The sequence below is a fragment of the Aquarana catesbeiana genome, linkage group LG01, assembly GCF_042186555.1.
Source record: "Aquarana catesbeiana isolate 2022-GZ linkage group LG01, ASM4218655v1, whole genome shotgun sequence".
Classification (NCBI taxonomy): domain Eukaryota; kingdom Metazoa; phylum Chordata; class Amphibia; order Anura; family Ranidae; genus Aquarana; species Aquarana catesbeiana.
The window spans coordinates 41,385,892-41,674,249 of NC_133324.1; the positions used below are offsets into that span (position 1 = coordinate 41,385,892).

The 288,358-nt window shown below is 43.7% G+C and overlaps 1 protein-coding gene across 1 annotated transcript; it reads right to left on the minus strand.

Moving 5' to 3' along the window:
• Positions 1-85,299: 85,299 nt before the first annotated feature.
• On the minus strand, positions 85,300-223,918 carry LOC141141074 (vomeronasal type-2 receptor 26-like). The gene is made up of 6 exons (XM_073628807.1): positions 223,701-223,918; positions 164,124-164,415; positions 135,598-136,380; positions 134,318-134,551; positions 124,002-124,125; positions 85,300-86,201 (listed from the first exon to the last, which is right to left on the minus strand). The coding sequence occupies exons 1-6, from the start codon at positions 223,916-223,918 to the stop codon at positions 85,300-85,302; spliced, it is 2,553 nt and encodes an 850-aa protein (XP_073484908.1).
• Between the last annotated feature and the right edge of the window lie 64,440 nt (positions 223,919-288,358).

A 288,358-nucleotide genomic window follows, 5' to 3' on the forward strand; every position in this document is an offset into this window, starting at 1 on the left:
GATGTTGGCACCATACCTAGTTGCCCGTAAGGCTAGACGCTGGTACAAGAAAGTGTCTGTTTATTTTTTTTAATTGGCTTTGCTGAATTCTCCAGGAAGAGATAATCAGAGCCCTTCTGTTTCCAAACGGTGCTCCACCTCACCATCCCCAACCAAATGCAGTAAGCCGGTTGCATGAGAGACATTTTCCTTATGTTCTCCCGAGTACCCCTTCCCAACGAACCCCCCAAAAAAAGATGTTGTGTCTGCAGCAAGCGCGGATATAGGCATGACACCTGCTATTATCCCTAATGTCCTGACAATCCTGGTCTTTGCATTGGTGAATGTTTTGAACGCTACCATACACTAGTTGAGTATTAGCGTAGGGTACAGCATTGCACAGACTAGGCAGGGTCTCCCAAGATGCCATCGCATTTTGAGAGACCCGTACCTGGAACCGGTTACAGTTACAAAGTTACAGTTAAAAAAAAAAGTTTAAAAAAAAAAAAAGTAAAAAAAAAAAACCACAAAAAAATATATCAAATAAAAAAAACAAAAATTGTTGTTCTCGTTTTATTGTTCTCTCTCTCTCTCTATTGTCTCTCTATTGTTCTGCTCTTTTCTACTGTATTCTATTCTGCAATGTTTTATTGTTATTAAGTTTTATCATGTTTGCTTTTCAGGTATGCAGTTTTTCATACATTACTGTTTACTGTATTTTGTTAACCATTTTTTTGTTTTCAGGTACGCCATTCAGCTGCAGCGCGGATTTATTTATGTTGACAGCAACAACGTTTGCTCCCACGATACATAAAGCCATGACTCCAGTGCTGTTGGAGATGATTTCACCACCACAGTTAAAAAAAAAACATATATGCCGAAGCATGGGGGCAGCAGGGGCGGAGGAGCGATTTGCTCCTACCTTTTGCAGGTGGATGCCCCCATGCTTCGGCATATAGATATTTTAGGCACAGGTTGCGTTAAAAAATGTTTTATTTTTTACTATTTTTTTTTGTATTTGCTTTGCAGGTATGGTATGTCTTACTGTTTTACTGTAATGTTACAGTAGTTTTGTTTTATTGTTAACCATCATTTGCTTAGCAGGTACGCTATTCAGTTGCAGCGCAGATTTATTTATCTTGACAACAACAACGTTTGCTCCCACAATACATAAAGCCGTGACTCCAGCACTGTAGGAGGTGATTTCACCACCACAGTTAAAAAAAGAGCATATATGCCGAAGCATGGGAGCAGCAGGGGCGGAGGAGCGATTTGCCCCTAACTTTTGGGGTGGATGCCCCCATGCTTCGGCATGTATAAATGGTGCATGTATGCTCATAATTAGAAGTGGGTGGATGAAGGGAGGTATTCTAATGGTGGGCATACCCACCGATCAATCTCTTTTTTTCATGCAGCCCAAAGGCTGCATGAAAAAAAAGATTACAATATATGCCCAACAAGGACCAGCAACATACTGGTATGTTGCTGGACTTTGAGTGGTTATACCAGAATGATGCCTGCGGGTTTAGGTATCATCTTGGTATCATTCTTTTCAGCCAGCTGTCGGCTTTCATGTAAAAGCAATCCTAGTGGCTAATTAGCCTCTAGACTGCTTTTACAAGCAGTGGGAGGGAATGTCCCCCCCTTCCACCATCTTCCATGTTTTTCTCTGGCTCTCCTGTCCCAACAGGGAACCTGAGAATGCAGCCGGTGATTCAGCCAGCTGACCATAGAGCTGATCAGAGACCAGAATGGCTCTAATCATCTCTATGGCCTAAAAAAACAGAAGCTATGAGCATATCATGACTTAGATTTTGCCGGATGTAAACAGCACCATTGGGAAATTGGGAAAGCATTTTATCACACTGATCTTGGTGTGGTCAGATTCTCTGAGGGCAGAGGAGAGATCTAGGGTCTAATGACCCCAATTTATTTACATTCCCTGACATAACAATAAAAATTATTAAAAAAAAAAAAAAATGAAAGGAACAGTTTAAAAATAAGATAAAAAAGCAAAAAAAAAATAAAGAAAATAAAAAATCACCCCTGTCCCCCCCTGCTCTCGTGCAAAGGCGAATGCATGTGGCGGGCTGGTGTCAAATGTAAACAGCAATTGCACCATGCATGTGAGGTATCACCACGAAGGTCAGATTGAGGGCAGTAATTTTAGCAGTAGACCTTCTCTGTAAATCTAAAGTGGTAACCTGTAAAGGCTTTTAAAGGCTTTTAAAAATGTATGTAGTTTGTCGCCACTGCACGTTTGTGCGCAATTTTAAAGCATGTCGTGTTTGGTATCCATGTGCACGGCCTAAGATCATCTTTTTTATTTCATCAAACATTTGGGCAATATAGTGTGTTTTAGTGCATTAAAATTTTTAAAAGTGTGTTTTTTCCCCAAAAAATGCGTTTGAAAAATTGCTGCGCAAATACTGTGTGAAAAAAAATGAAACACCCACCATTTTAATCTGTAGGGCCTTTGCTTTAAAAAAAATATAATGTTTGGGGGTTCAAAGTAATTTTCTTGCAAAAAAAATGTTTTTCATGCAAACAAAAAGTGTCAGAAAGAGCTTTGTCTTCAAGTGGTTAGAAGAATGGGTGATGTGTGGCATAAGCTTCTAATGCTGTGCATAAAATACCAAGACAGTTCAACCCCCCCCCAATGACCCTATTATGCAAAGTAGACACCCCAAGCTATTTGCTGAGAGGCATGTTGGGTCCATGGAATAATTTATATTGTGACACAAGTTGCGGGAAAAAGACACATTTTTTTTTTTTTGCACAAAGTTGTCACTAAATGATATATTGCTCAAACATGCCATGGTAATATGTGGAATTACACTCCAAAATATATTCTGTTGCTTCTCCTGAGTACGTGGATACCACATCTGTGAGACTTTTTGGGAGCCTAGCCACGTACGGGACCCCGAAAACCAAGCACCGCCATCAGGGTTTCTAAAGGTGTAAATTTTTGATTTCAATCCTCACTGCCTATCACAGTTTCGGAGGCCATGGAATTCCAGATGGCACAACCCCCCCCCAAATGACCCCATTTTGGAAAGCAGACACCCCAAGCTATTTGCTGAGAGGTATGGTGAGTATTTTGCAGACCTCACTTTTTGTCACAAAGTTTTGAAAATTGAAAAAAGAAAAAAAAATACATTTTTCTTTTCTTTCTTCATTTTCAAAAACAAATGAGAGCTGCAAAATTCTCACCATGCCTCTTAGCAAATAGCTTGGGGTGTCTACTTTCCAAAATGGGGTAATTTGGAGGAGTTTTGTGCCATCTTAGCATTTTATGGCCTTCAAAACTGTGATAGGTAGTGAGGAGTTAAATCAAAAATGTACGCCCTTAGAAATGCTGAAGGCGGTGCTTGGTATTCAGGGGCCCCGTACGCGGCTAAGCTTCCAAAAAGTCCCACACATGTGGTATCCCGTACTCAGGAGAAGCAGCAAAATGTATTTTGGGGTGCAATTCCACATATAACCATGGCATGTGTGACCAATATATCATTTAGTGACAACTTTTTGTAATTTTTTTTTTGTCATAATTCAATCACTTGGGACAAAAAAATTAAATATTTAATGGGCTCAACATGCCTCTTAGCAATTTCCTTGGGGTGTCTACTTTCCAAAATGGGGTCATTTGGGGGGGGTTACTGCTCTGCCATTTTAGCACCTCATGAAATGAGATAGGCAGTCTTAAACTAAAAGCTGTGTAAATTCCAGAAAATGTAGTTTGTAGACGCTATAACTTTTGCGCAAACCAATAAATATACGCTTATTGACATTTTTTTTACTAAAGACATGTGGCTGAATACATTTTGGCCCTAATGTATGACTAAAATTGAGTTTATTGGATTTTTTTTATAACAAAAACTAGAAAATATCATTTTTTTTTCAAAATTTTCAGTCTTTTTCTGCTTATAGCGCAAAAAATAAAAACTGCAGAGGTGATCAAATACCACCAAAAGAAAGCTCTATTTGTGGGGGAAAAAAAGATACAAATTTTGTTTGGTTACAGCATTGCATGACCGCGCAATTAGCAGTTAATACGACACAGTGCCAAATTGTAAAAAGTGCTCTGGTCAGGAAGGGGGTAAAACCTTCCTGGGCTGAAGTGGTTACAACGACATAATATAATTACCCATTCCAAAATAGCTGCTGGTCTGAATTACTGGTTACCAGAGTTTTTATAATGGCTGCCGTGGCTTTCAAGATGGCTACTCATAAAGAGGAATTACTTCTTGCGACCTCCAAGTTTCAAAGCATAAGGTGTCCAGGAATCTTCATGAATGTAGAGGTATGAGTTGACGAGTGGAGTGTGTGTGTCTGCATGTGTGATTGTCCTTTCATGGCATCTATCCAGCTCCTAAATACCATGTTCAACAATAGGATCATAAAAATTATAATAAGCTCAGCCCAAAAGGTATGACTTCTTTTCCATTGGTTGGAAAATAATCTGATGATTAACTTCTGTGAATTCAGGTAATATCACCTTCAACCACAAGGCAATGTGTGTCTGAGGGCAGTAAAATGTTAATGTTAAATAATATTTTCTAATTTCATAATGTGTATCTGTTTGTGTATATATATATATATATATATATATATATATATATATATATATATATATATATATATATATATATATATATATATATACTGTATATATATATATATATATATATATATATATATATATATATATATATATATATATGTAGCGCTGGTAGATTTACAATCTACCGCAGATTAGGTAAATTTAGTAAATTGGGTGTTGAAGGTTAAAAGTTTGCTTCTGTTCCAGCTTGGCTGACGCTGTGTGTGCTTCCGTGCTGACCAGTGGGTGTCTCTGTTACCACTAGTCAGTGCTGGAAAGGCAACGTGTCGAAGTGTATAGATGCTCCTCTGTCAAGCTCGGTGGAAGTGGTCCTCCGAGTTGCATTCTGGGAAGGGGGTATTTATGGGACAGATGCCATGTTCTAGGGTCATTTTACAGCCACCTGCTGGCCCTCCTGGCCGACGGGTATGCGTTAAGGAGCTACCTCTTGGTCCTCCGAATGGGAGGCTCATGATGCTGCGGCGCAGGGGTGGGTCCAGAGGCTTGTCTGGGGCCTACCACCGCGGCCGAGGAATGGTCCTGAGCTGTCTGTCCTGTGTGACGAAGCTGGACAGCCGAGGAGATCCCAGGGGAGGACCCGTCTTGGAGAGATCACGCAGCATGCTGGTCTATAGAGGGGCCTGGTGACTCGGTTGCAGGACGTATCCGAAAGAAGTAATTATACAGCATAGTGTCGCCGGTTTGGCTTAAAGGTTCAGGCACTGTGACTGACTGTTCACTGCAGAAGATCTGATACATCCTGTGGCAGAGGATCGTGCAGATTTACCCCCCCAAGTAAGTCTGTGGCAGAGACTTTAGATTCATGCTGCGTACTGGCTGCTAGACCGGTGAGAGAGGCCTATCCAGATGAGCAAAGAGTGGAAGGGGAGCGCATTCCATCCAATTATCTGAAATCTATCGGGACATTTATTGCTAAGATATTAGAAGAAGATATTTGAGTTTCTCCTGAAAGTTTCCTTTTCCACCTCTTTCCTGCTACTTCCTAAAGTTGACTGTTTAATAAAGCATTGAAAACGTACTCCAGTGTTGGTGCGTGTGTCGTCCAGCAGTAAGCTCAACGGAACCCCTAGACCCGGTGCCGGTGAAAAAGAGGGAAGCAAAGTGAAGGTAACAGACCTGCTTAAACCAGCAGCTCCACTGTGAGTTATTGCTACATATATATATATATATATATATATATATATATATATATATATATATATATATATATATATAATTCAGGGACTCTGGTAACTGGTACAATATACAATACACTCAGTGTAATTATGATTAATCAATATCACATAAAATCATTATTTATATGGATAAATGTATAATTCTTGTATATCCTGTAAATACTTATTTATCTAGGAAAAACAGATGCTATATGTACATTTTTGTACAGATATAGTCACACTTTATATGTCTTTCATAACACTGACTGGTATCTTAAAACAATTCTTACTTCTAATTTGTTCTACATCAAAATATTATATTTTTACCTTATGACAGAATTATCATTGGGTCAGTAGACACTAAAATCATAATTGTATCTCTGCCCTGGAATACAATATATATAATTTGAATTACTTATTACTTACTTTGACAGTTTTTTAGTGAAATGGTAGGGCTACTTTTGTACCCCCTTACCATTTCACACGGGGGGGCCCGGGATCTGGGGGTCCCCTTGTTAAAGGGGGCTTCCAGATTCCGATAAGCCCCCCGCCCGCAGACCTCCACAACCACCGGCCAAGGGTTGTGGGGATGAGGCCCTTGTCCTCATCAACATGGGGACAAGGTATTTTGGGGGCTACCCCAAAGCACCTTCCCAATGTTGAGGACATGTGGCCTGGTACGGTTCAGGAGGGGGGGGCGCTCTCTCGTCCCCCCCTCTTTTTCTGCAGCCTGCGTGCTCAGATAAGGGTCTGGTATGGATTTTTTGGGGGCCCTACGCCGTTTTTTTTTTTTGGTGCGGGGTTCCCCTTAAAATCCATACCAGACCTGAAGGGTCTGGTATGGAATTTAGGGGGACCCCCACGTCATTTTTTTTTTTACATTTTGGCCGGGGTTCTCCTTAATATCCATACCAGACCTGAAGGGCCTGGTATGGAATTTAGGGGGACCCCCACGTCATTTTTTTAAATAAAATTTTGGTTCAGGGTTGCCCTGTGGGGAATTCCCATGCCGTTTTTATCAATGAACTTCTATGTGTATTGTCAGACCGGCAATGCAATAGCCGCGAGTAGTTTTAAATGGCTTTTTTCCTTTGAAATGTCATTTTGCTGTCAGACTGTTCTAAACACGGGAAACATGCGCCCCTTTACAGGCATACTATAGGCACCCCCCAGCTACGAAATTTAAAGGGATATTACACTTTTATTGTTTGACTTTAAGCATTATTAAAATCACTGCTCCTGAAATAACGGCCATTTTTAAAACTTTTTTTGCATTGATCCATGTCCCCTGGGGCAGGACCCAGGTCCCCAAACACTTTTTATGACAATAACTTGCATATAAGCCTTTAAAATTAGCACTTTTGATTTCTCCCATAGACTTTTAAAGGGTGTTCCGCGGCATTCGAATTTGCCGCGAACACCCCAAATTGTTCGCTGTTCGGCGAACTTGCGAACAGCCAATGTTCGAGTCGAACATGAGTTGGACTCAAACTCGAAGCTCATCCCTACTCCTGACATCATTAGTGCCTTTAGGATTCGGTCGTTCTCTGGAATTACCGTCTTCAGTGACTTCTTTGGAATTGGGTTGTTTGGAGTGACCTGCTTATGTCAGAGGAATGAAGTGACCACTGAAAAATAGGAGAATAATTAATATGTAATAACCAAGATCACCCAGTAGGGATTTCAGGGTCCTCACTACTGTGACCTGGGGAAAAATATGGTGTTAGAACCTCTGTCTCCTATACCTTTATTCAGTGCATTCCTCTGATTTATTTTAACACGGGTGCTTCAAAGGCTCTGTGGCCCTTGGCTGGCCACAGGATTTGCCCCTAAAGATGTTTTATGTTGGTTCTGCGCAGCAAAGAAACCGTGTAAAATATACATAATTCGATCTATTTTGGTTTCCGCTTTGCTTACGGGCTAATCAGAATTGGTTTGTGGGACAATTTTGGTAATTTCTAGGAACTTCTGGCTAAGTCTGATCAGACATATCCCCATCAGAATTACTGTTTTGATTCTAGAGTGGTGGTCTGGGCTTTAGTTGCTCCCTATCTTCTCTGAGATTTTGGGGTGTACTAACATGTGGTGACTCCCTATTTACCTGTGTAGGTCCCCAGGGCCAATTATACCGGTTATAGTGAGGGTTTCCACCCACAGGGCTAAATCCGGCCCTTTGGGGATACTCCCTATAGTTTCTCCTAAACCTCATATCCAGTTCCCTTGGAAGATACTCCTGAGGTGGTCTTTGTGCTTCCCCTCTAAAGGGTGGACTCTGCTCCCCCCTTCTGATTGGTGGGGTATCTGGTCTCCCGCTGGGGAAACAATGTGGCATATTTTCTCTCACTATATCAGCATATGTCTTTTTCTTGGTTTCAAAATGTAATGATTGAGAAGATATATGAGTTTCAGCAACAAATTTAGTTATAAGTTCAGGCCTTCCTTTGTGTTTGGACAGAGTATAAATTGTTACTCTCTTTTACCAAGTACTCCAGTGAACACCCCCCTTTGTAGTCTTTCGCTAAATTCATTTTTATGTAGGTAGGTAGGGCCTCAGAGAATATGGATTTAAACTCAGGGTGATTGTAATCTGACTCCTTTTCTGCTAAGTAGTAAGCACTTTTGAGCACAGCCAGAAATTCGGTGGGGCTTTGATGACTAGTATATTTCAGATTGTGTATAGCCGCTTTAGCCGCGGTAACATTTTTGTACGGGCTGAATTCTAGATGACAGAGGTGTTTAATTTCTTGCCATGAAGTACCATACATACCTTTTAAAGATTTGCAGAATCTAGGGTGTTTGGTTTAAAATACCCTCGGCAAGATATTAATCCTAGACTGGTCATCATCCAGGCCCAAAACTGATAGGGTATTTTCATATTTCTCAGTGTGGTCAATAATATACATGGATCCCCTTTTCTTAAAGAACGGGACGACACTATTTAAAAATGTTATTATTTTTGAGGCGTCCTGTTTAGGGGTGCCTGTCTTTTTCTCTGAACCTAAAGAAAACTGATTAGACCTACCTTTATGTGGTGGTTCAATTCCCCCCCTTGTTCTCTACAGATGGCTTGGGTAATAAATGGGTTCCTTTTCTGATTCCTCTCCGTTGTCTGACTCCCAAACTTCATATTGAGAGTCAGATCTTGGATTATTGTCAGACTCTTCACTTTCAGGGTAAGGCATCTGAGCTTTACCCTGGGGAATAAACTTCAATTGTTCTTTTAAGTCTCCTAATTGCTTAATTAGAAATTCCTGTCCAGACCTAAGCTGATTTATTTCTCCTTCTAATTGTCCACCGCCTATTACTCGGCAACTTTCATCAGGGGACCCTTTTCCTTGCCTATAACTCTCCAGATCCTCTATTAATTGTTTACACTTTTTATTTAATCAGTGATTTGTATCCTGGTTTATTTTGCTGTTCTTTTGCAACCGTTTTAGTTCATGTTGCATTGTCATTCTAAACTTGCGATAACGATCTGCCTTATCAGTGACCTCCTTTATTTTTCTAGTGAGCTCACATTCCCTTTCTGTTAAAAGGTACCAGGACCCTAAAATATCCTTCCCGTGTTGGGTATTTTAAAGTTTAAACTCATTACAAAGATACAGCAGGACGTGCCATAGTTCCAAAAGTATGTAATCACTAGGGTTGTCCCGATACCACTTTTTTAGGACCGAGTACAAGTACCGATACTTTCTTTCAAGTACTCGCCGATACCGATTACCGATTTTTTTTTTTTTAAATGTCACATGACAGTGTTTTTTGGTTTTTTTTTTGTTTTTTTTTTAACAGTGCTTGCTTTTTTTTGGGGGGGGGGGGGACGGTGTATGTGTGTGTTTTTTTTTTTTTTAATTACAACTTTTATTTTTTACAATAATATTTTTTTTATTCTTTATTGTTTTTTTTTGTTTTTTTTTTAATTAGCCCTTTTGGGGGGCTTTGGTGAGATATCAGGGGTCTTAACAGACCTCTGATATCTCCCCCTTAAGACAGAGAAAGAGACAGAGGATAGAGATTCCCCAGTCCCTTTCTCTGCAGCCTCAGCTGCACTGAGAATGAATGGAGAGAAGACAGCAGCTTCTCTCCATTCATAAACTGACACATCGTAATCACAGGAGATTACAATGTTTCAGTTATTGTGAATGGACAGAGTCAGCTGACTCTATCCATTCCATACACAAAGGAAGGAGGAGGGGGACTGAGGAACGGAGGGGGAGAACGGAGGGAAACAGATAAGGAGAGAGGAAAGGAGGGGACAGATAAGGAGAGCAGAACGGAGGAGACAGATAAGGAGAGCAGAACGGAGGGGACAGATAAGGAGAGCAGAACGGAGGGGGACAGCGGAGAGGCACAGAGGAAAGGAGGGGGCACGGAGGAGGATGCAGTGACAGTCAGCGGTGAGCGATCACCGCTGTATGTCACTAAAGCTGGTGAAAGCCGCTGGGGGAGAAGCTTGCAACTCCCCCACGCGCCGATCACAGCTGTCTTCCAGGTATCGGGGGAAGCATCGGGAGCATTTGCCCGAGTACAAGTACTTGGGCAAATGCTCGATATCGGTGCCGATACCGATACTAGTATCGGTATCGGGACAACCCTAGTAATCACACCTTTTTATGTCCTTTGTCTTAGAGAAGCTGTTTGTGAGTTCATAGATTTGACCTTCCACGTTCCACATGTCTTGTACTAAATGACTGGCAAGGCTTTTAAGGTCTTTAATGTATGCTTCTAGATCAGCTTTAATAGACTATCTTTTTCTGACATGATCCACCATTTCAATTTTAGAAACAATTTTCAACATGTCCTGCACTTGTATCGATTTTGATTGAGTATTAATACCACCACTAGGGGGTGACTCTTGACAATCACTAGCAGCAGAAGATCCACTTTGACCAGACATTTAGTTTTGGCAATATATATATATATTTTTTTTTTCAAAAATTACTAAATAATAATTTTATGCAAAATATTATTTATGTCACCACAATACCTATGATTGATCCTGTTCAAAATAATAACATTTTATCTCAGCAGTGCCTCCAATTTTATGTTGTGAGTGTGGTATGTAAATGTAATGATAATAAGTATGGGGAATTTTAAATAAATAAATAAATAAAGTGTTTTGATGAATGGTACGTGATAAATAAAAGGGTAATGTCTAAATCTACGTATAATGAATCGCAGTGCCTCCAGCCACTTATGGCAGTTGATAAAAAAAAAATGTGAACTCTATTCAGACAATCAGTAATATACCACAATAATTTCCTGAGTTTGTTAATCTATGGGGAATTTTTACTAATGTGTAAATATCTCCCAATTAAATTAATACGTAAATTAATAGTAATAATATACAAGTATACTTATACAACTTCATACAGAACCGGCATTTCTGGTGATTATTATTTCATACACATTACTAAAGACATCAAAGCAACAATAAAACTATTTTCCTTAATATTTGACAAATAACCCTAGGGTAGCCCCAGTCGACTATGTTAAAACGGTTGTGGTTAAATTCAAAAACACAATATCTCTTGCCGCTCGGAAGACAATTTTCTGACTTTCTCCGGCTGGAAGCAAGTGAAAATATGTCTTGCGGAGCCAACAGATAGATATTATCATTATTTGAAAGAAGTCTTAATTTAACAGGGCTACCAAGTTGGATTGGGCAATAAATAATTTGCCTGGGACCACAATAGCCAAATTAGTTGCAATACAGGTTGATCTTAATTTCACCAACACGCGGCTTCAACATACGGCAAGACGAATAATGTGGGACAATTTTTAAATACTAAACTACCCTTCACACAGCACTTGATAAGATTAAAATATAAACAGTAAAATATGATTCCTATAATTTAATTTGTTCAACATTTATATGGTCAGTATCTCACCACTGTTTAAAGCAGGGGTCTTCAAACTACAGCCCTCCAGTTGTTCAGGAACTACAATTCCTATCATGCCCAGTCATGTCTGTGAATGTCAGAGTCTTACAATGCCTCATGGGATGTGTAGTTCTGCAACAGCTGGAGGGCCGCAGTTTGAGTATCCCTGGTTTAAAGGAAAGGATGTGTATTCGATTCATCCTAACAGCAACGTCCAACGAGATGGGGAGTCGTCACTTATTACCAAGCTTGTGTTCGTCCAGAGAGTGTATGTCAGAGTGTGGATCTGTGGTCCTCGGTCTCTTGAATCATGTTTGTGTCTCTTTTTTTTGTATGGTGAAAATTGTTGGATGGTTACCCCTCCCTCCCCTCATGTTTACCATCTCATGATTGGTTGGTTCCAAATATGGGAGGTAACTGCCCCAATTCTCACCCGGCCATCTGTGATCATGGTATGAAATGTATTTTCCCTCCTTAATGATTTGTAGTTAAATTAAAATTTGGTAATGAGATTTTGGTGAAACTATGAATACCTTAACTGTTACTGAGAGTGTTTAAGATATTAAATCCATGAAGTACTAGGGTTTGTGGTGGTAAAGTTTGAATACAGTCTTAAAGTGACTACTTTTTTTTTAAACATATTACCGTATTTATCGGCGTATAACACGCACCGGCGTATAACACGCACCTCAATTTAGGAGGGAATTTTAAGGAAAAAAAACTTTTAGGAGGGAACTTGAAGGGAAAAAAACTTACATTTAAATGCCCATCATTGCAGCCTTCTCAGTAAAGCCTTGCCCCAGTGCAGCCATGTCAGTGCAGCCATGTCAGTGCAGCCTTGCCAGTGCAGTCATGTCAGTGCAGCCATGTCAGTGCAGCCATGTCAGTGCAGCCTTGCTAGTGCAGCCATGTCAGTGCAGCCTTGCCAGTGCAGCCATGTCAGTGCAGCCTTCCCCAGTGTCCAGTGCAGCCTTGCCCCAGTCCAGCCTTGCCCCAGTCCAGCCTTGCCCCAGGGGAGTCTTGCTGAAGCCTCTGAGCTTCAAAATCGCCGACCGCGATTTGAAAATGGTGCCGCCGGCGCCGAAATACACAGAACCGGTTCTCAGCTCTTCTCGGCGGCTCTCGTTCACTTTCGGCTCCACTCGGACGGTGAGCGGAGCTATCCGAAACTAGCCGAGTATACTCGGCTAGGTTCGGGCGGCGCTCGAGTGAAACCGAAAGCGGCCGAGAAGAGCCGAGGACTGGCACTGTGTATTTCGGCGCCGGCGGCGCCATTTTCAAATCGCGGTCAGCGATTTTTTCGTTCTGACAGGTCAGGATCGCAGGGGATCGGCGTATAACACGCACCCGCGATTTTCCCCTGATTTTAAGGGGAAAAAAGTGCGTGTTATACGCCGATAAATACGGTACTTTTTGAATTCCCAGAATGTCAGCTGTAATGTGTTAATGATGTAATGTTGCTTATATTCATTACTGTTGTATTATGCTTATGATAATCATATAATACAAAGTTAGGAAACTAAGTTTTGAGTCAGAATATGTGCTTGGGTAAAAAGTTCTGTTCTGGAACCCTCAGGTTTCGCTTGGGTCCAGAGGATAAGAGGAACTAAAAGTGTTTATGTTTTATTGAATCCTGCTGCAATATTGGATTTGAGAAAGATGGTCAGTTGAATATATATAGAATCTATATAATGAAAACTGTTGCTAGGAAACATTTTATTCCAGCATGTTTAATGGACTGATGGACTTATGTTTGAATTAATGAAATTATATTTTTTTAACACCTCCACTGCTTAAGGAAGGCTTTATCTAGTAGTTCAGGTAATTCTGTGGTTATTCATGTTTGCTGGAGAGTATCCACCCCCCATTAATGCCTCTATCTGGATGCCCGCTACTTAATTATTACATCTTTTGCATGGAAATCTTTGTTGTTCTAAGCCAGCCAGGAGGTCCATTCTGGTATGACACATGGCTACTCTTCGTTGTCGTTGCTGAAGCAAGCTGAGGAAAGAAAGCCACTCCTGGAAAAGTTCCTGGGATGCCTAGAGGTGGACACATGATGCCAACCCAAGGCCTGAGAATTCCAGTGAACACCACAAGAAAGAGATCTGAGGTGCCAGCCCAAAGACCCAAACCTAGCCCAAATTCATCAGTTCCAGTCTGTCTGTGGATGTCAAGTTCTATCCTTACAAAGAGGCAAGTTTTATGAGGTGGAGAATCTTCTGATTGCATGGATGAGAACAGAATCAAATCCTTGGAGGTATTTTAGAAGTTTAAGAAATTAAATTAAGGAGTTAAATAATGTGGACTCTTTATATACTGGACATTTTATAGACATTTATAAGCCATACAAAGAGACTCTTTTGTGTTCTTTTATATTTTTGATGAGGACTATTTTTCATTAACCTACAGAATGTCATTCCCGCTCCCTCTTGTTTTTCATGGACTGTCACTCCCCCTCGCCTTTATTTTTCACGGACAATTGCTATACAGCTGAGATCTTGATATCTACTAATTCTGATGTGTTTATTGTTCACTATTTAATGCATGCTTGTTCGAATGGCACTTCTTTTATTTCTCTTTGTATACTTTGAAATCAAGGAGGGAGAAGGCTAGGGAGGATTGTGAGAATTATGAGTTATGCCGTGTACACACGAGCGGACTTTTCAGCAACAAAAGTCCGACGGCATTTCAACCGACTTTTGACGGACTTCCAACGGACTTTTTAATGAACGGACTTGCCCACACACGATCACACCAAAGTCCAACCGCCTAGTATGCGGTGACATACACCAGGTCTACGAGACTATAAAAAGGCAGTGTAATAGCTTGTGCGTCACCCGTTGGGCCCCTTCTGCTAATCCCGTGTTTATCTCGTGTTAGTAGAAGTTTAGTGAGAGACAATTTGCGCTTGTGAGACTCGTATTTTTCAGATCATTTAACTGTTGTTCGGTTTGTGCTTGTGAGGTTTGTATCTGCTTTTCAGTGCATGTGGTCAGTTCGCATTGATTTATTCAATGTGTTATTGTCCGCTCGTTGCTGATTTTCAGCTCGCTCTTCACAGGCCTTGCTGTTCGTCAGTGCGTCAGTGCTGTTAAGTTCGCTCTGACCAGCTGACCGTTTTGAAGCCATGTTGCATGTACGTACTCATCGTAGAGCTCGTACATGTAGTTCATTCTTCGGCCCAAGCCCAGTCCATGAACAGGGTGGGGAGGAGTTCATGGACGAAGAATTGGTTGCTCCAGCATGACCAAGTCTCTCACATGCCTTTGCTCCGTGAGATCCATGAGAATAACCCTGAGGATTTCAGGAATTTTCTCTGGATGACGGACCCCGTTTTTGACCGTTTGTTGGCTTTGCTGACCCCTTATATCAGCAGGAAGGATACCTGCATGAGGCAAGCCATCACTCCGGAGCAGAGGCTAGTTGCCACGTTGCAGTACTTGGCAACGGGGAGAAGCCTGCAGGACCTTAAGTTCTTGACAGGCATCTCCCCCCAGGCTCTGGGGATCATTATCCCAGAGACCTCTTCTGCCATCATCCAGGTCCTGCAAAAGGACTATATTAAGGTAAGAATTTTATCCTTTCACATCACATTTTATTGTATTTAATGTTTGCTAATGTATTGTATTTCTTTTATCATTCCCTAATTACCATGATTGTAATATGCTGTGAATGTCCCCTTTGTCCTCATGCATGCTGTAATTTTTTAATGCTCTTTTTTGTCCTGCATGCATATTTGCGTTCACTAACCTCCCCAGCATGCTATGCTGGGTCCATATCCACCTAGTATAGTCACTTAACAATGTATTTTGTTAGCTCCATTGTAGTGATTTACCCTAAAGTGTCTCCAAATGGTCTGTGTGTCCTTAAATTGCTTTAGAATCCCCCCCCCCCCAAAATGTCTCCAAATGGTCTGTGTGTCCTTAAATTGCTTTAGAATCCCCCCCCAAAAAATGTCTCCAAATGGTCTGTGTGTCCTTATATTGCTTTAGAATCCCCCCTAAAATGTCTCCAAATGGTCTGTGTGTCCTTAAATTGCTTTAGAATCCCCCCCCCCTAAAATGTCTCCAAATGGTCTGTGTGTCTTTAAATTGCTTTAGAATCCCCTCCCCCCTAAAATTTATCAATGGGCCATTAGAGGGGGTGAGAAATCTGATAAGTGGGCCTTATATTTTAGTCTTTAAATAATACTTACAATTAATGTTATACTGATGCTGGGCAATAATGTTTTTTGTGTAATGTGCTTGCAATGTTATGTGCAAAATTACTTATATTTTTTTTTGACTCCCCAGTTTCCTTCACTGCCACAGGAATGGCAGACTGTGGCATCCCATTTTGCCACCCGTTGGGACTTTCCCAACTGTGATGGGGCTATAGATGGGAAACACGTCCACATCATGCCACCACCCCATTCGGGGTCATACTATTTTAATTATAAGAGGATTCATAGTATTGTCTTAATGGCGGTGGTGACTGCACGATATGAATTTCTGTATGTGGATGTGGGGAAGAATGGCTGGATGTTGGATGGAGGAGTCTTCGCCCAGACGGAATTCTATCAGCGTCTCCAGAGTGGTGGCCTGGGATTGCCACCTGATGCGGATAACGTGGAAGGACTCCCCTCTGTCTTCATTGCAGATGAAACCTTCAGTCTGGGCAAGCACCTGAAAAGGATATTCCCCCAAAGGACCCTCACCCCAGAGAGGAGGGTTTTTAACTACCGGCTGGCCAGAGCGAGAAGAGTTGTGGAGAATGCCTTCAGGATCATGGCCAGCCGGTTCAGCCTGTTTCAGACAGCTATCCAGATGGCAGACTACAAACTAAATCACCTTGTCCTAGTGTGCTACATCCTGCACAATTACTTACACAAACATTCTAGCAATTATCTTGCATCACTTGGGCCTGTGTAAGAGAACTAATAGTTCCCGTTTGGTGCGCACTCGCGCGCATGTGTGATCACATGGACGGCTGCAGATGCCTGTGTGCATCAATGCGCGTGCGCGACGGATGGCGTGCACGCGCAGGAGCACGCCCATAATGCCAGTTGGCGCCAGCTGGCCTATTTAAAGAAGTGCTCTGCCCTCAGACCGGTGCTGACTGGTCTTCAGCTGTACCCTGATACCTGAACCCTGCTACTAGCTGCTTGTTACCTGTTGATGAACCTGGCTTGCCTTGACCTTGCTTCTGGATCCTGTTTCTGCTCTGACTACCGGTTTCCTAGCTTCCCATTGGACTCTGTTTATGCCTACTGCCTTGCACTGCACTGTTCGCCTGTTACCAGACCCGGCTATCCATGTGACCTCGCTTCTGTCTGCTGCCTTGTACCCCGCTGCCCACCTGTTACTGAACCTGGCTACCCTTGAGACTCTGCTCCTGCCTCTGGCGTTTCTCCTCATTATCCTGCAAGTGCCTGCAATCACAGTCCTGCAACCTGCTGCCACTTCCTGCTGCAAGCATTCCAGGGACTTTATATCACCTAATGTTCCAGCACCACAGTTCCTGCGGAGTGCCTTCTTAAGCCCAGCTGATCCTTGGCGCAGCACCGCTTATCCTGATCTGACGGTTTCTCTACTCATCCAAGATTGCGTCCTCCGCCACAAATCTCCGGGTCCGCAGCTGCAGGCACTCGTGTCCTCCTGGTCCTCGGCTCCCGCTGTTCCACTTCCAGCGGACCTGGACTGGAGATACAAGAGAGGCCGGCCTCGTCATTTCAGTCTCCAACCAGGTACGTGACAGCCTGAGGCCGGACTTATGGAGAATCCTCTGATGGGCCTGGATACTGGCTGTACTGACTTGGCCCCCCAAAGAGCCCGTCAAGTTCGTGATACATATGTTGATTTTTTACGGGTAGGGGGGCCATTGCAATGCCAGACAATCTATAATTTGTTTTAATAAAAAATAATGATCATATAAAATCTAGAAATGTATTTATTGCTTGCCTTTCTTTTTGGCTGTCACCTAGGTTATCCTAGTGCACTTGTAGTGCCAAGTGTATTTTCTTTTATTAAATAAGCCCCATTGTCACTGTAAACACCGAACAACTTACTAAACTGGTGATGCATTGAAAGAACAAGTCACACATCTTGTTGATTAACAGAATGTTTAATCTGTGCACATTCACATGTGCGTTTCTTAAAAAAAAAAATTATTTTAAATATATATCATTTTTTCCAACAATATAATTTTTTTGTTTTTAAAAATAATTTCTTTTTTTTTTTTACAAACAGGCCTCTTTTTTAATTTTTTTTAATTTTTACAACAAACGGGCCTCTCTCTTTTTTTTTTTTTAACAAACAGGCCTCTATTTTTTTTTTGTTTTTAAAATTTTTTAAACAAACAGGCATAAAATTATTCAAAGTCAAAGCCCAGAATGGGGTCAGCAAAAAAGGAAATGAAGAACATGATCAATGTTTTTTTGTGAAAAAGGGATTAGATTCTCCCTAAAACATTAATCATTCTTCAATTCCTGCTGCATATTGTCCAGCCGATTATGCATTAGGTCCAGGCTCGTGCGCATGGCATCAATATCCCCATTCCAGGCCACGATCTGTCCAATTAATCTTTGTGCACTGTCCGTGCTAAATGGTTCCCCTGCCACATCACCTAAAATTGATGAAAAAAGATGTATTTAGAAATATGCAGGCATACATAGTTTACCATAAGCTGGGGTGTCAGACACTCACCTGGTGGGGTGCCCATGTCACCCACTTCCTCCACCTCTCCTTCCTCCACATCCTCCGTGGGGCTTGGGCTGATTTCCCAATCTGGCAGGCATGGTCGGGGGTGCCTGGGATCAGGTTGTCTGAGTATTTTCTCCCCTATGAGAATGAAACAAAAGGTATACTTAACACACAGATATTTGAGTCCAGGAATAGGAATATGAAATTGTATTGAAGTGGTGTATAATTGTCTGTTTGGGCAGAGCTCCAAGTTGAAGACTAAGATTAAATTTCCTTTGAAACAAGCTGAAATATTTACCGTTTTTGGCCACGTTTCACAGATAGAGACACCCCAACAAGTATCCACTGGAGCACCTGTGTGGGTTACCCAAAAAAATTTATTCTGGTGTCCCACACTGGTGCTCCTGAGTCCAAATGTGTAAACAGCTGCTGAGTGTCCTCTCCTTACATTCCACTGAATAAAGTTTGCTATTCATTCTAGTTTCAAAGACTAGACAACAATGTCCTAAACTTCTCTTAATAAGACAAACTACCAAGACCAAAATGTTGTTTAAATCCTGTATCAACTAAATACATCATATATATCAATTGATGTTTCCTATGAATGATGTTTTCTACGAACGTTTAATGATTTAAAATTGTACAGTAAAGAAAAGCACATGGAGCAGCATGCTCAATCAGAATAGGAACACATGACAAGCACTTACTTTTTTTCAGCACTTCCTGGATTCATCTGTACTGATCAAGCTCCCTGAGTTTTAGGTCGGACCATCGTTTCCTCAGCTTATCTTTAGAGTGCCGTACCCCAAAATGATGATACAGGGTCCTTACCACTTTCGACATTATTTTTGACTTTCTTAAATTAGGCTGGGCATACGGTCCATGCTTCTTATCATAATCTTTTTTAAGCAAAATTGCTACCATCTCAATCATCTCTTCAAAGGCCATATTGGAGGCCTTAACCACTTGAGCCCCGGACCATTATGCTGCCTAAGGACCAGAGGTCTTTTTCCAATTTGGCACTGTGTCGTTTTAACTGCTAATTGCGCGGTCATGCAATGCTGTACCCAAACGAAATTTGCGTCCTTTTCTTCCCACAAACAGAGCTTTCTTTTGATGGTATTTGATCACCTCTGCGTTTTTTATTTTTTGCACTATAAACGGAAAAAGACCAAAAATTTTGAAAAAAAAATGATATTTTCTACTTTTTGTTATAAAAAAAATCCAATAAACTCAATTTTAGTCATACAATTAGGCCAAAATGTATTCGGCCACATGTCTTTGGTAAAAAAATGTCAATAAGCGTATATTTATTGGTTTGCGCAAAAGTTATAGCGTCTACAAACTAGGGTACATTTTCTGGAATTTACACAGCTTTTAGTTTATGACTGCCTATGTCATTTCTTGAGGTGCTAAAATGGCAGGGCAGTACAAACCCCCCCCAAATGACCCCATTTTGGAAAGTAGACACCCCAAGGAAATTGCTGAGAGGCATGTTGAACCCATTGAATATTTATTTTTTTTGTCCCAAGTGATTGAATAATGACAAAAAAAAAAAAAAATATATATTTACAAAAAGTTGTCACTAAATGATATATTGCTCACACAGGCCATGGGCCTATGTGGAATTGCATCCCAAAATACATTCAGCTGCTTCTCCTGAGTACAGGGATACCACATGTGTGGGACTTTTTGGGAGCCTAGCTGCGTATGGGGCCCCGAAAACCAATCACCGCCTTCAGGATTTCTAAGGGTGTAAATTTTTGATTTCACTCTTTACTGCCTATCACAGTTTCGGAGGCCATGGAATGCCCAGGTGGCACAACCCCCCCCCAAATGACCCCATTTTGGAAAGTAGACACCCCAAGCTATTTGCTGAGAGGCATATTGAGTCCATGGAATCTTTTATATTTTGACACAAGTTGCGGGAAAGTGACACATTTTTTTTTTTTTTTTTTTTGCACAAAGTTGTCACTAAATGATATATTGCTCACACAGGCCATGGGCATATGTGGAATTGCACCCCAAAATACATTTAGGTGCTTCTCCTGAGTATGGGGATACCACATGTGTGGGACTTTTTGGGAGCCTAGCCGCGTACGGGGCCCCGAAAACCAATCACCGCCTTCAGGATTTCTAAGGGCGTGAATTTTTGATTTCACTCTTCACTGCCTATCACAGTTTCGGAGGTCATGGAATGCCCAGGTGGCACAAAACCCCCCCAAATGACCCCATTTTGGAAAGTAGACACCCCAAGCTCTTTGCTGAGAGGCATGGTCAGTATTTTGCAGCTCTCATTTGTTTTTGAAAATGAAGAAAGACAAGAAAAAACATTTTTTTTTTCTTTTTTCAATTTTCAAAACTTTGTGACAAAAAGTGAGGTCTGCAAAATACTCACTATACCTCTTAGCAAATAGCTTTGGGTGTCTACTTTCCAAAATGGGGTCATTTGGGGGGGGGGGTTTGTGCCACCTGGGCATTCCATGGCCTCCGAAACTGTGATAGGCAGTGAAGAGTGAAATCAAAAATTCACGCCCTTAGAAAGCCTGAAGGCGGTGCTTGGTTTTCGGGGTCCCGTACGCAGCTAGGCTCCCAAAAAGTCTCACACATGTGGTATCCCCGTACTCAGGAGAAGCAGCAGAATGTATTTTGGGGTGTAATTTCACATATTCCCATGGCATGTTTGAGCAATATATCATTTAGTGACAACTTTGTGCAAAAAAAAAAAAAAAAATTTGTCTCTTTCCCGCAACTTGTGTCGCAATATAAAATATTCCATGGACTCGACATGCCTCTCAGCAAATAGCTTGGGGTGTCTACTTTCCAAAATGGGGTCATTTGGGGGGGGTTTGAACTGTCCTGGCATTTTATGCACAACATTTAGAAGCTTATGTCACACATCACCCACTCTTCTAACCACTTGAAGACAAAGCCCTTTCTGACACTTTTTGTTTACATGAAAAAGTTATTTTTTTTTGCAAGAAAATTACTTTGAACCCCAAAACATTATATATTTTTTTAAAGCAAACGCCCTACAGATTAAAATGGTGGGTGTTTCATTTTTTTTTTTCACACAGTATTTGCGCAGCGATTTTTCAAACGCATTTTTTGGGGAAAAAACACACTTTTTTAAATTTTAATGCACTAAAACACACTATATTGCCCAAATGTTTGATGAAATAAAAAAGATGATCTGCAGGGGCGTGGCCTGACCTGGCATGAGGAGAGACGCTTGAATCCAGAGCTCCTGCCGCCACGGGAACAAACCGACTAATACCGAAGGTATTTGCACCAAAAATCTTGCCACGCTATGGGGACGGCTTCCCGATCCTCCTCCGCCTCTCGTTCCCGCTCCCCCAGGGCTCCCCCAGGGCCCCAGAGACATAATATCCCGGAGATGTTCCGGAACACCAGGAGCAATATGGCGTCCTCACAGAACGGGCCTTCCCGCTCCCAGGCACAACCGACACCACTACTCATCCCGCCTCAGAATACCTCTCCTCCTGTTCCCCCTCACGGAGGAGGGATATCCCTTGAACCTGGGATACAAACACCGATTTACCTACAAGATCTTCGATCCATTGCAGACGAAATTAAGGAAACCCTGGCTGCAGCCATCTCAGAGCTGCGGCTCGATATGCGGGACCTGACCGACAGGGTGAACGTAGTGGAAAGAGTGACGGAACGCCATGACACAGCCCTTCGCTCCACCGCCTCCTCCATCGACTCACATACGCTGCACTTGCGTGACATGCAAAGGCACATCGAGGATCTTGACAACCGCGGCAGACGCCACAATCTCAGGATCCGCGGTATGCCCGAAGCAATAGAAGGCGATCAAATCACCCCTGCTGTCACTGCCGTTTTCAACAACCTCCTTCACAGGCCTCCCCAGACCCCCATTCCAATGGACAGGATCCACCGGGCACTGCGCCCTAAAGGCAGGGAAAATGATCCCCCACGCGATATTATTTGCTGCCTGGTGGACTATAAAATAAAATAGGAAATTCTCAAGCAAGCAAGGGGTCAGCAGCAAATCCTCCACGGCAGCGCTCCCATTCAAATCTATCAGGATTTGTCAGGCATCACACTACAGCACAGGCGAGACCTCAAGCCATTACTGGACGTCCTGAGGGAGAGGAACATTCCTTACAAATGGAAATTCCCATTTTGCCTGTCCGCATCCTCCCAGGGCTGCTCTGCCCTCTTAAAGGTGCCCGAGGATCTGCCACACTTCTGTGACCAACTTGGCATTCCAATGATGCAGGTGCCAAACTTGTACGCTCCTTTCTGCCCTCGGAGCTTCCATAACGCTACGGAACGGGAATCCCCCATGGAGACTCAGACTTCCAGCTTTCGCAGGAGACGCTCTCCTTCTGCTCACAACTACAGGGCAGACTACCACCGCAACAGGGCCCCAGTCTCACCTGAACCCCCTCAGTCCAGGAGAGCCCGCCGGGGCCGCTGAAAAGGACATATGGTGTACCCTTTTTCTCTCTCGGTTGGCCCCGTTGGCCCCCTCTGAATGACACGCCACAAGAGACCCCTCTATTTTGGGTCATTGAACTGACTGTTCTCTTTGGACTCAGTTACCCAGTATTTTTATTTTTGTTTTTCACTTTGTCCTGCACCAAGTTGATTTACCCTAGCGCTCTACAGCACAAAATTGAGTGGTCATTTCGGACCACACGAGTGTCAATCTGCGACGAGGTCTCTCAGTTAACCGCAGGCCGAATGACCACACCCTCTCACACCCAGCTCCTGAACTACCGAGCCACCACTGAGTGAATCCTTTAACGGAAGCTCTCCCCATTGGACCAAACTCCTCGCACTATCCTCGATGTCTGCCCAACAACAACTACCCAGCCCTCTACTACATTTACCAGGATTCCAGAGGACTCAAAACCACACCCCTTGAAGAGATGACGTCAAGCTGGGTGCCACTCTCTTCCTGATCCGACGCCGGACTCCGCACAACGCCGCGAGACTTCCCATCTGACGTAACGGACCATACCAACTGTGTGATCCGCTTCCTTCCATTACAACGCTGATGGACGAGCCCTGCAGTTTCGCCGGATCATACTCAGCAAAGGAAAAGCACACGAACACTGCTAATTACGACCGCACCGCACACTCCGCGACTGGTCATCTGACTGCAATCAAGAGAGGCAACACTTTTGAAAGGTCGACCCACTCGTACCCCAGAATGCCTTACTGCACAGATCGACGGACGAGGTACTTGCAGTGAGGTACACCCACGGCCTGCATAAGCTATGTCGTCCCCTCTGGGTACTTCTTCATCTTGGCCTCACCAGGCGAGCATTAACGTCTTAGGACGCTTCTTTAGATGTTCATAGTAGCCTTGCTGTCATAGTCTGGCAACTTGTTTAGCTTCAATGGCACTTGACACTGGCAGTTATAATTGTGTAGAATGATGTGACAACTCTGGTAACCTATAGGGCCTCTTTCTCTAGCTCACATTAGCGTGCTCACGTATGTTCTATTGTATTACCTGTTATTCATGCCGCAAGACCGGCTCTCCCTCCAAGCCTGGCTACGAGACGCACCAGCCACCCGCGAACTTACCGGGGGGGCTAAAGTATTACACCTTAATTTTAACGCACCCAGGCTGGGAGGGACAGCTGATCTCATTAGATTACACCCACCTGTCCAACCATTTACCCCCCCATATAATTATTGCATCTAGGTTTCAATCGCTATTTCTCCACCATATATGCTTAAGTCATACCTTCTACCATACTAACTACCATCCTGTGGCGGCAGGTAACGATATCCACTTTTACTTTTATTTTTATCTCATTTTTAGTTTTAGCTCCAGTTCGATTGCATTTGATTGCGCACTCTCCTCACTGTCCTGCGCTTGACCAACCCCAAAACAGGTGCAGATCAGGGCGCGGTACCTTGATAGGGTGCCCGCGTTCTGGCCGTACATTGTACTCGACCGATACCCATCCTCACTGAGGTTGTGGACATCCCTCTCCACACCTCTTCGGTTCCCCACCAGTGACTGACGTGTCACGACTCCTTCCCAGCCCGGCGGTGATTCCCTTCTCCCAATTTCCCTCTATCCTTACAACCCACCTACCCCACGATGCCCATGAACACCATCAATCCCCGCGACTCAAACGTGCAACCTTCAACTAACTCCATCAAACTCTGCTAGCTCAACATTAGGGGGCTCAACACTCCTGAAAAGAGGTCCAAACTCTTATACTGCCTACGTCAATCAAAGACCCAGATAGCACTGATACAGGAAACCCACTTCCGAACTGACGCAATCCCAAAACTTATGGACCACTACTTCCCCACAGTATTCCACTCTTCTAACGATGAAGCAAAATCAAAGGGCGTATCCATTCTGGTCTCGAAACATTGCCCTTTCTCAGTTACCGCAGTACAGAGAGACCCTCAGGGCAGATTTCTCTTTCTCAAGGGTTCCATCTATGGTAAACATCTCACGATAGCCAACATATATGCGCCAAACACCAAACAAGTATCCTTCTTCCGCTCCACTCTCCAACACCTCACTAGCTTCCAGTCTGGCACATTGATTGTTGGCGGCGACTTTAATGTCGCTCTCAACCCTTCCATGGACACATCAAGCGGTACCTCCTCCCTGACTTACAGGGCACTCAAAGCTATTAAACTACAACTACACAATTTACTGCTCCATGACACGTGGCGCACATTGAACCCCACAACGAAGGACTTTACCTTCTTTTCTGCTCCGTACGGCAAATACAGTAGATTAGACCACTTCTTTCTATCCCAGAACGATTTGACTAATTTAACCAAAGCCTCTATTGATCCGTCCATACTCTCTGACCACAACCCCATCTCAATGACTCTCATTATACCCGCAGCGCGCCCCAAGAACCCCATTTGGAGACTAGACGGTTCCCTATTGACAGACCCAGTCAACGCACAACGAGTGACTGACTGCCTCTCAAATTACTTTACTGAAAACTCCTCTGAGACCACTACACCATCAGTCATCTGGGCCGCACACAAATGCGTTGTACGGGGTGAATTGATAGCCATAGCCACACACAAAGGAACAAGCATAGAAATGCACGTATCACTGAATTAACCACACGCATTCGTACGCTAGAACAGGCCCACAAGGCATCACTGGAGACGTCAGCTCTGGCTGCTCTCACTGAAGCCAGAGGAGAACTCCTGGAGACGCTCAACAGCACTCTAAAACGCAAATTTGCACTAACGCAAAAGCTTTATTATGAATTCAGTAATAAAGCCGGCAAACTCCTTGCGAGAGCTCTCCAATCCAAGAGGGCGTCACAGACGATCCATAAAATACGACGTCCAGCAGGTGATGTAGCGGTCTCTAACAAAGAAATCTCGGACCAATTCGTTCGATATTTTTCTGACCTTTGTAACCTCCCAAAAACACAATTTCTTGCGAATCACACGGACCGCACGACCGCCATTTCTGACTTTTTAGCGCGATACAGCCCCACTCCCCTCTCCTTAAACGACTCCCAAAACTTAGACCAACCTCTTTCTACGGAGGAAATCCTTTTAACACTGAAACAAATGAAAACGGGCAAGAGCCCTGGCCCAGATGGACTATCGGTTAGTTACTACAAAACATTCCCGACTTTACTGATCCCCAACCTCACCAAAGCCCTCAACAATCTCACCCCTGACTCACCATCCCACAAGGATATTCTAGAAGCACATGTAACCCTTATCCCCAAACCTGGCAAAGATCCCATGTTGGTATCAAACTATCGCCCAATATCACTACTCAATGTAGATGTTAAATTATACGCCAAAACCTTAGCGAATCGCATCCTACCCCTTATCCCAAACCTCATATCGCTAGATCAGGCTGGTTTTGTCCCGGGCAGGGAGGCCCGGGACAACACCACAAAGGTGCTGAACATTCATCATTGGCTCTCCACTACCTCCACCCCGGGATTCTTCCTCTCCCTTGATGCAGAGAAGGCGTTTGACAGGGTGGCCTGGGATTACATGGAAGCCGCGATTCAGGCGAAAGGCCTTCCACCCCGCATGCTGAAGATGATTATGGCCCTATACTCTCTCCCCACGGCAAGAATCCGAGTTAATGGTACCCTGTCGGACGCCTTCTCTGTATCCAACGGAACCCGACAGGTTTGTCCCTTGTCACCTTTAGTTTTTATTCTGACCATGGAACCTCTACTCCGTAGACTCAGGGAGAATCCCTCCATTAAAGGCATAGATATTAAACGCAAGCAATACAAACTGGCCGCCTACGCCGATGATATTTTACTATTCCTGACCGAACCCATCACCACCATCCCCAACTTGCTGGCCGACTTCTCACACTTTCAGGCTATTTCCAATCTAAAAATTAATTTTGAAAAATCCAAAGCCCTCAATATCACCCTGCCCCACACTACGGTATCCCAATGCAAACTCAATTTTCCTTTTAGTTGGGAAAAACAAGCCATATCCTATCTGGGAATTAAGATCCCTGCAAATTTGAAGGACCTGTACGCGAGCAACTTCGCAACAGCACTCACATCAATACAAGGTGATCTGCAGAAATGGCATTTGGGATCCTTTTCCTGGATGGGTAGAATCGCAATTATCAAAATGAATGTCCTCCCCAGACTCCTCTACCTCCTTCAGGCCATCCCCATAAAATTACCGCCCTCTTTCTTCAAATCATATCAACACATGTGCAGACTCTTCATCTGGGCTTCTAAACCCCCACGTCTTTGCTGGGATAGGCTGACCTTACCTAAACCTTTGGGAGGCCTAGGGCTCCCAAATATTCAAAAATACTACTGGGCCTGTCACCTAACCAGGGCAGTAGACTGGCATATTCACCATCCCTCGAAGGATTGGATTGCTTTAGAAGACTCCTTTGCCAACTTACCACTTCGGAACGCACCATGGATAGGAACTGCATCTATCCCCAAAGAATACACAACACATCCCCTCAAAGGAACCACTCTCACCATATTCAAAATAACCAGCAAAACACTCACAATCAACCCTTCCACTGGTCCTATGACGCCCCTAGACATCAATCCGGAATTTCCACCCGGGCTCACACTCAAGGACCCCACTCTTAATGCACGTGCGTTCAACGCCAGAGCACAAAGTTTTTTTCGCAACGGTTCCCTCCTACCATACGACGAACTCCTACTCTCCTTCCCGGACTACGATATCCCTTTCTTCAAATATCTCCAACTGCGACACTTTTTCTCCTCCCACAAACAAACTACTTACTGGCATAAGGATCTCTCACCCTTTGAACTCATCTGCTCTAGTACGGAACCTCAGCACCATCTAATATCCTCCATCTACTCTCTCCTACACTCGAACTATGCAATTAAGGAAGACAGGCTAATTCGACAATGGGAGTCTGACCTTTCTATAGACCACTCTCCCATTGAATGGGACCAAATCTTCACTCTCCTGCATAAAGGTTCAATCAACGTCACGACCCAGGAAAACAGATATAAGCTGTTTTCCAAATGGTATAGGACCCCAGACAAAGTGCACCACTTCCACCCGACGGTACCCTCCACCTGTTGGAGATGCAATTCAGCGCGCGGCACCCTCCTCCACATTTGGTGGGACTGCCCCATCATCCAACCTTTTTGGCTGGAGATCCACCACTTATCTCGTATATCACTACCTACACGCCGGATTTTTCTCCCGCACAATACCTCCTTCACCACACCAAGACCTCACTAGGTTCCTATAAAAAATCGCTCACACTACATCTAATCAATGCTGCCAACCTCTGTATCCCACTCCTTTGGAGGACCACTACCCCCCCTACAATACAAGACTGGATCAATCGAGTTGACAAAATCGCAGACATGGAAAACCTTATTAATCAGGCCCAAGACAACCCGTCCAAATTCCACAACACTTGGGCGTGTTGGCTCCACTACAAACAATCCACACCCCAGGATACACATCCCCCCACCTCATCACCTCGTCCGTAAGATCTAACCACCCGCAACCTCATCTCACCGAATTGCCAATTATTTGACATCCCAGGTCGTCCACACCGGACGTGAAACCCACTAGCCCTGGGAGGGCTACTACACACTCCCCCTGCTATCACCACAGTTCAAACACTCTATGTACTACCGCACCCCCTGGGTACACAGTAAGAACATGCTTTGATCACGTCTCTGTAACACCCCCCCCTCCTCCCATCACCCTCCTCCCCCATCACACCCCCCTCTCCCTCCTCACCTCATCCCGCCGTTTGCACACCCCTTTCTTTAATCTGCAACGAAACTGACTTAGCGATCTCCACATATTGTCCCATGCCCGACCTAACTTCAAAGGTACCTGGTCGCCCCCCCATCCACAGCAAGTTCCCTCACAAGGGGTGGATGGTTCTCGGGTGATCAAGTGCAGAGTATAGTTTGCTTGGCATGGATAACTACCTACTGACACTAGTTGAAATTGTGCCTTTCAATGTATCCTCCTCTCGAGAGGTAGCGCACACATCCTTTGTTGAAGAGTACAGGATATCCTGCCTCATTAATATGTATGTTTTCATTTCTGAACATTGTTATGTATTATGTAATCTACATGTTGATTATACCCTGTATTCATGAAAATTTTCAATAAACTTCTTTGAAAAAAAAAAAAAAAAAAAAGATGATCTTAGGCCGAGTACATGGATACCAAACATGACATGCTTTACAATTGCGCACAAACGTGCAGTGGCAACAAAATAAATACATTTTTAAAAGCCTTTAAAAGCCTTTACAGGTTACCACTTTAGATTTACAGAGGAGGTCTACTGCAAAAACTACTGCCCTCGATCTGACCTTCATGGTGATACCTCACATGTATCGTGCAATTGCTGTTTACGTTTGACGACAGACCGCCGCTTGCGTTCGCCTTAGCGCAAGAGCAGGGGGCGACAGGGGTGCTTTTTTTTTTTTTTTTTTTTTTTCTTTATTATTTTTTTGCTTTTTTTATCTTATTTTTAAACTGTTCCTTTCATTTTTTTTTTTTTTTAATCATTTTTATTGTTATCTCGGGGAATGTAAATATCCCCTATGATAGCAATAGGTAGTGGCAGGTACTCTTTTTTGAAAAAATTGGGGTCTATTAGACCCTAGATCTCTCCTCTGCCCTCAAAGCATCTGACCACACCAAGATCGGTGTGATAAAATGCTTCCCCAATTTACCAATGGCGCTATTTACATCCGGCGAAATCTAAGTCAAAAATGCTCGTAGCTTCCGGTTTCTTAGGCCATAGAGATGTTTGGAGCCACTCTGGTCTCTGATTAGCTCTATGGTCAGCTGGCTGAATCACCGGCTGCATTCTCAGGTTCCCTGTTGAGACAGGAGAGCCAGAGAAAAACACGGAAGATGGTGGGGGGGCATTCCCTCCCACGGCTTGTAAAGGCAGTCTAGAAGCTAATTAGCCACTAGGATTGCTTTTACATGAAAGCCGACCGCTGGCTGAAAAGAATGATACCAAGATGATACCTAAACCTGCAGGCATCATTCTGGTATAACCACTCAAAGTCGTGAATGGCGTACCTGAAGACAAAAAAATGGTTAACAATAAAGCACAGTAAACGGTAAAGTATAAAAAATTGCATACCTGAAAAACGATCATGATAAAACATAATAACAATAAAACATTGCAGAATAGAATACAGTAAAAAAGAGCAGAACAATAGAGAGGGAATAGAGAGAGAGAGAACAATAAAACGACAACTATTTTTTTTTATTTTATATATATATTTTTTTTTTTTTTTTACACTTTTTTTGTAACTAACTTTTATAACTATAACCGGTTCCAGGTTCGGGTCTCTCAAAATGCGATGGCATCTTGGGAGACCCTGTGAAAGTGTGTCCTAGTCTGTGCAATGCTGTACCCTACGCTAATACTCAACTAGTGAATGGTAGCATTCAAAACATTCACCAATGCAAAGACCAGGATTGTCAGGACAGGAGGGACAATAATAGCGGGTGTCACGCCTATATCTGCACTTGCTGCAGACACAACATCTTTTTTGGGGGGGTTCGTTGGGTAGGGGTACTCGGGAGGACATAAAGAAAATGCCTCTCATGCAGCCGACTGCATTTGGTTGGGGATGTGAATGGGGGAAGTACAGGTGCTGCAGAAGCGGTGGGTTCCCAATTAGGATTGGCGAATACAGCAGGAAGGGCACTATGGGCATGACAGGCCTGTGTTTGTCTTTTTGGTGGCAGCGGGACACTACTTGTGCTTGCCACCTCACCAGCTTGAACTGCACTTATGGGACTCGCCACGTCACCAAGTGTTACTGCAGTGCTGGTTTGACTACGACCGAGGTGTACTAGGCCGCTGGTGCTTGCCAGTGCACCAAAACGCTACCAAAAAACTATTAGCAATCGCAGGGATCAGGCCTGACTCTGCGAACGCTGCAGTTATGCGTTTAGTGTTTTGTAAGTGACAGTGATCGATCGATACTGCACTTGGGTGGGCTGGGCTGGGCGGAGGGGCAAAACGCAGGTGCTAGCAGGTATCTGGGCTGATCCCGCTAACACTGCATTTTTGGGAACCCTAAACTGCTGGGGACGCTAGTATAGATCTGATCAGATCAGATATTGATCCGTTCAGATACTATACCACTAAGGGAGGTGTACGGTGTGTGCGTGGGTGTTAGTGGTACTGGCGCTAAGCTGACGCTGCCTGGGGCTGGTGCTTGCCAGTTCACCAAAATGCTACCAAAAAAACTGTTAGCGATCGCAGGGATCAGGCCTGACTCTGCGAACGCTGCAGTTATGCGTTTAGTGTTTTGTAAGTGACAGTGATCGATCGATACTGCACTTGGGTGGGCAGGGCTGGGCCGAGGGGCAAAACGCAGGTGCTAGCAGGTATCTGGGCTGATCCCACTAACACTGCGTTTTTGGGAACCCTAAACTGCTGGGGACGCTAGTATAGATCTGATCGGATCAGATATTGATCCGTTCAGATACTATACCACTAAGGAAGGTGTACGGTGCGTGCGTGCCTGCGTGGGTGTTAGCGGTACTGGCGCTAACCTGACGCTGCTTGGGGCTGGTGCTTGCCAGTTCACCAAAATGCTACCAAAAAACTGTTAGCGATCGCAGGGATCAGGCCTGACTCTGCGAACGCTGCAGTTATGCGTTTAGTGTTTTGTAAGTGACAGTGATCGATCGATACTGCACTTGGGTGGGCTGGGCGGAGGGGCAAAACGCAGGTGCTAGTAGGTATTTGGGCTGATCCCGCTAACACTGCGTTTTTGGGAACCCTAAACTGCTGGGGACGCTAGTATAGATCTGATCGGATCAGATATTGATGCGTTCAGATACTATACCACTAAGGGAGGCGTATGCTGCGTGCGTGGGTGTTAGCGGTACTGGCGCTAATCTGACGCTGCCTGGGGTGACGCATATCACCGCCGGGCGATCGGGGGCTAAACCTTTATTAGGTAATAAACGGCGGGTGCCCTGACACTATAAAAAATAAACAAACTAACCAGCGTCACCCGTAACACTTATATGGTGATCAGTGGTGAAAGGGTTAACTAGGGGGCAATCAAGGGGTTAAAACATTTATTAGGTAGTATATGGGGGTCCCTGTTGCTATAAAACGCTGACGGCGAACCTAAATATTTATGTCCCTAACTAGCGTCACCAGCGACACTAATACAGCGATCAGAAAAATGATCACTTAGCGACACTGGTGACAGGGGGTGATCAAGGGGTTAAAACTTTATTAGGGGGGGTTAGGGGGGTACCCTAGACCTACAGGGGGCTAATCCTAACTGTCCTAACACTGTAACTGTCACAAACTGACACCAATGCAGTAATCAGGAAAAAAAAAAACTGCTGGTTTCAGTTTGTGACAGGGGGGGGTGATTGGGGGGGATCGGGGGGCGATCGGGGGGGGATCGGGGTGTTTTGTGTGCCTGGCATGTTCTACTGTGTGTGTAGTGTTTTCACTCACATTTCAGTCTTCTCTCCTCGGCGCCGGAACGGAAAATACCGAGCCGAGGAGAGATGACATCATTTCCTTTGCTGCTGTTTAGCATACAGCAGCAAAGGAAATGATCTGATTGTCCGGCGGCGATCGCGAGGGGGGGGGCACGAACGGATGGCCTCCCCCTCACCTCCGATCGCCGGGGGACAAAACAGGACCGCCTCGGGCACCGGGGGGGGGTCCGATCGGACCCCCCACCCGCGGGAGGCAAATCACGTATATGTACGTGATTTTGCCTGCCCGTGCCGCTTGCCGACGTACATCGGCGTGAGGCGGTCCTTAAGTGGTTAAATCTCCTCTTCCTGGATGGGGACTTTCTGGGCTCCGGGCTCTGGGCTTTCCTCGTTCGTTGAAGAATTAGTACACACCTGCTGTGTCTCCCCCATTGTTGCTCCTACTGCGCACAGTAGAGAGAAGGGGGCGTAGAATATTTGTTAAAAAAGAATGTCAGGAGTGGGCGACGCAGGCGGAGTTTCAGGCATGCGCAGTGTGTATAAAGCTAACACGCATGTGCCGTACATTCGGTGCATGGAGGAAAGCAGAACTGAAGTTGCGAGCTTCATGGAAAAAAGGTAAATTTTATTAACTTTGTAGCGGCCTATACTGCCTAAAGATTGAGGCCTATGTTGGGATAAGATTATGAGAGTTTAGCCTTTAACATTAGTGTTTATTGTCTTTTAGAGAAAAAATGAATACTAAATTTAAGGACCCTGAATTTCTCACACAATTTATTGAGAAGTAGAGGGAGATGAGGAATCTGTGGGAGGTCAAACATCCTAAATATTACATGAAACCAGTAAGGAAATCAATGATGGAGAGACTTCTGGCATTTGTGCAGACTTTCATCCCAGAAGCAACCGTGGAGATCCAGAAGCAACCGTGGAGATTTTGGAAAAGAAAATCTTGAGTAATATGTACAGGAGGGAGCATAACAAGATCCAGATTTCCCTGAGATCAGGAGCATCAGCAGATGATGTTTATAGACCCAGGCTGTGGTACTTCGATAAACTACGTTTTCTTGATGACCAAACTGAAGCCAGGGAATCTCTTTCGACCCTTCCCTCCACCCTTCCCTCCACTCTTCCCTTCACCCCAGCAGAGGCTAATGAGGACCAACCTGGGACTTCCATCCTGGAAGAACCGGATGTGACCATCTGGAGTCAGGTATATTATTTTTAGACATATTTAGTGTCCTAATATTAATGATGTTAGCTAGATGTTCTATTACATATAAAAGAGTATCATTCTGACACCAGCATTTTGTCAAGCCAGTGATAACAATTTTTGGCCACTACTATCAATTGATATGTAGACATCATTTTTTGGATAAAATACACATTGACTTGGCAAATCATGAGCTGAAAATTGTGTGTGATTGCTGAACCAAAAACGAAAACTATGTCCCTTTTTTATGCACAGGATGAGCTCAGCCAGGAGGAAGTTGTGGAAAGTGGCAGGCAGGAGGAGGCCGGGCCCAGTGACAGCCAGGAGGTGGGCGGGAGTGGTGTCAGCCAGGAGGAGGCAGGGGTTAGTGTCAGCCAGGAGGTGACCGGGCCCAGTAGGAGCAGCAGACAATCACAGGTGCCTCCCCTCTGCCTTCATACAAAAAGGCCTAGGAAGAGGACGGTGACAGAGGAGGCATCACTGCGCCTCATGAGAGAAGCTACACATTTGCTCAAAATGGAGAAGGGCCAATGCCTCTTCAGTGAAAAACTGAAGGGCGAGTTAACTGTCAACACCCAAATAAATGAGCAAGCCCCTCCTCCTTCTCCTCCTCCTCCTCCTGCCACAAGTCAACCACCAGAGCCACAGCCTCCAAGGAAGGCTGCAGGGCATCATGGAGGGAAGGCTGCAGGGAAGGGTGCAGGGCAGCGTGGGAGGAAGGCTGCAACGAAGAGAAGAAAGTGATGGCCTGGATTCAGTCTGGTCTGACAGAAGACACAGGCTGGTGTAGTACCACAGCCTGGGGATATATATGTCATCTGCTGCTGGTCTTGATCTCTGGGATTCCTGGACTAGATTGTGCTTCCTATTATATGGAGTCCTCAAGATCCCAGTTTTCTTTTCCACAGACTTGATGTGTGCCCTGGGGCCAAAAGGCTTCACAAATTCCAAAAGTTTCTCCAGCATTGACTTCATCTTTATTTTGTTAACCAGAATAAATGGATATTTTATTTTCTGAAAATACTTGCCTATGTTTTTTTTGGAAAATACATTTTTAAAAGACAATGTCAAATTAACAACGGACAACAACCTCCTTGAGGTTCCAAAAAAATAAAAATTTCTAATGTTCTTGTGGTAAGTTTACACCAAAAAAAAAAGAAAAAAAAAAAAGGTTCTTTTGGTAAGTTTAATAACTTTACAAAAAAAATTATATATATATATATATATATATATATATATATATATATATATATATATATATATGGAGATCACTAGAAAATATTTTTGTAACAATCCTAAAAAATTATCTTGATGAAATAAAAAAAAAAAAAAAAAAAGATGATTTCAAAAAACTGTGTAAACATTATAGTATGGAGATTGGGCTTTTACAAAATACAATATCATTCATGAGAGCAAGAGAAATAATCAAGAAATCAGTTTGTGAGAACTCTGTGTGCATATGAGCAGCAAAACAACTTCGTTCTTCTAGCATTATAAAAAAGACAATTAATGCGCTGCATTCAACAATCACAGAATTTGCCCCTCCAGTTGAATGTAAGAAGAATTACCCTTGATTTGAATATACATGCAGCAGGGTGAGATCTGTATGTACGCCCTGAGATCACCCCTACACTTGGATGAACTGTCTAAACCCCAGAGACTTGTTTGAGTTCTATCCATTCATATTGATCACTTTCTCACGATGATGTTTTTTGTTTTTTTGAGCAATATTTGTGTTTATGCTTCTTTGGGACTGTTTTGATACAGTCATACATTTTGAGAGAGATAACACTCTTTTATTGATTTGATTTTTTTTTACAACAATATTCACAGGTGCTTTCATAAGACCTTTTGCATTTACCTTTTTGATCCAGAGTGCTGGTTAAAACTAGAGTTTACATATAGGTGATTTACACTGAAACTCATTTTTAGTCATTTTCACATATGTATGTGTTTTTCACTCAAACATAGCGCTGCACTTTTTATTTCTTAAAAAACTCACTATGCCTCTTACTAAATACCTTGGACTGTCATATTTACAAAAAGGGATCATTTGGGGATATCTGTACTGTCCTGACATTTTAGGGCCTCAAGAAATGAGATGAGGCTGTCAGTACATCAGGATTGATACATTTTCAATGATACGTAGCATAGCTTGTAGACTCTATAACTTTCACACAAACCTATTATCATACATTCTGGCCTAAATTTATGACGAAATTAGATTTTATTGGATTTCTTAATATACAGAAACTAGAAAATATTGTTTTTTTTCAAAATGTTTGCTCTGTTTTTGCTTATATCGCAAAAATAAAAAACCCAGTGGTGATTAAATACCACCAAAAGAAATCTCTATTTGTGTTAACAAAATGATAAAAATTTCATTTGGGTACAGTGTAGCATGACTGAGTAATTGTCACTGAAATTACGAGAGCTTTGAAAGCTGAAAATTGGTCTGGGAAGGAAGGGGGTGAAAGTGCCCAGTATTGAGGTAGTTAAGCTTAAATAGGTTTTATAAAGGAACATAGTACATAACATAAAAAGGGTATATTGATATACACATTCAATTGATGTACATCTCGGAAATTATTACATTACTTTTGTTGTCAATACGTCAGAGAAACAATCATTGTAAGCAGAATAATTCAATTGTTCATATTATTTTTCTTTGTTTTACTTTATCCTCATTAACAGTAACATTAAACTTTGGGCCATATAGACCGGTACTTGTCAAAGGTTGTGCATTGTAAAGAATTTATTGCTAAGAGACGCTCAAAAGTGTAATTTCTATGAACCGCATTGGTAATGTCTGACATATTGATGGCTGTTGTGGATTTCCAATTTCGTAAGATCAGTAAACGTGTCTCTAGTAGTATGTGTGTTATAACTGGCCTAAAGTCTGTATGGAATTTTTCTATGTTCAGATGGAGAATTGCCATCGCCAGGTCTGGGGGTGTGAGTACTCCTGTTATTGTAGATATCATTCGAAATACCTGATTCCAAATGCATTTAACTGTAGGACAATACCAAAGCATGTGTAATAGGTTTCCTATTTGTCCACAGGCTCTCCAGCAGTGTGGTGAAGCTCCAGGAAAGAATTTCGCTATTCTATATGTTTGCCATTTTGATAGCTAATTCCCAGTGTTTGACACAGTGAGAGGCTTTGTGTATTGCCCTAAATGTTTGTTGCCATTGTTCTACTGAAACTTCTATACCTATTTCTTCCTCCCATCTTTTCGTTGCTATAGTTTTTGTAAGTGTGAGTTTATCTCTGGTGATGTTATAAAAAAAGATATACCTCTTGTGTGTTGCTTTGTTGTGGAGTAAAATTGCCATATTTTGCTCTGAAGGGATATAGTCGTCGGTGTAGGTCGAGATTTGATGAAGTGTACAATCCTCAAGCATGTAAACCTCTTATCCATTGGAAGGTGATACTGCGTCATGAGTTGTTCCACAGATTTAGGTTGTGTACCATTATAAAGGTCTGATATATGTGTTATGCCCTTAGTTGTCAAGTCTCTGACTGAAACCATTGGAATCTTTGTCTCTAAGAATGTTAAGGGGATTTTGTAATGTGTGTCCTGAGTGTCCCTACATGTTTGTCCCATTATGAATCTCCACGCTTTTAATGATATCTGCGTTGTAGGATACATTGTTTTTGTGTCCCATGGTATCCACCTGTCTGTCATGAGTAGTAAGGGTAAATCTTTCGTCTGTACTGTTGCCTTTTCGATGTCCACCCATAATGGTGTATCGGTTGTTTGGAACCAGTGTTTGTTTTGGTCTAGGCATACTGCCCAGAAGTAGTCATGTATGTCCACTAGTCCTGCGCCGCCCGCTTTTTTATGGGATGTGAGGTTATTTCGCGAGCATCTGGCTTTTTTCCCATTCCATATATATCTCCCGCCAAGAGTTGCAATGTTTTTAAGGAAATGTTGAGGGATGTTCAATGGTAGGGTGTGGAATATATTTAGTATTTGCGCCAATATCATCATTTTGTAAGCTGCAATTCTACCCATCCATGATATCTCATTGATTGACATGTTTCTAATTTGGGCTTCCAGTTTAGCAACCAGTGGTATCATATTGGCTTTTATCATTGTGGATACTTTGTTCGTAAGTGCAATCTCTAGATATGTGATGCTCCCTTTGCTCCACATATATGGTAGTTGTGTTTGTAGTGTATTACGGGTGTTGGTTGAAACACCCATATCTAATATTAACAATATAGTGAAGTTAACTTTGTAATAGGATATTTCCCCAAAGGCAATAAGGATTTTGTGGGCTTGTTTTAGGGAAATGGTGGGATTGGTCAGGAGCAGGATTACATCGTCCGCGTCTAGGTTGATGGTGTGAGTGTTAGTTCCAAACTGGAAGCCCGTGATTAGGGGGTGTGTTCTTATAGCCTCAGCTAAAGGCTCTATCATCATATTGAAGATGGTAGGGGAAAGGGGGCACCCCTGTCTCGTTCTATTAGTGATATTGAAGGTTGTGGATAGGAACCCGGCAGAATACACTTGCGCTGAAGGACAAGAGTACAGTGCCATAATAGCTTGCAATATAGGGCCTTTAAATCCAAACTTGATTAGGGTCATTTCCATATATGTCCGGTGGACCCTGTCGAATGCTTTCTCTGCGTCAATTGACAACAGCGGAGAAGGCGTTCGGGTTTTTTCAGCATAATGTATCACGTTAACAATTCTCCTGGTTGCATCCGAGGTTTGTCTTCCCCTCACAAAGCCCATCTGGTCTCGCTTTATAAGAGTGGGTACAATGTTTTTAATCTTTTGGCTATTAATTTTGTGTATATTTTTGTATCGGAATTGAGTAGGGAAATGGGTCTAAAGTTAGCTGGTGTGGTGGGTTCTTTGCCTGGTTTAGGTAATGTTACTATATGAGCCCTCAGCATTTCTTGTGGAAGAGAGGCAGTCTCAGCAGCTTTGTTGAATATTGTTGTCATGTGTGGTGAGAGGATATTGTGGAACATTTTAAAATATTCATTAGAGAATCCGTCTGGGCTGGGAGATTTCCCAGTGGGGAGTGAGTGTATGGTCATTTCTATTTCTTGGTTTGTGATCGGAGCATTCAGAATCTCCAATTGTTGTTCAGAGAGTGAGGGGAGGTTTATGGTCTTCAGAAATTAGTTTATATTGTCTATGGTTGGTTGAGGTGTACTAGTATCATTATGTGGGTTGTATAATGAGCTATAGTATGAGGCAAATTGGTTTGCTATGTCTTGTGGGTTCGTAATTTTGTGGGGTAGTGTGGGATGTTGAAGGTATGCTATTCTAGTTCTTGTGCGAGCCGCTTTTTATCTATTCGCTAGGTATTTGCCGGCTCTATTAGCATTAACATAATAATTTTGTTGTAGGCGTCTAAGGTGTTTGTCATATTGTTGGGTTAGGATTGTTCTAAGTTTTTCTCTAAGAGAATTTAGTTTGTTGATAAGTGGTGTAGATGGGGATGTTTTGTTTTGAGTTTCAATAAGGTGTATGTCAGTGAGAACAGTGTTTAGCTGCTGAGCCTGTCTCTTCTTTTCTCGTGCTCCTAATTGGATTAGGATACCTCTTATGAAGGCCTTATGTGCATTCCATATGGTAAATGGATCACTCACTGATCCGCTATTATCTGAGAAGAAGTTTTGTAGATGCTGGGAAATTGTTTTGTGATAGTTAGATCACAACCTCACAACCTCACACTCCTCTATCACAAAATTGTTTTGTGATAGAGGAGACTCCCCTCTCCGCGATAGACATGGATATGGCAGCGTGGTCTGACCACGTGATATCATGAATTCTTGTTGATTTCACATTTTGCAAGAGCCATTTATCCATTAGAAACATGTCTATTCGTGAGTATGAAGAGTGTCTGTTGGAGAAGAAGGTATAATCTCTTTCAGTGGCATGTAAACACCTCCATGTGTCGAATAGCTCTTCCTGATGGAGAAGAGCCTGAAGGGATAGAGTTCCTTTTGATTGGCCTGATGAAGTGTCTAAAGTCGGATCTGAAGTTATGTTGAAATTGCCACATATCAGGAAGTTGCCGTATTTCATTGAGTTAGCTTTGTGTAGAACCTTCTTAAGGAATCAAATTTGGTTTGTATTTGGGGCATACAGCGTGAATACTGTGTACGGTTTAGAATTAAGATCTCCTGTGAAGATGATGTATCTGCCTCCTGCATCAATAAAGACATCTTTAGGTTGTATTGAGAGTGAGCTTTTGAAGGCTAGTAAGACACCTCCTTTTTTGCTGTTCGGTGTATTAGCCATATAGATGTGTGGGTAGTCTTTATGCGTATACTGTGGAGCGTTGTTTAGTTGGAAGTGGGTTTCTTGGATGCATAGAATGTCCACTTTTTGTTTATTAGCTTCCTTCCATAATGAGAACCTTTTTGCTGGATGGTTTAGGCCCCGGGTATTAATTGAAAGACATGTAATCGTCATTGTAAGGGGTGTATGGAATTGTGTGGAGTGAAATGGTGAGAGTACTCACTGCGTCCAGATGATTTGTGGATTGTTGCGGGTTTGTCAGTGAAGAAAGCTCTCATTGTTTCTTCATATTCCGTAGGTGAGTTGATTCTGCTATGAACGAAACTGTGTATATCAAAAATAAAAGGTAAAAAGAACAAAAAAGAAAAAGAGAAAGTCAACAAGGGTTGCATAAGAAATGGATCCCATAATCGATCCCTGTGCAGGTGTAACTGCTGCTGCTACTGTTGTTGTAGGGGTTTGGTGAGTAGAACTTGAACTCTTCCCTGGATATAAACTTTTTATATCTGTGGGTTGTATTATGAGCTTCCAATGGGGTTTTTCTTGTTTGAACGTTTGTGGGAAACAATTTTCCAATCGCTTTGTAGAAGGGTCGGCCCTGGAGGAGGTAAGTGTTGGGCGGGCTGGTCAGAGATAATGCCCCAATTCCTTAGCGCCTTGAGCCCCTCCTCTACAGTGGATACTGCAATGGTATGTCCATTATGTGTGATAGATAGAGTTGCAGGGTACTTCCATTTATGGAGGATATTGTGATTTCTCAGGGCTTTGGTGATTGTTATCAGATTTCTGCGGCGTTGTAAGGTGTGCCTGGACAGGTCAGGGAGCACTCTTATGGTGGTATACTGTTGGGGAATGTTTTCCGCTTTACGGGAAGCCTGCAGTATACGATCCTTTATGTGGTAATAGTGAACTCTCAGTAATACATCTCTAGGAGTGTCATCAGGGAGGAATGACGGTTTGGGGACCCTATAAATCCTGTCCACGAGGAGATCTGATGCAGTTGCTTCAGGAATTAATGTGGAAAATAGGGTCTGGGCATATTGCAGAAGCTGAGAAGGGGGGACAGTTTCTGTTATACCCCTCAGTTTGAGGTTATTCCTCCTGGATCTGTCCTCGAGGTCAGCCAGATTATCCTTTATCCATGGAATGTCCTCCCCTTGTGCTGTGTGCGCTTCTACCATGACATTGTAGGATGAGGTATATTCCTCCATCTTGTGCTCCACTTGGTTCACTCTGCGGCCTAGTGTTTGCACTTCCCTCTGACACTCATTGATTCCTCTAACCATATCTGCCTGTAATGAGGAGCGCAGTGACAGCAACATGTCCTTCATCAGTGCATCTGACACTGACCTGTCTTCTGTGGGAAAATCTTTGATAGGGTCCCGTCTCTGATTACTCTGACCTGTGGTATTGTGAGGCCCGCTTACTTCCATGGCCGGATCGGCTTGTTGCCTGACTGGAGAGTCCCTCCTTGGCTTCGATTTGGCCGGGCTCCTCATCGTGGAGGTTGATGGGCCTGAGGAGGCTTCGCTGGGTGGGTTATCCGAGCGAGAGGTAGCCGATGATAGCCCGGTATCGCCGCTATGCTGTCCGGGCCGCTGGTCTGGCCTGTTATCTCAGGCGCCGCCGCCATTTTGCTGTAGCCCACGCGAGGCATATTAGCTCGTCATTTTTTGTGGCTGCTGCGGGTTTTTACGGTGCCTTGGCATCCTTTCTGGGATCAGCGGTGATCTGCCGAGAATATGAATGTGTTTGAAGCCGCAGATGGTGCCGGTGGGCTCTGATTGCTGCGGATTCTCTCCAATGGGCGAGCGGAGCTCCTAGGTTAAGCTGCCATCTTGGAGTCAGGTCACCATGCCCCCCCCCCCCCCTGTTAATCTTAAATATTAATGCTACATTCTGTACTCAGGAAACAGTTTATATAGAAAAAAAGGGAAGTTGCTACTAGCTAAGGTTTAACTGCAAGATATTTACAGAATCATGATAAAGCAAGAGCAAATAGTTTGTGACACGTGCACATAACATTTTGGATAGGAAAATTACATTATGGGAGTGTATCTTTAAGGGCTCAATAAACACACCCCACACAGGGGGAGCTTGTCCTTATTTAGGAATAAAGCATAATTAAGTGACACACTCATGTCATGTCATATCCTGTATTATGAATCTTATAAAAGAAAGAACCCAAAAATAAAAAGCTTTAAGCAGTGTATGAATTCTAATCCCTGGGTGTAGCGGAATATAGAAATGCTGTCAAATAAGGTAATGTAATTAGAAAGTAATAAAGGCAATAGCTAGTAAATAGAGGTAGAGAAGGACAGAGGATCTTTCAAGCCATTCGCCTGCAGACCCCCACAACCCCCACCCATGATTGTGGGGAAGAGGCCCTTGTTATAAGTGAAGTTGAAAAAAATCGCGCTTAGGACAAGTATATAGGCCAAGTGTTTACAGGTTGCTGCCTCCCTTAAACAGAGACACTCCCTAGGAATGTCCTGCAGAAATATGAAATATTAGGGGATAAATAGGGAAAAACGGCGCTACCCGAAAGACCTGTTTGGCTCAGCCTATACAGGGAACGTTGTATAAACGTAATTTTATATATATCACAAGATTTCAACCCAATATGGGTGAAAGGGTGCTGTAATTAAATGGAAAAACAAAAAATGTTGCAGAGTCACACTCCATTAGCTAAAGTACATATGTGTGGGTCAGTATATAATCCCATACAGAGATAATCAGAAAAGACTCTGTATGTGCTAAAATATCATATGCTTTTCATAGGACAGTGTATTTTTACCCATCACAACACACATTCAGCACTTAGTACAAAATAAAGACATCTTGTTTATAGCGACAAAAATGCATGAAACATGCGTGGATCCACTTATGTTGGTTCCTATGGGTGAACCAAGTATATAGGCCAAGTGTTTACAGGTTGCTGTCTCCCTTAAACAGAGACACTCCCTAGGAATGTCCTGCAGATATAGGAAATATTAGGGGATAAATAGGGAAAAAACTGCGCTACCCGAGAGACCTGTTTGGCTCAGCCTATACGGGGAACGTTGTATAAATGTAATTTTATATATATCACAAGATTTCAAACCAATATGGGTGAAAGGGTGCTGTAATTAAATGGAAAACGGAAAATGTTGCAGAGTCACACTCAATTGGCTAAAGTACATATGTGTGGGTCAGTATATAATCGCATACAGAGATAATCAGAAAAGACTCTGTATGTGCTACAATATCATATGCTTTTCATAGGACAGTGTAGTTTTACCCATCACAACACACATTCAGCACTTAGTACAAAATAAAGACATCTAGTTTGTAGCGACAAAAATGCATGAAACATGCGTGGATCCACTTATGTTGGTTCCTATGGGGAAAAGGATTCTATATACAATATCGCAACAGTATCTCTATGTCTCAGTGCACATATAGTTCATATGTTGTAGCAATTGCACAAATGTGTAATAGTCTCATGTATTTCATGCGGCAATCAGACTTGATATTATCCCCAAAGTGACTTGGTGTGTACAGGGTAGGATGGTGACTTCTGTGATCCCCCTCAGATTGCTCACTCACCAGATCTCGGAACCCCTTACAGGGGTATCAGGCCTGTAATGCTGCACGGATGACTGCTACTGCTGCGATGCTTCAGATGGCTCCAATGATCATGTTGCAATTAGCCCAGATGTCGGAACCCCTACAGGGGTATCAAGCCTGTAATGCTGCATGGGAGACTGCTACTGCTGCGATGCTTCAGATGGCTCCGCCGCCGCCTAAGACGTTAGAGAACGAAGCGCGCACGACGGACCAGCGCCTACACATCACTTCCTGGCAGCACAGTGGGAGGAATACATCTCCAGCTGATCGCTACTTCCCCCATTTGTACCTGCTTGGGTTTCAGTGACTGAACAGTGACTGAACAACCAAACACCAACGAAACCCACTTTTGAATGATATCCCTCCCCAGTGGCCAAGGGGGGGTGAACGAACGGGACCTGTTGGATGTTTGCAACCTTTTTTTATATTTATTTTTATTTTTGTTTTATATTTTTTGTCTTTTATACTACTTTTTAAATAAATACTTTTTGGGACTATATTATACTATGGAAGCCTTTTTCTTTCCCTGATATGAGGGCTAATTGCAACATGATCATTGGAGCCATCTGAAGCATCGCAGCAGTAGCAGTCTCCCGTGCAGCATTACAGGCTTGATACCCCTGTAGGGGTTCCGACATCTGGTGAGTGAGCAATCTGAGGGGGATCACAGAAGTCACCATCCTACCCTGTACACACCAAGTCACTTTGGGGATAATATCAAGTCTGATTGCCGCATGAAATACATGAGACTATTACACATTTGTGCAATTGCTACAACATATGAACTATATGTGCACTGAGACATAGAGATACTGTTGCGATATTGTATATAGAATCCTTTTCCCCATAGGAACCAACATAAGTGGATCCACGCATGTTTCATGCATTTTTGTCGCTACAAACTAGATGTCTTTATTTTGTACTAAGTGCTGAATGTGTGTTGTGATGGGTAAAACTACACTGTCCTATGAAAAGCATATGATATTGTAGCACATACAGAGTCTTTTCTGATTATCTCTGTATGCGATTATATACTGACCCACACATATGTACTTTAGCCAATTGAGTGTGACTCTGCAACATTTTCCGTTTTCCATTTAATTACAGCACCCTTTCACCCATATTGGTTTGAAATCTTGTGATATATATAAAATTACATTTATACAACGTTCCCTGTATGGGCTGAGCCAAACAGGTCTCTCGGGTAGCGCCGTTTTTTCCCTAATTATCCCCTAATATTTCCTATATCTGCAGGACATTCCTAGGGAGTGTCTCTGTTTAAGGGAGGCAGCAACCTGTAAACACTTGGCCTATATACTTGGTTCACCCATAGGAACCAACATAAGTGGATCCACGCATGTTTCATGCATTTTTGTCGCTATAAACAAGATGTCTTTATTTTGTACTAAGTGCTGAATGTGTGTTGTGATGGGTAAAAATACACTGTCCTATGAAAAGCATATGATATTTTAGCACATACAGAGTCTTTTCTGATTATCTCTGTATGCGATTATATACTGACCCACACATATGTACTTTAGCTAATGGAGTGTGACTCTGCAACATTTTTTGTTTTTCCATTTAATTACAGCACCCTTTCACCCATATTGGGTTGAAATCTTGTGATATATATAAAATTACGTTTATACAACGTTCCCTGTATAGGCTGAGCCAAACAGGTCTTTCGGGTAGAGGCCCTTGTTGTCCCCACCAACATGGTGACAAGGGTCATTGGGGCAGAGGAGGCAGATACCGTTCAGGTAAACAATACAGGTAGTGCATTTTTAGGGAAAATATTGTTTTGGTAAACATTTGCACATATATTGTGGAACATCAGTAGCATCTTCCTTTTATTCTACTGGTTCTATGCTTTCAGAAAATATATGGTTTGGGGGGTCTTTTACAAATTCTAAAAGCTGTAAGGGAAAAATTAAAAGCTTCAGATTTTTTGAGAAATTTACATTTTTGCGTACATTAAATTTTCAAAACTTTTCAAAAAGGCATAATTTTATTTGTACAAATATTTGTTATTTATTAACCACTTCAGCTCCAGAAGGTTTTACCCTCTTCCTGACCAGATCATTTTTTGCGAGACTGCACTGCGTTGCTTTAACTGACAGTCGTGCAGTCATGCAACACTGTACCCAAATTAAATTGATGTCCTTTTTTTTCGTGGTATTTGATCACCTCTGCAGTTTTTATTTTTTGTGCTATAAACAAAAAAAGGATCGACAATTTTGAAAAAAAAAAAAAAACATTATTTTTTACTTTCTGCTATAAAACACAATCAATAAAAAAATTTAAAAAAATTTAATTTCTTCATTAACCACTTCAGCACCGGAAGAATTTGCCCCCTTAATGACCTGGCCATTTTTTGCAATACGGCACTGCATCACTTTAACTGATAATTGCGCGGTCATGTCGAAAAGCATATATTGATTGGTTTGCGCAAAAATGTCTACAAACTATGGGATAGGTTTATAGACTTTTTTTATTGTTTTTACAGGTAATGGCAGTGATCAGCAATTTTTAGCGGGACTGCGACATTGCGGCGGACAAATATGACAGTAAGCCCAGGTTCACACTGAGCTGCGGGAATGAAACCGTGTGAGTTCAGCTGATGTCAGTCCCGATTTCGCCGGCAATTTCACAGACATCTGTGTGGGTTTCTGCACAGATGTCAATGGAAATCGCACCCCGAAATCGCAAAAAGTAGTACAGAAACTACTTTTTGAAATCTGTGCCGCACCACAAATGCAGCGTCGCACCGATTAGGACAGTGCCATTGGCAGCAATTGCCGCCTACTTGACATGCGATTTGACATGTTAAATGTGAACCAGGGCTGAGTGACACCTTTTGGGGACCAGTGATTCGAATACAGTGATCAGTGCTAAATAAATGCACTGTCACTGTATAAATGACACTGGCATGGAAGGGGTTAACATCACGGTTAAGTGTGCTCTTAGGGAGTACTTTCTAACTGTGGGGGGAATGCTGTGTCTGGAGGAAAACAGAGATCCGTGTTTCTGCTTAGCAGAAACACAAGATCTCCATTTTACTCTCTGGCAGAATGGCAATCTGCCTTGTTTACATAGGCAGACCGCCATTCTGCCTCTCCTGTGAGTGATCAGCAGGCCCTGGTGGCCATCGTGGCCCCAGAGCCAAAGATAAGAATCACTTTTTGCGCTTGGGGCTGCCCTGCCACAGTACATGTACGTGGGGCAGTCCTTAAGCGGTTAAAGTGCACCAAACACCACTTTTCATTGAATAAAGTGCATCCAATTACACATTTCCCAGTATTTATTAAATTTAGCTAATAAGCCCCCCATCATGTCTGGGGGGCCAAAAAGGAGAGGAAGATGTCCCAGTGCCACTATGAGGGCACCATCAGCATCTGTGTCCACAGGCAAAGATGGATATGGTCCGCCCTCAGGCAGGGCACCATTTTCTCTTTTTTTGTGATGATGCACATGATATACAGCCACAGCATGCAGAGGAGGTGGTGGACTGGCTTACTAAACCATCCTCATCCCCCTCATCCTCTATGACCCAAGGTGAGACTAGTGTGAAATCTAACACAGCTGCCAGAGTGGCTTATTCTGCCTCCTTGTCCACAGCTACTCCTGCCATAGCACCAGCTTTCTGCGTAGAGGAGTCAGTTGAATTTGAACACAGTGTCAGCTACTTGCTTCTTGAAGATGCACAGAAATTATTTGATTCTGATGTTGCTTCTGAGGTTGAGGAAAGGAGTAACATGAGCCTACAGAGAGGGGAGAACACTGATAAACAACACATTGGCAGTCATGTTCCCCCAGCCACAGCTTATTGCCAAGTTGGCTGCAGTGATGATGAGGATGGAGGGGATGATGATTATGAGGTCACTGATATGACTTGGGTGCCAGATAAAGCAGAGGAGGAAAGGGAGGGTAAGGCACAACCCCAAAAAGGCAGCCATCCCGGAAGAGTAGAGAGCAGCCACCCTATTCCACCAGATTGTGGAGCTGTTACCTCTGGGCCCACAGCTCAGGTGTTTGGGCCTTTATTAGCACATGTGCAGCTGATCACACTGTTGCAGTTTGCAATCCCTGTGGCAAGTAGATCAAGCATGGCAAAAACACCAGCCATTTGAATAGCACATACTTGCAAAAGCATTTAACCTCTCACCTCTTGTTGGCAAGAGGACCTGAAAGCCACACAAAAATGACATGATTCTTCTCCTCCTCACTCCTCACCTTTCATGTCTACCCCCACTATATCTCATGACCTCTCATCAGCCTCCACTGACAAGGATGGTGGTCTAGAAAAGTGTGTCATGGGTCCTTGCATCATGTCTGACAGCAGCACACCACCAGCTGTAGAGTATAGCAGACAAATTGCTCTGCCTCAGCTGCTGAAAATAAAATGTCTAAATTCCAGCTTTACAACTGCTTTGTTTTCGTCTGGTGGATTCTGCTCCCTTCTGTGAATTTACAGAATGTGCTGTACCACAATGGCAGGTTCCCAGTCGCTATTTCTTTGCATGTAAGGCCATTCCAGCTCTGTACCATCATGTGAAAGGCAACATTTTGGCATCATTGTGCAAGGCATTCAGCAACAAGGTCCACCTTATTGCTGACATGTGGTCCAGCAAGCATGGTCACGGACAATATATTTTGTTCATAGCACACTTGGTAACTCTGCTTGCAACTAGGAAGCATGCAGGACAGGGCTCAATGCTGGAGCTTTTTTTACCGCAACATCTCCATACAGCTGGTGGTGATGATGCGAGATCTGTCAGCTCCACCCCCTCCTTCTCCATGCCCTCCTCTGCTGAATTGTCTGGCACATATCCTCAGCTTGCTGGTGCAGAGTTTCTTAAACAGGTACCCAGGTTTGCAAGATTTTCCAAGACAGGTCAGAAGAGTCTGCAGCCATTTCAGGCTGTCATACACAGCCAGTGTTTGCTTGGCTGAAATTCAGCGGGAAAACCACCTGACATGCCCACCAGGTGGAACTCAAATTTGGCAATGCTGCAATAGCTGGACATGCAGCAGAGGGCAGTCAAGGAGTACCTGTGTGAGTATGGCACAAGGACAGGCTCAGGGAAGCTTGGCTTTTTTTTTCTCCAGGTCAATGGCTGCTGATAAAGGATGCATGCACCGCACTGTCACCATTTGAGGAGGCGATAAGGATGGTGAGCTGTGACAATGCATGCATCAGTGACACAATCCCTGTTGTATTCCTGCTAGAGCATACTCTGTGTGGCAAAAAAATGTAACGGTTACCAGGTTAGAGTTACAGAGGAGGTCTCTTACTAGAATTATTGCTCTCACTCTGATGATCGCGGCAATACCTCACATGTGTGATTTGAACACCGTTTACATATGTGGGCGCGACTTACGCATGTATTTCTTTGCTGGACGAGCACGCGGGGACGGGGGTGCTTTACATTTCTTTCTTATTTTTTTATTTATTTATTTATTTTTTTACATTGTCCCTTAAAAAAAAAAAAAAAAAATCTGATCACTTTTATTGCTGTCACAAGGAATGTAAACATCTCTTGTGACAGTAATAGGTGGTGACAGGTACTCTTTATGGAGGGAGTGAGGGTCTAAAACTAAATAACCCCCAATCCCACCTTTGCACAAAGGCGATTCTGAATACTGTCATTTTTTTTAAATCTTTGCTATTGGCAGCCGAGTAAATTGGAAGTGACATTGCTTCCGTGTTTTAACATAGGAGACTAGATCGAAGCCATTTCCGGCTTCGTTCCAGTCTCAGCCTAGCTGGCGGAAGTGTCGGATCATGGATTGGGTCACCCAGTGGGACGGGAGGCCTGGGAAGAGTGGAGGAAGGTGGCAGGAGGCAGGGACGTCCCCTCCTGCTCCTTTTTGGATAACAGCCAATCGGCTTTTTAGCTGCATCGGTTGTTATCACTAAAAAGCTGACCAAAAGCTCTAAAAACGGCAGCTGCAGGCATCACCCCGTTATAACCCCTTTTAAGCCGAGGCTGCATATGTGCATACGGTCTGCGCAAAGGGGATAACATATGTAAATTGTTCCTAATAATATTTACATTATGATGGTATTCTTTTGAGTATAAGATACTCTGCTGTTTTAGAACGAATTAGTCTCACATTTTTACTTCTATAGCAATAACTCACGGTGGAGCTGCTGTTTTAAGCGGGTCTGTTACCTTCACTTTGCTTCCCTCTGTTTCACCGCCACCGGGTCTTGGTGTTCCGTTGAGTTTACTGCTGGACGACACATGCACCAACACTGGAGTACGTTTTCAATGCTTTATTGAACAGTCAAACTTTAGGAAGTAGCAGGAAAGAGACAGAAAAGGAAACCTTCAGGAGAAATTCAAATATCTTCTTACAAGATCTTAGCGACAAATGTCCCGGTAGAATTCAGATAATTATGTGGAATGCATTCCCATCATGGGACACACTCTTTGCTCTTCTGGATAGGCCTCTCTCACCGGTCTAGCAGCCAGTATGCAGCACAAATATAAAGTCTCTGCCACAGACTTACTTGGGGGGGTAAATCTGCACGATCCTCTGCCACAGGATGTATCAGATCTTCTGCAGTGAACAGTCAGTCACAGTGCCTGAACCTTTAAGCCGAACCGGTGACACTATGCTGTATAATTACTTCTTTTGGATACGTCCTACAACCGAGTCACCAGGCCCCTCCATAGACCAGCACGCTGCATGATCTCTCCAAGACGGGTCCTCCCCTGGGATCTCCTCGGCTGTCCAGCTTCGTCACACAGGACCGACAGCTCAGGACCATTCCTCGGCCGCGGTGGTAGGCCCTCTGGACCCACCCCTGCGCCGTAGCATCTTGGGCCTCCCAATCGGAGGACCACGAGGTAGCTCCTTAACGCATACCTGTCGGCCAGGAGGGCCAGCAGGTGGCTGCAAAAAAAAAAAAAAACACCTTAGAACATGGCGTCTGTCCCATAAATACCCCCTTCCCAGAATGCAACTTGGAGGCCCACCTCCACAGAGCTTGTCTCCGAGACAGAGGAGCATCTATACACTTCGACACGTTGCCCTTCCAACACTGACTAATGGTAAAAGCGACACCCACCGGTCAGCACGGAAGCACACACAACGTCAGCCAAGCTGGAACAGAGGCGAACTTTTAACCTTCCTAACACACAATTTACTAAATTTATCTAATCTGCGGTAGATTGTAAATCTACCAGCGCTACACTTCTATCGATCAAATCCTGTAAACCTGTGCTGAAAGGCTTAGTAGGATCTGATTTAAGGGGCCGATACCTGGAACGATCACTGAGCTGTCAGTAGAATATTGCTCCTTAGTTAATACCTTCTCCGCTCCACCTTTATCAGCTCCCCAAATAATCAGTTCTCTTGTTTTATTGTATGGTGTTCTAATGCCTGTGAATCCTTTATAGAGATGTTAGACAAACTGAGATTTAGCTTTTTCTTTTCATGCTCTGTTAAATCACTCTCTACTACTGACTGGAACACTTCCACTGCTGTGCTTCTAGCATGGATAGGGTAAAAAAGCTTATCATTGGATGTAAGATTACTACTATCCACCCCATATATACCGCCATTAGGTTCAATTTGTAGTTTCTCTGTGTTTAATGTCCCACATAAATCAGAAAAAATAAAGGAAATATCACCTGAATACATCTGTCGTGTCACTGTTCCTCCCCTCCTCCACTTCCATCCCATCTCCAAAATGCTTCCTAAGTAGGAGTTTTCTAACAAACCTGTTAACATCAATTAATGTTAGAGTTACAGATGAGGTCTTGTGCTTGAATTATTGCTCTAATTCTAACATTTGCGACTATACTTCATATGTGTGGTTCGAATATCGTTTACACATGCATGTGCGACTAACGTATGCGTTTGCTTCTGCGCCCGAGGGATGGCGACCCTTTAGTTTTTATTATTTATTTTACTTTTCATTTTTACACTGTCCCATACATTTTTTTCATCACTTTTATTCCTATTACAAGGAATGTAAATATCCCTTGTAATAGAGATAAGGATGACAGGTCCTCTTTATGGAGAGATCTGGGGTCAAAAATACCCCAAATCCCTTCTTTACCTTTAAAAAAGCAAAAGATCAAAAAAATGTATATTGAATTTTTTTTTTCTTCCAGCCTGGACCGGAAGCAACGTCATGACATCGCTCCAGTTCTCCAAGGTCATAGAGTCTATCAAAGAGTGTTACATGTTTGATCGTCTGTAGGAGCAACCAGCCACATCTGTCGGATCGTTTCTCGGACAAACAGGCAGAAATGGTAAGTCATATTGTGGTCGGCAAGTGGAAAGCCGGACGCCTGTTAAAAAAGACGGTACCAGGGTTATGGCTGATATCAGCCATAATCCTGGAAAATCACTTGCAGACTGCAATGTATATATACGTATTGTGGTCGGCAAGTGGTTACGCATGTAGCCTGGAGCCAGCTATCTTACCTGCAATAATAGAAGACACTTTGCAGCAGTGAAACTGTTTCCCTCTAGTGGCCGCAAAGACTTTGTCATTGTCATGTACCTGGGTGTCTTCAAACCGGGATGTTCCTGGTCCCACAGCTGCAGTCTTACCTGTTTTGCAACAGAGGAGCTCTGGAGTTATTGCAATGTTCTCCCAGCTTGATGCATTGTCTTGGACTCACTATCCCCACCTGCTGCCAGCTGTGGACAATCTACTATCAAGCAGCCCATAAATATCAGCACTTCCTGTTACTCAGAGCCCATTTGTTTGGACTTGCTCCCTTGGTGTATTGATAGCGCTGTGATTTTGACTACAGTGTATTGAACTTCTGCCTGAATTCTTGACCATTCTCCAGACTGCTGACCTGATACTTCACCACAAGTTCGTGTATGATCTCCGCCTGACTGACCATTCTTTCGATTTTGTACCGCTTTGCCTGATCTGTTGCTGACTTGACCTGCCTGACTACATTTTCGTCTGAATCCTCAGCATACAAGCTCCACTTTCGACACTACCTACCACAGGTATCTTACATTACAAACGGGCCACATTGGCAGTGGACCCTGCTAAAATTGTTAAGGTGATTTTGTATCAGGGACAATTGATTGGAGCTCATGAATAGCATCTTTCTTCTCTGGATGCAAAGTTAGATGAACTTTGTGCTATGCTTAAATCCTGGTTGCCTGGTCCCTCTGCACCTGTCCAGACTCCATCTCCTACTCCTGCTCCAATCCAACCCGCCTCTTTTGTGCCACCCAAACTTCCCCTGACTGAAAAGTTTGGTGGTGATACTGAGGACTGCAGAGGTTTTTTAAATGTTTGCCATTTGCATTTCACCCCTGGGACTTTTAGCACTTCATCTGCCAAAGTAACTTTTGTAATTTCCTTCTTAAAGGGGAAGGCCCTGGCCTGGGTCTCTCCTTACCTGGAACACAATGATTTTGTGCTGCAAGACGCTGACAAATTTCTGGCTTCTCTCCAGACTGTATTTGGCAAGTCAGATAGAACTTATGCAGCTGAGTACTCACTTTTGGACATACAGCAAGGTACCAGGTCTGTGACACAGTATGCTATTTAGTTCCGTACCCTGGCTGCTGAGACTAATTGTAACTGAATGGCATTATGTGCAGCTTTCCGAAAAGGTCTTACAGATCACATCAAGGACAAATTAGTCTATAAGGATTCCCCAGAAGACCTTGAAAAATTAATAGAGCTGTGTGTTCATCTGGATGTCCGGTATCATGAAAGGTGCCAAGAGAGACTTAGAAATTGCAAGCTTCCTAGACCAGTTTACCATTTGGCCCCTAACTTCCAAGCACCACCTCAGCGAGAACCTGAAATTTCAGTTGAATCCCAGGCACCTGTGGAACCCATGGAAGTCAGCCGTCTCCACTAGGGATGAGACGAACACCCCCCGGTTCGGTTCGCACCAGAACCCGCGAACGGACCGAAAGTTCGCACGAACGTTAGAACCCCATTGACGTCTATGGGACTCGAACGTTCGAAATCAAAAGTGCTCATTTTAAAGGCTAATTTGCATGGTATTGTCCTAAAAAGGGTTTGGGGACCCGGGTCCTACCCCAGGGGACATGTATCAATGCAAAAAAAACTTTTAAAAACGGCCGTTTTTTCGGGAGCAGTGATTTTAATGATGCTTAAAGTAAAAAAAAAAAAAGTGAAATATTCCTTTAAATATCGTACCTGGGGGGTGTCTATAGTATGCCTGTAAAGTGACGCGTGTTTCCCATGTTTAGAACAGTCCCTGCACCAAATGTCATTTTTAAAGGAAAAAATCTCATTTAAAACTGCTTGCGGGTTTAATGTCATGTCGGGTCATGGCAATATGGATGAAAATCAGTGAGACAAACGGCATGGGTACCCCCCAGTCCATTACCAGGCCCTTTGGGTCTTGTATGGATATTAAGGGGAACCCCGCACCCAAATTAAAATAAGGAAAGGTGTGGGGCCACCAGGCCCTATATACTCTGAACAGCAGTATACAGGCGGTGCAAACAAGACAGGGACTGTAGGTTTGTTGTTAAGTAGAATCTGTTTGTAATTTTGAACATTTTTAACGTGTTTAGCTCCAGCCAAAAAATCTTTTCTAAGCTTTTTGGAAAACATAGGGAAGGGTTATCACCCCTGTGACATTTGTTTTGCTGTCTTTCCTCCTCTTCAGAAGATTTCACCTCACTTTTTTGTCCCAATGAAAAATGTTTTTTGAAAATTTGGGTTTTTTTGTGGAACAAGGATTGGAAAGCATCAGTGGAAAGGAGAAATTGTTTTCCCATATTAACTCTTACAGGAGAGAATTTCCCTTCCTAGGGGTAGATTTCATCTCACTTCCTGTTGTCTCCTTCCGTTTGCAAGTAGGAGTCGTTTGTAAGTTAGATGTTTGAAAGTAGGGTCCTGCCCTATATACTCAGCAGAAATTTGGGCCTTAGGTGTTGCTGTGGCCACAACACTGTAAGCCCTCACAGGGCCCTGCTGTGAAATATTAGATCAAGAATTGTAATTACATGCCCCTGTTGAACAGGAGCTGAAAAATTAGGCCTTAGGCACTGGTGCTGGTGCCACAACACTGCAACCCCTCACAGACACTCTAGTTGGAACGCAGGAACGAGCCCTGCTGCAAATTATTGCTTCAAAAATTGTAATTACACGCCCCTGTTAGACAGGGGCAGAAAAATTGGGCCCTAGGCACTGGTGCTGGTGCCACAACACTGCAACCCCTCACAGACACTCTAGTTGGAATGCAGGAACGAGCCCTGCTGCAAAGTATTACATCAAAAATTGTAATTACACGCCCCTGTTAAACAGGGGCTGAAAAATTGTGCCTTAGGCACTGGTGGTGGCGCCCAGAACCAAAAATGTTCTTACAAGCTATCAGCGTGATGATTGAGGAGGAAGAGGATAATTACTCAGGGATAGTCACTCAGCATCAGCATAGGCAGTCTTTGAAGGGATCTGAGATTTCAAAAAAAATTATTCGGTTACATCAGCATCAGGTGCTTGGTAGCTGGTGGTGATCCAAGACTCATTCATTTTTATGAAGGTCAGCCGATCGACCGAGTCGGTGGACAGACGCACCCTGTGATCGGTTACCACGCCTCCAGCAGCACTGAATGTGCGTTCCGAAAGAACGCTGGATGCAGGACAGGCCAGTAGCTCAATTGCATACTGTGCAAGCTCTGGCCAGTGATCCATCCTCAAGACCCAGTAACCCAGAGGATTTTCGGTGGGAAAGGTGTCCAAGTCTGATCTTGCCCCTAGGTATTCCTGCACCATGTAAAACAGACGCTGGCGATGGTTGCTGGAACCGATCATACCTTGGGGCTGCGGACCAAAAAATTGTCTGAACGCATCGGTCAGACGGCCACCTTCTCCACCGCTCCTTCTTTGACTGACCGAAGCCTCAGCAACACGTTGTCCAGAAACAGGAGTTTGTAACCTCCCAGTCTCTGGGAACGCGTTGCACAGACCTTTCTGCAAGGCCTCCCGAAGATGTTTCATCCTCTGCTCCCTCTGCGATGGCAAGATAAGGTCCGCAACCTTACCCTTGTAACGTGGATCAAGGAGGGTTGCCAGCCAGTATTGGTCCTTCTCCTTGATACCACGAATACGAGGATCCTTACGCAGGCTTTGCAGGATCAGGGAGGCCATGCAGCGTAGGTTTGCTGAGGCATTCGGTCCGGAGTCCTCTGGGTCACTAAGAACGACATGGTCCGCAGCCACCTCCTCCCAGCCACGTACAAGTCCATGTGTTTCTTGGGACTGATCCCTTAAAGACTGCTGCTGATGCTGAGTGCCAGGCTCCACCTCCATACTGACACAATCTTCCTCCTCCTCCTCTTCCTCCTCGTCCTCTTCCTGTGTGATCGGCGGGCACGCAGGAACACTGTCTGGATAAAGGGGGCCTTGAGAGCTAAGGAAGTCCTCCTCTTCCTGCCTCTGTTCTGCCTCAAGTGCCCTGTCCATTATTCCACGCAGCGTGTGCTCCAACAGGTGGACAAGGGGGACAGTGTCACTGATGCATGCACTGTCACTGCTCACCATCCTTGTGGCCTCCTCGAATGGTGACAGGACAGTGCATGCATCCCTGATCATGGCCCACTGGCGTGGGGAAAAAAAACCAAGCTCCCCTGACCCTGTCCTGGTGCCATAGTCGCACAGGTACTCATTGATGGCCCTCTGCTGCGTGTGCAGCCGCTGCAGCATGGCCAACGTTGAGTTCCACCTGGTGGGCATGTCACAGATTAGGCGGTTCTTGGGCAGGTTAAACTCCTTTTGGAGGTCCGTCAGCCGAGCACTGGCATTATATGACCGGCGGAAATGCACACAGACTTTCCTGGCCTGCCTCAGGACATCCTGTAAGCCCGGGTACCTGCCCAAGAACCGCTGCACCACCAAGTTAAGGACGTGAGCCAAACAGGGCACATGGGTCATTTGTCCCTGTCGGAGGGCAGAGAGGAGGTTGGTGCCATTGTCGCAAACCACCATTCCTGCCTTAAGTTGGCGTGGCGTCAACCACCTCTGAACCTGCCCCTGCAGAGCTGACAGAACCTCTGCCCCAGTGTGGCTCCTGTCCCCCAAGCACACCAGCTCAAGCACCGCATGGCATCTTTTGGCCTGCGTACTTGCGTAGCCCCTTGAACGCCTACGGAGCACCGCTGGTTCCGAGGAAGAGGCCATGGAGGAAGAAGAAGAGGAGGGGGTGGAGGAGAGAGGTGTGTCACAATCAGCATTTTGGAGGCGTGGTGGCGGAACAACCTCCAACACTACTGCACCTTGTCCTGCATCCTTCCCAGCTGCCAGCAGAGTCACCCAATGCGCCGTGAAACTTAGGTAACGTCCCTGTCCATGCCTGCTGGACCATGAGTCAGCGGTAATATGCACCTTACCGCTGACCGCCCTGTCCAGCTAGGCATGGACATTGCCTTCCACATGCCGGTAGAGAGCCGGAATCGCCTTCCGTGAGAAAAAGTGGCGTTTGGGTACCTGCCACTGAGGAACCGCACATTCCACAAACTCACGGAAGGGGGCAGAGTCTACCAACTGAAAAGGCAGCAGTTGAAGTGCTAGCAATTTTGCCAAGCTAGCATTCAACCGCTGGGCATGTGGATGGCTGGGAGCAAACTTCTTTCGGCGGTGCAGCAGCTGGGGCAGGGAAATTTGCCTGGTACAATCTGACGTCGGTGTACCAAAAGCAGATTGCCCACAAGTACTTGGCTGTGACACACCTAATTCTACACCTTCATTCCTCTCACTGCAGGTCTCAGAGAGGACTGAAGGTCTAGTGGGGTTGGAAATCTCAGCTGATGAGGAGCAAGGAGAGATCCTCTTTGTTCTTTGGTGTGGGTCTTTTAGATACGCTTGCCAACGAACTGCATGGCAGGTCAACATATGTCTGGTCAAGCATGTGGTACCCAAGCGGGAGATGTTTTGGCCACGCGAGATACGCTTGAGACATATGTTGCAAATAGCAGCGGTGCGATCTGATGCACTCGTCTCAAAAAAGGCCCACACCAAAGAACTTTTTGAATAACGTGCAGAGACTGCAGCGCCCTGCACATGTGGAGCTTTGGGGTGTGATGCAGTCAATGTGCTGCCCTTAGGCTGGCCCCTGGAGGGCATCCTGCCTCGTTGGTGATGTGCCGCCGCCTCCTCCTCCTCCTCCTCCTCCTCCTCCTCTCTCCTATCAGGCACCCACGTTGAGTCAGTGACCTCATCATCCCCTCCCTCCTCATCACTGGAGCAAACCTGGCAGTATGCTGCAGCAGGGGGAGCATGACTGCCAGATTGCTGTCCTTCTTGGGCACCCCCTCTGTCCGTGCTCATGTTACTGCCTTCATCGAGCTCAGTATCGTCATCAGAGCCTTCCAAACGCTGGGCATCCTCCTGGAGCATGTACCCAACACTGTGGTCAAACAGTTCGAGGGAATCCTCATGAGGACATGGTGGAGCTAGGGAAGGAGTCACTGATGACATTGAGCTGAGGGAAGAGGCCGCTGCTTTGCCAGACAAAGCACCCTGGGCATGGGTGAGAGAGGATGAGGAGGATGAGGACGGCTTGGTCATCCACTCGACCAAGTCTTCCGCATGTTGCGGCTCAACACGGCCAGCTGCCGAAAAAAAGGCCAAGCGTGTCCCATGGCCACGTGCTGATGAGGATGCACCGTCTCCACGACCAGCACTAGACACAGAGCCTGCTTGCCCTCTCTTATTGGCTTGTGACTGTCTGCCTCTCCTTCTTGGCCTTCCAGACATACTAATGGCCTGTAGCTGCACTAAGCTGGGATAGAACACCTGTAATTTTCTTCAAGTAGCTTTATATACTGTAACCAGACAAGCCTGCCTGTCAGTAGGAAGATAACAGGAACGGATCTAGCTGAACACTGTGAGCAGGACGCACTGTACTAAATGTAAATAGTCTAGCTGCCTGACCGTGGTACTAATAGGATCAAATAGAACACCTGTAATTTTCTTCAGGTAGCTTTATATACTGTAACCAGACAAGCCTGCCTGTCAGTAGGAAGATAACAGGAACGGATCTAGCTGTACACTGTGAGCAGGACGCACTGCACTAAATGTAAATAGTCTAGAAGATAACAGGAACGGATCTAGCTGTACACTGTGAGCAGGACGCACTGTACTAAATGTAAATAGTCTAGCTGCCTGACCGTGGTACTAATAGGATCAAATAGAACACCTGTAATTTTCTTCAGGTAGCTTTATATACTGTAACCAGACAAGCCTGCCTGTCAGTAGGAAGATAACAGGAACGGATCTAGCTGAACACTGTGAGCAGGACGCACTGTACTAAATGTAAATAGTCTAGCTGCCTGACCGTGGTACTAATAGGATCAAATAGAACACCTGTAATTTTCTTCAGGTAGCTTTATATACTGTAACCAGACAAGCCTTCCTGTCAGTAGGAATTTAACAGGAACGGATCTAGCTGAACGCTGTGAGCAGGATGCACTGCACTAAATGTAAATAGTCTAGAAGATAACAGGAACGGATCTAGCTGAACACTGTGAGCAGGACGCACTGCACTAAATGTAAATAGTCTAGAAGATAACAGGAACGGATCTAGCTGAACACTGTGAGCAGGACGCACTGCACTAAATGTAAATAGTCTAGAAGATAACAGGAACGGATCTAGCTGAACACTGTGAGCAGGACGCACTGCACTAAATGTAAATAGTCTAGAAGATAACAGGAACGGATCTAGCTGAACACTGTGAGCAGGACGCACTGCACTAAATGTAAATAGCAGGAACGGATCTAGCTGAACACTGTGAGCAGGACGCACTGCACTAAATGTAAATAGCAGGAACGGATCTAGCTGAACACTGTGAGCAGGACGCACTGCACTAAATGTAAATTGCAGGAACGGATCTAGCTGAACACTGTGAGCAGGACGCACTGCACTAAATGTAAATAGTCTAGAAGATAACAGGAACGGATCTAGCTGAACACTGTGAGCAGGACGCACTGCACTAAATGTAAATAGTCTAGAAGATAACAGGAACGGATCTAGCTGAACACTGTGAGCAGGACGCACTGCACTAAATGTAAATAGCAGGAACGGATCTAGCTGAACACTGTGAGCAGGACGCACTGCACTAAATGTAAATAGTCTAGAAGATAACAGGAACGGATCTAGCTGAACACTGTGAGCAGGACGCACTGCACTAAATGTAAATAGCAGGAACGGCTCTAGCTGAACACTGTGAGCAGGACGCACTGCACTAAATGTAAATAGCAGGAACGGATCTAGCTGAACACTGTGAGCAGGACGCACTGCACTAAATGTAAATAGCAGGAACGGATCTAGCTGAACACTGTGAGCAGGACGCACTGCACTAAATGTAAATAGCAGGAACGGATCTAGCTGAACACTGTGAGCAGGACGCACTGCACTAAATGTAAATAGCAGGAACGGATCTAGCTGAACACTGTGAGCAGGACGCACTGCACTAAATGTAAATAGCAGGAACGGATCTAGCTGAACACTGTGAGCAGGACGCACTGCACTAAATGTAAATTGCAGGAACGGATCTAGCTGAACACTGTGAGCAGGACGCACTGCACTAAATGTAAATAGTCTAGAAGATAACAGGAACGGATCTAGCTGAACACTGTGAGCAGGACGCACTGCACTAAATGTAAATAGCAGGAACGGATCTAGCTGAACACTGTGAGCAGGACGCACTGCATTAAATGTAAATAGTCTAGATAGAAGATAACAGGAACGGATCTAGCTAAACTGAATACAGTGTATATATATATATATATATATATATATATATGCAACACCTGGGATGCATATATATATACACAATACACTGTAAGTGCAGCTAACTGACTGACTGTTCTGCCTAATCTATCTAACTCAAATCAAATGACACTGTCTCTCTCTCTCTCTATCTCTCAGCACACCGGAACACACACTACACAGGGCCGCCGTGCAGGCGGCCTTATATAGTGTGGGGTGTGTACTAAATCCCCTGAGCCATAATTGGCCAAAGCCACCCTGGCTTTGGCCAATTACAGCTCTCTCTACTGACGGCGCTGTGATTGGCCAAGCATGCGGGTCATAGTGCATGCTTGGCCAATCATCAGCCAGCAATGCACTGCGATGCCGCAGTGAATTATGGGCCGTGACGCGCCACACGAATTTAGCGCGAACGGCCCATAACGTTCGCAATTCGGCGAACGATCGAACAGCCGATGTTCGAGTCGAACATGGGTTCGACTCGAACACGAAGCTCATCCCTAGTCTCCACCTAACAGAGTCACAGAAACAAAGGAGGCGTGCATTGGGCCTATGCTTGTACTGTGGACTTAAAGGACATTTTTTATCTGTCTGCTCTTCCCATCCAGTAAAAGGCAGGGTCTAACCAGTGTTGGAGGAGCTGGGTTAGACCTTACAGATATATCCACCAAGACCAAGATTACTGTTCCCGCAGTTTTCCATTTAGCCTCTAAACTTATCTCCTGTGAGGCTTTTGTGGATTCTGGAGCCACTGGCATATTCCTGGACTACACTTTTGCTAAGGAAAATAACATCCCATTTATTCCAAAGTCTAGACCCCTGAGCATCACCACTTTCAATGGACAACCGTTGGGAGATGGCCTTGTGAAGTTTGAGACTACAACAATCACCCTTCAGGTAGGCATGCTCCATAAAGAGGAAATCATCCTGTCTCTTATTGATTCTCCATTTCTGTCTGTTATCCTTAGTTACCCATGGTTACAAAAACACAACCCTTCTTTTGATTGGGAAAATGGAGAACTAACCTCTTGGGGGCCGTCCTGTTATCTAAACTGTTTGACTCAACCCAAAAGACTTTTTTGTTGTGTGTTGGCTACCATGGCCATCCCACCTACCTTACCTTGTGAATACCATGGGTTTGCAGATGTATTTTGCAAGCAAAAGGCAGACGCTTTACCTCCACATCGTTCTTTTGACTATGCGATTAATTTGATTCCTGGAGCACCTCTTCCCAAAGGAAGGACCTATCCCCTGTCATTGCCTGAACAAAAATCTATGGAGGAATACGTAAAAGACAACTTGGAAAGAGGTTTTATGTTTCAATATGTTTTTATTTTAAAATAGCTCAAGATATAGACCAAACATTTAGATGGCTCAACAAAGGCCCAGATAACAAATTTTACAGATAAATATGAGCATAATTCAGTTGTATTCAGCAACACAGAACATCTCGTGGAAAAGATAAACTGAAATCTTACAGTGGATCAGGCCAAAGTGTATTCAGACCTTGTTCTGTGCTTGGCCGGGACAAGTAGTGAACCGTCTGAAAAGTAGTACCTGCAGATAAGGAGGGATCGCCTGGCCCGGGCACCCCTAATGGGATCTTCCTGTGCCCCAGCAGGGTCCCCTCCCCCTGCCCACCTCATCTTTGACTACGCCCCACCCTAGAGATTAACAAGGATGACCCCTGTTTGTCACAGATAGTGTCACTTGTCCAGACAGGTTTTTATTTTTGCCGAATTGGCTCATAAACAGTCAACTAATGTTAAGACCTTTTGTCTAACTGTACCTAAAAAAATTATGGAAGAAGAAGGGAAACAAAGGAGAGAGAGGAATAGGACGTGAAAGGGGGTCGGGGAAGTGACGGAAACACATGCTTGACTTTAGCTGGAAGTTACAGGTGTGTTATGGGGAACCCCAGCCTCTAAGGGTATTCCACAATATGCTGCCCAAGGTGACCACACAGATTCAGATTTGTGGGGCGTGTCTGATAGGATGCTGGCTAGTTTTTCTTGGGTCATTATCCATGAAATCCTGCGCTGTAAGGAAAGAGGTTTTATCCCACCCTCTTCTTCTCCAGTAGGGGCAGGTTTTTTCTTTGTTGAAAAAAAAGACTGGGGTCTTTGACCATGCATAGACTATCGAGGGTTAAATCAAATCACTGTAAAAGACTCCTACCCTTTGCCTCTCATTCTAGAACTGTTTGACGTACTTAAGGGAGCCGTTATCTTCTCTAAGGTGGACCTCTGAGGGGCTTAAAATCTGATTTGAATTAGAGAGGGAGAGGAGTGGAAGACAGCATTCCACACCAGCAATGGACATTTTGAGTATCTGGTTATGCCTTTTGGACTTTGCAACGTCCCTGCTGTCTTCCAACATTTCAAGAATGACATTTTTCACAATTTCAGGAACAGTTTTTTGATTATCTACTTGAACGGCATTTTAATATTTTCCAAGACTCATCTAGAGCAAGTCTCACATGTAAAGCAGGTATTACAGAGAAAACCAACTTTATGCGAAGATTGAGAAATGCTGTATACATTTCCTTGGATACATCATCATAACTGCTGTCGATTTCCAAATGGACCCTCAAAAACTTTCTGCTGTCTTGCAATGGCCCCAACCCACCACTTTAAGAGGGCTCCAAAGATTTCTAGGGTTCGCAAATTACTACAGGCGCTTCATCAAAGGTTTTGCCTCCATTGCTGCCTCCCTTACTGCTGTGACTACGAAAGGTACAAATTGCAAGGTGTGGCCCTCAGAATCAGCTTTCCAGCAATTAAAAGACATGTTCAGCAAGGCTTCAGTTCTTTAATATCCAAATCCCGATCTCCAGTACATTGTTGAGGTTGATGCCTACGAAGTAGGAGCAGGTGTACTGTGTACAGTGTCCTTGCAGGAAACAAGGACACTGTACACAGATAGAGTTGTATAGACATTGTATACAGACATCATTGCTCTTAGTCACCTTGCTGACACCTGTAGTGCCATAGAACACAAAGCCATTCAGATACAGAGACACTGTATACAGACACTATTTTCCTTTCACCTTGCTGAGGAAGATCTTGCATTCTTTGCTTGATAATCCAGGCCAGTTGGGTTGTTTGGCTCTGCTATTCAGGAGTTTAAGTGCACCACTGAGTGGCTAGCTGAAAATACAAAGCCTCATCTTTCCTTAAAGGGACTGGAGTTACTAGTGCCATATGGGCCCACGCACACATACTCAGGGCTCTGTATATGCAGTGGGTGTGCAGGACAGTTTATCTGGGAAGCTAATCCATTAAATGTTGATTTGATTGCAGTGTTTGTAGTTGGGCCTGTGGTGTCTGGAGACAGAAGAGAGAGGTCTGACACCTCTCCTCCTGCCTGGACTCATAGAGCCACATTTAAGTAGAGGTAACCAATCTGATATAAAGTGTTATATTGTGATTTGCAATTTAAGTTTGCCTCTGCTCTTGGGGCTATTCTCAGGTTTGAAATCCCCTGAAGGCAGTCAAGCGATGATTCAGACTTCTTGGTAACTACAGAATAAGTGTCAAGCACCAGGAACTTATCACTCAGTACTACTTTCTGTTTCTTCAAACAGTCCTGCCAAATTTCACTCAATTCAATTAAATTTTCCAGTACAATTCTCTTGTTACCTGACTTATACTTCAAGTACTGCCAACTGCTTAAAGGTCTTTTGGGCTACTTTATCAGGCCAAACCTGGTGGTTTCAATGGAAAATGATGCACTGATTGCATTTGAACACACTGATAGTGCAAACTTCAAATCAAAGGGACATCTGTCTATAGTATGATCACTCGTTTCTCGGGACAACACAAACTAGTCCATCAAATTATGCAGAAATATTGGTATCTGTTAAAGGATGACAGTACCATATCCAAACATCTCAAAGCCTATCCAGAAATCACCATCAGGAGATCAAAATCATTAAAAGATAATCTGGTCCATAGTCACTATACTTCCAAAGTGCGAACCAAAAATAGATCAAAATGAACCTTTCCCTGCAATAAATGCAATTTTACATATACATTCTTAAAGCTGATTGGATCACTCTTCCTGATGGATATATTTTCAGACCTCAATTTCTGGCTGACTGTCAATCAGTGAGAGTGGTGTACACTATGCTGTGTGATTGTGCGGCTTTTTATGTGGGAAAAACCAAGAGACCGTTTTACCATTGGATCCGTGATCGTGTCTCTAATGTCAAAGAAAAGAATGGAGACACCCATTAGTAGACAATAGGCCTTTTTCACAAATTTGACTGCTCAAAAATGCATTTTTTTTGCTTTAGAATATATCCCACTAAATGAAAGAGGGGGGAGATAATGGCAAGATACTCTTACAGCGAGAATCTTGCTCTATTCACAACTTGTCTGCATTAAAGCATCCTGGATTGAACGATACTCTCAGTTATAAATCATTTCTGTGAATAGGAGAGCACCATTCTATCAATAATTCCCCACTTAAAGTGCTTGTAAAACCTTTACAACCACTTTTTGCTACAGGTAAGCCTATAATTAGGCTTACCTGTAGCTACCTTGGATATCTCCTAAACCTGCATGGTTTAGGATATATCTCCTGTATTTTCATGTGCCAACATGATCAGCACATGCGCACTGAAGCAAACTGAAGCAATGGCACGTACGTGCTGTTGCTTTAGTTAGCCTGTGCTGTTGCCGGCCAATCACAGTGCCGTAGCCCGCGATACCTGGAAGTAACTCCGGGAATGATGTCGGCTGCCGGAGCAGCGAACGAGGACTGCTGTGGGGGCTTCGATCTCAGGTAAGTAATTGCTATGCATACTAGCTCATTATGCCTTTGTCTTGCAGGTTTTTTTTTTCTTCTTTTTTTTTTAGGGTTTACAACCACTTCAATCAGGGCATATTAATACACCATTTAATATGTACTAAAATATTTTTGCCAGAAAGATTAGGTTCATATAGATAAATATTAACTAATGCATTTTGATGTCCGGATATGGTTTGTTGCAATTATATTATGCTATGGAAATTGAAATCTAGAAATATGCTTTCTAAGGATGTTGGGACAAATCCAGAGGAGATATATATAGAGATTTAATGAATTGTACACTGTGGAATCAATATTCCTTGTGTATATTATATGACCGTTGCCAAACCATAACTGGGATCAGTGACCACACGGATGCCCAGGACAGGTGTTTGACCAATCACCTGTAGCGGATTCGAGCCCAATATAGTGTAAGACTAACGCACAATATCGGACCGAGTCCTTCAATACCATCCGACCTAGGCTTTTCTACATGTATCTTAAATAGATATATATCACTGAGTGAACATATATGTGTTTTATTTATTTTTCAGGCCTTACTAGGCTGATAAATAAAAAATTAAGAAAATACTGTGCTTAGAATAAAGCAAAAAGCAGCAACAAAAACCATCTGATATCTAATGGTGCTAGTGTACAATTTATAAATAAAGTTGCGCTAAATTAAATAATCTCTTTAAAGAGACCAAGTGGAGGTGAAACATTCAAAATAAATCAATCAAATAATAGAAACATATGCAGTAAATAAATTGAGTAATGAAAATAAGTGTCCATATGCATCAAAAGTGCATTGTTGAATTCAAAAATAAAAATATGAAAATAAAATGAATGTCCATATACACCAATAGTGCAGGAAATAGTGTCCTTTAAAAATGTATACACAATTGATAAGTGTGTGGAGGAATGGGTAAATTTGGGCAATGAGGTCCACAGGTAGGAATTCCGGGTGACCACCCTCACCCTTTAATGCCACAACTGGCAAAAAAGGGGTCTCAACCTGGAAGTGAAACTCTATATATGAGAACCCTTACCAGAGCTGGTGGACCCCCTAAAGAGCAGGCTCATAAAATCAGACAGATTAAGCCCTCTGCAGGGACATGAGGATCCTCCAATGTCTCAGATCCTTTGATTGCCTCAGATAGTTAGTGGACAATTCGCCAAATTGCGATGATGCACTCATCAGATGGGTGTTCACAATCTGGAAAAAACACACTCGGGATTAAAGCCACGAGTGAGCAAACAAAGAGGGACTCCGATCGTGTAGTAGATTAAAAAATAAAGCTTTAATGCTAAATAAAACGAGCAGGAGCTCGCAAGAGGACATATACAGATAGGTTACATAAAAAGTCGGCTAGCTAAAAACAAACAAATAGAACACCCATGTGCCGGGGTCACATGTGGCGTGATTGCGTCAGCACAACGCACCACCCTACATGTTTCGCAATACCTTGGGCCCGGCTTTTTATGTAACGTATATGTCCTCTTGCGAGCTCCTGCTCATTTTATTTAGCATTAAAGCTTTATTTTTTAATCTACTACACAATCAGAGTCCCTTTCTGTTTGCTCACTCGTGGCTTTAAACCCGAGTGTGTTTTTTCCAGATTGTGAACATCCATCTGATGAGTGCATCATTGAAATTTGGCGAATTCTCCACTAACTATCTGAGGCAATCGAAGGATCGGAGACATTGGAGGATCCACATGTCCCTGCAGAGGGCTTAATCTGTCTGATTTTATGACCCTGCTCTTTAGGGGGTCCACCAGCTCTGGTAAGGGTTCTCATATATAGAGTTTCACTTCCAGGTTGAGACCCCTTTTTTGTCAGTTGTGACATAAAAGGGCGAGGAATTCCTACCTGTTGTGGACCTCATTGCCCAAACTTACCCATTCCTCCACACACTTATCAATTGTGTGTACATTTTTAAAAGACACTATTTCCTGCACTATTGGCGTATATGGACATTCATTTTATTTTCATATTTTTATTTTTGAATTCAACAATGCACTGTTGATGCATATGGATACTTATTTTCATTACTCAATTTATTTACTACATATGTTTGTATTATTTGATTGATTTATTGTGTATGTTTCACCTCCACTTGGTCTCTTTAAAGAGATTATTTAGCGCAACTTTATTTATAACTTGCTTACTAGGCTGATGCATGATTGGAGGGCGATTATAATAGGCTACCTCAGCGGAAGAAATTCTCACTGTGTAAGCTCCATCTGGGCTATCCAGCATCTACCATCCACGTTTTCCCTCCTTCATCCTTAGTGGCAAAATACCCTTCTCAATGGGAAAAGGGGAACAAATTGGTTCTATCAACTATTGTTGTAGAATCTCATATTAGCCAATGTATTTCATATTATTCATATTGATTTGCATGTATTTTATTGATTATTATTATTATTATATAGTAGTGGTTTTATCAATATTATTATTCAATAAGTAAAGCAACAATTATTAATCTTTAATAATGTATACTGTGTTTTCCAGATTTAGAAAGTCTTCATTTTTAAGTGTTGAACTTTAAATGACCTCTGCTTTATGACATGTACTTGTACACAGGTGTTCTCGAAAATGTATTAAGATAGTCTACTGGGTGAAAGTTCATTAGAATAGATTCAAGTAATATAGAATTGTCTCAGCCAGATAAGAAAACAGGTGGTTAAAATAATTAGGTGGAATACAGGAAAGTTATGTACAGAACATTAATTAAGTTTGACAGGGTCAAACAAAGGTCTGCTTGTGCCCTCATTAAAACTGTTAAAATACATGCATATAGTGAAACATATAAAACATCTGGTGGGGTTATTGAAAGTTAATTGTCTCAAAGTTGTAAATCTGCAAATCCTTGAAGCTAGTTAAATCTTATCAAGGTAAGGAGAGTTTGATAACACAGCTGGGTGCCAGACTGTCTCTATACAGGTGTTTTTAATTGGACAAAAACAGTTATAAATCACTTTAATGAATATATAAGAATTTTGGGAATAATTAAGTTTATCTGGTTGTAGAACAGGTGTCAGATTTATGGTTGGTTACTTTGACGTAGATCTTAGCGACCAATCATATGTAAGAGAGATGGTTGAGATAAGACTTGTAAAATGGTATATAAATGCAAGCTCTGCAATTGTTAGACAGACAAGTCAGATAGGAGCTCATAAGGCTGAACTCTGTGTATGCTGCCCTATTGCACGGGTCATAGAGGTCAGAACCAATGGGCAAGTATCTGTCCTAACTTGTCTCCTCGTACGAGTCAGAGAAGACTTCTTAACTTGTTCCAGAATGTGGTCTCAGGTGAATTTCCCTCACGAACTTGGTCGAGCTGGAACTCAGAACTCTGTGAGGGGACCAGACCACCGGCCAATTGGCTGGTCCCTATCAGGTGACAGGTTCCCAAGAATTGGCAGTAAAGACCCATTCTGGTTCAAGGTGAGAACAATTCACAATTGTTTCAATTTGGTTAGAGGATAAGAATACCTATATCTAATATGCATGCATTATAAGAAACTGTATAAATTAGACCTGTATATTGTAATACTTTGAACATAAACCTGTATGTTATCAGCTGTTAATAAACCTGCATTGCTGAAGTTCTGCCTGGTTCGATACTTTACTATTCTACTTCATTTGGTGGCCCGTACGGGGACAGCATAACCTCAACTCCGATCTTGCCTAACTCCATGCTGGTGAGGCACTGAGCTCAACACAATTTTGCGCAATTTATATCAGGTTAGCAGACACCTATTATTAGTTCTGCATTGTGTTGTGCCGTGTTTTGCTAGCGCTAGGAGGGGCAGGTGGTTGTTGTTGGGGTATCGCTGTCCACCAGGCAGATCTTTGTGATGGTAGGTTGGGTTTTCTCAACTGTGAATGCCTTAAAATGCATTGTACAGGATGAAATATCCTGGGTAAAAAAAAAAAAAAAGAAAAATTTTTTCCAAAGGGGTACCCCTGTAGAAGGCTAGCTACTCTATGTGTGAACCTACCTTTAACATGCATGTTGGTATCCTAGACTGAATAAATCGGTCTAGAAGAGGTATATTTTGATTGGTATCCTAGACCTACAAAAGGTCTGGACGAGGTTTTGGGGTAAATGTTTTGACCCCTGGAGAACCTACCTTTAACATGCATGTTGGTATCCTAGACTGAGTAAATCGGTCTAGAAGAGGTTATTTTGATTGGTATCCTAGACCTACAAGAGGTCTGGATGAGGTTTTGGGGTAAATGTTTTGACCCCTGGAGAACCTACCTTTAACATGCATGTTGGTATCCTAGACTGAGTAAATCAGTCTAGAAGAGGTTATTTTGATTGGTATCCTAGACCTACAAGAGGTCTGGATGAGGTTTTGGGGTAAATGTTTTGACCCCTGGAAAACCTACCTTTAACATGCATGTTGGTATCCTAGACTGAGTAAATCGGTCTAGAAGAGGTTTATTTTTGATTGGTATACTAGCCCTACAGGAGTTCTGGAAGAATTGGTATCCTAGACTGGTAAGTCCAGTTTGGAAGAGGTTCTTGAGTTGCCTAAATTTACATGCATGTTGGTATCCTGGATTGGCAATCAATCTGGAGGAGGCTTTGGGGTTATCAGACCCCTGGAAAGCCTAAGTTAAAAACAAAAACAGTACTGATATGTAGCTACTAGTAGAAAAAGGTACCTTTGTTTCGTATAATATTGAACATAAAAATTGTGGTGTAAAATAATACTCATGAGTTTAGAAAAGTCAGGAAAGGTAAGTCCTGACATGTAAATAAGGTGAAGGTTTTTTGAGCTCCATTTGTTAACAAAGTTAAAAGGTATGTATCGTCTTTGTGCTATAAGTGTATGTGTTTATATGTATCTGTTGTAATGATCTGTGTACTAACTGAGTTAAGATCAGGTTGAGACATTCCTGATCGCCGTGGCAAGCAGGGCTTGGCAGTTTTTCGTGTCTTGAGACAAGCGTTTTGGTAAGGAGATGTATGCGCATACGGTGCCTATTGGCTTTACTCTGAGCACTGCTGTCCATAAGTAATTACTAACTATCCTGTCAGTTTTAATAATTTTGTGAATGTTTGTATATTTATATATAGTCAGGAATTTGTGTTCATGTGTATGCATACTTTGCTAGGTGGAGTGACTGTGTATTGCTATATAGAAAACAGAAGATAATGACATTTTGTTAATGAATGTTCACAAATGTAAGTTAATTTCTTTGTAATCTTTGTAGACTGTTAGGGAATATTGTATGTGTGAGGGAGACTGATCATCTCCCAAATTAGGTTAGAATAAGTCTGTAGTGGTTGTAAAAACGTTGGTGTGAAAGGACCCTGTGTGTTAGTTCTATGAGTGAATTGTAAGAAGTATGTAACTGATACTGAATTCTGCATAGTGTATGATGAATAGGGAAATGGTATGTATCCTCCATACAAATGCAATTAGAACTTTCTGTGTCATATATTTGATTTCGTGACACTTGTTATTAGTATTTGATAGGAGGATTTATATTTATATGAGTTAAATGTGTGTGTGTGTGTGTGTGTGTGTTTTTTTTTTTGTATGAGGTGTAAAATGAATCCCTATGTGATTGATTGTATGTGTCTTTCGTTGAGAGGCTAGGGATTGATACATCTATGGTGACTGATTGACTTTAGCGTCAAAGTTCTAAATGTTATTGGCAGTGAGTGAGTGTGTGTGTGGAAGGCACGATTCATTAATCTTTTTTATATTCTTTTTGAATATGTACCTTAGCTAGATAGCGCCATGAATGAGCTGAGGGAGTTAGAAGTTATTTAAACTGTAGAAAAAAGAAAGTTGTTCGTTTTAAGTAATTTACTACACAAAGTTCACCCATATTTTTTTGTATCCAGCATACTGCTTCTGGAAGGAAAAATCTGTAGATAAATTCAATGCCGCTAATGTAATTAATGTCATGCTTAAAAGAATTTACAGTTGTAGGTTTTACATGTTAGACGAAATACTGTATTTTTTTTTTTCAGTATGTGTTTAGGAGCTTATGTGCAACAGCATTAAATCACTTTTTGTGACAGCTCATCTCAGTGCTCTGTACTGAGATAAAGGGGCACGTTTAGGTGCCTTTAGACAGAAACTGGATGAGCTGACCAGAAAATAAATAAAATCTCAGAATACGTTCTTATTCTTAAACATTTGTTGATTTTTTATTAGAATATAAACTGTAGATTATAATAGGTATTTTGTCTTTGATATTATGGACTGTAGTAGTGAAAGGTGCATTTTATTTTTAGTGTATCACTCTTGTAAGTAGGGTGCTTATTCTCCCTTGTAGCTTTTGTTGTTTATTTTGTCATGTCCCTATCTTATTGTACAGTATTATGTATAATGTCATCTTTATATATTTGCCTACTTAGTAGTAATCACAAAGCTAGTAATGGGATTTATGTATTTGGTACAAGGGAACTCCAAATTTATTTTTGTTTCTTATTTTCTAAAAAGAATAGTGAAGAGTGATGCATGGTAACAACAGTGCTACCATCTTATTATATGTGCTATATGTAGCACATACAGGGGGGTGAATTAGATAATTAGAGTCTTAATTTTTAATCTTAGCTTGTAAGCTCTGGTGAGCAAGGTCCCTTATTGGTATTGGCTATAACTTATTTTGTCCTACCTGATTACAATATTTAGTAATCATCAGGTTGATTATTAGTTTGCCTAAATAAATAATTTGTTTCTTTATTCCAGGAGCAGCCAGCACGTTTTCATATGTAAAGTTATACTTTGTAAAATTTCACTCCTTTTGATTTTTTTATTATTCAAGTTCCTAGTTATGCTACTACAGGTGGCAAAGTCAGTTTTTGGATTAGTGTCACTCTGCATTAATATGATCTAATTAACAATAAAATTTGTATATAAATAATTAGGAAGGGACATAGTAATGCACATTTTCTTAACCTCTTTAGATTTAATAGACTGTGCAAGTGACCATGTAATTTTATTTCGATTTCTTTTTAATTATGAACAATCACAATGTAATTTTATTTTGATTTCTTTTTAATTATGAACAATCACAATGTAGTTTCACAAAATGTAGTTCTTCAAAGTCTATTTTGTGTGCCTGTATATAGACTTTATTGCAATGAAAGAACAAAGCTGTAGATATGGATATACTTTAATAAATGTCTGCTCCTTTTTAAAGTTACATAGTTACATAGTAGGTGAGGTTGAAAAAAGACACAAGTCCATCAAGTCCAACCTATGTGTGTGATTATGTGTCAGTATTACATTACATATCCCTGTATATTGCGGTCATTCAGGTGATTATCTAATAGTTTCTTGAAGTTATCAATGCTCCCCGCTGAGACCACCGCCTGTGGAAGGGAATTCCACATCCTTGCCGCTCTTACAGTAAAGAACCCTCTACGTAGTTTAAGGTTAAACCTCTTTTCTTCTAATTGTAATGAGTGGCCACGAGTCTTATTAAACTCTCTTCTGCGAAAAAGTTTTATCCCTATTGTGGGGTCACCAGTACAGTATTTGTAAATTGAAATCATATCCCCTCTCAAGCGTCTCTTCTCCAGAGAGAATAAGTTCAGTGCTCGCAACCTTTCCTCATAACTAAGATCCTCCAGACCCTTTATTAGCTTTGTTGCCCTTCTTTGTACTCGCTCCATTTCCAGTACGTCCCTCCTGAGGACTGGTGCCCAGAACTGGACAGCATACTCCATGTGCAGCCGGACCAGAGTCTTGTAGAGCGGGAGAATTATCGTTTTATCTCTGCAGTTGATCCCCCTTTTAATGCATGCCAATATTCTGTTTGCTTTATTAGCAGCAGCTTGGCATTGCATGCCATTGCTGAGCCTATCATCTACTAGGACCCCCAGGTCCTTTTCCATCCTAGATTCCCCCAGAGGTTCTCCCCCCAGTGTATAGATTGCGTTCATATTTTTGCCACCCAAATGCATTATTTTACATTTTTCTACATTGAACCTCATTTGCCATGTAGTCGCCCACCCCATTAATTTGTTCAGGTCTTTTTGCAAGATTTCCACATCCTGAGGAGAAGTTATTGCCTTGCTTAGCTTAGTATCATCTGCAAATACAGAGATTGAACTGTTTATCCCATCCTCCAGGTCGTTTATGAACAAATTAAATAGGATTGGTCCCAGCACAGAACCCTGGGGAACCCCACTACCCACCCCTGACCATTCTGAGTACTCCCCATTTATCACCACCCTCTGAACATGCCCTTGTAGCCAGTTTTCAATCCATGTACTCACCCTATGGTCCATGCCAACGCACCTTATTTTGTACAGTAAACGTTTATGGGGAACTGTGTCAAATGCTTTTGCAAAATCCAGATACACCACGTCTACGGGCCTTCCTTTATCTAGATGGCAACTCACCTCCTCATAGAAGGTTAATAGATTGGTTTGGCAAGAACGATTCTTCATGAATCCATGCTGATTACTGCTAATGATATCATTCTTATTACTAAAATCTTGTATATAGTCCCTTATCATCCCTTCCAAGAGTTTACATACTATTGATGTTAGGCTAACTGGTCTGTAATTCCCAGGGATGTTTTTTGGGCCCTTTTTAAATATTGGTGCTACATTGGCTTTTCTCCAATCAGCTGGTACAATTCCAGTCAATAGACTGTCTGTAAAAATTAGGAACAACGGTCTGGCAATCACCTGACTGAGTTCCCTAAGTACCCTCGGATGCAAGCCATCTGGTCCCGGTGATTTATTAATGTTAAGTTTCTCAAGTCTAATTTTAATTCCGTCCTCTGTTAACCATGTAGGTGCTTCCTGTGTTGTGTCATGAGGATAAACACAGCAGTTTTGGTTACTGAAGCCCCCCGATTCACTCGTGAAGACAGAGGAGAAGAATAAATTCAATACCTTTGCCATCTCCCCATCCTTTGTAACCAGATGTCCTTCCTCATTCTTTATGGGGCCAATATGGTCTGTCCTCCCTTTTTTACTGTTTACATACTTAAAGAATTTCTTGGGATTTTTTTTGCTCTCCTCCGCTATGTGTCTTTCATGTTCTATCTTAGCCGTCCTAATTGCACCCTTACATTTCTTATTGCATTCTTTATAAATTCTGAATGCTGAGGATGATCCCTCAACCTTGTATTTTTTGAAGGCCTTCTCCTTTGCTTTTATATGCATTTTTACATTGGAGTTAAGCCATCCAGGATGTTTGTTCGCTCTTTTAAATTTATTACCCAATGGGATACATTGGCTAATGCCCTTATTTAATATGCTCTTAAAGCAAACCCATCTCTCCTCCGTATTCTTTGTTCCTAATATTTTATCCCAATTTATGCCTTTTAGCAAGGTTTGTAGTTTAGGGAAGTTGGCTCTTTTGAAATTCAGTGTCTTTGTGTTCCCTTCATGTTTCCTATTTGTGTGATTTATACTGAAACTAATTGACCTGTGATCGCTGTTACCTAAATTGCCCCGTATTTCCACATCTGTTATCAGGTCTGTATTGTTGGTAATCAGTAGATCTAGTAATGTTTTATTTCTAGTTGGTGCGTCTACCATCTGACCCATAAAATTGTCCTGCAAGACACTAAGGAACTGGCGAGCCTTAAATGAATGCGCGGTTCCCTCCGCCCAGTCTATGTCTGGATAATTAAAATCCCCCATTATGATAACACTTCCCATCCTTGCTGCTAATCCAATTTGTGATAGGAGATCCGTCTCCACTTCCTCCCTCAGGCTAGGGGGCCTATAGCATACTCCCAGTATTATTTTCCCCTTAGCTTCATCCCTTTGGAGCTCTACCCATAAAGATTCCACCTCCTCCCTAGCCCCCTCAGTGATGTCATCTCTCACATTCACTTGTACATTATTCTTGATATATAGGCATACCCCTCCCCCCTTTTTTACCCTCTCTATCCTTGCGGTATAGGGTATACCCTTGAATGTTTGCCAGCCAATCATGAGAGCTGTTGAACCAGGTCTCTGAAATTCCCACAAAATCCAAATCCTCCTTGTACAACAGTATCTCTAGTTCACCCATCTTGTCCGCCAGGCTCCTGGCATTGGTGAACATGCCACATAGTTTAGACCGGTCGCATATTGTCCTCGTATTGGGTGTTTCAAGATTGCAACTAGGACTTGCTACTATACTCACCTTGTGTTTTTGTGCTTTGGTTAACCTACCACTAATGCCCCCAATACTACCCTCTGGAATATCTTCCGTGCTGGCTATCACTGTCTCTGGGCCCTCCCCCCCATCGCCTAGTTTAAAAACCCCTCTAACTTTTTGGCCCATCTTCATTTCCAGCAGATCTGCACCCTCCTCATTTAAGTGCAGTCCGTCCCTTCTATAGTACAGGTTACCGACTGAGAAGTCGGCCCAGTCCTCCAGGAACCCAAACCCCTCCTTACTACACCAGCTCTTCAGCCACTTGTTTACTTCCCTAATCTCCCTCTGCCTTTCTGGTGTGGCTCGATGTACCGGTTCCTGAGAACACTACCTTGGAGGTCCTTTTCCTCAATTTAGCTCCTAAGTCCCTAAAATCGTTCTTTAGGACACTCCATCTGCCTCTGACTTTGTCATTGGTGCCAACGTGCACCATGACAGCCGGGTCTTCCCCAGCCCCTCCCAGTAATCTGTCCACAAGATCCGTGATGTGCCGAACCCGAGCGCCCGGTAGACAACATACTGTTCGGCGCTTCAGGTCTTGGTTACAGATTGCCCTCTCTGTCCTTCTAAGAACTGAGTCCCCTACCACCAGAATCTGTCTTTCCTTTCCCTTTGCTGCCCCCCCACTCTCACTGGAGGAGTTCTTCCCCCGGAAGCTAGGAGAGTCCCTCATCTCCAGCAGTGCTGGTCCCTGACTGGTTTCACCAATGTCACTCAATGGAGCATACTTATTGGGATGCTCCAGTCCAGGATCGGCCTCTCTGGCACTTCCCCCTCTACCCCTCCTGACTGTCACCCAGTAAATCACAGTTTTTCATATGGTCATGCAAATGTACGAGACAACAGTTAAGTGTTTGGTGTGGGAAATTTTTCCCAGGATTGGAGTGTATACAGCACTGATATCAGATAATTGTACCCAATTTTATGAAAAATCAGTTCCATTCTGCTCTATGCTTGGCATAGACGATAGAACCTTGTGTCCACACTCATATTCATTGGTGGATAGGTTGTATGGGCTGTTGTAGACAAAATTAAATACAATTTGCTGGGCCATATGAAACTTTGGATAGATTTGTCACTAAGTTTAGGAGTTCTAGAGGCAAATGATAGTTGCTTAGACTTCATGCTGTACAGTGGGAGATAAAATGTTCATGTGTTTAAAATAATTAACCAAATCGGTGTAGTTTTGTTTCTAAACACATCCTTGTTTTAGATGTGATCTCTTGTTCCAATCAAAGCCACTAAAGGAATGTATGTCAGTAACTCTTGATGACTGCAAGTACATTAAAGATCATAAAAGGAAGTGGAAGAATTCACAATTCAAGTGTCCATTTAAATCCACATTTGTGACAGTGACATTTTCCGTTTCTATAGTAGTCAAAGTCTGAGTGAGATTGGCAGGAGTGTTATTTACATAAGTGCAAGTGGAATACATACAAGAGACTGTTGCAGACAAAGACATTGGAAGTATTTCAGTAATGGACAATGCTAATTAATTATATGTGATACTTTGTATATAGAGACTTACTGTTGTCTTGTTTGTTATATATGTTATAAGTATTATTATTGTGAACACCTTAAAGTGGAACTTTGGTCAGAAAATTAATTCCTGCTGGGTTACTTGAGACTGACCCCTTTTGCAGGTGTAGCTATGAAACACAGTAAAAAAATAAGTGCCTGCACTGTTTAAAATCCACTGTTCCACCTTGCTCTACACAGGCTCAGGTGTGCTCTATTTTTGCACTGATTAAAATCTAGAGGCCAGTCTGCTGACAGGGTGAAATTCTACTGCTGCTCAAAGGTTCTGGGCTTCAGTAGAATGGTAGCATAATAATTAATGTGGAATGTATTTTTCTTGCTAATGAACCTTATTCTATCACATTTTTGTGAGTAGAGTTCCACTTTGAGTAAATGTTCAATCATTATAAACAAATAGTTTTATCATTTTGTTGAAAAAAAAAAAAAAAAGTGGGGAGGTGTAATGTAATGAGTATGACATTATCGCTAAAGACTGTATGCTATTGATGCTTTATAGGACATGTTATGATATTTGTCTTGATATTGTTTTATAATTCATGTTTTAAGACATAGGAGAGGTAGGCTACTGACTTAGACAGTATAGCAGTGACGGACAGAAGAGACCCATGCTGACTGTTATTGTGTAATATTCTGCAGTATAGTATGTGCAGGGATGAACAAAAAGTGAAATGGTTTTGGGTTTAGCAAACTTTGTGGGTAGATTACAAAATTAAAACTAATGAAATATCTGGACTGACTATATTGACAGTATGACATGACCAGGGTAATAGTGACTGAAAGGTGGAGTCAAGGTTAAGAAATTATAAGAATTTACAATTATTGTATGGGAAATAGTATAGGTTAGGAAATGTAAAAGAATAGTTTATATAAAATACTTTATACTGAAAACATGTACTTCAAGGGATTTATACTGATAATTATTATTAATATTCTAAGAGTATTGTATTATGATACAACTATATAGATACATGTATTTTATTTCAGCGGATGTTGTAGAAGTAAAAGGAACACTCTAAATTAAGTTATTAGATAAAATGAGAGTGTAGGAGCCATTGCTTTGTAGGTTGCCCTGAAGTGCTTGCCAGAGACCTATTGTATCCTGACACTAACTATTTTTGTATTTTTTACAACTATAATTTTGAAGTGTATTTTATATCCAGACAAATATCGGGTGATCGCAGAAGACATGATGCAACTTGTTACAAATGTTAATTGCTACAAAGGAAGGATTTCATGCAATACAGGAATATCTGAGACTTGTACCCTTGCAGAACAGGTATGCACTGAACTTGTGTCTTACAGCATCCAAAGCAGCTTGTGCTATGATACTGGACCAGCAACCGATGATGAAGAAGGAGATCTCTCCAAAAAACATCAAGCACTTGGCTAAGCTGGAAAGACCTATGCAGGAAAAGGCAGAGCCTTATGGGACTGAGTCTGCTGAATGCTCCTTGGGACCACATACTTGGCTTTCATTCACTAGCTAAACGGATTGTTCCTCTTCCTTGTTATCCTTGATGTGATGTTGCTGAGTAACTGTTGCCTGTTGCAAGAAGTTTGTGGCAAGAATGATCACGATGCCACTGAGACTGACAACTATGTTTTCCGTGCCACATATGGAGAAGGACTTTGCAGCTACAGAAGAAGATGCAGTGTTTTTGATTGGACTGATTTATTTATTTATTTATTTTTTGGACTGATTTATTTTTATTTTTTTTTGGACAATTTATGCGATAAGTGTTGGGTGCATGGGGTCTCTGAAGGGCATGGTGGGTGATCTGTATTGTAATTGCTGTGAGGCTTGTGTAAAGCCTCAACAGGGGGGAAATGTTGTAGACTCTCATATTAGCCAATGTATTTCATATTATTCATATTGATTTGCATGTATTTTATTGATTATTATTATTATTATATAGTAGTGGTTTTATCAATATTATTATTCAATAAGTAAAGCAACAATTATTAATCTTTAATAATGTATACTGTGTTTTCCAGATTTAGAAAGTTTTCATTTTTAAGTGTTGAACTTTAAATGACCTCTGCTTTATGACAAGTACTTGTACACAGGTGTTCTCGAAAATGTATTAAGATAGTCTACTGGGTGAAAGTTCATTAGAATAGATTCAAGTAATATAGAATTGTCTCAGACAGATAAGAAAACAGGTGGTTAAAATAATTAGGTGGAATACAGGAAAGTTATGTACAGAACAGTAATTAAGTTTGACAGGGTCAAACAAAGGTCTGCTTGTGCCCTCATTAAAACTGTTAAAATACATGCATATAGTGAAACATATAAAACATCTGGTGGGGTTATTGAAAGTTAATTGTCTCAAAGTTGTAAATCTGCAAATCCTTGAAGCTAGTTAAATCTTATCAAGGTAAGGAGAGTTTGATAACACAGCTGGGTGCCAGACTGTCTCTATACAGGTGTTTTTAATTGGACAAAAACAGTTATAAATCACTTTAATGAACATATAGGAATTTTGGGAATAATTAAGTTTATCTGGTTGTAGAACAGGTGTCAGATTTATGGTTGGTTACTTTGACGTAGATCTTAGCGACCAATCATATGTAAGAGAGATGGTTGAGATAAGACTTGTAAAATGGTATATAAATGCAAGCTCTGCAATTGTTAGACAGACAAGTCAGATAGGAGCTCATAAGGCTGAACTCTGTGTATGCTGCCCTATTGCACGGGTCATAGAGGTCAGAACCAATGGGCAAGTATCTGTCCTAACTTGTCTCCTCGTACGAGTCAGAGAAGACTTCTTAACTTGTTCCAGAATGTGGTCTCAGGTGAATTTCCCTCACGAACTTGGTCGAGCTGGAACTCAGAAATCTGTGAGGGGACCAGACCACCGGCCAATTGGCTGGTCCCTATCAGGTGACAGGTTCCCAAGAATTGGCAGTAAAGACCCATTCTGGTTCAAGGTGAGAACAATTCACAATTGTTTCAATTTGGTTAGAGGATAAGAATACCTATATCTAATATGCATGCATTGTAAGAAACTGTATAAATTAGACATGTATATTGTAATACTTTGAACATAAACCTGTATGTTATCAGCTGTTAATAAACCTGCATTGCTGAAGTTCTGCCTGGTTCGATACTTTACTATTCTACTTCACTATTAAGAACAAGTTAATTATCATAACACTTAGCATGATCCCTATATAACCAATCTATATCATATCTGTTTATACAATTATTTATATACATTTTAGGTGAAATCTCTATCTTTCCCCTATGGTCACAATACCCAATAATTGGTTGGGCATCTATTGGAATCTACTGGGATTCACATACCCATCTGATTTGAAATTTGTCCTATAGCATCCGGTATGTCCATCTCTATTTCAATATATATACAGTATCTCACAAAAGTGAAAACATCCCTCACATTTTTATAAATAAGTTATTATATCTTTTCATGTGACAACACTGAAGAAATTGCACTTTTCTACAATGTAAAGTAGTGAGTGTACAGCTTGTATAACAGTGTAAATTTGCTGTCCCTTCAAAATAACTCAACACACAGCCATTAATGTCTAAACCTCTGGCAACAAAAGTGAGTACAACCCTAAGGGAAAATGTCCAAATTGGGGCCAACTAGCCATCTTCCCTCCCCGGTGTCATGTGACCTGTTAGTTTTACAAGGTCTCAGGTGTGAATTGGGAGCAGGTCTGTTAAATTTGGTGTTATTGCTCTCACTCTCTTATACTGGTCACTGAAAGTTCAACCTGGCACCCCGTGGCAAAGAACTCTCTGAGGATCTGAAAAAAAGAACTGTTGCTCTACATAAAGAAGGCCTAGGCTATAAGAAAATTGCCAAGACCCTGAAACTGAGCTGCAGCATGGTGGCCAAGACCATACAGCGGTTTAACTGGACAGGTTCCACTCAGAACAGGCCTCGCCATGGTCGACCAAAGCAGTTGAGTGCACGTGCTCAGCATCATATTCAGAGGTTGTCTTTAGGAAATAGACATATGAGTGCTGCCAGCATTGCTGCAGAGGTTGAAGGGGTGGGGGGGTCAGCCTCTCAGTGCTCAGACCATACACTGCACACTGCATCAAATTGGTCTGCATATCTGTCATTCCAGAAGGAAGCCTCTTCTAAAAATAATGCACAAGAGAGCCCGCAAACAGTTTGCTGAAGACAAGCAGACAGGATTACTGGAACCATGTCCTGTGGTCTGATAAGACCAAGATAAACTTATTTGGTTCAGATGGTGTCAAGCGTGTGTGGCCACAACCAGGTGAGGAGTACAAAGACAGGTGTGTCTTGCCTACAGTCAAGCATGGTGGTGGGAGTGTCATGGTCTGGGGCTGAATGAGTGCTGCTGGCACTGGGGAGGTACAGTTCATTCAGGGAACCATGAATGCCAACATGTACTGTGACATACTAAAGCAGAGCATGATCCCCTCCCTTCAGAGACTGGGCCGCAGGGCAGTATTCCAACATGATGATGACCCCAAACACACCTCCAAGATGACCACTGCCTTGCTAAAGAAGCTGAGGATAAAGGTTATGGACTGGCCAAACATGTCTCCAGACCTAAACCCTATTGGCTAAGGCTTTGTTTGCATCTGTCTGTAGCCCTCCAAAGCCGCTTACTGCGATAGCCAGCTATAAATGAAGGCGGTGGCAAGTTTTTTTAGATCACCTTGGTGTGTTTATTGGTCCAGACATGCACCAGCACCTTTTTTAGATCACCCTATTGAGCATCTGTGGGGCATCCTCAAACAGAAGGTGGGGGAGCGCAAGGTCTCTAACATCCACCAGCTTTGTGATGTCGTCATGGAGGAGTGAACAGGACTCCAGTGGCAACCTGTGAAGCTCTGGTGAATTATATGCCCAAGTGGGTTAAGGCAGTGCTGGGAAATAATGATGGCCACACAAAATAGTGACACTTTGGGCCCAATTTGGACATTTTCACTCTTGTTGGCAGCGGTTTAGACATTAATGGCTGTGTGTTGAGTTATTTTGAGGGGACAGCAAGTTTACACTGTTATACAAGCTGTACACTCACTACTTTACATTGTAGGAAAGTGTAATTTCTTCAGTGTTGTCACATGAAAAGATAGAATAAAATATTTTAAAAAAATGAGGGGGGTGTACTCACTTTTGTGAGATACTGTTTTTTTTATTATCTGTTAATATATGTACAAAATTTTAAAAAATTGTGATAAAAATGTAATGTGTTGTATTCAGCATTTTGTAATTATTTCTATATGTCTTATTCATCTATAGTATCAATTTCATGCAGCACTATTGAGTCTCCTGAAGAAACCCATTGGGGCAAAACATGTAGAGCTGAAGTGACGGCATTGGTGTATGAATTGTGTATTGATATGACAAAGAATTCTAGCAATTTTAATTGTTACAAATAAAATATGTTTAATTTTATCTAAAGCAATTGTAGTTACCTTACTGTGGCATCTTTAAAAGTCCTGTGTTTTTTTCTCTTTTGTATATAATTTGGATGCAGTGTCTTTTCTGGCCTTTCATTGCCCCAAACCTTTGATAACTATCTGTCTACAGTAGATTATTTGTCAGCTGTTCAACAGTCACAGTCCAAGTAACAACTATTTACACAAGAGCAGTAACTGCCATTACAATTGGATGCCCATTGCAAACAGAATCATTAAGCTGTTGTCTTTGCTAAAACCTCCAAACAGCTAAATCTGGGAACATTATAAAAATGGGGGGGGGGGGATGCAAAGCATTTCCCCCATCTGATTTTGACACTGTACATACCGAATTTATTGAATAACAAGTGACAAACTTCAGTGATGTTGCTGAGAGTGACACATATGATTCTTATTGGCACATGGTAGCACAATGCTTTATTATCCACCAGGACAATCTGAAATGTCTGGTAAAATTTGCAAAAACTATTCATTTTCTTTCTGGGACAGCTGAGGTAGAATGTTTGTTCTCATCTGTTAAGTAAATGAAAATGAATCTTTGGAACAAACTTTTCACTCCAATGTTGCCAGTGAAGAGTAGCCTAGGAAGAATTACTCAGAAAATAAATGAAAATGTTGATATCACAGTGTATGACCACAAGGATGATAATTTATCAAAGCTTAAATGTAAACCACTGGGTGTTTCTTCTGCTGCTGGTGAGTTGTATAAAGACAAAGATGAGGTGGTGGTGGTGGTGTAGGAGAACCACTGACTGCAAGCATGTACATATTTGATACCTTCCCCTTGTGACTGTACAACAGACAATTAAAAAAAAAAGAAGAATTTGTTTGTACTGTGATAACATACTGTATGAAATAGTTTCAAATACAGAAAATTACAGTTTGAGTTGTAAAAATATTGGGGTTATGGCCAGTCAAGCCCTAAGTGTTAATCTCTGTATCTTCTGCCTACAAAGGGTAATTTTTCTTCATTTTGATTCAGTTTTTGGAAGCAGAGCTATCACCATGCTAGGGAGGTGCAACCTTTTCTGTTTTTCCTATTATCACAGTAGCAGAAATTTACCAATTTCCCCAAAAATTGCAGTTGTCAGTGTAAAGGGTGGTGAGGGGAAACCTTCACATGGTGACACCTGCTCCACTGAATACTTCTGCAAGGCACTTTCTTGTTATTTCCACAATACTCACATTACTATCTCTGTGGCAACTGATAATTGAAATGTCAGTTGTTTATTGATATCTCTGTGCCCCGGTTGGGAAGATTCACCCTCTATTTGGGCTGTTTACCATTATCAACAAAAGTAAGATCAAATCCACAACAGGAATAGAGGGGACCTTCAGAAATTGGGACACTAATTCTTGTGATCTTGGTGGCTACCTGGAATTTCCCCTCACTTTATGTGGTGGTTATGGAACTGAAATTGAAGGTGAATCTCTCAAATTGGAGATAGCTGACAAAACTGCTGGGTTATCTTACCCTGATCTTCATGTAAAAATATGTGTTTTGTCTTTTGTGATATCTCAAATACATTGCAAATTCAACTAGCTAAATATATGTAGCTTACATGCTGACATTTAGGCTAATGTTTTAAAATGCCAGTAAAAATGTGTCTGTGTCAGTAATTATTTTGTGTCGTGTGAGCACTTCCGGAAACCGAAGTACCCGGAGGAAACCCACGCAGGCACAGGGAGAACATGCAAACTACAGGCAGGTAGTGTCGTGGTTGGGATTCGAACCAGCGACCCTTCTTACTGCTAGGTGAAAGTGCTATCCACTACACCATATTATAACTAAAATAAGTTTAGAAGAGCCCTAAACAAGATCATTTCCACTTGACAAGTCTAGGGATATCCTTAGCTTTCCATTGATTTGCCTGTTAAAGGAAATGTATAATGTTTTATATTGATTTGTTAACTTTATTTATGCTTTTTTTTTAGAATATTTTTCCCCACACTTACAATTGCAGCCAGCAGGTGAAGCTCTTGGCTCCTTTTACATTGTTGGTTCATAAGCTGGCTATACAGAAATAGTTTTCTATACAGAAAATATTTGCAGAAAAATTCTTGTTGTTTCATTAGATACTGCCATCAGAAACTTGACAAATGTCACTCAAAAATACTCCAACATTTCATTTGCTTTTAACATTTTCCTATGAAAACGGAAACCACAATCATTATTAGAATTTTGTTTGTTTGGAGAAAATATGTCCATCTTTTTCCTTTGATTTTTTTTTTTTTATTGCTACAGTAAAAAATCTATTTGACCCCATTTACTATTACAACATGGACTGAACATTCAAAAATCTCATTTTTTTTTACGAAAAGACACTTTGGGTTTAGTATGGGCAAATTTTAGAGGCAGGTTTTGTAAGGAGAGGAGAACTTTGACAAAAAGTTGCTGGGGGGTTTGTTCAAAAATCTTAATCTGAATATTGAAGTGCCACACTAAATAGTTTAAGTTCAATATGAGGTTTATTTCAAATATTAAATGGGTAAAACAGCCAACACATTTTAGGAGTCCAACATCAGCCCCTTCACCAAGGCTTAGCAAAATATAGGGTTGACAGTCTGGTGACTCGGTCATAACTAATGATTTAAGTTGTGTTGCAGTGTGAACACAAACATATTAAGGCCCCATTCACACCTGAGCGTACTGTTTTCATGCTGAATGTAGCGTGATTTTACAGCAATATGGCCGAAATTTTTGCCACGGTTTTCACCGCATTTTTGCTGCGATTTTGTACAAAAAAAGAAAAGAAAGAAAAGAAAAACACCCAAATCTGCCTTAAAAAAAAGTTCCAGAAGTTGTTTGAGCTTCAGGCATTTTGGAGCTTCTGGCTTCAGGCGCTTTGGAGTGGAGATGTCAACCATTTCCATAGAGAATAATTGATTCTTTCCCTCCAGTGTTTTGTAGCTTCAGGCTTCAAGCTACAAAACACTCAGGTGTGAATGGGGCCTAATCCATCAGTACCTAATTAACCTTGAAAAAAATCATTTTGGACATGCTTGGCTTGCAGAAGCTGCCTACTTACTGATAAAATGCCCTACAGGGAATACACCAACATAGCAATGACATTAATTTGAAAACCATCACCCACTTCCAGCCCCAGGCTTCATCTCCATCTACCTTTAAAAACAAAAAATTGCACGAGATTTACACAACTTTGACCAAGGATTAATAACATTTGAAATTCATTAGACTTGGGTGAAAGCTATTTGAATCTTGTGTAAAAACATTTATAAACAAATTCCTAAGAGTAGTTATTCATGTCAATTTTTTCTATCAAGTAAACATGATTGTGTATTCAATTCAGGTTTAAATAAGATAATGAAACATTTTGGAAAAAATATACAGCTTAGAAGTCCAGCACTTGAGGCCAATATGGCAAATATCTCCACAGCCACCATGTATTTCCCTTTAGTGCTCAGATAGGCCGGGATCATGGAAATCCAGACACTGCAGAAAACCAGCATGCTGAAGGTGATGTATTTGGCCTCATTAAAACTGTCCGGTAATGTCCTCACCATGAAAGCCAGAACAAAACTCACAGCTGCCAGAAACCCCATATAACCCAACACAGAGTAGAACCCGATAACGGACCCTTCATTACACTGAATAATGATCTTGTTCTGATAAGAGTGAGTGTCCATTTCCTTAAAAGGGTGAAAAGAGGACAACCAAGTAATACATATTATTACTTGAATGGATGAACACACTGATACTATGGAATTGGCCAGTTTGCTTCCAAGCCATTTCCTCCAGTAGCTGCCAGGTTTGGTGGCTTTGAAAGCGATATAAATCATGATTGTTTTAGCAAGAAGAGAGGAGACAGCTATGGAGAAGATGACTCCAAATGTCATGACACGCAATATACAGGTTATATCCAGTGGCTGGCCAAGGAACAAGAACACACAGAGGAAGCTCAACAAAATGGAGACAAGAAGAACAAAACTCAGATTTCGGTTATTAGCTTTGACAATCGGGGTATTCAGATAGGAGATAAAAATCCCCTTTATTAAAACAGTCACAATGCAGAGTACAGCAGAAACTGTTATGAATACTTTAGAAATGCCATCAGTGTAGGAAAGGAATTCAAGGTGTTTTGGAATACACCGATCTTTCTTCTCATTGGGCCATTCTTCCTCTGGACAATTCATACAGTTCTCACTGTCTGCCAAGAGTAATACATATAACACAGATTAATTTTTATTCTGATTAATTAAACAGTCATTTTTGGAGGAGCAGTGGGGATGTAATTTGTACATATGCAGCACACCCCTGAAGGAGCTACTGAGTGAATAATCCCCCTGTGACTAATCTGGTGTATGGACTATTCATATTATCAATTTAACCACTCTGCCACACTCCTGACAATGAGTTAGAAGACACCAACTTGAGTTGAATCTGTAGTTATATTACCACCAACCACTCAGGTCAGCTTAACCGCTTGCTGACCGCCTCATGTAGGAGTATGGTGGCCCAGTGGCTCTCCTGCACTGGATAATGCTATTAGATAGTAGAGCCGTGCTAGCGCATGACAGCCGCACTGGCTATTCTGTCATTAGTCACAGCACAAGCTGATCAGTGGGTCCCGGCCAATGGATGACTGTTGGCACCTGCTGATTGGCGAATAAGATGACAGGACAGAGCTCTCTGACTGTGAGCAATACAGAGCTCTGTCTTGTCAGCGGGCATGTGCCAGTTTTTGTTTCTCTGCAAAGCAGGGAATAAAAAACGGCACATCCTTTAGTAAAAGCATCTCACAGTGAATGTACCAAGCTCTGTACGCAGGCACACATTTAACCCTATGATTGCCCTATATGTTAATCCCTTCCCAGCCAGTGTCATTAGTACAGTGTCGGTGGATATCTTTGACACTGATCACTGTAATAGTGTTACTGGTTCCCACAAAATGTCAGTAAGTGTCTCATAGCTCCCAATTTTTTGAGATGGGAATGAGGGACACTTATCAGGAAAATAATGCAGGCATAGGACACACCCCTGGCCACGCCGCCTTAAAAGAGAATTGTACAAAAAAACAAGATTAGTTAAACCCACTAGCGCTTTTTTTTTACCACTACTACTCCTTTATATTGGCTTTTGGAATTTACAAATGCAGCAATTTAGAAATCAGATGAAAGGTTTAGTGCTGGAAAACACTTTTCGATAGATAAAAAGAGCACTTTATATACATCTATATAGATCAGACCAAAATGAGGGACAAATGAGGAGGAATGAGGGACAGAGAGACATTGCTCCACATCAGGGACAGTCCCTCGAAATCAGGGACAGTTGGGAGCTATGGTGTCTGACTGCCCGCCATACTATCAAAGTCCTGCCATAAGTTGCTGATCACCACCATTACTAGTATTACAAGTTTAAAAAAAATTGCAGTATGTATACTATTGTTTTAGATGCTTTAATGTACGCGCAAACCAATCAATATATGCTTATTGGGATTTTTTAATCAAAAATATGTAGCAGAATACATATTGGTCTACATTTAAGAAGACATTTTATTTTTTTCATTTATATATATATATATTCCCAGATTCCCAGAGAATGAGTGAGAAAAGAATTTCGTTTCTGACAGCTTGGTTGGAGCCCTTTTGGTGGTGCACAATTGGTGGAGCTCAATGATCCTTACCTGTTTAAAGTCAGTAATTGTAGAAGAGGTAACTGGAGGGGTTTAACTCAAAGAAAAACTCAAATCAGTCAGGGAGCTACAATATGTTTGGGGCGGGAGCAGGGCCGTCTTTAACATTGATTGGACCCTGGGCAAAACTTTTCTTGGGGCCCCCCATGCAGTTTTACTCTCCACCTGTTCTGAGACATACAATAAATAGCAGCTAGACTCAAAATCAGTTTACTGAATAAGATCAGACAGCCATTGCGATTGGTTGCCAGAGGTTACAGTATATCATTACCGCTCACTGACTGCTTGCTAGAGATTACAGCACACATTATGGCTCACTGATTAGTTGCTAGAGGTTACAGCACATGATTTCTGCTTGTTGATTGGTTGCTAAAGATTACTGTGGATATGACCTCAGGGGGGCATGATATACAAATCAATGCCACTGGCCGCCGCTAATTACATATGAATGCCGGTAATTTACATGTAAACACAGGGTCTGCAGGTGAGTCATCTGTACACAACAATAGGGGAGAGCTGGGCAGCATTGGTAGCAGCACTTCACACTGAGATATTGGGACACAGCACAGGACTAAAACCTCAAGGGACGAGGTAATTTAAACCAGGATACTTGGCAAGTATGAGGCAGCTGCTTTGGGCCCCACAACAATGACAGGGCCCAGGGCAGCTGCCCCTTTTGCCCTGCCTTAAAAACGGCCCTGGGCGGGAGGAGAAACTAGCAAAGGAGTAGTATTGTAGGAAGAAGTGCAGCCTTGGGGTGTTAAGACAATAGCTTTGGTCGGGATAGGATGGATGACACCCAAAAGGTGATAGGTAAGGCAATAATGAACTGGAATGTCAGTGTCTGCTATAAAGTACAAGGATGGGGGTAAACAACCCTCTTACCAAACTCAGTTGTAGGTACAGACAGTGGAGGGGCCCCTCATACATTAATGTGATGACTCCGGAGAACCTTGGACCTTCTGGAACAGCTGGGGCAGACTGGCGATCTGGTTCTGTGTCTATGGGACACCGAGCATAGGCTGGCCATCCTGCTCTGTGTTCCTTGAATGCTGGGGATAGACTGGTGGTTCCCATGTCTCTGGTACAGCTGAGGTTGGACTAGCAACTCTGCTCTATGTTTCTGGAACAGCTGAGGATAGACTAGCGATTCCACTCTGTGTCTATGGAATAGGTTGTGCTGGCAAACAGCTGTTAACAGACTCAGCACTCTGTCCCAACATTCCTTCCCTGGTCTGGTGCCAAGTGCCCTGGATCTTCCCAGGCAGTTTTGTAAAAGTTTTCTCTTCCACTCCTCCACAGATACAGGGAGCTGTCATTTTTTCCCTCAACAGAGAGCAGTTCCACCTAATGGTGATGCAACTACACATCCCATAATCCACCTGTTCAGCATGGACATTCTGGGACTTTCTTTCCCATGACAGTTTTGTGTAGGTTAGTTAGTTTTTACTTGCAGAGTCTCACATTAACATTTACTGGTGTTTTTCTGTACTGAGTTTGGTTCTCCTTGTTGATTATGTAGGGTAAATCAGTTATTTTCATTACACCATAACAACCAATAATGCTCTAGGGCAGTAGGTATGGTGTTGTTATTTCCTATGATGTTGGCAGCCAGCCTTCCCGCAAAAATGGCTCCTCCAGACCTGCTCCACTTCCCGCCTTCTACCACCCTGCTGGAGGGCTTTGATGTGAAGAGGGGACTGTGTGATTAGGAGGAACTGTGTGCTGGGGGAAATGTGTGATGGGGAGCTCTGTGATTTGGGGGGCTTTGTGATGGGTGGACTCAGATGTGATGAGAAGACTCATTGATGGGGGGAATCTGGTATATAATGGGGGTTTTGACACATAGGGAAGACTCTGATGTATAGGGGTGCCTGTGACGTGATGGGGGAGATCTGATGTGAAGAGGGCCTTTTGATGTGAAATTAATTAATCAAGGTGAGTGACTGCAATATCACAGGCTCAGGTTCCCCATTGATAAGCAACATATGCATTTTTTACATATTAGATTGGGGTGCCTTGGGATTTTGCATACTTTTAAACAAGGGTGCCGTGTCTGCTAAATGTTGAGAATTACTGGGCCAAATGGTATTCTCCTGAGACTGCCCAATTGTCCACCAACAAGAGGAGTCTGCATAGAACTGATAAAGGTTAACTGCATATACCTCCCCTTTCTTTAATTTAATTTTTTTTAAAGATATTTTTATTGATCATAAAGACAAACTTACATACAGACATAAAGAAAACTGAATAAGGTGGTTATTACAACCAAAGAGAAATAAAGTTAACAGGTTGACCCTTGAGTAAGAGTCAGAGGGCTGCTATTCATTTGCCCAAATTGTTTGGAATGTTTTAGCTCTCTTGCGGGTCTCAAATGTAAGTTTATATAGTGGTAGAGAGTTGTTAATTACCGTATTTATCGGCGTATAACACGCACTTTTTCCCCCTTAAAATCAGGGGAAAATCATGGGTGCATGTTATACGCTGATCCCCCGCTGATTGTGAGCGTAGCGGAGCGATCGCCGCGCCGAGATATACAAAGCCGAATGTACTCGGCTCTTCTCAGCTCTGCTCACAGTCATGCTCAGTCCCGCCATTGGACCTGTGTTATGTCCATCATAGGGCGGGACTGGGCGTGACTGTGAGCGGAGCCGAGAAGAGCCGATTACACTCGGCTATGTGTATCTCGGCTCCGCCCAGTCCCTGCAATATATTTTTATCTGTTTTTATAATTGCTTTTATTAGTATATATGTATGTATGTGTGTTTTTATATGTACACTATACATATATATATATATATATCTTTCATATCCCTAGTCTTTTACTCTATCCTTTGAGATAAATTATTGTCTTACATCCAATTATAGCATTTGTTATATTAGCGATAGATATAATCGCATACTGAACTTCCCAGTCACCATTCATTATTATGTAGTTTCCTTTGGTATTTTATTTCTCTTATATTTTCATATTATTATTATTATTATTTTCAATTTTATTTTACTATTATTTTCTATATAAAATTTTTTTTTTTTTCATTAATTATTTTTCATCTACCCATCATTATTAATATTTTTCTCATCTATTCGCCATTATTATTATCATTCATACAATTTATCTTTATGAGTTTCATTATATTTGTAGAAGTAATTTATTATGTTTTCCACCAAGAACTCATCCCTCCTATCGTTATCCAGTTCTCTTTACATATACGCCCCATTTCCCTGATTGGTCAAAGTAATCGCTTGTCCCTCACATAGAGCTATTTAGCTTCCTTGTTTTCTGACCCTAGTACACTTGAGAAAGGAGCGCGCATGCCCGTTGTGAGCTTCGCGCATGCTCAGAAACGCGTAGTGGATCCCAGCTACTAGAACTGCCCGATTGACGTCACCGACCACGTGACCCTGTTGGAACGCGGAAGTGTCCCCCTGCCTACCGCACAACAGCCGACGTCTCCGAGCGGAGGTCCGCGGCCATCCGCCCGGCTTCTATCCTTTCAAACACACACCTGGATGGTTGATGACAACGGGAATAGTTCTTTTTGGAAGTCTACATTCACCAGTTTATATGTAAGTGTTTTGATGCAAATTTTATACTACAATAAATTCTGATACTCAAGAGGCGCTTTCTTTTTGATTTTTTTATGTCTGTTATGGAGAGCTGACTTCACTCAACAGGAAGCTGCCCTGGGTATTGGATGCATAGAGATCCATTTGACTCCCACATCTATTAACTACATTGATGAACTATAATTATAGACTTTATTTTGTTCCTTTAACATAGCAGTGGACTATTTTTACTGGACATTGTTTCCACTTGTCTGTTTACCCTAACTAAGTGATTTCTCATTGATCGATTATACACACATATGTGTGTTTATATATTTGTACATTATCCCTTTATACACATGGACTGAGCGCTGCTACATTATATATTTTAGCTCCGCTCCGCCCAGTCCCTGCGATCTTGGAGGCAATTTTAAATCCATCCAAGGCTGCACTGGATACTGGGGGCAAGGCTGCACTGGACACTGGGGGCAAGGCTGCACTGGACACTGGGAGCAAGGCTGCACTGGGGCAAGGCTCCACTGACAAGGCTGCAATGAACACTGGGGCAAGGCTGCACTGACAAGGCTGCAATGACACCTGTCAGTGACCGCCCCCCAGCCCCCTGTTTTACTTACCTGAACCCTTGAACTTGACCCGACGGGACGCGCTGTCTCTCTGCCCGGGGTTCCCGGCTCTTGATTGGATAGATTCTTAGCAGCACAGCCATTGGCTCCTGCTGCTTTCAATCAAATTCAATGACGTGAGCGCCAGGGGAGGGGCCAAGTCCTGCATTCTGCCTCTATGGATGCCGAATGCTGGACTCTAGAGCTCGCCCCCAAGGTAACCCCCTCAGGAAGAGCTTTTCCGAAGGGGTTATCAGAGGTGGGAAGGAGCTGCGAGAGCCACGGGGGACCCCAGAAGAGTAGGTTCAGGACCACTCTGTGCAAAACAAGCTGCACAGTGGAGGTAAATATGATATGTTTGTTATTTTTTTTTTAATTTACCTTTACAATCACTTTAAACTGAATAATGCGATCTCTAGAGGATATATTGTAACTGAGGATTTACCCCTTTCTTTAATTTAGGTAGATATCTTTGGGAAGTTCACTATAACTTTAGGTTACTAGTTTATCTTGTTATTAACAGATTCAATTTATCATTACTATAATACCCACAGATTTAATGTGGAGTGGAGTGGACTATCTCATGTATCTTCCATAGCCCCCATCCAAACAGTTGGAATTTTGCACATAGGAGTGGTGTTAATGATTTTATTATATTGCTGTGGCTTACAAGGTTATACATGTAAACTTTTCCATCATATTAAATGAATGTTTTTCATCTTCATGTTTTTTTTTCTATTAATGTATTGTATGATTGTACAAATACTGTGCTCTCACGAAGAAGTAGATTCTTGGTTCATAAAACATGTTGAGAATTTATTGTATTTCCTTCATTGATCCATGCAGTGATATTATATATTGAGGTAAAAAAGTATTGTACAGATTATAGCAATGGTCATTGTTTTTGAATAATAGGGTATACATGGAGGTATCATAGAATATAGAACATTAACATACATCAGTCTTTTTACAGGGTTTTATTATGATCTGATAATACAATTTTAGCAGTGACACTTGTTTGTACCTGTAAAGTCCCATATGTTTTCTCATTTTCTTATTTACTAAAACAGTATCATGTGCAGCTCCGCAAAAAAATCAGCTTCTAGGTTCTGTTTAACCACTTGCCGACCAGCCGCCGCATAACAGACGGCTGTCCTGCGCGCATCGCTCTACCTGTACGGCGGCTCATGCAGGTGCAGTTTCAGGCTTCCCGCTCTTGCTCCTGCAGCATGCTGCGGGAGTGTGCCCGCGGTTCGGGCAGACTAAGCCCGGTTTCACACATGTGCGGTGCGAATTGAAGCTCCGGTTTCACTGCTCAGAGAAAAATCAGTTGTTCAGCGGTTCGTCAGCGTTTTAGCTGCGGATCAGCTTCAAATTCGGAAGTGTCTAATTATAGATGCGAATTTAGAGCAGGCCAATCACTTGTTATCTATTTGTGAGGCTGCTTATAAAAAGCTTGATTTTTCTGGACACTTCCTGGTTGTCCAGGAGTCTGTATTGTGTGGGTTATTTTGTTAGCAAAATGTGTGCTGCTCTGCCCATGATGATGCCAACAGTTGTTGCTGTAACAGCAGCAATCTTGCTGGAAGTAGAGAAGAGGAGAAGGAGGAGGAGAAGAAGATACTGGGTTCATCCCATACTAGCAAATAGGGATGATAGAGGCCAGTTCATGATCCTGTATGAAGACCTCCACGCGCATGTCAATAACTAGGTGAGTAATTTATTTGCCAAACAATAATTTTAAAAACATATTTCCATAGTAGGGGAGGTTTGAAAAAGACACAAGTCCATCAAGTCTAACCTATGTGTGTGACTATATGTCAGTGTTATAATTTTAAAAAGCGTGGTGTTTCCGCCCCCCCCCCCCCAAATCCATACCAGAACATTATCAGAGCATGCAGCCTAAAAGGCCATGAAAAGGGGGGGAGTGAGCACCCCCTTCCTGGACCAAACCAGGCCATATGCCCTTAACATGTGTAGTGTGTTTTGTACCCCCCCCCAAAAAAACACCTTGCCCCCAAGTTGATGAGGACAAGGTGCTTTGTGTGGGGGATCCCACAACATTTTGTTGTCCAGTCTGGGACCAGACAATTGTTATTGTTAAATTCAGCTGCCAGTGGCTAAATACATGTCCAAATGATGACACAACTGCAAATGACGTTATATCTTATTTGTTATGCCACTTCTTCAACATACATTTTTATTTTGATTAAGGATGCAGGCCTTCTTACAGATAATAATGTTCTTAAACACTTACCTTATTATTTAGAAAAGTGTATGTCAAAATTTGTTTCATACACAAATCTAATAAAAGACTCATTTTTGAATTAGTTATGATGAATTACTTGGATTAATCTCCCCTCGCTTGGAGCGTCAGAACACGTGCTACAGACCAAGTATCCAGCCTGCTGAAAGATTACTGATCACATTAAGGTACTTTTCACCACTGATGTCCTTTGTCATGTGAATGTAGGAGAATGCAATATTTTAATTTTGAACTCTTCAAACATGTGTCATTCTAAATATATAACCCGACAAATGTTGGCATAATAGTTATTTATTCAAGTATACTCAAAAAAAAAAAAAAATTGGCACATGTAGCCAACATAAATTAACATTCAACAAAAACAAAAAATATACATGTCTCTCAAGTAGGCCTCTTGAACATATTTTTAAAAAAAGGTGTCCTCTTGGTCCTCAACCTTGGACAGACCTCATAAATCACAGATTGTGATATGTTTTTTTAAAAGGGGCCTCATTGGAGTAGTGACTGGCGGAAGCCTGGTCATCACGGGCAGTGCTAGGATCAGGCCTAGCCATGCCATGTTGACTTGTCACATACATACCAGGATTTTGGGGGAGGCCTGATTGAAGGAATTGGGGATGGGATGGGATAGGGAATGTTACTGTGTGTAACTTCATATATGGAGGTTGCCTTTTCAAAGCTAGAAGGATAGGATGGGGGATTATAGGGGTAAGGTTGGTGTTGTTCTGGGTAGTGGATGTATCTGGGGTAGTTAAGGGGAGGCCTTGGTGGTGGCACATATGGCACTTGAAATGAAGCTTCCTCACCTGGCTCTGAGAAGGAGTGCAGCACTTGTTCGATAGTGCTTCGCATTTTGAAGTAGCGCTCAGGTTTGACTTTCTTTATTAGAGGGACAAAACTGAGCGCCAGTATAGTATCCGGACATAAAAAAGCATCCACCTTTTCAGACATGTTTTTCAACATTTCAAGTAGGAGCTCATTTATGTCAGGTTGCGATAGAGGTGGTCGCCTCCGTGGCACTTTGGCTGGCAGAACAATGTCTGCAGGAGCAGAGGAGGGCCCAGGGATAGCCTCTGCCACTGCAGATTGTTCATCTGGGTTGGTTTCCCACAGATTCGAGGAGCTTTGGATTTGTGACAAATACTCTGTGCCTTCTTCCAAACTAATCTGGGCTTGGGCCTCCGGTTGTGCCTCCAGTTGGTCATCCATAACATCTTGTTCCTCCCAACTAGCTTCTGTCCTGTTTTGAAAAAAAAGACTGTAACTTAACTAGGCATAATCAAAGTTAAGAGGTTTGCAAGATACATAGATGATATAGATGAAAACTTACTCCCTCATCTCCACAATGGGTTGCAGAAAATCTAAGTCCTTGGTAAACATATAGGGTACCCTAGGCACTGCCCCCGAGCCACTCCTTGCTTCTTTGAGATGGTGTATATATTTGCGGTAAGCATCACGCATGCTGCGCCACCTTGTCTGTAAGTAATGCTATGAAAAACAAAAACATAAAATTGATTTTATTTATGTCTGCTTTTAGGTACCTAGCAACAGGAAATTCTTTTGGAAGTTTGCACTTTGAATTTAAGGTTCGGAAATCAACTATTAGTGGCATTGTTAATCAAACCTGCCTAGTCATATGGGAAGAACTGAAGGATTTGGTTATGAAGAAGCCAAACAAACATGAATGGTTGAAGGTAGCGGAGCTATTCTGGCAGCGTTGCAACTTCCCCAACTGTCTGGGAGCCATTGATGGGAAGCACATCCGCATCCTCAAGCCTCCAGCTAGTGGGAGCCAATATTTTAATTATAAGAAATATTTTTCGTTGATATTAATGGCAGTGGCAGACGCAAATTATAAATTTATTTATATTGATGTGGGTTCTTATGGCAGCAGCTCGGATTCTAGTGTATTTTCACATTCCTCATTTGGCCGCATGCTGCGTGAGAATACACTAGACTTGCCCAATCATTCCCCCCTTCCCGGAACAACATCCTTCCCTCCCACATGTATTTGTAGGAGATGAAGCATTTGCACTTGCAGAGCACCTGCTCAGGCCTTTTTCTAGTCGCTCTCTGATAACAGAAAAAAGAGTGTTCAATTATAGGCTCACTAGGGCACAACGAGTAGTTGAATGTGCATTTGGTATACTATGCAATAAGTGGAGATTCATGCATACATCAATAAATCTCAGTATTGACCATGCTATCAGTGCTGTTAAAGCAGCCTGTGCACTGCACAACTATGTGCGTGAACGTGACAGATATCTATTTGAGGATTCCCTGAGCCATAACATGGAGGCGGCACAGTGGAATGTTACTAGGGGCACCACTAGTGGTACACATATTCGTGGTGAATTCCAAAACTTCTTTATGTCACCAGCTGGGGAGGTGCCTTGGCAGATGAATTCTATCTAATCATAAAAAGTGTGTATTGGTTTGCATTATATTATCAGGGCCTTGACAAAGTGAAAAGTGTGCTGTAACAAATAATGTTTTTTTTTCTTAATTTTTGTTTATTTAAATAAAAATAACGTTGTTCATATTTACATTGTATATTCTTTTGCTAGCCTAAGCGAATCTTAGCTTAGTAATTAATTTGGGGACTCCTCCATCGCTGTCTGACGCCGTTATGTGCACAGTGTTGAGGGCATGTGGCCTGGTATGGATTTGTGGGCAAACACACGCTGTTGTTTTTTCTAATATTAGAATAAAAATGGACAACATAACTAAACAATAGGACAGCATCTACAGGTAGTGAAAGGGAATAAAAAACTTACATTTGGCAGCCTGAACTTGGGATGAGCACATGCTCCACTCTGGCAAGATGATTCTGGCAATTTCCAGCCATGCACGTTTTTTTACAACGTTGTCCTTATATTTAGGATGCCGGGTGTCATAAATCATCGGTTTCTCCCTCACAAGTCTGACCAGCTCCTCACAATCCACGGATTCCTTGGCCTTTGATGCAACTTTTCTACCCCTTTTTGCCATGCTTGCTCCGGTCAGCAGACCAAAACAGACAGGGGAGGAACTGGAAGAGGGGGAGGTGTAGGAGGAGGGGAGATCATTTATGTTCACACCGCAACACAGCTGCGAATCAGATGCGTGCCCATAGAAGATCATGGGCTTGTAATTCGCACTGCAATGACCAGAAATCACACACGTTTTTTGTGCAATGCGCAGTGCAAATGCAACGCACATATGTGAACCAGCCTCAGTCAAATGAACCTAGTTTAAAATGTCCTGTGGATTGGATGCATTGTAAGCCGCATCTAATTCACATAGGTGTTGTAAAAGTCAGCCGGAGACCCACGATCGCCTAGTACAGAGGCAGAAGGGGGATCTGCCTTTGTAATCAAGGCGGAACTCCGTTCTGACAGGGGACATGTCAGAGATCTTCTGTTTCCAGTGATTGTGGAAAGTGATCTCTGTCATGTCCGTGAGCCCAACCCCCCTACAGTTAGAACACACTGAGGGAACTCAGTTAAACCCTTGATTGCCCCCTAGTGTTAACCCCTTACTTGCCAGTGTCGTTTATACATTGATCAGTGCACTGATCAATGTAATAATGTCACTAGTCCCCAAAAAGTGTTATTCCGGGTCAAATTTGTCCACCGCAATGTTGCAGTCCCACCAGATCACCACCATTACTAGTAAAAAAAAAAACAATAAAATAAAGTCCCTAAATCTATCCCATAGTTTATAGACACAATAACTTTTGTGCAAACCAATCAATATACGCCTATTGCAATTTTTTTACCAAAAATATGTAGAAGAATATATATCAGTCTAAGCTAATGAATAAATGTTTTATATATATATATATATATATATATATATATATATATATATATATATATATATATATATATATATATATATATTTATTTATTTTTGGATATGTATTATAGCAAAAAATGTTGTTTTTTTTAAAATTGTCGCTCTTTGTTTATAGGCAAAAAATAAAAACTGCAGAGGTGTTCAAATACCACCAAACGAAAGCTCTATTTGAGGGAAAAAAAAGGACATTAACTTTGCAGCAGAACATGTGAACAGCCTAAAAATTTGGCAGAACACACGAACACCGTTAAAGTCTATGGGACACGAACATGAATAATCAAAAGTGCTCATTTTAAAGGCTTATATGCAATTTATTGTTATAAAAAGTATTTGGGGACCTGGGTCCTGCCCCAGGGGATGTGTATCAATGCAATTTTAAAAAAAAAATGCAGTTTTTTAGGGAGCAGTGATTTTTTTAATGCTTAAAGTGAAACAATAAAAATGAAATATTCCTTTAAATATCATGCCTGGGGGTGTCTATAGTATGCCTGTAAATAGGGATGAGCCGAATGTTTGAGTCGAATGTAAGTTCGACTCAAACATTGGGTGTTTACCTGTTCGCCAAATAGCGAACAATTTGGGGTGTTCACGGCAAATTCAAAAGCCACGGAACACCTTTTAAAAGTCTATGGGAGAAATCAAAAATGCTAATTTTAAAGGCTTATATGCATGGTATTGTCATAAAAAGTGTTTGGGGACCTGGGTCCTGCCCCAGGGGACATTTATCAATGCAAAAAAAAGTTTTAAAAACGGACATTTTTTCAGGAGCAGTGATTTTAATAATGCTTAAAGTGAAACAATAAAAGTGAAACATTCCTTTACATTTCGTGCCTGGGGAGTGTCTATAGTATGCCTGTAAAGTGTTGCATGTTTGCCGTGTTTAGAACAGTCCCTGCACAAAATGACATTTCTAAAAAGGAAAAAAAGTCATTTAAAAAAAAAAAAATGCATGAGGGTCCCCCCAAATTCCACACCAGACCCTTCAGGTCTGGTATGGAATTTGGGGGGACCCTATGCAATTTTTTTTTTTTAATCTTGGTCCAGGGTTCCCCTTAATATTCATACCAGACCCAAAGGGACTGGTAATGGACTGGGGGATTCCATGCCATTTTTTTCAATGACTTCTTTCATCTGTATTGCCAGGGCCGACAATTCATTATAGCTGCGAGTACTTTTAAATGACTTTTTTTCCTTTATAAATGTCATTTTGTGCAGGGACTGTTCTAAACATGGGAAACATGCGCCACTTTACAGGCATACTATAGACATCCCCCAGGTATGAAATATAAAGGAATATTTCACTTTTATTGTTTCACTTTAAGCATTATTAAAATCACTGCTCCCGAAAAAACGGCCGTTTTTGAAACTATTTTTTGCATTGATACATGTCCCCTGGTGCAGGACTCAGGTCCCCAAATACTTTTTATGAGCACTTTTGATTATTCATGTTCGTGACTTTAATGGTGTTTGCGTGTTCGAACAAATTTTTTGCCTGTTCTCATGTTCTGGTGCGAACCGAACCGGGGGGGGGGGGGTGTTCAGCTCATCCTTACCTGTAAAGTGCCACATTTTTCCCATGTTTAGAACAGTACCACAGCAAAATGACATTTCTAAAGGAAAAATTGAAATCTAAAACTGATTGCGGCTGTAATGAATTGTTGGGTATCGGCAACATAGATAAAACTCATTGAAAAAAAGAGCATGGGACCCCCCCCCCCAGTCCATTACCAGGCCCTTTGGGTCTAGTATGAATATTAAGGGGATCCCGAACCAAACTTTTTTTAAAAAATGCATGGGGGTCCCCCTAAAGTCCATATCAGGCCCTGTGGGTCTGATATAGAAATTAAGGGGAACCCTGCACCAAATTTAAAAAAAAAGGCATAGGGGTCCCCCCAAAATCCATATTAAATCCTTATTTGAGCATGCAACCCGGCAGGCCGCAGGAAAAGAGGGGGGACAAGAGAGCACCCCCCCTCCTTAACCGTACCAGGCCACATGCAGTCAACATGGAGAGGGTGCTTTGGGGTAGCCATTTCACAAAAAAAGTGTTAAAATGTTAAAAAAGACAAGACACAGCTTGGGACAAGTCCTTTATTAAAAAATAAAAAAATAAAAATGTCCCACGATGTCCATTCATCTTCTTCTATCACACTGCCCGGACCGAAAAAGAAGAAAAAATCTGCGACTGATCCGCCTCCATGGGAGGCTCCCGCTGTCTGATGCGTCTTGAGACAGATGTTATATAACTGAGGGAGGGCACCCCACCCGGTGATGTAACCGGGTGACCCCGCCCCCTCTGACACCACAGGGAAGCCATGGGGAAATTCCCTGGCATCAGAGGGGGGCGGGGTCACCCGGTTACATCACCGGGTGGGGTGCCCTCCCTCAGTTATATAACATCTGTCTCAAGACGCATCAAGACTAATTTCCCCATGGCTTCCCTGTGGTGTCAGAGGGGGCGGGGCCACCCAGTTACGTAAACGGGTGGCTCGGGCTCATCCCTATGTATAGATATATAGATATCTGTAATCAAACAAAAATATATTATTATTTTTAGTACGAGTAATAAAGAAAAGGTGGAAGACTATGATAAGATACAGAGTGGTTCTGCTGGGAAGAGAAAAGGAAGAGTTTATTGTCACTATGAGGAGCTCATGAGCTTCCTGAAGCCCATCATGGAGATGAGACCGTAAGTATGCCAACATTTATTATGTAAATTGTATTCTTTTTATAGAATTGTCTAATATTAAAAAAAATTTTAAGAGTGCACAACATTTTTTACCAATATTTACAAATTGCCTATTTTTCTAATTTCTGTACAGAAAGCAATATGGAGACTGAAAGTGAAGAGGACCGTGAGGATGCAGAGGAAAGCAACGAATTAGATGCAGAAGACAATTTGCAAAGAAATGAAACTGACACAGAAACACCAGAAGCAACATTGCCCACCAACAGAGAAAAATGACCGAAACTAACAAAACAACAACAACTGTCAGAGGACTTCCTAGATGTTGTTACTCAAACATCAGGCTCATCCCTACTGCTTACATACTATCCAGCAACTGTACGATATTTCCAGCTAGTGTCCCTCAAATAGTATGCTCTAATTTTTTTTACATGATAAAACCTGCCATGACTCTCCCTTTTACATTGCAACCTAACCAAGCTATTTACATATTGTCTAGTAACTGTACAAAATTTGTGGATGTTGTATTACTCAGATTACTCTCTAATGTTTATTTCAAGATAATAAAACACCTCATCTCTCTCTTTTACATTGCAACCTTAGATGCGGCTTGATAATGTCCAACCAATGAACAATATTTGTGGCTATTGTCTCTCATGAACAATATTTGTGGCTATTGTCTCTCAAATAATACATTACAACGTTTCTTTCAAGATAAAACCTGCCTCATCTCTCCCTTTTACATTGCAGCCTTACCAAGCTGTTGAGCCACTGTACAATATTTGTGGCTATCAGCTATCAGAGAATAAACACTAATGTTTATATCAAGATGCAGTAAAGCTTGCTTCTCTCACTTACATTTCAACTTTGCCAAACTTTTTACAAACTGACCAGCCACTGAACAATACATGTGGAAATTTTCTCTCAAATAATGCATTGTAATGTTTATTTCAAGATAAAACTTGCCTCACAGCTCTGTTTTAATTTGCCACTTTGCCATCTGCTAACATACTGTCCAGCCACTGAACAATATTTGTGGCTTTTGCCTTTCAAATATTGCACCCACATTTATATTTTAAGATAAACCTACTGCATCTCTTCCTCTTAAGTGTGGGCCTTTCCAAGCTGCTTACATACTGTCTAGCCACTGTACAACACTTGAGCAGTGGAGGTGGATGCACATGCAGTTGAAGTGGATGCACATGCATCTGTCAATGGCTCTGTATGGGGATGGCATTAATAAGCACTCTGAATGAGCTCCAATGCAGAATACAGTGTTGCTGGTCATACCCAAGAAAGCTGTAGTGTTTCACAACATCATATACAGCTTAAAGGCATCTCAAGCATTTAGTCCCCATGTCCCCAGTTACAGTGCCCAGCCACCTATTCCCTGTTTTGACAACATATTAGCCTATTAACTTACAAAATAGGCAGACTGTAGTATCAGGAATGACCCCCCTAGACTTCAGCGAGATCAAATAATACGTTCAAGTGTATGGAATTCACAGATTCACCCCTGTAAATCAAATGCCGCACAGTGCATTGGAAGCCCTGATTGGCTGAAACAGTGAAGGCTTTGCTCAGTCAGGGCTCTTAATGCTGTTATAGCCATGATTGGACACAGTCATGATCACTTTCTTAAATCATGACTCAATACTCATAGACCCATCCCACGCTACTTCCCAGAGCAGCCATTTGCAGTGTGATATTGTGCAGAGAGGTAGAACAGGGCTCTCTTCATTGCTACTAGTGAGTTAGTGTGCTATAGTGTGCTATTGTGATTCTATTATGAGTGTAAAGTATCAGTGTAGTGTGAATATAGTGATAGTGCAGTATGAGTGTAGTGAGACCATTCATTTTTACTGTAGTGTCACTTTAATGTGTCAGGACAGTTTTACTGCAGTACATTGTAGTGTGTCAGTGCTGTATTACTGCAGTATATTAAACTGTGCTTGTGAAATTTTACTGCAGAATATTGAAGTGTGTTAGTGCAGTTTTACTGCAGTATATTGAAGTGCGTTAGTGCACTTTTACTGCAATGTATTGCAGTGCGTCAGTGCGGTTTTACTGCAGTATATTGTAGTGTGTCAGTGGAGTGTGTTTGTGTAGTGAGTACTCAAGTTAAAGTGCACCAAATATCACTTTCAATTGAATAAAGTGCATTCAAGTACACATTTCCCTGTCTCTATTACATTTCGGTAATAAGTACCCACATCATGTCTGGGAGGCCAACAAGGAGAGGCAGATGTTCCTATGGCACTGTGAGGGGGCCAGCAGCATCTGTGTCCACAGGCAAAGGTGGACGTGGTCCATCCTCAGGCAGTTTAGTTTAGTGATGTTGCCCATGCTATCCAGCCACAGCATGCAAAGGAGGTGGTGGACTGGCTTACTAAATCATCCTCATCTTCCTCATCCTCTATCACCCAAGCAGAGACTAATGTGCAGTCCACTGAAACTGTCAAAGTGGCTTATTCGGCCTCCTTGTCCACAGCTATAGCCCCAGTATCATGCATGGAGGAGTCAGCTGAGTTATTTGAAACACTTGCTCTTTGATTATGCACAGAAATTACTTGATTCTGATGTTGGTTCTGAGGTTAAGGCAGGCAGGAACATGAGCCTACAGAGAGGGGAGAACACTGGTAAACAACAAATTGGCAGTCATGTTCCACCAGCCGCAGCGTATTGCCAAGTTGGCTCCAGTATTTATGAGGATTAAGGGGATGATGATGATGAAGTCACTGACATGACTTGGGTGCTGGATAGAGGAGAGGAGGAAAGTGAGGGTGAGGCACAACCCCAAAGAGGCAGGATGTCCTCAAGAGCAGCCATCATGGAAGAGTAGAGAGCAGCCACCCTATTTCATCACATTGTGGAGCTGTTATCTCCTGGCCCACTTGCCACAGCTCAGCAGTCTGGGCCGATCGCACTGTTGCAATTTGCAAACTTTGCCTCAAGCAGATCAAGTGTGACACAAACACCAGCCATTTGGGTACCACATGCTTGACAAGGCATTTAACCTCCCACCACTCAGCCGGTTGGCAAGAGCGCCTGAAAGTAGACATGCGCATTCAGTTTCGTTACAAATCGAAATTTGGACAAATTTTTCATTATTCGGAAATTCAGATGCATCCAAAACACCAAATTACAATAGTAACAAATTTAAACGAATCCGAAATAACAATTTGAATTAAAAAAATGGACCAAATTCGAATCTAATTTGAAATAATTTCGAATATAAATTTGCATCAAATTCAAAAACAATTCAAAAACAAATTTGAATGGAATTTGAAAAAAATAGAAATCGATTTTCTAAAAAAAAAAAAATACTAAAAATAGAATATAAAATAATAAAGCAATAGAATAAAAATAAAAGAATAGTAAAGACTAGAATAGAATTTAAAAGAATGTAATAAAATAGAATATGGCCGCCTTCCGAAATTCGAATTTCGCATAGTATAAATTTGAATTTGAGAATAGATTGAAAAGGAATGCAAAACAATGGAAACTAAAATAATAGAATAGAAAAGAATAGAAAAACACTAGAACAGAATAGAATAAAACATTATACAGTATCTCACAAAAGTGAGTACACCCCTCACATTTTTGTAAATATTTTATTATATCTTTTCATGTGACAACACTGAAGAAATGACACTTTGCTACAATGTAATGTAGTGAGCGTACAGCTTGTAGAACAGTGTAAATTTGCTGTACCCTCAAAATAACTCAACACACAGCCATTAATGTCTAAACCGATGGCAACAAAAGTGAGTACACCCCTAAGTGAAAATGTCCAAATTGGGCCCAATTAGCCATTCCCCCCCCCCCGGTGTAATGTGACCCATTACACTCAGAACAGGCCTCGCCATGGTCGACCAAAGAAGTTGAGCGCACGTGCTCAACGTCATATCTAGAGGTTGTCTTTAAGAAATAGATGTATGAGTGCTGTCAGCATTGCTGCAGAGGTTGAAGGGGTGGATGTTCAGCCTGTCAGTGCTCAGACCATACGCCGCACACTGCATCAAATTAGTCTGCATGGCTGTCATCCCAGAAGGAAGCCTCTTCTAAAGATGATGCACAAGAAAGCCTGCAAACAGTTTGCTGAAGACAAGCAGACTAAGGACATGGATTACTGGAACCATGTCCTGTGGTCTGATGAAACCAAGATAAACTTATTTGGTTCAGATGGTGTTCAGATGGTGTTAAGCATGCGTGTCAGAAACCAGGTGAGGAGTACAAAGACAAGTGTCTTGCCTACAGTCAAGCAGGGTGGTGGGAGTGTCAGGGTCTGGGGCTTAATGAGTGCTGCTGGCACTGGGGAGCTACAGTTCATTGAGGGAACCTTGACTGCCAACATGTACTGTGACATACTGAAGCAGAGCATGATCCCTTCTCTTCAGAGACTGGGCCGCAGGGCAGTATTCAAACATGATAATGACCCCAAATACAGGTGGACTGGCCAAGCATGTCTCCAAACCTAAACCCTATTGAGCATCTGTGGGTCATCCTCAAACGGAAGGTAGAGGAGTACAAAGTCTCTAACATCCACCAGCTCCGTGATGTCATCATGGAGGATTGGAACAGGACTCCAGTGGCAACCTGTGAAGCTCTGGTGAACTCCATGCCCAAGAGGGTTAAGGCAGTGCTGGAAAATAATTGTGGCCACACAAAATATTGCCATTTTGGGCCCAATTTGGACATTTTCACTTAGGGGTGTACTCACTTTTGTTGCCAGCAGTTTAGACATTAATGGCTGTGTGTTGAGTTACTTTGAGGGGACAGCAAATTTATACTGTTATACTATATAGTTAACTCATACAGTCCCCATACTGTATAGCTGTACACTCACTATTTTACATTGTAGCAAAGTGTCATTTCTTCGGTGTTGTCACATAAAAAGATATAATAAAATATGTACAAAAATGTGAAGGGTGTACTCACTTTTGTGAGATACTGTATATATTAAATTTTATTCTATTGTTATATATATATATATATATATATATATATATATATATATATATAACCATTTGCCGAAATTCAAATTTTGTATAGAATGAAATCAAATTCAAAGAAAATTGACCGCATTCAAAGAAATTCTACCGCATTTGAAAAAGTAAACTATATATACTATATAACCTATATACTATCTAACCATTTTCCGAAATTTAAATTTCGGATAGAATGAAGCCAAATTTGAATAGAAGGATTAGAATAGCATATTAAATGCTATTAAAAATAATAGAAATGAACAGGAAAAAATATCTAAAAATATATGTATATTCCTATAGAATGAATTTAAATAGAAAAGATTAGAATAGAATAGAAAAACAATAGATCAGAATAGAAAAAAATATATTATATATTATATTTTTTTCTGTTCTGTTCTATTGTTTTTCTATGCTATTATTTTCTATTCTATTCTAATCTTTTCTATTTGAATTCAAATTCATTCTATACGAAATTTGAAAGATGGTTTTATATATATATATATATATATATATATATATATAATATTTTTTTCTATTCTGTTCTATTGTTTTTCTATGCTATTCTTTTCTATTCAAATTTGATTTCAGACAGGGCAAGGTGCAGACAAAATGGCTATGCACAGTTTCATCAGTTTCTGATCATGTCTTCTCTGCTCTTTTACAAGTAAATGTCTTCTATCCATCTGTACATGTCTACTGAACTGACTTTGCTGTAAATTTTTTGATAAATGTCTTCTGCTGCCATATCTTTAAACTTCTATATTTAATGTTAGCTCTATAACAAACACACTGCAATAGCAATATTACTGGTAATTGATTCTCAACCCATTTGGCTTGAGCGATCAAGAGAAGTAATTAGCTTTACCACCCCAGCCTGTGTCTGTAGCTGGTCTGGTATTGGCCATCTCCTCCCCATATTCAGATGTCTCAAATCAACCCCAATAATGACCAACTGAGAAATGCATGCCAGCTTAGTCTCCCTATAAATTTAAAGCAGCCTATGGGGCGGCGCAGACAGGGGCAAGGCGCAGACATACTGGCTCTGTCCTGAGTGGCTCTTTCACGAGTGATGCGCAGTTTCACCAACGCAGTTTAACAAAAGCCGGATAACTAAAGCTGGATGAAGATACAACAAGAACTCTGCTCCGCTCTGCAAGACAAGCAAACCAGCTTTTGACATTTATTTTATATTTTATATAAAGTTAGTTTCCCACTCTCTATCCACTAATATGCCCCTTATTCTCTTCCTTCTCACATTGGTGTCCTCTATCCTCAAATTATCTTTACTCTACCCCTCCTCTCTTCCCTGCAGCATGCACATATCACCCTCACTCCTACCCTCTCCCTACTATGGCACCCATCATCTACTGCATTTGCTGAACCAACATTTCTCCCATTTCTCTGAGGATTGCAGCAATTTATCGGCCTCCAGGACCAGTATTGCGCTTTCTTGATGACTTTGCTGCCTGTCTACCCTACTTTCTCTCCTCTGAAATACCCACCATTATTCTTGGTGACTTCAACATTCCTGTCAATGTTAACAGCCCAACTACAGCTAAACTTCTCGACTTAACCTCATCTTTTGACCTAACCCAATGGACACATACTTCCACTCACTCCAATAGTAATACCCTTGACCTTGTATTCTCCCATCTCTGCAACCCTGGCAACCTCACCAACACCCCCTTTCCTCTCTCTGATGACAACCTCATTACTTTCACTGTATCCTTGCCTCCCACCACCCATCCCTCCAAGCATCAAACAATTACTTGTAGAAACATTTGCCACTTTAATCCTTCTCTTCTCTATTCTGCTACTGACCACCTATATGACATAATCTCTCCCCTGTCCTGTCCTGACCTGGCCACCTCTGTCTACAACAGTTCACTCTCATCATAACTAGATGCACTTGCTCCTCTAACCACACATAGAATCAGGCCCCGACCATCACAACTCTGGCAAACTGACAACACTAGAAATCTCAAGAAATATTGCTGTGCTCTTGAACGACTGTGGCATAAAACCAAATGCCTGCAAGATTCACCCTATATAAATCTGCCCTTCTAAAATACAATTCCTGCCTCCATGTTGCCAAACAAGCATACTTTGTCTCTCTTATTCATTCCTTGTCATCCAGTCCCCGTCGGCTCTTCTCAACCTTTAACTCTCTGCTTCGTCCCCCACCCCCTCTACCCACTAACTCACTCACTGCCCAAGATATTGCCAATCACTTCAAAGACAAGATTGATGCAATTCGTGAGGACACCTCCACTGTGTGTACGTCTTCCCCACCCAACATACCTTGCCTAGAAGCACATTCAATACTCTCCTCTTTTAAATTGGCTACTAATGAACAGGGATGAGCCGAACACCCCCCTGTTTAGTTCGCACCAGAACATGCGAACAGGCAAAACATTTGTGCGAACACCGTTAAAGTCTATGGGACTCGAACATGAATAATCAAAAGTGCTAATTTTAAAGGCTTATATGCAAGTTATTGTCATAAAAAGTGTTTGGGGACCTGGGTCCTGCCCCAGGGGACATGGATCAATGCAAAAAAAGTTTTAAAAACAGTCGTTTTTTTGGGAGCAGTGATTTTAATAATGCTTAAAGTGAAACAATAAAAGCGTAATATTCCTTTAAATTTTGTACCTGGGGTGTGTCAATAGTATGCCTGTAAAGGGGCACATGTTTCCCGTGTTTAGAACAGTCTGACAGCAAAATGACATTTCTAAAGGAAAAAAAGTCATTTAAAAGTTCTCGCGGCTATATGAATTGTTGGTCCAACAATACACATAAAAGTTCATTGATAAAAACGACATGGGATTTCCCCCACAGGGGAAACCCCGAACCAAAATTAAAAAAAAAAAGGCATGGGGGTCCTCCTCAAAATCCATACCAGACCCTTCAGGTCTGGTATGGATTTTAAGGGGAACCCTGCCCAAAATTAAAAAACAAAATGGTGTGGGGTCCCCCCAAAAATCCATACCAGACCCTTATCCGAGCACGCAACCTGGCAGGCCACAGGAAAAGAGGGGGGATGAGAGAGCGCCCCCCTGAACCATACCAGGCCACATGCCCTCAACATTGGGAGGGTGCTTTGGGGTCCCCCCCAAAGCACCTTGTCCCCATGTTGATGAGGACAAGGGCTTCATCCCCACAACCCTTGTCCGGTGGTTGTGGGGGTCTGCGGGCGGGGGGCTTATCAGAATCTAGAAGCCCACTTTAACAAGGAGACCCCCAGATCCTGCCCCCCCCTGTGTGAAATGGTAAGGGGGTACAAAAGTCCCCCTACCATTTCACAAAAAAAGTGTCTAAAATGCTAAAAATTACAAGAGATAGTTTTTGACAATTCCTTTATTTAAATGATTCTTCTTTCTATCTTCTCTCTTCTTTCTTCTTTCTTCTATCTTCTATCTTCCTTCGGTTTCTTCCTCCATCTTCTTCTTCTTCTTCTTCCTCCGATCCTCTGCTTCTTGCTCCAAGGTTCTCGTCCGACATCTTCCTCCGCGGCGTCTTCTTCCCTTCTTCGTTCTCGGGCCGCTCCACATCCATGATGGGAGGCTACCGCTGTGTGACGCTTCTCGTCTTCTGACAGTTCTTAAATAACTGAGGGACGGGGACTTGACGGGGACTTCCCTGTGGCTTTCCACGTGACGTCAGAGGGGGGTGGGGAGGGTGATCCCGCCCCCTCTGATGTCACGGAGCAGGCCTCGGGGAAGTCCCCCGTCAAGTCCCCTTGTGTCAAAAACTGTCTCATCAGTTTTAACATTTTTGACACTTTTTTTTGTAAAAATGGTAGGGGTACTTTCCTTACCATTTCACACGGGGGGGGGTGGTATCTGGGGGTCCCCTTGTTAAAGCCCCCCGCCCGCAGACCCCCACAACTACCAGGCAAGGGTTGTGGGGATGAGGCCCTTGTCCTCATCAACATGGGGACAAGGTGCTTTGGAGGGACCCCAAAGCACTCTCCCAATGTTGAGGGCATGTGGCCTGGTACGGTTCAGGAGGGGGGGTGCTCTCTTTCCCCTCTGTTTTCCTGTGGCCTGCCAGGTTGCGTGCTCGGATAAGGGTCTGGTATGGATTTTTGGGGGGACTGGTATGGATTTTTGATGGACTTTGATTGACAGCACTGATGGACACTGATAGGCAGCACTGATAAGTGACACTGATGAGGAGACACTGATGGGCACTGACTGACAGTACTGATGGGCACTGATAGGCAGCACTGATGGGCACTGATTGGCAGCACTGATGAGCATTGATTGGCAGCACTGGTGGGCACTGATAGGCAGCACTGATGGGCACTGATTGTTAGCACTGGTGGGCACTGATTGACAGCACTGATGGGCACTGATTGGCAGCACTGATGGGCACTGATTGACAGCCTTAATCAGTGCTGACGCCCCTTTAACACAAGCCGGTTATTGGCTCTCTTCTTCTCTCTTCACAATGTCAGCATGAGGAAAGAAAAGCCCATAACCAGCTTGTGTTTACATCCTGTGATCAGCTGTCATTGAACACAGCTCATCTCTCTCTCTCTCTCTCTCTCTCTCTCTCTCTCTCTCTATCTATCTATCTATCCATCTCTCTATATCTCTCTATATCTATCTCGCTCTCTATATCCATCTATCTCTCCCTCTCTATATATATATATCTCTAGCTCTATATATATATATATATATATATATATATATATATATATATATATATATATATATATATATATATATATATATATATATATATATATATATATATATATATAAAATATTATTTTCTGTTCTTTTTTATTTTTCTTTGCTATTCGTTTCTATTATTTTATATTCTAATCTTTTCTATTCAAATTCATTCTATACAAAATTCAAATATGAAAAATGATTATATACAGTTTACTTTTTCAAATTCGGCAGAATTTTTTTGAATGCGGTCCAATTATTTTGAAGGCGGTAGAATTTTTTCGAATGCGGTCTATTTTTTTTCGAATTTGATTGAATTTTTTTTAAAGGTTTTTGAATTCAGTAGAATTTTTTTCAAATTCGAATACAAAACATAACAAATCCCGAAAACGAATGTAACGAATGCAACAAATTTAACCACTTAACTATTTAGCTAAATAATGAATCGAAACAAAATTAAACACATTTTTTGATCCTGCAGATGTCTACCTGAAAGCCACACGAAAGGATGAAGGGACGAAATTCTGTTTCTCCTCACTCCTCACTTTTCAGGTCTACCCAAGCTATATCACATGACCTCTCTGCAGCCAGGCCCTTTGGGTCTTGTATGGATATTAAGGGGAACCCCGCTCCCAAATTAAAAAAAAGGAAAGACAGGGGGCCCCCAGGCCCTATATACTCTGGGGCCCCCCAGGCCCTATATATTTTTAAGCTTTTTGGAAAACATAGGGAGGCATTATCACCCCTGTAACATTTGTTTTGCTGTCTGTGCACCTATTCAGAAGATTTCACATCACTTTCTGTCCCAATGACAAATGTTTTTTGAAAATTGGGGTTTTTTAGTTAAACAAGGATTGGTGATAAAGCATCAATGGAGAGGAGACACATTTTTCCCATATTAACTCTTACAGAAGAGAATTTCCCTTCCTAGGGGTAGATTTCATCTCACTTCCTGTTGTCTCCTTCCGTTTGCAAGTTGGAGTTGTTTGTAAGTTGGATGTTTGAAAGTAGGGGCTTGCCATATATACACTGCAGACACACTGCCACAACACTGTAAGCCCTCACAGTTACTCTTGGTAGGCGCAGGAACAGGCCCTGCTGTGAAATATTAGATCAAGAATTGTAATTTACATGCCATTGTTGAACAGGGGTAGAAAAATTGGGCCTTTGGTGGTGGTGGTGCTGGTGCCACAACACTGTAATGCCCCGTACACACGGTCGGATTTTTAGACGGAAAATGTGTGATAGGACCTTGTTGTGGGAAATTCCGACCGTGTGTAGGCTCCGTCACACATTTTCCATCACACACACACGACACACAAAGTTTGAGAGCAGGCTATAAAATTTTCCGACAACAAAATCCGTTGTCGGAATTTCCGATCGTGTGTACACAAATCCGACGCACAAAGTGCCACGCATGCTCAGAATAAATAAAGAGATGAAAGCTATTGGCTACTGCCCCGTTTATAGTCCCGACGTACGTGTTTTACGTCACCGCGTTCAGAATGATCGGATTTTCTGACAACTTTGTGTGACCGTGTGTATGCAAGGCAAGTTTGAGCCAATATCCGTCGGAAAAAAATCCTAGGATTTTGTTGTCGGAATGTCCGATCAATGTCCGACCATGTGTACGGGGCATAAGTCCTCACTGTTACTCTTGGTGGGCGCTAGAATGGGCCCTACTGTGAAATATTAGATCAAGAATTGTAATTACATGCACCTGTTGAACAGGAGCAGAAAAATTGGGCCTTTGGTGGTGGTGGTGGTGTTGTCACAACATTGTAAGCCCTCACAGTTACTCTTGGTGGGTGCAGGAATGGGCCCTGCTGTGAAATATTAGATCAAGAATTGTAATTACATGTTGTGACAGACCTAGCCGGGACAGAGGCTGTTGGAGAGGACTGAATGCAAGCCTGTTGCCTTTGATTATGGGCCCTAGCATTTGGGGGAATGGTGCTCTCTGTGAGCTGTATGCCTGGGGACCCTGGGGTTGGTGTTACTTTGGATTCAGCTCCATGTCCCCCCAAAACACACAGACTCTGGGAACCCTTTATATGCCATATTAGAATGATAAGACTGAATTATACTGTTGGGACACATCCTGTGAGGAGATGCTGGTGTCATCAATTCCAACTACCTGTGTTTATGTTAATTGAATGAGCTGATCACATTGTCCTCTATACAATGTAGGAGACGGGACGACTCCTATTGGAGCTGCTGCTATTGTGATAAGGTGTCCTGTGATAATTAACTCAGTCTGGGCAAAAGGTCATGTCTCAATCACCTAGGCTGTATAAAGGATTAGTTAATTAGCTCATGTTAATTAGGTTAATTAGGTTACGTTTGTATTGTTAGAGTAATATTTTCTCCTGTATACTGTATAAGACTGTATTCTGGTTCTGAATAAAGTGAGTTCATGGTAGCAACAAGCAAGTGTCGCCTTGTTTTGTGCTCAGAGAGGTTGGAATATCTGATATCTGTATACAGACTGGGGGGAAGTGGTATACCTGTATGACGGAAGCACTCAAGCGGAGTGTGGGACGTTCCGTGACACATGTCCCCGTTGAACAGAGGCAGGAAAATTGGGCCATGGGCACTGGTGCTGGTACCACAACACTGCAACCCCTCACAGATACTTTAGTTGGAGTGCAGCAATGAACCCTCCTGCAAAAAATTGCATCACAAATTGTAATTACACGCCCCTGTTAAACAGGGGCTGAAAAATTGGGCCTTAGCCACTGGTGGTGGCGCCCAGAACCAAAAATGTTCTTACAAGCTATCAGCATGATCATTGAGGCAGAAGAGGATAATCACACAGCATAACAGGATAGTCACTCAGCATCAGCATAGGCAGTCTTGAAGGGATCTGAAATTTAAAAAAAAAATATTCAGTTACATCAGCATCAGGTTCATGGTAGCTGGTGGTGATCCAAGACTGATTCATTTTTATGAAGGTCAGTCGATCAACCGAGTCTGTGGACAGGCGCACCCTGTGATCAGTTACAAAGCCTCCAGCAGCACTGAATGTGCATTCCGAAAGAATGCTGGATACAGGACAGGCCAGTAGCTCAATTGCATACTGTGCAAGCTCTGACCAGTGATCCATCCTCAAGACTCAGTAACCCAGAGGATTTTCGGTGGGAAAGGTGTCCAAGTAAGATCTTGCCCCTAGGTATTCCTGCACCATGTAAAACAGACACTGGCGATGGTTGCTGGAACCGATCATACCTTGGGGCTGTGGACTAAAAAATTGTCTGAACGCATCGGTCAGACAGTCACCTTCTCCACCGCCCCTTCTTTGACTGACCGAAGCCTCAGCAACACATTGTCCAGGAACAGGGTCCTCTGGGTCACTAAGGACAACATTATCCGCAGCCACTGCCTCCCAGCCACGTACAAGTTCATGGGTTTCTTGGGACTGTAAATGATCCCTTGAAGACTGCCGCTTATGCTGAGTGCCAGGCTCCACCTCCATGCTGACACAATCCTCCTCCTCCTCCTCTTCCTGTGTGATCGGCGGGCACGCAGGAACACTGTCTGGATAAGGGGGGCCTTGAGAGGTAAGGAAGTCCTCCTCTTCCTCCCTCTGTTCTGCCTCAAGTGCCCTGTCCATTATTCCACGCAGCGTGTGCTCCAACAGGTGGATAAGAGGTATAGTGTCACTGATGCATGCACTGTCACTGCTCACCATGCTTGTGGCCTCCTCAAATGGTGACAGGACAGTGCATGCATCCCTGATCTTAGCCTATTGTCGTGGGGAAAAAAAACAAAGGTCCCCTGACCCTGTCCTCTGTGCCATAGTCGCATAGGTACTCATTGATGGCCCTCTGCTGTGTGTGCAGCCGCTGCAGCATGGCCAATGTTGAGTTCCACCTAGTGGGCATGTCACAGATTAGGCAGTTCTTGGGCAGGTTAAATTCCTTTTGGAGGTCAGCCATCCAAGCACTGGCATTATATGACCTGCGGAAATGCACACAGATTTTCCTGGCCTGCCTTTGGACATCCTGTAAGCCCAGGTACCTGCCCAAGAACCGCTGCACCACCAAGTTAAGGATGTGAGTTAAACAGGGCACATTGGTCAGTTGTACCTGTCGGAGGGCTGAGAGGAGATTGGTGCCATTGTCGTAAACCACCATACCTGACTTAAGCTAGCGTGGCGTCAACCACCTCTGAACCTGCCCCTGCAGAGCTGACAGAATCTCTGCCCCAGTGTGGCTCCTGTCCCCCAAGCACACCAGCTCAAGCACCGCATGGCATCTTTTTGCCTGCGTGCTTGTGTTGCCCATTGAACACCTACGGAGCACTGCTGGTTCCAAGGACAAATCAGCACAGGAAGAGGCCACGGAGGAAGAAGTAGAAGAGGAGGGGGTGGAGGAGAGAGGTGTGGCAGAATCACCACTAGTGGAATTTTGGAGGCACGGTGGCGGAACAACCTCCAACACTACTGCACCCTGTCCTGCATCCTTCCCAGCTGCCAGAAGAGTCACCCAGTGCGCGGTGAAAGACAGGTAACATCCCTGTCCATGCCTGCTGGACCATGAGTCAGCGCTAATATGCACCTTACCACTGGCCACCCTGTCCAGCAAAGACATTGCCTTCCACATGCCGGTAGAGAGCCGGAATCGCCTTCCGTGAGGAAAAGTGGCGTTTGGAAACCTGCCACTGAGGAACCGCACATTCCACAAACTCACGTAAGGGGGCAGAGTCTACCAACTGAAAAGGCAGCAGTTGAAGTGCTAACAATTTAGCCAAGCTAGCATTCAACCAGTGGGCATGTGGATGGCTGGGAGCAAATTTCTTTCGGCGGTGCAGCAGCTGGGGCAGGGGAATCTGCCTGGTACAATCTGACGTTGGTGTACCGATAGCAGATTGCCCCCAAGTACTTGGCTATGACACACCTAATTCTACACCTTCATTCCTCTCAGTGCAGGTCTCAGAGAGGACTGTAGGTATAGTGGGGTTGGAGATCCCAGATGAGGAGGAGCAAGGAGAGGTCTGCTTTGTTCTTTGGTGTGGGTCTTTTAGGTACGCTTGCCAACGAACTGCTTGGCAGGTTGACATATGTCTGATCAAGCATGTGGTGCCCAAGCAGGTGATGTTTTGGCCACGTGAGATATGCTTGAGACATATGTTGCAAATAGCAGCAGTGGGATCTGATGCACTCGTCTCAAAAAAGGTCCACACCAAAGAACTTTTGGAATAACGTGCAGAGACAGCAGCCCCCTGCACATGCAGAGCTCTGCGGTGTGATGCAGTCAGTGTGTTGCCCTTAAGCTGGCCCCTGGAGGGCATCCTGCCTCATTGGTGATGTGCCTCCTCCTCCTCTCTCCTATCAGGCACCCACATGGAGTCAGTGACCTCATCATCCCCTCCCTCCTCATCACTGGAGCAAACCTGGCAGTATGCTGCAGCTGTAAGAACATGACTGCCAGATTGCTGTCCTTCTTGGGCACCCCCTCTCTCTGGGCTCACGTTACTGCCTTCCTCTAGCTGGGTACCATCATCGGACCTTCAAAACGCTGGACATCCTCCTGGAGCATGTACCCAACACTGTGGTCAAACAGTTCGGGGGACTCCTCAGGAGGACATGGTGGGGTTAGGGAAGGAGTGACTGATGCCATTGAGCCAAGGGAAGAGGCCGCCTTGGCAGCTGCTTTGCCAGACAAGGTACCCTGAGACTGGGTGAGAGAGGATGAGGATGGCTTGGTCATCCTCTCTACCAAGTCTTCCGCATGTTGCGGCTCAACACGGCAAGCTGCCAAAAAAAGAAAAAGCGTGTCCCACGGCCACGTGCTGATGAGGATGCACCGTCTCCACGCCCAGCACTGTTGCTTCTAGACACAGAGCCTGCTTGCCCTCTTTTATTGGCTTGTGAGTGTCTGCCTCTCCTTGTTGGACTTCCAGATATACTAATGGCCTGCAGTGAGCTGCACAAAGCTGGGATGTATATATATATATATACACTGATACTGCAGCTAGCAGAATCAACTGCCTGCCTGTAGTATTATTAGTATGAGAACACCAGCAATTGTCTTCAGGTAGCTTTAGGTGCACACTGTGCAGAGGACACAGTACACTAACTGTAAATACTGTAGCTGCCTGCCTGTGTTATTAATAGGATCAGAAGAACACCACCAATTTTCTTCAGGTGGCTTTAGGTGCACACTGTGCAGAGGACGCACTACACTAACTTGTAAATACTGCAGCTGCCTGTGGTACTAAAAGGATCAGAAGAACAACAGCAATTGTCTTCAGGTAGCTTTAGGTGCACACTGTGCAGAGGACGCATTACACTAACTTGTAAATACTGCAGCTGCCTGTGGTACTAATAGGATCAGAAGAACAACAGCAATTGTCTTCAGGTAGCTTTAGGTGCACACTGTGCAGAGGATGGACTACTCTATCTGTAAATACTGTAGCTAAAAGGACTAATAGGATCAGAAGAACACCAGCAATTTTCTTCAGGTAGCTGTAAGTACTGTAAAAACACCTGCCTGCCTGTCAGTAGGAAGAGAATAACAGGAACGGATCTAGCTAAACTGAATACAGTATATATATATATATATATATATATATATATATATATATATATATATATACACACACATACACACACACACACACATATACATATACACACACATATACATACACACACACACACACACACACAACACCTAGGATGCATATATATATATATATATATATATATATATGTATATATACACACACACACACAATACACTGTAAGTGCAGCTAACTGACTTGCTAACTTAAATCAAATGACACTGTCTCTCACTCTCTCGATCTCTCAACACCGGAACACACTACACAGGGACAATGTGCAGGCGGCCTTATATAGTGCGGGGCGTGTACTAAACCCCCTGAGGCATAATTGGCTACAGCCACCCTGGCTCTGGCCAATTACGGGTCTCTCTCTACAGACGGCGCTGTGATTGGCCAAGCATGCGGGTCATAGTGCATGCTTGGCCAATCATCAGCCAGCAATGCACTGCGATGCCGCAGTGAATTATGGGCCGTGACACGCCACTTGAATTTGGCGCGAACGGCCCATCTTGTTCGTAATTCGACGAACAGTTGAAGCTCGAAGCTCATCCCTAAAAGGGAGCAGAGGATGACATATCTTGAGGGCACCTTAAAAAGGAGTTTATGTAACACCTTTCAAGACTCTGGTAGGTTAAAATCTCATGGAAAAGCTACTTCTGAGGCTTGTGTTGGTCAAGAGAGGAGAGGTGGAGAAGGGGGCTGCCTCAGTGATGGAAATTTTTTTAGTCCTCAGTGCCCAGGGCTGTTGGCGTCCACATCCAATTGGCAGTGTCTATATCATATGGTGGGAGATTATGTATGTTCAAAAACAGACATGGAAATCTTTCCAGTTGATGATTCACTGGGTTACTGGGTCGTGAGAATAGACCACTGGCCAGAACTTGCCCAGTATGCAATTGAGCTGCTGGGCTGCCTTGCATCCAGCGTGTTTTTCGGACGGTCATTCAAGGTTTTGTGACTGATAAAAAAGTGTGTCTGTCCACTAACTCCGTTGACTGGGTGACATTTATCAAAATGAATTATTCCTGGATTAGCAGCAGCTATTAGGCTCCTGATGCCAATGATTAAGTGTTTTCTGGATCTGAAATCTCTGAAAGACAGTCTACGCTGCCTATATTTATGGGTGTTGATTTTATCTGCAAGAAATTTTTTAGTATAGGTTTCATGGACACAATTAACACCCAAGGACCTAATTGTTCCTCACCTTTTTGACAGATGCATATGATTTAAATTTTTACAGCAAGGCCAATTTTTACTTTCATCAAAAGTACCGCTAACGGTTTACGGTGAGGGCACCACCAACACCCAAAGCCCAATTTTTCTGCATCTGTTACTTCTATCCAAAGTCTGCGAAACAGACACCAGAATTTATCCACAAAAATCTCTAATCTTGTTCCTGATGCACTAAATTGTGGCTTCATCACATCATACAGACTGGCTCCCCAAGCAGTTGTTTTTAAAATAAAGAAAATTTGCAGGGAAGATGTCAGTTTTTCACTTTATAAATGTCATTTTTGCTACAGCAGGTTCTATACATGGTACATAGTTACATAGTAGGTGAGGTTGAAAAAAGACACACGTCCATCAAGTCCAACCTATGTGTGTGATTATGTGTCAGTATTGCCTTACATCTCCCTGTATGTTGCGGTCATTCAGGTGATTATCTAATAGTTTCTTGAAGCTATCAATGCTCCCCACTGAGACCACCGCCTGTGGAAGGGAATTCCACATCCTTACCGCTCTTACAGTAAAGAACCCTCTACGTAGTTTAAGGTTAAACCTCTTTTCTTCTAATTGTAATGAGTGGCCCCGAGTCTTATTAAACTCTCTTCTGCGAAAAAGTTTTATCCCTATTGTGGGGTCACCAGTACAGTATTTGTAAATTGAAATCATATCCCCTCTCAAGCGTCTCTTCTCCAGAGAGAATAAGTTCAACGCTCGCAACCTTTCCTCATAACTAAGATCCTTCAGACCCTTTATTAGCTTTGTTGCCCTTCTTTGTACTCGCTCCATTTCCAGTACATCCTTCCTGAGGACTGGTGCCCAGAACTGGACAGCATACTCCAGGTGCGGCCGGACCAGAGTCTTGTAGAGCGGGAGAATTATCGTTTTATCTCTGGAGTTGATCCCCCTTTTAATACATGCCAATATTCTGTTTGCCTTATTAGCAGCAGCTTGGGATTGCATGCCATTGCTGAGCCTATCATCTACTAGGACCCCCAGGTCCTTTTCCATCCTAGATTCCCCCAGAGCTTCTCCCCCCAGTGTATAGATTGCATTCATATTTTTGCCACCCAAATGCATTATTTTACATTTTTCTACATTGAACCTCATTTGCCATGTAGTCGCCCACCCCATTAATTTGTTCAGGTCTTTTTGCAAGGTTTCCACATCCTGCGGAGAAGTTATTGCCCTGCTTAGCTTAGTATCGTCTGCAAATACAAAGATTGAACTGTTTATCCCATCCTCCAGATCATTTATAAACAAATTAAATAGGATTGGTCCCAGCACAGAACCCTGGGGAACCTCACTACCCACCCCTGACCATTCTGAGTACTCCCGATTTATCACCACCCTCTGAACACGCCCTTGTAGCCAGTTTTCAATCCAGGTACTCACCCTATGGTCCATGCCAACGGACCCTATTTTGTACAGTAAACGTTTATGGGGAACTGTGTCAAATGCTTTTGCAAAATCCAGATACACCACGTCTACGGGCCTTCCTTTATCTAGATGGCAACTCACCTCTTCATAGAAGGTTAATAGATTGGTTTGGCAAGAACGATTCTTCATGAATCCATGCTGATTACTGCTAATGATATCGTTCTTATTACTAAAATCTTGTATATAGTCCCTTATCATCCCCTCCAAGATTTTACATACTATTGATGTTAGGCTAACTGGTCTGTAATTCCCAAGGATGTTTTTTGGGCCCTTTTTAAATATTGGTGCTACATTGGCTTTTCTCCAATCAGCTGGTACCATTCCAGTCAATAGACTGTCTGTAAAAATTAGGAACAATGGTCTGGCAATCACCTGACTGAGTTCCCTAAGTACCCTCGGATGCAAGCCATCTGGTCCCGGTGATTTATTAATGTTAAGTTTCTCAAGTCTAATTTTAATTCCGTCCTCTGTTAAGCATGGAGGTACAGATGCCCCACTTTACGTGCGGACTTAGGGGAACCCCCAGGCACTATATTTAAAGGAATTTTTCATTTTTATTGTTTCACTTTAAGCATCAGTAAAATCACTGCTCATTTAAAAATCTTTTTTACTATCTTTTTTTCATTGATACATGTCCCCAGGGCAGTACCCAGACGCCAATACCCTTTGTATACCCAATAAATTGCATATAATCCCAAAATGGGCTCTTTTGATTTTTTTACAGTTCGGGTCCCATAGACTTCAATAGGGTTCGGCTCAGAACTTTTGCGATGTTCGAACTGAACCGGGGGGTGTTCAACCCATCTCTAGTTGCCTGTGGGATGGTCTGATTGCACTGCACAGAGAGACTGCGGAGGTGCTGTTCACCCCACTTGTTTTGGAATATGTACAGTATCTCACAAAATGTGAGTACACCCCTCACATGTTTGTAAATATTTTATGATATCTCTTTCATGTGACAACACTGAATAAATGACACTTTGCTACAATGTAAAGTAGTGAGTGTATAACAGTGTAAATCTGCTGTCCCCTCAAAATAACTCAAAATAACTCAACATACAGCCATTAATGTCTAAACTGCTGGTAACAAAGTGAGTACACCCCTAAGTGAAAAAGAACAAATTGGGCCCAATTATCCATTCCCCCCCCCCCTGTGGTCATGTGACTTATTAGTCTTACATGGTCTCAGGTGTGAATAGGGAGCAGGTGTGTTAAATTTGGTGTTATCACTCTCATTCTCTCATACTGGTCACTGGAAGTTTAACATGGCACCTCATGGCAAAGAACTCTCTAAAGAATCTGAAAAAAAGAATTGTTGCTCTACATAAAGATGGCCTAGGCTATAAGAAGATTGCCAAGACCCAGAAACTGAGCTGCAGCATGGTGGCCAAGACCATACAGCGGTTTAACAGGACAGGTTCCACTCAGAACAGACCTCGCCATGGTCGACCAAAGAAGTTGAGTGCACATGCTCAGCGTCATATCTAGAGGTTGTCTTTGGGAAATAGATGTATGAGTGCTGTCAGCATTGCTGCAGAGGTTGAAGGGGTGGATGTTCAGCCTGTCAGTGCTCAGACCATATGCCACAGACTGCATCAAATTAGTCTGCATGGCTGTCATCCCAGAAGGAAGCCTCTTCTAAAGATGATGCACAAGAAAGCACACAAATAGTTTGCTGAAGATAAGCAGATTAAGGACATGGATTACTGGAACCATGTCTTGTGGTCTGATGAGACCAAGATAAACTTATTTGGTTCAGATGGTATCAAGCGTGTGGTGGCAACCAGGTGAGGACTACAAAGATAGGTGTGTCCTGCCTACAGTCAAGCATGGTGGTGGGAGTGCCATGGTCTGGGGCTACATGAGTGCTGCCGGTACTGGGGAGCCACAGTTCATTGAGGGAACCAATGAATGAATGCCAACGTGTATTGTGACATACTGAAGCAGAGCATGATCCCCTCCCTTCGGAGACTAGGCCGCAGGGCAGTATTTCAAAATGATAATGACCTCAAACACACTTCCAAGACGACCACTGCCTTGCTAAAGAAGTTGACGGTAAAGGTGATGGACTGGCATGTCTCCAGACCTAAACTCTATTGAGCATCTGTGGGGCATCCTCAAATGGAAGGTGGAGGAGCGCAAGGTCTCTAACATCCACCAGCTCCGTGATGTCATCATGGAGGAGTGGAATAGGACTCCAGTGGCAACCTGTGAAGCTCTGGTGAACTCCATGCCCAAGAGGGTTAAGGCAGTGCTGGAAAATAATGGTGGCTACACAAAATATTGATACTTTGGGCCCAATTTGGACATTTTCACTCAGGGGTGTACTCATTTTTGTTGCCAGTGGTTTAGATATTAATGGCTGCGTGTTGAGTTTTTTTGAGGGGACAGCAAATCTACAATGTTATACAAGCTGTACATTCACTACTTTACATTGTAATAAAGTCTAATTTCTTCAGTGTTGTCACATGAAAAGATAAAATAAAATATTTACAAAAATGTAAAAAAACACTAACTTTTGTGAGATACTGTATGTGTATATATATATATATATATATATATATATATATATATATATATATATATATATATATATATATACACACACACACACACACACACACACACACACACACACACATATACACACACACACAGTGGGGATAGAAAGTACTCAGACCCCCTTAAATTTTTCACTTTGTTATATTGCAGCCATTTGCTAAAATCATTTTAGTTCATTTTTTCCTCATTAATGTACACACAGCACCCCATATTGACAGAAAAACACAGAATTGTTGACATTTTTGCAGATGTATTAAAAAAATAAAACTGAAATATCACATGGTCCTAAGTATTCAGACCCTTTGCTGTGACACTCATATATTTAACTCCGGTGCTGTCCATTTCTTCTGATCATCCTTGAGATGGTTCTACACCTTCGAGTCCAGCTGTGTTTGATTATACTGATTGGACTTGATTAGTAAAGCCACAAACCTGTCTATATAAGACCTTACAGCTTACAGTGCATGTCAGAGCAAATGAGAATCATGAGGTCAAAGGAACAGCCTGAAGAGCTCAGAGACAGAATTGTGGCAAGGCACAGATCTGGCCAAGGTTTCAAAAAAATTCTGCTGCACTTAAGGTTCCTAAGAGCACAGTGGCCTCTATAATCCTTAAATGGAAGACATTTGGGACAACCAGAACACTTCCTAGTGCTGGCCGTCTGGCCAAACTGAGCTATCCGGGGAGAAGAGCCTTGGTGAAAGAGGTAAATAATAACCCAAAGATCACTGTGGCTGAGCTCCAGAGATGCAGTCGGGAGATGAGAGAAAGTTGTAGAAAATCAACCATCACTGCAGCCCTCCACCAGTCAGGGCTTTATGGCAGAGTGGCCCAACTGAAGCCTCACCTCAGTGCAAGACACATGAAAGCCCACGTGGAGTTTGCTAAAAAACACCTGAAGGACTCCAAGATGGTGAGAAATAAGATTCTCTGATCTGATGAGACCAAGATAGAACTTTTTGGCCTTAATTCTAAGTGGTATGTGTGGAGAAAACCAGGCACTGCTCATCACCTGTCCAATACAGTCCCAACAGTGAAGCATGGCGGTGGCAGCATCATGCTGTGGGGGTGTTTTTCAGCTACAGGGACAGGACGACTGGTTGAAATCGAGGGAAAGATAAATGCGGCCAAGTACAGGGATATCCTGGATGAAAACCTTCTCCAGAGTGCTCAGGACCTCAGACTGAGCCAAAGGTTTACCTTCCAACAAGACAATGACCCTAAGTACACAGCTAAAATAATGAAGGAGTGGCTTCACAACAACTCCGTGACTGTTCTTGAATGGCTCATCCAGAGCCCTGACTTAAGCCCAATTGAGCATCTCTGGAGAGGCCTAAAAATGGCTGTCCATCAACGTTTACCATCCAACCTGACTGAACTGGCAGAGGATCCCTAAATCCAGGTGTGAAAAACTTGTTGCATTATTCCCAAATTTCCAAAAAGACTCATGGCTGTATTAGATCAAAAGGGTGCTTCTACTAAATACTGAGCAACGTGTCTGAATACTTAGGACCATGTGATATTTCAGTTTTTCTTGTTTAATAAATCTGCAAAAATGTCAACAATTCGGTGTTTTTCTGTCAATATGGGGTGCTGTGTGCACATTAATGAGGAAAAAAATGAACTTAAATGATTTTAGTAAATGGCTGCAATATAACAAAGAGTGAAAAATTTAAGGGGGTCTGAATACTTTCCGTCCCAATGTATAATTATATATATATATATATATATATATATATATATATATATATATATATATATATATATAACAGCTTTCGCACATCTGTGAATTTCACGTTAAAGTTAAAAACAATTAAAATAAAAACATAGTATATGCGTGTATATATACTGTATATACACAGTATGTATATAAAAATATAAGGTATACCAATCATATTGGATATCTGCCCTTCTGAACATGTGACACAGTCATAGCAGCAAGAGTGGATTGAAGATCCTGGCTTTTTTCTGTATCCGGGCAAACAAGAGTCCACACACCGAGACTCCAGCTTCTAAAAGGAAGTGAAAAAATGTATTTACTTGTGTGAAATAACATTGGAGATTAAATAAGAGTGTGTTGAAAACTGTTACTGTATCTCCTTATCTGTGTCTTCCATTGCATATTATTTCTATTTTTCAGTAGAGCTGCCAGCAAGTCTCTCAGTGTACAGTGTGGAGATCCTGCCAGGAACAACTTTTCTTAATTCAGGCTGACCACACTAAGCCACCGCCTCACACTGGAGGAGTACTCATGGCAGAATTACAATGCTGATGATAATATTGAGGAAGTTGATTAGTGTTGTCAGCCTGCTATAGAAAGTGCTGCTACTGGTGTGATCTCCAGGTAAGAAACTGCAAAGGATTCCCAAACAATAAAAACCGAATACAGTGATATAGTGATGACTAACATATTTAAAATATAATTATATATTTATATATTTATATATATATATATAGATATATATATAGATCTATATATATATATATATATATATATATATATATATATATATATATATATATATATATATATATATATATATATATATATATATATATATATATATCTATATCTATATATCTATATATATCTATATATATAGATATATAGATATATATCTATATATATATATATAGATATATATATATATTTATTTATTTATTTATTTATTTTTTTTTTTTTCAGGTTTACTTGCACTTTAAAGGGTATTTTTTTTTTTTTTGGTAGACTGGTGTCAGCCTTGCCCTACTTTTTATTTTGTGTATTGAACAGGTATAACAAAATGCTTGCAATTGTATATTTAATAGAGCAACCAGGAGGAAAAAAGAGAATTTCACTCTTACGGATTTACAAACATGTTAACTATTTTAACCTGGGGAGACAGAAGTCATTCCCCATGGAGAACCCCATAGTCTATGAGGAAGTGTAAGAAATATACCTAAAAATAATCTACTTTCTTTTTTTAACCATGTGCTGCCCGCACTATAGATGGCTACAGCGCAGGGTTACTTTGCTGGGAGGGCATCCATGGACATCCTCCTGGGATGGTCCTATGTGATCACTGAGTCCATGGGAATCAGATAATCATAGAACGGGGTAAGGGCCAATCACAGTGGCCCTTTTCCACGTGATCAGCTGTGTTCAATGACAGCTGATCACAGGATGTAAACACTGGTAAAGCTGGTTATGGGCTTTTCTTTCATCATGCTGACATTGTGAAGAGAGAAGAAGCGAGCTAATAACTGGCTTGTGTTATAGGGGCATCAGCACTGGTAATCAGGGCTGTCAATCAGTGCCCATCAGTGCTGCCAATTAGTGCCCAGTGCTGTCAGTGCCCATCAGTGCCACCTATTAGTGCCCATCAATGTCGCCTCATCAGTACCCATCAGTGGCACCTATCAGTGCCCATCAGTGCCACTTACCAGTCCCGTTATATCAGTGTCCATCAGTGCCACACATCAGTACCCATCAGTGCAGCCTCATCAGCACATATCAGTGAAGGAGAAAAATTACCTGTTTGCAAAATGTAATAAACATTTTTTTTCAAAATTTTCCATTTCAAAACAAAAAGTTTGTTTATTTAGCAGAAGATAAAAAAAAAACAGTGGCGATTAAATACCACCAAAAGAAAGCTCTATTTGTATGAAAAATATGATAACGTCTTCATATGGGTACAGTGTAGCATGACCACCCAATTGTCATTCAAAATGTGACAGCGCTGAAAGCTGAAAAATGGCCTGGAGGGGGTAAAAGTGTCTAGTAGGCAAGTGGTTTTTATACTTATATGTGAAAGGCAGATAAGGCTAATAAAATATATGAAGCAATAAATTCATGGGTAACATTATGAAATGTCATTGAATGACTATAATTTTTACTAGGGATGGGCAAACGGTTCAGCCCGAGCATAAGTTTGGGCTGAAATTTGGTTGTTCGGATGTTCTATGAACACCGAACAATATGCGGCATTCGGGGCAAATTCAAAAGCCTCCGGAACACCATTAAAGTCTATGGGACACGAACATGAAAAATCAAAAGTGCTCATTTTAAAGGCTTATATGCAAGTTATTGTCATAAAAAGTGTTTGGGGACCTGGGTCCTGCCCCAGGGGACATGTATCAATGCAAAAAAAGTTTTAAAAACGGCCATTTTTTCGAGAGCAGTGATTTTTTAATGCTTAAAGTGAAACAATAAAAATGAAATAGTCCTTTAGATATCATGCCTGGGAGGTGTCTATAGTATGCCTGTAAAGTGGCACAGTTTTCCCGTGTTTAGAACAGCACCACAGCAAAATGACATTTCTAAAGGAAAAAATGTCATTTAAAACTGATCACGGCTGTAATGAATTGTCGGGTCTCGGCAATATAGATAAAACTCATTGAAAAAAAGAGCATAGGTTCCCCCCCAGTCCATTACCAGGCCCTTTGGGTCTGGTATGAATATTAAGGGGAACCCCAAACCAAAATTAAAAACAAAAAAAAATGACATGGGCTCCCTCCAAAATCCATACCAGACCCTTATCCGAGTGCGCAACCTGGCAGGCCACAGGAAAAGAGGGGGGACAAGAGAGCGCCCCCCCTCCCGAAACGTACCAGGCCACATGCCCTCAACATGGGGAGGGTGCTTTGGGGTAGCCCCCCAAATCACCTTGTCCCCATGTTGATAGGGACAAGGGCCTCATCCCCACAACCCTTGCCCAGTGGTTGTGGAGGTATGCGGGTGGGGGGCTTATTGGAATCTGGAAGCCCCCTTTTTTTTTTTTTGAAAAATATTTATTAGGTTTTATACAATACAGTGGTATAAAACATAGTACATAATAGTTATAAAGCATGTACATGTAAATTCTCTATTCAATAAAAGAGTTTTAAACCTAGGTAGTGGGGGGGGGGGGTGAGAGGGAGGGGGATCAGCAATTCAGATTTACCATCTTGACAGTGGTATAATGTTGTAATGCCTATAAAGGCTGTACCTTACACTTTAGTACCTTCAGGAGTGGAAGCAACATTTGGATATGACTAACTAGTAATCTCATAAATTGGTCTAGTTATAGCAGTGAAACTGAACGATGAGACTGACTTTAGACAGAAGAGAGTTCTGGATGTCAAAGAGCATTGTGGAATTGCGGTTGTCCTATGGCAGTAGAAAAGCACAGGGGTCAGAAACATTGGATATTTTGAGGTTGCCAAGTGAATTGGTAAGATTCTTCTTTAAGTACCAGTCTGTGAAATGGAATGGTTGCATTATGTCTTGTATTGTTTTTTGAGTGAATGTGGCCTCCATATATTTTCGCCATCTCTTGAAGAAGCGTGAAGTAGAATGAAAGTTCAGTGTAATAGTGTCCAATCTCTCCAAGTAAATGAGTGATGTCATAGCTTTTTTCACCGCCGGCAGATTGGGTGGTGTCGATGTGATCCAGTGAGATATAATAGTCCTGCGGGCAACCAAAAGACATACAGTAGATGAGCCCATTGTGGAATATTTAGTAGGCCTATTACTGATGAAGAGGATGATGGTGGTGTAACAAACAGGCATAGAAGACAGTCTTTCGGTATCTGTGTTATATTGATTTTGCTGATATAGGCCATCACAGAAGTCCAGTAGGTAGTGATAGCTGTACATTGCCAGAGATGGTGGAGCAGTGTGGGGCGAGGTAGGGAGCACCAGGGGCATTGCGCTTGAGTTAGGTCCACCTTGTTGAAGCGGAACAGGAGGTAAGCCCTGTGAATGATCTTAAATTGTGTGTTTCACGCCATGTTTCTGAGGCAGTACGTTTGTGAATATGTCTATATCCCTCAAGGATTTTTCTGCCAGATCGTTGTCATCCATTATGTTAGACCATTTTTGGAATGGTTCGAGATGGTATTTTTTTGATTGGTGTTGGATGAGGTAGGAGTAGATACTGGAGATGGAATAGTCATCTCTCTGAAGTACAGTGTCAATGAAGGACATTTGAAGGGGATCGGACTTAGGTCCACAACAAGACCTTAGATATTCAGTGAGTTGATGGTAGAAAAAAATATGTGTCGGTGGCAGTGAGAATTCTCGCATCAAGGTTTGGAAAGGTTTAAATTCACCGGGTTTGTCATGGTATATGGAGGTTATTCTCATGAGGCCCTTGACTTGCCATTGACTAAAAGCTTTGTGCAGAGTGGATGGGAGGAACATAGGGTTCCCTTGGATTGGTAGGTGGCGTGAGATACTAGAAGGTAGTCCAAGTAATTTCCTGACCTCTCTCCAGGCGATGACTGTATCCCTGAAAAGCACACTTGTCTTGAGGTGAGGTGGCAGAGTATTAGGATTAGAGTGAAGGATGGCTGAAAGGGCATATGGGGAGGCCATAGCATCAATACAGTACAGTATTGGAGTATTTAGACTTGCCAGCCAATCTAGGCCCTGTATAAGTAGGCATGAAAGGTTATAAAAAGGTATATTGGGTAGTCCTGCCCCGCCTTCACCCTTTTGGGAGACATAATTTTTGTAGCGCAATGCGTGGTTTTTTGGGAGACCATAGAAAAGCAGTTAACACTCTCTGGATTTTTTTGTACATCAGAGTGTCTCAGTAAAAAAGGTATGGTCTGCATTGGATAGAGCAGGTGTGTAAATGACACCATTTTAAAAAGGTGGCATCTCCCAAAGAGCGAGAGAGGGAGGGCCCCCCAAGCTTCCAACTCTTTCACAATTTTGGTTATTAAGGGGGAATAGTTGAGTAGATATAGAGAAGAGGGCTCAAGTCCTACACGAATACCCAGGTATGTGATATGTTGGGTTGCCAGGGCAAGCGATGATAGATGTCTCCATGTAATAGCTAGGCGTGGGTGGAGTGCTATAATTTTGCTTTTGTCAAAATTTATTAGAAAGCCAGAGCATAGTTGGAAGGCTGCAAAAAGTTCTTGGAGTCTGTCAAAGTCGGATAGGGGATTGGTAGAGAATATCAGCATGTCATCCGCGAACAGAGCGGAACGGAGAATTTGGTTACCCAAGGTGATGCCACTAACCCTGTTAGAGGAATTGAGTATTCTAGATAGGAGTTCAATTGCAATGTTGAACAGCAAAGGGGAAAGGGGGCATCCCTGCCTCATTCCCTTTGATAAGGGGATCGTGTCAGAGGTAAAGTCAGGGGTGACAAGGCACGCAGTTGGTGAAGCATACATTTGTATAAAAAAAAAAAAAAATCGCATAATTGGACCCGAAAAAGCGAATTGCTCCATTACGCTGAAAAGCCAGGACAAACTGATGTTAGCGAAGGCTTTATCAGCATCAAGTGACATAATAGCGACATCTAGATTAGGGTGTGTTTTAGCGTATTCTAAAGCCATCAAAACCTTGAGAATGTTCAGGGTGGCTGAGGGTCCTGGAACAAAGCTGGATTGGGCTGGGTGTAGTAAAGAGGGGAGTATCGGAGCTATGTGTGACACGATCATTTTAGATAAGATTTAATTAGTGAAAATTGGGCGGTACGAGCCCGGTAGTAGAGGATCCTTACCTTTCTTGGATATCAGTTTAATGTGTGCCTGCGTCCCTGTAGGGAGATAGGGGCCCCATCCCACATGACTGCGTAACATGTTTTAGGGTGTCAGGGATAAAGTCGCTTGTTAATTTGAAAAATTCAGCCGTATAACCGTCTGGGCCTGGGGCTTTGGCTGACGCCATGGATTTGATCATCAGCCAGATGTTGTCAGTAGTGATAAGAGCATTGAGCGCCTCTAATTGGGTAATTTAAAGTTTGGGCAGACGTATCTTGGCTAGCAGAGCTTCTGCTGTAGGTTGGTCAGTTAGGTCAGCTGTATATAGATTTGTGTAGTACTCTGCAAGTAGGTTGCTAATTTGAGCAGGTGAGATAACCAGGGAGCTGGCTGCATTTCTCAGGGTAGAGATATGGGTGGGATGTCTTGGTCCCGAACATAGTTTAGCCAGTAGTTTGCCTGCCTTGTAACCAAAGTTGTGGAAATGTAGAGTAGAGTACGATGTTTTGGTTGCTTCCTGTTGCTCTGCCCAAAGGTCAAAAGTACGTTTAGCCTGGAGCCACGCCTGTATGTTATCAGAGGTACGGTTTAGTATTAGTCGCTCGTGAGCCAAGCGTAAAGCTTTGCTGGCTTGCCTATATTGTTGACTGGCCTGTTTTTTAAATTCAGTGGTATAGGAAATGATTTTCCCCTGCAGTAAAGCTTTGCCAGCTTCCCAAAAGAGGTCTGGTTCAGTGATGTGGGCTCCGTTTGTGGAATTGTATTCTTCCCCTGCTTCATACAATACGTGGCGGAAGTCTTCATTGTCCGCCAGGTATGAAGGAAACGTGGGGGAGGCAAATAAGGGCTTATGAGTCATGTGTATATAGCGATGGGGCTGTGGTCTGAAATTCTGGCGTCATTTATTTCTGGATCACGTAGTGTGGACAGTAAAGCAGGGGAGGCAAAAAAGTAATCGATGCGAGAAAAGGAGTTATGCGGGGGTGAAAAAAAAGTATATTCTTGCCAGTATAAATGCCATATGTCAACAAAATGCATGGAAGCGATGGATTGTGCTAGAAGGGTAGAGTCAGGTGTAGGGGGAGAGATGTACGCGGTCTGTGTGTTGGGTCACTCGTACAATCTACCAGTGTGGACATAACAGAGTTGAAGTCTCCACCCACTAAGTGTAGTGTCTCAGGGGCAGTTAGTACCCACTGCACCATGTCTCGGAAAAAGGAAGTGTCTGGAGAGTTAGGAGCATAAATGTTGGTGATAGAAACTTGTTTGTTGTCTAATGTCATGTATAAGGTCAGTTTGCGGCCTGTCAAATCAATTTTGACATCTCAAATAGTATGTCGCAGGTTTTTGTGTAGTAATATGGCTACTCCAGCCTTACGGCCAATTGCTGGTGAGCCATAGACAGAGCCCACCCACAGTTTTCGGAGGCGAGTTAGATCATCTGTCTCCTGAAGCAAAGCCACATCCTTCCGGAGATGCTTCAAATGTCTAAGGATTGACATGCGCTTACTTGGAGAGCGAAGCCCTTTAACGTTCCATGAAACAATCTTTAGGTGATTCCCATCGGTTGAAGAGGCCATGTCTGGAAATGAGAAATGTATTGGGTTGGAGGCTTGCAATGGAGTCTCCCTGCATGCACTGTATCATCCGTCTGAGAGGCACCAAAGTATTGTAGGTCTCCTGAGGGTATAGGTACAAAACAGGTAAACATGAGTTTTACATCATCTAAATTAAAGAAAGAACAGTAACATAGCAGATTTTTGGTTAAATAAACACTTAACATATATTGTAGACTCCACTTTTTTCCACATGAGGTTCAACTACCTATCATATCTCCTGCCGCTAGCTCCTCTCCTAGGGACAAGATGTGGGCTATGGGGAGTGAGGGGATGGAGGAAAGGAGGGGAATGGGTAATGGACAGCAGGGAAGGATAGTCAGAGGAGTGAAGATTAGGGAAGGAGCATATCAGAGCTGGACGATAGGGTAGGTTCAGATGAGTGAGGGCTCATCTTGTGGGTCTATTCCTCAAAGAGGTGATGGATTTGACTAGCAACAGGAGCCTCTAGAGTGACCCCAAAAGTGGATAACATAGGACCTTAATGGTAACAGAAACAGCAAACTAAGAATCACATAAAAGTTGAGAAACAGGCTGACACAGTGACTGCATCAGAAAGTTCAGTCAGGAAAAAGTAAAAAAAAAAACAAAAAAAAGAGAAAAAAAAAAAAAGGGGGGGGGTAATACTACCCGTCTTCCATGCACAGCTGGTGATGGTGAGTGTCTGAGGCCCTTCAGCGATTCCCAGAGTGGTCCTCCTGGTGGGTGAAGAGACTGTGTTTATATCGAGGCTTGGTCGGGCTGCGTTGATGTTTAGATGGTGCGATTGGAGAGGCCGCTGTTGTTGATGATGAGCCCTCTGCAGAGTTACTGTGTTCAATCTCGGTGCCCAGGGCATTTATGTTGTTTTCTGCTTCATCTGGTGTGGTGAAAGTGAGGCGTTTGCCTTCAGGCGTTTGGATGCGGAGGATAGCTGGGTAAGCTAGAGAGAACTGGATTTGGTTGCTGTGCAGAGTTGAGCAGATCGGCGAGAACACTTTACGTTGTTTCATCACCTCCATAGAGTAGTCCGCAAAGAGCACCAGTTTTGTGCCATCCATAGGGAGTGCGTACGGCGGAATTTCTGCATGATGGCATTCTTATCAGCATAGTTAAGGTACTTAACTAAGTGATGGAGGTTTGGCTTGGCTTTCTGAGTATGACCAATACGTTGTGCCCGTTCAATAGTGCAGGCCCAGTTGCTGAGGGATGATTTTTGCGCAGATATTCATGAGTTGGGGAGTGGATACTGATTCTGGCAGCCCACTTATGCGCATATTGTTCCTTCTCAAATGATTTTCCAAATCGTCGAGTTTGTTCCAAATATCCCTGTTTGTGGCAGTTATGCATGCAATCATAGCAGAGGTGGCTGTGGATTCATCTTCTAAGGAGGAGATCCTTTCCTCCACATGTGTGAGTTTCTGTGTCTGCACCTGCAGCTCTATATGGAGCTGTTCCAGTCCTCTGTGTACTGCTGCATTACCACTGCTTGTGCTATGCCAGCAGGGGAGGCAGGATCTGTAGCTGTCGGTTTTGGGGCTGAGGGAGGCTGTGGCTGAGTCTGCACATTTCTGGCAAGCATGGTGCGGCCGCCATCTTGGCTGTGTCTGCCACCGTCTCTCCCACGGGGGGGGGGGGTATCGCGGAGGATACCGCTTGGGCATACGATCGCTCTACAAAGCAATCCATGTGTGCCACCAAGATAGCAGGGGTGGAGGGGGGTCTCCCCGAAGCAGTGGCCAGGTTAGAAGATGATTTTGTGAGGAGGGCTGCGGGAGCTGGGGATATCTACCTCCTCCTCATGTGGCACCGGAACCGGATGTTGGAAGCCCCCTTTAACAAAGGGAACCCCAGATCACGCTCCTCCATGTGAATTGGTAATGGGGTAAATGGTAGGGACCATTTCACAAAAAAAGTGTCAAAAATAGTAAAAAAGACAAGAGACAGCTTGGGACAAGTCCTTTATTAAAAAATAAAATTATAAAAATGTCCCGCAATGTAAATCCACGCCGCCCGATGGACCGAAAAAGAAAAAAAAAGCCGCAACCGTTCCGCCTCCATGGGAGGCTCCCGCCAACTGATGCTTTTCTGGGTGACAGTTCTTATATAGCTGAGGGCAGGGCCACCCGATGATGTAAACGGGTGACCCCACCCCCCTCTGACACCACAGGAAAGTGACGGGGAAGCCCCTGTGGCATCAGAGGGGGGCAGGATCACCCGTTTACCAGGCAAGGGTTGTGGGGATGAGGCCCTTGTCCCCAGCAACATGGAGACAAGGTGCTTTGGGAGGCTACCCCAAAGCACCCTCCCCATGTTGAGGGCATGTGGCCTGGTAAGGTTCAGGAGGGGGGCACTCTCTCATCCCCCCTCTTTTCCTGTGGCCTGCCAGGTTGCGTGCTTGAATAAAGGTCTGGTATGGATTTTGGGGGGACCCCTACGCCATTTTTTTTTTAAATTTGGCACAGGGTTCCCCTTAATTTCCATTTCAGACCTGAAGGGCCTGGTATGGATTTTAGGGGGATCCCACACAATTTTTTTTAAAATTTTGGTTCAGGGTTCCCCTTAATATTCATACCAGACCCGAAGGGCCTGGTAATGGACTGGGGGGGGACCCATGTCCTTTTTTTCAATGAGTTTTATCTGCCGAGACCCGACAATTCATTATAGCCATGATCAGTTTTAAATGACTATTTTTCCTTTAGAAATGTCATTAAGCTGTGGTACTGTTTTAAACACGGAAAAACTGTGCCACTTTACAGGCATACTATAAACACCCCCCAGGCCTGATATTTAAAGGAATATTTAATTTTTAAAAAAAAAAGAAAATCACTGCTCCCAAAAAATGGCCTTTAAAAAAAAAAAAAAATTGCATTGATATATGTCCCCTGGGGCAGGACCCGGGTCCCCAAACACTTTTTATGACAATAAGTTGCATATAAGCCTTTAAAATGAGCACTTTTGATTTTTCATGTTCGTGTCCCATAGACTTTAACGGTGTTCGTGTGTTCTTCCAAATTTTTTGCCTGTTCAGTATGTTCTGGTGCGAACCGAACCGGGGGGTGTTTGGCTCATCCCTAATTGTTACACATCTGTCGTGAATGGATGGCCAATGTCATGAAAAGTGTGAGCCACATGTTCTACTCCTCACCGTATTATTGTCTTCAACCCATGTTATTTTGGTGGGGTCAATATGAAGTTGATCTTCTTCTTTAGCCCATGGTGTGTATGAACCAACATCAGTAGACTTTATTCTAATGTGGTTGTAAGACTTCACCCAATTTACTATTTGGTAGTGGAATGGAAATTCACCATTTTCATCAAAGAAGGTCATTCTGTCTGCCGTCTTATATGGATTTTTTATTAGTTTCACATATTTATGCAGCTGGAGGACAGAAAAAGCTCAAATAAGTTAAAGCTGTTAAAGGTAAAACAATTTATATGTTGCTTTACCTTGTTTCTCCATCTCCCTTTATCAATGCAATATAATTTATTTATATATATATATAAATATAGAAACAGAAAAAGTTTATAACAAAAAAAAAAAAAATTATATATATATATATATATAATTTTTTTTTTTTGTTATAAACTTTTTCTGTTTCTATTACGTACTAGACATACTGGACATGTGCAATTTATTTAGTTCTGAATTTGTTTTTCAACAAATTTAGACAACTTCATTATTTATGAAATATCCGAATTTCCAAATTTTTCAGAATATTCGAAAATACTAAAATTCGGAAATTTGAAAATTCAAAAATTCAAAAAGTCAAAAATTCGGAAATTCGAAAATTGTTTACAGCGCAAAAAATTTTGGAGATTCAGAAATGTGAAAATTCAAATTTCTGAATGTTCAAATTTTTGAATTTCAAAATTTCCGAATTTACGAAATTCAAAAATTTGGAAATTTGGAAGTCAAAAATCCGGAAATTCGAAAATTCGTAATTCTAAATATTAGAATGAAAGTCCAAAAATTCAAAAGAACAAAAATCCAAAAAAAAAGAACAAAACACAGAAAATGTAAAAACCTGAAATAATAACTTAACTGTTACTATCAATTAAATTTCAAATTTACGAATTTATCCGAAGTTATAAATTATCCATTATAATGAATGCCATATCTAAAAGAATGGAACATAATAAATTAATAATAATAAATAATAATAATAATAATAATAATAATAATAATAAAAAACGTATTATTAATTAATATTTAGTTTTGTTCCATTGGTTTAGATGCAGCATTCTTTATTTTGAATCATTCGTAACTTCAGATAAATTTGTATTTGTTACATTCACTAACAGCCAAATTTGAAAGGAAATTCCAATACCTATAATTTAATAGTTAGTTATTATTAGTTAGTTATCATTTCGATTTTATGGATTTTCGTTAAATAATTTACAGACTATTGCACTATACTGTTTTACCTGCTTAAATCTGTTAATATTAAAACTGTGATTAAACTTGATGAAAAAATGTATAGCTTCAGCCATAGCTTCTACTGCAATATACACTCGTAGAGATTCTTCGCAAAGCATACTTCCTTTAATTTGTGAAAAAAGGGCTCTTAGGAAACTCTGACTAAAAATAGTGACGTTTTGGAAATAAATATTTTTCCCATTTTGAGTTGATGTTATATTGTAAAATGTAATGATCAGATCATCTATCAGCTGTTCAATTTGTGAATGTCTTGACAATAGATTGTCATCAAACGGACTTTCATCAATAAGAATTTGCGGATCATTCAACTGTAAAGACAAACTTGTTATAAAACTTGTGCAAAAGGTTATCTTCTTGATTTCACCTGAAGTCCAGCCTGGGGGAAGGATAATCATATTGTTTACATTGAACTGATAGTATTTATAAAGGTATCCCTGAGCATTGCTTGTGAAGGAACCACAAAGTATTAAAACTTTACAATGCACTTTACTAAGTGTGTCTCTCCACTGATCCATTGCAGCGGAATTCACAGTCATTCTTTTTTCAAAAGCCACACAAATCTCCTGGAAAGCCAAATTTCTCTTCAGAATTTGCACTTCATTCTTTCCGGTATCATTGTCTGAAAAAAGTATTCCAACCCAATTCCAGCCAAAGTGTTTCACTAGTTTGGCAATTGCTAAATAATAGACATAATCATTCTGAACGGTCCTGAAAACATGCGGGTAAAGGAGTCTGTCACTTAATGAGTAATCGGTGGCTCCATAGCTGATCTGAAAGGAGGAGGGTTAACCGTTAACAGGGCATCAGAATGGGGTGTGGCGCTGGTGGAGCTTTGATGGTCGCAATGGTGACCCTGCCTATGCTCTAGGGGACCGTGAGGCCTTCTTTTTGCCTTAGGTTTTACACTTTAGCATTCAGTGGAACAGATCCTGGTATTTTCCCTCTGCAGCCTCTGAAAGACTGCTTCTCCTCCTTTCCTTCCCGTCGGCATTCTGCGGCTGCTGGATGAAAATACGGGGGATCTGTTCCAGTATATGCTGCCCCTCCCACTCCTCCTATACAGGTTCTACTTCCTCCTGCTGCTCCTTTGTTTCCCACAAATAGAGATTTCTTGTAGTGGTATTTGATCGCCTCTGCGGTTTTTATTTTTTGCGCTGTAAACAAAAAAAAGAGCGACAATTTTGAAAAAACGCAATATTTTTTACTTTTTGCTATAATAAATATCCCTCAAAAATATATATATAAAAAAACATTTTTTCCTCAGGTGTAGGCCGATATGTATTCTTCTACATATTTTTGGGAGAAAAAAAAACTGCAATAAGCGTATATTGATTGGTTTGTGCAAAATTTTTAGCGTCTAGAAAATAGGGGATAGTTTTATGGCATTTTTATTTTTAATTTTTTTTATTAGTAATGGTGGTGATCTGCGATTTTTATCAGGACTGAGACATTATGGCGGACAGATCAAACACTTTTGACACTATTTTGACTATTTTGTCATTTATACAGCGATTGGTGCTATAAAAATGCATTGATGAGGCGCATGCGCGGCAGCTCCGAAGATGGCCACCGACTGTTAGAGCTCCGCTGCACCGCGGCCCCGTAATAGCCACCAGAGTGCCCTGAGCATACCCGAACCGCACAGCCGGGACACATTAGTGGGGGAGACCCCCAGGCATCGCCCGACCATAACGGCTCACGTCCGGAGGAGCTTAGAGGGACAGATGAAGGCGGCCGGCATCCCGGCCAGTTATGCCAAGATGGCGGCAGTCCCACGAGGCACGCTCAGCACAGAGAGCACAGAAGTCTCCATAGCTGACCAGGACAATCAGCCTCCTCTGTCCCCAGGTATGGACTTTCCGCCGCTGCCTCTGGCCACATCTCCTTCATCTACTGAGTCTCTTTTGGGCAGGATGTGTCCGGGTCTCCCATCCACTCCTATAATGGATCCCCATACAGGGCTTCTATTGTCTGTATCAGAGACAGCTGTGGCCATTCCTGCACCTACAGACTTCCCCTCAATGATGGAGGCCTTCTCCCAGCTACTCTCCAAAAGTTTAGCCCTAAATGCAACCCAAATCACAGCATCCATTCATGCAGATCTGCAACAAATAGGGCAAAGAATAGACACTATTGAAAAGAAAGCGGACCAGGCGGTGTCACGCATAAATCAAAACTGAGCGAGGATTCAGGATATGCAGGAACAACTGGAAACAGCGTTTGCGAAAATCGATGACCTCGAGAACAGGTCGAGATGCTATAACTTTCGCATCCGCGGGCTCCCCGAATCCGAAAAAGAGGTTCACAATTGTGTGAAAACTCTGCTGCGAAACCTCATTCCTGATATTACAGAGCACCGCCTGGAACTCGATAGAGCTCACAGGGCCCTGCGACCCCCTCGCTCGGATGGTCTCCCCAGAGACATTATCGTTAAGCTCCATTTCTACTCTGTGAAGGAGGAAGTAATGAGGAGATCCAGGGGCGCAGACAACCTTAACTTGCTGGGTCATAGGATTCAGATCTTCGCGGACTTATCGCCATACACAGTTCAAAAAAAGACACTCCCTCAAATATTGTACCGATGGTCCTTCCCTCTATGTCTGAATTTCTCCTACAGAAACAAAAACTATGGCTTCTCTTCCTTCGCAGAGGGAGAACACCTTCTTCTTCGTTTGGGCCTGATCCCCCTGGAACCATCGCCCTCCCAGAACAGCAGGAGCTCCACTTCGTCTACGAAACGACCCCCACCTGCAAGCCCGTTACAACCTACCTGGCTGAAGCAAAGCTCTAAGCGTTCAAAGGAAAATCTTCCCCCATGATGTCCTGCAATAGCCAAGGATCAGGGCTCTGATCCGGAATTCTCCTTGTGTCATTTTCGGAACTGCAGAGTCTCTCTTGGCTCTCCATTGGTCCCACTTTGGAGATCTCCCGCATTAAGGGTTTGACTGTTTTGGTATTAGTTAATGTTCATACCTTTATTCATGTTTACCCAGGTCAGAGATATACAGCTCCCACAACTGCGTCGGACTGGGTCAGAGACAAGGGGGTTATTTTGCCTAAATACCTCCGGTTTTTGTTGAAGGGTTTGTTTATGTTACATTTTTCATCTCTGGGAGCTTTAAGGCTCTCTATATGACCTCATCAGTGCTTATATTATGTGGACAATTTTTTTGATATCCTGATTAGTTTTAAGTAAGGGTTAGGCTTATTATCCCAGCTCACGGTTTACACTGGACCGCCCTGTAGGCCCAGGGCCCAGGCGATGCAGTGTATCCTCCCACTTTCTCTTCACGGCTGGCAGACCTTATAATTCTTTAGTCTATGATCACCCCGAGGATATGTGTTTATCGGTCCTCCCGGGCCCCAGGGTTTGGGGGAAGGGGGTCCCAGGAAGAGAGTGGGATTTAGTGAGCAGCGCCCAGCTATTGGCAGTCTGCTTCTGTTTTCTTTTATAATAGTGGGAATGCTCGGTTCTTTTATGCAATGTTAGACTATTTTACAGTCTCCAGTTGTGTTACTCTTTAGGTGGCAGGGCAGCGGTGTTACAAATGCACCTCAAGTAGAAACCTAGTGCGGGGCGTGGCCAAGATGGCGGACTGAGCGGACGTGTTTTCCTGAGCTCTCCTGGAGTGTGATCCGACTAATCTATCCGCACATTGTGACTGCGTGGATCGGCACGATCCTGGTGCACTTGAATGCCTTCTAAATCCTTTGGGAGTCAGAAGCGGGGTAAGAAGCTGAAATTTCCCCCGGAGGCCTTGGAGGAATCCGTCTCGGTTCATTGCGGCACTGCTTCCCCTGCATGCCTTCACAATATGGCGTCTCAAACTGACCACGAGGAGGACTCACCTCATGCAGCTCCGGGAATACCAGAAGTCATGGCAGCTATTAGCTCTTGTCAAACCGCCCTCACATCGAAGAGGTACAGTTAGATGTGGGCTTAATTCGACAAGATCTGGATAAAATCCGGTCCCGTGTAGCAGAAACAGAGAGGCGCGTGGGGGAGGTGGAGGATACTGTTACCGACCATGCAGCATCCATCAGAACTCTACAAACTAAAGTTCGGGCGTTGGAATACAGAGCGGAGGACACCGAGAATAGAAGCCGCCGGAACAATCTGCGGATCGTAGGCCTCCCGGAGGGGGTGGAGGGAAGGTCCCCCGCATTGTTCACTGAGGAACTCCTGCGCTCCCTGTTACCGGCGGCCCAGCTCTCCCCGTACTTTGCAGTGGAGCAGGCCCATCGTGTTCCGCCTAGACCGGGGCCGGAGGGAACCCCACCCCGCACACTCATACTGCGGCTCCTGAACTTCAGGGATCGTGACGAGATACTTAGGGCTGCCCGAGTGGCCGGAGTTCTCCCTTACCGCAATGGCAAGCTATTAATATTCCCGGATTACACGATGGAAACTCAGAGACAGCGCCGGTCATTTGACAGTGTGAAAGCAGCTCTGCGCGCGAAGGGAATCAAGTACAGTGTTATGTTTCTGGCCAAGCTGAGGGTGGTGGATGGAGAGACCGTGCGTTTCTTTACTGTTCCCAAATATGCTGCTGCATGGCTGGAAACGCTGCCGCCGAGATGAAGATATCCCTCATGGGGTAAGGCGCATCTGCTATTCTTCTTTTTCTAGCTGCCGCGGATGTGGGTAAGCCCCTTAGGGTGTTATACTTCAAGAATATATGACTGTGCATCTACCAACTGAGTGCTGATAAGATTGAAGATAACGATTATAAGGTGTATAAACGGTCATGTATTCCCTGAATATTGTGCCCGAGGCTTACTATACTTGCCTGTCTCTGAGGTAGACTGTTTACATTAGGATATCCTGCGGTAGATATTTGTCCTGCTACGGAGACTTCCGAGGTACTGTTTCGTTCCCGCAACTGACTTTTAAGTGTGTGCCCCTGCTTGGCAGGCGTAAGCAGCCACCTTGCTGTGTTCTGGCTCTACAAGAACATGTTCATTTCCCCTCTTTTTTTTATTTTTCTATTTTTCACTCCACGCTGCTAGCTCGACTTTGTTTTTGTTTTTTTACTACTAAGAGCTTCAGAGGTCGCAGCAGTCTAGACTCTGTTCTGGTTTGAGCACACGTCCCCAACCTGTGCGGTTTATAGTCTTCGGACTGTGGGGTTATGGGATCCAAGTGCAGCTCACTGTTTCGAGTTGCGCGGGGTGGGGGGAGGGGGGAGCAACCGGTGTTGCACAAGGTTATGTTCTTTTTTTTGTTTCTTGTTTTCCTTGTTTTATTGTTAAGGTCAAGGTGGTCTATGACAGGGGATATTCGCCCATAATGGCGTTGGTGTGGAAAGCATACTACTCGAGGGAGGAAGCATTCTGTTGGACTCTGCTGTACCTGGGGGAGTGGCCTGCTCCCCCTGGTCCAGGGACGCCGAGGAGATCAGAGCTCTTCCCTCGATCGGTCATTGTAAAATCTTCATATGGCTGAATGTTTAATAGTTTCATGGAACGTACGGGGGCTAAACTCAGCTATTAAACACTCCTTAGTACTTAACTACTTGAAGAAAATTCACCCACAGATCTGCATATTGCAGGAAACCCACCTGATGGGATCAAGGGTCATGTGTCTAAAGAGGGCATGGGTTGGTGCTCATTATCACGCTCCTTATTCTAATTATGCCAGGGGGGTCAGTGTCTTGATCCATCATTCCCTTCCCTTTCAGTTAGAAGAGGTTAAATTAGACCCTGGCGGTCGTTATGTTATTATTCACGCACTGATTTCTGAGACCCCCTATGTGATTGTTGGGATCTACCTGCCCCCCCTGCGGATATTGATGTACTTCATAGACTGATGCAACAGATCACGCTGTATAATGTAGAAAACGTGATATTGTTAGGAGACTTTAATTTGGTGCCGTCCAGGGAACTGGATAGGCTTCATGCCTCTGGCTCCCCACAGTATGGTTTGTCTCAGTGGGCTGCCTCCTTTCAAATGTCTGATGTATGGAGGCATTTTCATCCCTCGGACAGGGAATATACCTGCCTCTCTACGTCCTACTGGACTATGTCGTGCATAGATTTGGCTTTTGCCTCTTCAGCAATGATGCGGAGAGTGATATCTGCGGAGATCCTGTCTAGAGGTATCTCCGATCACGCTCCACTATCAGTTACCATTAGAACTTCGGGGGAGGTGGGAGAACGAGTATGGAGGTTATCCGGGGGGTGGATTGCAGATCCGGAGATTCAGGAGGCAATGCCTGAGGCACTTTGCAATTTTTGGATAGACAACACAGAATCGGTGAACCCTAGAATATTGTGGGACTCCTTTAAGGCATGCCTTAGGGGGGAGTACATTAAAAGGATCGCTCAGCAGAAAAGGCAATCCGTGCAGTCTCTGCCGCAACTGGAGGAGCAGGCAAAGCTGTGCGAAGCGGAGTTTGTGAGAGACCCGGTACAGAATAGATACATAGCCTGGCAGGACGTGCTGAGGGACTTATCCTTGCTCAGATTGGATCTTACTAAGAAATCGATGATTGATAGTGCCCAGAGGGTGTTCGAGTACGGGGACAAAAATGGCAGGCTATTGGCCTGGCTAGCCAGGGGACAGCATCTAGTGACTCACATAGGGCGTCTGAGGGGACCCGAGGATCGTCTTCTGACGTTACAAGCAGATATAAATGAGCAGTTCCTAAGATTTTATCAGACCCTATATGCCTCTAGAGTCTCCTATAGTGATTCAGAGCTATCTCAATACTTAGACCAGATACAACTTCCTACCCTTGCGGCGGAAAAAAGGTGAGGAATTGGAGGAAGATATTTCATTGGAGGAGGTGCAGGAGGCGTTGGGGTCTATGCAGTCTGGGAAGGCCCCGGGACCAGATGGGATTCCTATAGAATTCTACTCCACGTATCAGGAATTGCTGGCACCCAGGTTTCTGGTAATGCTGAAGCAATTTGCGGCTTCGGGCTGTTTACCTGATTCAATGTACGATGCGATAGTGGTGCTGGTGCCCAAGCCTGGCAAGGATCCAGAGGACTGCGCCTCCTACAGGCCGATTTCGCTAATTAATGCGGATGCAAAACTGTTGGCAAAAATACTAGCCACCAGACTCAGAAAGGTCATGGATGATCTTGTCCATGCAGACCAGACAGGGTTCATGGTGGGCAAGGGCACCTATATTAATATCCGTCGCTTATTCCTTAACCTGTCTGCCTCTCATAGTAACACAGGAACAAGAGTCATAGCCTCTCTGGACGCGGAGTGGGGCTATCTTTGGGAGGTATTGAAAAGATTTGGGTTTGGTCCCAAATTTCTCCACTGGCTGAGTATGTTGTATCGAGCCCCTAGGGCTAGGATACGAATAAATAGCGCCCTATCAGATTATTTTCTCCTTCAAGGGGGGACCCGTCAAGGGTGTCCCTTATCACCCAGCCTATTTGCTCTGGCGCTGGAGCCGCTGGCGGTCCTGATCAGGAATTCGGACCAGATAGTTGGTCTACGGGTCGGCCCTTTGGAGGAGAAAATATCCTTATATGCGGATGACACTTTACTGTACCTGCAGGATGCTGATTCTTCGTTGGATGCGGCCCTTGCAGCCTTCGATGATTTTGGGAAATTCTCAGGAATCCGAATTAATTGGGCCAAATCTGCCTTATTCCCCCTGGATGTGCAGGCCAGGGTGAATGGGACACGTACTCCCTTGCAATGGGTGGAGGAATTCACTTATTTAGGAATAAGGATATCAAGGGACTTGGGCTCCTTCCGACGTCTTAACCTCCAGCCAGTTGTTCAGCGCCTTAGAGATCATTGTTCACGATGGGCTAAACTCCCGCTTAATCTTTTGGGCCGCATTAATATTTTGAAGATGATTTATCTTCCTAAATTTACATATCTTTTCAGAAATTGCCCCGTATGGCTACCTCTGTCCTTTTTTAAGGAGATAGATAGCTGCATTGGCTCCTTTCTATGGAAGGGTGCTTCCCCTCAGCTGGCCAGACAGACTCTCCAGCTCTCTGTGAGTAGTGGAGGCCTGGCCTTGCCCAGTCTATCGGTGTATTACTGGGCAGCTGTGCTGGTTACAGTGCGATGGTGGTTTCAGCAGTCTAGAGCCAATGCGGCGGTGTGCTTGGAGGCGGCCATAGTGGGATCTCTCACGGAGCTGAGCAACTTGGTGTATAGGGGCCCATTAGCGTATCAGTCACTACAGTCCCCGACCGCGGTGACCCTACGGGTGTGGGCTGTGGCTAGGAGACGATTTATATGCCCTAATCAGAGGTCCCCTTTTTGTCCTCTATGGGGTAATCCCTCTCTCCCTCAACTCAGGTCTATCCCGGATCCACAACTTTGGGCCCGCTATGGCATTAAGATGTTAAAAGACGTGTTCCAGGGGGGGTCTTTTCTCTCATTTCAAGCTCTTGTGGGAAAATTTTCCCTTACAATTTGGATGCAGTTTAGGTATTACCAGCTGCGACATGCAATTAAAGCACAGTTCCCACTACCTCCCAATCTTAAAATGGATCCTATTGAGGAATTACTGGCACAGGAATCCCTCGATAAGATTATGTCTACACTGTACTTCACCCTTATTCAAAAGGAGTCACCAAAAATGGAGGCTCTGTGGAATAAATGGAATGCAGACTTACCTGGCTTGGATAGAGAGGCCTGGGAGGAATGTTTTGAGGATAGCTCTAGGTTAGTCATCTCATCTAGGGACAGGTTGATCCAAGCTAAGTTTTTACACAGAGTATACTACACGCCCCAGAGATTGCACGGAATATATCCGCTACACTCCCCTAATTGTCCAAGGTGCCATTCAGCGGACAGTACCTTTTTTCACATGTTCTGGACCTGCCCTCGACTGTCAAGGTATTGGGCAGAGGTGGGTGAGGCAATTAATATTCGTCTTCAATTGTCTATTGCTGTGACACCAGAGTTGGCCCTACTGGGCATTCAGGATGATGAGCAGAGGCCAAGATATACTAAGATACTGATCTCATTATTGTTTTTCTACGCTAAAAAAGAAATTTTGTTGAAATGGACTTCGCATTTGCCCCCCACGATACGATCGTGGGAGGACTCTGTGAATTCAATTTTACCGTTATATAAGTTAACATACATGAGCAGAGGGTGCCCTAAGAAGTACGAGCGGATTTGGAGGCCATGGACGGACCCCACATATAGCATAGATCCTGGCTGATGAGGCTGGCAATTGTAGTAGTCATTCTCAGGAAAGGTTTGGTGTGCTTCTCCCCTCCCCCCCCCTGTCTCCCCCCCCTTCCCTCCCCCTACTACCCTTTCCCCTTCCCACTGCCTCCCCTCCCCCCCCCCTTTTTTTTTTTTCATTTTCACTAGGAATTAAGGGAATTATTGAGTGACTACTGGGATACACAGGTTGCATACTATTTTGTGTCACTGCACTGATATGGTTATATCTCTGTATGATTCTGTGAATATGTATGTACTACTCAAACAATTGTTTCGCACCAAATTCATGTAATTTTTCCATCTTTTCAAATAAAGACCAACCTTGTTGTTAAAAAAATAAAAATAAAAAAAAGAAACCTAGCGCACTGCTAGTGCATTCGGTTTCTTGATCGGTAGTCCTACTGATTGGACTCCGAACCTCTCAGGATTAGGGTACGGTATGGCAAAACCATCCTACCCCGGGGTTTGGGGGGGGTCTGGGGACCCCCAGGTTATTTTAATACGGTTAACTTACATGCAGAAATGTTTATTATTTCAGTCTAATGTACTCATTGTTTTCTCTTTTCTCCCTTTCATCCTTCTTTTCTCCCTCCCTCTTTATCTCCACATGGGTTGGTTGCGACTTCCGTCTCTGGCCTTCACTCCCAGGCCACGCGTTCTCGGCATTCTCCAATCTCAGGAACCTCCGGGTATCTTCATCTCACTGGTCAGGTAAGGTCACTCACACAAATAGGATCTCACCTCACTTACAGTATGCCTGAACAACTAACAATTTCCCCCACCCTGAAAATTATATCGCATAACACACAGGGTCTGAACTCCCCCATTAAAAGGAGAAAATTGTTCCACCTCTATCAGTCTATGCATGCAGATATTCTCCTCCTGCAAGAGACTCACTTCCCCATTTCCTATAAGACCACTTTCCTTCACCGATGCTTTCCCCAATTTTTTTTATCCTCAGCACCCAATAAAACAAAAAGGGGTTGCAATCTGTTTTGCTAAACATATTAACCTATCTCAACCAGTGACGGTTGTAGACCCTCACCGCCGATATTTATTGGTCTCTGGGAATATAGATGGGGAACTCTATACATTTGTATCCTATTATACACCTAACAAGGGACAGAGGGCCTTTTTTGAAACACTACTCCACAAACTTGGGCTGCACCTAAAGGGCACAATTTTTGTGGGAGGGGATTCTAATATAGCCTTTGACTTTACCCTGGACAAATCCAGATCGGGTGCGTCAAAACCTAAACGTCCTTCCAAACAAAGTCTCCGAATAGTGAAGCTTATTCAGGGGGCGGGTTTGATAGACATCTGGAGGGAATTGAACCCTCGGGCTAGAGACTTCACACACTTCTCAGCACCCCATGGATCATATGCCAGGATAGACCACATCTTCACATGCGCCAATGTGGTCCCTCTACTTGTAAAATCCCAGATAGTAGATACTCCTTTATCTGACCACTCTATGGTCACTTTGACAGCTCGGAGACCTTCGGGTCACAGTGATCGGCCACGCTGGCGTCTACAGGAATCAATTCTTAGTGACCCCATACTAGCCTCTATCATAGAGGATGCAATTAAGGAATACTTCAGTCTAAACACTACGACGGATGTTTCCCCTTCTACGGTATGGGCGGCGCATAAGTCTGTGATATGGGGTAAACTAATTCAGTTGTCAGCTCAACTTAAAGCAGAACACAGAGCAGACACGATAAAGTTAACAGCAGAATTTCAATCCCTCTCAAAAGCACACAAACTCCATCCCACTCCTGTTTCACTGGCCAACCTAGACAAAGTTAGGGCACTGCTCAATTTGTCCTTAACTACAGCAGCCGAAAAGCATCTCAGGTGGACTGGGGCGTGGTTTTACGCTCAGAAAGGATGGGGTCGAAACTGGCGGTCAAACTTAACCCTAAACCTCGCCAACTAGCCTTCCCCAAAATTAAGTTGCAATCGGGAGACCTATCTCAGAACCCTACAAAAATTATGGAGGAGTTTCATTGGTTCTATTCGGATCTCTACCAACCGCGTGGCCCCTCATCTGGGGAATCAAAAAACAGTTTCCTTGATTCATTGAATTTACCCGCAGTGTCTACAGAACATAAGGATCTGTTAGATAGCCCGTTCTCACCATCAGAGGTACTAGACAAGATCAAATCTTTGAAATCTGGGTCCTCTCCAGGCCCAGACGGGTTCTCTACCGGATATTATAAAAAAAATTGGTGCTATATTGGCACCTCACCTCTCTAAGTTTTTTAACTTTCTCAAGAAAGGTTCCACCCTGGGAACAGATTTAAACACAGCATATATCTCAGTGTTTCCCAAACCGGGAAAAGATACGAGTGAAGTAGGGAACTATCGGCCTATCTCGTTAATTAACAATGATATCAAAATTATGACTAAGATTTTAGCGAATAGACTAGCGAGATTTATTATAAGTTATTCAAACGCTCCTCTCTCATATCCCCTCTAAAACCATTATCACACATTTTCCATAACCCTACATTCCCCCCGGGATTAAATATCCAGGCCTTCCGATGGTGGACAGATAAAGGTCTCTACCGGATAGGCCACTTCTTTTCCCAAACTGGCCCCCTTACATTATCACACTGTATACACAAGCTTGACATGCCCAAATTGGAACAATTTAGATACACACAAATCTCTCACTTCCTAAATGCCATTTGGATCACTAGACCAGAACCTCCCTCATTTACCCCCTATGAGTATTGGGTCTCCAACTTTTCTGAACTGAAGGGAGGCATCTCTCTAATATACAACACATTACAGACGAAACTGGACAAGCCGAGCTATGCGAAGGCCTGGGAGGAAGACACGGGTGGATCGTGGCCGCCAACAGACTGTTTCAGGTCCTGGACACGTTCCTTCAGAGGTATTTGCAACATCTCCCTTATCGAGGCTAATATAAAGGTTATGTCCACATGGTACTATGTTCCCTCTAAATTAGCCTTGATCTATCCTGGGACTTCTCCTTTGTGCTTTAGGGGTTGCAGGCTAGTGGGGTTTATGATACATATTTGGTGGACCTGTCCACGCATTAGAACTTTTTGGCGGAAAATCTTCCAAATTATAAGCAAATTAGTAAAGGCACCAGTTGGACCCAGCCCCTACATAGCCTTATTCAACCACACCATCCCCGATTTAACTAAACATCTACAGGACCTCTCTTTCTTTGTTCTGTTAGGAGCAAAAATCACTATAGCTAAGGCCTGGAAGAAAACCACGGTGGCTCTTCAGCCTTGTAAACGAAAGGTATCTTGGATAATGGCCCAGGAACAAATAGTAGCTAAGCTGAATGACAACATGGAAAAATGCTATGCAATATGGGAACCTTGGGCCACGTTCTGTAATATAGCTCTAATACTGGGGACGGGACCTGCTGCTGGACCTGCCCATGTTCTAAGCTGATCAACTCTGTACTCTTCTTTTTCTCTGTCCTCCCCTCTCCCACATTCTCTCTTTCCTCTCTCTGGTTATTCTTAGCCTCTCAGGCTCTTTTTGAAGTACTTAGATCTCTCAACCCCATTGGTTGGGGAAATCTTGGATAGGGCTGGATGGGATGTCAGGGGAATACCACCACCGCTAGTTAATTTTAATTTTCTCTTACATATGGACCTGGAGGAGGAGGGCACCACCGTTTTGCCCTCTCTCTTGGACCTTTCATTACTGGAGACAGCGAGGGATGCTGGGAGGACCCTTATCACACCTACAGGAAGATCCCATAGGGGTAGTGTGTGTGGGCCCCGGCAGGTCCTGGCGGGCTCTCCTCAAAAACAAAAATACACTTTTACATGGTATCCTTCTCGGGCGGTGTGGGATCCCCTCCGACTACCCTGTCCTGAATATTAGGTCCGGATGTATGATTCCTAGGATTATTTTCCGGTAACTTTCTAATATTTTCCTCAGTAATTAATTTGGTTCATTATTACCCTTATATAGCCTTTTATGTGTCCTTCTCTTTTACCTAAATTTCAGCCTTATCCTTTTTGATCTGATCGACTGTAAAGTTTTAGCTAGCAATCGCATGTAGCTGTATCAGGAATTTATTGTATTCTGAATTATGCAACTGTATGTTTTTATGTGAAATATTTCAATAAAAATCTTTAAACCTTAAAAATGCATTGATTACTGCGTAAATGACACTGACAGTGAAGGGGTTAACTACTAAGGGGCGGTGAAGGGGTTAAGTGTGTCCTAGGGAGTGATTATAACTGTGGGGGGAGTGGCTACACCTCACATGACAGCGATCACTGCTCTCGATGACAGAGAGCAGTGATCTCTGTCCTGTCACTAGGCAGAACAGGAAAATGCTTTCTTTACAAAAGCATCTCCCAGTTCTACCTCTCTGTGACACGATTGCGGGCACCCGACGGACATCGAGTCCACGGGATCCACAGTCACAGAGAACACGGAGTCCATGCACACGCAGCACCGCTTCTTAAAGGGGACGTACCTGTACACTCTTTTGCCCACCAGCGCCATTCTGCCGATGTAAATCAGCATGCGCTGGTCAGCAAGTGGTTAAAGGGCTGATAGAAAATTGTAGAAAATAAAAATAAATAACAAAGGTAAAAACAACTGATACTGGATATTGTTGCCAAACCTCTGCCTGCCTACCGACTCTGCCTCTGTCTGCCGTTACTGCCTGTCTTGTTTACCTGCTGACCCGGACTGTCTGACCCTGCTTGTGCCTGCTGTTTGCTTCTGTGCTGTTGCACCCTCAGCTCCAGCTCCAGTGATCTCTGCATCTTCAGTGCTCCAGCCTGCTGCTCTCTGTTACCACCTTACCTGCAGTCCAGCCATCCCTAGAGGGATCTCCACCCTGCTCCAGCATCAGAGACTCTACTTCAACAGGCACTCCTACCCCACTGAGCTTACGAGACCACTGTCCCCACTCCAGTGGCTCCTGAACCAGCGTTGTATGAGAGGTCTTCTCCTACAAGTCAGGCTCTACTACCAGGTACCTAACAGGCAGTAACGGGCTGGAGACTGGCTGGCTGGTTAGGTGAAAGAGCAGATGGTCAAAAGATCGTTGCTGGACACCAGGCGTTGCTGGTTTGAAAGAAGTTGATATCCACTCCGGGTCCGGTTTGTTGCATTTTGCAGACCGTAAGATGAAGGACATAGTGGCTTGGATACCGGCCGGGTACAGCCTGATAGTGATATGAGCGAGAGCCAGCTGTGTGTGGCAATAAGATATAAAGGCTAGGACATGAGTGACGTCATCTGCTATGGTTCCGTGGCAAGGAATCTACGGTAGGTATTCCAGGCCGTGCGATAAGCCTTTAGTGTGTTGCTAGACAGTGAGTGGTTGATGAGCCGGATTGCATTGGCAAGGTGTGGCTTTAATCCATCGTTAGTTGAGACCAAGGTGGGATAGGAGTGGATGATGGGCTGGCTCTGGGTTCCCGCTGGATGAGACAAAATTGAAGCCGGACAGTGCATTGGCTGCGGCATTGCACTTGCCAGGGATATGCTCACAGTAACTGTTAAATTTGGTGATGTAGTGATAATTGCAGCAGCCTGTGCAGGAAGGGCCTGATGGGGAGCAACTTGGGTCTACCCTTATTAATTTTGTCAGCTGTCGTCTGTGGTGAAGAGCTCTGTCTGACCTGTCCACATGTGGCCCCAGACTTGGGCTGCTGCCACGATGGGGTACAGCTCGAACAATGATGAAGTTCGAGGGAAACCAGGAATCAGGCAGTCAGGCAGATTTCCGGGGGCCAATGTCTGGCGAATCAGTGATGGCTAAAAATTGCAGCAAAGCCGGTGGAGGCTGCAGCATCTGTGACTACCTGGGGCAATTGAGATGATACTGAGGGAAAAACATTGATATGCCATTCCAGTTGAAGAGGAACTCGTCCCACATAGCCAAGTCTGCTATTGCTGCTGGGTCTAGTCTGAGGACTTGGTCGGGTCCTGCACTCGGGCGAGAAAGACGTGAGATGAACGACCGCCCCTGAGGAATAGTTCTCATAGCGAAATTGAGCATCCCAATCAAGGACTGCAGCTGTCTTTTAGTACACTCCTGTGACCGGGTAAACTCCTGAATGACCGATCTAACACGAGCTAATTTGCCAGAAGGCAGGCTAGGCTGCATAGCGTGCGTATCCATGATGATGCCTGAGACACTTATGAAATGGGCGGCACAGTGGTGCAGTGGGTAGCACTCTCGCCTAGCAGTAAGAAGGGTCGCTGGTTCGAATCCCGACCACAACACTACCTGCCTGGAGTTTGCATGTTCTCCCTGTGTCTGCGTGGGTTTCCTCCGGGTACTCCGGTTTCCTCCCACACTCCAAAGACATGCTGGTAGGTTAATTGGATCCTGTCTAAATCGGCCCTAGTATAGGTATGAATGTGAGTTAGGGACCTTAGATTGTAAGCTCCTTGAGGGTATAGGGACTGATGTGAATGTATAATATATATATGTAAAGCGCTGCGTAAATTGACGGCGCTATATAAGTACCTGAAATAAATAAATAAATAATAAATAAATAAATAAATGTGTTGGCCTTCCACTATGTGTTCATTGAGATTGTTGAAGACCTCTTTTAGCTTGTCTAGATCTACCAGGGGGTATCTCCAGGTGTTCGATGAGCAGAAAATCGTCCGGATAATAGATAACCCTGTTAAACTGGGCCTGGTTGACAGGTTCAAGTGAGGCACTGAGCGAAAATGTCAGCTTTGTGGGTGAAGTGGTGACAAAAAAGTTCCATGTCTGTAAGGGTCCAGTCAGAGCTGATCTGGAACTGGGCAAGTCTCGCTGCTGCTTTGGCTGAAAATGACCGATGGTAGTCGCAGAAGGCAAAACCTCCATATAGGTACAAGTCCAGCTCCTCCCTCCTGCTGAGGGTGGCTGAACAAAGTACGTATCTGAACATCCTGAAAGCCAAGGCAAAATCAGTGGCTGACAGTTTACGACTGAGGCTGGGGTCTCTCAACTTGAAAACCACTGAGACATCTCCCCAGGTGTACGATTTGTTGTCAGCTAAGTCATAGACTGAGATAAGCAGGGATGTCAATTGACGTCTTTGCCCTCCAATATATCCTCCCTGACACTGGTCGGGACAAGATGAGTGGGGAGTACGATAGGTGCAGGACCTGGTGTACCTGCAGAAGGAGAAGCTGTCATCGGGATCATGACCAGGTCAGGGAGGGCGAACTTTCAAAGGTGTGACTCTGGTCTGGACGTCCAAACTGTTGCGGCTAAGGGGGAGACCAAAGAGTGCAACTGGGCCCCGTTGATGGATTGTATCGATGCCTGTTGGGCCCAGCTGCAGCTGAAGGTGGGAAGCGGAGCCTGAAAAGCTCTGCCTTCCTGGCCATTGCGGGAAAGGGAATATCCCTGCGACTCAGCTCAGCTATGAGTTTGGGGATGTTCCGTCCCCTGAGGGACTGCAGGCAGCCGCGCTCTGAGCCCGCTTGGGGGGGTAACAGAGGGGCGGGTGTGAAGTCCTTGCTGCCAGCCTGCGACATAGCTCCGGCCAGAAGACAAAAGGGGGTGGGGTGCTCATATTTAAGAGGAGTCATAGCCATAGGATAGAGAGCGGAGTGGTAAAGAGAAAACTCAGAGAGGAGGATAAAGGGAGAAGTACAGAAAAAGGAATGATGGAGCTGACAGAGTTCTGTTGTGCAGAACTTATGTTGAGTGGAAATTTAGAAAACTCATAAGAGTGCATGGCGACCGAGGTGGGCCAGGAAGTGACTGGCCAGATAACCGATAGCTCGATGCCTGTCTGTGGTGAGCACAAACTTGAAGACCAGAACCCCAGGGCGTACTGGGGCGAGAAGTAGAAGTCTGGTACGGCCTACGTAGGAATGTTGCGGTCTGTAGGGGGTGACGTGTGCTCGGCTTGCTAACACTTGCACTGCCAGCAAGCAACCTTGTCTGCGAGGTGAAGGGTCGCCCTTCGAAAATAGAGTGTCATGTATAGACATATGTGACAGAACTAACACCTGGAGATCACGTCCAATGATGTATGTGAAGTAACGGTATAGTGAAAGGGTTCTGCAGAATGATGTGATAGAAAAGCCCATGAACTAGGCCCTGACTGACGCTCTAGTACTGAGGTCCTGGTTAGGACCGAAACTCGGAACATCTGCAGTAGTGGTGACATGAGTGCAACAAGATTCCTTTACTCTTTTTCTTTCTTTTATGTGTCCCCCTTGTATGCGACTGGCCCTGGTGAAGATGCAAACATAGCGTTTTTTTTTTTTCAACCCGGGAAATAACGTCCAACCTGGTGCAGGATAGAACCTGAACTTTACTGACCTGAGGGAGAAAAGACAGACGAAAACAATAAGTGGCTCGTATGAATGTAACTGGAGACAAGTGACCGATTAAGTGCCACTAAAAAATGAAGTGGGCTGTATGAGCACCACTGAGTGTGCTTGCAGCGATTGCAAGTATATGTTAAGATGCATGTTTGCAGCGATTGCAAATCGGTATATGCTGAGATGCGTGTGTTTGCAAGGAGTATATACTGAGATTCATGTTTTGCAGTGATTGCAAAAATGGATAAATGCTGAGATGCGTGTTTTGCAGCGATTGCAAGGAGTTATGATGAGATGCATAGTTTGCAGCGATTGCAAGAAAGGTCACCTACTGATAGGCGAAAAGAAAAAGGATAGCAGAAATTGTATATGTAGGAAGGAACTGCAAAGTGGCATACGTAACGAATCGTAGATTTGTGATAGGGACTGTTACGTATTGGTGTGTGGGATACTCGCGACGCGAACCGTTGTGCCACTTGTGCAACTAGGTTCGGAGTGGACTGTGATAAAAAAAAAAAAAAAAACTGTGAAAAAAATATAATAAATAAATAATGGATCATAGGGTATGGTAAGAACCACTACAAATTGGTGTGCAGGATAAGACCGATGTGAACCGTTGTGCCGCTGAGGCGACTAGGCTTGAATCGGACTGTGATTCGTATGACATGAAAGCAATACGAAACAGTCAGTGGAAAATTACATAAACAACGAACCATTTGTAGTGTACAACAGGGACTAATAATAATCAGTGAGCGGGATGCATCCGATGTGAACCCTTGTGCCGCCGATGCGACTAGGTTTGAATCGGATTGTAGCAGGTATGCAATACGAATTGGTTGTAAAGAGATGACATTGATACAAATCGGTTGTATGATGTATGAAGTGCATCCAATACAAATCGGTTGCAGCGTGTATACCACCCCTTACTTCTAAAACCGAACACATACCAACCACCCAGCCCCCCAGGCTAATCAAAGTGCAGACAAGGCCCCAGGTGGGTCTAATTACCACCTCAATCAGACACAGAACCCATGCAAACAATACATGCTGATCTCCAAATGGATGAGACGGCAACCCCATAGACAGTGAATCCTATGAGAAAATGAAGCCAGTTTCAAGAGATATCGGAGAACAACCAACAATGGCTCAGAGGCTTGGATCTACGAACAAACGAATCGTATGTTTGTAGATAGGATGACAAGCAAGGCAGAGGGAGCCTGTAAATCTAAGTTTGCAGGTATAGGAAACATATCCAATGGTAACATTGCATACGAACAAAAAGGTTTGAACCCTACCTGCAACAGCAAGCTAGAATCGCTGAAGAAGACGCCGCAACCCACTTGTAATTGAGCGAGAGACTTACGAACACAAGGTAAGCAGGGAAGAGACAGCCCAGTGACATGTACTATCGTGCACTGGAACTGACAAAGAGGAAGGGGAAGTGGTCAGCTTAAATACCCTAGGGGCTCCTCTCATAAATTCAGGCCAGCATACTGGCCTTCTAAAATATATATATATATATATATATATATATATATATATATATATATATATATACTAGGGATGAGCCGAACACCCCCCGGTTCGGTTCGCACCAGAACCCGCGAACGGACCGAAAGTTCGCACGAACGTTAGAACCCCATTGACGTCTATGGGACTCGAACGTTCGAAATCAAAAGTGCTCATTTTAAAGGCTAATTTGCATGGTATTGTCCTAAAAAGGGTTTGGGGACCCGGGTCCTACCCCAGGGGACATGTATCAATGCAAAAAAAACTTTTAAAAACGGCCGTTTTTTCGGGAGCAGTGATTTTAATGATGCTTAAAGTAAAAAAAAAAAAAGTGAAATATTCCTTTAAATATCGTACCTGGGGGGTGTCTATAGTATGCCTGTAAAGTGACGCGTGTTTCCCATGTTTAGAACAGTCCCTGCACCAAATGTCATTTTTAAAGGAAAAAATCTCATTTAAAACTGCTTGCGGGTTTAATGTCATGTCGGGGCATGGCAATATGGATGAAAATCAGTGAGACAAACGGCATGGGTACCCCCCAGTCCATTACCAGGCCCTTTGGGTCTTGTATGGATATTAAGGGGAACCCCGCACCCAAATTAAAATAAGGAAAGGTGTGGGGCCACCAGGCCCTATATACTCTGAACAGCAGTATACAGGCGGTGCAAACAAGACAGGGACTGTAGGTTTGTTGTTAAGTAGAATCTGTTTGTAATTTTGAACATTTTTAACGTGTTTAGCTCCAGCCAAAAAATCTTTTCTAAGCTTTTTGGAAAACATAGGGAAGGGTTATCACCCCTGTGACATTTGTTTTGCTGTCTTTCCTCCTCTTCAGAAGATTTCACCTCACTTTTTTGTCCCAATGAAAAATGTTTTTTGAAAATTTGGGTTTTTTTGTGGAACAAGGATTGGAAAGCATCAGTGGAAAGGAGAAATTGTTTTCCCATATTAACTCTTACAGGAGAGAATTTCCCTTCCTAGGGGTAGATTTCATCTCACTTCCTGTTGTCTCCTTCCGTTTGCAAGTAGGAGTCATTTGTAAGTTAGATGTTTGAAAGTAGGGTCCTGCCCTATATACTCAGCAGAAATTTGGGCCTTAGGTGTTGCTGTGGCCACAACACTGTAAGCCCTCACAGGGCCCTGCTGTGAAATATTAGATCAAGAATTGTAATTACATGCCCCTGTTGAACAGGAGCTGAAAAATTAGGCCTTAGGCACTGGTGCTGGTGCCACAACACTGCAACCCCTCACAGACACTCTAGTTGGAACGCAGGAACGAGCCCTGCTGCAAAGTATTGCATCAAAAATTGTAATTACACGCCCCTGTTAGACAGGGGCAGAAAAATTGGGCCTTAGGCACTGGTGCTGGTGCCACAACACTGCAACCCCTCACAGACACTCTAGTTGGAACGCAGGAACGAGCCCTGCTGCAAAGTATTGCATCAAAAATTGTAATTACACGCCCCTGTTACACAGGGGCAGAAAAATTGGGCCTTAGGCACTGGTGCTGGTGCCACAACACTGCAACCCCTCACAGACACTCTAGTTGGAATGCAGGAACGAGCCCTGCTGCAAAGTATTACATCAAAAATTGTAATTACACGCCCCTGTTAAACAGGGGCTGAAAAATTGTGCCTTAGGCACTGGTGGTGGCGCCCAGAACCAAAAATGTTCTTACAAGCTATCAGCGTGATGATTGAGGAGGAAGAGGATAATTACTCAGGGATAGTCACTCAGCATCAGCATAGGCAGTCTTTGAAGGGATCTGAGATTTCAAAAAAAATTATTCGGTTACATCAGCATCAGGTGCTTGGTAGCTGGTGGTGATCCAAGACTCATTCATTTTTATGAAGGTCAGCCGATCGACCGAGTCGGTGGACAGACGCACCCTGTGATCGGTTACCACGCCTCCAGCAGCACTGAATGTGCGTTCCGAAAGAACGCTGGATGCAGGACAGGCCAGTAGCTCAATTGCATACTGTGCAAGCTCTGGCCAGTGATCCATCCTCAAGACCCAGTAACCCAGAGGATTTTCGGTGGGAAAGGTGTCCAAGTCTGATCTTGCCCCTAGGTATTCCTGCACCATGTAAAACAGACGCTGGCGATGGTTGCTGGAACCAATCATACCTTGGGGCTGCGGACCAAAAAATTGTCTGAACGCATCGGTCAGACGGCCACCTTCTCCACCGCTCCTTCTTTGACTGACCGAAGCCTCAGCAACACGTTGTCCAGAAACAGGAGTTTGTAACCTCCCAGTCTCTGGGAACGCGTTGCACAGACCTTTCTGCAAGGCCTCCCGAAGATGTTTCATCCTCTGCTCCCTCTGCGATGGCAAGATAAGGTCCGCAACCTTACCCTTGTAACGTGGATCAAGGAGGGTTGCCAGCCAGTATTGGTCCTTCTCCTTGATACCACGAATACGAGGATCCTTACGCAGGCTTTGCAGGATCAGGGAGGCCATGCAGCGTAGGTTTGCTGAGGCATTCGGTCCGGAGTCCTCTGGGTCACTAAGAACGACATGGTCCGCAGCCACCTCCTCCCAGCCACGTACAAGTCCATGTGTTTCTTGGGACTGATCCCTTAAAGACTGCTGCTGATGCTGAGTGCCAGGCTCCACCTCCATACTGACACAATCTTCCTCCTCCTCCTCTTCCTCCTCGTCCTCTTCCTGTGTGATCGGCGGGCACGCAGGAACACTGTCTGGATAAAGGGGGCCTTGAGAGCTAAGGAAGTCCTCCTCTTCCTGCCTCTGTTCTGCCTCAAGTGCCCTGTCCATTATTCCGCGCAGCGTGTGCTCCAACAGGTGGACAAGGGGGACAGTGTCACTGATGCATGCACTGTCACTGCTCACCATCCTCGTGGCCTCCTCGAATGGTGACAGGACAGTGCATGCATCCCTGATCATGGCCCACTGGCGTGGGGAAAAAAAACCAAGCTCCCCTGACCCTGTCCTGGTGCCATAGTCACACAGGTACTCACTGATGGCCCTCTGCTGCGTGTGCAGCCGCTGCAGCATGGCCAACGTTGAGTTCCACCTGGTGGGCATGTCACAGATTAGGCGGTTCTTGGGCAGGTTAAACTCCTTTTGGAGGTCCGTCAGCCGAGCACTGGCATTATATGACCGGCGGAAATGCACACAGACTTTCCTGGCCTGCCTCAGGACATCCTGTAAGCCCGGGTACCTGCCCAAGAACCGCTGCACCACCAAGTTAAGGACGTGAGCCAAACAGGGCACATGGGTCATTTGTCCCTGTCGGAGGGCAGAGAGGAGGTTGGTGCCATTGTCGCAAACCACCATTCCTGCCTTAAGTTGGCGTGGCGTCAACCACCTCTGAACCTGCCCCTGCAGAGCTGACAGAACCTCTGCCCCAGTGTGGCTCCTGTCCCCCAAGCACACCAGCTCAAGCACCGCATGGCATCTTTTGGCCTGCGTACTTGCGTAGCCCCTTGAACGCCTACAGAGCACCGCTGGTTCCGAGGAAGAGGCCATGGAGGAAGAAGAAGAGGAGGGGGTGGAGGAGAGAGGTGTGTCACAATCAGCATTTTGGAGGCGTGGTGGTGGAACAACCTCCAACACTACTGCACCTTGTCCTGCATCCTTCCCAGCTGCCAGCAGAGTCACCCAATGCGCCGTGAAACTTAGGTAACGTCCCTGTCCATGCCTGCTGGACCATGAGTCAGCGGTAATATGCACCTTACCGCTGACCGCCCTGTCCAGCGAGGCATGGACATTGCCTTCCACATGCCGGTAGAGAGCCGGAATCGCCTTCCGTGAGAAAAAGTGGCGTTTGGGTACCTGCCACTGAGGAACCGCACATTCCACAAACTCACCGAAGGGGGCAGAGTCTACCAACTGAAAAGGCAGCAGTTGAAGTGCTAGCAATTTTGCCAAGCTAGCATTCAACCGCTGGGCATGTGGATAGCTGGGAGCAAACTTCTTTCGGCGGTGCAGCAGCTGGGGCAGGGAAATTTGCCTGGTACAATCTGACGTCGGTGTACCAAAAGCAGATTGCCCACAAGTACTTGGCTGTGACACACCTAATTCTACACCTTCATTCCTCTCACTGCAGGTCTCAGAGAGGACTGAAGGTCTAGTGGGGTTGGAAATCTCAGCTGATGAGGAGCAAGGAGAGATCCTCTTTGTTCTTTGGTGTGGGTCTTTTAGATACGCTTGCCAACGAACTGCATGGCAGGTCAACATATGTCTGGTCAAGCATGTGGTACCCAAGCGGGAGATGTTTTGGCCACGCGAGATACGCTTGAGACATATGTTGCAAATAGCAGCGGTGCGATCTGATGCACTCGTCTCAAAAAAGGCCCACACCAAAGAACTTTTTGAATAACGCGCAGAGACTGCAGCGCCCTGCACATGTGGAGCTTTGGGGTGTGATGCAGTCAATGTGCTGCCCTTAGGCTGGCCCCTGGAGGGCATCCTGCCTCGTTGGTGATGTGCCGCCGCCTCCTCCTCCTCCTCCTCCTCCTCCTCTCTCCTATCAGGCACCCACGTTGAGTCAGTGACCTCATCATCTCCTCCCTCCTCATCACTGGAGCAAACCTGGCAGTATGCTGCAGCAGGGGGAGCATGACTGCCAGATTGCTGTCCTTCTTGGGCACCCCCTCTGTCCGTGCTCATGTTACTGCCTTCATCGAGCTCAGTATCGTCATCAGAGCCTTCCAAACGCTGGGCATCCTCCTGGAGCATGTACCCAACACTGTGGTCAAACAGTTCGAGGGAATCCTCATGAGGACATGGTGGAGCTAGGGAAGGAGTCACTGATGACATTGAGCTGAGGGAAGAGGCCGCTGCTTTGCCAGACAAAGCACCCTGGGCATGGGTGAGAGAGGATGAGGAGGATGAGGAGGGCTTGGTCATCCACTCGACCAAGTCTTCCGCATGTTGCGGCTCAACACGGCCAGCTGCCGAAAAAAAGGCCAAGCGTGTCCCATGGCCACGTGCTGATGAGGATGCACCGTCTCCACGACCAGCACTAGACACAGAGCCTGCTTGCCCTCTCTTATTGGCTTGTGACTGTCTGCCTCTCCTTCTTGGCCTTCCAGACATACTAATGGCCTGTAGCTGCACTAAGCTGGGATAGAACACCTGTAATTTTCTTCAAGTAGCTTTATATACTGTAACCAGACAAGCCTGCCTGTCAGTAGGAAGATAACAGGAACGGATCTAGCTGAACACTGTGAGCAGGACGCACTGTACTAAATGTAAATAGTCTAGCTGCCTGACCGTGGTACTAATAGGATCAAATAGAACACCTGTAATTTTCTTCAGGTAGCTTTATATACTGTAACCAGACAAGCCTGCCTGTCAGTAGGAAGATAACAGGAACGGATCTAGCTGTACACTGTGAGCAGGACGCACTGTACTAAATGTAAATAGTCTAGCTGCCTGACCGTGGTACTAATAGGATCAAATAGAACACCTGTAATTTTCTTCAGGTAGCTTTATATACTGTAACCAGACAAGCCTGCCTGTCAGTAGGAAGATAACAGGAACGGATCTAGCTGAACACTGTGAGCAGGACGCACTGTACTAAATGTAAATAGTCTAGCTGCCTGACCGTGGTACTAATAGGATCAAATAGAACACCTGTAATTTTCTTCAGGTAGCTTTATATACTGTAACCAGACAAGCCTGCCTGTCAGTAGGAATTTAACAGGAACGGATCTAGCTGAACACTGTGAGCAGGACGCACTGCACTAAATGTAAATAGTCTAGAAGATAACAGGAACGGATCTAGCTGAACACTGTGAGCAGGACGCACTGCACTAAATGTAAATAGTCTAGAAGATAACAGGAACGGATCTAGCTGAACACTGTGAGCAGGACGCACTGCACTAAATGTAAATAGTCTAGAAGATAACAGGAACGGATCTAGCTGAACACTGTGAGCAGGACGCACTGCACTAAATGTAAATAGCAGGAACGGATCTAGCTGAACACTGTGAGCAGGACGCACTGCACTAAATGTAAATAGCAGGAACGGATCTAGCTGAACACTGTGAGCAGGACGCACTGCACTAAATGTAAATAGCAGGAACGGATCTAGCTGAACACTGTGAGCAGGACGCACTGCACTAAATGTAAATAACAGGAACGGATCTAGCTGAACACTGTGAGCAGGACGCACTGCACTAAATGTAAATAGCAGGAACGGATCTAGCTGAACACTGTGAGCAGGACGCACTGCACTAAATGTAAATAGCAGGAACGGATCTAGCTGAACACTGTGAGCAGGACGCACTGCACTAAATGTAAATTGCAGGAACGGATCTAGCTGAACACTGTGAGCAGGACGCACTGCACTAAATGTAAATAGTCTAGAAGATAACAGGAACGGATCTAGCTGAACACTGTGAGCAGGACGCACTGCACTAAATGTAAATAGCAGGAACGGATCTAGCTGAACACTGTGAGCAGGACGCACTGCACTAAATGTAAATTGCAGGAACGGATCTAGCTGAACACTGTGAGCAGGACGCACTGCACTAAATGTAAATAGTCTAGAAGATAACAGGAACGGATCTAGCTGAACACTGTGAGCAGGACGCACTGCACTAAATGTAAATAGCAGGAACGGATCTAGCTGAACACTGTGAGCAGGACGCACTGCACTAAATGTAAATTGCAGGAACGGATCTAGCTGAACACTGTGAGCAGGACGCACTGCACTAAATGTAAATAGTCTAGAAGATAACAGGAACGGATCTAGCTGAACACTGTGAGCAGGACGCACTGCACTAAATGTAAATAGCAGGAACGGATCTAGCTGAACACTGTGAGCAGGACGCACTGCATTAAATGTAAATAGTCTAGATAGAAGATAACAGGAACGGATCTAGCTAAACTGAATACAGTGTATATATATATATGCAACACCTGGGATGCATATATATACACAATACACTGTAAGTGCAGCTAACTGACTGACTGTTCTGCCTAATCTATCTAACTCAAATCAAATGACACTGTCTCTCTCTCTCTCTATCTCTCAGCACACCGGAACACACACTACACAGGGCCGCCGTGCAGGCGGCCTTATATAGTGTGGGGTGTGTACTAAATCCCCTGAGCCATAATTGGCCAAAGCCACCCTGGCTTTGGCCAATTACAGCTCTCTCTACTGACGGCGCTGTGATTGGCCAAGCATGCGGGTCATAGTGCATGCTTGGCCAATCATCAGCCAGCAATGCACTGCGATGCCGCAGTGAATTATGGGCCGTGACGCGCCACACGAATTTAGCGCGAACTGCCCATAACGTTCGCAATTCGGCGAACGATCGAACAGCCGATGTTCGAGTCGAACATGGGTTCGACTCGAACACGAAGCTCATCCCTAATTTATACTTAAAGATGTAATTTATATCTATAGTTACAAACTCTAGCACAGCTTTGTATTCATTTTGCTTAAAGCCTAGTTGAAGCCTACTTTATGATTCTGATGTTCCCTGCTAACAGCTGAATGTAAAAAAAACAATGCCAATAAAAAAATTAAAAATAAAAACAGAGCGAGAGTCCCTCCCATTTCATACCAGGCACTTCAGGTGTGGTATGGATTTGAAGGGGAATCCCACACCAAAATGAAAAAAAAAACAGCGTGGGGCCCCCCTTAAAATCTATACCAAACCCTTATCCAAGCATACAGCTTGGCAGACCAGGAAAGGGGAGGGGGTGCGCAAGCGTCCTCCCTCCTGAACCATACCAGGCCACATTCCCTCAACATGGGGGGGTGCTTTGGGGTAGAGGGCTCCCCTCCAAAGCACCTAGTCTCCATGTTGATGAGGACAAGAGCCTTTTCCCCACAGCCCTGGCCCAGTGGTTGTGGGGGTGCGGGGGGGAATTATCGAGATCTGGTAACCCCATTAACAAGAGGGCCCCTAGATCCAGCCCCCCTATGTGAATGAGTATGGGTTACACACAGAACACACAGTTTTTGACAAGTTCTTTATTAAAAAACAAACACAATGTCCCCCAGTGTAGATCCATCATCAATCACGATGAACACCAGTTGCTGACCCCCCCCAAAAAAAGGTCCTCACGCGATGAAGGCTCCTGTCATCTGATAGCTCTGCCACCTCCCACCTCTAATAAACTAAAAGGAAGGGGCACCCGGTGATGTCACTATATAGCCCCTCTTGTGACATCATTTTTTACTATATACCCATGGTGGGACAGGATCTGGGGGCCCCCTTGTTGAAGGGGGCTTCGAGATTATGATAAGCCCTCTGCCTGCAAACCCTTTGTACCCATCAACATGAGGACAAGGTATTTTAGTGATGTCACTGTATGGCCCAGCCACCTGGTGATATCATTGAATAGTGCATGCTGGGCAGATGACATCACATGGGGCGGAGTCACCTAGTGATATCATTGGGTGGCCCTGCCTTTTAATTTTTTTAATGGAGGAGCTGTCAGTTTTTGGAAGCCTTTGTCGGCTGCTGGCTTTTTTTTTTCAGGTCAGCAGCCACCATTCATCATAATTGACAATGGATCTACTCCTGGGGACAGTTTAATTTTTTTTTTAATAAAGGGCTTGCCAAAAACTGCCTCCTGTGTTTATTTACACAACACTTTTTTTTGGTGAATGGGTAGGGGTGCTATTCTCATTCACAAAGGGGGGACCAGGATCTGGGGCCCCTTTGTTAAAGAGGGCTTCCAGATTCTGATAAGCCCCCCACCCACAGATCTCCACAATCACTGGCCAGGGTTGTGGGGAAGAGGCCCTTGTCCCCACCAACATGGGGACAAGGTGCTTTGGTGACGTCAACGTATGGCCCCGCATCCTTGTGACATCATAGACTGGGACATGCTGGGCCAATGACATCACAAGGGGTGGGGTCACCCAGTGACATAATCGGGTGTTCCCACCTTTTAATGTAATTAGCGGCGGGAGGTGGTGAAGCTGTCATTTGGCTGGAGCCTTCATCGGGTGCAGACCTTTTTTTATTTCGGGTTAACTGGCATTCATCATAATTAACGTTGGATCTACTCAGGGGTACAATTTTTTTTTTTTTAATAACACACTTGTCAAAAGTTGCCTCCTGTCTTTATTTACACAATGCTTTTTTTTTGGTGAACGAGTAGGGGTGCTATGTACCCCATACTCATCCATATGGAGGGGCTGGATCTGGGGGCCCCTTGTTAAAGTGGGGTTCCAGATTCCGATAAGCCTCTCGTCCACAGACCCCAACAATCACTGACCAGAGTTGTGGGAAGGGGGCCTTGTCCCCATTGTTGCCATTTTTAAAATTGTTAAAACAGCCTGCTTTAGTGTTTTTGGTCCAGTGTTTTTCCAGCATTCTTTTTAACTCCTGGTGTGCATGAAGCCTAATGGAAAATGGGACAAAATCCTTAGTGATTGTGCTAGGTGTGTCTTCATTTGTTTGACTGACTTTTCATTTACAAAAACTTTAATTGTTACACTTTAACTTTCATAGACTGTCATGTTTTTGTAAAATGTATATTGTTTTCTCTGTTGACTATATTATAATATTATTACAAATAAACAAGTACTTTTCACTCACCTGTGTGTATCTGTACAGTCCAAGGATTTGAGCGATTGGGATTGTAGTGGATGAATAGTGATCTCCAATAACACCAGCCAGCTTGCCTTGTCCTTTACAGGAATAATTAGGAAATGTCCAATTTGATCCAGATAAGATCTGCAGAACACTCTGTGCACCCTTCCTGGGTTCCAACCATGAATCAAATAGATGGAAGCCTAGAGTGATATTGGGTAAGATATCTGGATCCTGGTTAATATTATCAATTGCGTGAAGGAAAGCTAGGAGGTTCAAGTAATACCAGAAAGACGGGCTACAAAAAGATTTTTTTCCAAAACAGTACATTAACAATTTCTATACAGATATGTCAAATGTTTTGAAAATATTTATACATGTCATCAGCATTAAATACAGAGGGAAAAGCTTTTGGGCAATGCTTTCTGGGGAATGAATAAAACAGTAGAAACAATGTTGAGTTAATGCTAAGTTTCACAAAGCAGGTCTGTAAATTAAAGTCTCACCACTGAATGTTTAAACCAATCATGTGGCCTTTAAAGATCCAGAACACCTACTTGTGGACTGTTTTGGTATATTCTGCATAAGTCTGGCAGGTAGTGATCAGCCAAACTGCCAATGTTCACTTCAACAGGTGTTCGGTGAACTTCATTGAAACCAGTTAAATTGAAAATGCTCACTTTCTGTTCTAATAGGCAAGAGGGTTAAAGAAAGGGAGGTAAATGCAAGGCGAGGCGCAATCCTGGGAGGTTGTCATATGACGTCCTCCCAGAACAACAGTGCTCCCATCTGACCATCATTTTACAATAGGCTGGGCGGGAAGGCGTTAAAGTGAACCAGACTGCTGGTTGGAAGCCAAACAGTGGGGACCTTGAGTGGAGAGTGAACAAGTCTTGCTTTTTGACTGCTGCTGATTGCTGGGTTGCATTCTTAGGTTATTTTTGGGGCTTTTCCTTGTAGCTTTTTAACACCTTTCTCTGACACTTTTTAAACAGCTCTTTTTTCTTTGCTTCCTTCAGCCTACTAATTAAGGGGAGTGGTTAATTGGTCACAGGTGCTTGAGCCCTATATAACCTTCTGTAGAACTCATTGTGAGCCTGCTCATCTTTGAGCTTGCTAGAACTCTGTCCAAGTGGAGCTGGTCTAAGTGATGAGTTAAGAACCAGAGTTAGTGGAACTGGTCTAAGTGGTGAGATAAAAAACAGAGTTAGTGGAATTGGTCTAAGTGGTGAGTTAAAAACCAGAGTTTAAAATAGGAGGTTATAACAGGGGTTATAGTACCTTTAATAAGGGGGCCCCCAGATCCTGGCCCCCCACCCTATGTGAATGAGTATGGGGTACATCGTATAGGGCTATCTAAGGATTGACTGTGGACAAAGAGTCGGTGGAATAGGCTGCTTTGGCAGCTGCATAGGAAGGCAAACTGCTTTGAGCCTGGGTGACAAAGGATGAGGAGGATGAGGACTGTTCTGGCTCAATAACATGGCCAGCAGCTGAGAAATAGGACAAGCATGCCCCACGGCCACCTGCAGAGGATGCACCATGTCCATGACCAGCACTGTTGGCTGTAGACACAGAGCATGCTTGCCCTCTTTTATTGGCCTGTGAGCGTCTTCCTCTCCTTAACAAACAATGACTCATCAGCTGTCAGCGGGCTTTCCCACTGACAGCTGAAATGTAAACATAACAATGCTGGCAATACAAAAACGTAAAAAAAAAAAAATAAAATGGCGTGGAGGTCCCCCCAATTCATATCAGGCCCTTCGGGTCTGGTATGGATTTTAAGGAGAATCCCACGCCAAAATGAAAAAAAAATGGCGTGGGGTCTCCCCCCAAATCCAGAACCTTATCTGAGCATGCAGCCGGGCAGCTCAGGAAAGGGGGGGGATGAGCGAGCAGCCCCCCCTGAACCATATCAGGCAACATGCCCTTAACATGGGGGGGTGCTTTGGGGTAGGGGGATCTTGTCAATCGTCGTGATTGACGATGGTTGTACATCGGGGGACATTTTTTTTTTACATTTTTAATAAACCGTCCACTGTTTTTTTTTAAATTTTTGACACTTTTTTGGTAAATGAGTAGAGGTTCAATGTATCCCATACTCATTCGCCTGGGGGGTGGGACTCCTTGTTAAAGGGGGCTTCCAGATTTCGGGTGGTTTTATGGGGAACTTTTTTTTTTTATTTATTTTTTTTTGTGAAGTACCCTTTTAAAATCCATGCGAGACTCAAATGGGTTACATAGTTACATAGTAGGTGAGGTTGAAAAAAGACACAAGTCCATCAAGTCCAACCTATGTGTTTGATTATATGTCAGTATTACATTGTATATCCCTGTATGTTGCGATTGTTCAGGTGCTTATCTAATAGTTTCTTGAAACTATCAATGCCCCCCTCTGAGACCACCACCTGTGGAAGGGAATTCCACATCCTTGCTGCTCTTACAGTAAAGAACCCTCTATGTAGTTTAAGGTTAAACCTCTTTTCCTCTAATTTTAATGAGTGGCCATGAGTCTTGTTAAACTCTCTTCTGCGGAAAAGTTTTATCCCTATTGTGGGGTCATCAGTATGGTATTTGTATATTGAAATCTTATCCCCTCTCAAGCGTCTCTGCTCCACAGAGAATAAGTTCAGTGCTCGCAACCTTTCCTCATAACTAGGGATGAGCCGAACACCCCCCGTTTGGTTCGCACCAGAACCTGCGAACGGACCGAAAGTTCACGCAAACTTTAGAACCCCATTAAAGTCTATGGGACTCGAACGTTTGAAATCAAAAGTTCTAATTTTAAAGGCTAATATGCAAATTATTCTCCTAAAAAGGGTTTGGGGACCCAAGTCCCGAGGGGACATGCATCAATGCAAAAAAAAGTTTTGAAAACGGACGTTTTTTCGGGAGCAGTAATTTTAATGATGCTTAAAGTGAAAAAAAAAAAGTGAACTATTCCTTTAAATATCGTACCTGGGGGGTGTCTATAGTATGCCTGTAAACTGGCGCGTGTTTCCCGTGCTTAGAACAGTCCCTTCACAAAATGACATTTGTAAAGGAATAAAAGTCATTTAAAGCTTGCAGCTTTAATGTAATGCCGGGTCAAAATCAGTGAAACAAATGGCATGGGTACCCCCCAGTCCATTACCAGGCCCTTTGGGTCTTGTATGGATATTAAGGGGAACCCTGCACCCAAATTAAAAAAAAGGAAAGGTGTGGGACCCCCAGGCCCTATATACTCTGAACAGCAGTATACAGGTGGTGCAAACAAGACAGGGACTGTAGGTTTGTTGTTAAGTAGAATCTGTTTGTAATTTTGAACTGGTACATTTTTAAAGTGTAGCTCCAGCCAAAAAATCTATTTTTAAGCTTTTAGGAAAACATAGGGAAGGGTTATCACCCCTGTAACATTTGTTTTGCTGTCTGTGCACCTCTTCAGAAGATTTCACCTCACTTTCTGTCCCAATGACAAATGTTTTTTGAAAATTTGGGGTTTTTAGTGAAACAAGGATTGGTGATAAAGCATCAGTGGAGAGGAGAAAAGTTTTTCCCATATTAACTCTTACAGGAGAGAATTTCCCTTCCTAGGGCTAGATTTCATCTCACTTCCTGTTGTCTCCTTCCATTTGCAAGTAGGAGTAAGTTGGATGTTTGAAAGTAGGGGCCTGCCCTATATACTCAGCAGAAATTGGGGCCTTAGGTGTTGGTGTTGCCACAACACTGTAAGCCCTCACAGTTACTCTTGGTGGGAGCAGGAACGGGCCCTGAATTGTAATTACATGCCATTGTTGAACAGTGGTAGAAAAATTGGGCCTTTGGTGGTGGTGGTGATGCTGGTGCAACAGCAATGTAAGTCCTCACAGTTACTCTTGGTGGGCACTGGAACGGGCCCTGCTGTGAAATATTATATCAAGAATTGTAATTACATACACCTGTTGAACAGGGGCAGAAAAAATCAGCCTTAGGCACTGGTGCCACAACACTGCAACCCCTCACAGATACTCTAGTTGGAGCGCAGGAATGAGCCCTCCTGTAAAATATTGCATTAAAAATTGTAATTACACGCCCCTGTTAAACAGGGGCTGAAAAATTGGGCCTTAGGCACTGGTGCTGGTGCCACAACACTGCAACCCCTCACAGATGCTCTAGTTGGAGCGCAAGAATGAGCCCTGCTGCAAAGTATTGCATCAAAAATTGTAATTACACGCCCCTGTTAAACAGGGGCAGAAAAAATGGGCCTTAGCCACTGGTGGCAGTACCCAGAACCAAAAATGTTCTTACAAGCTATCAGCATGAAAATTGAGGAGGAAGAGGATTGTCACTCAGCATAACAGGATAAGGGATCTCACATTAAAAAAAAAAAAATATTCGGATACATGATACATAAGGGATCTCACATTAAAAAAAAAAAAATATTCGGATACATGAGCATCAGGTGCTTGGTAGTTGGTGATCCAAGACGATTGACCGATTCGGTGGACAGGCGCACCCTGTGATTGGTTACAAAGCCTCCAGCAGCACTGAATGTGCGTTCCAAAAGAATGCTGGATGCAGGATAGGCCAGTAGTTCAATTGCATACTGTGCAAGCTCTGGCCAGTGATCCATCCTCAAGACCCAGTGCAAAAAAAAAAAAAAGAAAAGTGGGACTTTAAACTAGATGGATGACTTTACGGAGGCAAAGTTGAAAAAAAATGCAAATTTTATTAGTGAAGAGCATTATGGAGAATATGGCAATATTAAAACCACATACAGTCAGGTCCATAAATATTGGGACATCAACACAATTCTAATCTTTATGGCTCTATACACCACCACAAATAATTTGAGGGTATTTACATCCACATCAGGTGAACGGTGTAAGAATTACATCAGCTTGTATATGTGCCTCACACTTTTTAAGGGACCAAAAGTATGGGACAGATTAACAATCATCCATCAAACTTTCACTTTTAATACTTGGTTGCAAATCCTTTGCAGTCAAATACAGCCTAAAGTCTGGAACACATAGACATCACCAGACGCTGGGTTTCATCCCTGGGGATGCTCTGCCAGGCCTCTACTGCAACTGTCTTCAGTTCCTGCTTGTTCTTGGGGCATTTTCCCTTCAGTTTTGTCTTCAGCAAATGAAATGCATGCTCAGTTGGATTCAGGTCAAGTTATTGACTTGGCCATTGCATAACATTCCACTTCGTTCCCTTAAAAAACTCTTTGGTTGTTTTCGCAGTATGCTTCGGGTCATTGTCCATCTGCTCTGTGAAGCGCTGTCCAATGAGTTCTGAAGCATTTTGCTGAATATGAGCAGATAATATTGCCCGAAACACTTCAGAATTCATCCTGCTGCTTTTGTCAGCAGTCACATCATCAATAAATACAAGAGAACCAGTTCCATTGGCAGCCATACGTGCCCACGCCATGACACTACCACCACCATGCTTCACTGATGAGGTGGTATGCTTTGGATCATGAGCAGTTCCTTTCCTTCTCCATACTCTTCTCTTCCCATCACTCTGGTACAAGTTGATCTTGGTCTCATAGTCCCCAGTTGAAGTCACGAGCGGTGGCGTAACGCGTAGGGTGTGGCAGAGAGCAGACTTTACCGGAAGTCACGTAAGGAGGCGTCTCGGACGCCGCTCCTTCTGTTTTTATGCACTTTTAACTTGTTTTTATCCTAGGTGGAAAAATCCCTTCTATTTTTAATAGGTGCCTGTCAGAAGCAGAGGGGAATACAGCCATCACCATATTTGTATGCTACAACATAACCACTTCCTATGAACTTTTTTATTGCTATATTTATCCACTTGAACTATTCTGTATTTTGTTTTTTGCATTTTTGCACATTTATTGCACATTTTTTGCATTTTTGCACATTTATTGCAGTTTTCCCCTTTTTTATGGAATATTGGGATTTATGAATTTTTTCCGTATTTTTTTTTTTTTGATTGATGAATTTCTATTTTTGAGTATTTCTCAGAGTTGGATTTTAGGATTTTTGTCTTGCACACCCACACATAACATTTTATTTTATGTGATTTTTGAGTTTTTATGATAGATTTTATGCGCAAAATCTTTCTACTTTTATTTATCTGTCCATAGGATGTTTTTCCAGTGAAGGCTTTTTTAGATGTTGTTTGGCAAACTCTAATCTGGCCTTCCTGTTTTTGAGGCTCACCAATGGTTTACATGTTGTGGTGAACCCTCTGTATTCACTCTGGTGAAGTCTTCTCTTGATTGTTGACTTTGACACACATACACCTACCTCCTGGAGAGTGTTCTTGATCTGGCCAACTGTTGTGGAGGGTGTTTTCTTCACCAGGGAAAGAATTCTTCGGTCATCTACCACAGTTGTTTTCCGTGGTCTTCCCGGTCTTTTGGTGTTGCTGAGCTCACCGGTGCGTTCTTTCTTTTTAAGGATGTTCCAAACAGTTGATTTGGCCACACCTAATGTTTTTGCTATCTCTCTGATGGGTTTGTTTTGTTTTTTCAGCCTAATGATTGCTTGCTTCACTGATAGTGACAGCTCTTTGGATCTCATATTGAGAGTTGACAGCAACAGATTACAAATGCAAATAGCACACTTGAAATGAACTCTGGACTTTTTATCTGCTCCTTGTAAATGGGATAATGAGGGAATAACACACACCTGGCCATTGAACAGCTGAACAGCCAATTGTCCCATTACGTTTGGTCCCTTAAAAAGTGTGAGGCACCAAAAAGATTAGAATTGTGTTGATGTCCCAATATTTATGGACCTGACTGTATACAGTCAGTACAATAATTCATATTAGCTCCACCCACACATAACATACAGGTGTGACAAGGGTAAAAGATTGCATAAGTATGATATTTCTAAAGCATTTCAATAATACATTGCATGGGGTAAATTCATATATATACATGTGACATATAGAAAGCACCAGCAGCAGGAGTATGGATGTAGGAAATAAAACCATGATTGATAAATAAATGAATGTCAGAATTAATAATTTACTGCAGATTAGGATCAATGTGTCCATTACAGACACAGGTCAGCATCACTTGACGCCCAACGCGTTTCGCGTAGAGACACTGCACAGGGGCAGATGCTCAAATATGTCTGCAGAGTGTAAAAAAAGAAATGGTGACATTAGTCTAGTTCTAATTGGTAATATAGAGATAAGGCAAATTACCCCGTCCTAAATATTCACAAAGGGTCCAATACGGTAAAATGCTGCGGCCATGTGATCAGAGTCCCAAAACAGTCTCCCCCGGGAACTGAGGTAATTGCATCTGCGAACAGCAGGGCGCATGCAACAAAACCTCCCGATGACCCAAGACACAAAATGCTGGTGCATAAATGGAAAGCTGCGGTGGCCTGTGAGGGAAACCTGGAGTGATTTGTAAAAATGTAGAATAGAATAATGTGTGAATGATATGAAAGAAAAAAAAAATAATAATAATGTAAAAAGGGTGTGTGTTTACTCAATATGTGAGCATTACTGAAGTTACATAAAAAGGTGAAAAAGTAATAATGAATGGTGAAAGCAAATGTTGGAACAAAAGAAGTGACAACGGGGGCGCATGCGCGAACCTCGACATGTCAGACGCTTCACTGTAGAGCTCCGCACTCCCCGCCGCACACCCGGAACCACTACGAGCGACTGAGATGCCTATCCAGCCTCCTCCTTAAGGGATCGCTTCCCCGTGGGCCAGAACACCCTCCGGTATGGTTTTAACGGGGCACAGAGGTAAACCGAAGCCTAAACCCATCAAAGAGGCATTAGCCTGCACCTCCTCCAAGATGGAAGGCCCGAGCCCTAGCAGAACAGTCTGCATCCTCTCCAGCCCGCTCAGATGTGCCGGACAGTGAGGAAGACAGCGATGTACACCCTAATCCAGGTGATTCTCCTCTCATTTCACAACCTGGTATGTCACAAACGGCATTTATTAGACTGATGGAATCAATGCTTCATAAAGCCTTAAAAACAACATCTGACCAGATCACTAGCAGTCTGACCCGTGAAATTCGTGAGTTAGGTCAGCGCACAGCAGACTTAGAAACCAGGGTTGATGATATGGAATTAACTCTTCAAGAGCAGGCCCAAGAACAAACGGCTCTTCGCGAGGAGAATGCTATGTTACTCTCTATTTTAGAAGACGCAGAAAATCGATCTCGCAGATCCAATCTGCGCCTCCGTGGCATACCAGAGTCGATCGATGACATCCAATCTTTTACCACCGCTTTGTTCCAGGAACTATCACCCCCCATACCTATCGAACGCCTTGACGCCAGGCCGACGGCCCACCACGTGACATTATTGTTAAGCTGCATTTCTTCCGTACAAAGGAGCAACTGTTAACAGCAGCCCGCAACAAGAACTCCTTACAGTTCCAGGACCACACGTACCAGCTATTCTCTGATTTAGCACCCCTCACCATTGCAAAACGCTGTGCTATGAAACCCCAGCTACAAATCTTGCAACAGCACCAGCTCAAATACACGTGGCGGTTTCCGTTTGCCCTGCAATTCTCTCACCTGGGACAGCAACACACCTGTACCACACCTGAATCACTTCAAAGGCTTCTGGAATCACTCCACCTGACACCACCAACACATCAGTCAGAAGTATCTCTTCCTCGCACACCGGCTCGATCAGCCTCTCACCCATACGCCATGACCCCGAAACGAAGCAATCCTGATCCCACTTCAACCCGGAAGGGAACCCCGGCCCAATCGCCTGGAAGCTACCACCCAAGCCCGAAATCCCAAGCACTACGTTGATAACTTGCAAGCAACTTTTTGTCCATTTGCTTTCTTCTTTTGCACACAGGCCCTCGATGCTGTCCGCAGGAACTGTCCTTTGATACCACCAATGAACACCCGACAACAGCCGAGACCTGCGTGACGAATACAGCTTGACAGGTTTTCTTCGCGTTCTGAATATCAACCTCCAGGACTTCTAAACCCCTTTGAGTCCTCTCAGGTTCAGTCGTTTTAATATTGTTTCTTTTGGTTTATAGTACATTATGTTATAGTTCTGTAAACTCATACGTAAGATTGTGAGATGTATACCTTTACTCTACTTTAAGTAGGTACATACCAAACTTAGCTGACTAACTATATGGTCTTTCCTGATCACATCCCTTTTTCTGAACGATGTAATGTTAGCGCAGTCTAGGTTATAGATTCTGAGTTATACACTAAACTCGATGTAAATTATCATATCCAGTCCTATTATTCGTCCTTTCCCCCCGTCCCATATTCCTACTCACTCCCCTCCATCCCTATCCACACCCCTCTTCCCATCCTCCACCCTCCACCTCCTCCCCCTCCCCTCTCCCCCCCACCCCCCCTCCTCCTCCTTTTAATGTCCCCCTCTCACTATCCCTAGCTCCCCCTTACCCCACCTTTCCCTTCCTTTTTCTCCTCCCCATCCCCTCACCCCCCCCCATCCCCTTACCTTCTTCCCTTCCTCTCCAGTCCCCTTCTCCTACCCCCCCCACCACTGGATAAGAACATCCCGTCTCTTAAACATATTCCTACTCAGGTATTTACGGCCAACTGGAATTTCTATAATGAAGCAGAACATACAATCTAGTTCGATGTTATTATCTCCGCTTGCGGCGGGGAGCAGTCATTGCACCCCTCTTTTACAGCGAACCCGCTCTTAGGCTAGTTTACTGGTCGCGGAGTTGGTGCGCTACTCAGTCGGGCGGTACTGACCCGCAGTCCCCCCGTATGGACTGTGTCTCAGAGCATTGCCCTACGCTCACAACCCTTCCCCCTCCTTTTCCCTCTTATGTCTCTGTCTCACTTTACTTTACTACTCCTTCTCCCTTTTCTCTCGGTTGGTCGGCTCGCACGGGCTCCTTTTCACATGATATGGTTCCCCCTTACACCCATCAATGACCCCATTAAATATACTAACCTTAAATGTTAAAGGACTGAACTCACCCAATAAGTGAGTGAAAGCATTCCAAACGTTTACATCTCTTAGAGCTAGTGTAGTAGCCCTCCAGGAAACACATTTTTCCAAACGTCATACCCCGGGCTTCTTTAGCTCTAAATACCCACAGGTATTCACCGCTTCAGTGGACACTAAACATAGAGGAGTTCTGCTTGCTTTTCACCACACCACCCCATTCACGCTACAATCCGAAATAAAAGACCCGGAGGGTCGATATATAATTCTGGTGGGATTACTACAGGATATAACGGCAACTTTTGTTTCCTATTATGCCCCTAACACCAACCCTAACCCTTTCTTCTCACACCTTTTACAGGTAGTAAAAACACACAGTAAGGGAACCCTGTTCCTATGTGGTGACTCCAATTCGGTCCTACAACCACACTCAGACAAGTCACCCTATACTACTGAGCATTATACCCCCTCAGTGCAATTTCGCAAACAAATATTAAAGGCTTCTCTTCTGGACACCTGGAGGGAATGCAACCCCAACAGGAAAAACTTTACATTTTACTCCCACCCCCATAAATCCTTCTCTAGGATTGATCATATCTTCATTTCCATAGCATCTGAACCAATTCTACTTCAATCCCAAATTCAGCCAATCACATGGACGGATCACTGTGCCGTAATAACCGCAGTATCTTCCCTGATACCACAACCCACAAACAGAACATGGTGCATGAATGATGCACTCTTAACCAACCAATCATATTGTCTAGATATCCAAATTGCCCTCAAAGACTATTTATTACACAACACCACCCCAGATATCTCCCCCACGCTCCTTTGGGAGGCACACAAACCAGTGATCAGAGGCACATGTATCTCAGTTGCATCACACCTTAAGAAAGATAGAATCCGCAAACAGCAACAGCTCGAGGCAGACTATCACCAGAGTTTCCTGCAATTTCAATCTTCCCCTACTGAAGCTCACAAACAAAATCTTGACAAAATCAAATTAGAACTTGACATCCTACTAGCTGAGTCAGCTGATAAGGCTATACCCAGGTCAAATCACACACTCTATACCAAAGCCAATAAACAAGATACCTTTTTAGCCTTGCGTTTTCGCAGACCAGACCGTGCTCGTGTCCCCATCAGACTCAGATTGACCAAAGATATTGTTACTAGTAACCCGATTAAGATACTCTCAGAGTTTCGTAAGCAATTGTCGAAACTATATGAGGCAAAAGCTACTTTTCCCTTACGTCAAGCGGAAAAACTTTTTCATAATCTGCCAATCCCTACGCTAACCAATGATGGTCGTGAGTCTATGGAAGGCACGATCACGGTTGAGGAGGTCTTAGCTGCCATTAAGACACTTAAATCCCATAAACGCCCAGGCCCAGATGGCCTCCCCAGTCTCTACTATAAAAAATTTGCAGCTGAACTCGCCCCTCTCCTTGCTAACTCATTCAACGCTTTACTTAAACAACATTCCTTTGGTCGTGACACATTGACGGCACTTATATCTATGATCCCGAAACCAAACACAGACAATACAGTATGGTCTAATTTCAGACCAATCTCTCTGTTAAACGTTGATATCAAGATCCTGGCCAAAATCTTAGCTTTACGTCTTAACCCGATTATTGGTAGTCTAATACACAAAGACCAAGTCGGTTTTATACCCAAGCGGCAAGCTAGTGATAATGTCAGACGAGTAATCCTACTGCAACATTTAGCCCGATCACGTAAAATACCGATGCACCTCCTTTCTCTAGATATAAGAAAAGCTTTCGATACAGTCTCCTGGCCTTACCTTCTTTATATCCTCCAACGATGGGGTTTCGGCCCACACTTTCTTGGTTGGATCAATGCCCTATATAACCACCCGCAAGCATATGTACAATATTCAGGATTCCGCTCAGATCCTTTCCCCATCTCTCATGGAACCAGACAGGGCTGCCCCCTATCTCCCTTGTTATTCGCTCTTGTAATAGAACCCCTGGCAGCCTTGATCAGAGCAAACCCCGATATCCGAGGTCTCGAAATAGCTTCTACCACACATAAATTATGTCTTTTCGCAGACGATGCATTATTGTTTGTCACGTCACCACACATAACCCTACCAAACCTCATGCTTATCTTAGATAAGTTTGCTCTAATCTCTGGGTTAGAAGTTAATCAAACGAAATCAAAGGCCCTCAACGTGTCCCTACCACAAACCGATCTCGAACTGCTTCGTCAGAACTACTCTTTTAATTGGTCCACAACTTCCATACCTTATCTGGGAATTAAACTGACCAGTGATCCTCTGAACTTATTCCATTCCAATTACCTCCCAATGCTAACTCGATTCTCTTCTTTACTTAATTCCTGGCAGCCCCTGTGTGTTTCCTGGCTTGGACGCATAGCAGCTGTGAAGATGTCCCTACTACCAAAATTGCTGTATCTATATAGGGTACTCCCGATAGCAATCCCCCCTTACTATCATAGGACTATACAAAACCGAGTTTTTAAATACATTTGGGGCCCCACTAAACCTAGAGTGGCTAGACCAGTACTACTCCGCCATAAGCTTAACGGAGGCCTTGGTATACCCAACTTCTTACATTATTATCATGCAGCCCGATTGGCCCAGTCTATATTATATCATTCTAAAACTGAAATCCCGATTTGGGTCAGCCTTGAGGCCATAGATCTGCATCCAATTACAGTATCCAATGTGCTCTGGCTCCCCCCAACAGCACGCTGCGCTATAACCAACCCAATTACACAAAGCACACTCAAACTTTGGGATAGATTACGAATCTCCTTCAAGTTGAAGTCTCCGCACTCCCCACTCTTATCCTTCTTAGGCCACCCACTGTTCTACCCAGCATACACTGAACCAACTTCGTTCCAAACCTGGGCCCAGGCGGGTCTGACTCGTATATGTGATTTACTCAGTGGTAACTCTATAAAATCTTTCCCAGATATACAAACGCAAGCACAACTTTCACCTAGAGAGTGCTTTCGATATCTCCAAATTGTTCATTTTGTCAAAACAAATGTAAAATCAACTTCTGGGCTGGATACCCTTACTGAGTTCGAGAATATGTGCGCTACAGACCCGCACGCACCAGGTATCATCTCTCGCCTTTACACTCACCTTACTACACCACCCACAAGTCTCCCCACCTACGCACAACAATGGTCTAAAGACTTAAACATTGACCTAGAAGCAGAAGACTGGTCCTCCATATGGACCAACACGAAAAATTCATCTCAAAATGTTGTTGCCTCAGAAGCAAATTACAAAGTGCTCATGCGATGGTACTTGGTTCCATCCAGAATCGCCAAATTCCTACCTGACTATCCCCAGACCTGTTTCAGGGGTTGCAAAGAAAAAGGAACTCACGTTCACATCTGGTGGACATGTCCATTAGTGCAATGTTTCTGGGCAACGACATTCCAGATGGCTTCTACTCTCCACCAAGTTACCCTAGAACCTAACCCAGCTACAGCTCTACTTAACCTTATACCTCAAGACTACACCAGCGCTCAGCGCCGCCTCCTCCTTCATCTCTTTACAGCAGCCAAGCAAACGATAGCCAAAGCTTGGAAGACACCAACACTTAATATAATTGAAATGAAAAACAGGATTACCCAGGCAATGATACACAGTAAAATTGAAGCAACAATACTAGATAAAATCCCACAGCACTTCAGAATCTGGCAACCGTGGATAGAACACTTCTTGCCCCCAGACATCGACATGAATCTACTGGAACCCTAAATTACTTCTAATAACTAATTATGTTTTTTTTTTTCCCTTTTTTTTTTTTTGGGAACTACATCGGTGCCCGTGCGCTCCGGCCGCCCCGCCACCTCTTCCTAGCTTTCCTTTTCTTTTTCCATTCAGTTCTCCTTCTCTCTCATTCCCATCCATACTCCTGCTGCTGGTGCTGTCTATATGTCACATGTATATATATGAATTTACCCCATGTAATGTATTATTGAACTGCTTTAGAAATATCATACTTATGCAATCTTTTACCCTTGCCACACCTGTATGTTATGTGTGGGTGGAGCTAATATGAATTATTGTACTGACTGTATATGTGGTTTTAATATTGCCATATTCTCTATAATGCTCTTCACTAATAAAATTTGCTATTTTTTTTTCAACTTTGCCTCCACAAAGTCATCCATCTCATTTAAAGTCCCACTTTTCCTTCTTTTTTGCATACATTTTAGGGATGGAGGCACACCGCATATGTGCCTCATCTAATCCCAAATCCCCCCCTTCCGTTCTCAAGACCCAGTAACCCAGAGGATTTTCGGTGGGAAAGGTGTCCAAGTCTGATCGTGCCTCTAGGTATTCCTGCACCATGTGAATCAGACGCTGGCAATGGTTGCTGGAACCGATCAAACCTTGGGGCTGCAGACCAAAAAATTGTCTGAACGCATTGGTCAGACGGCCACCTTCTCCACCGCTCCTTCTGTGATTGACCGAAGCCTCAGCAACACGTTGTCCAGGAGGACTAAGAAATTGTAACCTCCCAGGCTCTGGAAATGCGTTCCACAAACCATTCTGCAAGGCCTCCCGAAGATGTTTCATCCTCTGCTCCCTCTGAGACAGCAAGATAAGGTCCGCAACCTTACCCTTGTAAAGTGGATCAAAAAGGGTTGCCAGCCAGTAATGATCCCTCCCCTTGATACCACAAATACGAGGATGCTTCCGCAGGCTTTGCAGGATCAGGGAGGCCATGCAGTGTAGGTTTGCTGAGGCATTCGGTCCAGAGTCCTCTGGGTCACTAAGGACGACATGATCCGCAGCCAACTCCTCCCAGCCACGTACAAGTCCATGGGTTTCTTGGGACTGTAAATGATCTCTTAAAAACTGCTGCTGATGCTGGGTGCCAGGCTCCACCTCCATGCTGACACAATCCTCCTCCTCCTTGTCCTCTTCTTGTGTGATCAGAACACTGTCTGGATAAAGGGCGCCTTGAGAGGTAAGGAAGTCCTCCTCTTCCTCCCTCTGTTCTGTCTCAAGTGCCCTGTCCATTATTCCACGCCGTTTGTGCTCCAATAGGTGGACAAGAGGGACAGTGTCACTAAAGCATGCACTGTCACTGCTCACCATCCTCGTGGCCTCCTCAAATGGTGACAGGACAATGCATGCATCCCAGAACATAGCCCACTGGCGTGGGGAAAAAAAACAAGCTCCCCTGACATTGTCCTGGTGCCATAGTCGCATAGGTACTCATTGATAGCCTTCTGCTGCGTGTGCAGCCGCTGCAGCATGGCCAACGTTGAGTTCCACCTGGTGGGCACACAGATGTCACAGATTAGGCAGTTCTTGGGCAGGTTAAACTCCATTTGGAGGTCAGCCAGCCGAGCACTGGCATTATATGACCTGTGGAAATGCACACAGACTTTCCTGACCTGCCTCAGGACATCCTGTAAGCCCGGGTACCTGCCCAAGAACTTCTGCACCACCAAGTTCAGGATGTGAGCCAAACAGGGCACAGGCCTACAGAGCAACGCTGGTTCCGAGGACAAATAAGCACAGGAAGAAGCCACGGAGGAAGAAGAAGAGAAGGGGGTGGAGGAGAGAGGTGTGGCAGAATCACCACTAGTAGGATTTTGGAGGCATGGTGGCGGAACAACCTCCAACACTACTGCACCCTGTCCTGCATCCTTCCCAGCTGCCAGAAGAGTCACCCAGTGCGCAATGAAAGATAGGTAAAGTCCCTGTCCATGCCTGCTGGACAATGAGTCAGCGGTAATATGCACCTTATCGCTGACTGCCCTGTCCAGGGAGGCCAAGACATTGCCTTCCACATGCCGGTAGAGAGCCGGAATTGCCTTCCATGAAAAAAAGTGGTGTTTGGGAACCTGCCACTGAAGAACCGCACATTCCACAAACTCACGGAAGAAGGGAGAGTCTACCAACTGAAAAGGCAGCAGTTGAAGTGCTAGCAATTTAGCCAAGCTAGCATTCAACCGCTGAGCATGTGGATGGCTGGGAGCGAACTTCTTTCGGCGGTGCAACAGCTGGGGCAGGGAAATTTGCCTGGTGCAATCTGACGTCGGTGTAGCAGATTGCCTGCAAGTACTTGGCTGTGACACACCTAATTCTACACCTTTATTCCTCTCAGTGCAGGTTTCAGAAAGGACTGAAGGTATAGTGGGGTTGGAGATCCCAGCTGATGAGAAGCAAGGAGAGGTCCTCTTTGTTCTTTGGTGTGGGTCTTTTAGGTACGCTTGCCAACGAACTGCATGGCAGGTCGACATATGTCTGGTCAAGCATGTGGTGCCCAAGTGGGTAATGTTTTGGTCATGCGAGGTATGCTTGAGACATATGTTGCAAATAGCAGCGGTGGGATCTGATGCATTTGTCTCAAAAATGGCCCACACCACCACATGTGGAGCTCTGCGGTGTGATGCATTTGGTGTGCTGCCCTTAAGCTGGCCCCTGGAGGGCATCCTGCCTCATTGGAGATGTGCCTCCTCCTCCTCTCTCCTATCAGGCACCCACGTGGAGTCAGTGACGTCCTCATCATCCCCTCCCTCCTCATCACTGGAGCAAAGCTGTTCACAAGTTCGCCGAACAGCGAACAATTTGGGGTGTTCACGGCAAATTCGAGTGCCGCGGAACACCCTTTAAAAGTCTATGGGAGAAATCAAAAGTGCTAATTTTAAAGGCTTATATGCAAGTTATTGTCATAAAAAGTGTTTGGGGACCTGGGTCCTGCCCCAGGGGACATGGATCAATGCAAAAAAAGTTTTAAAAACGGCCGTTTTTTCAGGAGCAGTGATTTTAATAATGCTTAAAGTCAAACAATAAAAGTGTAATATCCCTTTAAATTTCGTAGCTGGGGGGTGTCTATAGTATGCCTGTAAAGGGGCGCATGTTTCCCGTGTTTAGAACAGTCTGACAGCGAAATGACATTTCAAAGAAAAAAGTCATTTAAAACTACTCGCATGGGAATTCTCCACAAGGGAACCCCGAACCAAAATAAAAAAAAAATGACGTGGGGGTCTCCCTAAATTCCATACCAGGCCCTTCAGGTCTGGTATGGATATAAAGGGGAACCCCGGCCAAAATAAAAAAAAAAACGGCGTGGGGTCCCCCCAAAGATCCATACCAGACCCTTATCCGAGCACGCAACCTGGCAGGCCGCAGGAAAAGAGGGGGGACGAGAGAGCGCCCCCCCTCCTGAACCATACCAGGGCATTGGGAGAGTGCTTTGGGGTAGCCCCCCAAAACACCTTGTCCCCATGTTGATGAGGACAAGGGCCTGAATAAAGGAATTGTCAAAAACTGTCTCTTGTCATTTTTAACATTTTTGACAGTTTTTTATTGAAATGGTAGGGGTACTTTTGTACCCCCTTACCATTTCACACGGGGGGGGCAGGATCTGGGGGTCTCCTTGTTAAAGGGGGCTTCCAGATTCCGATAAGCCCCCCGCCCGCAGACCCCCACAACCACCGGCCAGGGTTGTGGGGATGAGGCCCTTGTCCTCATCAACATGGGGACAAGGTGTTTTGGGGGGCTACCCCAAAGCGCCCTCACAATGTTGAGGGCATGTGGCCTGGTACAGTTCAGGAGGGGGGCCGCTCTCTCATCCCCCCTCTTTTCCTGCAGCCTGCCAGGTTGCATGCTCGGATAAGGGTCTGGTATGGAATTTAGGGGGACCCCCACGTCATTTTTTTTTTATTTTGGCCGGCGTTCCCCTTAATATCCATACCAGACCTGAAGGGCCTGGTATGGAATTTAGGAGGACCGCCACGTCATTTTTTTTTTAATTTTGGTTCGGGGTTCCCCTGTAGGGAATTCCCATGCTGTTTTTATCAATGAACTTTTATGTGTATTGTCGGACCAGCAATGCGAGTAGTTTTAAATGACTTTTTTTCCTTTGAAATGTCATTTTGCTGTCAGACTGTTCTAAACACGGGAAACATGTGCCCCTTTACAGGCATACTATAGACACCCCCCAGCTATGAAATTTAAAGGGATATTACACTTTTATTGTTTGACTTTAAGCATTATTAAAATCACTGCTCCTGAAAAAATGGCCGTTTTTAAAACTTTTTTTTGCATTGATCCATGTCCCCTGGGGCAGGTCCAAGGTCCCCAAACACTTTTTATGACAATAACTTGCATATAAGCCTTTAAAATTAGCACTTTTGATTATTCATGTTTGTGTCCCATAGACTTTAACGGTGTTAAAAAGAACGTGTTCGAAAGAACTTTTTTCCTGTTCGCATGTTCTGGTGCGAACCGAACAGGGGGGTGTTCGGCTCATCCCTAGCTGGCAGTATGCTGCAGCTGGGGGAACATGACTACCAGATTGCTGTCCTTCTTGGGCACCCCCTTTCTCTAGGCTCACGTTACTGCCTTCCTCTAGCTGTACCATCATCGAAGCCTTCAAAATGCTGGACATCCTCCTGGAACATGTACCCAATACTGTGGTCAAACAGTTTGGGGGACTCTTCAGGAGGACAAGGAGGACATGGTTAGTACACTAACTGTAAATACTGCAGCTGCCTGCCTGTGGTACTAATAGGATCAGAAGCACACCAGCAATTTTCTTCAGGTATCTTTAGGTGCACACTGTGCAGAGGACACAGTACACTAACTGTAAATACTGCAGCTGCCTGTCTGTGGTACTAATAGGATCAGAGGAACATATATATATATATATATATATATATATATATATATATATATATATATATATACAACACCTGGGATGCATATATAAATATATATACACAATACACTGTATGTGCAGCTAACTGCCTCGCCTGCCTACTCTATCTAACTTAAATCAAATGACTCTGTCTCTCTGTCTATATCTCTCCGCTGCTGCAACACACTACACAAGGCTGCCATGCAGGCGGCCTTATATAGTGTGGAGTGTGTGCTAAACCCCCTGAGCCATAATTGGCCAAAGCCACCCTGGCTTTGGCCAATTCCGGCTCTCTGTACAGACGGTGGTGTGATTGGCCAAGCATGCGGGTCATAGTGCATGCTTGGCCAATCATCAGCCAGCAATGCACTGCGATGCAGCAGTAAATTATGGGCCGTGACGTGCCACTCGAATTTGGCGTGAACGGCCTATAATGTTTGCAAATTGACGAACGGTCAGACAGGCGATGTTCGAGTCAAACATGGGTTTGACTTGAACTCGAAGCTCATCCCTACTCTCTATTGTAGTCCATCTCCTTCCTGCAGTGTGATTCCTGGAGGACTGAGTGTTCTCACAGAAGATTGCAGTAAATTAGACAGAAGATCAGACTGTAGTAGGAGGAAGTTTCCAGCTGGTAAGATGGTGTCTGGTACTGGTAGAGGGTGTGTCTTTAGGATCCTCAAACTTATGTGACAGAGTGTCAGGCTTGGTTTTCTTTGATCCTGGTCTGTCATCAGCCAGCAATGCACTGCGAGTGAATTTTGGGCCACTTGAATTTGGCGCGAACGGTCCATAACATTCGCAATTCGACGAACAGTCGAACAGGCGATGTTCGAGTCGAACATGGGTTTGACTCGAACTCGAAGCTTATCCCTATTGCTACCACACTTCTGGTAGTGTACACAGTACAGTGCAGCGGTAGTGCAGTTGCTACTACACTTCTGGTGGTGTACACAGTACACAATACAGTGCAGCCATAGTGCAGTTGCTACTACTTTTCTGGTGGTGTACTCAGTACACAATACAGTGTAGTGTGGTGTTGCAAAACAAAACATACATCATGTCCGGAAGGCCACCAAGGAGAGGCAGATGCTCACAGGCCACTAAAAGAGGGCAAGCAGTCTCTGTGTCTACAGTCAACAGTGCTGGACATGGTGCATCCTCTGCAGGTGGCCATGGGGTACGCTTGTCCTTTTTTTCTGCTGCTGGGGCAGGGGCAAAAAAATTGGGCCTTTGGTGATGGTGGTGCCACAACACTGTAACCCCTCACAGATACTCTTGTTGGGCACAGGAATGGGCCCTGCTATGAAATATTAGATCAAAATTACAAGTACATACCCATGTTGAACAGGGACAGAAAAAATGGGACTTAGGCAGTGGTGGTGGTGCCCTAAACCAAAAATATTGTTGGAAGCTAACATCATTAAGATTAAGGAGGAATAGGATAGTCACTCAGCATAGTCAGTCTTCAAGGGATCCCACATCCATAGAAAAATCAATCAGTTACATCAGCATCAGGTGCTTGATAGTTGCTGATCCAAGTCTGATTCATTTTTATGAATGTGAGCCTATCAACGGAGTCTGTGGACAGGCGCACTCGATGATCCATTACAAACCCTCCAGCAGCACTGAATGTGCATTCAGAAAGAACACTGGATGCAGGATATGCTGGATTGCATATTGAGCTAGTGGTCCATCATCAAAAACCAAGTAACCCAGTGGACTCTCTGTTGGAAAGGTCTCCAAGTCTGCTCTTGCCCCTAGATATTCCTGCACTATGTAATGCAGACGCTGGTGATGGTTGCTTGAACCAATCAGACCTTGGCACTGAGGACTTAAAAATTGTCTTCAAGCATCGGTCGGCTGGCCACCTTCTCCACCGCTCTTCCTTCGACTGAACGAAGCCTCAGCAACACGTTGTCTAGCACCAGGTAATTGTAACCTCCCAGGGTCTGGAAATGCATTGCACAAACCTTTCTTCAAGGCCTCCTGAAGATGTTTCATCCTCTGCTCCCTCTGGATGACAGGATGAGTTCTGCAACCTTACCCTTGTAACGTGGATCAAGAAGGGTTGCCAGCCAGTATTGATACCTCTCCTTGATACCACAGATCCTAGGGCCCTTCCGCAGGCTTTGCAGAATCAGGGAGGCCATGCAGAATAAGTTTGCAGAGGCATTCGATTCTTAGTCCTCTGGGTCACTAAGGATCACATGATCTGTAACAACCTCCTCCCAGCCACGTAGAACTCCTTGGGTTTCTGGGGACTGAAAACCATCCCTTGAAGACTGCTGCTGAGTGTTATCCTCCACGTCCATGCTGACACAAACCTCCTCCTCCTCTTCTTCCTGTGTGTTTGGCGGCCCCAAAGGAATACAATATTGATTAAGGGGGCCTTGAGAGGTAAGGAGGTCCTCCTCTTCCTCCCTCTGTTCTGCCTCAAGTGCTCTGTCCATTATTGTACAAAGTGTGTTCTCCAACAGGAAGACAAGAGGGACAGTATCAGATGCATGCATTGTCACTGCTCACCATCCTCGTGGCCTCCTCAAATGGTGACAGGACAGTGCATGCATCCTTGATCAGTAGCCACTGACGTGGCGAAAAGAAGCCAAGCTCCCCTGTCCCTGTCCTGGTGCCATACTCACACAGGTACTCATTGATGGCCCTCTGCTGCATGTGCAGCCACTGTAGCATTGCCAACATTGAGTTCCACCTGGTGAGCATGTCACAAATGAGGCGGTTGGTGGGCAGGTTTCATTCCCTTTGAATGTCAGCCAGCCGAGCACTGGCATTGTATGACCAGCAGAAATGACCACAGACTTTCTGGCCTGCCTCAGGAAATCTTGTAAGCCTGGGTACCTGCTCATGAACCGCTGCACCACTAAATTCAGGACGTGTGCCAAACATGGGACATGGGTCAAGTGTCCCTGTTGGAGGGCAGAAAGAACGTTGGTGCCATTGTCGCATACAACAACCATTCCTGGCTGAAGCTGGTGTGGCGTCAACCACCTCTGAGCCTGCTCTTGCAGAGCTGACAGAATCTCTGCCCCAGTGTGGCTCCTGTCCCCTATGCAGACAAACTCAAGAACCGCATGGTGTCTTTTTGTCTGAGTGCTTGTTTAGCCCCTTGAATGCTTACGGAGCACCACTGGTTCAGAGGACAATTCTGCAGAAGAGACCATAGAGGAAGAAGTAGAGGAGGGGGTGGAGGAGAGAGCTATGGCAGAGTCACCCCTAGCATTTTGGAGGTGTGGTGGCGGAACAAGCTCCAACAATACTGAACCCTATCCTGCATCCTTCCCAGCTGCCAGCAGTTACCCAATGTGCCATGAAGGAAAGGTAACATCCTTGCCCATGCCTGCTAGACCATGAGTCAGCAGTAATATACACCTTACTGCTGACTGCCCTGTCCAACGAGACCAAAACATTGCCTTCCACATGCCGGTAGAGAGCCGGAATGGCCTTCCATGAAAAGAAACGCGTTTTGGAACCTGCAACTGAGCTACAGCACATTCCACAAATTCATGAAAGGGGCAGAGTCTACCAGCTCAAAAGGCAGCAGTTGCAGCGCTAGCAATTTGGCCAAGCTGGCATTCAGGCGCTGAGCATGTGGATAGCTGGGACCGAATTTCTTTTCCCGGTTTAGCAACTAGGGTTGGGAAATTTGTCTGCTAAAATCAGATAGTGGTGTACTGATAGCAGATTGGCTGTAAGTACTTGGGGCACCTATTGCTATACCTTCATTCCTCTCAGTGCAGGTTTTTGAAAGGACTGGAGGTATAGTAGGGTTGGAGATCCCAGATGAGGAGCAAGGAGAAGTCTGCCTTTTTCTTTGATGTGGGTCTTTCAAGTGCTGTTGCCAACGGACTTGATGCCTTATGAGTTTATGTGAAATTGCTATTAATAGCTGTAAAATATTGTAATTATGAATATATTTCATTTAGCTTGTATCTATATAGGGGGAACATATTATCTTCACAGAAATCTCTGGTAGACCAGACAAATCGGTGCCTAGGCTTGTGTATACAAACAATGGGATCCAAACCTCATTGTTTTACACATACTCACTTTAAAGTGTCCCATGCTGGGATATGCAATGAAGGGAGGCCAACCCGTAATCAAAACTTAACTTCCCAGGAAAATTCAAGTTAATCTCCTGCTCAGAATAGTCACAAGGATTTACATTAAAGGGGGCTGACTTATGCAAAGTATAGGGATTGCAGAAGTAGCCATTCCTTAACCAGGAATAGAGAAGCTCACCAATCAGAGCTACGCTATGCCAACCAATGAGGCATCAGCCTGTAATGATATACACTAAATGGGAGGGAAATACACACTTTTATGGGAGAGCAGCCATCAGAATGGAACCTTGGTGCAAAGGGTAATTATGGGAAAGGTCTGCATTTTACTTGTAATTAAATATGTTTGTAGATTAATGTTTTAAGGAATATACTCTGTATTCCTTCATGTAATTCTCTTATTTTAACCTAATATTTTCTTCCTTGGGTTGTAGACCACAGATACATGGTTGTGTATTAGATAGACGTTCAACTACTCACCAATAAATGTTGTTATTGTGTTAAAGCTTTCACTCATGGTCAAAGAACTTTCATTTAACCCAAAACATATCTGAGAGATATTAAATCTCAAATATAGTATACGGGAAATAGACTGCATGGGAGGTCGTTATATGTCTGGTCAAGCATGTGGTGCCCAAGTGGCTGCTGTTCTGGCCACGCTCAATCCGCTTCAGACATAGGTTGCAAACAGCAGCGGTGCAATCTGCTGCACATGTGTCAAAAAAGGCTGGGAGTCGGCAGCGCCCTGCACCTGCAGAGCTCTGCTGTGTTATGCAGCAGGGTGGCTGCCCTTAAGCTGCTTCCTAGAGGACATCCTGCCTCGCTGGAGTTGTGCCTCCTCCTCCTCTATTCTATCAGGCACCCAAGTAGAGTCAGTGACCTCATCATCCCCTCCCTCCTCGGCACTGAAGCAAACTTGACACTATGCTGCAGCTGGGGGAACATGACTGTCTGTTTCTTGTCTTTCTTGGGCACCCCCTCTCTCTAGGCTCACGTTACTCCCTTTCTCAACCTGGGAACCAACATCAGAGCCTTCAAATCCCTGCACATCCTCCAGCACCATGTACCCAACACTGTGGTCAAATAGTTTGGGGGACTCCTGCGTGCATGATGATGGGGCTACAGAAGGAATGACTGTGGACAAGGAGCCTGTGGAATAGACCGCTTTGGCAGCTGCATAGGAAGGCAAACTACTCTGAGCCTGGGTGACAGAGGATGAGCAGGATGAGGATGGCTTTGTTATCCACTACACCAACCCTTCTGCATGTTCTGGCTCAATAACACGGCCAGCAGCAGAGAAATAGGACAAGCATGCCCCATGGCCACCTGCAGAGGATGCACCATGTCCACGACCAGCACTGTTGACTGTAGACACAGAGCCTGCTTGCCCTCTTTTAGTGGCCTGTGAGTGTCTGCCTCTCCCTGGTGGCCTTCCGGACATGATGTATATTTTGTTTTGCAACACAGCACTACACTGTATTGTGTACTGTGTACACCACCAGAAAAGTAGTAGCAACTGCACTACGGCTGCACTGTACTGTGTACCGTGTACACCACCAGAAAAATAGTAGCAACTGCACTACGGCTGCACTGTATTGTAACTACAATTTTTGATCTAATATTTCACAGCAGGGCCCCTTCCTGCGCCCACCAAGAGTATCTGTGAGGGGTTACAGTATTCTGGTACCACCAACACCTAAGGCCCGAAAATTCATTACAGACGCAAGCAGTTTTAAATTACTTTTTTTTTTTTACTTTACTTTTTTTTTTTTTAATTTAATTTTGCTGCGGTATTGTTCTAAACGTGGGAAAACTGCGCCACTTTACAGGCATACTATAGACACCCCATAAGGCTGATATTTAAAGGAATATTTCATTTTTATTGTTTCACTTTAAGCATTATTAAAATCACTGCTCCTCAAAAAACGGGCATTTTTAAAACTTTTTTTGCATTGATACATAGGTTGAAAAAAGACACAAGTCCCATCCAATTCAACCTTAAAAACCCTGGTCCCCAAACACTTTTTATGGCAATAACTTGCATATAAGCTTTAAAATTAGCACTTTTGATTTTTCATGTTCGTGCCCCATAGACTTTAACGGCGTTCGAACAATCTTTTGCATGTTCGCATGTTCTGCTGCAAACCGAACCGGGGTTGTTCGGCTCATCCCTACTCTTCACCTTAGAGTAAACAATTTCTCACACATATTGGCACCACCCTTGACATATTTGTACATTGTAATCTTATCCCCGCTAGAATGCTTCTTCTTCAGAGAGAATAACTGTAATCTATGTAATAGATTGTCATAGCTGAGATCCTCCACCCATCTTATTATTTGTTTTGCCCTAAGCTGAAATCTTTCTAATTCAGCAATGTCTTTCCTGAGGATTGGTGATCAAAACTGAACTGCATATTATCTTCTTGGAGGGAGTTATTTGACAGATAGAAATAATGTTATCTGTGTGTTATACAGCTATACAGTATCTCACAAAAGTGAGTACACCCCTCACATTTTTGTAAATATTTTTTAGCTCTTTACATGTGACATCACTGAAGAAATAACACTTTGCTGGAATGTAAAGTAGTGAGTGTACAACAAATATAACAGTGTACATTTGCTGTGCCCTCAAAATAACTTAACACACAGCTATTATTGTCTAAACTGCTGACAACAAAAGTGAGTACACCCCTAAGTGAAAATGTCCAAATTGGGCCCAAAGTGTCAATATTTTGTGTGGCCACTATTGTTTTCCAGCACTGCCTTAACCCTCTTGGGCATGGAATTCATCAGACCTTCACAGGTTGCCCCTGGAGTCCTCTTCCACTCCTCCATGACGACATCACAGAGCTGGTGGATGTTAGAGACCTTGCGCTCCTCCACCTTCCATTTGAGGGTTACCCACAGATGCTCAATAGGATTTAGGTCTGGAGACATGCTTTACCAGTCCATCACCTTTACCCCCAGCTTCTTTAGCAAGGCAGTGGTCGTCTTGGAGGTGTGTTTGGGGTCATTATCATGTTGGAATACTGCCCTGCGGCCTAATCTCCAAAGGGAAGGGATCATGCTCTGCTTCAGTATGTCACAGTACATGTTGGCATTCATGGTTCCCTCAATGAACTGTAGCCCCCCAGTGCTGGCAGCACTCATGTAGCCCCAGACTATGACACTCCCACCAGCATACTTGACTGTAGGCAAGACACACTTGTCTTTGTACTCCTCACCTGATTGCCGCCACGCACGCTTGACACCATCTGAACCAAATAAGTTTATCTCATCAGACCACAGGACATGGTTCCAGTAATCCATGTCCTTGGTCTGCTTGTCTTCAGCAAACTGTTTATGGGCTTTGTTGTGCATCATCTTTAGAAGAGGCTTCCTTCTTGGACGACAGCCATGCACACCAATTTGATACAGTGTACAGCGTCTGGTCTGAGCACTAACAGGCTGACCCCCCCACCCCTTCAATCTCTGCAGCAATACTGGCAGCACTCATATGTCTATTTCCCAAAGACAACCTCTGGATATGACGCTTAGCACGTGCACTCAACTTCTTTGGTCTACCATAGCAAGGCAGTTTTTGACAATTGCTTTATTAAAAAAAATAAAAAAACAAACAATGTCCCGCATTGTAGATCCATTGTCAATCACAACGCCCACCGCCCAGGGTTGTGGGGATGAGTTGCATGGGTGGGTCATGCTGGGTCATGTGAAGTCATGCTGTGTTGGTGATATCACAAGAGGGTGGTGCCACCAGCTGACGTCACCAGATGGCCCTGCCCCTTACCTATTTAAGAACTGTCACACGGCAGAGCAGTTGTTTGCCGGTTAGCCTTCATCACGAATGGAGCAGTACCCCGTACTCATTCACATAGGGTGCTGGGATCTGGGGTAGCAGACCCCCACAACCACAGCCCAGAGTTGTCAGGAAGAGGCCCTTGTCTGCATTAGCATTTGAACAAGGTGCTTTGGGGTGGGGAGGCAGAGCCCCCCTGCCCTAATGCCCCCCCATGTTGAGGGCATGTGGCCTGGTATGGTTCAGGAGGGGGTTCGCTCATTCATCCTCCCCCTTTCCTGCCAGGCTGAGTGCTTGGATAAGGATCTGGTATGGATTTTGGGGGCAGGGGTTTATTTGCCATGGGGTTCCCCTTAAAATCCATACCAGATCCAAAGAGCCTGATATGCAAACGGTCGGGGGGCACCATTTTTTTTTCTTTTTTTGTATTTTTTTAAGTTGTATATTGTTGCATAGAGTCAATTTAAATGTCTTTTTTTCTTTACAAATGTCAGTTTTGCTGCAGCAGGTTCTATACACAGTACAGATGTGTCACTTTACAGGCAGACTAAGGGGACCTCCTTTAAAAAAAAAAAAAAAAAATATATATATATATATATACATATATATATATATATATATATATATATATATATATATATATATATATATATATATATATTCTTACACTTTCACATTGATACATTTCCCCCAGGGCCGTACCCAGGCCTTCATGCCCTTTTTATGGCCAATAACTTGCATATAATCCTTCAAAATGAGGATGTTTGATTTTTCATGTTCGGTAGACTTTAATAGAGTTTGCGAGTCCGAATTTTGGGAGTTCGGCCCATCACTACTAAGGAAGCAGCTGGCAACACTGCAAAGCATCATTAGCCTGAAAGCAAGTTTGGACCATACCCATCAGTTGGGTGGTGATAAGGAGGTGATGACTCCAGAGCAGAATAATCGGGTAACAGTTGGATGGGGTAGAGGGAAAAGTATAAGGGAAGCCAGTCCTGAGCTGACAAATCCCAATAAATACACCCCTGTGCGTGATATTGAGGACATCCGTCAAGGAGTGGCAGTGCTGGAGCAGATTGAATCCTCTAGCTGCTGGGGAACAACTCCTCCAGTGAGGATGGGGACAAGGATAAAGTATAGACAGATTCTAATGGTAGGAATTTATTATTAGAAAGACAGACAGGGCAATCTGTCACAAAGATCACCAAAATGTATGTTGTTTACCGGGACACTGGGTTCAGCACATTATGGATCAGATGGACAGATTGATGGGTGGGGCTGGGGAGGACGCAGAAGTCATGGTACATATTGGTACCAATTACAAAGTTAGAGGAGGGAGTGTCCTAAAAAAATTCAGGGATTTAGGAGCTATGCAGAAGAAATGGACCTCCATGGTGGTATTCTCAAAAATACTGCCTGTACCTTGAGCCACACCAGAGAGGCAGCAGGAAATTAGGGAACTTAACAATTGGCTAAGGAATTGGTGCAGGAAAGAGGGATTTGTGTTCCTGGAGAACTGGGCTGCCTTTTCAGTCGGTTTCTGGCTCTACAGTAGGGACAGACTGCACCTCAATGGGGAGGGTGCAGTTCTGCTGGGAGAGAAGATGGCCAAAAATGTAGGCTTTTAAGCTAGCTTATGGGGGAGGGATCAGAGGAAGAGATAGCCAGAAGTGAGCAAAGGAAAGAGGGTGCTACTGGGGGCATTAACACTAAGAAGGAAAAAATATGTGCTCCTAAAAAACTAAAAGACATGTACATAAATGCAAGAAGTCTAGACAATAAAATGGAAAAACTGGAGCTGCTGATACACAAGGAGGATTTCAACTTTGTGAAAATATTAAAAACTTGGTTTAACAGCTCACATGACTGGCATGCCAATGTCCAGGGGTTCTCCTTGTATCTGAGGGACAGGAAAGGTAGAGGAGGGGGAGGGGTGTGTCTGTATATCAAGAATGATTTAATAGTGAATGTGAGAGATGGCATAGCTAATGGGGCAAGGGAGGGGGTGGAATCCTTGTTGCTGGAGCTTCAAAGGGAAGTAGCAAATGGGAAACTAATAGTGGGCATATGCTACAGGCCCCCTAACTTAGAGTATGAGGAGAAGTCTGATCTATCACAATTAGAAATGGCAACAAGGCAGGGCAATGCTATCTTAATGGGGGATATCCATTACTTGGGCAGAAGGAACTGCTAACTCATTTAAAGCTTGCCATTTCATTTCAAATGTCTTACAGGACACCTCCATGGGTAAGATTTACGTGGAATTACAGGTAAACTTAGGAAACAACAATCATAGGGTAATTACATTCAATGCTCTTCATAGTAAAAGGAAGCACCAGGGCAGTGCAAGAACATTACATTCCAAAAGAGTCAACTTCTCTAAGCTACTCTCCATACCACAGAAAATAAATGAGATCAAATTCTTAAAACATCGAACACTGAGGTAAAATGGGAGTGGTTAAGAACATATTAAATAAGGGAATCAGCCAGTGCTTTCCAATGGCAAACAAATATAAAAATGCAAAGGGTAAACCTTGGTGTCTAAACTTTAATGAAAAAAGGTTTATAAAGAGAAAAAATGGCCTTTAAAATACAATATAAGGCCGATGGGTCATTGTCTGCACCGCATTCCAACACTGCAAGGATTGCAACAAAAACTGTAAAAGCGCAATCAGGGCAGCTAATATAGACTAAAGCACAAAGACAGAGCTCTTAGCAGGAAACACACCTAATAGATTGGGGGGGGGGGGGGGGTCTTTCACTGGCTATTCTGGAATAAATGGCCTCCAGCCATTAAATATGCAGATCCAAGATAGATGTACCTGGCAACTCCAGAATCCCATGAAACTCTTTATTTGTTACATGAAGTTCAATAATAAAAACAGCTGATGTGTTTCGACATACTGTACAGCCTTGTTCACAGCAGGCTATATGCCGAAATTATTCAAATATTTTTAATCTTGACCATCATGTAGCAAATAAAGAATTTAATGGAATTCTGGAGTTGCCGGATACATCTTTCTTGGAGCAGCTAATATAGACTACAAGAGGCACATAGAGGAGGACTGTGAAAAAAATCCAAAATTTGTTTTTACATATATTAATAGTAAGAAAGCAATGTAAGAGCACATAGGCTCCATAAAAGATGATCGGGGAAATTGGTTACAAATGACAAGGAAGAGGCAACTGTACTAAATGCATTCTCCTCAGTTTTAACAAAAGAAAAGGATGAGGTATAATAATTAAGGCTGGATCATTGGAATGCATCACAGAACGTACCCTTGTGGTTAATAGAAGCCAGCGTCCAAAAAAGACTTGAAAAACAGAATGCAAATAAATAACCAAGATCAGATGGTTTACACAGATGGGTCCTTAAAAAACATAGCCAGGTAATAGCCAGATCATTATTCTTAATTTTAATGGATAGCTTAAGGCCTGGAATGATACCAGCTGGTGTAAGGCCAATGTGGTACCAATATTAAAAAAGAGCAAAAATACAGTATATGCACTACCTGGAAAGTACAGGCCAGTCAGTCTAACATCGATAGTATGTAAACCATTGGAGGGGATGATAAGGGACTATATCCAAGAATTTTCACACGAAAATATTATCATTAGTAGTAATGTCAGGATACACCCATCAGCAGACAGCCTCGAAGATGTCTAAGGCTCAGAGGAAGACATATTCCTGTTGCACACAGAAACCGGGCTTTGACATTTAGACGTGCGCATGCGCGAACAAGAGCGCAAACAGTGGCCGTCACGCATTCCTGAGATACGATCGGCACCCGTACACTTCCGTACGTATCTATCGCGCGCACTAGCGCTCGTTCACGTTGGCGCCAAACGTCCTATTTAAGTCCAGCTGGTGCTTGGCCTGGTGCTGCCTTGTCTTCAGCTTCTGAGTGTCCAGTAACCTGTGAACCTGTATCCTGACTCCTGGCCCGGCCTGTTACCTTTCCTTGAACTCTGCCTGTACCGACCCCGGCTTGTCCTGTGACTAATCTTCTGCTTTCTCCCTGGCTACCGCACTGCTGATCTGGTTTGACCCGGCTTGTTCCTGACTACGATCCTGCCTGCACCTAGTACCCGATTTGATCTACCGTGTATGACCCTGCCTGCCTGACCCTGCTGCTTGTCGTTGTCGTCTGCACCTGCTGCCATCTGCTAGTCTCCTGCGGAAGCTTTCCTGTGTCTCTTCAGCACTACCGGACCCGCTACCCTGCTACCACCAAAGACTTTCTGGCACTCGTGCGACTCTGTACTTTGGTGCCTCCTGTTTGCTCTATCAGGGGCCCTAAGTCAGAGTGGTAAGAGAGGCCTTGCTCGTCCATTCAGGCTCTTCTACCAGGTACGTGATAGTACAAGGCAGCCATGACTGAGCCTGAACGAGCAACCTCCTCCGTAGAGCAGCTGTGTCATCACCTAACTGCATTTACTCAAACAGTCAAGAGCCTGCAAGCAAGTTACAGCCAGCTGGAAGAACGGATTCATGAACTCTCTCCAACACCTACTCTAGTAATGCAGTCACCGGAACCCCGGGTTCCGATTCCAGAGAAGTTTTCTGGCAACCGTGGCAAGTTCAGGACTTTTCAGAATGCCTGTATCCTGTATTTTTCATTACAGCCCCAGACCTTCTCTCAGGAGATCACCAAAGTAGGGTTTGTTATCTCCCTCCTGCAGGGTGAACCTCAGTCCTGGGCTCACCGTTTAATGGAACAAGGCAATCCCTGTCTGTCAAGCCTGACCACTTTCTTTGCATCCATGGCTCAAATCTACGAGGACCCTCTGCGAACGGCCACGGCCGAGTCTGCTCTGCATGCGCTCCAGCAAGGCCATCGAGCCGCTGAGGACTATGTAACGGACTTTAGATGCTGGAGCGCAGACGTCGAATGGAACAGTGCTGCTCTCTGTTACCAATTTCGACTAGGACTATCCGAACCCCTAAAAGATGAACTAGCTCGTGTTGGAGTACCTGAATCCTTAGAAGCACTCATCGACCTGACAATTCAGATTGACAGACGTCTGAGAGAACGCAGTGCAGAGAGATCAACTGAACGATTCCAGCCTCTAGGGCTGCTACCACAAGGGTCTGGTCCATCTAGTCCATCTCAACCCAGCAGGTTCCATCCCTCCCTCTCTCCAGAGGAACGTCTGTACCGTCGTCAGAACCACTTGTGTCTGTATTGTGGAAGGGATGGCCATTATGTGAGTTCCTGTCCTGCCAAGATTCGGAAATGTCTGACCTTTCTCCCTGCCAGCCAGTCCTTCCGGCCTACCAAGTCTTCTCACCTGGCCGTACAGATCTCACTACAACTTTCAGGAAGAGTGATCCAAGTACCTGCTATTGTAGATTCAGGGGCTTGCAGTTGCTTCATTGACTTGACTTTTGCTCTTCAACATAAGATTCCTCTGCAACCCAAAACTCATGGACTATCTATCCACCTGGCAGACGGGTCACATATTAAATCCGGTCCGGTTACCCAGGAGACTATTCCGTTATTAGCTACTATTTCTGGTGACCACAGAGAACTGTTACGCCTGGATGCCATAGCTTCACCACTGTTCCCTATCATTCTGGGTATGCCATGGCTCCAGGCACATAATCCCTGTATCCATTGGGATGTCGGAAAAGTTGAGTTTCCCTCTCTCTACTGCCAGCAACATTGCTTCTCCAGACCCTTCTGTTATCCATCCCCCTTGCTGTGCATGGACTCAGATGATGAAACCCGTTCTTCCATTCCAGCACCCTACCAAGACTTTGCCGATGTGTTCAGTAAGAAGGGAGCTGAGATTCTACCTCCACATAGACCATACGACTGCCCCATCGAGCTCCTCCCTGGGGCCGAGATACCTTTTGGGCGAATCTTTCCCTTGACTGAACCTGAACTTGCCGCCTTAAAAATCTATATTGATGACAGCCTGAGAAAGGGATTTATCCGTCCCTCTACATCCCCAGCCGGAGCGGGGATTTTCTTTGTTGAAAAAAAGGATCTTTCCCTTCGCCCGTGCGTGGATTACCGGGACTTAAATAAAATCACGATCAAAAACCGATACCCCTTGCCTCTAGTACCAGAGTTGTTTCAGAGACTCCGTTCTGCTGTCATCTTCACAAAGTTAGACTTGCGAGGGGCATATAACCTGGTACGTATTCGTGAAGGTGATGAATGGAAGACGGCCTTTCGTACCAGGTTTGGACATTTCGAATACTTGGTGATGCCCTTTGGGCTATGCAATGCCCCAGCAACGTTCCAGCACTTCATTAATGATGTTTTCCGGGACTATTTGGACTTATTTGTTATTGTATATCTTGACGATATCTTGATTTTCTCTCCTTCTTTAGAAGCCCATCGAGAACATGTCAGAAAAGTTTTGGCTCGACTCAGACAGCACAGCTTATTTGCAAAAATAGAAAAATGCGAATTTGAATGCCCAAGCATCCAGTTCCTGGGCCTTGTTCTTTCCACAGGTGGCATTAAGATGGACCCCCAGAAGGTCTCGGCAATCCTGGATTGGCCGGCTCCTACGGACAAGAAAGGGGTGCAACGGTTCGTAGGATTTGCGAACTTCTATAGAAGATTTATCAAGGGGTTTTCCGCAATAATTTCTCCCATAACTCAACTGACAAGACAGTCCCAACGGTTCCAGTGGTCTTCCGAGGCGCAAACCGCATTTGAAACTCTGAAAGGTCTTTTCACAGCTGCACCTATATTACGTCATCCAGATCCTGCTCTGCCATTCGTCCTAGAGGTAGACGCATCAGAGACGGCAGTAGGGGCAGTTCTGTCTCAACGCCAAGGGGCCAAGTCCCTACTACATCCTGTGGCATTTTTTTCCCGCAAGTTGTCCCCGGCAGAGAAAAACTATGACGTAGGAGACCGTGAGCTTCTGGCAATTAAAGCTGCTCTCGAAGAGTGGAGATACCTACTGGAAGGTGCAGCTCATCCGATCCTGATCTACACCGACCATCGAAACTTAGAGTATCTGCGAGTCGCAAAGCGCTTAAAACCCCGGCAGGCCAGGTGGGCACTCTTTTTTACAAGATTCACCTTTCATATTACCTACAGGCCAGGATCTAAGAACATTAAGTCGGATGCTCTATCCCGAATGTTTGGCACGACAGAAGAACCGGTTTCTCCGGATACCATTCTTCCTCCCGGAAATTTCCTTTTATTACAGGAAGATTTGTTGTCACAGATTAGACAAGCCACTATTGATGTCTCACCATCTCCTGAGATGACGTTACAAGCTAAAGATGGCCTGTTATGGCACAACAACAAGATCTTTGTGCCTGAAGGTCTACGAGTCCCCACCTTGGGTCTCTGCCATGACCATGCCCTTGCAGGACACTTTGGAGTCCACAAGACAACTGAGCTCTTACAGCGTACCTTTTGGTGGCCTTGTTTAAAAGAAGACTGCAAGAAGTACATTGAAACCTGCCCTACCTGCGCCAGAAATAAATATAGCCGAACAAAATCCTGGGGTTTGTTGAGACCCTTACCAGTTCCAGATAGACCCTGGCAGATGATCTCTATGGATTTTATCACTGAGCTCCCTCCTTCCGAAGGTTACTCTACCATCTTTGTAGTCATAGATCGGTTGTCGAAGATGGCACATTTCCTACCCATGAAGGGTACCCCGTCTGCCTCTGAGACAGCGCAGGTCTTTATTAAAGAAATCGTGAGACTTCATGGACTTCCTGCCAATATCGTGTCGGACCGCGGGGTACAATTCACATCTAGATTTTGGAGAGCCTTGTGTAAATCCTTGAAAATCGAACTATCCTTTTCCTCAGCTTACCATCCCCAGACCAATGGTCAAACGGAAAGGACCAACCAGACGTTAGAGCAATACTTACGTTGTTTCTCTTCCTTCTCACAGGATGACTGGTTGGCACTATTACCTCTGGCGGAGTTTGCGTATAATAATTCAGAGCATTCTGCCATCAAACAAGCCCCATTCTTCGCCAACTATGGGTTCCATCCCTCATTCTTGACTGCCTCCGCCCCAGAAAGCCCTGTTCCGGCAGTTCAGGACACAATAAACTTTTTCAGGACCAACAATCAGTTATTACAGAAGACGATGACCAAGGCCCAGGAAGACTATAAAAAATCCTTTGACAAGAAGAAGCGGGGAGAGTTGATTCTGGAACCTGGTGATCCGGTCTGGTTAGCTACGACTAATCTGAAATTAGCCTGCCCATCCAGAAAACTGGGCCCTAGGTTTGTGGGACCCTTCAGGGTGAAGAAAAGGATCAATAACGTGGCTTATGAGTTGGCACTCCCGGATTCCTTCAGAATCCACCCAGTCTTCCATATCTCTCTACTGAAACTTGCTAGTCCAGATCCTTTTCCCGAACGAAGTAGTAATCCTCCTGCACCTGTAATGATAGATGGGGAAGAGGAATACGAGGTCGAGGCGATCATGGATTGCAGGAAGAGACAGAATCAGGTCCAGTACTTGGTCAAATGGAAAGGGTACGGACCTGAGGAGAATTCCTGGGAACCAGAGGGCAATATCCATGCCAACAGACTTATCCAAGCATTCTGTCAAAACCATCCGGAGAGACTAGCTCAGTTGGGCATCCGGAGGCTGCCCATTGGAGGGGGGCAATGTCAGGATACACCCATCAGCAGACAGCCTCGAAGATGTCTAAGGCTCAGAGGAAGACATATTCCTGTTGCACACAGAAACCGGGCTTTGACATTTAGACGTGCGCATGCGCGAACAAGAGCGCAAACAGTGGCCGTCACGCATTCCTGAGATACGATCGGCACCCGTACACTTCCGTACGTATCTATCGCACGCACTAGCGCTCGTTCACGTTGGCGCCAAACGTCCTATTTAAGTCCAGCTGGTGCTTGGCCTGGTGCTGCCTTGTCTTCAGCTTCTGAGTGTCCAGTAACCTGTGAACCTGTATCCTGACTCCTGGCCCGGCCTGTTACCTTTCCTTGAACTCTGCCTGTACCGACCCCGGCTTGTCCTGTGACTAATCTTCTGCTTTCTCCCTGGCTACCGCACTGCTGATCTGGTTTGACCCGGCTTGTTCCTGACTACGATCCTGCCTGCACCTAGTACCCGATTTGATCTACCGTGTATGACCCTGCCTGCCTGACCCTGCTGCTTGTCGTTGTCATCTGCACCTGCTGCCATCTGCTAGTCTCCTGTGGAAGCTTTCCTGTGTCTCTTCAGCACGACCGGACCCGCTACCCTGCTACCACCAAAGACTTTCTGGCACTCGTGCGACTCTGTACTTTGGTGCCTCCTGTTTGCTCTATCAGGGGCCCTAAGTCAGAGTGGTAAGAGAGGCCTTGCTCGTCCATTCAGGCTCTTCTACCAGGTACGTGATAAGTAATCAGCATGGATTTATAAAAGATCTGCTTGCCAGACCAATCTGCTAGCATTCTACGAGGAAGTGATCTGTCATTTAGATAAAGGAAGGCCTGTGGATGTAGTGTATCTGGATTTTGCAAAAGCATTTGATACAGTTCCCCATAAATGCTAAATGTATGAACCTGGATAGAAAACTGGTTATAGGGGTGTGTCCAAAGGGTGATGATAAATAGTGTGTACTTAGAATAGTCTGGTGTGGTAAATGGGGTACCCCAAGGGGTAATTCACTTTATAATCTCATTTAATCACGTTTGCACATTGGGGGGAAGGAGTTGGAGTAAATTAATACTAAGGATGGGGGGGAGGGAAAAACCACAGATTGTGGAATTTTTTTTTTTTGTAACATGTAAACCTCGGTTAATGGGATAGGTGGCATAATTGTGATAATTGTGAAATGATGTAGTTTGTAGTTTTGTTTTTGGGTTGAATGTAGGGGTATAGTATGTTGTATAACTGGTGTAATATATAAATTAAATAAAATTTTGATTATTAAAAAAAATGGGGTACCCCAAGGCTTTGTTTTGGGACCAATTCTGTTTAAAGTATTGAAAAATTACATAGAACATGATATAAATAGCTAAGTCTCAGTGTTTGCTGATGATGTGAAGCTAAACAGGCCAATAACTTCACATCAGGATATAGAAAACTTACAAGTAGACCTAAAAAAATAATAGGGTGGACAGCTGCATGACAAATGAGGATTTATGTAGAGAAATATTAAAGTAATTCACTTGAGGGCCAAAAAATATGAATGCAAGCTACTCAGTAGGGGGAGAACCATTGGGGAATCCAGGATGGAAAAAGATCTGGGGGTCCTAGTAGATCACAGGCTCATAAATGGCATGCAATGCCAAGCTGCAGCAAGCAAGGTCAGCAGAATATTAGCATGCATTATAGAGCTTTTTTCTCCAGAGATAAAACTAAAATTCTACCACTTTACAAGACTCTGGTTTAGCCACATCTTGTGTATGCGGTCCAGTTATGGTCATCAGCCCTCAAGAAGGATGTGCTGCAGCTGGAGAGAGTCCAGAGGCTTTATTCAACCTCACAAACTATGAAAATATGACATAAACAAATTCTTCAGGGAATAACTGAAGGAGCATGCTTGGATCGTTCATACTACTGCCTTGCGTTAACACAAGCCAATGCACGTTAGCTGTGTTTGTGTAATGCAGTGCCAGAAATTTAGTGTGTTCTGAGGCATTGGGCACCCCATTCAAATGAAAGTATTTGTAAAGGCAGAAGGTTATTTATCTTATTGCATTCTGTGCATTAAGATAAAAAGCCTTCTGTGTGCAGCAGCCCCCCTCAGCCCCCCCCTCCAATACTTACCTGAGCTTCCTCTAGATCCAGCGAAGTTGCAGGAGTGTCTCCACTGCCTGGGACTCCTCTCCTCATTGACTGAGACAACAGCGTGGCGCTATTGGCTCCCTCTGCTGTCAATCAAAGTCAGCCAGCCAATGAGGAGAGAAAGGGGGCCAGACCATGACTCCATGTCTGAATTGACACAGGGAGCTGTGGCTCAGCTTGAGTGCCCCCATAGCGAGCTGCTTGCAGTGGGGGCACTCAACAGGAGGGAGGGGCCAGGAGCACCGAAGAGGGACCCGAGAAGAGGAGGATTGGGGCTGCTCTGTGCAAATGCACTAAACAGGGCAGGTAAGTATAACATGTTTGTTTTTTGTTTTTTTAAAACAAGACTTTATAATCACTTTAATGTTCTGCCTAAACACAAGGCACATAACGCACCACACCATAAAGTTGTGAATGGGCTAGATAATGTTTTTTTTCTAACCTGATGTATGCCGAATGTTGTGGGATTGAAAGTATAGAAACAGCTTACAGCTGCATCTGTGAGTTTGTTTCAAAATTTAACTCTGGGCGTTAGGTTTTAATGTAAATGTAAAGATGCCTGGTCACTTCTACAAGTGGTGGAAGTGAAGACTAGGGATGGACCGAACACCCCCTGGTTCGGTTCGCACCAGAACATCTCGAACAGGCAAAAAGTTCTAGCGAACATGCAGACCCTATTAAAGTCTATGGGACAGGAACATGAAAAATCAAAAGTCCTAATTTTGAAGGCTCGTATGCAAGATATTGCCATAAAAAGTGTATGGGGACCTGGGTACTGCCCTAGGGGACATGTATCAATGCAAAAAAAAAGTTTAAAAACATTTGTTTTTAATCTCTTGCCCCCTGCTCACCGTCAAATGATGGACGGTGCAGCTCTCGTTCTGGGTGATGTGCAGAGCGGTGATCGCACCCATGCTGTCTTGCTAGGACTTGGCGCGACCCCGATCTCTGTAAAGAGCCACTGATGGGGCTCTTTAACCATGTGATCGGCTGTGTCCAATCACAGCCGGTCACATGTAAACATGGAAGTGCTGATAATCTGCTCTCATCGCCTTACACTGACAGAGTGTGTGGCGAGGAGAGCCGATCAGCAGCATCTCCTTGCAGGGGACAGCAAGACAGGTAATTAGTGCACTGATTACCTATCATGTACAACTCCTTGGGTCTCTGGGGACTGAAAACCATCCCTTGAAGATTGCTGTATGTTATCCGCAGCTTTGCGGGAATGGTATCTGCATAAGGGGGGCCTTGAGAGGAAAGGAAGTCCTCCTCTTCCTCCCACCGTTCTATCTCAAGTGCCCTGTCCATGATTCCACAAAGCATGTGCTCCAGCAGAAATACTAGACGGACAGTGTCACTGATGCATGCATTTTCACGGCTCACCATCCTTGTGGCCTCAAATGGTGACAGGACAGTGCATGCATTCTTTATCAGTAGCCACTGGTGTGGCAAAAAGAAGTCAAGCTCCCCTGAGCCTGTTCTTGTGCCACGCTCACACAGGTATGTACATGTACATCGCTCTAAAGCAGTTTCTCTTACCCTGCTGCTCCAAAAAGCCTCTATACCACATGGAGGGTGTGAGCCCTGTACGCAAACAGATACTTAGAAGAAAAGAAGGCTGGACGGCCGCACATCTACAATTTCTTTATTCAAGTGCCAGATACAAAGGTGAACTACAAGTATCAGCTTACATGTTTCACACCAAGGTCGGGTGCTCACTCGTAGCTCAAAAAACTGGTGTCTACAGACAGGTATATATACAGTGCCTTGCAAAAGTATTCACACTCCTTGGCATTTTTCGTGTTTTGTTGCCTCACAACCTGGAACTAACATGGATTGTTTGAGGATTTGCATCATTTAATTTACAGAACATGCCCACAAATTTGAAGATTTTTTTTTTTTTTTTTAATTGTGAAACAAACAACAAATAAGACAAAGTAACAGAAAAAGTAAATGTGCATAACTATTCACCCCCCTAAAGGCACTACTTTGTAGAGCCACCTTTTGTGGCTATTACAGCTCCAAGTCGCTTTGGATAAGTCTCTATGAGCTTGCCACATCTTACCACTGGGATTTTCGCCCATTCCTCCTTGCAAAACTGCTCCAGCTCCTTCAAGTTGGATAGTTTGTACTTGTGAACAGCAATCTTTAAGTCTGATCACAGATTTTCTATTGGATTTTAAGGTCTGGGCTTTGACTAGGCCATTCCAACACATTTACATGTTTCCCCTTAAACCACTCAAGTGTTGCTTTAACAGTGTGTTTAAGGTCATTGTCCTGCTGGAAGGTGAACCCCCAATCTAGTCTCAAATCACAGACAGAGTGGTACAGGTTCTGGTCAAGAATATCCCTGTATTTAGCACCCTCCATCTTTCCCTCAACTCTGACCAGTTTCCCAGTCCCGACTGCTGAAAACATCCCCACAGCATGATGCTGCCATCACTATGTTAATGTGTTGGGTTTGGGCCAGACATAGCGTTTTCTTTGATGGCCAAAAAGTTCAATTTAAGTCCCATCAGACCAGAGCACCTCCCTCCATACATTTTGGCATTCTCCCGCATGCCTTATCGCAAACTCAAAACTTGCCACTTTGATTTTGCTGAAAGTAATGGCTTTCTTCTGGTACTCCAGTCTCTGCTATGGAACTCTGCAGCTCCTCAAGGGTTACCTTAGGTCTCTGTGCTGCCTCTCTGATTAATGCCCTCCTTGCCCGCTCCATGAGTTTTGGTGTGCGGCCATCTTTTGGCTGGTTTGCCATTGAGCCATTGTCTTTTTATTTGGTTATGATGGATTTGATGGTTGTCACGTACCTGGTGGCGGAGCCCAGAGTGCAGGGAGTGGCCTCTCGTGTGCCTCTGGCTCAAGAACTCCTGATAGAGGAAACAGGGACTCGAGAGCGCAGTGGACCACAAGTGCCTGGCAGGTGGCAGGTGTCTCTGTAGTTCAACTGGAGCACTGGAACAGCTGTGAGAGGATGCACTGTAGCAAGCAGGAACTCTGGAACAGCAGGCAGCAGGGAGGTGTTCTGTAGTTCAGCTGGAGCACTGGAACAGCAGGCTGTAAGAGGGTGCACTGGAACTCTGGCAGGAACACTGGAACCACTGGCTGTGAGAGGTAGCACTGTAGCAAGCAGGAGCTCTGGAACAGCAGGCAGCAGGGAGGTGTTCTGTAGTTCAGTTGGAGCACAAGCAGAATCAGACAGGCCGGGTCAACACTGGCGGGCAAGCAGGTACCAAACAGAGGCAGAAGAATAGTCAAGATACAGTCCGGGTTGGCAACAGGCAGGTAGCGGATAACCAAAGGAGGAGGCAGGAGAATAGTCAGACGAGCCGGGGTCAGGAACTGGCAGCAAACAGGAGTAGTCAGGAGCAGGCCGGGTAACAGGAAGCAGGTAGGCAGGTATTCAGGTAGCTTAGGGTCACAGGGAACGCTGTAGACCGGACAGCAAGAAAGCATGCTGACAGATTCCTTTAAATAGGCCTAATGGCGCCAAACGTTGTCACACTGCACATCTGCGCGCATCCGCGCACACTCGTGCACGCCCGTGCACGCCCGTGTACCGACCATACGTGCCCGTTCGTACCATCCTGCACCCCCGTTCGTACTAGCGCGCACCCGCCTGCGTCCGTTCGCGCCAACGCGCCTCTTCACGCGTCCTCTGGCTCCAACAACAGTGGTTCTGTTAACCGATCTTCCGCCGACGGCTGTGCTAACAGGATGCCTTTCATGACATTCCCCCCCCAAGGGGCAGCCTGCGGATGCCCAACTGAGCCATCTTACTTGGATGAGACCTTTTAAAGGCAAGAATCAGCCTCCTCGCATGAATGTTGGACTCCGGCTCCCAGGAGTTCTCCTCAGGCCCGTACCCCTTCCATTTTACCAAAAACTGGACTTGGTTACGTCTCTTCCTGCAATCCAGAATGGACTCAACCTCATATTCGGTTTCTCCGTCAATGATTACAGGTTCAGGGGGATCGATCCTCCGGTTGACAAATGGATCAGGAACTGTGGGTTTGAGTAGGGCCACATGAAAGACCGGGTGGATCCGGAATGACTCCGGTAACTTCAGTTCATAGGCCACATTAATAATCTTCCTTAGAACTGGGAAGGGACCCACAAATTTAGGGCCCAATTTTTTGGAAGGGCATGCCAATTTTAAATTCAAGGTAGACAGCCAGACCTGATCCCCAGGCTTGAGATCAAGCTCCCCCCTTCTCTTCTTGTCAAACACCTCTTTATTGTAATTCTGAGTCCTTGCCATAGTCTCCTGCAGAAGTTTATTATTTGACTCAAAGAAGTTTAGATTCTCCTGGACAGCTGGTACTGGGCACTCCAGGATGTTACTGGACAGGAACAGAAGATGGAAACAATAATTCGCAAAAAACGGTGATTGCTTCGTGGCAGAATGGACAGAATTATTATAAGCAAATTCGGCAAGAGGTAGAAGCGGAGCCCAATCGTCCTGGGAGAAAGAAGAAAAACAGCGTAGATACTGCTCCAGCGTCTGATTTGTTCTTTCCGTCTCGCCATTTGTTTGGGGGTGATAGGCAGAGGAGAAAGAACGGTCAATTTTCAAAGATCCACAAAGTGCTCTCCAAAACTTGGAAGTAAATTGCACCCCCCCGATCTGAAGTAATATTCGCAGGAATGCCATGAAGCCTCACCACTTCCCTGATAAATGTCCTTGCAGTCTCAGCAGCAGTAGGTGTGCCCTTCATTGGTAAGAAATTAGCCATTTTTGATAGTCTATTCATCACTACAAAGATTGTAGTGTAGCCTTCAGAAGGTGATAGCTCGACAATAAAATCCATGGAGATCATCCTCCATGGCTTCTCCGGGACGGGTAGTGGCTTCAACAAACCCCAAGCCTTACACTTGCTTCCCTTGTTTTGAATGCAAGTGGCACATGCTTCCACATAGTCCCTGCAATCTTTCCTTAACTGCGGCCACCAGAATGTGTGTTGAAGGAGTTCAGATGTTTTGTGCACACCAAAATGGCCGGCCAACATGTGGTCATGACAGGAACTAAGAACTGCCGCTCGCAACTCCTGGAATACGAAGATCCTATTCTTGAACCAAAGAAGATCGTCTCTGGACTGTAGGGTTGAATCAGGTGGAGCAGAGGCGTCCCTAGAAGCTTGCTTGATCTGCGAGAGTAGATCCCCTTGGAGCAGCAGAAAGTTTCCTGAGGACAAGATGGTGTCTGGAGATGGAGATGCTTCAGGTCCGTTGTACATTCGTGACAGTGCGTCAGGCTTTGTGTTCTTTGATCCGGGGCGATAGGTTATGTGGAATGAAAATCTGGTAAAGAAAAGTGCCCACCTGGCCTGTCGTGGTCTTAATCTCTTGGCAGTCTTTAAATATTCCAGATTCTTGTGATCTGTATAAACAAGAATTGGATGAGCTGCTCCCTCCAGGAGATATTGCCACTCTTCAAGTGCGGCTTTGATCGCCAACAATTCTCGATCGCTCACATCATAGTTTCTCTCTGCTTCGGATAATTTGCGAGAAAAGAAAGTGACTGGGTGCAAAAAAGCCCTAGGCCCCTGTCTCTGGGAAAGCACTGCACCAACCGCTATTTCCGAGGCGTCCACCTCCAAAATGTATGGTAATGTGGGATCAGGGTGCTTTAAGACTGAGGCTGAAACAAACAGATCCTTTAGCGTTGTGAAGGCCGTCTGAGCTTCAGTAGACCAATGGAACTTAAGGCCCTGCTTAGTTAACTTTGTAATGGGAGAAATGATGGTTGAGAATCCTTTGATGAATTTTCCGTAGAAATGTGCAAATCCTGCAAAACGTTGGATTCTCTTCTTGTCGGTGGGAGCGGGCCAGTCCAGAATAGCAGAGACCTTCTGAGGGTCCATCTTAATACCCTCTACAGAGATGATTAGACCAAGGAACTGGATACTCTCTTGTTCAAAGACACATTCCTCAGGTTTGGCGTAGAGGCCATGTAGCCGTAGTCGGGTCAAGACATTTCTGACATGTTCACGATGCTCAGCTAAAGAAGAAGAAAAAATCAGGATATCATCTAAGTAGATAATAACAAACAGGTCAAGATAGTCTCTGAAGATGTTATTCACATAGTGTTGAAATGTAGCAGGGGCATTGCACAGTCCAAAGGGCATGACTAAATATTCAAAGTGCCCAAATCGGGTACGGAAAGCCGTCTTCCATTCGTCTCCTCTACGAATGCGGACAAGGTTGTAGGCACCACGAAGATCCAGCTTGGAGAACACTACTGCAGACCCTAGTCTTTGAAAAAGTTCTGGCACCAAGGGCAAAGGGTATCGGTTCTTAATTGTGATTTTATTAAGTGCCCGATAATCCACACAAGGGCGTAGAGAATGGTCTTTCTTCTCCACAAAGAAGATTCCTGCTCCTGCCGGGGACGTGGAGGGTCGGATGAACCCTTTCTCCAGATTGTCATCAATATAAGTTTTTAATGCCCCTAGTTCTAGTTCTGACAAAGGGAAAATCCTCCCAAAAGGAATCTCTGCTCCTGGAAGAAGCTCAATTGGGCAATCATATGGCCGGTGGGGAGGAAGGATCTCAGCCCCCTTTTGACTGAAAACGTCCAAGAAGCTGTGGTAGGCTTCAGGTACAATTCGGCAGGTTTAGATGTCAGTTTCCATGCAAAGTAGGGAAGAAGGGGCATCGGTGACTTCTGGTAGACAGTGTTGCTGGTAGTAAGAGGATACAAACTCAATCTTCCCTGAGGTCCAATCAATTTGCGGATTATGAGCCTTTAGCCACGGCATGCCTAGTATAATGGGAAATAGAGGAGACTCAATGACATCTAGACAGAGTAGCTCTTGATGAGTGCTGGCAATGGTGCTATGCAGGGGTACAGTCTCCTGAGTTACTGGCCCAGATCTGAGGGTAGAGCCATCGGCCAAATATACAGAAAGTCCTTTCACTCTGGGCCGGAGGGGAATGTGATGTCTGGAAGCAAAGGACAAGTCTATGAAACCGCTGCAGGCCCCGGAATCAATGATAGCGCTGGTTGGTAAATTCCCTCCTGGGAGCTGTAAGAGAATCGGAACAGCCAGATGAGAAACGTCATTCAGTACAGCAGGGGTAAGAGCAGGGGAAATAGAAAAGCACTTACGAAGCTTTGCCAGGCATGTCCGTACAAAATGTCCAGATTCCCCGCAGTACATGCACAGGTTACCAGCACGACGACGTTGACGCTCTTCAGGAGTAAGTGAGGGGCGTAAGAGGCCCAACTGCATCGGTTCTGGAGTATCTGAGGCAACGGTGGTTGAAGCTGGAGAAGCAGATTGGGAAGAACTAGGCACACGGGGCAACATCCAGACAGGACGAGAAGGACCAGAGGATTGCTCCATATGCCATTCCCTCAGGCGTCTGTCTATCTGGATAGAGAGGTCTATGAGACCCTCTAGAGTCTCTGGAATGCCCACTCGGGCCAGTTCATCTTTTAAAGATTCTGAAAGGCCCATACGGAACTGGTACCGTAAGGCAGCATTATTCCAGTTCTTGTCGGAACTCCAACGTCTGAATTCCGACATGTAGTCCTCCATAGGCCTACGGCCTTGTTGTAGAACATGCAAGGCTGCCTCTGCAGTGGCAGTTAATTGAGGATCCGCATATAGCAATGACATGGCCTGAAAGAAGTCGTTTAAGGTGTCAAGTGAAACATCCTTCTTCTCTAGAAGACGATGGGCCCAGGACTGGGGCTTGCCTGACAACAGCGAGATCACGAACCCCACTTTAGTAGCCTCCAGAGAGAAAGTCCTTGGCTGAAGGGCAAAAAAGAGTTCACATGAATTGCGAAAAGTCCTGAATTTACTCCGGTTGCCCGAAAATCTTTCAGGCGTGGGGACCCTGGGTCCAGGCGGCATCATTACCACTGAGGGCGCAGCAGGAGTCACGGAAGCAGGAGGTGAGGAAGCTGCTAAAGCTTGAATTCGGCCTTCCAGTTGGGTATAGGCCTCTTGTAGGCTTTTTACTGCTTGGGTTAGTCCAGCAAGATGGCGGCAAAGCTCATCCATGGGAGAGGCTCCCTGCGTGGGCTCGGACATGGCTGTCCGGTACTGTCACGTACCTGGTGGCGGAGCCCAGAGTGCAGGGAGAGGCCTCTCGTGTGCCTCTGGCTCAAGAACCCCTGATAGAGGAAACAGGGACTCGAGAGCACAGTGGGCCACAAGTGCCTGGCAGGTGGCAGGTGTCTCTGTAGTTCAACTGAAGCACTGGAACAGCAGACGGTAGGAGGACGCACTGGATCACTGTCTGGAACACTGGAACCACTGGCCATGAGGAGAAGCACTGTAGCAGGCAGGAACTCCGGAACAGCAGGCAGCAGGGAGGTGTTCTGTAGTTCAGCTGGAGCACTGGAGCAGCAGGCTGTAAGAGGGTGCACTGGAACTCTGGCAGGAACACTGGAACCACTGGCTGTGAGAGGAAGCACTGTAGCAAGCAGGAACTCTGGAACAGCAGGCAGCAGGGAGGTGTTCTGTAGTTCAGCTGGGGCACTGGAACAGCAGGCTGTAAGAGGGTGCACTGGAACTCTGGAAGGAACACTGGAACCACTGGCTGTAAGAGGTAGCACTGTAGCAACCAGGAGCTCTGGAACAGCAGGCAGCAGGGAGGTGTTCTGTAGTTCAGTTGGAGCACAAGCAGAATCAGACAGGCTGGGTCAACACTGGCGGGCAAGCAGGTACCAAACAGAGGCAGAAGAATAGTCAATGTCACGGAACGTCCCACACTCCGCTTGAGTGCTTCCGTCATATACCACTTCCTCCAAGTCTGTATACAGATATCCCAACCTCTCTGCGCACAAAACAAGGCGACACTTGCTTGTTGCTAACATGAACTGACTTTTTATTTGAGATCTCACACAAATATATACACAGCAGAATTATCAAAACCTAACCTAATTAACATGAGCTAATTAACTAATCATTTACCCAGACCAGATGACTCAGAGACATGACCTGTAGGACACAGACTTCTGGGCACCGAGCTTCACACAGTAGTATAAACACAATAGCAGGAGCTAATTACAATTAACAATACAAACAACAATCTCCCCCCTCCTCAGCCTAGACTATTCGTCTCCTAGCCAGTTCTGGTGGCTAATGTGATCAGCTCATTCAATTAACACACATTATAGCTGACATCAGACAGGTGAGTGGAGTTGATGACATTAGCATCTTTTCACAGTAGGAGTCCCAACAGTCACTATTGCTACTATGGCAAATACAGGGTCCCCAGAGTCTGTGTGTCCTGGGGGACAAGGACCCGAAGCCAAAGTAACAACACCTCAAGGGTACCCCAAATGCCAGGGCCCATAATCTGTAGGCAAGAAGCTCACATTCAGTCCCCTCCAACAGCCTCTGTCCCGGCTAGGTCTGTCACATTTCTCCCCTTTCAGCAGGAGACTAACACAGGAGGAGACCCCAGATGGGTTGACTCCGAAGTTAGTCCATAGTTCCAGTCCTCTACTGCCTGTACCCACACAGTACCCCAAACAAATTGTTCCAAACAGAGTATTACTCACCCAGCCAATCTCTGCCTCTCTCAGAGAACATATCCGCCGCTGGGGAGAGGCCCGGACTGGCCCTTCTCCCTGGAGTCCTTTCTGCCGCTGGAGAGAAGACAGGGGGACTGGGCTCACTCTATCCTGCTGTTGGGGATCTGGGCCGACTGCCCAGCATCCCTGGGGTATACAGGTGGGGACTGAAGCCCCATCCACTGACACCAGATCAAGCTGCAGTTGTGAGGTGATGACTGCATTCTCTCCTTGGATCCTGATCTGCAGCTCGTGATAGACTGCCACCTCCTCACCTTGGGCCTCCACAATTGCTGCAGGTGTGGGGCAGAGGTCTTGGACCCTCTGTCCGGTTGCCAGCACTTCTGCTGGGGGTTTGCCAGGTGGTTCCTCGTCTACAGAAACGTCTATTAAATCCCCAGTCTCTTGAATTGGTAAAAGTGTGGGACAGAGGTCTTGGACCCTCTGTTCAGTTACCAGATCTTCAGCTGGAGAAGTTTGTTTTAACTCCATAGATGCTGCTGGCAGAAAATCACATGTCCCTGTCAGTGTTGTGGGAGAAAGGCCGACTACCTCTTCTCTCAAGAAGGCCGAAGCCACTGTTGGTGCTGAGCAGAGCACAGTGAACTTTGGCCCTGATAGCAGTTCTTCTGCTGGAGGCTCATCAGGTTGTTCTTCCTCAGCAGAAAAGTCTATCAAATCCCATGTCTCTGCGACTGATGTCTGGGGATATAGGTTCACCATCTCCTGTCCATGGAACCCAGAAGATGTTATCATTGCTGGGCAGAGGTTAGCAGAGCTCTGCCCTGTTGTCACCATTTCAGGTTTGGGGATGGCAATCTCCGGATTTTCCACTGCCGATTCTCTGGCATGCTGCTGAACGTGTTCTAGCAGTTTCCTGTATGCCCTTTCCAGATGCTGTTCCTTTCTTAGCAAATGGTCCAGATCAGGTTTGAGCTCTGAGACCCCTGCAAGACCGAGCATAGCCTCTCTATATTCTCGTAGGTCCTCAAGGTCAGGTTCCCCTTCATCGCCAAGCATAAAATGATCTGTAAGGCTCTCCCACAGCAATCCAGGGCCGCCAAAGTCATATCCCTCCGGAGAGCATTCTGTTGTCTCCCCTAAATATCCCTCCTCTGCATGCCATTGCAGAGCCCGATAATGATTGTCCAGCTCTATCTCCTGCTGGACCAGCCTGTCCAACTCAGTCACCCATTGCTCCTGGGGCCACTCTCCCAGGAATGCCATCCACAATGCCCGTTGGTCACTGGCCCGTTGCTCTTGGGTTGGAAAGCACTTGCCCTGTTTTATACCAGCGAGCTGGAGGGCTCCAATCCAGAGCTCCACCCGAATTTGCTGCCTAAGCTCCAGGTATTCATCCTCAGACACAGTCCTGGTGTATGTTGAAAGGATGATCCACAGCAGCCCCGGAAACTCTGATGCCAGGTCCATATCTCCGCTGGGGTGACTGAAGTCTGCTATCCTGATCTTGGATCCAGGTGGAGGTTTAGATTTCCCAGACTGCAGGAAGCTTTCCCGCTGCTTGCCACCAATGTCACGGAACGTCCCACACTCCGCTTGAGTGCTTCCGTCATATACCACTTCCTTCCAGCCTGCATACAGATATCCCAACCTCTCTGCGCACAAAACAAGGCGACACTTGCTTGTTGCTAACATGAACTGACTTTTTATTTGAGATCTCACACAAATATATACACAGCAGAATGATCAAAACCTAACCTAATTAACATGAGCTAATTAACTAATCATTTACCCAGACCAGATGACTCAGAGACATGACCTGTAGGACACAGACTTCTGGGCACCGAACTTCACACAGTAGTATAAACACAATAGCAGGAGCTAATTACAATTAACAATACAAACAACAATCTCCCCCCCTCCTCAGCCTAGACTATTCATCTCCTAGCCAGTTCTGGTGGCTAATGTGATCAGCTCATTCAATTAACACACATTATAGCTGACATCAGACAGGTGAGTGGAGTTGATGACATTAGCATCTTCTCACAGTAGGAGTCCCAACAGTCACTATTGCTACTATGGCAAATACAGGGTCCCCAGAGTCTGTGTGTCCTGGGGGACAAGGACCCAAAGCCAAAGTAACAACACCTCAAGGGTACCCCAAATGCCAGGGCCCATAATCTGTAGGCAAGAGGCTCACATTCAGTCCCCTCCAACAGCCTCTGTCCCGGCTAGGTCTGTCACAGTCAAGATACAGTCCGGGTTGGCAACAGGCAGGTAGCGGATAACCGAAGGAGGAGGCAGGAGAATAGTCAGACGAGCCGGGGTCAGGGACTGGCAGCAAACAGGAGTAGTCAGGAGCAGGCCGGGTAACAGGAAGCAGGTAGGCAGGTATTCAGGTAGCTTAGGGTCACAGGGAACGCTGTAGACCGGACAGCAAGAAAGCATGCTGACAGGTTCCTTTAAATAGGCCTAATGGCGCCAAACGTTGTCACACGCCCGTGTACCAACCGTACGTGCCCGTTCGTACCATCGTGCACCCGCGTACACCCGTTCGTACTAGCGCGCACCCGCCTGCGTCCATTTGCACCAATGCGCCTCCGCACGCGTCCTCTGGCTCCAACAACAGTGGTTCTGTTAACCGATCTTCCGCCGACGGCTGTGCTAACAGGACGCCTTTCATGACAATGGTGCTCCTAGAGATCATCAAAGATTTGGATATTTTTTTTATAATCTAACCCTGACTTGTACTTCTCAACAACATTGTCCCTTACTTGTTTGGAGAGTTCCTTGGTCTTCATGGCAGTTTTTGGTTAGTGGTGCCTCTAGCTTAGGTGTTGCAGCCTCTGGGGCCTTTCAAAAATGCGTTTATATGTAATGACAGATCATGTGACACTTAGATTGCACACAGGTGGACATAATTTCACTAATTATGTGACTTCTGAAGGTAATTGGTTGCACCAGAGCTTTTCATGGGCTTCATAACTAAGGGGGTGAATACATATACACATGCCAATTATCAGTTTTTAATTCCTGAAAAATAGTTTTATGTACCGTATTTATCGGGGTATAACATGTGCCGGTGTATAACACGCACCCCAATTTAAGTGGGAAGTTTCAAGGAAAAAAAAACTTTTTTATTTAAATAAACCACTTTGAAGCAAAATAATGGTCAGTGAGCATCAATGCAGCCTGATTAGTGCCCATCTGCAGCCTCAATGCAGCCTCACCATCTCTCATCTCTTGCAGGAAATCACGGAGCCATAATCCGTTTACTCGGCTCTCAGTCAGCAGTCACATACACAGTCCCGCCTCTGCCTTCGCCATTGGACCAGCTCCTGTGATAGACAGAACACTGGTCCAATGCCGGTGGCGGAGGCGGGACTGTGTGTGTGACATGCGTGTCGAGTGAGAGCTGAGTTAGAGTCGAGTGGAGAGGAGATGACAACTCAGTGAATTCTGGCAGCACTCAACCCCCTCCTCGGTACGCTGTTGGCATACAATACCCACCCTCGATTTTCCCCCTATTTTCAGGGGACAAAAATGCATTTTATAGGCCGATAAACACGGTATATGTTTTTCTAACTTTACTTCACCAACTTAGACTATTATATTCTGATCCATCATATAATGTTAGCAATAAATGAAAATAAAAATAAAAATGCAATTTATGATGGGGGTGGATTGGTAAGGGTTAATAATGAGATAATAATCAGATGATATGAAGTAGAACAAGGTGGAGTGGAGTAGAATGAAATAAAAGCAAAATTGAATCTAATCTAATACTATTTCAAATGACTTTTTGACCCTGTTATCTATTTGCCTGTGTCTACATACAGGGAGTGGTTGATCAGCATACCATCCTGTATGAGCGGCACTATGTTGAGACTATAAAGGCTAGATCCAGTCACCAGCTTTTTTTTTGAAAAAGGACTGTTCTTTGATTCAGACACCTATTCAGGTGAGAGGACAATATATCCTTTTTCCTGATACTTTGTGTCTCTGTATATATGGTATTGTCACCATACAGCAGTCACCCAAGTTTTGTAAGACCCACGTTATAATCCAAAAAACATTTTAGAAGTTGTAAAAACCACAGTATAAAAAGATTATATCTTAGAGAAAGTTGTGAGGTTTTAGCAATAAAACGTGAAGTTTAAATGATAAAATTCCTTTAAATGATAAAATTCCTTTGATAATTAAACCCTATTTTATCAATTTCATTAATATTAAATGACTGTGCTAAATACACCTACACTTTTAGATTGATTTTCTGTTTGTCCGTCTAGCACATATTTGTTTTGGTTCCACTATTATTGTTTTTACAACATTATTATGGATGTTCACAACAGGGCACAGCAAATACACACATTTGAGGTTTATTTACTCATTTATATGGTAATGGTGAGAAATTTCAGTTTGACATGTTTTTCTGACACTTGTTTAACTAATCAATTGATTGCTAATTAGGGTGTCAATTGATAACCTTCACCTCATGTAATTATCTATGTACTTGTTTGTATATATACCTGTCTGTAGACACCAGTTTTTGAGCTATGAGTAAGCACCCAACCTTGGTGTGAAACATGTAAGCTGATACCTGTAGTTCACCTTTGTATCCGGCACTTGAATAAAGAAATTGCATAGGAGTGCGGCTGTCCAGCCTTCTTTTCTTCTATACTCGCACAGGTACTCATTTATGGACCTCTGCTGCATGTGCAGCTGCTGCAGCATTGCCAATGCTGAGTTCCACCTGGTGGGCATGTTACAAATCAGACAGTTGGTGGGTAGGTTGAATTACCGTTAAATTTCAGCTAGTCTGGCATTGTATGACCGCTGGAAATGGCCACAGACTTTTCTGGCCTGCCTCAGAAGATCTTGTAAGCCTGGTTACCTGTTCAAGAAACACTGCACCACCAAATTCAGGACGTGTGCCAAGCATGGAACATGTGTCAAGTGTCCATGTCGGAGGGCGGAGAGAAGGTTAGTGCTATTGTCGCATACAACCATTCCTGGCTCAAGCTGGCATGGCGTCAACCACCTCTGAGCCTGCCCTTGCAAAGCTGACAGAATCTCTGCCCCAGTGGGGCTCCTGTCCCCTAGACAGACCAACTGAAGCACCACATGGCATCTTTTAGCCTGACTGCTTGCGTAGTCCCTTGAATGCTTAGGGAGCACTACTGGTTCAGAGGACAATTCCGCAGAAGAGGCCATAGAGGAAGAAAAAAAGGAGGGGGTGGAGCAGACAGATGTGGCAGAATCACCACTAGCTTTTTGGAGGTGTGGTGGTAGAACAAGCTCCAGCACTGAACCCTGTAATGCATCATTCCCAGCTTCCAGCAGAGTTACCCAGTGCACCATGAAGGAAATGAAACGTCCCTGACCATGCCTGCTGAACCATAATTCAGCAGTAATGTGAACCTTGCTGCTGAGCGCCCTGTCCAACGAGGCCAAAACATTGCCTACCACATGACGGTACAGAGCTGTAATGGCCTTATGTGAAAAGAAATGTATTTTTGGAACCTGCCATTGTGGTATAGCACATTCTGCAAATTCATGAAAGGGGGAAGAGTCTACATATGAGAAGGCAGCAGTTGTAGTGCTAGCAATTTGGCCAAGGTAGCATTTAGGTGCTGAGCATGTGGATGACTGGGACAGTATTTTTTTATGGTTTAGCAACTGGGGTAGCAAAATTTGCCTGGTGAAATCAACAGGTGGTGTACTGCTATCAGATTGGGTACAAGTACTTGTAGCACCCATTGCTATACCATCTTTCTTCTCAGTGTAGGTTTTTGAAAAAAACTTGAGGAATAGTAGGAGTAAAGATCCCAGATGAGGAGCAAAGAGAAGTCTGCATTTTTTTTATGATGTGTGTCTTTCAGGTGCTGTTGCCAATGGACTGCATGGCAGGTCATCATATGTCTTATCAAGCATGTGGTGCCCAAGCGGTTGGTGTTCTGGCCACCACGCTTGATCCGCTTTAGACATAGATTGCAAACAGAAACGCTGAGGTCTGCTGCACATGTGTTGAGAAAAGCCCAAACCAATGAACTTTTGGAAGTCAGCGGGGAGTCAGCAGCGCCCTACACCTGTGGAGCTCTGTGGTGTGATGCAATAGGGTGGCTGCCCTTAAGCCAGCCCCTGGAGGACATCTTGCCTCGTTGGAGTTGTGCCTCCTCCTCCTCACTTTCATCCTCTGTTCTCTCAGACACCCACGTATAGTCAGTGACCTCATCCTCCCCTCCCTCCTCATCATTGGAGAAAACTTGGCCGTATGCTGCAACTGGGTGAACATGACTGCTAGTTTCTTGTCCTTCTGTGGCACCCCCTCTCTCTATGCTCACGTTACTCCCTTCCTTAACCTGGGAACCTATATCGAAGCATTCAAATTTCTGCACATTCTCCAGCAGCATGTAACCGACACTATGATCCAATAATTCAGGTGACTCCTCCATGCATGATGGTGGGCCTATGGAAGGAGTAGCTGTGAAAAAGGAGCCAGTGGAATAGGCTGCTTTGGTAGCTGTGGTGAAAGACAAACTACTATGAGCCTTGGTGACAGAGCATGGAGGAGAATAAGAATGGCTTAGTTATCCACTCCACCAACTCTTCTGCATGTTGTGGCTCAATAACACGGCTAGCAGCAGAAAAAAAGGACAATCGTGCCCTGCCTGCGTAAGAATCACCATGTCCACGACCACCACTTTTTTCTGCAGACACAGAGGCTGCTTTCCCACTTTTAGTGGCCTGTGAGCGTCTGCCTCTCCTTGTTGGCCTTTCGGACATGATGGGGAATTTTTGGGGGGGGATTTATTTTTTGCTTGGTGCACTATAAACCATTTTATCATTCTTTTTTTTGGGGGGGGGGATTTTAATAACTCTTTATTATAGAGAGTAGGAAGGGAAAATGGTGCTTGGGTGCAATACTTTTTTGCTTGGTGCACTATAAATCGTTTTATTATATACTTTTTTTAATAAAGAAAATAAGGATGCAGCAATTGTGGAGAATTTTTCTTTCACTGCTGCTGCTGCAAAAAAACTAAAATAAAATGAATGTAAAAAAAAATCAAGAAAGGGAAAAAAACAAAGAGTGGTGATGCAGAAGGAAGACCACTGAGATTTTTTTTTGCTCCTGCTGAAAAAAAAATTCAAAAATCCCCCCCAAAAAAACAAAAAAACAATTAGGGAACCACTGCTGACACAGAAAGAGAAACACCTGCGACGCAGAAGGGGGGACAGCAATTATGCCCTAAATATCCCCTAAAATTCAAAAGTATACCACTGCTGTGTTGACGCAGAAGGAATAACACATGTGATACAGAAGGGGGAGTATTAATACTGCAAAAAAAAAAACCTGATACTGCAAAAAAAAAAAATGATTAATGAAAAAAAAAAAGGGATCAGTGGTGACACACCGACACTTCAGTAGCACCACAACACTGTTATTCACACTACACTGCACTGTATTATATACTCTGCACTGCAATATATAGTCTGCATTGTACTATATACTCTGCACTGTAGTATATACTCTGCACTGCTTTATATACACTACACTGACTGCACTGTATTATATATTCTACACTGCCTACACGCTCAATCCACCGACTAACCTGCCTAATCTCTCTCCACTACAACACACTACATACGGCCGCCGTGTACGCAGCCTTATATAGTGTGGGTTGTGGTCTTAACCCCTGAGCCATGATGTCTTTAATAGCACATCGCGCTGTGATTGGCTAAAGCATACAGTTCAGGTGCATGCTTTGGCCAATCAGCAGCTGTCAATGCACTGTGATCTCGTACTGCATTGTGGAGAGCTCCACAGCGGGCGGACGTCCCACAAGTTCCCCATATGATTGTTTGTTCTATGAACAGACAGCTGATGTTCAAGTCAAACTTACGTTCGACTCGAACATCAAGCCCATCACTAGTGAAGACCCAGCATGTGACTCCCCACTGTGCTTCCTAGGCTCTCCTACTCCTACCAGGAGCACAAGACCACAACAACTATTAGGGTGACTAGCGGTGTGAACAGAGGAAAGATAACATACCTGATCTCTCCTCCATACAGAGAACCTGGAAGCACTTTTGGGTTTGTGACTGTCAAATAACAGCCGCTAAAGGCAAGTGTAGGAGCTGATCAGAGAGTTTATGTGCTTTATCAGCTCTGGGAAAATAACAGACCCTTGATGTCTCTATAAAGAGAACCTATCACTGCAGAATACTATCACATTGGGGGCTTAACAGCCCTTAAAGAAGGAAAATTCAAAGTGAAGTTAAAATTAATAAAACTGGAAAAAATAAATAAGTAAAGCAAAAAGTAAAAAATGACCGTTGATGCCCTTATGCACATATGTAAAAATATGTATAGCTAGCATTCGAAGACATCACCATCAACACATTTTGGAGGAGAGAAATAGTTTTACTTCCAATATTTATGGGTAACTTAAGGATTTTGTTTTGTGGGTGCAGGCATTTTTTAAAGATTTACATGTTTGGTATCTATTTAATAGACACAATCTCACCTTTTATATTTAAAAATATATACTGTAAATTATATATATATATTTTTTTTGAAAAGCCCTTTCCGTGTGAAACACACCCAAAAACTCCGCCCGGTGCCAAAAAAAGTGCACACACATAAAGAAGTGACACAAAACGTGTTTTACACTAGTCCTCCATAGGAAGGACCTTACCCTGATCCCCTGGGGCGTTAGGCTCCAGACAGGTACTGAGGTACTTCACTGGGTCCATCTGGCTGAAACCAGACGGACCCCCTTTCTCTGGAAGGTCTGCCGAAACAGACCCACCCAACTACTCGGTGGGGCTCCCCCGAAGGGAGACCCCATGAAAGAAGGCGATCCAAGTCAAAAGGCCATGTCCACCCACACCCTACTTATCACATTGTGACAAACGTGAACACCAAACAAAATAATACAAAAAGGTGACAGACACGGGTTCAAATAAATTTTAAGTGGGGGAGAAGGAAGTGTGAGAAGTGAAAAGTGACCATTATGCAATACAATAGCCGGCCCTTCGGCCAGGAATAAAAAATTCCTCTGGTCCTAGCCAAAAGGCTCGGCCCTAGAGGCAGGTGGGAAAAACATGTGTATGGTGAAGTGACCATGGTGCCATAAATCAGAGTGACCCTCACTCTGACTAACAGCCCAGGCCAGAGCAGCCCCCACCCCAGACAGGAAGGCCTGAAGTTCTGGAAGCTAGGGGAGAGCTTGGCCCTCAACAGGTTCAACCCTTGCTCCCATCACTCCTACCTAATTACATTTGGGAAATACTAACCGATCCCCCCCGGTGCTTTAGGGGAGCAAGCATTCTCTCCCGAAAAACTGACCAGAGCTAGAACTACCCCAATCTAGGCCAGAAGGCCAGGGACCCAACCCTCTGGCCAGACCCAATGCAGCACCCATCCCCACCAGAAGTACCCTTCCAGATGGCTCAGACTCAACCATAGGCTAGCCCCCAGTATCTGTTGGGCAGCACGGCAGTCACTACCGAAACCGCCTTTCCAGGTGCAATGACACCATTGGATTTGCCAGCCCTCCACAATCACAATAGGAGCAGCACAGCGCCTCCTCTGGCAACTGAAAAGAACAGATACTACACTTGATCTTAACCAAAAGGCCTATTACTATCTTTGTTTGCACTAAAAGAAAATGTAAGTGTATTTTGTAGTGAAAATATTGGTTCGATACACAATTGCACAGATATGGTGCAACATAAAGATTTACAATTATATATTTTTTTTATTCTACAGGTTCTCTGCTTTCAGAAATATACTGTATAATGTTTGGGGAGCTTTAAGTAATTTCAGGCCTAAAATGTGCATTTTACCAGGAATGCGATAACTGAAACTGCTCTGGCAGAGAAAGCATTCAAATCAAAATCCAAGCAGATAATGAAATACACAAGAAGAAAGGCATACATGAGAGTTGTTTTAACTGCCAAAGGATTTGTATGTCTGTCCATCCAGTTCTGATATTTACACAGCTCTGTCTAACAGTACAGGAGACCTGTTTTTTCTCTGCTGCAGTTCAGACACAATTGCAGGTCTTATCCCTCCCCCAGACTGTGTCTGATACCAAGTAAAATGTCAGCACTTACACATGTAATGGTGTACTATTCAGTACAGAAAGGAGAGAGGTGTCATCCCAATAGGCACTGTATATTTCTAGAGGTGGGCCCCCATCCCAATTTCTTGCCAAACACAAGCACCCCCTATCGGAGTGCAATTCCTCTAACGGGACTTTTTAACGGGGTCACCTCTGATAAAGTAGAAAATAGTAGAAAATTTAGGTTTCTGTATAAAAGTATTGTAGTTTATTGGTTTAACATTTATAAATCATTACACATGACCTAACCGTATGTACAACAAAAATGGATGCATATAATGGGAAGAAACAATTGTATAGGAAGAGTGACCAATTGCAATGATACAGGTAAATAAAGACCCAATGATCATAGAAACTCAACGTTTCGAGGTATGCAAAAGGGTTGACCTCTTCTTCAGGGGTAACGATAATTGGTCAGAGTGGGTGTTTCATCCCCTGAAAATCATGTAAAAACTTTCCCAAGGACATTTCCAGCATCCAGTGCGACTCAAACAAATTGCCGTCCATCACGGCCACACAGGAATCACAGAACCAAGGTTCAAGAAGACAGAGAAAGGACCAAGTAGACCACAGGAGTGAAAGCCAGGGTGGGCTGAGGTTGCTTCACAAAGGATATCCCCCATAAAGAGGAACAGACACAGTCCTCCTCTTTTCCCCCTATGAGGGCTTGAAGAACAGCCTGCTTGATGGAGTATGGAAGGTGGGGGGTAATAGCCCACTAAGAAAATGGAGGTGAGTGGAATCAGGTCACAGATCCCAAAATTGAGCCCCAAGGAGATATTTAAATAAACCTCATGTTAAAGTGGGCCAAGGTCCAAGAGGGTATGCAGGTTCCCTGGTTAGGTATAAGCCCGCATAGGTCTGCTTGTCTTAGCTTCCTCCAAGCACGTCTGTGTGGTATAGGAAACAGCACTGGATGCTGGAAATGTCCTTGGGAAAGTTTTTACATGATTTTCAAGGGATGAAACACCCCCTCTGACCAATTATCGTTACCCCTGAAGAAGAGGTCAACCCTTTTGCATACCTCGAAATGTTGGGTTTCTATGATCATTGGGTCTTTATTTACCTGTATCATTGCAATTGGTCACTCTTCCTATACAATTGTTTCTTCCCATTATATGCATCCATTTTATTGTACATACGGTTAGGTCATGTGTAATGATTTTTAAATGTTAAACCAATAAACTACAATACTTTTATACAGAAACCTAAATTTTCTACTATTTTCTACTTTATCAGAGGTGACCCCGTTAAAAAGTCCCGTTAGAGGAATTGCACTACTATTCTGTACAGAGCTGCATTCATTTGTGTCTTTTATATCTGTCTGGGGTTCAGATTTAAGACCTTTAAAACATACATAAGTCATAAACCACATGAAAACAATCTGAGTGGCCAATCCACAGCAGGACTTTAGTATATGAACCCTTCATTGTGCCCTGTGCTGGAGTTTGTAAAAAAAAAAAAAAGGGAAATAACAGCACAGATTGTATGTGTGATGCTATAAAGAATGGTAACAGAACAATTGGGATTAAAGCTTAAGTGCGCATCTCACTTTCCCCAAAAACTTCCCCGAGCTTTTATGTCCCATCTAGAACATTTATTTTATTTTTTGCACACATTTTAAAATCTGCATTTTTGGTTATAAAATGACCTAAATCCCCAGAACATACATTTTCTGAAGGCAGAGGCCTAGTAGAGCAAAAGTCAGAGTATTCTGACAGTGAAGAGTCCCGCTTCCAGTCTCAAAAGGGAGGATCCTTCCATCTACCTGGATGAATAAAAAAAAAAAAAAAATCACCCAAGGACAACTGTAAAGTAATCACTGTTACAACTAGGGATGCACCGATATCATTTTTTTTTTTTTTTACGGGTACGAGTACCGATACTTTTTTTTTTTTCAGTACTTGCCGATACCAATTGCCGATACCTACCGCAACAGTTTTTTTTGTTTGTTTTTTTTTACTTCAGCTGTCAGCAATGGTACAAAAAGTTTTAAGTGTTTATCGTTAAAAAATATAGACGTGAACAAAAAACAAAAAAAAAAAAAGCAGGAAAATAATAAATAAATGGAGGAGAATAGGGAGTTAATTAAGGCTGATTAGAGTACATTTAGGGTTAATAAGGGGTTAAACAGAGGAACATTTGTTCATCCCTTTGATCTGCAGAAAGAAACAGAAAGATACAAAAATAAACAAAGTTTCTTTTTATTTTAGTGTTTCTTAAGGCTGAGCCATGTTGTTAATAAACATCACCGGCTGCTTTTTTTTTTTACACCTCCAATTACCGGACTTCTTTAAAACTTCAGCTGTCAACAGGGGACACCCACTGACAGCTTAAAGAACCAAGCCTGAAAATATTGGTTTCAGGCATCATTTGCATGAGTACCGATACTTGTGCAAATACTCGGTATCGGCACCGATAATGATATTAGTATCGGTGCAACCCTAGTTACAACAAATAAAAAATGACAGATCCACACAAACAGAGCGGATGGAGGAATCCCCACACTTTTCAGCTTTAAAGAAAAGACTCTTCCAGCAACTTCTCCAACACCCTGACACTGTTATAGTTTGTCACTGTCACCCACCCCCTATCACTGTAGTCCACCCCCTGATGCTTTCAGCTTGGCTTGCATGTAAATGAAGAGACATTTTATATCCATTATATACATTCTTATAATATTTCCATCACATGTATTTCTTACATTCATTTTGTAAATCCGATTTGTTGTTCTTTGTCGCCCTGATCACTTTTTTCTCTCCATAGCAAGTAAGTTACATACCTGTATGTCTTTTCTTCAGGTAAATTGAGATTCTCTTCTTTTGACCTCACAGTGAACACTCCTCCAATGATCAAATCTCCATCCTGAAAATATTGGAATTCATCAAATACATCAGTAAAATGAAGGGTAGAGGGCGGACTTTGCATTCCTGATCTCCAGAGTGTCATACATTGCAGGATCACACAGAACTGGAAGATGTAGGTATATGATATGACCATAGCTCCGATCACTGGGTTCTTCTTTAATTAAAGCCTATAATTCTCCATTGTGACACAGACCTCTGCAGCATGGGTATCACAATGACAATACAATGAGATGGCTTCTCTCCCCTCCTTTTATATAGTTCAGTACCATACATCTCTCATTGTTCTCAATATACTGACATCATCTTCTATCCACTTTTAGTTGTTTGGCCAGGTAGTTTTTTTTGTGAGTGGTTAAGTTTAGTCCTCTATTATTCATATTATTTTAACAACTCTAAACCAAGACACATCATTTCTTTAAAATAAACTCTTATTCAGCAAGGATCAATGCTAAATATTATCATACAATTGAAATACACAGGTAGTAACAAATATTTGTTTTTTTATAATGATTTCTGCTCACATTACCAATGCACATAACTGTTCTATATTGTTCTGACACTGTAAAGTAAGCAAGGCCTGTAAAATAAGACTGTCTTTACTTACCTTTTTTTGGCCCTTACCTGCAAACATGTTTAAGTGTGTGAATACCTGCTTCTCCATGTCTTTTATATTTACGCTCATGAAACAGTAATTACTTTACATTTTTATTTTCCTACAATAATTGTTTTAGTTGGTCTTCCTCTGGAATGGTGGCAGTAAATCTACCAGAGTTTTCCCCTTGCATCAAGAAGGGGTGAAATATCTACCTTGAAATGTCCCACTATATTTCCTGCTGTTGCCAGCAATCCAACACTTCTCCTCCTAACCTTCATCACCCAGCATTTATCCTCCTAACTTTCAGCACCCAAACACTCTTCCTCTTCAAAGTACACCTTTATCTCCTGCTGCCTTAGGGCATTCCACATGCCATGGACATGGAATGGCCTTTTGTGCAAAATAATGGCACTGGCTTGAACTTTGGGTCAAAATAATGATGGTTGGGTACCTGTTATTGTGTAGTGGTACTGGTGTACTGGTATGGTATATGCATAGTTAGAGCTTTGTAAAAAATGCCATACCTTGAAGTCTTCTTTAAGGAAAAAGAAGATGAGTGCATTAGTACGTAAAGCAGGTGCAAAGTGGCCTCCTGGCTATAGATTGCATTGTGTCATGGCCACTGTACAGGAGGGCTGAATGGAGAACTTTGTCCCTCTGGAGCTTCCGTCAGTGTCATCAGGGGAGCACCTGTCAGATTGGGCACTAGAAGCCTGGTGACTTCCGTGGCCATCTTTAGTGAAACAAAATGACACACATTTTGTGAAGTGGGCATTGCAGGGATAGAGCTCCTTCTGGTTAGGGACTGAGTGGTAGAGATTAATGTTGGGCGAACAGTTTGGGAAACACCCAAACTTTCACAGTGCATTCTGTGCCCTGATTGGACAAAGCTTTGCCCATTCAGGGTGCAGTAAAAGCTGGTTGTTAATGAGCGGGGACAGGAAGTCATCAGCTGTCAACGGGCTTCCCCACTGACAGCTGAATAATAAAAAAAAATAATTTGCAAGGAAAAAAAATTGCTCAAATCTACCCTCAGGATAGGAGAAGAAGGTTGAAGCCCAATTAGCCCAAAGGGAGAAGATGTTCTCCAAAGATGACTTTGATGTGGGCTGCGCCAGGACTACCCAACATTGAATTTGACTACCTGAAGACAAGCCTTTTCATGAAAGGGCCAGGCGGATCCCTTTGTGTGATCTGGAGGACCTTAGAGAACAGCTGACTGACCTGAAGAAGTCTTGGGTCATTAAGGTGTCCAGGAGCCCTTATGTATCCCTGATTGTGACAATGAGAAAGATAATGTGATAATGAGAAAGAAGAATGGGTCACTCCGAATGTGTATTGACTAGGGATGATCCAGATGTTCGCGTCGAACATAAGTTTGACTCGAACATCGGGTGTTCGCCTGTTCACCGAATAGCAAACAATTTGGGGTGTTTGCCTGTTCACCGAATAGCGAACAATTTGGGGTGTTTGCGAAAGCCGTTTTCCAAAGCCGCGGAATACCCTTTAAACATGTATAGGAGAAATCAAAAGTGCTAATTTTAAAGGCTTATATGCATGGTATTGTCATAAAAAGTGTTTGGGGATCCGGGTCCTGCCCCAGGGAACATGTATCAATGCAAAAATAAAGTTTTAAAAATTGCCGTTTTTTTTTGAGCAGTGATTTTAATAATGCGACTAGCAGACAGGAGCAGCAGAGTACACGCCAAATGTTCAGGGTCACAGGCAAACAGGGATAGTCAGGGACACGCCAAAAGGTCAGGGTCACGAGTAGACCTTGTCTCTCTTACCAAGGTCGGTAAGAGAGACAAACGAAGAGCACACGGCAAGCAGGAAGCCAAACACACAATGGATACACAATGGTTGATCAGCACCGCTGGCTTGCATTCCACAGGTTAACATAGGGTTCCCTGATAGAGCCTGGGATGGAGCCATGCTTAGAGAAGAGGTTATAAAAACAGCCAGGTGAGAGTGATTGGCCTCTTAGTCTGAACACATGAGGAGAGGTAAGCAGACAGAGAAAGATTACTGCATAACCATGACAGTACCCCCCCTCTTATGAGGCCTCCCCCTCCCCTGCCTGGGCCCAGGCTTAAAGGGAAACTCCAGATGAAACCTCCTAAACAGATGCCTTTACGGCACTGGGAATCCAGAACTTGACTAACCTCGTACTTTAGATTATCCTCAGAGACCGAAACCGAGGTAGGGAGAGGATGAGAGGGCTTATTGAGGACTAAAGGCTTCTTAGGAATGGGTAAGTGCATGAGAAGACCATCAGGAGTCTGAGCAGGGTCCCCCAGACCCTTAAAGATGAGCTGGACATCCAGCACAGGATCATCAGATTGGGAAGAGGTCAGTGGATCCCTGAGACCAGGTTGGTTAGAAGGTGATGTGTCACAGGAGTCAAGCTGGATAGCTAAAACACAAGCAGAATACAGAGAGTCCTGAAAAAAAGGTTGAAAAACCCACCTGGCCGAATGGGGCAGTCTATCCAAAGGATGGATTGAGCCTCTTAGACAGGTTTGAATGGACATAGTAGTAGTAGGGTGAGACCAGGTTACAGAAGGTCCTGAATAAGAAAAAGCAGGAAGCTCACTGGGCATGGGTTGGACTGGCATAACTGGTACAGAGGCCGACTGAATAGTATCGTCAGGTGTAGCGACTATCTCAATCGCATCACAGGGCGTAGCTGCTGTGGAACTTGTGGACAAGTTAGCCTGGCTGTGCGTCCAAGGGATTTTGGGAACAGGCAAAGGTAAACGGTTATGCAAACTGGAGTGAATGATCGGCTCAGGTTCATAGGTGGGCTCCTCATCCAGAGTGCCACATGATCTAGAGAGTGCATCAGTTCAACTATTGCAGGACACATCCCAGAAATCGCTATATACAGCGGGAAGAGCAGAAGATACTGGATGGTGGCAACAGGAAGTTTTTTTTTTGGGGTAACCTTGAGTAGGCAGGAAAAGGAACAGGGGGAACCCCAAGCCAGGATCTGTCCAGCAGTCCAGTCAACGTGTGGAGAATGGAGCTGTAACCAAGGAAGACCTAATATGATAGGAGATGAAGCCTTAGGTAACACAAGGAAGGATATCCACTCCTGGTGGAGTGTCCCTACTGACATCTTAACAGGGAGGGTCTGGAAGAGCATAGGGCCTCCTGGGAGAACAGTGCCATCAATCGCCAAGACCACCAATGGCGTTGTAAGGGGCAAAAGGGTAAGTCTCATGGAAGATGCAGTTTCCCAATCCATGAAATTGCCAGCAGCTCCGGAATCCAGATGTGTCGAGACCGAACGAGAGGAAGCGCCGACATAAAGGAATACAGAAAGGAGAAGACAAGAAGGTGAAGGTGATATCTCAGAGTCTAATACTCCACCTTCCAAATGTATTAGTCCTGAGCGTTTTTCCGGATGAAGAGAACAAGTGTCACAAAAATGACCTTTGACCCCACAGTAGAGGCACAGGCCCAGAGTTCTGCGCCTAGTGCGTTCTTCTGGAAATAACTCAGTCAGGCAGGGGGTGCTCCTCGGATCGAAGAAGGGATAGGGAGCTCAGGCTGCCTAAAGTACGGGGAGTGCTGGCGTCTTTTTTCCAGGGCCCTCTCCTGAAAGCGAATATCGATCTGGTTACACAAGGTGAAGACACCGTCCAGATCAGCAGGGAGGGATCTTCCTGCTAATTCATCCTTCACTCTATGAGAGAGGCCATGTAAAATAGTGGCAACTAGGGCCTCATTATTCCAGCTCAATTCAGCTGTGAGGATATGGAACTGAAGAGCATACTGTCCCACAGAAGTGGACTTTTGATGGAGACGTAAAAGAGCGCTGGCCGCTGAGGAGACACGACCCGGTTCGTCGAAGATATTCCGATAAACTTTCAAGAAATCAGACAGGCTAGAAACCACAGGATCATTCAGTTCCCACAGAGGAGCAGCCCAGGCTAACGCCTCGCCGGACAGGAGGGATATAATATAGGCTACCTTCACCCAATTGGACAGGAAGTTTTGGGGCTGGAGTTCAAAATGAATTGTGCACTGGCTAAGGAACCCCCTGCAGGCCTTGGAGTCCCCGTAATGAATGTGTGGCTGCGACTGGTGCGATAGACGCAGCAGCAGATAGTGGTTGAGGTTGTCGAACCAGGGATGCTAATGAGGCCTGAACCTGTTCAAAATGGAAGGCCAAATCCTGAAGGAATCGCATCACCTGGGTCTGATGTGATTCCTGGGTCTCATGTCTGCGGACTAAGCCCTGTAATGGATCATCTGCAGGAAGCGGCACGTCAGCCGGGTCCATGGCTGATCAAACTGTCAGGTCACCTGAGACCAGGTGACAGATGCACTCCGTAGGAGCTGGAAGTGCACCGCTAAGATAGTGGACCTTAGGACTGACTGCTGCAGATAGTACCCAGGGAGGTTCAGGAAGCAGGTCTACTGGATCACTAACACAGATCTCATTGGGAGCTAGAGCATAGATTCTAAGGAGTCTAAGCTCCAGCAAGTGTTCACCAGAGCTTCTAGTGGTGAGGATGGACTGCGCTGCAGTCTGGCTCCAGGTCGCGGCCCCTAGGGTCGCACAGCTCATGCTCACGGTAGACTACAGGAGAAGGAAGCAGCAGGCTGGAACAACAAGGATTTTAAAGGGATAAAGCAGAGGTCAGGGCGACTAGCAGACAGGAACAACAGAGTACACGCCAAAGGTTCAGGGTCACAGGCAAACAGGGATAGTCAGGGACACGCCAAAAGGTCAGGGTCACGAGCAGACAGGAATAGTAGGGAACATGCCAAGGTCGGTAAAAGAGACAAACGAAGAGCATACGGCAAGCAGGAAGCCAAACACACAATGGATACACAATGGTTGATCAGCACCGCTGGCTTGCAGTGCTCAGGTGGAGCCATGCTTAGAGAAGAGGTTATAAAAACAGCCAGGTGAGTGTGGCTGGCCTCTTAGTCTGAACACATGAGGAGAGGTAAGCAGACAGAGAAAGATTACCGCATAACCATGACACATTCTTGGAATACACCTCCCAGGCTTCCTACTGGGGGTATGTCGACAGGCTTCGGAAGAGCCTGGCTCATAGGTGGCACTCTCAACCCTACATTGTCTTTAAGTGTTTATCCGCGCTCCCTGTGTACAAAATTCGACCCGAGAGTAAGACTGGTACCCTGAAGTCCTGGTACCGAAATCATCTTTGTTACCTATATCTGAGGCCTTTTGGGTACCTCCATCTCCTTGTCTAGAGACTTACCAGTGCCCTACTCTGAAGCCTAGGCCCGGGAAAGCCTGCCAATCCATGCTACCTGAAGAAGATAGTGATGAGGAGGAACTAGCTCTTGATTGGTTATGGATTTTCCCTCTTGAAGACAACCCTGCCACTCAGAGGACACGTCCTCTACCACCAGAGTTTGAATGTTGGATTTCCACCCGATGAGAGGAAACAAGAATGTCAAGATGGAACCTGTTGAAATTATTGATGTGCCAGAGACCTCCATTCCCCTCATCAATGAAACAGAGAGGGAAACTGTTCCTGAGCCATTGCTGTTTAACTTGCTTATCCTTTCAGATATATCCAAGTGGTATACTACTGTACATAGGTGTATATCATATTCTGTTGTTGCCTTCTGTCTCAACTGACATTTCTTAAGTAGTCATTCGGCTGAGTTTGTGCTGTTATCCCTAAACTTAGTTGAATCATTACTTTTTGTACAACCATACCTTAACTGAAGTATTCCAGTAAACATTATTAGAATATAAACACATTGAGTGCTGTCTTATTACTTAAAGGTGTTGCAGTGATGTCTGAACCCAGAGTGTCAGGTGGGTTGGTAGGTTCACAGGGTCACAGCGATGCAGATGAGCGGGTAAATCCAAGCAGTCACCTAGGGGGCCGTGCTACACATGTATGCAGGAAATGGAGGATTAGAGGATCCCAGATGACAGTAGTTTTCAGATCTAACATGGGGGCTTTTACACTCCATTTCTGCCTGGGTGCCATCTAAGACCCTCCCAAATAAACATTTTACACATTAAAGCATATGTTATAATTTGTAGAATTTGCACAAGCAACATATTGTTCACTATAAGAGACATTTATTACTGTTACTGTATCATGCTCAGCTGGTGGGCAGAACAAGAAAAATCTATGCATGTAACAGAAAATTTAAAGTTAGAGGATAAAAAAGGAGAGAAGATCCTAGATGACATCAGTTAGTAGATGAGCTGGCTGGAGGCAGACTGTAGTAAGCAGCTGGAAGCAGGAGCCGGTTGGGAGCTTGCTGGATTAGAAGCTGTAGCAGGCTGGATGAGCAAGGTGCAAGGTCAGACAAGCTGGGTCGGTAACGGACGGGCAGATCAGGCATAGACGGCAGACAGCAGGATGGGCAGGTAACAAGCCAAGTCAGCATGGGGAGATCAATCAAGTAGAAACAGGAGACAGAAGCATAATACATAGACGAGCCGAGGTCAGGGCAGGTAGCAGAAAAACGCAGGTCAGAGGTAAGCCAAATCAAGATCAGACGTCACACAGAATCAGGAACTACACACAGAAGCTGCAGACCAAACAGCAATGAGCCCATACTGAAGCCTGTTTAAATAGTCCACTTGGTGCCAGCATTAGTGACAGTGTAGATGCACAAGTGCTGCCTTTGCCCACGGCTATGCACATCTACCTGGGCATTTGCCAGTCTGCGCATGTGTATATGTGAGCGCCGTGAGATACCATCAGCACCACGGTCTTGCCTGACATTGCCCCCCCTTACTGGCTGCCTCCGGATGTCCAACTGATTCTTCTTTTGGGTGACTGTGAAAGAATGCACAGATTAAGTCTGTGGCATGCACATTATGTACAGGATCCCAGAAATTCTCCTCTGAGCCTACCACTTTCATTTGAACAAATACTGTATTTGATCCCTTTTTCTCCTGAAGTCTAGGCCTTGATCTCAAATTTCTTATTCCCATTAATGATTACAGGTGCAGGAGGTCCCAATCTATGATCAGGAAATGGATTTGGCACTGCAGGCTTCAGTAGGTATACATGCAATACTGGGTGGATTCTGAGAGATTTTGGTAACATGAAACGCCATTTATTTTTTTCCTTCCAGAAATGGTCCTACAAATTTCAGCGCCACCTTCGAGAGACAAGTTCGTTGTTGTGAGCCATACTCAGCCCCCTGGCTGTAAGACCAGTTCTCCCCCTCTTTTTTTGTCAAATGCCCTCTTTTCTTGTCAAATGTACTCTGGACGGCAGAAACAGAGGATTCAGGGACAAGATCAAATAGAAAGGTGGGGTGAAATCCATAATTAGCAAAGAATGGGGACTGCTTGGTGGCAGAATGACTGGCATTGTTGTAAGTGAACTCCGCTAAAGGGAGAAGTGACACCCAGTCATCTTGGATAAAAGAAGTGAAGCACTGGATGTATTGCTCCAAGGTTTGGTAAGTCTGCACTGTTTCCCTTTTGGTTTGCGGATGGTAAACTGAGGCTAAGGATAGCTCTTTAAAGTCCCGCACAGTGCTTTCCAAAATCTTGGTCTGCAAAAACCTCTCGGTCTGACACAATGTTTGCAGTTACTCCATGGAGCCTGACAATCTTCTTGACAAAGACGGTTAGTCCCATCAGCAGATGGCGTGTATTTCAGAGGTAAGAAATTAGCTATTTGGGACAGATGATCTATTACCACAAAGATAGTGGTACACCCTTCAGAAGGTGGATGTTCGACTATAAAGTCCATAGAAATCATCTTCCATGGTCTATCAGGTACAGGCAAAGGTCTGAGAAATCCCCAAGCTTTATTATGGGCATCTACTAGTGGTAGATGCATTTACATTACTTTGCAATCCTTCTCCAGCTCAGGCCACCAGAATATCCGTTGGACCAACTCGACAGTCTTGCAAATTCAGAAATGACCTGCTAGAGGATGATCATGACAGGGCCCCAGAGCCACAACCACCCGAGTATCTGCTGGCACAAAAATCTGCTCACCTCTCTATTAGGGATGAGCCGCACCAGAACCTGCGAATGGACCGAAAGTTTGCGCAAACTTAAGAACCCCATTAAAGTGTATGGGACTCGAACATTCAAAATCATAAGTGCTAATTTTGAAGGCTAATATGCAATTTATTGTCCTAAAAAGGGTTTGGGGACCTGGGTCCTGCCCCAGGGGACATGTATCAATGCAAAAAAATGTTTTAAAACAGCCGTTTTTTCGGGAACAGTGATTTTAATGATGCTTAAAGTGAAAAAAAAGTGAAATATTCCTTTAAATATCATGCCTGGGGGTGTCTATAGTATTTCTGTAAAGTGGCGCGTGTTTCCCGTGCTTAGAACAGTCCCTGCACAAAATGACATTTTTAAAGGAATAAAAGTAATTTAAAACTGCTTGCGGCTTTAATGTAAGACAAACGTCTTACATGTGATGTTAATGTGAGACAAACGGCTTTTGTACCCCCACCCTGTCCATTACCAGGCCCTTTGGGTCTTGTATGGATATTAAGGGGAACCCCGCACCCAAAAAAAAAAAGAGGAAAGGCGTGCATCCCCCAGGCCCTATATACTCTGAACAGCAGTATACAGGCGGTGGAAACAAGACAGGGACTGTAGGTTTGTTGTTAAGTAGAATCTGTTTGTAATTTTGAACTGGTACATTTTTAAAGTGTAGCTCCAGACAAAAAAATCTATTTTTAAGTTTTTTGGAAAATATAGGGAAGGGTTATCGACCCTGTAACATTTGTTAGTCTGTGTACCTCTTCAGAAGATTTCACCTCACTTTCTGTCCCAATGACAAATGTTTTTTGAAAATTTGGGGGTTTTAGTGAAACAAGGATTGGTGATAAAGCATCAGTGAAGAGGAGACACATTTTTCCCATCATAACTCTTACAGGAGAGAATTTCCATTCCTAGGGGTAGATTTCATCTCACTTCCTGTTGTCTCCTTCCGTTTGCAAGTAGGAGTCGTTTGTAAGTTGTTTGAAAGTAGGGGCCTGCCCTATATACTCTGCAGAAATTGGGGCCTTAGGTGTTGGTGTTGCCACAACACTGTAAGCCCTCAAAGTTACTCTTGGTGGGCGCAGGAATGGGCCCTGCTGTGAAATATTAGATCAAGAATTGTAATTACATATCCCTGTTGAACAGGGGCAGAAAAAATGGGCCTTAGGCACTGGTGCCACAATACTGAAACCCCTCACAGATGCTATAGTTGGAACGCAGGAATGAGCCCTGCTGCAAAGTATTGCAACAAAAATTGTAATTATACGCCCCTGTTAAACAGGGGCTGAAAATTTGTGCCTTAGCCACTGCTGCCACAACACTGCAACCCATCACAGATGCTATAGTTGGAGCGCAGGAATGAGCCCTGCTGCAAAGTATTGCAGCAAAAATTGTAATTATACACCCCTGTTAAACAGGGGCTGAAAAAATTGGGCCTTAGGCACTGGTGCTGGTGCCACAACACTGCAACCCCTTACAGATACTATAGTTGGAGCACAGGAATGAGCCCTGCTGCAAAGTATTGCATCAAAAATTGTAATTACATGCCCCTGTTAAACAGGGGCAGAAAAATTGGGCCTTGGCTACTGGTGGCGGTGCACAGAACCAAAAATGTTCTTACAAGCTATCAGCATGAAAATTGAGGAGAAAGAGGATTGTCACTCAGCATAACAGGATAGTCACTCAGCATAGGCAGTCTTGAAGGGATCTCACATTAAAAAAAAAAAAAATGGTTACATCACCCTCAAGTGCTTGGTAGCTGGTGATCCAAGACTGATTCATTTTTATGAAGGTCAGCCGATCGACCGATTCAATTCAAAGGCTCCAGCAACACTATATGTGCGTTCTGAAAGAACGCTGGATGCCGGACAGGCCAGTAGCTCAATTGCATACTGTGCAAGCTCTGGCCAATGATCCATCCTCAAGACCCAGTAACCCAAAGGATTTTCGGTGGGAAAGGTATCAAAGTCAGATCTTGCCCCTAGGTAATCCTGCACCATGTGAATCAGACGCTGGCAATGGTTGCTGGAACCAATCAGACCTTGGGGCTGCGGACTAAAACATTGTCTGAACGCATCTGTCAGACGGCCACCTTCTCCACCGCTCCTTCTGTTGACCGAAGCCTCAGCAACACATTGTGCAGGAGGACCAGGAAATTGTAACCTCCCAGGCTCTGGAAACGCATTGCACAAACCTTTCTGCAAGGCCTCGCGAAGATGTTTCATCCTCTGCTCTCTATGCGACAGCAAGATAAGGTCCGCAAACTTACCCTTGTAATGTGGATCAAGGAGGGTTGCCAGCCAGTAATGATCCCTCCCCTTGATACCACGGATACGAGGATCCTTCCGCAGGCTTTGCAGGATCAGGGAGGCCATGCAGTGTAGATTTGCTGAGGCATTCAGTCCAGAGCCCTCAGGGTCACTAAGGACGACATGATCCGCAGCCACCTCCTCCCAGCCATGTACAAGTCCATGGTTTTCTTCGGACTGTAAATGATCCCTTGAAGACTGCTGCTCTTCCTGTGTGATCGGCTGGCATGCAGGAACATTGTCTGGATAAAGGGTGCCTTGAGAGGTAAGGAAGTCCTCCTCTTCCTCCCTCTGTTCTGCCTCAAGTGCCCTGTCCATTATTCCACGCAGCGTGTGCTCCAACAGATGTACAAGTGGGACAGTGTCACTGATGCATGCACTGTCACTGCTCACTGTCCTCGTGGCCTCCTCAAATGGTGACAGGACAGTGCATGCATCCCTGATCATAGCCCACTGACGTGGGGAAAAAAAGCAAGCTCCCCTGACCCTGTCCTGGTGCCATAGTCACATAGGTACTCATTGATGGCCCTCTGCTGCATTTGCAGCCGCTGCAGCATGGCCAACGTTGAGTTCTACCTGGTGGGCATGTCACAGATTAGGCGGTTCTTGGACAGGTTAAATTCCTTTTGGAGGTCAGCCAGCCAAGCACTGGCATTATATGACCTGCAGAAATGCACACAGACTTTCCTGGCCTGCCTCAGGACATCCTGTAAGCCCAGGTACCTGCCCAAGAACTGCTGCACCACCAAGTGAGCTAAACAGGGCACATGGGTCAGTTGCACATGGGTCAGTTGTTCCTGTCGGAGGGCGAAGATGAGGTTGGTGCCATTGTCGCAAACCACCATACCTGGCTTAAGCTGGTGTGGCATCAACCACCTCTGAACCTGACCCTGCAGAGCTGACAGAATCTCTGCCCCAGTGTGGCTCCTGTCCCCCAAGCACACCAGCTCAAGCACCGCATGGCATCTTTTTGCCTGCGTGCTTGCGTAGCCCCTTGAATGCCTATGGAGCACCGCTGGTTCTGAGGACAAATCAGCACAGGAAGAGGCCATGGAGGAAGAAGAAGAGGAAGGGGTGGAGGAGAGAGGTGTGGCAGAATCACCACTAGTGGAATTTTGGAGGCGTGGTGGTGGAACAACCTCCAACACTACTGCACCTTGTCCTGCATCCTTCCCAGCTGCTAGAAGAGTCACCCAGTGCATGGTGAAAGATTGGTAACGTCCCTGTCCATGCCTGCTGGACCATGAGTCAGCGGTAATATGCACCTTACCGCTGACTGCCCTGTCCAGCGAGGCCAAGACATTGCCTTCCACATGCCGGTATAGAGCCGTAATTGCCTTCCGTGAGAAAAAGTGGCATTTAGGAACCTGCCACTGAGGAACCGCACATTCCACAAACTCACGGAAGGGGGCAGAGTCTACCAACTGAAAAGACAGCAGTTGAAGTGCTAGCAATTTAGCCAAGCTAGCATTCAACCACTGGGCATGTGGATGGCTTGGAGCGAACTTCTTTTGGGGGTTCAGCAGCTGGGGCAGGGAAATTTGCCTGGTACAATCTGACGTCGGTGTACCGATAGCAGATTGCCCGCAAGTACTTGGCTGTGACACACCTAATTCTACACCTTCATTCCTCCCAGTGCAGGTTTCAGAAAGGACTGAAGGTATAGTGGGGTTGGAGATCCCAGCTGATGAGGAGCAAGGAGAGGTCCGCATTGTTCTTTGGTGTGGGTCTTTTAGGTATGCTTGCCAACGAACTGCATGGTAGATCGACATATGTCTGGTCAAGCATGTAGTGCCCAAGCAGGTGATGTTTTGGCCACACGAGATACGCTTGAGACATATGTTGCAAATAGCAGTGGTGGGATCTGATGCATTTGTCTCAAAAAGGCCCACACCAAAGAACTTTTGGAATAACACACAGAGACAGCAGCACCCTGCACATGCGGAGCTCTGTGGTGTGATGCATTTGGTGTGCTGCCCTTAAGCTGGCCCCTGGAGGGCATCCTGCCTTGTTGGAGATGTGCTTCCTCCTCCTCTCTCCTATCAGGCACCCACGTGGAGTCAGTGAATTCCTCATCATCCCCTCCCTACCTCCTTCTTGGGCTCACGTTACTGCCTTCCTCTAGCTGGGTTCCATCATCGGAGCCTTCAAAACGCTGGGCATCCTCCTGGAGCATGTACCCAACACTGTGGTCAAACAGTTTAAAGGAGGACATGGTGGGGCTAGGGAAGGAGTAACTGATGCCATTGAGCCGAAGGAAGAGGCCGTGTTGGCAGCTGCTTTGCCAGACAAAGTACCGTGAGCCTGGGTGAGAGAGGATAAGGAGGATGAGGACGGCTTGGTCATCCACTCTACCAAGTCTTCCACATGTTGCGGCTCAACTTGGCCAGCTGCCAAAAAAAAGGACAAGCTTGTCCCACGGCCATGTGCTGATGAGGATGCACCGTCTCCACGACCAGCACTGTTGCCTCTAGACACAGAGCCTGCTTGCCCTCTTTTATTGGCTTGTGACTGTCTGCTTCTTCTTGTTGGCCTTCCAGACATACTAATGGCCTACAGTGAGATGTAGCTACACAAAGCTGGGATGTGTATATATATATATATATATATATATATATATATATATATATACTGATTATACTGCAGCTAGCAGAATCAACGGCCTGCCTGTAGTATTATTAGTATGAGAACACCAGCAATTGTCTACTGGTAGCTTTAGGTGCACACTGTGCAGAGGACACAGTACACTAAATGTAAATACTGCAGCTGCCTGCCTGTGGTATTAATAGGATCAGAACAACAACAATTGTCTTCAGGTAGCTTTAGGTGCACACTGTGCAGAGGACACAGTACACTAACTGTAAATTCTGCAGCTGTCTGCCTGTAGTATTAATAGGATCAGAACAACAGCAATTGTCTTTAGGTAGGTTTAGGTGCACACTGTGCAGAGGACACAGTGCACTAACTGTATATATTGCAGCTGCCTGCCTGTGGTATTAATAGGATCAGAAGAACAACAGCAATTTTCTTCAGGTAGCTTTAGGTGCACACTGTGCAGAGGACTCAGTACACTAACTGTAAATACTGCAGCTGCCGGCCTGTGGTATTAATAGGATCAGAACAACAGCAATTGTCTTCAGGTAGCTTTAGGTGCAGAGGACACCGTACACTAACTGTAAATACTGTAGCTGCCTGCCTGTGGTACTAATAGGATAAGGTCCATTGGCATGGACCATGGGTGAGTACATGGATTGAAAACTGGCTACAAGGGCGAGTTCAGAGGGTGGTGATAAATGGGGAGTACTCGGAATGGTCAGGGGTGGGTAGTGGGGTTCCCCAGGGTTCTGTGCTCGGACCAATCCTATTTAATTTGTTCATAAATAACCTGGAGGATGGGATAAACAGTTCAGTCTCTGTATTTGAAGACGATACTAAGCTAAGCAGGGCAGTAACTTCTCCGCAGGATGTTGAAACCTTGTAAAAAGATCTGAACAAATTAATGGGGTGGGCAACTACATGGCAAATGATGTTCAATGTAGAAAAATGTAAAATAATGCATTTGGGTGGCAAAATATGAATGCAATCTATACACTGGGGGGAGAACCTCTGGGGGAATCTAGGATGGAAAAGGACCTTAGGGTCCTAGTAGATGATAGGCTCAGCAATGGCATGGAATGCTAAGCTGCTGCTAACAAAGCAAAGAGAATATTGGCATGCATTAAAAAGGGGATCAACCCCAGAGATAAAACGATAATTTTCCCACTCTATAAGACTCTGGTCCTGCCACACCTAGAGTACGCTGTCCAGTTCTGGGCATCAGTCCTCAGGAAGGATGTATTGGAAATGGAGCGAGTACAAAGAAGGGCAACAAAGCTAATAAAGGGTCTGGAGGATCTTAGTTATGAGGAAAGGTTGCGAGCACTGAACTTATTCTCTCTGGAGAAGAGACGCTTGAGAGGGGATATGATTTCAATATACAAATACCATACTGGTGAACCCACAATAAAAATAAAACTTTTTCGCAGAAGAGAGTTTAACAAGACTCGTGGCCACTCATTAAAATTAGAAAAAAAGAGGTTTAACCTTAAACTACGTAGAGGGTTCTTTACTGTAGGAGCGGCAAGGATGTGGAATTCCCTTCCACAGGTGGTGGTCTCAGCGGGGAGCATCGATAGCTTCAAGAAACTATTAGATAAGCACCTGAATGACGGCAACATACAGGAATATACAATGTAATACTGAGACTTAATCACACATAGGTTGGACTTGATGGACTTGTGTCTTTTTTTCAACCTCACCTACTATGTAACTATGTAAGAAGAACACCAGCAATTTTCTTCAGGTAGCTTTAGGTGCACACTGTGCAGAGGACACAGTACATTAACTGTAAATACTGCAGCTGCCTTCCTGTGGTACTAATAGGATCAGAAGAACACCAGCAATTGTCTTCAGGTAGCTTTAGGTGCACACAGTGCAGAGGACACAGTACACTAACTGTAAATACTGTAGCTGCATGCCTGTGGTATTAATAGGATCAGAAGAACACCAGAAAACTTCTTCAGGTAGCTTTAGGTGCACACTGTGCAGAGGACACAGTACACTAACTGTATATACTATAGCTGCCTGCCTGTGGTACTAATAGGATCAGAAGAACACCAGCAATTGTCTTCAGGTAGCTTTAGGTGCACACAGTGCAGAGGACACAGTACACTAACTGTAAATACTGTAGCTGCCTACCTGTGGTACTAATAGGATCAAAAGAACACCAGCAATTTTCTTCAGGTAGCTTTAGGTGCACACTGTGCAGAGAACACAGTACACTAACTGTAAATACTGTAGCTGCCTGCCTGTGGTACTAATAGGATCAGAAGAACACCACCAATTTTCTTCAGGTAGCTTTAGGTGCACACTGTGCAAAGGAAGGACACAGTACACTAACTGTAAATATTGTAAAAACACCTTCCTTCCTGTCAGTAGGAAGAGAATAACAGGAGCGGATCTAGCAAAACTAAATACAATATATATATATATATATATATATATATATATATATATATATATATATATATATATATATACAACACCTAGGATGCTTATATATACAAAATACACTGTAAGTGCAGCTTACTGACTTGCCTGCCTACTCTATCTAACTTAAATCAAATGACACTGTCTCTCTGTCTATCTCTCCACCGCTGCCACAACACACTACACAAGTCTGCCACACAGGCGGCCTTATATAGTGTGGGGAGTGTGCTAAACCCCCTGAGCCATAATTGGCCAAAGCCACCCTGCCTTTGGCCAATTACGGCTCTCTGTACAGACTGCGCTGTGATTGGCCAAGCATGCGGGTCATAGTGCATGCTTGGCCAATCATCAGCCAGCAATGCACTGCGATGCCGCAGTGAATTATGGGCCATGACACGCCACTCGAATTTGGCGCGAATGGCCCATAATGTTCGCAATTCAACGAACGGTCTGACAGGCGATGTTCGAGTCGAACATGGGTTTGACTCGAACTCGAAGCTCATCCCTACTCTCTATTGTAGTCCATCTCCTTCCTGCAGTGTGATTCCTGGAGGACTGAGTGTTCTCACAGAAGATTGCAGTAAATTAGACAGAAGATCAGACTGTAGTAGGAGGAAGTTTCCAGCTGGTAAGATGGTGTCTGGTACTGGTGTGTCTTTAGGATCCTCAAACTTATGTGACAGAGTGTCAGGCTTGGTTTTCTTTGATCCTGGTCTGTTGGTGATGTGGAAGGTAAATCTCGAGAAGAAGAGTGCCTATTGAGCTTGGCAGATCTTGAGACTGCAGATATTCAATGTTTTTATGGTCTGTGTAAATTAGTATCAGGTGGGTAGCTCCTTCCAGAAAATACCTCCAATCTTCCAGGGCTGTAGATAATTGCCAGCAGCTCCCGATCTCCCATATCATAATTTCTTTCTGCTGAGGTAAGTTTTATGACAAGAATGCGACCAGATGGATCACATCTTTGAGGCCTTGACTCTGTGATAGGATTGCACCAACTGCACTTTCTGATGCATCCACTTCTAGGATATAAGGCAAGGTGGAATCTGGGTGACACAGGACAGGAGAGGCAGTAAATAACTTCTTTAAGGTCTCAAAAGCAACTTGTGCATTGGCAGTCCAGCAGAAAGGTAATACCTTGCTTGGTGAGTTGTGTGAAAGGAGTGATGATGGGCGAGAAGTTTATAATAAATGTGCAGTTAATGTTGGCAAGCCCACAAATCATTGGATTCCATTTTTATTTGTGGGGGCCGGCCAGTCCAGGATTGCTGACACCTTCTGTGGGTCAATCTTGATTTTGTCTGTAGAAATAATCAGACCTAGAAACTGAATGTTTCGTTGTTCAAAGTCATATTTTTCGGCCTTGGCATAGAATTCATGCAGTCAGAGCCGACACCGCAAACTTCTCATATGTCCCCAGTGTACCTCTAATGGCACAGAAAATATCAGGATGTCACCCAAACTCATCACCCTCCTGGATATGGACCAAGTTATATGCCCATCTTAAGTCCTATTTTGTAAAAATGGTTGCATATTTAAGTCTCTGTAATAGTTCAGATACCAAGGGCAGACAGAAGCGTTTTTTCACTTTAGTTTTATTTAGATCATGATAGTCCACACATGGCCATAGAGAATGATCCTTCTTCTCCGTGAATAATATGCCTGCACCAGCCAGTGAGGTAGAAGGATGGATAAATCCTTTCTGCAGTTTTTCGTGACTCTGGTCTTTTAAGGCCCCAAGTTCCCTTTTGGACAAGGGAAAAAAACGCCCAGGGAATTTTGGCTACAGGGAGAAGCTCAATGGGGCAATCATAAGGTCTGTATGGGGGGAAAGTATCTGCCCCCCATTTACTGAAACCGTTCAGGTACTCATGGTAGGTCCTTGGAACTACTTGGCATACAGTGCCTTGAAAAAGTATTCATACCCCTTGAAATTTTCCACATTTTGTCATGTTACAACCAAAAACGTAAATGTATTTTATTGGGATTTTATGTGATAGACCAACACCAAGTGGCACCAGTGTTGCCAACCCCCCACAGTGAAATTTACTGGCAGAAGGCCAAAATTTACAAATGGCACCAACAGAGTTCTCCCTTACTTCAGAGTCTGCAGGATGGTGACCAGAGACCACCTTCAGCAGAGTGAATACACTAAGGTAAGGGGGGATTACTAATATAGGGGGGAACCTTTATATTGGTGCCCCCATACATTATTGTATTCACTTCCCCCTTACATCAGTGACCCCTCTCCGACTGGAAGTGCTGTCCCTGACCTCCTCTCAGGTGCACCGTGCAGGGCTCAGTCAGATGGCTCCAGCTTGGCAGCTCTGGTTTTTTTCTATAGTCTCCTCTCCACAGTCCACACATGTCTGTCTCTTCCCGTAACCCCCATCCCAGCAGCGCTCCAACTCTTGACTCCTTTCTAGGATCCCCTCAGAGACTGCAGACATGATAAAAGACAAGAGATGGTCAGAGGCTGTGGACATGATACAGGAGATGGACAGAGGCTGCAGACATGATACAGGAGTTGGACAGAGGCTGCGGACATAATACAGGAGGTGGAAAGAGGCTGCTGACATGATACAGGAGGTGGACAGAGGCTGCGGACATAATACAGGAGGTGGACAGAGGCTGCTGACATGATATAGGAGGTGGACAGAGGCTGCGGAGTGTGGACATGCTACAGGAGGTGGACATAGGCTGCAGACATGATACCGGAGGTGGACAGAGGCTGCGTACATGATACCGGAGGTGGACAGAGGCTGCGTATATACTACAGGAGGTGGACAGAGGCTGCGGATGTCCTCCTCACCCCCTCACAGTAGCCTCCTCCTCTGCCCACCATCATATTACTTCGCCACATCATCAGTGTGCTGTGTCCTCCTCCTCTGCCCCTTTCACCCCTCTACAGGTCAGGGCAGCACTGTGCTGCCCTGACCTGTGGAAAGGTGAAAGGGGCAGAGGAGGAGGACACAGCACACTGATGATGTGGACTGGAGAAGTTATATGATGGTGGACAGAGCACATCAGTCTCTGTCCCCTGCATGGTATGGCTTCAGCCTCCCAACTCCCAGTAATGTCCTCCTCTCTCTCTTTCCCCTTTTTACTATGATAACCCCCCACAGTTTCAGTAACTCTCCTCCTCCTCACAGTCAACCCTGATCGGCTCCTCTGCCTATGACGAGTGCACTGCAGGACAGGAGTCGCTGATCACCATGGTCTCTCTCGATCATTTATTCAAAAATGGTGCCGGGCGACGCAATTATGTTACTGCGCATGCGCCAAACGGCCGAGTGCATACAAGCTTTCCGGAGCCTTCGGAACGGTGCATGCACAGTTGCATGGTCGGCTCGCAGGCATCTTTTTTTACGGGCACCGGTGCCCGTAACAGACTTTAACGAGCAGCCCGAAAAAGGAGTTACATTTAAGGACTGCCCTACGGGCAGTTGGCAACACTGAGTGGCACATAATTGTGAAGTGGAAGGAAAATGATAAATGGTTTTCAATTTTTTTTTACAAATAAATATGTGAAAAATGTGGTGTGCATTTGTATTCAGCCCCCCTGAGTCAAGACTTTGTAGAACCACCTTTCGCTGCAATGACAATGGCAAGTCTTTTTAGGGATGACTCTACCAGCTGTGCACATCTAGAGAGTGAAATTTTTGCCCATTCTTCTTTGTAAAATAGCTCAAGCTCTGTCAGATTGGATGGAGAGCATCTGTGAACAGAAATTTTCAAGTCTTGCCACAGATTATCAATTGGATTTAGGTCTGAACTTTGAGTGAACCATTCTAACACATAATATGCTTTGATATAAACCATTCCATTGTAGCTCTGGCTGTATGGTTACAGTTGTTGTCTTACTGGAAAGTGAACCTCTGCCCCAGTCTCAAGTCTTTTGCAGACTCTAACAGGTTTTTTTCCAATGTTGTCCTGTATCTGGCTCCATCCATCTTCCCATCAACTCTGACCAGCTTCTCTGTCCCTGCTGAAGAAAAGCATCCCCACAACATGATGCTGCCACCACCATGTTTCATGGTGGGGATGGTGTGTTCAGGGTGATGTGCAGTGTTAGTTTTCCACCACACATAGCATTTTGCTCTTAGGCCAAAATGTTCAATTTTGGTCTCATCTGACCAGAGCACCTTCTTCCACATGTTTGCTGTGTGCCCCCACATGGCTTCTCGCAAACTGCAAACAGGACTTCTTATGGCTTTCTTTAACCTCCCTGGTGGTATGATTGTTTTGGATTTTAGGTGCTGAAAGTGGTACAATTATTTTGCATGGAAATTTGGCGTTTTATATTGTAGGCCTGTAATTCTTAACAATAACACACTTAAATCTGTCCACCAAGAGTCTAGTAGATATCCAGGGTATGATGAAGTTTGAAACACAAAATCATAAATTATAATATAATAAATAAATATAAATAATTAAAAAAATAATAATATAATAATAATAAAATACATTTCCCCACTATTCACTATCGCTCAATTCTGCAAGTGTTCTAATTTACTGTTGCTGTTTTCTAGCTGGTCTAAAGCCACTTTTGATGTAAAGGGACACTTTTTGGTTGCTATGGACAATCTCAAGTTTCCAGGCAGAAAGAACAGTATATATAATATAAAACTGCATGCAGGGCATTGGACAAAGCACTGGGGACAAAAGGGATGTGAAAGAATTTCATACAGTACTGTAATCCTATTACAGTACTGTATGTGTTATGATTTTTACATTTTTTTTAATTTGTCGCCAGGCTCCACCCCCATGCGTTGCGGCGCTCGCAGGGAATAGAGCCTGGCACAGAGATGCTCTGGAGGAGGACAGAGCCCGCAGACACCGCGGGGGGACATCGCAGGATCCTGGGTACAAGGTAAGTATACCGCTCCAGGATCCTGCAATGCAATCCCGAGTGTGGCTCGGGGTTACCGCTAATGGTGCTGAAATTTAACCCCAAGCCACACTCGGGAAAACCGACAGGGAGGCTACACAATGGCTTTCTTCTTGCCATTCTTCCATAAAGGCCAGATTCATGAAGTGCATGACTAATAGGGCGTACACACGGTCAGACTTTGTTCAGACATTCCGACAACAAAATCCATGGATTTTTTCCTACGGATGTTGGCTCAAACTTGTCTTGCATACACACGGTCACACAAAGTTGTCTGAAAATCCGATCGTTCTGAACGCGGTGACGTAAAACACATACGTCGGGACTATAAACGGGGCAGTGGCCAATAGCTTTCATCTCTTTATTTATTCTGAGCATGCATGGCACTTTGTCTGTCGGATTTGTGTACACACGATCGGAATTTCCGACAACGGATTTTGTTGTCGGAGAATTTTATCTCCTGCTCTCCAACTTTGTGTGTCGGAAAATCCGATGGAAAATGTCCGATGGAGCCCACACACGGTCGGAATTTCCGACAACACGCTCTGATCGGACATTTTCCATCGGAAAATCCAACCGTGTGTACGGGGCATAATAGTTGTCCTGTGGACAGATTCTCCCACCTGAGCCGTGGATCTCTGCAGCTCCTCCAGAGTTACCATGGGCCTCTTGGCTGCTTCTCTGATTAATGCTCTCCTTGCCCAGCCTATCCATTAGATTTTAGTTAGGGTATCAGAGTAAAGACGGCTAAATACAAATGCACGCTACACTTTTCAGATATTTGTAAAAAATGTTGAAAACCATTTATCATTTTCTTTCCACTTCACAATTATGTGCCACTTTGTGTTGGTCTATCACATAAAATCCCAATAAAATACATTTATGTTTTTGGTTGTAACATGACAAAATGTGGAAAATATCACTGGGTATAAATACTTTTTCAAGGCACCGTGGTTCTGTGTCTGAGTCCATACACAACAAGGTAGCAGGTGGTGAAGGTGATGCTGTCATGCAGTGTTACTGGCAGTATGGTGACAGGAACTTAATACTTCCAGAACTCCAGTCAATCTGTGGGTTGTTAGTTTGTAACAAGGGTAGCAATTAATGATGGTTGGTTGAGGTGATGGCCAGAAGGTCTCTTTATTCACAAGTCCTGATTTCATGTGAGACCCATCAGCCAAGAATACAGTAAGTCCTTGTTTTTTAGATTGTAGTGGGATTCTCTGCTGGGCTGCAAAGGACAGGTCAATGAAGCAGCTACAAGCTCCCAAATCAACAATTGCGATCACCAACACAACTCTTCCCGGCAGCTGGAAGGAGACAGGGAGAGCTATGTGAGCTGAGCTGGCAGACAAGGGTGACTGGTTAGCCGAAGATAGGGAGAAACACTAACGCAGCTTAGCTGGGCAGGTGCACATGTAGTGACCGGCTTCTCCACAGTATAGGCAGAGGTTGTTCAGCCGTCGGTGTTGGGGTTCCTCTGGAGCCAGTGAAGGACAGTTTTGTCCAAGCTGCACCTCAGAAGCAGATAGAGTGGAATTTACGGGCACCGAGTTATGAAGAACAGGAATCTTAGGCAACATCCATACAGGACAGGGCTGCTGCGTGGATATTTCAAATCTGTGTTCGCATAGGCGGCGATCAATCTGGTTTGAAAGAGTGATTAAGGCTTCCAAAGAGCTTGGCACATCAACCGGAGAAAGTTCATCTTTGAGGCCTTTTGAGAGACCCAAATGGAACTGATGAAGCAAGGCTGCATCGTTTCAGCTAGTATCTGCACTCCAGCATCTAAAGTCAGGGACATAGTCCTCGACCACTCTGTGGCCCTGCTGGAGTGCATGTAGAGCTGCCGCGGCAGTGGTGGTTCACTGCAGATCATCATAAAGCTTAGATATAGCATTGAAGAACAAAGTCATGATATTCAGATGTCCGTTGTTCTCTTCCAACAGTTGGTGAGCCCAGGTCTGTGGTTTCCCTTAAAGTAAGGTGGATTCTGAGGAAAAAGTCTGTGGCTGTAAAGTAAAATAGAGTTGACATGCATTACGAAACACTCTAAACTTACTCCGGTCACCGGAGAACCTCTCAGTGGATGGTACTCAAGGTTCAGGGGGTAACATCATTATTACAGGGTTTGCAGGAGTCTTTGTTTGACCAGTTGCTGTGGCAGCGGTGGAGGCAGAAGCAGAGGCAGGTTCTGTTGTAGCCAGGGACTGAACACATTCATCCAGGTGAACCTACCCCTCCTTCAGGGTCTTAACTGCTTGTGTAAGAGCAACAAGGTGCTGGCAGATTTCATCAAGTAGAGGTGGTCTTCTTGCAGGCACAGACACGGCTGCTTGGTTCTGTCATGTACCTGGACAGTGAGCCTAACGTGTAGAGGAAGGCCTCTCATACAGCTCTGGCTTGAGGGCCACTAGTAGTGAGACAGCAGCCACAGGAGCACATGAGGTATGAGTGCCTGTAATCAGTCCAGTAGTCTGCGTGGCATCAGTCAGCAGGTAGAAGTAGCAGGCTGGTGGTAGATGAGCTGGCACAATGCTTGGCTCGAGGCAGACTGAAGTAAGCAGATGGAAGCAGGAACCAGATAGGAGCCTGCTGGACTGGAAGCTGTAGCAGGCTGGATTAGCAAGGTGCAAGGTCAGACAAGCTGGGTCGGTAATGTTTGGGCAGATCAGGCATAGAAGGCAGACAGCAGGATGGTCAAGTAACAAACCAAGTCAGCATGGGGAGATTAATCAAGTAGAAACGGGAGACAGGAGCAGAATCCAAAGATGAGCCAGGGTCAGGGTAGGTAACAGACAAACGCAGGTCAGAGGTAAGCCGGATCAAGATCAGAGGTCAAACAGAATCAGGAACAAGACACAGACACTGCAGACCAAACAGCAACAACCCCATACTGAAGCATGTTTAAATAGCCCGCTTGGCACCCCAATTAGCAACAGATGCTTGCATAGATGCGCAAGTGTGCATGCTCGTGCACCTTTGCCGACGGCTATGCGCATCTGCCCAGGCATTTGCTCTGGTCTGAGCATGTGCATATGTGGGCTCCCAGAGATACCATCAGCACCACGGACATGCCTTCCCTAATAATGGATATACATTGGGGACATTTTTTATTTATTTTTTATTAAAGGAATTCTCAAAAGCTGTCTGTTTTTATAAATTTTTGACACTTTTTTGGTGAGATTCACATATGGGGGGCAGGATCTGGGGGCCCCCTTGTCAAGCCCCCCACCCGCAGACCCCCACAACCACAGCTCAGGGTTGTCAGGAAGAGGCCCTTATCCCCATCAACATGGGGGGCAAGGTGCTTGGTGGCGGGGGCGGAGCCCCCCACCCCCAAGCACCCCACCCAGGTTGAGGGCATGTGGCCTGGTATGGTTCAAAAGGGGGGGCTCGCTCATCCCCCTTTCCTGGACTGCCAGGCTGCATGCTCTGATAAGGGTCTGGTATGGATTTTGGGGGGGACCCACGCCATTTTTTTTCAATTTTGGCATGGGGTTTCCCTTAAAATCCATACCAAAAAAAAATCTTTTGCTTTAAAAAAAATTATAACTTCCGCCCTAGACCGGACATGACATCATGACATCGCTCGGGTCTGCCTACATCATAGAGGTGATCAGAGATGATCTGATCTCTGTTCATCTCTATGGCCAGCCACACAAACCGTTGGATCATTTCCCAGGCTTGCCACTTCCTTCTGCCTCTGAAAGCAATCCAGCAGCTAATAAGTCACTCTAAACCCTTTCATGAGAAAGAGAATCCCTGGCTGTATCATTATACATAACATTGTGACATTAGCAGCTAACAGCCGAAAGAAGCAAAACCCTACATATGTAATAAATATCTGTGATCATTTGAAAACATTAAAGTGGTATTAAACCTAAAACCAAAAATGTAATATATTGCAGCTTACCAATCATTAAATGTGGTGGCTGCATTTGTTTTCTATTTTATAGGCCTTTCCCTCTGTTTTCACCTGGCCAGTAACAAGCCTCCTGTATTTGAGTGCCCCCGCTCTGGATGAAAGAGCTTACGGGGCACCTTTGGACAGCATCTTTGTCAGTCTGGGGGGGATGTTAGATAGACTAGCAGATTGAGATATGCTGTAATGAATTGAAGCCAAACTCCAGCTAATACTTTATAATCAGTTAGAAAACAGGGTTTTTTGTTCCTTTTGGGATAAAGGTTTTACATTAATAAATAAAGCTGATCATGCTCAAGGAGCGGGGCTGTGGAGGGGACTAGGATACAAGGAGGGGGGCTATGGAGGGGACTGGGATACCAGGAGGGGGCTGTGGAGGGCACTGGAATACAAAGAGGGGGGCTGTGGAGGGGACTGGAATACAAGGAGGGGGGCTCTGGAGGGGACTGGAATACAAGGAGGGGGGCTGTGGAAGGGACTGAGATACATGGAAGGAGGGGCTGGGATGCAAGGAGGGGGGCTGTGGAGGGAACTGGGGTGCAAGGAAGGAGGGCTGTAAACAGGACTGGATTACAAGTAAAGGGGGTTTTAAAGGGTACTGGGGTACAAGTAATGTTTTTATTAAAGGGGCCTGGGGTACAAGGGCGGCTGTGAAGGGGACTGATGTGCATAGAAAGTGGGATGCAAGAAAGGGGGGCTGAGAACACTGATGTACATGGGGAAGGTCTGTGATGTAAGGAGAGGGGCTGTGATGTAAATTGGGGGACTTAAATGGAAAGAGGTCTGTGATGTAAAGCGGGCACTGTATTGTAAAGGGGTGCTGTATTGTCACTATTTGTCTTCAGGCCGGGTCCAGAGACACAGATCGAGACCACGGCTGAACAAATAGGTGGAGAGGTGCCACAAGAAAACTCCATCCCTGCTACATCCACCGTGTACATGGGCAGGGCAAAGGGGGCAGAGTCAGGGGCAGAGCCAGGGGGGCGGCAAAATTAGGTTTTGCCTAGGGTGTCAAAAATCCTTGCACCAGCCCTGAATACAGCCTACAAGGAATGCCCACTCCTTCAGTCTGACATCCACTCATGAGGGCATTCTGATATTTGCATAACTCCTCCCAAGATCCAGAGCGCTGCTTGCATCAGGACTTAAGGCTCTTGAGAAGAGTACTGAGGCAGAGTGTTGTGATGATTTAGGGAAGCTATGCCCAACGTTACATTGGGTGGCACAGTTACCCACTGATGACACCAATGAGTCTAAAATAAGGTATGTAATATAAACAGAAAGGTTTTATTAGAAAAAAAAAGCATGTTGATAAAGGTAGATGGAGAAACGAGGGAAAGCAACATATAAAAAGTTTAAACTTCAGCTTTAACTTGTTTGAAGTTTTGTGTCCTCCAGTTGCATAAACATGTGAAACAAATAAAAAATCCTTATAAGATGGCAGACAGAATTAAAATTGGCAAATTTCCTTTCCACTACAAAATAGTAAATTGGGTGAAGTTTTCCCGCCACATTAGAACAAGTGATACTGATGTTGGTTTGTACACACCATGGGCTAAAGGGGAACTTCACATCAACCCCAACAATATAACATGGAATGAAGACAATAATACGGTGAGGAGGAGCACATGTGGCACTCACTTGTCATGACATTGGCCATCCATTGTACAGTTTTAACAACAGATGTATAACAATAATAGTCAAGAAATTATATTTCATTGCTTCAAATATTATATTATCTCTCTCTGCCCTTCACATATACATATAAAGAATGCAGAAATTGAACAAGAAAGTAAAATACTTTTGCTCTTTTGAATATATAATCAAAGGTATTTTGTCAAACCTGTTCAAAATAAAAAATAAAAAAAATTGGGCAAGGCTGACATCATTTAGTTTATAAAAATAAAATGTACTACACTTTAACCACTTGCCGACTGCTGCAAGCCAATATACGTCAGCACAATGTCAGCGGTGGGCAAATGGGCATACCTGTACGTTCCCTTTAAGAGCTAGGGATAGCAGGCACACACGCGCCCACCGCATACAGCGTGACTGTGCTCGCGGGACCGGCGGACTCGATGTCCGCCGGTCTCCCGGCGATCATGTCAAGGAGCCTCAGAACAGGGAAGTGCCTATGCAAACAAGGCATTTCCCCGTTCTGGCTTGTGTCATGACAGAGATCACGGCTCCCTGTCATCAGGAGCGGTGATTGCTGTCATGTAACTAGTAGCCCATCCCCCCACAGGTAGAATCACTCCCTAGGACACACTAAACCCCTTCATCGCCCTCTAGTGGTTAACCCCTTCACTGCCAGTGTCATTTACACAGTAATCAGTGCATTTTTATAGCACTGATCGCTGTATAACTGAAAATGGTCCCAAAATAGTGTCAAAAGTGTCCAACGTGTCAGCCATAATGTTGCAGTCCTGATAAAAATTGCAGATCGCTAGTAAAAAAATAAAAATAAAAATGCCATAAAACTATCCCCTATTTTGTAGATGCTATAACTTTTGCACAAACCAATCAATATACGCTAATTGCAATTTTTTTTACCAAAAATATGTAGAATAATACATATCGGCCTAAACTGAGGAAAAAAATGTTTTTTATATATTTGTGGGGGATATTTATTATAGCAAAAAGGCTTTATTACCATTGCCATACACATTGATTTGTATGTGTTTGTTTTACTTTTTCCTTTCCCTCAGAGATTTTTTTTTTAACATTTTACCTCCTGCTAAAACTTTTGTGAATCAGTACTGCTTGAACCTTGAAGAAGGGGACACACCCCGAAAGCTCGTCCATGAAAAATTATATGTTAGTGCAAACACAAAAAAGTATCACGGACAGTACTCAATTTTCTCTGTCACAATTGCACTAATACGGCTACAATCACCTCAAGCAAAAAGTAAAAAATAATGCTTTTTTTTCAAAATTGTCACTCTTTTTTTGTTTTTAGCGCAAAAAATAAAAACCGCAGAGGTGATCAAATACCACCAAAAGAAAGCTCTATTTGTGGGAAAAAAAGACCATCAATTTTGTTTGGGTGCAACATCGCACCACCGCGCAATTGTCAGTCAAAATGACGCAGTGCCGAATCGCAAAAAGTGCTCTGTTCAAGAAGGGGGTAAAATCTTCCAGGGCTGAAGCGGTTAAAGTGCATGTAAACCCAAAATCTATTTTTTTAAGTATGTTAGTTAGGCTTCATGTCCTGCTGTATTCAGTTTTCTTAAGCAATTAATTTTTTGGAGATCACGCAAGTAGCAGCATTTCCTGCAGCAGACTGGCAATGCTAAACAACTGCCTTCTAAAAATTAGCAGCAGCAGTGTAAGTCTGCCATAAGTATGCCTCCATAGAGTTGTGCTAAACAACCCCTGTTTCGGTTCACACCTGTTATATTCTTTATATCTAAATTTTAATTCGGTTTTAAAAAATATATAACTGAGGTCATGATATCCCCTGTAAAATAAGTGTGTATGTGAAGTCTTTTTGAGTTAATAACCTACAGATGGTGACATTTGAACTGAGTTCTCAATTTCAAGAAGTTGTCAGATTATTTTTGATTGATATAACTAATTATATTTTCATAAAGGAATTTCTATGTTATAGATGCCTTGTTTTAAAAACATATGGAATAGTCAATTAGTCTGTGGCTGGCAACCCCCTTCTTCCTTTGTCTGAGTTTAATTAGAGATGGTGTTCATGTTACATACGCTTAACTCCCACCCTTGGAAGGGAGGAGAAGGGAGAGAAATGGGAGTAATATGGGAGTATGTATTTTTAGGCGCGCTTTCAAACAAAGAATTTGAGTTTATTTAAAAGGAACTCAGGCTTAGATGCTCTCTCTCACACACATTTCTTGCTCCACACTTCTAACTACTACAGAACTCAGCATGCAAACAGCTGCTCTCAGAACAAAGGAAACAGCAGCCATTTTTAACAAATCTAATGAACTATATTTTGAAACAAACAACTTTATCTTATATCTTTGATCATATTCAAAGCTGAATTTATTTTGTATTCGAATGTGCAACCTTTGTAAGTATTTTTGTAACTTTTGTGTGGAAATAAATCACACGGTTTGATGCAGGCTGAATCAGTCATACAATTCAGAAATTTGTCACACAATCATCATTTCAAAGGCAGAAGAGTCTATCACAGCTGTTTAGCTACTTTTTACATTGGCAGAGCCAGCCATAATCAATTTGGGCAAAGTTTTTTTTTTTTTCCACTTCCTTCCTTTGATCAGAGGGGAGAGAGTGATGAACAGAAATTAACTTTTGCAAATATTGAATGAACCCCAGAGGAAAAATTGATCGATTGATGATTGTGAAGACCTGAGAATTTCAAGTGGGAATCAGAAGTCTTGAAAGACGGTTAATTGAGTTCAGCGCAGAACGGAAACAGTTTTATATTTGGAGAGTAGAAAAACATGATTTGTGTTGATTGTTTAGCAAATGAAAGTAGTTTGGAGTTTAAAGGTTTAGCCAATAAAGTGTTAAACACTATTGTGTGGAAATCAATGTATGAGCAATGCTTACAGGCAATTACTGAAATTGATAAGGCTAGATTCTCATTAGCTAAAACAAAAAAAGACATTTTGGAATGTAATGAAGTTAGTTACGGTTTTTAATTCAAAGGTTTATGATGTGCCAGAAAAACATGATTTGTGTAGTGAACAAATCAGGAGGTCAAAAATGTATCACAAGCACATGAGAATTTATATATTGAACCCAATTTTTTGTAACTATATTGAGCATTTGGAGAGTGAAATGGAAATGCAAAATATTAAAATTTCAAAAAACAAAAATATTTTGGTGATTACAACAAGAGATATTAAGAAGTCTACGGAGGCAGCAAAAATGTCTCATATACCAGATATTTCAATTGAGGAGGAGGAGCCAAGTGACGCAGATTTGCAAAAACAGAAGTTATTAGATATAGTGTCTAAGCTTAAGTGGCAAATACATGATCAGTTGATGAAAAGTTTTAAAGATATTCCGCATTATGATTCAAGAGCAGATGCGTTTTACAATGGGGATGTCTTTGAAAGTTTTTGTGATCATTTCAACTTGAGTGATGAGCAAAGGAAAACAATTTTCTGTTTATGGGTCCCTAATTATATATCAAGACATTTAATCAAATCACCATATCTTGAGAACCCCCCCCCCCCCAAAGTAATATGCATTAGGGTGGTTCACAAATATTCTATTAGGGTTGCCGAGAATCTAAACTCTTCCCATTTTTCCCATATTTCTGAGTTTTGGTTCTTCATTTTCTCTTCAATCCTTATCATTGTCTCTATTTGCTGTATTTCCCTCATTTCACAAACCCATTCTGCCACTGTGAGACTCTTTGCTTTCCGCCAATTCTGAGCGATTTTTGTCTTGGCTGCTGTTATATGGTGAAGGATATCAGTCTTGATTGCTTTTCTGCCTCCTGGAGTAAAAGTTAATATTGAGATATTCGCACTTGAATGTATCCCAAAGCCAGCTAACTTCCGATAGATTTTAAAAGTATTATCCCAGAACTCCTTCACCATTGAACAGTTATGCCATATATGTGTCATCATCCCTCTTTCCTTAAGGCGTCTTCAACATATTTCTGAATTGTCTCCATTTATTTTATGTAAATCCACTGGAGTCCTATACCATCTCATAATGATTTTATAATTCCTTTCTTGATTTCTTATTGCTATTGAAGTTTTAGGTATCAAGGAAAATGCCCTATCCCACTCTACCAGTGGGATCATGCTCCCTATTTCATTCTCCCATTTTTTCATACATGTTAACTCATTAAGAGATTACATAGGGTGTAGGAGCTTATATATACTGTATAGTTGACAAATTATGAGTCGGTCTTTGATCCTCTATTAATAATTGTTCAAAGGTGGTTAGTTGTCTATCAACTAAGGAAGATTGTATATTACTCCCAATATATGTATTTAACTGTTAATATTGCATCCATTTATGTTCATGTTCAGGTCCCAGTTCAGGCAAACGAGGGAACTTGCCATCCACTAGGGTCTGGACTATCCTTACATTTTAGGACTTTTTCCATTTAAGAATGTTATTAACCTCTAATGCTGGAGGAAATTCTGGGTTTGAAAATAATGGAGTCATTGGTCCTATCAATGTGGATAAACTTCCCCTTTTAAGCTCTTATCCCATATCTTTAAAGTTGATAACGTAAATAATGTTAGATCTTTTTTCTCCGGTCTGAACTGGGGCTTCCCCCATGGAAGAGATTTAAGTTGCAGTCCGATTATATCATCTTCTAGAGTTACCCATTGTTTATGCTCCACATTATGATACCAATCTATTCTATTTAAAGATGCAGCTTGTAGATATTTTGTAAAATCAGGTAAAGCAGGGCCTCCATTTTTTTGTCCTAATTAAAATGTTCCTTCTTATTCGTGATGTTTTATGAGCCCAAAAAAAGCTTCTTACATCCTTACGCAGCTGCGCCATTAAATTAATTGGGGGGTTAAAGGTATAGCTTGAAATAAATACAGTAATTTTGGTAAAATATCCATTTTCACTGTATTAATTCTCTCCATCCATGAGTGGACCATTTTATCATATTTTGGGAGTAATTTTAGAATCTTACGTATCATTGGGGAATAATTTAGTTCCTGTAATTTAGTCATATCTGTTGGAATATATAGCCCAAGATATTTAATTGCCACTTTTTGCCATTTAAAAGGGACATTTTTCTGGAGGTGTTCCTGAACTTTATATGGAAGTGAAATATTTAGCATCTCTGACTTATCATAGTTGACTTTGATATTACTTAAATTACCAAATCTCTTAAATTCCTTCACCAGATTTGGTAATGTCATTATTGGATTGGTGATATATAATAATAATTCGTCCAAATATGCTGACATTTTATACTCCTTTCCCTTAACTCTTATCCCTTGAATACCCCCATTGTTTCGGATAGCTGTAGTCAAATGCTCCATAACTATAAAGTACAATGGGGGAGATAAGGGGCATCCTTGTCGGGTGCCATTTGATATTTCTAAGTAATCGGAAAGTATCCCATTTGTTCTTATTTTTTCTTTAGGATTGGAATACAACGCCATGATCCTATGTAGCATCTTAGGTCCTATCCCAAGTTGGATTAAAGTTTCCCTCAAAAACCCCCACTCCACCCGATCAAATACTTTCTCAGCATTGACCAATAGGAGACATGCTGGAATACCTGCTTTTTGAGCATATTCTATTAATATACATGTTTTCATTGCATTATCCCTTACCTCCCTGCCCCTACTAAAACCTGTTTGATCTAGATTAATACGTGCAGGTAGAATAGGTATAAATCTATTTGCAATGATCTTAGAATATAGACATAGGTCTATATTTGTAAAGGAAATTGGTCGAAAATAACCACAAAGTGTGTGGTCATTTTCTGGTTTTGTAATAAATACTATATGCGCTTCCATATTCTGTGATGTAAATAATTGGGTATCCGATATAGAATTAAATGTCTTTCTTAGAATGGGAGTATCTCCTAAAATTTGTTATAGAACCTTGAGATATATCCCTCTGGGCACGAGCTTTTGCCCAAGGCCAATGCGGATATAGCTTACTGTATTTCTTCTACTGAAATATCTTTTTCCAGTTCTTCTTTTGTTTCTTTGGGTAGGCTAGGTATTGCTGTTTCTCTCATATATTGGCATATTTCCTCTAGCTTATCTTCCTTTCCATTACTTTCTTGTTGTATTGATAAATTGTAGAGCTTAGAATAGTATGTATGAAATGTTTTAGCAATTTCCCCAGGGTCATATGTTATTTCCCCCGACATCTTTTGAATTTTAATTATAGGGGTCAAAGGTTTTTATTGTTTTAGATTTCTCACTAATACCTTTCCTGGTTAATTTCCATGTTGATAGAACCAAGTTCTATTTTTATCCCTTGTTTGGAGGGATTGCTCATCAAGCATTGTTTGTAGTTCGATTCGTTTATCATTTAATTTGATTCTGTCCAATGGGTTAAGATTTTGTTTGTACATATTTTCTAATACTGAGATTTCTCCCATCAGTTGCACTATTTTATGTTCTTTCTCTTTCTTCAATCTAGCTCCATTCTTAATGAACACTCCCAGCAATACACATTTCAATGTTTCCCATTGTATAGGGATTGATGTATTATCTATTTCATGGATTAGTAGAAATTCTTTTACTGTCTGCCAAACCTCCCTCTCACATTTATCGTCTTTAAGGAGATTATCATTTAACCTCCAAGACCCTTGAAACTTCCTATGTTGGGTCAGCTCCAGCTCCAAAAATATTGGAGCATGGTCTGACCATAGCAAATTACCAAGGCGTCATCATTAGTCCTATTTGACTGACTACAAAATAATCTATTCTGTGATATGTGTTGCTTATATTCAAATAATATGAATAGTTTTCTCTGTCCGGTGCTGAACCCTCCATATATCTACCATTTGATGTTTTTCCAGTAATTGTTAAAATTCCTTTAATTGACAGGTGTTCCTATGTATTCTATTTGATGTTGTGTTCATTTTTGAGTCCATTTCATAATTAAAATCACTTCACAATAATTACTATTCCCTCTGTTTTTTCCATTGCCTCCGATAGAACTTGTATTCCCCTCTTAATTTGATCATAATTTGGTAAATAAAAATTGATAATTGTATAGATTTCCCCATGCAATAAAATCTTCAAAATCAGAGATCTACCATCTCCCCCTTTCCAGACTTTGATGGGGTAAGATTTTATGGATTGCAATGGAAACTTCTCATGATTTAGAATATGGAAATGCATCATGAATTCATATTGGATAATTTTTATGTTGTGTATTGGGAATATGATCCAGTCGAAAATGTGTTTCTTAGAGCAATATGATTCCAATATTCTGTTTGTGAAATGAGTTAAGACTTGTGCTCTTTTAATGGGAGAGTTAAGGCCTCTAGTATTAAAAGAGCATAATTTCACCATGTCCACTCCTCACAAAAACAAAAAAACAAAAAAACAAAAAAAAAAACACTAACCAAAACAAAACACAACAGAGAAGAACAATCCACACTAAACAAAATACGTCCAAATAACACACGTAAACTTCAACTATTTGACTTATTTAGTCTATCTTACTATAGTAAGGTCCCTATTGGGGGGTGTTAGAGGCCACTACCACCAGATCTATCCCACAACATTGTCAAGCTAGCCACATTGTTACAATATATATTAACTCACTGACTCTCCCCTCATATTTCTCGTTCATATCTGCATCATTTATCATGTGAATCCCTCAATCACAGGACATTACTGCGCAACTACTCATTTAATCCAATTTCTGAGACTGATGCAAATCCAGGCTCCAAGGATTTAAAAAAAACCACATGAGAAAAGGCAAAAAAGGGGGGGGGGGGGGGACAGGGGGGAAAAAAGAGAGGGAGGTAGCAAAAGAACCACCCCCATAATAAATATTAATAAAAAATATTAAAAAAAGTGTTTTTCTCTTTCCTTCCCTTTTATATATTACTAATATTGTGAAAAAATTCCTTATGGAGGAAGGGGGAAGCCCTACCCAGTTCCTTTATTTATACCCCCCTCCTCTAGCACCTTAAATGTGTTATTTATATGTGCATATTGTGATTGTGTATCAAAAAAAATTAAGGAGAATGTTACCCTTATTGTGCCATAATTTAATAAACAGATCACTCAATTATGATATAGTGTAATAGTGTAATATATGTCTGCTGTGACTGTATCACATCTATAATGTATTACCTTTTAACCACCCTGCCCAAACCCCCCATTCCTCCCCCTCTCCTATTTTTCATATATTTTTTTTAACCACTTAAGCCCCGGCCCATTTTGCTGACCAAAGACCAGAGCTCTCTTTGCGATTCTGCACTGCATTGCTTTAACTGACAATTGCGCGGTCGTGCGAACAAAATTGACGTCCTTTTTTCCCACAAATAGAGCTTTCTTTTGGTGGTATTTGATCACCTCTGCGGTTTTTATTTTTTGGGCTATAAACAAAAATAGAGCGACAATTTTGAAAAAAAGGCATTATTTTTAACTTTTTGCTATAATAAATATCCCCAAAAAATATATAAAAAACATTTTTTTTCTCAGTTTAGGTCGATACGTATTCTTCTACATATTTTTGGTAAAAAAAATTGCAATAAGCGTTTATTGATTGGTTTGTGCAAAAGTTATAAAGTTTACAAAATAGGGGATAGTTTTATGGCATTTTTATTAATATTTTTTTTTAATAGTAATGGTGGCGAGTGACAGTTTTTATTGTGACTGCGACATTATGGTGGACACATTGGACAATTTTGACACATTTTTGGGAGCATTGTCATTTATACAGCAATCAGTGCTATACAAATGCACTGATTCCTGTGTAAATGACACTGGCAGTGAAGGGGTTAACCACTAGGTGACAGTGTAGGGGTTAAGTGTGTCCTGGGGGCGTGTTTCTAATTGTGGGGGGCATGGCTGTGTGTGACACGTCACTGATCTCTGCTCCAATCACAGCAGAGATCAGTGACCGCGTCACTAGGCAGAACGGGGAGATGCTTGTTTACATTAGCATCTCATCGTTCTTCCTCCCCGTGAGACAATCACGAGTATAGTGAGATATTGCGGGTAGGCATAAAGCGGTAATGTGGGTGTAGCTAAAAATGGCTGATATTTCTTATTTTCAATATAGTAAATTAGCTTTTTTTCAATGAATTGCTTTGTCTGGTTTACATCCATCTGGAGCGACAAAATACATCATATAGGAGGAGTATCTCACCAACTGAAAGACTAATTATTAAACTAAGGTAAACTATCTATTTTTTGATGCACATTAGTATTATATTTGCAACATTATAGTAAAGTCCAGCCTGAGCTCATTTGTCTGGGCTTCTCCAATGGGTCACATGAGTGCAATTCTTTTGCACTCCTGCGCCCCCTTTTCAATTGGGAGTGATCAGAAGTCCGCTTTGTGCAGACGTCACCAATATCAGTTGAGGCAGCACATCAACTTCACTTTCAAAGTTCTTTATCCACCAGCTGCCTGGACTGATGGCAGTGCCAGCCACTCAGAAAGCTGCTCTCCGCCCCTCCACATCTCAGTGCTCCAATGAGCGTGGAGGATCAGAGCAGGAGAGGAGCTGACTGACAGTCAGAAGCTCTCAGCTCGGGGAGAGAACTGAGCCATCAACAATGTTTGTTGACTCAGTTCTGTGTGAAGAAGCGGCAGTGGACAGTTGCAGCATTGGTGCGATGCTACATCCACCTAAGTAAGTATGATTATTCCAAAAAAAACATACCGTTGAATAAATATTGCAAAATTTAGTACACAAACATCCATTAATTTTAGAATATATATATATATATATATATATATATATATATATATATATATGAAACATATCTAAAACATAAACTTTTTTTCTTTTTAATTAACAATTGTTCGTAAACTGATTCATAGCCGGAGGTTGCAGAGCTGGTGGAAGGCCTTGGGGAGGGTGTTGGTGGGAAATTGTTGGAATGTTCACTGAATGGTTGGTACCCTGGTGTGTCAATTGTTGATGGAATTGGGGATGGAGACAGATTGGGGATTGGTGGATGGGCAGGATTCATGGCATTGCCATACTCATCAGAGTATGGATGGAAGCGAGGGGGATAGTAGGGGTGGGTTCTGGGTGGTGGAGGGTTAGGGCATGTATAGTAGGGACTGGATGGTGGTGGTGGTCCAAACATGGGTGAGGTGGGAATTGATGGCTCATTGCACATACTGGCTTCAAGGAGGGCCATCACTGCCTTGAAAGCATGCTTGCGCTCCTGGGGAATTTTTTGAAGCATTCCTGCGACCATTAAACCAAAGCCATGATCTTCTGACTGTAGATCTTCTAATTTTTGGTTCATTCTTTCTACAAGTTCTGCAAATCTGTCCATATTATCACTGTGCCTTCCCCTTGGGGGTCTGCTCCTACACTGGCTTCTGAGCTGGATAGGCTGAGCCAGCTGCTGTATGTTTGATGAAGCCTCTCCTTGGTTGCTCTACTGTGCTGCTTCAGAATCTTCCAATAGAGAATGATCCAGCAACAGCGACCCTCCTGCTTCTTGGGATGTGGATGTAGGTACCACTCTTTTAGTTTCAGATCCACTCCTGGCATCATTAATTTTTTGGAGGTACCTCTTAAAGCAGTCGCGCAATCCCTTCCATCTAATTTGTACAACCCCAGGCAAAAATTATGGAATCACCAGTCCCTGAGGATGTTCCTTCAGTTGTTTATTGTTGTAGAAAAAAAGCAGATCACAGACATGGCCAAAAACTAAAGGCATTTCAAATGGCAACTTTCTGGCTTTAAGAAACACAAAAAGAAATCAAGAAAAATAATTGTGGTGGCCAGTAACAGTTAGATTTATAGAACAAGCACAGGGAATAAATTATGGAATAACTCAACTCTGAGGAAAAAATTATGGAATCATGAAAAACAAACAAAATAACACTCCAACACATCACTAGTACTTTGTTGCACCACCTCTGGCTTTTATAACTGCTTGCAGTCTCTGAGGCATTGACTTAATGAGTGATAAACAGTACTCTTCATCAATCTGGCTCCAGCCTTCTCTGACTGCTGTTGCCAAATCATCTTTGCAGGTTGGAGCCTTGTCATGGACCATTTTCTTTAACTTCCACCACAGATTTTCAATTGGATTGAGATCCGGACTGTTTGCAGGCCATGACATTGACCTTATGTGTCTTTCTTCAAGGAATTTTTTCAATTTTTGCTCTATGGCAAGATGCATTATCATCTTGATAAATGATTTCATCATCCCCAAACATCCTTTCAATAGATGGGATAAGAAAAGTGTCCAAAATTTCAATGTAAACCTGTGCATTTATTGAAGATTTTATGACAGCCATCTCCCCAGTGCCTTTACCTGTCATGCAGCCCCATATCATAATTGACTGTGGAAATTTGCATGTTTTCCTCAGACAGTCGTCTGCATAAATCTCATTGGAACGGCACCAAACAAAAGTTCCAGCATCATCACCTTGCCCAATGCAGATTCGAGATTCATCACTGATTTCATCCAATCATCCACAGTCCACGATTGCCTTTCCTTAGCCCATTGTAACCTTGTTTTTTTGTGTTTAGGTGTTAGAGATGGCTTTCTTTTAGCTTTTCTGTATGTAAATCCCATTTCCATTTCCTTAGAGTTCGGTCACAGATGTTGACTCCAGTTTCCTCCCATTTGTTCCTCATTTGTTTTGTTGTACATTTTCTGTTTTCAAGGCATATTGCTTTAAGTTTTCTGTCTTGACGCTTTGATGTCTTCCTTGGTCTACCAGTATGCTTGCCTTTAACCACCTTCCCATGTTGTTTGTATTTAGTCCATGTTTTAGACACAGCCGACTGTGAACAACCAACATCTTGTGCAACACTGCGTGATGATTTACCCTTTTTACCTACATACTAACAAGCAGATTTAATCTGATGCAGGTGTTAGTGTTTGTAATGAAAATTTACGGGGCAATTCCATATTTTTTCCTCAGAATTGAGTGATTCCATAATTTATTCCCTGTGCTTGTTCTATAAATCTAACTGTTACTGGCCACCACAATTATTTTTCTTGATTTCTTTCAGTGTTTCTTAAAGCCAGAAAGTTGCCATTTGAAATGCCTTTAGTTTTTGGCCATGTTTGTGATCTGCTTTTTTTCTACAACAATAAACAACTGAAGGAACATCCTCAGGGACTGGTGATTCCATAATTTTTGCCAGTGGTTGTAATATCGATACTCCAAAACATAAATAGGAACATAATGAATTATGTATTTTGTCTTTCAGATACCTGGCAACCGGTCATTCCCTAATTAGCCTACAGTTCATGGTGGGCAGGTCGACAATCAGCTGCATCATCAAAGAAACCTGCCAAATTTTGTGAGGTGTGCTTAACACCATAGTCATGAAGAGGCCTACACAAGAGAATTGTCGGGATATTTCAAAACTATTTTGAAGTCGGTGCAATTTCCCCAATTGCATTGGAGCTATAGATGGGAAGCATGTGCGTGTTATATAGCCTGTTGGTAGTGGAAGTATGTACTTCAATTACAAAAAATATTGTTCTTTTGTACTGCTGGCCGTGGCTGATGCAAACTACTGCTTCACCTATATAGACATTGGATCCTACGGTAGTAGCTGCGATTCATGGATTTTTGCTAATTCCTCTTTTGGTGAAAGGCTATGGGATAATCGGTTAGATATTCCTGAGAACTGTCCTCTTCCTGGCACAACTGAACCCCCAATACCCTATGTGTTCATCGCAGGTGAGGCTTTTGCATTGGGGGAACACTTAATGAGGCCTTATTCCAATAGAGACCTGACTACTCCTAAGAAAGTGTTTAACTATCGACTAACAAGAGCAAGAAGGGTGGTTGAATGCAGTTTTGGAATTCTTGCCAATAAATGGCATTTGTTACATACGCCTATTGCATTAAACATTGAAAATGCAATTACTGCTGTTAAAGCAGCTTGAGCTTGTGTGCTGCACAATTATGTCTGGATACGTGACGGGTACCGTTTTGAGGATTCCCTTATGCATGACATGGAAAGTGCACACCTCATTGCTACAAGGGGATCCAGCGATGGTGCCACTATTCGACAGCAATTTGCTTCATACTTCCTTTCACCGGCTGGTGAATTAGAATGGCAAATTGACGCCATTTCCTAACTGCATTGATTACTTCCTTAAATATATATTTTGCTGCTGTTACTTTTTCTGTAAAGTTTTAGAGCCTGCAGTTTATTGAGTTTCTAATTTTGTCATGCTGTGTTATACTGTCGTTAATGTTTTAAATACTATTTTTTGGTTACATTTGACATAAACTGTGATAATAAAGCAATCATAATTTTGGCTGATATTGATCATTCATTATCTACATTTATTAACAATAGAAGTATACATCAGTGAAAGACTGCACCAGGGTTCTCCATAGGCCCCTTTAACACGGGCGGTGGGGGCATCGGCGGTAAAACACCGCTATTTTTAGCGGCGCTTTACTGTCATTTTAGCAGGGTTATTCGGTCACTAGCGGGGCGGTTTTAACCCCCGCTATCGGCCAATAAAGGGTTAAAACCGCCCACAAAGTGCCGATAAGGCGGTGCTATGCCAGCGGTATAGCTGCGCTGCCCCATTGATTTTAATGGGAAGGAGCGGTGAAGGAGCGGTGTATACACCGTTCCTTCACCGCTCCAAAGATGCTGTTTTGCAGGAGTTTTTTTTTCCCTCCTTCCAGCACACTGAGGGATTTTTACACTGGAGACACAGCAGCGGCAGTTTCAGGTCGGTTTGCAGGCACTTTTTTTAGCACAATACCGCCTGCAAACTGCCCCAGTGTGAAAGGGCCCTTACTCTGGTCCTCCAGTTGTTCCAGAACTACACTTCCCATCATGCCTAGTCAAGTATGTCAGAGCCTTATTTGCACAACACATGGATAACAGACACAAATTAAATAAAAGGTTAAACTTACATTTGTCACTACGTTCGGTTGTCATCAATGTGTCCCAATTATCGATAGTCAGTCGACAGATCTCCAGCCAGGCACTATCCCTCTTATTTTGATCCTTGTAGTTCGGATCAGTCTTGTCATAAATACAGGGATGATGCCTCATGAGCCTTATTAAGGACTCATTGTCAACTGCCTCTCTGTGATGGACTTCCCTGTGGGCTCTGGTTGACATTGTGAATACAGGTTGTTCACACTAGTATACACAGAGATCACGGCATCCAGGAAGTACTTTGTAGGAAGGATGGGGCTGCCTGCAGTGGGGAGTACCTGGGTAAAATCTTTTCTTCTTCCTGTTAAGTCACTTCACTATAGACCACGATCCGACTTGTAGGCAACTTCCATTGAAATCTATGGGTACAAGGCGCCTAGAAGTCGCCTTGAAGTAGTACAGGGACCTTTTCTGAAGTTGGAGCGACTTCAGTAGCGTACATTAAGATGACTCTCAATTACTTGAATGGAATTTCTGATGTCAAGCTACTTGGGGCAACTTGAGGTCTGACAAGTCGGATCCCAAGTTGCGGTAGTGTGAACCGAGCCTTAGGGATAAACATAAAAAACATGTAGCAGGATTAAAAAATTTAATCCCCATGAGTTGTCTATGAACGCATTAACGTCCATGTCCACATTTAACCCCAATGGGACGTAGCATCTCAACCTGTGTATCCAAGACATTTCGAGCCTGGATATGCTTCTAACTAAGGAGCTGCCTCTCCACTGTGAGTGGTATTTATCAGTTCCCATGAAGATGGTTTTAGAGAGGTCCTTATTGTGAGCCAAGAGATAATGGACAGTGAATGCTTAGGAAATCCACTTTTAATATTAGTAATGTGCTCATTGAGTCTTACCATAAGGGGCGCTTTGTCCGGCTGACATATTGAAGCTCACAGGGGCACTGAATCAAATATACTACCCCCTCAGTTGCACAGGTGATAAAGGGCTCTACTTCATATTCCTTAGAAGTGCTGGTTGAACAGCGTCCCTGTGTGGTGCACAGAGGAAGCACATACGACACCTTCTACATTTGTAAAACCCTGTAAGATTCCCAAAAAAGCCTTCTTTCTTAGCTGGAGGGTTTAGAACATTGGGCGCCACCCTATCTTCTGAGGAATATGAAGTAGAGCCCTTTATCACCTGTGCAACTGAGGGGGTAGTATATTTGATCCAGTGCCAGGGCATTTTTCAGCTCAACGAGCAGGACTTGAAGCAGTAAAAACAGTACTGACAATTGACAAGAGAGAGAATAGAGGCCCACTAGTAATTTATAGTGATAGCTCATATGTTGTTTGTTCTCTTACTGATTACTTCACTATTTGGAAATGTAGAGGTTTTGTAGATTCATCAAACAAGACTCTTGTGCAGAAAGAGACACTTGAATCAGTTTTTGAACTTGCAGATAGTAATCCTCTTGCATATGCTATTGTAAAAATTCCATCACATAAAAAAGATAATAGTGAGTTGTTTGTAGGCAATAGAAGAGCAGATACATTAGCAAAGGAAACAGCTTTGTATGGAGAATTAGTGATTCAACCTGAAACTGTTTCAATTAATGTTGTGAAGAAAACAGACACACAGATTCCCTCATTTACAGAGGAACAGAAGAGGGATGCGTCACTTTTTTCTTCTTCTCCGGGTGACATAAGATCTTCCTTTGTTTGTGAAAATGGGATCTTGTGTCATGACTTAGATGCGTTTCTGCATCCTGTTATACCACAACACCTACAGGTGGAATTCACTAAATTCAATCATGACAGTTTAGGTGGTAAGCAAAAATAGCTTGAAATTCTTAAAGATAAATTTTATTGAGACTGTAGACAGTGTAATTTAATCTTGTCCAACAAGTGAATCCTAGATCAAAGGGTCAGAAACCTCCTTTACAAAGAATTCCTCCAGCACACGGACCTTAGTGATCTATACAAATAGATTATATGGAACCAATACCATCAGGGAAAAAATTGATTCAGATTTGCATTAGTTTTGTTTGACATTTTTTCAAAGTGGATCGAGATCTTACCAGTACACAAAGATGATGCTTTAGCACCTGCTAGGATGTTGATTAATTATGTTTTTCCAGTTTGGGGTATACCAACAAACCTCAATAGTGACAGAGGATCCCATTTTACAGGTAAAATCATGCAGGCAATGTGTAAAATCTTGGGAATAGAACAGAGATTTAATATACCATATCATCCACAGTCTGCAGGTATTGTGGAAAGAATGAATAGGACTATCAAATCCAGAATTGCAAAAATGTTGTTAGAGGAAATACTTGGGTTTATGTTGTTTCATTTATTTTAATGAGTGTAAGAAGTACAGTTTCTTCCGCTACAAATTATTCTCCTTTTGAATTAATGACAAAAAGGAAAATGCCGCTTGTGTTTCCCAATGAACCTTTTTTGTCTATGCCGCAAAGTGAGGCAATAGAGAAAACAAAATGGTTACAGATGTTACAGGACAATCTGAACAGTATTTTTCCACATGCTTCTACTTGTAGGCAAAAAATTGTCCCTCCACATATTTCTAAGTTTGAGAAAGGAGGTAAGCTTTTGATAAAAAGTTTCAGGAAAAGTGGACCATGGCAAAGTAATTGGGAAGGTCCATTTGACATCTTGGATGTTCAAGGTGTAATGGTACAAGTCCAAAGACCTCTCAATTTAGTGAAAAATGCACTTAGACAACAAAAAATGTGGGTACACACTGATCAATGCAAATTGTATATGCTGAGATAATGATGCTGCATTCCTTTTTTCAGGAATTAATTATAAAAATCTAACCTGGAGGAATCATGGATTCCAAAAAGAAGAAAAGATGACAGCACAACAAAAGAAAAGTTTTAAAGAGAGAAGACTTATCATCATCACAGGATTCATCTTTTCTCTAGTGACAATTTTATCTGTGGTAAAATATATCACAAACTGTTTCAGCTATGCAGAGGTTAACAGGATTGAAGATTTACACAACAAAGACATTACATTATTCAGAAACAAAAGAGATGTAGACACTGATATCAATATAGATGACAAAAGTGATAACAAAGATTGATATCAATACAGATAAAAAAATGATAAAGTCACTGATATCAATACAGAGGACAAAAGCGATAAAGATATTGATCTTAATACAAATGACAGAAATAATCATTTTAGATATGTTAATATCAATACAGCTGAAAATTTGTTTTGATATGTATTTGTAGGACAGGGATATGATTGCTGTATGCAATTGTATTTCATTCATAGTAATAATGTTAAAATCAAAGTTAAAATTGAATCCAAAACAAATTTTGTTAAAATGCAGGGATCTTATAGAAAAAAAACAACAGAACCGGAACTTTTTAATGTAATATTTTGGGAAAGAGTTTCTGGTCAATATTTGTAAAAGATAATGATTCAACAATTTGGTCTGGAGATGCTACTAATAATATGTCAAGAGCTGGGAAAACACTTTATCCCTTAGATCAGTTTTATTATCTTTTTCAATGTTTCGTAAAAACATTAAATCCAGAACATTTAAATATAATAGGAGGTGAAAAGGGGACATTGCAAGAACATGGAACTCGTTCATTATTATTATTCATTTTTAAAGTAATAAGAAAAATAGCTCAAATAAGGGGTACAATTAATATTTCTGTGGTAGATATGATTGTTCCAGAAGTTAAAATATCTCCACAATCTTCAAAAACCATTGAAGACAAAGATAGTTTGCATGTGATATGTAATACAGAAATATATTTACCTCAAAGTTCATTATTAACTTGTAAAAGGAATGGTGAATTTTTGGGTAGCTTTCTTCACAGTATTATTAATATAATTCATAAAGGAATTTTTGGTAGTGTGAATTGGATCAATGATACATTTGTTTATCAGCAAATAAGTGTATTTTTGAATGATACTGGTATATATGAATGTTGCATATCAATAGGGAATTATCCGGTAAAATGTGCTTTGTTGTTGTAATGTCTCCAAGGAAAACTCCATGTATTAATAAGAAAAGCGTTCCTGCTAATCCTTTACAGATTAACCATTTCTAATCCAGAGCTCTCTTGATAGAGGGAAAGTTTGTCATTATATAGTGGAACTTTAATGTTTCAGAACAGAAAATTTCTACAAGGTTTCCACAATTTTGTTTTTTTTTATTTTTGGAATTGCCTTCCTATTTTTCACAGTATATGTGGACTTTCACTTTTTATATTTTTTGTAATATTTTTTTATATGGATTCTCTATGTCCTCTTTTTTTCAACCTTCTTCAGTTTTTCTTCTGTTTTTATATAGTTTGATACTTTGAGATTTCTTTGTGCTGAGAGTTTGATACCAGTACACACATTTATCACGGGGTGTTAATAATATTGATGTTTCACGTGTATCTTGAGTCATGTTATGTGACATTTTCACTGTCTATTTAGTTTTTTTGGTTTTGGTGTTACTCTCATCAAGGGTTTATACATCAATTTAGTCACTATATGATATGTGTAAGTTCACACTAAGGTGTGGACGTAGAGGTGTTATCCATTACACTTATGCCCCGTACACACGATCGGACATTGATCGGACATTCCGACAACAAAATCCATGGATTTTTTCCAACGGATGTTGGCTCAAACTTGTTTTGCGTACACACGGTCGCACAAAGTTGTCGGAATTTCCGCTCGCTAAGAACGCGGTGACGTACACTACGTACGACGAGACTAGAAAAGGCCAGTTCAGAACCAAGTGCGGCACCCTCTGGGCTCCTTTTGCTAATCTTGTGTTAGTAAAAGTTTGATGAGAGACGATTCGCGCTTTTTCAGACACATGGTTTTCAGATCATTTTCTGCTGTTCAGTTTGTGCTTGTGGGTTTGTATCTGCTCTTCAGTGCATGCAAGCAAGCTACGCATGACTTTGTCATTGTGTTCTTGTTAGTTCGTTACTGTTTTTCAGGTCGCTCTTCACAGGCCTTGCTGTTCTTCAGTGCGTTCTGTTACTTCGTTGAGCAGCCGACCGTTTTCTAGCCATGTTGCGTATATGTACTCCTTGTAGAGTTTGTGCTGTGTGGGGGCTCAGTGTTGGGGTCCTGACTTTGACACAAGTCCAGTCCATGAACAGGGTGGGGAGGAGTTCATGGACCAAGAATTAGTTGCTTCAGCGTGACCAGTTCTGTCATATGCCTTTGCTCCATGAGATCCGTAAGAATAATCCTGATGATTTCAGGAACTTTCTCCGGATGACGGACAGCGTATTTCACCATTTGTTGGCTTTGCTGACCCCCTATATCAGCAGGTAGGATACCTGCATGAGGCAAGCCATCACTCCGGAGCAGAGGCTCCTCGCCACTCTGCGGTACTTGGTGACGGGGAGAAGCCTGCAGGACTTGAAGTTCTCGACAGGCATCTCCCCCCAGGCTCTGGGGATCATTATATTAGAGACCTGTTCTGCCATCATCCAGGTCCTGCGAAAGGAGTATATTAAGGTAAGATTTTTATCCTTTAATATCGCATTTTATTGTATATAATGTTTGATAATATATTGTATTTCTTTCCACATTCCCTAATTACCATGATTGTAATATGCTGTGAATGTCCCCTTTGTCCTCATGCATGCTGTATTTTTATGTAATTATTTTTGTTGTCCATCATACATATTTGCCTTCACTTACCTCCCCAGCATGGTCTCCTGCCCTATATTCACCTCATGTAGTCACTTAACAATAAATTTTATCAGCTCCATAGTAGTGCTTTACCCCAAACACCCCTAAAATGTTTTGAAATGTGATCAGTGCTTCAAATTCAGGCCAGAGGCTTTTTTTGGGGGGTCCCCAAATCATTTTGAACCCTCCCTCCCCCCAACTGCTAAGTCAGCTGATACCAATTCTCTATCTATCCTCAATCATCTATCTGCTGACTTTGCCAAACCCATACACACTATACCCATCTCTTCTGTGCTCAGATTTATGGATGAATTCCCCAAAGCATGTAGTGCAAGGCCCTGCCTGTATACTTTCAAATGGTACTGTTTAAAGTTTGGGTATCCTATTATTATCTTGATAGGTAATAGCAGAATGTCCAAATGTGCTAAAATGTGTACAGTGTGTATTTATATCTTTGTATTATGACACTTCTTACCTGTCCAGTGGGCTGTCAATAGTGTAACTAAGGAGGGTCTGTTCAAAATAATACACATTATATAGGCATTCATCTCTGAATGAAGTGGAGAGGGTTACCTGTCCAAGATTCCCCCCCTATAATGTTAGAAATGGCCCATGAGAGGGGGGGGGAATCTGATAGGTGTACCTTATACTTTGGTCTTTAAAAATTCCCATAAATAAATGGTATCTTGATGTTGTCCAAGAATATTTGTGTCTAATCTGCTTTCCATGTTTATGTGCAAAAAGACTAATTTTTTTTTTGTTTTACTCCACAGTTTCCTTCCACGCCACAGGAATGGCAGACTGTGGCCTCCCACTTTGCCCAGCGGTGGGACTTTCCTAACTGTGGAGGGGCAATTGATGGGAAACACGTCCACATCATCCCACCACCCAACTCGGGGTCATACTATTATAAGGGGTTCAATAGTATTGTGATGTTGGTGGTGGTGTCGGCTACTTATGAATTTCTGTATGTGGACGTGGGGAAGAATGGCCGGATGTTCGATGGTGGGGTCATCGCCCAGACGGAGTTCTACAGGTGTCTCCAGAATGGCAGCTTGGACTTGCCACCTCCAGAAGACAATGTGGAAGGACTCCCATTCGTCTTCGTTGTGGATGAAGCTTTTGCGCTGGGGGACCATCTTATGCGGCCATTCCCGATGAGGACCCTCACCCCGGACCAGAGGGTTTTTAATTACCGGCTGGCCAGAGCCAGAAGAGTGGTGGAGAACACGTTTGGAATCATGGCCAGCCGGTTCCGCCTATTTCTTACACCCATACATATGGCGGAGTACAAACTGAATCACACTATCCTGCTGTGTTCTACACAACTTTTTACGGAAACATTCTGCCAACTATGCTGGCTCAGTTGGGCCTGAGGCCGGAATTCAAAATGAACCAACCCTGATGGTGCTTGAAAGTGGCCGTCCTGGCTGTCCGGCTAAGATACCTTGAATTCTTTGTGGGTAGGAGGCTAACAATATGCCAGACAATGTGTAAAACCTTTTTCAAATAAAAAAAAAGCAAAGCTTTGGTGACATTTACTGCTTGTGTTTGTTTTAGCTGACCCTGACAGAAATGTGGTGAGTCCTGAAAATGGCGTGATTGTGTAACCTTACAAAGCACTGTTGGGTGTTGTTTACTAAAGGTAAAGACACTTTGCACTACAAGTGCACTTGAAACTGCACTTGTAGTGCAAAGTGGATTTGCCCTTAGGAAATAGAACTGGATCTTTGTGGTAGCCCCATACTATCCCCCGAGGAAGCCATTACTGGCAAAACATGATGGGATTCAACTTCTATCTGTAACCACCTTTTCTTTTTCTTGTAGGCTACCAGCAACCCAATATATATATATATATATATATATATATATATATATATATATATATATATATATATATATATATATATATATATATATATTTATATATATATATAATGTATATGCTCTACCATTGATTTTAACTATTTTGATATTTCTACTTATCCTTTTGTACTAAGAAATTATATATTTTTTATCTTACTTGTCATGAACTATTTGTTAGTAGCACCGTTATAATCCCATTCCTCCATATTTACAATTTCACTAAGTGGGATGAGGTGCAGGATATTATAGAGTCACTCAGATTATACTTTATAATGCTGTTCACATATGACACGAGACCGACGCTTGCGTTCACCTTTGCGCACGAGCACGGGGGGCAGGGGTGCAATTTTTTTATTTTGCCTTTTTATTTTTTTTTTTACACTGTTACTTTTTTTTAATCATTTTTATTGTTATTACATGGAATGAAAATATCCACTATGATAGCAATAGGTAGTGACAGGTACTCTTTTTTTTTTTTTAAATTGGGTCTATTAGACTCTAGATCTCTCCTCTGCCCTCAAAGCATCTGACCACACCAAGATCGGTGTGATAAGATGCTTTGCAAATTTACCAATGGCACTGTTCATATCCAGCGAAACCGAAATCATAAAATACTCGTAGCTTCCGGTTTCTTAGGCCATAGAGATGATTGGAGCCATTATGGTCTTCGATCTGCTCTATGGTCAGCTGGTGGAGCAACTGGCTGTATTCTCAGGTTCCCTGGTGGGACAGGAGAGCCCGAGAAAACCATGGAAGATGGTGGAAGGGGGACATTCTCTCCCACTGCTTGTAAAAGCAGTCTAGTGGCTAACTAGCCACTAGGATTGCTTTTACATGAAAGCTGACCACTAGCTGAAAAGTATGTTGCTGGTCCTTGTTGGGCATACATTGTAATGTTCTTTTTTTTCATGCAGCCAATGGGATGAACGAAAAAAAGAGATTGATCGGTGGGTGTGCCCACCATTAGAATACCGCCCTGCATGCACCCACTTCTAAGGATGGGCATACATGCACCTTTTTTTAATGGTGGTGGTGAAATCACCTTCTACAGCACTGGAGTTGCTGATTTAGGTATCGTGAGAGCAAACGCTGTTGTTGCCAAGATGCATAAATCAGTGCTGCAGCTGAATGGCATACCTAAAAAGCAAACAATGGTAACAATAAAACATTACCCCAGTAAAACAACTTTTTTTATTGCAATCTGTGCCAAAAAAGAGTAAAAAAATATGCTGAAGCATGGGGACAATCCGCCCCTATTGTTAGGGGCAAATCGCCCCTCCACCCCTGCCACCATGCTGCGGCATATACTGTATGCTCTTTTTTTTCAACTGTGGTGGTGAAATCACCTCATACAGCTCTGGATTTGCTGATTTATGTTGCTCTCAAGATAGATAAATCAGTGCTGCAGCTGAATGGCGTACCTACAAAGAAAATAATGATTAACTATAAAACATAGTAAACGGTAAATGATAAAAGAATTACATACCAACAAAGCAAACATGATAAAACATAGTAATAATAAAACATTGCAGTTAAGCATAAAATACAGTAAAACAGAGCAGAGCAATAGAGAGGGAACAATAGAGGGAGAATAGGGAGAGAACAAGAAAATTACAACAATTTTTGGCTTTTTTATTTGATTTAATTTTTACTTTTATAAGTTATTTTTTAATTTTTTTACACTTTTTTTTTAAGAACCCAGGCAATATCCTTAAGATGGCACTCCAGGTTCCAGGTCAGTGGACTAAGAGAGTCGGCCAGCTGAGAGAGTCGGGGAGACTATAGCTGAGACAACTGGAAGAGAGAGTCCTGGGGACCAGAGGGGACTGTGAGTCTTGAAGGAGTGTGAAAGCCTGGAGTGTCAGGAGAGCCCCTTCCTAGAGGCCAGGAGTGGGCCTGCACAGCTTTGTACTGTGACCAAGGCTGAGTGAGCCTTGAGGGACAGGTGGCTTGGCATTTTCATTTTGTTGTAATTTTTTGGAGAAGAACAAGTGTGTGGGCAACTCGTGCATGTATGAACTTTCATTTTTGTTACTATTCAATAAAAGTAGGCTACCACGCCCTTAAACTGAAGTTTCTGTTGGCTGTGAACTCACTGAAAATGCATCTACCACTGAGTTAGACATCCCCCAATACCACACCTTGTAAACCATAAAACTATATGTATAGCCTGTTGCCCTGTCACAGAGCTTATACAACTTCACCCCATATTTGGCATGCTTGCTGGGAAGATACTGTTTGAAAGACAAGTGCCTAGAAAACTTAATCAGTGACTAATCAACGCAGACAACTTGATCGGCAGTAAACAAGGCTGCAAACTGTTGGTTGAAGTGGTTTATGAGGGGTCGAATTTTGTAGAGCCGATCAAATTCAGGGTCACCCTGAGGACGACAGAGTTTATTGTTGTTAAATTTGCATAAACCGCAAGATGTGCTTGTATCTAGCACTGGTTATGGATGCAGAGAACACAGGCATATGGTGAATTGGGTCAGTGGACCAATATGACTGCAACTCACTCTTCTTAGTTATGCACATGAGGAGGGATTGGTCCAGAAAGGTCTTAAATTAGGAGACCGTAATTGGTTTCCAATCTCTGGCAAGGTTCAACTTTGGATTAGCTGCGATGAATTGACCAGCATACAAATTGCTTTGGTCCACAATAGATCTATAGAGATCATCCGTGAAAAACAACAAATAAAAATCAAGTGATGTAAAATCAACTGTTTCCGCCTGAATTCCGGGTTGGCCAGTGAATGGGGGAATTACGGGCGCTGCAGAAGTGGTGGGCTCCCAATTAGGATGGGCAAATGCAATGGGAAGGGCACTATGGGCTCAATGGGCCTGTGTTTATCTTCTTGGTAGCTGCGGGACACTATTTGTGCTAGCCACCGCACCAGCTTGAACTGCACTTATGGGACTTGCCACATCACCACATGATACTGCAGTGCTGGGTTGACTATGACCAGGGTGTACTAGGCCGCTGGTGCTTGCCAGTTCACCAGAAGGATGAGTGGCACTAGTACTGGCTCTCTGCTCCAAACAAGAGTCCTGCGGTTCTTGCACCTCAACAACAGAAGGAGAACAGTGTCGGGTAGACCTGACCTTAGCAGGGACCACTACTCTGTCATCAGAGCTATCTGTCAGGGTGCTGCTGATCTCTTCTGGTTTGTATTCTAAACCTGAGTCTGACAGATGGGTGATTTCCTCTTCACTCTCATCTGTCATGCTCAGAAACGTGTAGGCCTCTTCACTAGTGTACCATCGATTGGACACTGTGGCCTCTAAATTTACAGGTACAACTAGTGCAACTCACAGGCAAAAAGAGCACCTGATTGTCAGAGCCTGCTTCAATCACTACCAAAAAACTGTTTGCGTTCACAGGAAATCAGGCCTGACTCTGTGTATGCTGCAGTTATATGTTTTGTGTTTTGTAAGTGACAGTGATTAATTGATACTGCACTTGGGTGGGCTGGGCGGAGGGGCTAAATGCAGGTGATAGCAGGTATCTGGGCTGATCCTGCCAATGCTGTGTTTTTGGGAACCCTAAACTACTGGGGATGCTAATATATTTCTGATCAGATCAAAGATATTGATCCGTTCAGACATCATACTACTAAGGGATGTGTATGGTGCGTGCATGGGTATTAGCACTACTGGCACTAATCTGACGCTGCCTGGGGCTGACCCTAACTGACGCTAAACCCACTGGGTGATCAGGGGGTTAAACCTTTATTAGGTAATATATGGCGGGTGCCCTGACGCTATAAAAAATAACTAACTAACCAGCGTCACCTGTGACACTAATACAGTGATCACAGGTGACAGGGAGTGCAAGGGTTAACTGTGGCTGATCAAGGAGTTAAACCCTTTATTTTGTAATATATGGGGGTACCCTGACGCTATAAAAGACTAACAGTGAAGCTAAATAACTGCCCTAGCACTTATTAGTGTCACAAATGACACCAATGCAGTGATCAGTGAAAAATCTGAAAACTGCAATTGGTGACAGAGTGACAGGGAGTGAAGGGGTTAACTCGAGGGTAGGGATGAGCAGAACACCCTCCCAGGTTCGGTTCGCACCAGAACCTGCAAACGGGCTGCAAATTTGCACGAACGTTAGAACCCCTTTGACGTCTATGGGACTTGAACTTTCAAAATCAAAAGTGCTCATATTAAAGGCTAATTTGCATGGTATTGTCCTAAAAAGGGTTTGGGGACCCAAGTCCTGCCCCAGGGGACATGTATCAATGCAAAAAAAAGTTTTAAAAACGGCCGCTTTTTCAGGAGCAGTGATTTTAATGATGCTTAAAGTAAAAAAAAAAGTGAAATATTCTTTTAAATATCGTACCCGGGGGGTGTCTATAGTATGCCTGTAAAGTGGCACGTGTTTCCCGTGCTTAGAATAGTCCCTGCACAAAATTATATTTTTAAAGGAATAAAAGTCATTTAAAACTGCTTGCGGCTTTAATGTCATGTCGGGTCCTGGCAATATGGATGAAAATCAGTGAGACAAATGGCATGGGCCCCCCAGTCCATTACCAGGCTCTTTGGGTCTTGTATGGATATTAAGGGGAACCCTGCACCAAAATTAAAAAAAGGACAGGCGTGGGGCCACCAGGCCCCATATACTCTGAACAGCAGTAAACAGGCGGTGCAAACAAGACAGGGACTGTAGGTTTGTCGTTAAGTAGAATCTGTTTGTAATTTTGAACTGGTACATTTTTAGCATACTTAGCTCCAGCCAAAAAATCTATTTTAAGCATTTTGGAAAACATAGGGAAGGGTTATCACCCCTGTGACATTTGTTTTGCTGTCTGTGCTCCTCTTCAGAAGATTTCACCTCATTTTTTGTCCCAATGACAAATGTTTTTGGAAAATTTGGGTTTTTTGTGAAACAAGGATTGATGATAAAGCATCAGTGGAAAGGAGAAACGTTTTTCCCATATTAACTCTTACAGGAGAGAATTTCCCTTCCTAGGGGTAGATTTCATCTCACTTCCTGTTGTTTCCTTCCGTTTGCAAGTAGAAGTCGTTTGTAAGTTGGATGTTTGAAAGTAGGAGCCTGCCCTATATACTCTGCAGAAATTGTAGCCTTAGGTGTTGGTGTTGCCACAACACTGTAAGCCCTCACAGGGCCCTGCTGTGAAATATTAGATCAAGAATTGTAATTACATGCACCTGCTGAACAGGGGCAGAAAAATTGGGCCTTTGGTGGTGGTGGTGCTGGTACTGGTGCCACAACACTGTAAATCCTCACAGTTACTCTTGGTGGGCACAGAAACAGGCCCTGCTGTGAAATATTAGATCAAGAATTGTAATTACATGTCCCTGTTTAGGGATGAGCTTCGAGTTTGAGTCGAACTCATGTTCGTCTCGAACATCGGCTGTTCGCCAGTTCGCCGAATAGCGAACAATTTGGAGTGTTCGCAGCAAATTCGAAAGCCGTAGAACACCTTTAAAAGTCTATAGGAGAAATCAAAAGTGCTCATTTTAAAGGCTTATTTGCATGGCATTGTCATAAAAAGTGTTTGGGGACCTGGGTCCTGCCCCAGGGGACATGGATCAATGCAAAAAAAGTTTTAAAAACTGGCATTTTTTCCGGAGCAGTGATTTTAATAATGCTTAAAGTGAAACAATAAAAGTGTAATATTCCTTTAAATTTCATACCTGAGGGGTGTCTATAGTATGCCTGTAAAGGGGCGCATGTTTCCCGTGTTTAGAACAGTCTGACAGCAAAATGACATTTCAAAGGAAAAAAAGTCATTTAAACTACTGGCAGCTATTAATGAATTGCCGGTCCGACAATACACATAAAAGTTCATTGAAAAAAACGGCATGGAAATTCCCCACAGGGGAAACCTGAACCAAAATTAAAAAAAAAAAAAAATGACGTGGGGGGTCCCCCTAAATTCCATAACAGGCCCTTCAGGTCTGGTATGGATATTAAGGGGAACCCCGGCCAATTTTTTTTTTTTAAAATGGCGTGGGGTCCCCCTCAAAATCTCTACCAGACCCTTCAGGTCTGGTATGGATTTTAAGGAGAGCCCCGTGCCAATTTTTTTTTAAAAAATGGCGTGGGGTCCCCCCAAAAATCCATACTAGACCCTTATCCGAGCATGCAACCTGGCAGGTCGCAGGAAAAGAGGGGGACGAGAGAGCGCCCCCCCTGAACCATACCAGGCCACATGCCCTCAACATTGGGAGGGTGCTTTGGGGTAGCCCCCCAAAACACCTTGTCCCCATGTTGATGGGGACAAGGGCCTCATCCCCACAACCCTTGCCCGGTGGTTGTGGGGGTCTGCGGGCGGGGGGCTTATCAGAATCTGGAAGCCCCCTTTAACGAGGGGACCCCAGATCCCAGCCCTCCCCCCTGTGTGAAATGGTAAGGGGGTACAAAAGTACCCCTACCATTTCACAAAAAAAACTGTCAAAAATGTTAAAAATGACAAAAGACAGTTTTTGACAATTCCTTTATTTAAATGCTTCTTCTTTCTTCTATCTTCTTTCTTCTATCATCTATCTTCCTTCGGTTTCTTCCTCCATCTTCTTCTTCTTCTGGTTCTTCTGGTTCTTCTGGTTCTTCCTCCAGTGTTCTCGTCCTCCAGTGTCCTGAAGGGTCTGGTATAAATTTTGAGGGGGACCCCACGCCATTTTTTTTTAAATTTTGGCTGGGGTTCCCCTTAATATCCATACCAGACCTGAAGGGCCTGGTATGGAATTTAGTGGGACCCCCACGTCATTTTTTATTTTAAATTTTGGTTCGGGGTTCCCCGTGGGGAATTCCCATGGCATTTTTATCAATGAACTTTTATGTGTATTGTCGAACTGGCAATTCATTAATAGACGCGAGTAGTTTTAAATGACTTTTTTTCCTTTAAAATGACATTTTGCTGTCAGACTGTTCTAAACACGGGAAACATGTGCCCCTTTACAGGCATATAGACACCCCCCAGGTATGAAATTTAAAGGAATATACACTTGTATTGTTTCACTTTAAGCATTATTAAAATCACTCCCGAAAAAAATGGTCGTTTTTAAAACTTTTTTGCATTGATCCTTGTCCCCTGGGGCAAGACCCAGGTCCCTAAACACTTTTTATGACAATAACTTGCATATAAGCCTTTAAAATTAGCACTTTTGATTATTCATGTTCGTGTCCCATAGACTTTAACAGTGTTCGCGTGTTCGAACAAATTTTTTGCCTGTTTGGAAGTTCTGGTGGTGGGGGGAACACAGGGGGGTGTTCGGCTCATCCCTATCCCTGTTGAACAGGGGCTGAAAAATTGGGCCTTAGGCACTGGTGCTGGGGCCACAACACTGCAACCCTCACAGATACTCTAGTTGGAGCACAGGAACGAGCCCTGCTGCAAAGTATTGCATCAAAAATTGTAATTACACACCCCTGTTAAACAGGGGCTGAAAAATTGGGCCTTAGGCACTGGTGCTGGTGCCACAACACTGCAACCCCTCACAGTTACTTTAGTTGGAGCGCAGGAACGAGCCCTGCTGCAAAGTAATGCATCAAAAATTGTAATCACACACCCCACTGATGGCAGCGCCCTGAACCAAAAATGTTCTTACAAGCTATCAGCATGATCATTGAGGAGGAAGAGGATAATCACTCAGAATAACAGAATAGTCATTCAGCATCAGCATAGGCAGTCTTGAAGGGATCTGACATTTCCAAAAAAAATTTTCGGTTACATCAGCATCAGGTTCCTGGTAGCTGGTGGTGATCCAAGACTGATTCATTTTTATGAAGGTCAGTCGATCGACCGAGTCTGTGGACAGGCGCACTCTGTGATCGGTTACAAAGCCTCCAGCAGCACTGAATGTGCATTCCGAAAGAACAATGGATGCAGGACAGGCCAGTAGCTCAATTGCATACTGTGCAAGCTCTGGCCAGTGATCCATCCTTAAGACCCAGTAACCCAGAGGATTTTCGGTGGGAAAGGTGTCCAAGTTAGATCTTGACCCTAGGTATTCCTGCACCATGTAAAACAGACGCTGGCGATGGTTGCTGGAACCGATCATACCTTGGGGCTGCAGACTAAAAAATTGTCTGAACGCATCGGTCAGATGGCCACCTTCTCCACTGCTCCCTCTTTGACTGACCGAAGCCTCAGCAACACGTTGTCCAGGAGGACCAGGAAGTTGTAGCCTCCCAGGCTCTGGAAACGCGTTGCACAAACCTTTGAAGATGTTTCGTCCTCTGTGATGGAAAGATAAGGTCCGCAACCTTACCCTTGTAATGTGGATCAAGGAGGGTTGCCAGCCAGTATTGATCCCTCTCCTTGATACCACGAATACGAGGATACTTCTGCAGGCTTTGCAGGATCAGGGAGGCCATGCAGCGTAGGTTTGCTGAGGCATTTGGTCCGGAGTCCTCTGGGTCACTAAGGACAACATGATCCGCACCTCCTCCCAGCCAAGTCCATGGGTTTCTTGGGACTGTAAGTGATCCCATAAAGACTGCTGCTGATGCTGAGTGCCAGGCTCCACCTCCATGCTGACACAATCCTCCTCTTCCTCCTCTTCCTGTGTGATCGGCAGGCACGCAGGAACACTGTCTGGATAAAGGGGGCCTTGAGAGCTAAGGAAGTCCTCCTCTACCAACTGAAAAGGTAGCAGTTGAAGTGCTAGCAATTTAGCCAAGCTAGCATTCAACCGCTGGGCATGAGGATGGCTGGGAGCAAACTTCTTTTGGCGGTGCAGCAGCTGGGGCAGGGAAATTTGCCTGGTACAATCTGACTTTGGTGTACCGATAGCAGATTGCCCGCAAGTACTTGACTGTGACACACCTAATTCTACACCTTCATTCCTCTCAGTGCAGGTCTCAGAGAGGACTGAAGGTATAGTGGGGTTGGAGATCCCAGCTGATGAGGAGCAAGGAGTGGTCCTCTTTGTTCTTTGGTGTGGGCCTTTTAGGTACGCTTGCCAACAAACTGCATGGCAGGTTAACATATGTCTGGTCAAGCATGTGGTCCCCAAGCTGGAGATGTTTTGACTACGCGAGATATGCTTGAGACATATGTTGCAAATAGTAGCGGTGCAATCTGATGCACTCGTTTCAAAAAGTCCCACACCAAAGAACTTTTAGAATAACGCGCAGAGACCGCAGTGCCCTGCACATGCGGAGCTCTGTGGTGTGATGCAGTCAGTGTGCTGCCCTTAGGCTGGCCCCTGTGGGGCATCCTGCCTCGTTGGTGATGTGCCTCCTCTTCCTCCTCCTCCTCCTCTCTCCTATCAGGCACCCACGTTGGGTCAGTGACTTCATCATCCCCTCCCTCCTCATCACTGGAGCAAACCTGGCAGTATGCTGCAACAAGGGGAACATGAATGCCAGATTGCTGTCCTTCTTGGGCACCCCCCCGTCCGGGCTCATGTTACTGCCTTCATCTAGCTCAGTACCATCATCAGAGCCTTCAAAACGCTGGGCATCCTCCTGGAGCATGTACCCAACACTGTGGTCAAACAGTTCGAGGGACTCCTAAGGAGGACATGGTGGGGCTAGGGAAGGAGTCACTGATGCCCTTGATCCGAGGGAAGAGGCTGCGTTGGCAGCTGCTTTGCCAAAGTACCCTGACCTGGGTGAGAGAGGATGAGGAGGATGAGGATGGCTTGGTCATCCACTCAACCAAGTCTTCTGCATGTTGCGGCTCAACACGGCCAACTGCCGAAAAAAAGGCCAAGCGTGTCCCACGGCCACGTGCTGATGAGGATGCACCGTGTCTGCGACCAGCACTGTTGCCTCTAGACACAGAAGCTGCTTGCCCTCTTTTATTGGCTTGAGACTGTCTGCCTCTCCTTGTTGGCCTTCCAGACATACTATTGGCCTGCAGTGAGCTGCACAAAACTGGGATGTATATGTATATATACCAATTATACTGCAGTTAGCAGAATCAACTGCCTGCCTGTAGTATTATTAGTATGATAACACCTGCACTTGTCTTCAGGTAGTTATACTGTAGGTGCAACTGTGCAGGGTACACAGTACAGTAACTGGAAATACTTCAAAGAGCCTACACAAGCACCTGGCTGCAGGTAGCTATACTGTAGGTGAGACTGTGCGGGGTACACAGTACAGTAACTGGAAATACTTCAAAGAGCCTACCCAAGCACCTGGCTGCAGGTAGCTATACTGTAGGTGAGACTGTGCAGGGTACACAGTACAGTAACTGGAAATACCTCAAAGAGCCTACACAAGCACCTGGCTGCAGGTAGCTATACTGTAGGTGAGACTGTGCGGGGTACACAGTACAGTAACTGGAAATACTTCAAAGAGCCTACACAAGCACCTGGCTGCAGGTAGCTATACTGTAGGTGAGACTGTGCGGGGTACACAGTACAGTAACTGGAAATACTTCAAAGAGCCTACACAAGCACCTGGCTGCAGGTAGCTATACTGTAGGTGAGACTGTGCAGGGTACACAGTACAGTAACTGGAAATACTGTAAAAACACCTGCCTGCCTGTCAGTATATTAGGAAAAGAAGGACAGAATCTAGCTAAACTGAATACAGTATATATATATATATATATATATATATATATATATACAATACCTGGGATGCATATATATACACAATACACTGTAACTGCAGCTAACTGACTCGACCTGCCTACTCAATCTAACTTAAATCAAATGACACTGTCTCTCTCTTTCTATCTCTGTCTCAATGCGGGAACACATTACACAGGGCCGATGTGCAGGCGGCCTTATATAGTGTGGGGCATGTACTAAACCCCCTGAGCCATAATTGGCCAACGTCTCCTTGGCTTTGGCCAATTACGGCTCTCTGTACACACAGCGCTGTGATTGGCCAAGCATGCGGGTCATAGTGCATGCTTGGCCAATCATCAGTCAGCAATGCACTGCGATGCCGCAGTGAATTATGGGCTCCACTCGAATTTGTGATGCTCCACTCGAATTTGGCGCGAACAGACCATATCGTTCGTAATTCAGCGAACGACCGAACACACGATGTTTGAGTCGAACATAGGTTTGACTCGAACATGAAGCTCATCCCTACTGGAGGGCGATCAGGGGGTGTTCGGAGGGTGACAAGTGTGCCTACGTGTACTGGTGTTAGTGTAGTGTTGTGCAACTCACGGTTAGATGTCCTCTCTCTGGAACCGAAAAGTATTCCACGAGGGGAGATAACATAATTTCCTCTGCCTGTGTTTACACTTACAGGCAGAGGACAGTCTCTCATTTGCCAGAACCGATTACCAGGTCTAGGCCAGAAATCATAGGTCTGGGCCTGGAGACTAATCGGTTCTAAAGCGAATCCAATTTCCAGGGGTGCACCGGGAGCACGCTTACCCCCTAGGCGGCCATGCACCCAACATATACCTACAGCGATGGCCCATAAGAGCCGACCTGCCGCAGTATAATGATGGCGGCTGGTTGGCTACTGGTTAAAATCACTGCTCCTTTAAAAACGATCCTTTAAAAAAATGGCATTAATACATGCCCCCCAGGAAAGTACTCGGACCCCCATACCCTTTTTTATGTCCAATAACTGATATAAGCCTTCAAAATTGGGACTTTTGATTCTTCAAGTTCGGGTGCCATAGCCTTTAACCACTTCAGCCCCGGAAGGATTTACTCCCTCAATGAGCAGACCATTTTTTGCGATACTGCACTGCATTGCTTTAACTGACAATTGCGCGATCATGCGACATTATACCCAAACAAAATTGATGCCTTTTTTTTACCACAAATAGAGCTTTATTTTGGTGGTATTTGATCACCTCTGCGATTTTTATTTTTTGCACTATAAAAAGACCACAAATTTTGAGAAAAAAAACATGTTTTACTTTCTGTTATAATAAATATCCAAAAAAATTAAAATAATTTGTTGATCAGTTTAGGCCACTACATATTCTTCTACATGTTTTTTGGTAAAAAAAATTGCAGTAGACGTATACTGATTTGCACAAAAGGAATGGCGTCTTCAAAATAGGGGATAGATTTATGAACTTTTTAAATTGTTTTTACTGGTAATGACGGCAATCTGAGAGTTTTAGTGGGACTGCGACATTGCGTCAGACAAATCTGACCCCAAGTGACACTTTTTGGGCACCAGTGACAATATTACAGTGATCATGGCTAAAAAATGCACTGATCAATGTTTGAATGACACTGGCAGGGAAGGGGTTAACACTAGGAGGCGATCAAAGGGTTAACTGTGTCCCATGGGTGTGTTCTAACTGTGTGGGGGATGGGCTCACTGGGACAACTCAGAGATTACTATTTCTGATCACTAGGAACAGCAGATCTCAGTGTTGTCTCCTGTCAGAACAGGGATTCGCCTTTACATAAGCAGATCCCTGTTCTGCCTCTCTGTGGAGCGATTGCGCTCCCGCCGCGGTGCGCAGCGGGTGCCCACATTATCTATTGCATGAAACGACCTACAGGTACATTGCTTCGCCCAATAGAGCCGCCCTGCTGCAATGGTGGGCAGTCTTTAATAGGTTAATATGGCTCGCAGTTCGGGTCCGAACTTTTTCCATGTTTGGGAGTTCTGGTGAGAACCAAAACGGGGGTTATTTAGCACAACTCTATGGAGGAGTACTTAGGGCAGACTTACACTGTTGCTGCTGATTTTTAGTAGGCAGTTGTTTAGCATTGCCAGTCTGCTATGGGAAATGCTGCTACTGGTGTGATCTCCAGTTAGAAATGAAAAAGGATTCACAAAAAATGAATTTCTTAAGAAAACTGAATACAGCAGGACATGAAGCCTAACATACTGAAAACAATAGATTTGGGGTTTTTAAAAGTGTAGGCAATTTAATTTTTATAAACTGAATGGTGTCAGCCTTGCCCAATTTTTTTTTTAAATTTTTTATTTTGAACGGGTTTGCTAAAATACCTTTGATTATATATTTCAAAGAGCAAACTAGAGGAACTAAGAGTTCCATAGTCCATGAGTATGAGTAAGAAATAATCCCTAAAAGTATTTTACTTTCTTGTTCAATTTCTGCATTATTTATACTTATATGTTAAGGGTAGAGAGAGATAATATAATATTTGAAGCAATAAAGTTCATGAAATGGCATTGCTTGACTATAATTGTTATACATCTGTTGTTAAAACTGTACAATGGGCAGCCTCACCGTATTATTGTCTTCCATGTTATACTGTTGGGGTTGATGTGAAATTCCTCTTTAAACCCATGGTGTGTACAAACCAACATCAGTATCACTTGTTCTAATGTGATGGGAAAACTTCACCCAATTTACTGTTTTGTAGTGGAAAGGAAATTTACCAATTTTATCAAAGAAGGTCATTCTGTCTGCCGTCTTGCATGGATTTTTTATTTGTTTCACATATTTATGAAACCGGAGGACACAAAACCTCAAACAAGTTAAAGCTGAAGTTTAAACTTTGTATATGTTGCTTTCCCTTGTTTCTTCATCTCCCTTTATCAACATGCTTTTTTTTTCTAATAAAACATTTCTATAAACATTTATATTACATACATTGGACATAGCTTCCCTAAATCATCACAGCACCCAGCCTCAGTACTCTTCTCAAGAGACTTCAGTCCTGATGCAGGCAGTGGTCTGGATCTTGGGAGGAGTTATGCAAATATCAGAATGCCCTCATGAGTGGATGACAGATTGACGGAGTGGGCATTCCTTGTAGGCTGTATTCAGGGCTGGTGCAAGGATTTTTGACACCCTAGGTAAAACCTAATTTTGCCGCCCCCCTGGCTCTGCCCCTGACTCCACCCTGTTTGCCCTGCCCATGTATACGGTGGAGGTGGCAGGGATGGAGTTTTCTTGTGGCACCTCTCCACCTATTTGTTCAGCCGTGGTCTCCACCTGCCTGTCTGGACCAGCCTGAAGACAGATAGTGGCAATACAGCACCCCTTTACAATACAGTGCCCGCTTTACATCACAGGCCTCTTTCCATTCAAGTCCCCCAATTTACATCACAGACCTTCCCCCTTTACATCAGAGTCCTCAGCCCCCTTTCCTTGCATCCCACTTTCTTTGTACATCAGTCCCCTTCACAGCCCTCCTTGTACCCCAGGCCCCTTTACTTGTACCCAAGTACCCTTTATAACCCCCCTTTACTTGTAATCCAGTCCCGTTTACAGCCCCCCTTCCTTGCACCCCAGTTCCCTCCACAGCCCCCCTGCTTGTATTCCAGTCCCCTCCACAGCACCCCTCCTTGTATCCCAGTCCCCTCCACAGCCCCCCTCCTTGTATCTCAGTCCCCTCCACAGCTCCCCTCCTTGTATCCCAGTCCCCTCCACAGCCTGCCCTCCTTGTATTCCAGTCCCCTCCACAGCCCCCCTCCTTGTATACCAGTCCCCTCCACAGCCCCCCTCCTTGTATTCCAGTCCCTTCCACAGCCCCCCTCTTTGTATTCCAGTCCCCTCCACAGACCCCCTCCTTGTATCCCAGTCCTGTCCACAGCCCCCCTCCTGGTATCCATGTCCCCTCCTCAACCCCCTCTTGTATTCCAGTCCCCTCCACAGCCCCCCTCCTTGTATTCCAGTCCCCTCCACAGCCTGTCTCCTTGTATCCCAGTCCCCTCCACAGCCACAGCCCCCCTCCTTGTATTCAAGTCCCCTCCACAGCCCCCCTCCTTGTATCCCAGCCCCCCTCCTTGTATACCAGTCCCCTCCACAGCCCCCCTCCTTGTATTCCAGTCCCCTCCACAGCTCCTCTCCTTGTATCCCAGTCTCCTCCACAGCTCTCCTCCTTGTATCCCTGTTCCTTCCACAGCCCCCTCCTTTTATCCCAGTCACCTCCACAGCCCCCCTCCTTGTATTTTCAATCTTTAAGTCTGACCACAGATTTTCTATTGGATTGAGGTCTGGGCTTTGACTAGGCCATTCCAACACATTTACAGGTTTCCCCTTAAACCACTCAAGTGTTGCTTTAGCAGTTGTTTGGGGTCATTGTCCTGCTGGAAGGCAAACCTCCATCCTAGCGGTACAGTTTTGCTCAAGAATATCCCTGTATTTAGCACCATCCATCTTTCCCTCAACTTTGACCAGTTTCCCAGTCCCGACTGCTGAAAAACATCCCCACAGCATGATGCTGCCACCACCATGTTTTACTGTGGGGATGGTGTTCTTTGGGTGAAGTGATGTGTTGGGTTTGCGCCAGACATAGCGTTTTCTTTGATGGCCAAAAAGTTAAATTTTAGTCTCATCAGACCAGAGCACCTTCCTCCATACATTTTGGGAGTCGCCCACGTGCCTTTTCGCAAACTCAAAACGGGCCATGTTGTTTTTTGCTGAAAGTAATGGCTTTCTTCTGGCCACTTTGCCATAAAGCCCAACTCTATGGAGTGTTCGGCTTATTGTCGTACTATGTACAGATACTCCAGTCTCTGCTGTGGAACTCTGCAGCCCCTCCAGGGTTACCTTAGGTCTCTGTGCTGCCTCTCTTATTAATGCCCTCTTCGCCCGGACCGTGAGTTTTGGTGTGCGGCTGTCTCTTGGCAGGTTTGCTGTTGCGCCATGTTCTTTCCATTTGGTTATGATAGATTTGATAGTGCTCCTAGGGATCATCAAAGATTTGGATTTTTTTTATAACCTAACCCTGACTTGTACTTCTCAACAACATTGTCCCTTACTTGTTTGGAGAGTTCCTTGGTCTTCATGGCAGTGTTTTGTTAGTGGTGCCTCTTGCTTAGGTGTTTCAGCCTCCTCTGGGGCCTTTCAAAAAGGTGTGTATATGTAATGATAGAGCACGTGACACTTAGATTGCACACAGGTGGACATCATTTCGCTAATTATGTGACTTCTGAAGGTAATTGGCTGCACCAGAGCTTTTTTATGGGCTTCATAACAAAGGGGGTGAATACATACGCACATGCCAATTATCAGTTTTTTATTTCTGAAAAATAGTTTTATGTATATATTTTCTAATTTTACTTCACCAACTTAGACTATTGTATTCTGATCCATCACATATAATTCAGATAAAAAAAAGCATTGAACTAAAGGCTGTAATGTAACAAAATAGGTAAAAATCCAAGGTGATAGAGTACTGTAAGGCGCCGTATTTTCTGGAAGGAGCTACCCACCCGATACTAATTTACACAGACCATAAAAACCTTGAATATAACTTCCGATTCTGGCACCGCATAAAGTAGCTGCTCCTCTCCTCGACCCATGCACTACGGACCGATTCTGCCTGTAAAATCTACCTAGAGCCTCCTCATCCACCCTCAGTTACCTCCGGGTGAAATCCACCAGCCTATGGACCAGTTTGTGGAGAAAAACGGCTCCCGCACGCAAACGGCCCAGATGGCACCGCTGGCCCAGCCCCAAATCGAGGCCCCGGTCTCGGCCTACACGGAGCCATACACAGGCTCACAGATGGCGGAGATGGAGGTAAGCGGCTGCACAGCCACTCATACCTCCCTACATGCCTCCTCTGCTCAGCCACAACCTCCCTATGTCTCCTCTCCACAAGCCTCTCTCTCACAGGCCTTCTCCCCACAAGCCTCCACTCCACAGCATAATGGGGATCACAGCACAGAGCGCATAGCGCAGGCTGTGGCAGCCCTCCTGTCCCCTATGATTTCTGCCTCAGTGGAAATGGCAGGAACGCGGGATTAAGCAAATAAAGGCCCAGCTAGAAGAACACACCACTAGGCTGAATGAGCTGGAACACCGCCTATCCAGCATGGAAGAATAGATGTACCAGGCCAGGCCACAGAACAAGCACAGGACAAGACAAATCAGTATATTATCCAAAAACTCTATGATTTAGAAAACAGATCCAGAAGGAGCAACCTGCGATTCGTGGGTATACCTGAATCCCTACAAGCCTCT

Coding starts and splice junctions, on each gene's coding strand:
- LOC141141074 (XM_073628807.1), bottom strand. CDS start 223,918: ATGGTCATATCATATACCTACATCTTCCAGTTCTGTGTGATCCTGCAA. Junction 164,416..223,700: donor CCTGAAGAAAAGACATACAG/GTATGTAACTTA, acceptor ATCTTTTTGTAG/CCCGTCTTTCTGGTATTACT. Junction 136,381..164,123: donor GACTGTACAGATACACACAG/GTGAGTGAAAAG, acceptor TCCTCCTTTCAG/ATCAGCTATGGAGCCACCGA.